Source organism: Bos javanicus, chromosome 11 (assembly GCF_032452875.1).
Source record: "Bos javanicus breed banteng chromosome 11, ARS-OSU_banteng_1.0, whole genome shotgun sequence".
Taxonomy (NCBI): Eukaryota; Metazoa; Chordata; class Mammalia; order Artiodactyla; family Bovidae; genus Bos; species Bos javanicus.
In genome coordinates, this window is record NC_083878.1 from 11,437,131 (window position 1) to 11,680,923 (window position 243,793).

The 243,793-nt window shown below is 49.3% G+C and overlaps 5 protein-coding genes and 1 long non-coding RNA gene across 13 annotated transcripts; 2 read left to right on the forward strand and 4 right to left on the reverse strand.

The window, feature by feature from the left end:
- Positions 1 to 5,568: 5,568 nt before the first annotated feature.
- LOC133256827 (low molecular weight phosphotyrosine protein phosphatase-like) lies at positions 5,569 to 8,152 on the reverse strand. The gene has a single exon (XM_061431923.1). The coding sequence runs from the start codon at positions 8,112 to 8,114 to the stop codon at positions 7,638 to 7,640; it is 477 nt and encodes a 158-aa protein (XP_061287907.1). The 5' UTR covers positions 8,115 to 8,152; the 3' UTR covers positions 5,569 to 7,637.
- Positions 8,153 to 13,857: 5,705 nt separating this feature from the next.
- Positions 13,858 to 15,398, reverse strand: LOC133256829 (heterogeneous nuclear ribonucleoproteins A2/B1-like). Of its 2 annotated transcripts, XM_061431928.1 has the most exons (2): positions 14,417 to 15,398; positions 13,858 to 14,296 (listed from the first exon to the last, which is right to left on the reverse strand). In XM_061431928.1, the coding sequence occupies exons 1-2, from the start codon at positions 15,171 to 15,173 to the stop codon at positions 14,112 to 14,114; spliced, it is 942 nt and encodes a 313-aa protein (XP_061287912.1). In that variant the 5' UTR covers positions 15,174 to 15,398; the 3' UTR covers positions 13,858 to 14,111. The 2 variants fall into 2 exon arrangements, with proteins under 2 accessions (XP_061287912.1, XP_061287911.1); XM_061431927.1 differs by having other exon boundaries at positions 13,858 to 15,396.
- A 1,699-nt stretch (positions 15,399 to 17,097) lies between these two features.
- On the reverse strand, positions 17,098 to 40,039 carry LOC133256832 (uncharacterized). 2 transcript variants are annotated; one of them, XR_009739312.1, is made up of 3 exons: positions 39,597 to 40,039; positions 21,955 to 22,005; positions 17,098 to 19,875 (listed from the first exon to the last, which is right to left on the reverse strand). It is a non-coding gene; the product is annotated as an uncharacterized LOC133256832 (long non-coding RNA). The 2 variants fall into 2 exon arrangements; XR_009739313.1 differs by having other exon boundaries at positions 17,098 to 19,922; positions 39,597 to 39,900.
- Positions 40,040 to 40,184: 145 nt separating this feature from the next.
- Positions 40,185 to 83,584, forward strand: RAB11FIP5 (RAB11 family interacting protein 5). 3 transcript variants are annotated; one of them, XM_061431924.1, is made up of 6 exons: positions 40,191 to 40,786; positions 65,756 to 66,192; positions 66,287 to 66,986; positions 75,376 to 77,367; positions 80,889 to 81,078; positions 81,378 to 83,584. In XM_061431924.1, exons 1-6 carry the CDS (start codon positions 40,356 to 40,358, stop codon positions 81,579 to 81,581), a joined length of 3,954 nt encoding a protein of 1,317 aa, XP_061287908.1. In that variant the 5' UTR covers positions 40,191 to 40,355; the 3' UTR covers positions 81,582 to 83,584. The 3 variants fall into 3 exon arrangements, with proteins under 3 accessions (XP_061287910.1, XP_061287908.1, XP_061287909.1); XM_061431925.1 differs by having other exon boundaries at positions 40,193 to 40,786; positions 75,664 to 77,367; XM_061431926.1 differs by lacking the exon at positions 75,376 to 77,367 and having other exon boundaries at positions 40,185 to 40,786.
- Positions 83,585 to 85,369: 1,785 nt separating this feature from the next.
- SFXN5 (sideroflexin 5) lies at positions 85,370 to 213,423 on the forward strand. 4 transcript variants are annotated; one of them, XM_061431929.1, is made up of 14 exons: positions 85,370 to 85,631; positions 96,729 to 96,797; positions 108,412 to 108,489; positions 125,791 to 125,817; positions 126,340 to 126,394; positions 128,768 to 128,793; positions 149,317 to 149,370; positions 150,335 to 150,391; positions 151,732 to 151,797; positions 165,506 to 165,596; positions 185,174 to 185,289; positions 187,247 to 187,332; positions 194,658 to 194,775; positions 210,417 to 213,423. In XM_061431929.1, the coding sequence occupies exons 1-14, from the start codon at positions 85,530 to 85,532 to the stop codon at positions 210,492 to 210,494; spliced, it is 1,023 nt and encodes a 340-aa protein (XP_061287913.1). In that variant the 5' UTR covers positions 85,370 to 85,529; the 3' UTR covers positions 210,495 to 213,423. The 4 variants fall into 4 exon arrangements, with proteins under 4 accessions (XP_061287913.1, XP_061287916.1, XP_061287914.1 ...); XM_061431931.1 differs by lacking the exon at positions 128,768 to 128,793 and having other exon boundaries at positions 85,612 to 85,631; XM_061431932.1 differs by lacking the exons at positions 185,174 to 185,289; positions 194,658 to 194,775 and having other exon boundaries at positions 85,474 to 85,631.
- A 7,605-nt stretch (positions 213,424 to 221,028) lies between these two features.
- EMX1 (empty spiracles homeobox 1) lies at positions 221,029 to 242,615 on the reverse strand. Its single transcript, XM_061431933.1, has 3 exons — positions 237,562 to 242,615; positions 231,586 to 231,770; positions 221,029 to 221,584 (listed from the first exon to the last, which is right to left on the reverse strand). Exons 1-3 carry the CDS (start codon positions 238,073 to 238,075, stop codon positions 221,417 to 221,419), a joined length of 867 nt encoding a protein of 288 aa, XP_061287917.1. The 5' UTR covers positions 238,076 to 242,615; the 3' UTR covers positions 221,029 to 221,416.
- Positions 242,616 to 243,793: the final 1,178 nt, after the last annotated feature.

The window sequence follows — 243,793 nt, forward strand, 5'->3', positions numbered from 1 at the left end:
TCCATAAAGGTCTTAGCCCCGCTCCACCTCCGTTTATTTGTTGATAAAAACAGAACATTTGCCTGTAGATTTTCCCACAGAATTCGTCTGATTGCTTCTTCAGGCGTCATCTCACTTGTTCCTCTGCTGCTGCTGCTAAGTTGCTTCAGTCGTGTCCGACTCTGTGTGACCCCATAGACGGCAGCCCACCAGGCTCCCCCGTCCCTGGGATTCTCCAGACAAGAACACTGGAGCGGGTTGCCATTTCCTTCTCCAATGCATGAAAGTGAAAAGTGAAAGTGAAGTCGCTCAGTCTTGTCTGACTCTTCTCGACCCCATGGACCGCAGCCCACCAGGCTCCTCCGTCCATGGGATTTTCCAGGCAAGAGTACTGGAGTGGGGTGCCATTGCCTTCTCCCACTTGTTCCTGTGGACCCTGTATTTCCCATAAATTGGCAGTTATATCTAGGTCTTAATTAGATTTAGGTTAAATTATTTTGGGAAACGCTCCCTGTGCATCAGGCCAGGAGGTACACTGTGTTTGGTTGTTCCACTTTGATTTTAAATTCATCTGTTACTGAATTAGGGGGTGTAAAATGGTGATTTCCTTCAAATCTGTGATTCCTTCTCCATTTATTAGCTGGAATTTATTCATCAGAAACTTTTCTTCATTAACTACTTGATTAAAATGCAGTTGATGTGCCCACAGGTGAGGGGTGTGTATGTGTGAGATTATAAAATTATGTAAGTTTCTGTATTCCATGTGCTTTAATATGCAGTCATTATCATACTGTTTTTTATGCTGAAGTGATCCCATCTTTAGCCAAAGTCCCTTCAAGTTGCCTCCTATGATCTTTTAAAAATTCCTGAGATGGTTGTTTCTCCCTCCTTATTTAACTTATGTGGAGAGTACATCATTTGAAATGCTGGGCTGGATGAAGCACAAGGTGGAATCAAGATTGCTGGGAGAAATATCAACGACCTCAGATATGCATATACTACCACCCTAATGGCAGAGAGTAAAGAGGAACGAAAGAGCCTGTGGATGAAGGTGAAAGAGGAGCATGAAAAAGCTGGCTTATAACTCAACATTCAAAAAACTAAGATCATGGCCTCTGGTCCCATGACTTCATGGCAAATAGATGGGGAAAAAATGGAAATAGTGACAGATTTTCTTTTCTTGGGCTCCAAAATCACTGCAGATGGTGACTGCAGCCATGAAATTAAAAGATGCTTGCTTAATGGAAGAAAAGCTATGACAAACCTAGATGGCATATTAAAAAGCAGAGACATTGCTTTTCCAACAAAGGTCTGTACAGTCAAAGCTATGGTTTTTCCAGCAGTTATATACGGAGATGAGAGTTGGATCGTAAAGAAGGCTGAGGGCTGAAGAATTGATGCTTTTGAATTTTGGTGCTGGTAAAGGCTCTTGAGTCCCTTGGACAGCAAGGAGATCAAAAGAGTCAATCCTAAAGGAAATCAACACTGCATATTCATTGGAAAGGCTGATGCAGAAGCTCCAACACTTAGGCTGTCTGATAAGAGCTGACTCATTGGGAAAAAACCTTGATTCTGGGAAAGATTGAGGGGAGGAGGAGAAGGGGGCAACAGAGGATGAGATGGTTAGATGGCATCACCGACTCAATGGACATGAATTTGAGCAAACTCTGGGAGATGGAGAAGGACAGGGAAGCCTGGTGTGCTGGTCCATGGGGATGCAAAGAGTCAGATATGATTTAACGACTGAACAACAACACGTAGTTGTTTGCAACTTCCATCTTTATGGCTCAATTGATCTCCTAGGTTTGACTTGTACATTTCTTGGCCTGTAACTGGAATCAGACATTTCTCCACGGAGCTCTGGTTCGTTTTTATGAGAGATGGTATTCAGAGAGCAAAACTTGGTCACTAAAGGTGCTTATTGCTATTGGATTGTCATTTCTTCAGAGGACAGAGCTGGAAAATACCAGTTTTTCTTTTTTTTTTTTTTTAAAGTAAGTCATGAGTTCATAGTGATACTTCCAATTCAATTTCAAGATTATGAGATTTTTAAACTGAACAAAAAATTTTAAATCTCTGGTGGCTTTTTACAATTCCTTCTTTGTCTTTAGTATTCTCCAGTTTCCTTACAAGCATCTAGGGGTGGATTTCTTTTTACTTATCCCACTTGATATTATGTTGTACATCCATCCTGTTTCTGTGGATTCATATACTTCATCAGTTCTAGAATACTCTTCCTCTGTCTCTTCATATATTGCTTCTCCTACAGTCTTGCTATTATGTAATGCCCTACTGGGACTTCAGTTAAACAAATTACAGGCTTTTTCATTCTATACTCCACGACTCTTAAACCGTCTTTCACATTTTCCATTTCCTGTTTATTTCTGCTGCATTTTAAGTAATTTCTTCAGCTCTTTCCTCACTGTATCCCTTTTCAGTTGTATATAATCTATTGCTCAGCATATCCAGTGAAATGCTTTTTTATTGAGGTATTATTTGCATTTTCAAACATATATATTCTTTTTCATTATGGCTTATTGCAGGATATTGAATACAGTTCCCTGTGTAGTATTATTGTTGACAGTAAAACTGAAAGAAGATTAAATTCCATCACTGTAAATTATTATATGTATATAGAATGAATATTTTTAAATCATTTACATGATATATATAAAACTTTAAAATTAGTGTACAAAATTATGTTAAACAATTTCAAGCAAAAAAATCAATCATATGCACATTTATCTCAGTTACATAAAAATTATGTACAGAAATAACTAAAGTGTGATCCATTGAAAATAGAATAAGAAAAATAGATAAGACTGTGGTACTTGCAACACAATAGAGCAGTGAAAAATGCAATTCAGCTACGCAAATGAACATGAACGAATCTCATGACTATGAAAAAGCAAACTACAGAAAAATACACGCAATAGGATTTATAGAAAATCAAAACTAAATGAAGCGACATATTGCTTAGAAATGGGTACAGTTTGGACTATGTGAAATTGCTTAATACATATGTGGTAAAACTATAAAGAAAAGTTAAGTGAAAACAACAAAATTGAGAACACCTTGATGCTATTCGGGATGAAAGGGCTGGGATCTGGGAAGGGCAGCAGAGATTTCAGAAGTTCTGGCTTACTAACTGGGTGGTGGATCCACTGATGTTTAAATTGTGTTTCTATTCCTTATGTCTTAAACATATGTAATAAATGTTCTTTTATAATTATTCAGCATTTAATAAGACCATATGTTTAAAAGAGTAAAAGGAAATATATTACAGTGATAGTCATTGCTGCATCTGGGCATTTTGATGATGTGTGATTTTCCCCCCCTCTTCTATATTTGTACGTCATTAAGATTTTGTACAGCAAGAATGTATTACTTTTATAGACGGAAAAATATCTCCCAGCTAAGATGAAAAGTTGGCAGGAAAAAGATGAATGTTTTTAGAAATGAACCTCATATTGGAATGTTAAAAAAAAAAAAAAAGAAAATTTAGGTGAGATATCTTACTGGTCCTTCTGCATAAGAAAAAAACAGCATTTTTTTTTTTTTTTGCATGATGACAATAATATGTACCTCACAAGGTTACTGCAATGATCTCAAAGTGATGACACTTTGAGAATGTTACACAGTGTTCTACAAGTATTATTTTTAACATTTATTATTTATTTAGCAGTGGGTCTTAGTTGTGGCACATGGGATCTTCAATCTCATTTGCTACTTGTGGGATCTTTAGCTGCAGCTTGCAAACTTTTAGTTGTGGCCTGTGGAATCTAGTTCCCCAAATAGGGATCGAACCCGCCACCCTCCCCCCACATTGGGAGCATGAAGTCTTAGCCCCTGGACCACCAGAGAAGCCCTTCTATAAGTATTAATTACGGTGAGAAAGGAATAAGAAAGACTAAGCATAAAACTGTTCAGATAGAATTTATAAAGCATTCTTCAACAGTAAGATTTTGGAGATTTTATAAATGTTGACAAGATAAGTATAATATCCTTCTCTAGAGACTTGGAAGTCATTTATTATGGAAAATTTCAAACACACCTGGGGCTTCCCTTGTGGCTCAGCTGGTAAAGAATCCACCTGCAATGTGGGAGACCTAGGCTCGATCCCTGGGTTGGGAAGATCTCCTGGAGAAGGGAAAGCCTACCCACTCCAGTATTCTGGCCCAAATTCCACGAACTGTATAGTCCATGGCGTTGCAAAGAGTTGGACATGACTGAGTGACTTTCACTTTTCAAACATACCTGAAAACTGGGGGAGAACATTTTAATGAATTCCCATATATCTATTACCCAGATTCAACAATTATCAAGATTTTGTCAAACTTGCTTCATCTTTTCCTTGTGAGGGTGTGTGTTTGCTGTTGATGAAGTATTTGGAAACAAAATCTAGACTAATGCAACTTTGCTCAGTTGTGTCCAACTCTTTGTGACCCCATGGATTGTAGCCCACCAGGCTCCTCTGTCTATGGGATTCTCCAGGCAAGAATACTGGAGTGTGTTGCCGTTTCCTTCTACAGGAGATCTTCTTGACCCAGGGATAGAACCCAGGTGCCTACCTTGCACGTGGACTGTTTACCATCTGAGCCACCAGGGAAGCCCCCTAAAATATACACACTTTTTCTTACACAGACATAATGCCATTATCACACTTAACAAAATTAACAATAATTTCTCTAATATCAGGTCATATTCAAATTTCCCTAATTTTCTTGGAAATGTCTTTTCATAGTTCATTTCTTTGCATTAGGATTAACATACTGCGTTTAGTAATTGTGTATTTTAAATTTCTTTTAGTCTAGAGCTATCTTTTTTTCTTGTTGTTTGTTTGCTTTCCTTGCGATAGTGACATGGTGAAGAAACTGGGTCAGTTGTCTTGTGGAATGTCCCAGTTTTTGTTCTTACCTCTGACCTTCCTAATGGTGTGGTGGCCAGTTTTCCTTTGCCTTGTGTTGATGTAAACTGGCAGTCAGTTCCGGAGGCTTGTTGAGGTCTAGGTTCTTATTTTGTTGAGACCACTTTGTACACAGGGTTGTGTCCTGTACATTGCATCATATCAACATGCAGATATTGCCCTTGCTCCATATCCACTAAGTTTTCCCACTTTAAGAATTCCATTTTTCTTTTCTAGAAGGACTCATTTTTTCTATTCTCTTTTGTCCTTTTAAATAGTCTCTTTTCTCCTGCTCATCTGTGATTCCATCTCTTATTTCCTTAAACATTTCATACATAGGCATTTCCGTTATGTAGCTGATAATTTCATTCTCACTGAGAATCTACATCTGCTGACTCTCACTGTTCATGGTTTGGATGGTACTCTATTTACGGTGATTAGGGATACTTTCTCCAGAAAGCGTCTTGTTTTGTTTCCAGGAGAAACTGGGCACAAGGGGCTAGAACAACCTTGGTTTCCTCACAGAGTCCTGACTGTGGTGCTGAGCCCCAGACTCGGGTCCCCACCCTGCTTCAGTCCTGCAGATTGATGGAGGGCGCTGTTGACAATTGACTTGAGTTCCTATCATTTACCATTCTGGTTTCAGCTTAAGGCTTTTTTTTTTTTTTTCCCACTTCTACCAGTTTATTGCTACCAACCCATCTCCCTGCACCCTCATGCATGCATGCTCAGTCATGTAACCTTATGGACTGCAGCCCACCAGGCTCCTCTGTCCATGGACTTTTCCAGGCAAGAACACTGGAGTGGGTTGCCGTTTCCTTCTCCTTAGCTTAAGGTTTTTGCTTCTTTGTATTTTGTTTTGTTTTTCTTTTCTCTTTTGAAATTTTTCTTGTTTCTAGTGAACTCAGAAAAATGCTATGTTTTATGTAGTAATTATTATTACTATTATTTACCTCTAATAATTTTGTAGCAGGAGGGCCTTTCAAAGTATATAGTAAGCCACACTCCTGGGAGGAAGTGGGGAGCCTACAGCACAATTTGTGGAATTAAAGTGTGGAAACAGAATATAACAAATGAGTAAATATTAACAAAATAGAAACAGACTCATAGATAAAGAGAACAAATTAGCTGTTACCAGTGGAGAGAGGGGAGAAGGGAGGGGCAAGATAGGGCTATGGGATTAAGATGTACAAACTACTATGTATAAAATAAATAGGTGGACTTTCCTGGTGGTCCAGAGATTAAGAATCCACCTGCTTTGAATTCTTAACTAAAGTACATACTGTGTTCACATTTCACAAAATTTTATGCTAGTGTTTGTTATTCGTCTTCATACCTTATTCAAGAGTCCACATTGTATTCAGTTGCCTTGAGCAGCTTCAGCTGCATGCAACAAATACTGATAAATTCTCTTTTCATTCTTATTCTGTTACAAATGTTTTCTAATTTTCCTTGTTGTGGCTTCTTAGATATACCCATCATTTAAAAGTGGACATTCAATTTCCAAATACATGGGGTTTTTTAAAGTATTTTTGATATTAATTCCTCATTTTGATATTAATTTTTCATTTAAATGCTTTCTTCTCTACAATCACCTTCTGTGTTTTTTGTCTTTTAACTTTATTGAGGCTTTCAATAGCTAAGTGACAGGTCTCTCGAATCTTGAAGATTCCCTGAGAAATCCTGAAGATTTCCTGGAGGAGGAAATCAACCCACTCTAGTATTCCTGCCTGGGAAATCCCATGGACAGAGGAGTCTGGCAGGCTGCAGCCCATGGGGTTGCAAAAAAGTCGGACATGACTGAGCCTGAGCTTGCACACAATCATTAGTGATATTGAGCATTTTTTCATGTACTTGTTAGCCATTTGCATGTCTTGTTTTTTTTTTTTTTTGCACCTCAGTTGTATTTTTGTAATTTCCCCGGTTTATTTGAGAACAATTTTTTCTGACATATATTCATATGAATTTTAGATCAGTTATTTTAAATGTGCACAAATTATGTATATTTCCCTATAACCAGGCACTGACAAAAAATACTTAATATATCAATATTTAAGCATTCCAACATAAAAGGACTTTTTCCAACTTGATACTTTTTCCCACACAAGGAGATCTATAATTGACATTCAGGCAATTATACGCATGTAGAAGCAGACACAGTCCCCCAACTGACCATAAGATAAACCCTCACACTCGCCCTTCTCCTGGATATAACTACATTTCCAGAGGCAAACGGGTTCAAATGGGAGCACATAAGGTGACTTCCTCATGAAATGAACTGCACAGACACAAACTAAGACGGAGTGAAGGTGCTAAGGATGAATCCCACGAGCCTCGCTCCTTCCTGGCCTGAGAGTGTGCGCTTGCGCACTGCCAGCCAGTGGCAACTCACCACCGCGGGGCGCCAGGCCGCGTCGAGGCGGTGAGGGCAGGGCCAGTCCACAGAGGGAGGAGCAGTGCAGGCTCCCGAGGGGCGTCTCACTTCACTTCACTATGGTCTACTGTGCTGCTCCACTACTTCGATTGTTCCACTGTTTTTGTAACTGGGGCATAGTGGGAGGTTTAGCTAGTCTAAGGAACTCTTATCCCATAAACTATCTGAATCAAAGATTTTTTTATTTACTCTTTCGCCAAACACAAAGACTGAGTTCCATCTACAAGAGGGCTGCGGCCTTGGCTCCGAACGGTGACACTCTTGACACTTGACACACGGCCTCGGGGGACGAGCCTGGGCCACAGCGGGATGGCCGGGTCAGCGAACCTTCCCCAGGAAGGCCCTGCAGCACCGCACGCACTGCTGGTAGACGGCCTCAAAGTCAGCGTTGTCGCCATAATAGGGATCTTCAATGATAAGTTGTTTTTGTGGATCATAGTTCCCGAGTAGTTCGATTTTCGCTCTGCAGTTTTTAACTTGATTACTTTTTCTATTCATATCTCTCAGATTGCTCTCATCCATACATAGTATATAATCAAAAGTGGCAAAGTCTTCTTTGGTAACCTGCCGGGCAACGTGACTCATGGGGATACCATGCTTCTTCATGCAAGCCTGCCCCCGATAATCAGGAGGGTTTCCTAGTTCATACGTGGATGTCGCTGCACTGTCTATCCTCCAATTATCTGAAATGTTTTGATCAGTTACAAGTTTCCTGAAAACCGCTTCTGCGATGGGTGATCGACAGATGTTACCCAGACACACGAACAGCACCGACTTTGTCACCTGCTCAGCCATCTTCCAGGCGCGCTGCCTGTCTTCTTTGGAGAAACGTCTGTTTAGCTTTTCTGCCCATGTTTTTGTTCCGGGTGTTTGTTTTGTTACTCAGTTGTACGAGGAGTTTGCATACTTTGGAAATTAAGCCTTTGTTGGTCCCATCATTTGCAAATATTTTTTCCTGCTCCACTGGTTGTCTTTTCATTTTGTTTATGGTTTCCTTTGCTGTGCAAAAGCTTGTAAGTTTGATTAGGCTTCATTTGTTTATTTTTGCTTTTATTTCTATCATCCTGGGAGACTGACCTAAGAAAATATTGCTACAATTTATGCCAGATGATGTTTTACCTGTTTTCTTCTAGTTTTATGGTATCACATATATGTTTATATACTTAAGACTTAAAGCCATTTTGAGTTTATTTTTGTATATGGTGTGAAGGAATGTTTAAATTGAAGGAATTGTTCAAATCAATCAAATAAATTTTCATTGATATACATGTGGCTGTCCAGCTTTCCCAACATTACTTGCTGAAGAGACTGTCTCTTCTCCATTGTATATTCTTGCCTCTGTTGTCAAAGATTAAGTGACCACAGGTGTGGAGAAGTGATTGATGTTTTGCTCTTGTCTCGTCCACATCTTTGCATTGGATGAGCATTGTTTATTCTTTGTTGCAGAACTGCAGATGCAGTGGCTCAGACCACCAGTCAGGGTGTCTATGGGGATGAACAAAGGGCAGCATAAAGCCCTGCCAGGGTCAAAAGTTGATAAACTTGGGGAACAACTGTTTTTGAGCAACCCCTCACCCCATCTTTTGCTCTCCAAATTCCCAGGCTGGCCCCTCCCTCAAATCAATAGAGGAGCTTCCTTTCAGCACAGGGTAGAAAGTGAAATCAAGAACCCAGGGAGTTTGGGGACCAAATGCAAACAAGCAGGCGTGCTGACCTGTGACTGTGTGATGCCTGGGGTACTCCAGCTGAGATCTGAAACCCTGTCCTCTCCTTGAAGTTAATAGGCTGGCAGACACTGAATGGCCTTCTGTCCTTCCCTCAAATGCAGTACAGGGTAGAACAGTAAATACCCCCAGGGAATAGGGGTTCACAAGCCAAAAATGTTGAGACACTCACAGAGTAAAATTAAACCGAAAGAAAAATAAAATCACAACATATAAGATCAGAAACAGTAGGAGAGAAGCAGCAGTATTCTTTAGTAGAGATGGACTAAGGATTTCAAATCAGTTCTATAAATACACAAAAGATATATTAGCAGTGTAAAGGAAAAACAAGAAAACACTTACAAGAATCAAAGGAAAGTATTAGATATGAAAAAGGTAATAGCTGAAATAAAGAACACAATAAATGAGATATACAACTGATAAAAATAGATTAGAATACCATATTGAGAAACACTTTAAGAAAGACTCATTGAAGAATGAGAAGATAAAAAATTAAGTTGAAGAAATAAGGAGGATAGAAGTAGAATGCCCACACCCATGCAACAGGAATCCAGGAGAAAATGAAACTGAAAAGAGGAATACATTTGAAGAACAAAGGATCTAATTTTTTTTTTCAGGTTTAAAAAGAATGAATGACCAGATTGAAAAGGCCATAAAGTGGAAAATAAAAGAGAGAAAGGAAAGCCCACTAGATGGTAAAATTTAAAAATACCAGAGAGGGGATTCTCTGGTGGTCCAGTGGTTGGGACTCCACGCTTTCCCTTTTGAGAGCCCTGTTTGGGGAACGAGGATCCCACAAACAGTGTGGCCAAAACTGCAATAACAACAACAGCAAACAAAAACAGAAAAAAACACGTCAAAACCAAAGAGAAAATTTTAACAGTGTTAGATTGATGCTAGACCCCTCAGCTACAACACTGGGCACAAGAAGACAATGGAGCAGTGTTTCTTAAGTACTAAGGAAAATAACTTTGAACCTATAATTTTATATACAGCCAGCTTGTCTTTCAAAATTCTTAAAGAGATGGGAATACCAGACCACCTTACCTGCCTCCTGAGAAATCTTGACCTCCAGGTCAAGAAGCAACAGTTAGAACCAGACATGGAACAATGGACTGGTCCCAAATTGGTAAAGGAGTATGTCAAGGCTGTATATTCTCACCCTACTTATTTAACTTACATGCAGAGTACATCATGCGAAATGCTGGGCTGGATGAAGCACAAGCTGGAATCAAGATTGCCGGGAGAAATATCAATAATCTCAGATATGCAGATGATACCATCCTTACTGGAGAAGGAAATGGCAACCCACTCCAGTGTTCTTGCCTGGAGAATCCCAGGGACGGGGAAGCCTGGTGGGCTGCTGTCTCTGGGGTCGCATAGAGTCGGACACGACTGAAGTGACGTAGCAGCAGCACCATCCTTACCGCAGAAATGGAAGAGGATCTAAAGAGCATCTTGATGAAAGTGAAAGAGGAGAGTGAAAAAGCTGACTTAAAACTTACCATTCAAAAAACTAAGATCATGGCATCTGTTCCCATCACTTCATGCCAAAATAGATGGGGAAACAATAGAAACAGTGACAGACTTTATTTTCTTGAGCTCCAAAATCACTGCAGATGGTGACTGCAGCCATGAAATTAAAAGATGCTTGCACCTTGGAAGAAAAGCTATAAGCAACCTAGCAGCGTATTAAAAAGCAGAGACATTACTTTGCTGACAAAGGTCCATATCGTCAAAGCTATGGTTTGTCCAGTAGTCATGTATGGTTGTGAGAGTTGGACCATAAAGAAAGCTGAGTGCCAAAGAATTGATGCTTTTGAACTGTGGTGTTGGAGAAGACTCTTGCGAGTCCCTTGGACTGCAAGGAGATCCAACCAGTCAATCCTAAAGGAAATCAGTCCTTAATATACATTGGAAGGACGATGCTGAAGCTGAAGCTCCAATACTTTGGCCACCTGATGTGAAGAACTGACTCACTGAAAAAGACACTGATACTGGGAAAGACTGAAGGCAGGAGGAGAAGGGGACGACAGAGGATGAGATGGTTGGATGGCATCACCGACTTGATGGACATGAGTTTGAGTAAGCTCCGGGAGTTGGTGATGGATAGGGAGGCCTGGCATGCTGCGGTTCATGGGGCCGCAAAGAGTTGGACATGACTGAGTGACTGACCTGAACTATCTTTCAAATGTGAAAAGAGTGAAAAAAATATATCAGGAAAGGGAATCATCCTGCATTGTTGGTGGGATTGTAAATTGGTATAGTCACTGTGCAAAATGGTATGGAGGTTCCTTAAAAACTAAAAATAAAACTACTATATAATCCAGCAATCCCACTCCTAGGCATATTATCTGGGAAAAAAATAAACTCTAATTTGAAAAGATACACATGCTCCAATGTTCAAAGTAGCACGATTTACAAAACCCCAAACACAGAAACAACCCAAGTGCCTATCAACAGACAACTGATTTAAGAAGATGTGGCATACATATATACAATGGCATAATACTCAGTCCTAACGAAGAATGAAGTATGGCCATTTGCAGCAACATGAACAGACCTAGAGAATATTATGCTTAGTGAAGTAAGTCAGAGAGATAAAGATAAATATTATATGATACAATTTATATCTGAAATCTAAAAAATAATACAAGTGAATCTATATACAAAACAGACTCACAGACGGAAAACAAAGTTATGGTTACCAAAGAGGGGAGTGAGGGATAGACAAATTAGGAATATAGGATTAACAGATACAAACTACTACACATAAATAGATAAGCAACACGGATTTACTGTATAGGACTGGGAATTATATTCAATAATTTGTAATAACCTATAATGGAATATAATCTGAAAAAGAAAATAATCACCATGCTATAAAGTAACACAACATTTTAAATCAACTTTCGTTTAAAAAATTCTCAGGCAACAAAGTTTCAAAATGCTTGCTGTACTAAGAACCACATTACAAATATCTCTGGGGAGCTGAAAAGGAAGGACAAACTGAAATATCAATGGAAGGATTTTGAATTGTTTAACCTAATACATAAAGCAAACTGTTTAAAAATGTTATGGGGAAGGGATATATTGATGTTCATTTTACTATCATTTTTACTTTCTTAGAAGTATGAAAACTCTTATAATAAAAAATTTAAGACATTTTGGAGGAAGTGCACAAACAAGAAGAGACACATATTCAGAAGACTTTGCAAGAAATATATAGAGTAAGTGTGATTAAATACACTGGTAAAATTTTGTGTTGTCTGGACAACAATAGCAAGAACAAGCACAAACTTAAGACCAATGAAAATAAATAGAAAATGCATCCATAATAACTTTAGATTAATATTCTATATAATCAGTTCAGTTCAGTTCAGTTGCTCAGTCGTGTCTGACTCTTTGCGACCCCATGAATCGCAGCACGCCAGGCCTCCCTGTCCATCACCAACTCCCAGAATTCACTCAGACTCACGTCCATTGAGTCAGTGATGCCATCCAGCCATCTCATCCTCTGTCGTCCCCTTCTCCTCCTGCCCCCAATCCCTCCCAGCATCAGAGTCTTTTCCAATGAGTCAACCCTTCGCATGAGGTGGCCAAAGTACTGGACTTTCAGCTTTAGCATCATTCCTTCCAAAGAAATCCCAGGGCTGATCTCCTTCAGAATAGACTGGTTGGATCTCCTTGCAGTCCAAGGGACTCTCAAGAGTCTTCTCCAACACCACAGTTCAAAAGCATCAATTATTTGGCGCTCAGCCTTCTTCACAGTCCAACTCTCACATCCATACATGACCACAGGAAAAACCATAGCCTAAGGATTGAGGGTAGGTAGAAATTTGGGAAATCTCCAAATATTTGGAAATTAAACAACACATTTAGGCATAATCCATGAGTCAAAGAAGAAATCACGAGAAAAATTATTCATCTTTTTAACTTAATAAAAAAGAAAATTCAACATACCAAAATTTTGGGGATGTAGTATAAGCAGTATTTACAGGGGAATTTGTAGCTTTAAACATCTAGATTAGAAAAGAAGCAGTTTCCACTTTAAGAATCTGCAAAAAGAAGAGCCAACTAAATCCAAAACAAGAAAAAGGACGAAAATAGTAAAGATTAGAGTGTGAGTAAGTGAAATAGAAAAAAAATAATAGAGAAAAACTGATAAAACAAAAAGCTGGTGTTTTGGGAAAAATTAACAGAACTGACAAATCTTTGGCTAGAATAACAAAGAGAAAAAAACAAATTACAAAATCATTACTGACCCTAAATAAATGAAAAGAATAAAAGTGAATATTTTGCAAATGTAAGGGAATATAAGGGGGTAAAATACAAATTTAACAACTTGGTTGAAATGGACAAATTTTTAGAATGATATAGATTATAAAAATTGACTCAAGAAGAAATAGAAAATCTGAGTAGACTGATAGCAAGACAGAATTCATACTTAAAATTTTCCTACCAAGAAAAGCTCAGTCCCAGAACATTTCACTGGTGAATTCTTTTAGATAATTAAAGATGATATAATACTATCTTTTTTTTAATTTAATTTTTTTCCTTTAGAATTATTTTATTAAATCATAAATGTACAACAGCTTCTTAACTCTACACACGCACTTAAATTTTTTTAAAGGAAAAACGTTATGTCTTATTACACCATGATCCTGGCTAATAGCTTTTCAAAACTTTGAGAAAAATCTTAAAAAAGGTTTCACATGTCACCTGAAACTTACAAATTTAACATTATCAAAGAAGGAATGCTTCTACACTCTTACAAAGACCACTAGAAAGAAACAACAATTAAAAAGCTAAGAAACTGTCTCAAAGGCATTTTTTTTACAATCCTTCCTCCACAGTAAGGTAATGTTATTAAATAATCCAATCCATTCACAAAATGGCTCTCTGCATCTGCTCTGGTGTCTTCTGCCATATCACTGCATATTTATGCATGACTGAGATAAGATTTTCCTTAACATTGTTATTTCGATAACCTGAAGCTGTTCTGTTACCTCTGGGCTCTCATCCTCTCCTATTTATACAGTGAAGCCCATGGCAAATAGGAAGAAGCTCAGTATCTGCTTCTCCCTCCATAACCCCCACTTTCTCCACTGCCTCCTGGACCATAGTTTCCTCCACCATATGGTCCCCCCATGTTCCTGCTACCACCAAAATTTCCACTCTTCATTGGACCATAGTTAGAAGGTTGTTGGTTATAATTTCCAAAATCATTGTAATTCCCACTCCCGTAATTTCCTCCTCCATAGTTGTCATAACCACCTCCGTAGCCCCCACCCTGGTTGCCATATCCAGGTCCTCCACCACCATATCCTCCTCTTCCTCCTCCATAACCAGGGCTACCTCCAAAATTGCCACCTCCAGGTCCTCCTCCATACCCATTATAGCCATCCCCAAATCCACGGCCACTTCCATATCCATCAGATCCTCCTCTAAAGTTACTTCCTGGTCCTGGTCCAAAATTTCCACCGCCACCACGAGAATCTCCAAAACCAAAGTTGCCTCCTCTTCCACTTCTAGAACTTTGGACTTCCTGCATTTCTTGTCTAGACAAAGCCTTTCTTACTTCTGCATTATGACCATTGATAGTATGGTATTTTTGCAACACAATCTTATCCACAGGGTCATGGTCATCAAAAGTAACAAATCCAAAGCCTCTTTTCTTTCCAGACTGCCTGTCAGTAATAATCTCAATGGTATCAATTTTTCCATATTCCTCAAAGTAATCTCTAAGATGATGTTCCTCAGTATCTTCCTTAATTCCACCAACAAACAGCTTCTTCACAGTTACATGAGCCCCCGGCTTTCCAGATTCCTCTCTTGCAACAGCACGTTTTGGCTCAACCACTCTCCCATCAATTGAATGAGGTCTTGCAGCCATGGCAGCATCAACTTCAGCCATGGAAGAAAAAGTCACAAAACCAAATCCTCTTGATCTTTTGCTTGCAGGATCCCTCATTACCACACAATCTGTAAGTTTTCCCCATTGCTCGTAGTAGTTCCTCAAACTTTCTTCTGTAGTTTCAAAGCTCAAGCCACCAATAAAGAGTTTACGGAATTGTTCCTTTTCTCTCTTTTTCTTCTCCAAAGGAACAGTTTCTAAAGTTTTCTCCATCGCGGACTCAGTCGCTTCAGCCCGATTTCCCGCAGCCGAGCGAGATGAGAGAGATCTCCGCGGACGAACACAAACCGGACTCGTCCTGGCGCTGTAGTGAGAACTGCCGCTGCTCGAGAAACAACACCGCTGGAGCACCTCCACTCCAGACCCGGCGCTGCTGCTACTGCCGCTAGAGCCGCTGCCGCCGCTTTTCTAGAACCTTCCCCCCGACTAACGCGTCTTCCCCTACGTCAGGCCGTTGCGTAAACGTCCTAACCGCCGCCAATGGCGGGAACGCTCTACGACCTCCTAGCGCCAAGTACGTTAATTTAATTTTTAAACTTTACAATACTATCTTTTATAAATTCTTACTGCCTTTTCATATTGCTCATGCGGTTCTCGAGGCAAGAATGCTGAAGCGGTTTGCCATCCCCTTCTCCAGTGGACCACATTTCGTCAGAACTCTCCACCATGACCCGTCTCTCTTGGGTGGCCCTGCATGGCATGGCTCATAGTTTCAGTGAATTACACAAGGCTGTGATCCATGTGAGCTTAGCTTTCTGTGGCTGCGGTTTTCGTTCTGGGGGCCATAGGACTGAAGCTCTTATTTCTTCTGTCTGTCCTCTGATGGATGAAGATAAGAGGTTTGTGCAAGCTTCCTGATGGGAGGGACTGACTGTGGGGAAAGCTGGTTCTTGCTCTAGTGGGCAGGGCCAGGCTTCCCAAATCTTTAATCCCATTTTCTGCTGGTGGGTGGGGCTGTGCTCCCTCCCTGTTGTTTGGCCTGAGGTGGCCCAGTCATGGAGTCTGCAGTCTCTATGATGGGCTGTATGTTCTATGGTAAGACTAATGGCGACCTCCTCCAAGAGGGCTTCTGCGCCTCCCAGGACTGCTGCTGCTGGTGCTGCTGCCCCCACAGCACGCCACTGTCAACCCACACCTCTCCTGGAGACTCCCACACACTCAGGGCAAGATTGGCTCAGTCTCTTGTAAGGTCACATCATGGATGTGAGAGTTGGACCATAAAGAATGCTGAGTGCCAAAGAACGGATGCTTTTTAACTGTGGTGCTGGAGAAGACTCTTGAGTGTCCCTTGGACAACAAGGAGATCCAACCAGTCAATCCTAAAGGAAATCAACCCTGGATATTCATTGGAAGGACTGATGCTGAAGCTGAAGCTCCAATACTTTGGCCACCTGATGTGAAGAACTGACTCACTGGAAAAGACCCTGATGCTGAGAAAGACTGAGGGCATGAGGAGAAGGGAATGACAGAGGTTGGATGGCATCATCAATTCAATGGATATGAGTTTGAGCAAACTCAGGGAGATAGTGAAGGACAGGGAAGCCTGGTGTGCTACAGTCCATGCAGTCGCAAAAAGTAGGACACAACTGAGAGACTGATCAACAATAAATTCTTTCATAAAGCAGAGAAGAAGGGGACAGTTGCCAATTATTCTATGAAAACTACACAATATCCCTTATAAACATATTTGGCAAAAATCCTTAACACATTATATAATAAAATCCAGCAACATTTAAATAGAGTTATACACTATAACCAAGTCACCTTTATCCCAGGAGTGCAAGGCTGGTTTAACATCTGAAAATCAATGAGGGTAAATCCCATGTTAATAAAATAAAGGACAAAAACCATATGATCATTTCTGGAAATGTAGAAAAAGCATTTGAAAAACTCTTAAGCTAGGAATAAAAATAACCATAAAAACTCTTAAGCTAGGAATAAAAGGGGACTTTCTCAATGTGATAAAGGGTATCTAACTAAAATTTACAGTCTACATTATATGTAATCGTAAAAGACTGCATCCCTATAAATCTGGAACAAGGCAAGGATATCTGCTGTTGCCACTTTTAATCAACATTGTACTGGAGGTTTTAGTTAGTATGAGAAGGCCAAAAAGTAAAAAATAAAAATAAAGCCATTCACATTGGAAAAGAAGTAAGACTGTCTTTATTCAAAGATGACATGACCCTGCACATAGAAAATGCTACGGAATTTAGAACTACTATTGTTAATATAATAATACTGCCCCAATTGATCTACAAATTCAATGCAATCCTTATTAAAATCCCAGCTCTGTTTTTTTGCAGAAATTGACACGCTAATTCTAAAATTAATATGGAAATGCAAAGGATCCAGAATAGCCAAAACAATCTTGAAAAAAATTGGAGAACTCACAATTTCTGATTTCAAAACTTACTACAAGATTACAGTAATCAACAAAACACGGTACTGGCATTAAGACAGAAATATAGGCCAATGGAATAGAACTGAAATAAGCCCTCACATGTAAAGTCAATTTAGTTCTGGCAAAGTTTCCAAAGCGATTCAACGAGAAAAGGATATCCTATACAAGTATTAGCAAGGATGTGGAGAAACCGGATCCCTCATACTTTCCAAATAGGAGTGGAAAACGGTACAGCCACTTTGGAAAACAGCTTGGTAGTTTCTCCCTTCCTAGGTATCTATCCAAAGAAATGAAAACATACATCCACACGAAGAACTCATATATGAATATTCACAGTGCCATTTATTTGTAAGAGCCAAAACCAGGAAATAACCCAAATGTCCATCAATAGGTTAATGGATAAACAAATGTGATTTATTCTTAAAATGGAATATGACTCGGGAATAAAAAGGAATAACTACTGATTACTGATACACACTACGACACAGATGAACCTCAGAAACATACTAAGTGAAAGCTAGACACGAAAGACTATCTGGTATGACCCCATTCATAAGTAGAAAAGGTAAATGTATACAGATAGAAGTAGATTAGTGGATGCCTTAGCTGGACTTAGGAATGGTGACTGACTGCAGATAAGCACAGGGTAGTTTTTGAGTTGATGGAAATGTTCTAAATCTGGATTGCTGTGATAGTTACGTAACTCTAAAAATCTACTAAAAATAATTGTGTATGTACTTATGTAATTACAATGGGTGGATTTTATGGCATATACATTGAACCTCAGAAAAACTGTTTTTAAAAAAGTATCACAGGTTTAGGGACCAGAGTATTGGGATAATTTAGGGATATTTTATTATTATAGCTGAGGGAAAAATCTGAGATAGGTTGAAGTCTGAGGGCTGTATTCAACTATATACCTGTGAAAAGTTGAAATGGCCCCAAAGATATTGATGCTAATCCTTTAAATTTGTGAATATAATCTTACATGGCAAAAGGGACTCTGAAGATGTGATTGTTAAGGATCTTGAAATGGGAAAATTATTCTGGATTATCTAGGTATGTGGCCCCTACATATAATCACAAGCACTGTTATAAGAAGGAAGCCGAGGGAGATTTGACTACAGGGTTAAGAAATGTGAAAATGGAGGCAAGAGCTGGAGGAAGGGATCATGAGCTAAGGAATGCAGGCATGTCCAGGAGCTTGGAAATGGAAGTAGATTCTCCCTTAGAACCTCCAGAAAAACTCAGGGTCGTCGATGCTTTAACTTTAGACCGTTAATACTGACTGCAGATATCTGGCCTCTAGAACACTAAAGGAACACATGTGTGCTATTTTAAATCACCAGTGTTATGGTAATTTGTTGTAAATGGCAATAGGAAATTAATATAATGTCCAATCTCAAACATATTTGATTTATATTTTATAAATTTTGAATTCATTGAAAACACATAAAAACTTTAAAATCTCATACTCTGAACATTGTTAAATTGGAAAATTAGGCAGTACAAATTTTCCCCATCAATATGCAGAACTTAACTGCAGTTTACCCGTTTCCCAAATCCCTTCCCCACCCAAGAACACCCTCGGCGTACTTTCTGCATCTGGATGGAAAGCCTCATGAAACAGCCCCACAGCTGTGCTTTGGCACTGCCAGTGGGGGCCCTTGGGATATCCATTCTTCCCCTGGGGTCTCCATTCTGAAGAGGAGATTGGCCTAGAATACTCTGGCTGCCTTCCTGGCTCTCCTCCCAATTTCCTGTGGGTAACTGTTTTGAGCAGGATATACCCACACCCTTGCCAAAACACATTGGCTCTGGAGACTGCCTGGTCTGAATCACACTTGTTGAAAAGCAATATTTTCCTAATCCACAGTTTTGCATTGCCGTTAGTGGAAAATCCCAAATTCTTAAAGTGGCCCACACCAGCCTTTTGTTAATGTCGTAAATGCTCCCAGCAATTCCTTATCTTGGACTTTTGCACAAGCCCTTCTTTTTCATTTTTCTGCTGCGCCCCACGACATGTGGAATTTTAGTTCCCCAACCAGAGACCATAGATTGAACTCAAGCCCTCTGAGTTGGAAGTTTTAGAGTCTTAACCACAGGACTGCCAGGGAAATTCCAAGTCCTTTCCTTTTTATGCAAACTGTTCTGGGATTCCTTTCTCTGGTCTCACCTAACGTAATCTCCTCTGGGAAACCATCCCTGACCAACTGAAATGAATCTCCCTATATTCCCTATAACATAGTCCCCTATATATAAGCCCCATAATACAGGCTCCCGTAATCCTTCACAGTGCTTACTGAACTTTGTAGTTTTATCTTTTTGCGGTTAAATATTTAGTATCCATTCCCTGGTGGCTCAGATGGTAAACAATCTGCCTGCAACACAGAAGAACTGGATTCCATCTCTGGGTTGTGAAGATACCCTGGAGAAGGGAATGGAACCCACTCTAGTAGACTTGCCTGGAGAATTCCGAATCCCTGGTGGCTCATGTGGTAAAGAATCCGCCTGCAATACAGGAGACCCAGGTTCAATTCCTTGGTCAGGAAGATCCCCTGGAGAAGGAAATGGCAACTCACTCCAGTATTCTTGCCTAAGAAATCCCATGGACAGAGGAAGCTGGCGGGCTACAGTCCATGGGGTCGCAAAGAGTCGGACACGACTCAGCGATTCACACACAGACATACACACATCCATTCCTTCACAAGAGTTCCTCCCCTCATGAAGGGAACTTCTTGAGAGGCTGTGTCTGTTCCTCATTTGTTGAATCAATACACGAATGAACGGGAACCATTTACAAAGACACGTTCCCCCTCCATCACCAGCAATATAAAATGTGCAGAGATTCTTACTGCTTTAAACCTTTTTATTTTAAAATAGGATGTTGTATATACCTTTACAACTTTTCTAACTAAAAGTCCCAGAGTTTAAATGTTTTTCTCAAAATCAATGATAAGTCAGTCACCAAAGCTGAAGTCTAGCAGCATAAAAATACTCTGGCACTGGGAGACCAGAGCCCGTCCCCGATGGGACTGAAGGTCTGAGTGACCCTGGACCTCCGACCAGTAGGCTCTGCCAGAAATCTTCCCTAGCACAGGGCCAGTGAGACTACAGCTTCCCTTCCCTCAGCAGCCTGCAGTGCTCATGGCCATTTTCTCTGATAGGCTGTGACCTCATCTCTATTAATGGATATTTACACTCCACTCCAAGAAGTTTGCTGTTTTAACGCAGAAATGAACATCCTTATACAATGTTCTTTGTATACTTATGTGAGGATTTCCACAGGGTAAAGTCCTTGAAATGCAATCACCAGATTATAGGGACTACCTGTTTTAAATGATTGGTAGATACTGTTGAATTGGTCTCCAAAAAGGCTTTGCCAGTTCATACCCCCAGAGAAGGCAATGGCACCCCACTCCAGTACTTTTACCTGGAAAATCCCATGGGCCGAGGAGCCTGGTGGGCTGCAGTCCATGGGGTCGCTAAGAGTTGGGCACGACTGAGTGACTTCAGTTTCACTTTTCACTTTCATGCATTGGAGAAGGAAATGGCAACCCACTCCAGTGTTCTTGCCTGGAGAATCCCAGGGACGGGGGAGCCTGGTGGGCTGCCGTCTATGGGGTCGCACAGAGTCGGACACAACTGAAGTGACTTAGCAGCAGCAGCAGCAGCAGTTCATACCCCAAAGGTGTCCTTTTGCCCCCTGACCCCACTGGGTATCGCTGTCATACTGATTTATCATTTTAAGCTACCGGTGAGGTTAAGCTTTGTTTTCTCCATGTTTAACTGGCCTTTACATTTCCCTTGTGAACTGTTTATTCAAATTCTCTGAGCAGTTGAGATGGAACTCCAAATGTGAAAAGTAAACTTCTAAATTTTATTCTATTACTTAAGTGGGATTTTTAATGTTTAGATCTTTAGTCTATCTGATACCTTTTTTTAAGCTGAAACTCTTAAGTTTATATTGAATATTTATGGCTGTTTATTCTTTACAAGTAGGAAGTAAAGTTGTCCTTTCCTTATGCATTTGAGCTATCATCTTTATCATAGATTAAATTCTTATGCACATGTAAGGGTATTTCCAGACTTCCTGTTCTGTTCCTGCTGACTCTGTTGGTCTACTTTTGGCTCTAACCCCGTTGTTTTAATTATTGAAGCTTTAAAACACATGCCTGGTACCCAGTAGGCATTCAACAAATATTTGTTACTCTCTGAATTTACTCTTTTGAATATACTTAAGAATCAATTTGTCAAGTTTTTTTAAAACCCACTGTTTAGTTCTTTTACTTTCAAACTCCTTGAGCAGTTTTATTTTAGGCTATCTTTATTGATAGCACATATTTTCATTTATTTTTTTTAAAATTATATCTGACAATATTTTCTTTTAGTTTGCAAGTTTATCCCATTCAGTTATTGTTAACCAGATAGATTTAGTTGTGTCATCTTTTACAGATTCAGATTGGTTTTTAATACTCTCATTTTCCCTCATTTGCTTTCTGGTCTGTGTTTTCTTTGTTGTTTCTCCCCAACCTCCATAATTTGAAAAAGGTATAATTTTTATAAATTAGTCTTTATATTTTTACTTACAGAGAAATATCCTTAAGCATGTGTAACTCCAAAGTCAGTCTTCTTAGAAACCTAGACACCAAGAGAGCAAGACAAAACTTAAATAGAGATAATGAAGATATTCTTTCCTGAGAAGGCAACAGCAACCCACTCAGTATTCTTGCCTGGAAAATCCCATGGACAGAGGAGCCTGGTGGGCTACAGTCCATGGGGTCGCAAAGAGTCAGACACAACTTAGCGACTAAACCATAAACCACCAATGAAGATATAAACAATACAGTTAATAAATTTGATCAATTAGATATAAAAGAACCCCACACTGGACAAATAATTCACATTCTTTTTGAGCCAGAAGAACATTTAAATTGGCCATAAAAGAAACTATAATAAATTTCACAGAATCAATATAATATAGACCATGTTATCTGCCCATAATGCACTAAAATTAGAAATTAATAACAAAAGTCGGGCTTAAAAGCATATGCCTCTTGCAATTTTGCTGATTCTGCTGTCTGTTCTTCCTTCCGATCTATTCTGCCTGCCCCTCCCTCGTGGATTGCTTTGTGGCTGTGGGAAACTTGAAATTCGCACTCTGCACAGCAAGTCAGATTCTCTAGCCTCTCCTTGAGGAGCTCATGAACCAGTTTTTTTCATCCAGAACCCATTCAGGTGAGCAGCAGAAACAAAAGGGTTATCTTCTGACTTACCAGGATCCATGCTCCTAAGAAGTTTTTAATGGCAACTTCATATATAATCAGTATCTAATGATTTTCCATCCCCATCTCCATGAAAAATGAATAAGCTATAAACACTGCGGTAATTCCCTCCTCCTCTCTCCCTTCCTCCCCTACCTTTTAAGCATGTTTTATGATTTTCATTCATCTCTGAAATCAACAAATAGTGTTGAGCATCTCCTACCTGCCAGGCACTGTGGAGGAAGCTGATAGAGGTGGTCCCTACTGTCAGATGCGGTCCCTACTTTCATGTAGCTTATGGTCTAGCAGAGAGACAGACAGAAACAAATAGCCACTCAAACCAGTCCAGCACTGTGGAAGCAATGAGAGCCTGTGGCAAGGAGAGTCTACCCAGCTAGGGAGGCCAGTCAAGGCTAGACTGTAAAAGGATGCTGAAATGATAGCAACAGAGGAGCAGGAGTTACCTTGGCAAAGAGGAGGGAAGAGTGTGCCAGGTAGAGGAAATGGCAGGTGCAAAGACCCTGTGGCAGGAAGGAGCAGGTAAAATATGAGAGACAGAAAGGGGGCCTGCTTGACTAGGCCACTATGAATCAGGCAGAGATAGGCTGGCACAAAGTCATTTGGGCTTCACTGGCCAGGCTGAGGCTAGCTGCCATTATTCTAAGAGCAATGAGAAGTTACTGTAATTTTTTGTTTTTGATTTTAACTTGTTATTGTTAAATATAACATAAAATTAAGAAAATCATATAGAGCATATGTATCATTTAATGAATTGCTATCAAGTAGGCCTGGCGTGCTGCGATTCATGGGGTCACAAAGAGTTGGACACGACTGAGTGACTGAACTGAACTGAACTGAAACATCACAGAGGGTTTCCCAGGTGGTGCTAGTGGTAAAGAACCTGCATGTCAAGGCAGAAGACGTAAGAGACGTGGGTTCAATTCCCGGGTCAGGAAGATCCCCTAGAGAAGGGGATGGCAACCCACTCCAGTATTCTTGCCTGGAGAATCCCATGGACAGAGGAGCCTGGAAGGCTATGGTTCATAGGGTCACAAAGAGTTGGACATGACTGCAGTGACTCAGCACACGTACACACAAACATCACAGATGGGAGGAAGCTACAGAGACATGATGACCAAAGGCAATGTGGGATCCTGGGTTGGATCTTGAACAGAAAAAGTGATGTTAATGGAAAAACTGGTGAACTCTCAAGTCTGTAGTCTAGTTAATGATACTATACCAAATGTTGGTTTCTTAGTTTGGTCAATGTACCTATAAAATGTTAACATTAATGGAAGCTGGGTTAAGGATAAATGGGAACTCTCTATATTATGTTTGCAACTTTTCTGTAAACTTAAAATTGCCCCCAAAATTGAAAAAAAAAGTTTAAGCTGACAAATTCCGAAAACATCCTGCAATCCAGAAAACAATGTAATTCAAAAAGCTAACCAACTCACATACTTTAAGAATACTTTTCTCCTATTGTTTTTTGGTTTCATTTGACAGTGTCTTCACATAACAATGATTTTGTAATATTTTCTAAAATAGAATAAGAGGTCTCTTTTCCCTCAGACTGCACTACAAAGCTACAATAATCAAAACAGTATGGTACTGGAACACACACCATTGTGTGTGTGTGTAGATCAGTGGAACAGAACGGAGAGCCCAGAGATAAATTCATGCAATTATGGTCAGTTAATCTACAACAAAGGAGGCTAGACTATACATGGAAAAAAGTTAGTCTTTTCAATAAGTGGTGCTGGGAAAATGGTACAGATACATACAAAAGAATGAAATTAATCCATCTTCTCACATCATATGTAAGAAAAACTCAAAATGGATTGAAAACATAAATGTAAGGCAGGAAACCATAAAACTAAAAGAAAACATAGGCAGAATATTTTTTGACATAAATTATAGCAATATTCTTTTTGACTGTGTCTAAAAGAACTAAAAACAAAAATAAATAAATGGGACCTAATTAAAACATTCTGCACAGCAAAGGAAACCATCAACAAAACAAAAAGATAACCTACTGAATGGGAGGAAATATTTGCAAATGATATGACTGATAAGGGGTTAATATACAAAATACACGAGCAGATCATACAACTCAACATCAAAAACAGCAAACAACCCGATTAAAAACTGAGCAGAAGACCTGAACATTTCTCCAAAGAAGACATACAGATGACCAACAGCCACATGAGAGGATGCACAATATTATCACAGGGAAACGCAAATCAAAGCCACAAGGAGATTATCACCTGTCAGAAAGGCTATCATCAGAAAGAGCACAAAAATAAATGTTTGTAAGAATCTGGGGCAAAGGCAACCTTTGTACACTATTGGTGAGAATGTAAATTGGTGCAGCCACTGTGGAAAACAGTATGGAGGTTCCTAAAAAAACTGAAAACAGAACTACCCTAATCCAGCAATTCTACTCTTTGCTATATATCTGAAGAAAATAAAAACATTAATTTGAAAAGATATATGAACCCCTCAATGTTCATAGCAGCATATTTACAATGGCCAAGATATGGAAGCAACCTAAGGGTTCAATAACAGATGAATGTATAACAATATGGTGCTTCCCTGGTGGCTCAGGAGTAAAGAATCTGCCTGCAGTGCAGGAGACACAGGTTTGATTCCTGAGTCAAGAAGAAGGAGGAAGGCATAGCAACCCACTCCAGTATTCTTGCCTGAAGAATCCCATCGACAGAGGAGCCTGGTAGGTTACAGTCCATAAGGCAGCAAAGCATCAGACACGACTAAATTGATTATACATACACACACACACACACACACACACACACACACACAATGGAATATTATTCAGCCCTAAAGAAGAATGAAAACTTGCCATTTGCAAAAACATGGATAGACGTAAAGGATATCACGCTTAGTGAAATGTCAGACAGAGGGAGACAAATAGTGTATGTTATAACTTATATGTGGAATCTAAAAATACAGCAAACCAGTGAATATAACAAAAAAGAAACATTCACAGATACAGAGATCAAGCTAGTGCTTACCAGAGAGGAAAGGGAAGGGGGAGGGGCAAGATAGGAGTAGAGGATTAAGAGGTACAAACTGCAGTGTATAAAATAAGCTACAAAGATATATTGTACAGCACAGGGAATATAGCCAATATTTTACGATAACTATAAATGGAGTATAAACTTTAAAAATTGTGAATCACTATGCTACACACCTGAAGTTTATTTAATCTTATAAATCAACTATATCTCAATAAAAATAATTTTTAAAAGGCAATTTCTTCAAAATAACAGGTAAAACTAAAACCTAGTGTTTAGGGATCACACTTGGGGGATGAATTAGACAAGGATGTGCACAGTTTAGGTCCCCTCAAGGAAGGACATGTCTCCTAAGTTTCCTCCCGTCTCTGATGATTATCATGACCTTGACACTTGTGAAGGGTACTGCTCAGATATTCTGAAGCATGTCCCTCAATTTGTATTTGTCTGTTGTTTTTCTCTTGCTAGAAAGCAGCCGTGAGTTTTTATTTTTTTTAAAAATTGGAATATAGTTGATTGACAATGTTGTGTTAGTTTCAGATGTACAGCAAAGTGAATCTGTTATATGTATACATATACCCATTCTTTTTTTTCAGATTCTTTTTCCAAATAGGCCATTACAGAGTATTCAGTAGAGCTTCCTGTTCTATGGGCTTCCCTGGTGGCTCAGATGATAAAGAGTCTGCCTGCAGTGCTGGAAACTGGGGTTTGATTCCTGGATCTGGATCCCCTGGAGAAGGAAATGGCAACCCACTCCAGTATTCTTGTCTGGAAAATCCCATGGACGGAGGAGCCTGACAGGCTACAGTCCATGAGGTTGCAGAGTCGGACACGACTGAGCGACTTCACTTTCTTTCTTTCACTTTCCTGTTCTATACCATAGGTTCTTATTAGCTGTCTATCTTATATATGGTAGTATGTATGTGTAAATCCCAGTCTTTCAATTTATCCTTCCCTGCCCCATCTTTGCCCCTGGTAACCATAAGTTTATTTTGCATACCTGTAACTCTGTTTTGTATATAAGTTCATTCATAGCCTTTTAAAATTAGATTCCACACATAAGCAATATTATATGACCCTTGTCTTCATCTGACTTCCTTCACTCAGTATGACAATCTCTAGGTCCATCCAGGTTGCTGCAAATGACATTATTTTGACCTTTCTAATAGCTGAGTAATATTCCACTAATATATGTACCTATCTTTTTTATCCATTCCTTTGTTGATGGACATTTGGTTGCTTCCATGTTCTGGTTATTGTAAATAGTGCTTCAGTGAATATTGGCGTGCAAGTATTGTTGAATTATGGTATTCTCTAGATATATGCACAGGAGTGGGATTCTTGGATCATATGGTAGCTCTATTTTTAATTTTTCAAGGAACCTCCATACTGTTCTCCATAGTGGCTGTAGCAGTTTACATTCTCACCTACAGGGCAGGAGGGCTATGAGTTTTTATAACATAAAGGCACAGAGGTGAAATGCCCTTATTGCACTGTACCTATGCTAATCAATAGGATTTATCACTAGTGATGAAAGTGAAAAAGGAGAGTGAAAAAGTTGGCTTAAAGCTCAACATTCAGAAAACTAAGATCATGGCATCTGGTCCCACCACTTCATGGCAAATAGATGGGGAAACAGTGGAAACAGTGTCAGACTTTTTTTAGGGGGGGCTCACTGCAGCCATGAAATTAAAAGACGCTTACTCCTTGGAAGGAAAGTTATGACCAACCTAGATAGCATATTCAAAAGCAGAGACATTACTTTGCCAAGAAAGGTTCATCTAGTCGAGGCTATGGTTTTTTCAGTGGTCATGTATGGATGTCAGGGTTGGACTATAAAGAAGCTGAGTGTCAAAGAATTAATGCTTTTGAACTGTGGTGTTGGAGAAGACTCTTGAAAGTCCCTTGGACTGCAAGGAGATCCAACCAGTCCATCCTAAATGAGATCAGTCCTGGGTGTTCATTGGAAGGACTGATGTTGAAGTTGAAACTCCAGTACTTTGGCCACCTGACGTGAAGAGCTGACTCATTTGAAAAGACCCTAATGCTGGGAAAGATTGAGGGCAGGAGGAGAAGGGGCCGACAGAGGATGAGATGGTTGGATGGCATCACCCACTCAATGGACATGGATTTGGGTGGATTCTGGGAGTTGGTGATGGACAGGGAGGCCTGGCATGCTGTGGTTCATGGGGTTACAAAGAGTCGGACATGACTGAGAGACTGAACTGAACTGAACTGAACCGATGTTAATCTAGATCACTTGATTAAGGTGGTGTCTGTCAGGTTTTGTCACTGCAAAATTTCTAATTTTCATACTCTATTCTTTGAAGGTGAGTCTCTGAGTCCAGTCACACTCAAGGAGAGGTAAATTACATTCCACTTCTTGGAGAAGCAGTATCTGTTAGAATTCTTGGACTTCCTTTGTGGTCCAGTGGTTAAGAATCTGCTTGCCAATGCAGGGGACACAGGTTCAATCCCTGGTCTTGCAAGTTTCCACCTGCTGCAACTAAGCCCTTGTTCTACAACTACTGATCCTGTCCTCTAGCCTTTGAGCCGCAACTACTGAAGCCCTTGTGCCCTAGAGCCTGTGCTCAGCAACAAGAGAAGCCACTGCAAAGGGAAGCCTAGGCCATGCAAATAGAGAGTAGCCTCCACTTGTTGCAACTAGAGAAAAAGCCCAAGTATAGGCAGAGGTTATATGGATATTATTTGCATTATTTTTGGAACTTTTCTTTAAGCTTGACATTAAAAATTAAAAATGTGCAAAAAAAAAAAAAAAAGAAACCACAGCAGAGACAAAAAAAAAAAAATATCAGCATACACAAAAGTAGAGAAATAGTATAATGAACCCCCATATATCATTACCAAGTTTCAGTGATTGTAAACATTTTGTCCATCTTATTTCATGCACCCTCCTTGCCTAAATCTGGAAAATCTTAAACCAAAATCCAAGACATCATATCATTCACCTGTAAATACTCCAGAAAAAAAAAAAAGTAATGAAGACCCAGAAAAGCCAAAAATAAATACAAAAAAAAAAAATTCTTCCATAAAGAAGAATTTTCTCTTATTTACTTATTCAATCATTAATTCATATAACTTTAGGTTTATGGGTTATAATCCAACACTACTGATATATTTTATTGCTCAAATTACTCCAGCTCTGGTCACTGGGAGTTCCTTCAGGTTGGTGGCTGTACTCTTTTGACACTATCCCTCCCCTCTTTTCTTCCTGAGGACTTCCTTGTTTTCTGGCATTACAAAACCATACAAGCCCATCTCGTATTATCCCTGCCCTAGTCCTAGAATCAGCCATTTCTCCAAGGATCTTGGTTCTTTTTCATCAGTGAATGGTATTTAGAAACCACAATCTGGGTGCTGGATGTACTCACTGCTATGGGAGAGGGTGGTATTTACTCGTTTTTTAAAAATGTATTTTTCAAGTTTCTGGGTTCTTCCTCTAGCTCTTTTTTCCTTGCAATTTATTTTTTTGAAAAAAATTGTCCTGTAATTTCCCACAGTTTGGATTTTACTGGTTATGTCCCTGAGTTGTTGTTCAGCATTTTTTTCTGTCCCATGTAAGTTTCCTGTAAATTTGTAGTTGGATCTACAGGCATGAGCAGGTTCTGGCTGGATTTTGGGGGCAAGACTGCCTCATAAGTGGTGGTATGGTTCTTCCATCAGGAGGTGCATAATTACAGGTCATCTATTTTTTGGTGAGATGTCAATAGCCACGGACAATCATTGCCTAATATACTCATTCTTTCCAGGCTGCCAGATGGTGATCTTCCACTTCAGTCATTCCTCCTTCATTCATTTGTGGGAACACAAAAAAATTCGTTTCATTCTAATAAAAAATATATTCTCCTCCTCTACTATTCTGTTACCTCATGTTGCAGTTCATATAGAAGGGAGGCTTTTCCCCCTTTATTTAGCAGTTTTAAAACATAAAGTGTTGGCTCCTCTGACATCCTGTCACCCCATTGATTGCCAGGGTTGATTTGGCCGATGTGGCTGGGTTGGTGGGTGTCCTGTTCCTCCCTTACAGTTCTGTGTATGTGTTTCCTGAAGCTGCATGCTCAAGTCAGAGAGGATGACCTTCCCCCAGGATGGTTTTTTTGGTTAAGGGTAAATTAGTAGCTGTGCTCTCCTACCAGAACCTCCAAAGAAGTTCCTTAGTATCTTCTAATGATGACAAATCATTATGAGATCATTAAATATATTTTATGTATTTCAATGCATTGATTTATTATCCCTTTGATGCCCTATTTGTTGCACTTCGGGCCAGTGAAAGCCCCTCAAGTCGGCTCCTGAGTCCTTGTCTGACACAATACTAGTAGTCTCTGGCAGTTTCTTCCAATATGGTATCGAGTAAGCAGGCAGGAGGCAGACACCCTATGTGGCTTCCAGGTCTTGTGGGAACACCTCTGTTTAGTTTCACCCTTAGAGAGGATACTACACCCTCTAGGTTTCTGGCGAGGGCCTTGAGAGATTCACCAAGAGAGGGATTACACAGATGGAGTTGGTGGCGATGGTGGGGAGATGATGAGTTCAACTTTTAACTTTGTTATGGGCTAAATTTCGACATCCCCCTGCTCCTCCCGCCAATTCCTTTGTCCTAACCCCCAGTACCTCATATTGTGACTGTATTTGGAGACAGTGCCTTTGAAGAGGTCCTTGCCTTGCTCAGTCACTTCAGTCGTGTCCGACTCTCTGTGACCCTATGGACCATGGCCTGCCAGGCTCCCCTGTCCATGGGATTCTCCAGGCAAGAATATTGGAGTGGGTTGCCATTTCCTTCTCCAGTGATAAAGTATGAAGTGAGTGAAGTGAAGTCGCTCAGTCATGTCTGACTTTTGCAACCCCATGGACTACCAGGGCCTACCAGGCTCCTCCGTCCATGTGATTTTCCAGGCAAGAGTACTGGAGTGGGTTGCCATTTCCTTCTCCATTTGAAGAGGTAATTAAGGTAAAATATGGTTATATTAATGGGCCTTAATCCAGTAGGATGAGCACAAGCTGGAATCAAGATTGCCAGGAGAAATATCAATAACCTCAGATATACAGATGACACCACGCTTATGGCAGAAAGTGAAGAGGGACTAAAGAGCCTTTTGATGAAAGTGAAAGAGGAGAGTAAAAAAGCTAGCTTAAAACTCAACATGCAAAAAACTAAGATCATGGCATCCAGTCCCATCATTTCATGGCAGATAGATGGGGAAACAATGGAAACAGTGACAGACTTTATTTTCTTGGGCTCCAAAATCACTGCAGATGGTGACTGCAGCCATGAAATTAAAAGATGCTTGCTCCATGGAAGAAAAGCTATGATAGCATATTAAAATGCAGAGACATTACTTTGCTGACAAAGGTCCATCTAGTCAAAGCTATGGTTTTTCCAGTAGTCATGTATGGATGTGAGAGTTGGACTGTGAAGAAGGCTGTGGTGTTGGAGAAGATTGTTGAGAGTCCCCCGGACTGCAAGGAGATCAAATCAATCAATCCTAAAGGAAATCAGTCCTGAATATTCATTGGAAGTTGAAGTTGCATATTCAGTATTCATTCAAGTTGAATATTCATGCTGAAGTTGAAGCTCCAACAGTTTGGCCACCTGATGCGAAGAACTGACTCAGTGGAAAAGACCCTGATGCTGGGAAAGATTGAAGGCAGAAAGAGAAGGGGATGACAGAGGATGAGATGGCCGGATGGCATCACCAACTTGATGGACATGAGTTTAAGCAAGCTCTGAGAGTTGGTGATGGACAGGGAAGCCTGGTGTGCCACAGTCAATGGGGTCGCAAAGAGTTGGCCATGACTGAGCGGCTGAACTGAACTGAATCCAGCAGGACTGGTATCCTTTATAAGAAGAGAAGATTAGGACAGGGACAACACCTGGGCCAGGGGAAAACCACGCGAGGAGGAAGCAAGAAGACCACCACCAGCAAGCCAAGCAGCAAGGCCTCAGAAGAAGCCAAATTTGCCAACAACTTGACCTTGGACTTCTAGCTTCCAGAACTGAGAAAAATCAATTTGTGTTGTTTAAGCCACCCAGCAGCAGCAGCCCTAGAAAATGAATACAAACTTGTTGAGTGAGAGGTATTTGGGGGATGTTCGCAGCATTCACAAGGGTGGGTTCAGGGCTCAGGAAAGAGGACTGGCGTGGAAGCAGAACTATGGGAGCTGGGGACAAATACAGGGTGGATAAAACCATGTGGGAGGAAGTGAATCTCCAGGGAGAGTCTGAGGACTGGAAAGAGAAGAGAGCTGGGAAATAAACCCACGTTAAGAAATGGGGGAAAGGGACATCCCTAGTGGTCTAGCCGTTATGAATCCCCTTGGTGATCTGGGGTTAAGAATCCCCTGCCCTGCAAAGGATGTGGGTTTGGTCCCTGGACAGGGAACTAAGATCCCGCATGCTGTGAGGCAACTAAGCCTGTGTGCCACAGCTATTGAGCCTGAGCTCTAGAGTCCATGAGCTGCACTTACTGAAGCCTGTGTTCCCTAGAACTCATGCACCACAACAAGAGAAGCCACCACAACGAGAAACCTGCGCACCGTACCTAGACAGTAGGCCCCTGCTCGTCTCTAGAGAAAAGCCCTCATGGCAACGAAAGCTCAGCAAAGCCAAAAATAAACAAAAAGAAATGGAGGAAGGAAGAGAAGCCTCTGCAGTAGACCTAGTAGTGAGTGGAGGGAGAGGCAGGAGCAAAAGCGTAAAAACAGGCCCAGAGGCAGAAAGTGGGGTTAAGGGAGTTTGGAGACGGGAATGGTTAACTACCGAATGCCAGAGAGAGGTCAAGTAACAAAAGGATTGAAGGAGAGTCCTGGGATGCTGCAATCATAGATGGGGTGGGAGCTTGGAGAGCCAGGCTGCGGTGGTTCAGGGTAGGAAGGGGGAAGAAGGAGATAACGGTAAATCACCTGACAGAAAGGACGTGGTACAGACTGATAGAGGGATTTGTTGTTTTCTCTTGTGTTTATTAGGAGTGACTTGAGCATGCGTTATATGATGAGATGAAGGAGCCAGTGGATATGAAATAAACAAATGAAGGAAGAGATGGAACCCTGGATTACTCCAAGGCAAAAAGAGGAACATTAAGCACACAGGAACACCTATTTCTCTGAGAAAGGAAGAATGCAGGTGGTGATAGGTTTGGAGGTTTGGGGTAGGAATCTGGGGATGAATATTCATGCACACTTTTTATGTAAGACGCATGTTTTCACTTCTCTTGGGTATATTTCTAGGAGTGAAATTGCTAGGTGATATGGTAGCTCCCATGTTTAACAATTTAACTGCCAAACTGTTTTCCAAAGCAGCTGTACCATTTTATACTCCTACCAGCAATGTATGAGGGTTCCAGGGTCTCCACATCCTGACAACGCTCATTATCATCTGTCTTTTTAAAATATACCCATTCTAGAGGGAGTCAAGTGGTACTTCAGTGTGGGTTTTTTAAGCTTTTAGGGGACCTATAATTAATTAATTAATTTTTGGCTGTGCTGGGTCTTCAGTGCTGCGCACGGGCTGTCTCTAGCTGCAGTGCTGGCTTATTGCGGTGGCTGTTCTTGTTGTGGGGCACAGGGTCTAGGGTGTGGGAGCTTCAGTAACTGCGGCATGTGGGCTCAGGAGTTGCGGCTCATGGCTCTGGGGCACAGGCTCAATAGTTGTGGCACATGGGCTTAGTTCTCCTGAGTCATGCGGAATCTTCCCTGTCCAGGGATTGAACCTGTGTCTCCTGTTTTGGCAGGCAGATTCTTAACCACTGGACCATCAAGGAAATTTTTCATTGTGGTTTTGATTTATATCTCCTTAATGGCTAATATTTTGATATCTTTTCACATATGTATTGGCTATTTGCAAATCTTCTTTAGGGATATATCTTTTCAAATCATTTTCCCATTTTAAAACTGGGTTATTTGTCTTTATTGTTGAACTGTAAGAGTTCTTTAAATATTCTGTATGGGTGTGCATGCTAAGTCACTTTAGTCGTGTCCGATTCTGTATGACCCTATGGACTGCAACCCACTATGCTCCTCTATCCACGGGATTCTCCAGGCAAGAATACTGGAGTGTGGGGCTTCCCTGGTGGCTCAGTGGTGGAGAATCCACCTTCCAATGCAGGGGACACGGGTTTGATCCCTGGTCCGAAAAGATCCCACATGCTGCAGAGCAGCTAAGCCCATGAGCCACAACTACTGAGCCTGTGCTCTAGAGCCCAGGAGCCTCAACTCCTGAACCTCAGAGCCTGTGCTCTGCAACAGAAGCCATGAGAAGCTTCCCATCGCAATGAGAAGCCTGCACACCACAACCAGAAAGTAACCCCCTGTTGACCACAACTAGAGAAAAGCTCATGGAGCAATGAAGACCCAGCACAGCCAAATAAATAAATAAAATTTTATATATATATATTAAAAAAAAAAGAATACTGGAGTGGGTTGCTATTTCCTTCTCCAAAATATTCTGGATACTAGTACCTTATCCGGAGAAGGCAATGGCACCCCACTCCAGTACTCTTGCTTGGAGAATCCCATGGATGGAGAAGCCTGGTAGGCTGCAGTCCATGGGGTCGACGAGGGTCGGACACGACTGAAGTGACTTAGCAGCAACAGTATCTTATCATATATTATGATTTAAAAATATCTTCTCTCAACCCATTCGTTGTCCTTTTACTTTCTTGATGATGTTCTTCAAAGGACAAGAGTTTTTCATTTTGATGAAGTGTAGTTTATCTGTTCTTTTCTTTGGTTGTTTGTGCTTGTGGTGTTGTATCTAAGAAGGCTTTGCCTAACCCAAGGTCATGAATATTTCTTCTAAAAGTTTTATAGGTTTAGTGCTTACATTTAGGTCTATGATCTATTTTAGGTTAACTTTTGTGTATGGTGTAGGGAAGGGGTCCAACTTAATTCTTTTGCATGCAAATATCCAGCTGTCCTAACACCATTTGTTGAAAAGACTATTCTTTCTCCACGAAATGGTCTTGGAACCTTTACTGAAAAATCAGTCGGCCATGAATGTAAGGGTGTATTTTTGGAATCTCAATTCTATTCCACTGATCTATGTCTATCCTTATGCCAGTATCTTATTGTCTTGATTTGTAGTAAGTTTGAAATCGGGACATGTTAGTCCTCCAACTTTGTTTTTTGTTTCCAAGATTTGTTTAGCTATTCTGTGTCCCTCGCGTTTCCATATGATTTCCTGGATCAGCTTGTCAATTTCTGCAAAAACAGCAGCTGGGATATTGATGGGGAATGTGTTGAATCTGCAGACCAACTTGGGGTGTACTGGCATCTTAACAATATTAAGTCTTCCAATTTACGAACACGAGATGTCTTTTAATTAGGTCTTTGTTAATTTCGTTCAGTGATGTTTTGTAGTTTACAGTGTGTAAATCTTACACTTCTTTTTGTTATGTCCTATTTGTTTCTAAGCATTTTATTCTTTTTGATACTCATAAATGGAATTATTTTAATTTTATTAAAAAATGTTCATTGCTAGTATGTAGAAATAGTTGACTTGAATATACTGATCTTGTATCCTGTACCCATTTATTAGTTCTAATTGTTTCTTATGGTTTTCTGTTTACAAGGTCGTCTAATCTGTAAATAGATAGTTTTACTCTTCCTTTCCAATCTAGTTTTATTTTGTTTTCTTGCCTAATTGCCCTAGCTAGAACCTCCAGCACAATGGTAAAATAGAAGTCAGGAGTATGGCTATTGTTTTAAAAGATGTCAATTTTTCTCATAACAATTTCTCTTATAATTCCAAAAAGAATTAGAGCTCATGTGGATGAATACACAGCTGAGAGCAGCTATAAAAAGAGAAACGAGTGAAGATTTTCCCTTCTGCTATAGTAAAGCATTTATAAAACAACAATAATCAAAATGGAATAGCACTGACAGAAAGATATAAATGTCAGTGGATTAGAGTAAAAAGTTCAGACTCTGTATATATAAGAACAAGAAAACCAATGGCAAAGGGACAGGGTTTTTTAGTAAGTATTGGGGAACTTGGATAGCTTTTGGGGGAGACAGAGTTAGATTTTCACCTCAAGTCATTCATCAAAATAGTTTCTAGAAGAAATTAAAGAGAATGAAGGAACAAATAAAAAGCCAAACAATTTAAAAACTAGAAAAAATATGAATGGATATTATTGGACCTATGAGTGTGGAAGAACGTATGCTTGAAATATTAGAAGAAATTCAAGGATTTGACTCCATAACGTATGTCAAAACATATTTGCAATAAATAAAAAAGGCAAAGTATTATTATTCCTAACATAGACAGGGTTAATATAAATTAGTAAGTTAAGGCTTCAAAGAAAAATGGGCATAGAAAAGAGACAATTCAAAAATAAACTTATTAAAAGGGGAAATACAGATGAGTAATAACTGAAAAAAATGTTCAGTCTCACTGGCAATCAAAGAACTGCAAAGGGAACAAGAAGGTACTACCTTTAGCTTTCAGCAGAGATTTCTAAGGTGCTACTCATCACTGCTTAGGGTATGTTGAGATAGCTCTCATACTAATCTTATGAATTATTAGATATATTATTAGGCCCATTTTATAATGTGGAAACTGAGATTCTGGGGTTCAGTATTTTGCCCAAGCTTATACTGCTAGTAAGTGGTGGCACCAGGATTTAAATTCAGGCTGGGCAACTCTATTACAGTAAAGTGAAAGTGAAGTCGCTCATCGTGTCCAACTCTTTGCGACCCCATGGACTGTAGCCTACCAGGTTCCTCCGTCTATGGGATTTTCCAGCCAAGACTACTGGAGTGGGTTGCCATTTCCTTCTCCAGGAGATCTTCCCCACCCAGGGATTGAACCTGGGTCTCCCGCATTGTAGACAGAGGCTTTACCCTGAGCCACCAGGAAAGTCAATTATAGTAAAGGCCCTTTAAAATAGCCGTGGGAGGGAGAGGTGAAGGACAGGGGGAAATGTAGCTTGCAGAGCCAGGCAGATGCATTTTTATAGTGCCTGCATGGAAGCGTTATGATATTGCACAGGGAAGCAATGAGTGGAAATTACATAGAAGGACCACTGTTTCAAAGCAAGAACTGTCCCAAATGGACTAGAGAGGCCCAGGAAGGCAGAGAACACACCCAGCCCTGGGGAAGAAGAGGAAGCAGGAGGGTTCTCTCTTTAACCCTCACATCAGACTGCAGTGGGTGATCTCACCTCCTAGAGCAGAAAACACCTCTAGGTGGCCAAGACCTCAATGTTTTCAGAGTTTCTGCTCTTTTCTCAACTGCAAACAGCTAGTAGAGCCCACCCTTTCTCTTAGGGCCAAGTGCCCTGCAGTGGAGACCTTCCTGACTTCACTGCCCTCTTGCAGCTGCAATCCCAGGCTAGCAGGAAGCCTGAGCTTGCCAAATTATGAGGGCCAGGGCAGGAGGAAGGAGGGAGTAGCCCATCTTTGTTCTCTTTTGCCCTTTCCTGGAGCCTTACTACTCCATGGGGGAGGGGGAGGGAAGTGGGTGGACAGAGCCAGTCCCGTCACGTTGGAGAGCTAAGAAAAACCCATGAAACAGAGCCATTAAAGGACAATGACAAGCATATGCTAGTCATGCCTTGGCAAAGATACCTTCATTTGCAAAGCCCTGGGGAGTTCATTCTTAAAGTGTGGCTTCATCCTGACTCTTAACCTTGGGTAAGCCTGTTTAACCTTTTTTTATACCTCAATTTCTTCATCTGTAAAATGGGTATGACAACACTTCCTGCTTTACTGACTTCAGATGATATAGTAGGCTTAGACGACCAACAAACTAAGCTAGTTTAAGGGCAGAGTACCACAGGCAGTAGAGTCACTTGGACCTGAGCCCAAGTCCAGTCTGCAATTTTCTGGTTACAAACTTGGGGAAAATCATCCAAGCTTTTCTTGCTTTAGCTTCCTCAACCATGAAGATGAAGTAGCAATTTGTTGCTGCTGTTTAGCCGCCAAGTCGTATCCGACTCTTTGCAACCCCATGGGTTGTAGCCTGCCACTCTCCTCTGTCCATGGGATTTCCCAGGCAAGAATACTGGAGTAGGTTGCCATGACCTTCTCCAGGGGATTTTCCCAACCCAGGGATTGAACCCACATCTCCTGAATTGCAGTTGGAGTCTTTGCTGCTGAGCCACCCGGGAAGCCCAAAGGTAGCAATAGCATTTGCTTTAAAGGGTTGTCTTCAAAGGAAAATGAAAAAGTACACATAGAGCAATTGGTAGAACAAGGACTCGAGAGCACCCAGGTTTAACCATTATACTGTAATTCCCTCACAACTGTAATGCATATAAAACAACATATACTGTAAAGACTGGAAATTCAACAAGTTGTTAACAGTGCTTATTTCTGAACAGTGAGATCTTAATCTATTTTTTATTTCCTTCTTTATATTTTTCTGTATTTTCCAAATAAATTTTATAATCAGAAAGAAGCTATATATGATGTTCAGATGCTTTGAGATCATTTGTGATGGTCTCTATCATGTAATCTCAGCAACTGCTTAAAATAGGAATCATTATTCCCATTTTGTAGATCAGGAAACAAGGCTGAGAGAGGTTAGAGAGCTGGCTTAACCTTCAGGTCTTACTGTTGTTAAGTGGCAGAGAGCCACGATCCATAGGCAGAGGTGGCTGTCTCCAAAGCTAGGTGCTGTCCACAGGGATGCTGGGCTGCGGGGCTCAGAGAGCACTCCTTCACCCCATTTTGATCATAGGTGAGGTAGAAGGATGGAGCCCTGGTGCATAATATGCTCCCATGGGTCTCATGTACCTGGAATACAACCATATTCCTGGTAGAGGACATGGCCTGGAAAAGTGGGGATTCTGGCATCCTTCTTTCACAGCATAAAACATCAAGAAGTACTGTGAAGTCTCCCCGAGAAGAAATAAAGGTTTCCACTATCAAAGTCTGCAATGCAGGAGACCTGGGTTCGATCGCTGGGTTGGGAAGATCCCTTGGAGAAGGAAATGGCAACCCACTCCAGTATTCTTGCCTGGAGAAGCCCATGGACAGAGGAGCCTGGTGGGCTACAGTCCATGGGGTCACAAAGAGTCGGACACAACTGAGTGACTTTCACTTCACTTCACAATCAAAGTATCCAATAGAAGAACAACAACAACAGCAAAAGCATAACTACAATACGTAAGATTGAGAGAGAAAAGTGGGCAGGAGCTAAATCATTATCTGTCATAGGAAGACAATAGATAGTGACCAGTCCTGATAAATCTAGATAAACTATGTAAGCATGTAGAGATGGGGAGGTAACCACCAGGCCCAAAATTAACCCTGGAATGAGGGGTGGGAAGGAAATATTTTGCTTTTCATCATAAGCATTTCTGTCCTATTTGATTTTTTTTAAGCTCTGTGTTTCATACATATTTTTTAAAATACGATTTTTAATACAGGCTCTAAAACGAAAACAACAAAAACGACTTTGGAGTCATCTGTGTGGATTCACATCCCACTTCTTCCAGTTATGAATCATGGCAGGTTAACCTCTCTAAGCTGCAATTTTATCTTCCTGAAAATAAGGATTAAAAACCATACTCACCCCACAGGGCTGCTTTGAGGACAAAATGAGGTAACGCATGTAAAACATATGGGCCAGCACTGGCCGAAATTTAGCATCTGCAATTATTAACCACTGTTGTCATTATCAATAATAAACCAAGCATGCAAGTAATACCAAGGGCTTTGCACAGAGTAGGCTCTTAATGGATATAAGGAATTGTTTAAAACCTCCACCAGAGCCTATAATTTTCCCCAACTCGGGACGCATGAGCCCCAGCGGTCAGAGTGAACACTTAAATATTGATGTGGTTACTCATTTATTCATTTCTGCTCTCCGCCGCAGTGGCCGCTGACCGCGAGCTCCTTGGACTCCCTCGCCGGGTTCATACTTGGTCCCTCCCGCGCGTAGAAGTGGGAGACAGCGGCAGCTCACCCGCTTTCGGGTCGCTGACCCGGGACCATCACGCGGCGTAGCGTGAATCGCCTCTGGTTTCACGCGGGGAACTTTCCCGGCAAGGGCAGGCTGGAGGAGATACCAAGGGGGCAGCCGGGTGCGCATGGCTCCCACTTGCCAGCGCAAAGGAGATGGCCATCCAGGGGAGGGGTGGGGCGGGGCAGTTTTAGGGCGAGGGCTTTCCGGAGCAGGGACGTCTTGAAAGAAGGCTTGGGATTGGCCGGGAGGCGCGGAGCGGGCATTTCAGACCCGGCCGAGGGTGCGGCGCGGCCCCCAAGCGAGGCAGGGTTTCCCGGGCGCCCCCAGTTGGGGGCGGTACCGACGCGGGAGCCCCGCCCCCTCCTCTGCGGAGGCCGCGCGCCCCGCCCACGGCCCGCGCGGCACCCGGCTGACCTCTAGCTCCCGGTTGGTCTGCGGCGGCCGGGGCGAGGGCGTGGCTGGCACCTTCCCCCGGCTCTGCCGCACTATCGCGCGGGTTCGGGTCCCGGTCGCTAGTCGCGGGTCGCCGGCCGCGGGGCGGGGCGGGAGGCGGGGCGCTGACGTCGCGGCGCGGCCGGCGGCCGGGGAGGCGGGGAGGCGGCGGCCGGCTCGGCCCAGCCTGGCCCGGCCCAACCCGCAGCTGCGGCGGCGCTCCGAGCCGGCTCCTGGCCACCCTCCGCCGCTGTCCAGTTTCTTACTTGGTCCGGGTGTCTGCGGTCCTGGTTCGGCCAGGCCTCGCTCGCCGCCGCTTCACCCACTATGGCCCTGGTGCGGGGTGCCGAGCCGGCGGCGGGGCCCTCCCGCTGGCTACCCACGCACGTCCAGGTGACGGTGCTGCGGGCCCGCGGGCTGCGGGGCAAGAGCTCTGGCGCGGGCAGCACCAGCGACGCTTACACGGTGATCCAGGTGGGCCGCGAGAAGTACAGCACGTCGGTGGTGGAGAAGACGCCAGGATGTCCCGAGTGGCGCGAGGAGTGCTCCTTCGAGCTGCCGCCCGGCGCCCTGGACGGCCTGCTACGGGCGCAGGAGGCCGATGCGGGCCCGGCGCCCTGGGCCGCGGGCTCAGCCGCCGCCTGCCAGCTGGTGCTCACCACCATGCACCGTTCGCTCATCGGCGTCGACAAATTCCTGGGCCAGGCCACGGTGGCGCTGGATGAGGTCTTCGGCGCAGGCCGCGCCCAGCACACTCAGTGAGTGCCGGGCGCGGGGGAGCGGAAACGGTTAAAGGCCTCGCGGGGCGGGGCTGGGGGACGCAGGACCCCACACCTTGGCCCGGGCGGTGCGCCCTTTTGCCTGGCACTCAAGGGCGTAAACCGACAAGTTGGTTCTTCACATATAGGGTCTCCTTCCGGCCCCCAAGTGTGCTCTGGGCTGTGTTTGGTTGCTGGCAGATCTTTGGGAGGCCTGGGGGGTTGAGAATGGTGGTCTACTGTTAGGAGTAGATTGTCAAGTGAAGTTAGGAGTGGGATCCAGAGACTCTTGGGCTGTGGGAACCTCAAGAAGGAAAATCTGGGGCCCATTCCTGGGGCCTCTGGGCCTGCCCCACTTTCTTCGAAGGGGAGGGTAACTGCCTGCGGACGCCTGTTCCACACCGGGCCCGCAGGGAAGTGGAGAGGCGCTGCCTCGCCCTGTGAGAGGAGGGCAGCGATTGAACGGAGGCGCCACACCAGATCTAGAGGCTGTAGAGGGCATCTGCTGCTTCCTGGCACTCGGATGCCCTCTGCTGCTTAGAGACGCCCCAAAACCTCCTCTTCCGTGTCCCTGATCAGGAAACAGGAGGACCTCTAAGAAGGAAACGCATTAGTTAGGTAGGCTTCAGGTGTCCTGCCTGAGGTGGAGGCAGCATGTGCTTAAGGCATAGCAGGAGATGGTCTCCCAGTCGCTTATACCTAGAAAGGCCAATGAGTTATTATTTTTTTCTTTAATCATTTATTTTGGCAGCATTTAACTTTCCCTGTGTTAAGATCAAGGCTTCAGACTTGGAGCCTCATTTCCTGTTTTGGGCTTGGGCAGGATCTGGAAGCCTGTCTCCAGGCCTGACAACCAGCCGTGGGTCTCTCACTTAGTTAACTGGGGTGATGCCACCCATAGGTCCCATGACCCCTGGATGGGGAGTGTAAGGGTTTGGGGGTCAGGGGTCCCATGGCTCCTGGATGAGGAGGGTAAGGGGTTGGGACAGGTGCTGGAAAGGTTTGCCCAAGTGAAATGGCATCCAACTGAGTCAATCTAGGAAGGCTTGCTGGAGAAGGATTGAGCCTGGTACAGACCCAGATGAAAGCAGGATTTGGACAGAAAAGATCTGACCTTGAACGCTTTAAAAACATGGGTACAGAAGGGCTTCATGGCTCGTTGTGGCTTTGGTGGGAAACCAGTTAGCACAGGGCGGGTTTGGGGAGGGCTGTGACCTAGCTCCCTCTCTCCCTCCCCTGGCCTCGCCTTCCCTCCTGACTTGCTGTTTGGTTGCTGGCTGTGGGATCATGTGGTATAGTTTGGCCCTCCTTTTGTTTTTTCCCTCCCCTTTTCTGTCCTCTCCCCCCAGCCTGGCTCAGGGAGCCCAAGGGGGTGGGGTGGGGCAGAAAGCTCTTCTTTGGCTCTCTTAGCCCTTTCTTTTCCTGGAGAGGCTCCTGCCCCAAAATTAATTCCACCCCTTTCTTTCCTGGTCCTTCAATCTCCACCTCTCAGCTAATCTGACCAGACTGGTAGATAACACATCCCGGGCTGAGGAGAGGGGGGTGTTGAATCCTAGAGGGGCGACTAAGAGCACAGACACAATGTCTCTAGGCTTGTGGGGAGGGGCTTCTGTGAGGTCAGTGACTTGCGGGGGGTGGAGGGGGTTGGGGAGGGGCTTTGATTTTTTTCAGTTCCTGCTCTTGCTTTCTTCTTGGCCTCTGGGTCTTAACTGAGCTGTCCCTGTCTTTCGGCCCGCATGCACCTGTTTTCAGCCAAGGACAGTCCCTCTTGGAGAACTGGACTTACTACCCCTTGATCTCAGTGGGAGCTTTAATTTACTTTAGAGAAGTCATCTTTTCCACAGGATCTTTCCACACCCACCTGGCTGCCTTTCCTGTGATGCATTGACCTAAGTTATTTATAGAACTTGGAGGGGGCAGGAGGAGGGGACTTATGGGCAGCAGAAATGCCTGTGAAATCAGCCCAATCTTTTAGTTTATGGGACCAAACAGCATGCCCATTGACAGAGGGTGAGGGCTGCTACCCCTGCTCTAGTTTGCACCTTCCACCACTGGCTCTAATGGCCACTCTTCATGGCCTTTCCTGGAGCACCTTGGCGTGAACTGCTAAGACAGTGAGTCTGCACATTTTCCAGTGGGGAGAGGATTGGGGTGTGCCCTCCTCAGCTCTGGATAATGGTGGCAAAGAACTCCAGGAACCAGCTGTGGTGCTCTTAAGGAGAGCAGATGGCCCTGGGTTGCCCAGACAGCACTTGACTAGGGAAAAGCAGTCTCAAGCTTAAGAGGAGGGGCCTGTGGAGTTGCAGATTCCCTTCCCAAACCTGCCACCTTGTGGCCAGTCAAGTAAACTCTTGGTGCCTCAGTATTTTCATCTGTAAAATGGGCTAATTCATATCTTGACAGGGTTGATATAAGAGATGAAATGAGCACCTAGTTCCTGGACGTGTTTGGTGGTCAGTGAACAGCAGTGATGGTGGAGAGAGGTTTTGGTAGCCTGGTAGCTATGATCTGGGAGATGTCCCCTGTCTTAGAGGAGCCTCTCACGTGACAGGAGGAGATAATACAGAACTTAGCACCTTGGAAGTGTTGACTTCCCTGGTGGCTCAGACGGTAAAGCGTCTGTCTACAATGCGGGAGACCTGGGTTTGATCCCTGGGTTGGGAGGATCCCCTGGAGAAGGAAATGGCAGTCCACTCCAGGACTATTGCCTGGAAAATCCCATGGACAGAGGAGCCTGGTAGGCTACAGCCCATGGGGTCGCAAAGAGTCGGACACGACTGAGCAACTTCACTTTCTTTCACTTTAGCACCTGGGGAAGCCCCAGCACTGTGGTGGCAGGGTACTCACAGAAGTATGAGAGCTCCTAATGAAATGACCTGGCCCTTCCCAGCCCTCCACCATTCTCTTTGCTGCTGGAGTTTTGAGAATTGGGCTAGTCTTGGGAGCCCTTTGCAGTTCTAGAGCCACACTCAGATCAGCCTTAGATCTCTGCAGCCATCTTTCTTGGCAGGGCAGCAGCAACATGAAAACTGGGATTTCCCAGTTCTATCACTTATTAGCAGGCAAGTTACTTAACCTGTTTCTTCAATTCTGAAAAGGTCATATGTGATAACAGTCATAGAATTGTACAAGTTAAATACAGTGGTGTCTCTAAAAGTCTTATTATTGTCCTAGAGACATAGCAAGCTTTCAAGATGTTCGTGTTGGGTTATTCCCAGGGCCCTCCTTGTGTGATAGTAATGATGATGAGGGCAAGGGTACTAGATACCTCAGCAGTCCCCGAAGCTGCTTTGTCAGTGGGATGCTATTTGAGGTGAGGGATTTCACCGGAGGCTTCCAGTTGATTAAAAAGAAAATTGTCGAAACAAACTAACTATAACCCTTTCCCTTCAGTAAAACCATTCATGGTTCACCGTGGGTCTGAAAACCCCAAGAGATGCCTCTTCTTTGGCCACTCCAAGCAGCTTGCAGGATCTTAGTTCTCCAACAAGGGGTCAAACCCAGGCCCCTGTAGTGAAAAGCACCAAGTCCTAACCACTGGACTTGCAGGAAGTTCCTGCTTTAGCTTCTTTAGATGTGTCCTTTCTGGTTTGTACCTCAGTGCCATCTGTGGTACTCCCCAGTGGGTACTTGTGTGCAGAAAAATGGTCCCTTCCTTAAAAGAACCCCCTTCCTGGGCCTGTTGGACAGAGGGTTACAGTCTGGCTCCTTGGAAAGGCCACATCTGTGGCCTCGATTTGGGTTAAAATGGGACCATGGACAGGCTGCAGCTGTGGCCCTCTAAGTGGCTCGATCAGCCCTGGTTAGACCTGTCTCATTGATCTTATGAGGGCCTCAGGGGGGCCTGTGGCTGTGGAGGTCTTAGGTTGGAGACCTGAGCCTTCTGCCTGGCTGGCGATGGTGGCCTGAAACCTCCTCGAGGAGGGTTTTGGGCACTGGGAGAGGCACCTGAAGCCAGTGTAGCCTGCTGGTCTAAGGTGGCATGGTCTTTGAGGGCTTCCACCTGTCCCCTAGCCTCCTGATGGACTGCATGTTCCTCTTGTAGACAGATGGTGCAGGACCCACAGCCTCATCCCCGCTGGTTTCCAGCTGTGACTGCTCCTCTGGAAGCAGCTGAGGCCATGAGGGTCCTTGGCCCTGGCTCCTGCTCCAGCCTCAGACCTGGCCTCTGGGGAAGTCTGCTTGGCTGCTGGGAAGGGTGTGGCTGTTCTTAAAAGCAGTAGTTAGGACTTGGGGAGGCTGCATTCCCTGAGTTATGGGGCAGTTTTTATTTGGGGTTGCTTGAGCAGCAGCGTCTGGGGGTGTGGGGAGGGGTGGAAGTGACTCTCCCGTCAGACTGGCAAGCACAGCAGCTTCCCTTCCCTCCGCAGCTGGCCCTGTCCTCCCCTCCCTGCTGGCAGCCGGGGACAGACGCGACTCAGCAGAGCTCCATACGGACGACCTTGAGGGCTGTGCCTTTCTTCTGATGGGGCCGCCTGCTCTCTTTATTGCTGCCGCCCCGGTGCTGTGACATACTCGCCAGCAACAGCGACACTGAAAGGGTCATCTGGCCTCGCCAGGTGTTTCCCCTGCCATTCCCACCCTGCGCAGGGACAGAAGATTAACACAATGACAGGAGCTCTGTGTGTTCTCTGGGAGTCTGTACCTTATTTTTTTTTCCTGCTCAGGGCTGTCTTCTGCAAACTGGTGTGGTCGTGAAGAAGCCTTGCCCTTTCTCATGGCCAAGTAATAGGGATAAGTCCATGGAGTGGGTCCTTTCTGCACCTGGCACTTCTGTCAAGGAGGAGTCTGATGGCTTTGTTCTGACTGAGCTGGCCTGTGGGGCTGGGCCCAGGGCTCCTCAGTGAGCATAATAAGCTAGTTTAGCTCCCAGGAGATAGTGCTGGTGGTGTGGGGGAGGAGGGGTGTTGTCAGGGGCCACCTTGACCTTCAGTTGACCCCAGGGGTGGGAAATGGAAACACTGACCTTGACAGTGGACTTCTAATGTCAGAGCCGTCAGAGTGCTTAGACATGTGGAAATGGAGGCTGGGAGGGCAAGTGGCAGGCCCTCAGCTATGTAGCAATTAGGAAGGGTGGGGCTCTGTGGTTTCTCTTAGGCCCTGGCAGCTTGAAGGGCTGAAGGATTTGGGGTAAAGAAGAGATGGCACTTGGGGCCCTGAGTGCATCCCAAGGTTTCTGTGGAAGTGCCAGAGGGGTTTTAGGGAGATGGGGACATTTCCACTGGGATAGGGAAGGGGGCCTTGGGACTTCTCTGAGACGCTGAGGAACAGTCTAATCCACAGGCCTTTCTGCCTGGGCAGAGGCCAGGGGAGGCCACCGGTTGGGCAGGGAGTTGAAAGGAGGGGAGCACATGGACACCCCAGCCTGCATGTTCAGAGAGTGCAGTCTTATTAGGAGGATAGACCCCACATTTGGAGGAAGGGCCATGGCGAGGTGCTGTATTTTGGGGTCTAGCCAGGAAACACTGGAGATTTCAGAGCAGACAGAATCCCTGGGCTCAGCTGTGGTCAGGGACGGCCTCCTGGAGGAGGAGGTACCCCAGACCTGTCAGGCTGGCCATCAGGGATCCCGTTTGCCACCCAACTTGCTCTGAGTTCCCATACAGACCGCACGTAGCACTTGTTTTTGGAGAATTGTCATTGCCTCATTTGTCTAGTGTATCATTGATTATGTCCTGCTTAGGTGCTGACGCTGTCCTGAGGATTTGTCTTCCATCAGCTTATAACAACCTCTTGAGATGTAGCTATTGTTACTGTGTTTAACAAGTGAGGAAACTGAGACGCAGAGAGGTGAAGTGACTTTTCTAAAGGTACCTAGTACACGGCCGTCAGGCTTGTACCCAGACAGTCTGGCTCCAGATTCTGTGCTCTTCAGCACCATGCTGCACCATCCGTCTGAGTCTTCCCTCATGTCTCCCAGCATTCAGCTTTGCACGGAACCTGGTGTTAAGCAGCTGCCCTCCTTAGGGTTCATCTCTCCTCCCCAAAGTCCATCTCTGTAGTCAGGCTTGGAGGCTCTGGAAGCATGACCTTCCATGCTTCTCCTGTGTGAGGCCTTGACTGGCTGGGATAAGTGCATTTAGTCTGCAGCTCCGTGTCTAGTCATATCTTTCTCAGGAGATGGGGGTGTTGCCTGGTCGTTTGGGGAAGAGGGTATCACTGCCACTACACTATCTCATACGAGTGAGGGAGGGGCTGGAAAGCTCTGCCTCGCCCCCAGACACCCCCACCCCCCACCCCAGGGAGATTTGCTCTCATTGACTTGTACAGTATAGCTGGGCTTGGGATATCATCACCAGATACAAGACTTCCTGACCTTTCCCCAAAAAATGACATGCTTGTTTGACTGTGACGGAACCCTCCGAGCCATCTGGTTCCTCTTCCTACAGTCATGCGGTGGTTTGCTTTTTTCTTTCTTTCTTTTGTTCAACATCTAGTAAGTAATTACTGGGCAACCACTGTGCCAAGGTTAGGGCTTTGGAGGAAACATGAGAAAGAAAATTTATAGCCCTTTCCCTAGGAAGGCAAAAATATGTTTGAGGCAAGACTTAATACAGGAAGGGTAATTAACCAAAAAGCAGTATATAAAAAGTATGAGAGAAAGGATCAAAAGAAGGACCAACTCACCAGGGTTGGTGTGATCAGGGTGGACCGTGTGTAGGAGGTAGAGCCTTGAATGACAGATGAGGTGTGATAGGGGCTGGGTGAGTTGGGAGGGAGACTGCCCCTCTGGAAGGGAAGGGAAGTGTGATGGGCTGGGCCAGGAAAGGGAGTGGAGGGGAGCTGAGTTAGTTTAGCTATGTGCTTCTCTCAGCAAAACAGCCTGGCTTTCTTTCACATTTATTTTTGAGTAGTTTACTGGTTTAAAAATTCTAAAGATACAGAGGTTACACTGTGAAAAATTTTCCTTGCCCTGACCTTGAGTCATCTAGCTCCTTTCTCTGGAGGCAGCCAGCATTACCAGATCTCATCTACTTTTAAAAGCCAATGCATTATAGATTTCTTCTCCCCCTCACATTGTGTTTGCACAAACGCAGCTTTCTTCATGCACACGCTTCTGTACCTACTATCAGCCTGGCTTCCCCACAGAGGGATGTTACTGCTTGTGTCCACCTGTTGTGGTGCTTTCCCAGTGGCTCAGCAGGTAAAGAATCTGCCTGCAATGCAGGAGACACAGGAGACGCTGGGTCTGGAACATTGCCTGGAGGAGGAAACTGAGACCCACTCCAGTATTCTTGCCTGAAAAATCCCATGGACAGAGGAACCTGAAAAATCCCATGGACAGAGGAGCCATGCAAAGAGTCGGACATGACTGAAGGACTGAGCACGCCACCTGTTGTGTCTGAACCGAGACCCTAGCAGGGGGACGGCCATACTTAGTTTTATCCTCTGGAACTCAGGACTCTGGTTCGGGGTGAATATTGGGTTAGGAGCACCGGGGAGGGGAGTGTGGGTAAGTCGAATTTCTTCCTTATCCCTTGTCTCCCAGAGAGTCCCCTGGGAGGGTCATCTCGCTGGTTCTCCTTTCTCCTGGGCAGGGTCATCGCTCTTTGGTCCTGGGCCACCTTCCTCCCATAGGGCTGACGACAGCCCATAAAAGGTCCCGACAGTAAATCCAAATCTTTATGTGTGGGTTGGCCTACTTCTCAGAGTGCTTTCCCAGCATCACCTCATTTCCTTCTTCCCTGAGGGCAGGCAGGCTGACCCCCATTTTTACTGATGTTGAGACTGGGGTCTGAGGAGTGGGATGACCTATTCAAGGTCACACAGCTCATTAGTGGCAGCCAGATTTCTGACCCCCAAGCCCAGTGCTTTTCCCATACATCATGCTTTCAACTGTCCATACTTCCTGTTGCTGTGTGGTTAGACGTGTCTCCAAGTAGGCATGGGTCCCTGGCCTCTGCCTGAGGCAAGCTGACAGCGACTGACCTCTGGAGCCTACGGCAGGAGGAGGGGTGCGGACTGCTCGAGAAGTTTGTGCCTAGGCAGGGGGGAGGCTGAGCCTGACTGGGCTGAGGCGAGCCCAAGCAGCCCATGCCCACGGAGGCAGGGGCAGCTAATGAAACGACAGTTCTGGGCTCTGAGGACTGTTGCCCAGAGCCAGAGTAGGTGGTAAGAATCTCTGGCCTGATAAAGGGGCACTGTCCTCTCCTGCAGTTGAGTCTGGCTTGCAGTTTTTACCTTTGATACCAAATCAAAGGCAGGCTTAGGTTGTGAGCATTGAGAGCCGTAAGGGATTGGCCTTCTCCCTGCATCCTATCTGCTGGTGTGTGAGGAGGTCGGCCGGCCGGAGATCTGGGGAGAAGCGAAGGCATCTAGATGGAGGAGCCTCTGGGGAAAGCTTTTCCAGCCAGCTCTTCAAACTCTGAGTTACACAGTTTGAGTTGGTATTTCTCCCCGTCTTCACTGGCTTATTTGATCATCCCTCTTTTACAGAGGTGAAGCGGGTGGTTGAAAGCCACTTTGTAAGTCAGATCCAGGACTAGAACCTGGGTCTCCTGTCTTACAGCTCACTGAGGATTTTCCTCACGTGAACCGTGAACTTCCAGATGTTCAAGCTGGTTTTAGAAAAGGCAGAGGAATCAGAGATCAAATTGCCAACATCCACTGGATCATGGAAAAAGCAAGAGAGTTCCAGAAAAACATCTATTTCTGCTTTATTGACTATGCCAAAGCCTTTGACTGTGTGGATCACAATAAACTGTGGAAAATTCTGAAAGAGATGGGAATCCCAGACCACCTGACCTGCCTCTTGAGAGACCTATATGCAGGTCAGGAAGCAACAGTTAGAACTGGACATGGAACAACAGACTGGTTCCAAATAGGAAAAGGAGTACATCAAGGCTGTATATTGTCACCCTGCTTATTTAACTTCTCTGCAGAATACATCATGAGAAACGCTGGGCTGGAAGAAGCACAAACTGGAATCAAGATTGCCGGGAGAAATATCAATCACCTCAGATATGCAGATGACACCACCCTTATGGCAGAAAGTGAAGAGGAACTAAAAAGCCTCTTGATCAAAGTGAAAGAGGAGAGTGAACAAGTTGGCTTAAAGCTCAACATTCAGAAAACTAAGATCATGGCATCCGGTCCCATCACTTCATGGGAAATAGATGGGGAAACAGTGGAAACAGTGTCAGACTTTATTTTTTTGGGCTCCAAAATCACTGCAGCCATGAAGTTAAAAGACGCTTACTCCTTGGAAGGAAAGTTATGACCAACCTAGATAGCATATTCAAAAACAGGGACATTACTTTGCCAACAAAGGTCCGTCTAGTCAAGGCTATGGTTTTTCCAGTAGTCATGTATGAATGTGAGAGTTGGACTGTGAAGAAAGCTGAGCACCGAAGAATTGATTCTTTTGAACTGTGGCATTGGAGAAGACTCTTGAGAGTCCCTTGTACTGCAAGGAGATCCAACCAGTCCATTCTAAAGATCAGTCCTGGGTGTTCTTTGGAAGGAATGATGCTAAAGCTGAAACTCCAGTATTTTGGCCACCTCATGCGAAGAGTTGACTCATTGGAAAAGACTGTGATGCTGGGAGGGATTGGGGGCAGGAGGAGAAGGGGATGACAGAGGATGAGATGGCTGGATGGCATCACTGACTCGATGGACGTGAGTTTGAGTGAACTCCAGGAGTTGGTGTTGGACAGGGAGGCCTGGTGTGCTGCAATTCATGGGGTCACAAAGAGTTGGACACGACTGAGCGACTGAACTGAACTGAGGTTTTCCCACTATTCCTTTAAAATATTTTTTTAATAAATATTTTATTTTTTAGAAAATTTATTTACTTTTTGGCTGCATTGGGTCTTAGTTGCAGCATGTGGGCTTCTCGCTAGTGTGGTGCACAGGTTCCAGGGCACGTGGGCTCTGAGTTTTGGCACATGGGCTTAGCTGCCCTGTGGCCTGTGGGATCTTAGTTCCCTGACCAGGGATCAAAGCTGCATCCCCTGCATTGGAAGGCGGATTCTTCATCACTGGACCACCAGGGAAGTTCCTACAATAATTAGTTTTCCCAACCTATTTCTGGGACTGAAGCTAAGCCCTGTCAACGCCATCTCGTCTACCCAGCGTGTGTTAGAGCAGGCCCAGTCCCTGGGTTGTGGGGGTGAAAGGTGAGTAACATTCCGTGCTGTCAGTAAGCAGTGACAGCACAGGTGGAGTGGCTCTGCTGTGCCCAGGAGTGCCACTCCTTCCCCTCCCCATTGCTCCTGTCCTAGTTTAAGCAGTTTTTTTTTAACATCTCCTGCAGACTTAGCTGCTTCAGCTTTTTTATAAGCCAGAATGCCAGTGTATTAATTTATGATGAGAAATAACTGCTAAGGCACAGGGAATTGCCTGCGTCAGCCTGGCTGTGGGGCCTGTCCTGGGTTCAGCTCTGTGGCTGGCTCTGCGGCCTCACCTCTTGCCTGCCCCATTCCCTGTTGCCCTGTGCTCTTCCTAGAGCCCAGCGGCCATAGGTCTTATCCTTGTTTCCTACCCTGTAGTGCTCTTCCAGGCCCAGAGGAAAGCTGCAGCTCTTTAGCATGATGTTTGGGGCAGTCTCCTCTATCTGCTCCAAAGCACCTTTCTGTCCATCTTCACTTCTCTAACCCTCAGCACCTGGATATTCCGTTCCTCCCACCTGGAGTGTCTCTGCACCTGCCTCCTTGCCTCCTGACCCATCATTCAAGACCCAGTATGAGTGTTGGCATCTGTCAATGAAAATAATAAACAGCCTATTATAAAAATAGGAAAGAATTTCGTTTGAGCCAAACTCAGGATTAGCCTGGACACCCACTTCCCAGATTAGAGAAACTGCTCTGGAGAAGCATGGTTTCCAGCACAAGTTTATATATCTTGTCAGAACAAAGAACATGAAACAAGTCAGGGATACATGTCAAGATCTCCACCCATCCACCCATAAGCATGCACACAGCAAGTCAGCATGGCCTTGCACCTGGGAAGGGAATCTTATCGTTAAAGGGGGACCAGCATTGGGTTCCCTGGAGAGAGGAGTGGCTACCCTCTCCAGTATTCTTGCGTGGAGAATTCCATGGACTGGATAGTTCGCGAGGTCACAAAGAGTTGGACAGGACTGAGTGACTTTCACTTATGAGAATTTATGAGCATTGGTGTCCCAAGAAGAGAAGTATTTAATCTTTATTTTTAACACGGGCATGCTTTACCTTTTGTTAGTGTCTTTTCTCTAATAATTAAAGCAGATGTCCAATGTATGTTTGTAACCTCATGGCAAATAGGTGGGGAAAAATGTGGAAACAGTGACATTTTATTTTTTTGGGTTCTGAAATCACTGCATGTGGCTACTGCAGCAACACAATTAATAGACGCTTGCTCCTTGGAAGAAAAGCTGTGACAGCCCTAGACTAGCATATTAAAAAGCAGAGATAGTCACTTTGCTGACAAAGGTCCATATAGTCAAAGCTACGGTTTTTCTAGTAGTCATGTACAGATGGGAGTTGGACCACAGAGAAGGCTGAGTGCCGAAAAATTGATGCTTTCAAACTGTAGTGTTGGAGAAGACTCTTGAGAGTCCCTTGGACTGCAAGGAGATCAAACCAGTCAATCCTAAAGGAAATCAACCCTGAATATTCACTGGAAGGACTGATGCTGGAGCTTAAGCTCCAATACTTTGGCCACTTGATGCAAAGAGACTCATTAGAAAAGACCCTGATGCTGGGAAAGATTGAGGGCAAGAGGAGAAGGGGGCATCAGAGGATGAGATGGTTGGATGGCATCACGGACTCAATGGACATGAGTTTGAGCAAACTCCAGGAGATAGTGAAGGACAGGGAAGCCTGGCATGCTACAGTTCATGGGATCACAAAGAGTCAGACACGACTTGGCAGCTGAACGGCAACAACAGTGTATGTTTGATAGGCCACAAACAGGCTATTTTAGTGAGTATAAGATTCAGGTTTTCTCAGGTATAAGCCAGAATGACTTCCTGTATCTCAATATGTGAAAATTTCTTTTATCAGGTCCTTTACCACTTCTCTTGAAATATTCTTTCATTTAGCCTATTGTGCGTTTTATTTGTACGTTTTTGTGGTGTTAATCACTTTCTTCCTTTATTTATGTGGCTGTCTTATTTCCCTACTATGATGTAAGCTTCTCAAGAACACCCCCCCCCCTTTTTTTTTTTAACTTTGGCAAATACTTCGGAAATATTCTGAGCCTGGCTGAGGGCTCCTCTGGTTAGATGGGCAAGTTCCCTATGCCTCTGAGACTTTGTGGGTGTCAGGATGGGCTGTCAGGATCTCACGTGCCATGCCCTGTGCTGAGGCTATGGAGATGTGTAGATAGCACAAGGCTCAGGTATGCAACCAGGAGCAGGGCGCAGTCACAGGACAGGGAGAAGAAAACCTGTGTCCTGGCCCAAGGCTACCCTCGCCTCCACAGGGATCTAACAGAAAGGCCCCGTTAGTCTCAAGTGGGACTGAAGGAGAATATAGCTGAGTCAGTATGTGTTTCCAGCCATTTCCAACAGATGCTGGTGCTTTTCAAAAAACATCACCATGACGCTTGTTAACAGATAAAAAAAATCAGCAGTTCCTTAATCATCCAGTCAGTATCCAGTCCATATTCAAATTGCCCTGATATCAGGACTCCCTGTTTATGAGTGGTTTGTTGAATCAGGATCCAAACGGGGCTCCCTCCCAGCCGGGGCCTAGTTGTTAGGTTTCCCAGGGCAACAGTCCCCTCCTCCCTTACCTGAGGGAGGAGCTGAGTCACTTGTCCTTGAGAGCATCCGCACTGTGGCTGATGGCTTCCCCTTTGATGTCCTTCACCCTAATTTTGCAGCCCCTGAGGGCTAGTTGCTAGGTCTGAAAGTCCTGCTCCCTAGACCCTGCCTCTTGCAGGAGTTCCTCTGCCCGAGGAGGCTGACTCTGCTGCATGGCCTCGGCAGGCACACCGGCTCCATCTCCACTTCAGTGGGGCTGAGATTAAGCAGTGGGTTCTGGACTGTTAGCTGACCCAGCTACCATGGAGTTATCCATTCAGCCTTTCTCCCAATGGATTTTAGTATCCATTAATGATTGCTGCCTAGGACTCTAGTTGTTTTTTTTCTTTATTAGCAGGAATCTGGCATAAGGAAGCGTTTTCGTTTTCCCTGTGATTGTTTGGTCATTCTACACAGGAACATCAGGAATGGCAATTCTTTGCCATTGTTTTTCAGTTTGTGGTTGACTTCCAATTTAGAAATCCATAATAGTGTGATGACAACAGTCACTTACATGATGGTTTCCTGCCAAAGAGAAATTGTAGGACTTTGTGAGCCTGGAGAAAGGGAGACAAGGTGAATGGTCTCTGAAGGCTTCAGGCCTTTTCAGCTGTTGTTATTGAGTCACTCAGTTGGTCCGATTCTTCACGACCCTGTGGACTGTAGATGTCCAGCCTCCTCTGTCCATGGAATTCTCCAGGCAAGAACACTGGAGTGGGTAGCCATTTCCTTCTCCAGGGCATCCTCCTGACTCAGGGGTCAAACCTGGTTTTCCTGCATTGCAGGCAGATTCTTTACTGTTTGAGCCACCAGGAAGCCCTCAGGCCTTTTCAAAGCAAGAGATTTAATCAATACAGCGTTGCTTGAAGTGACTGATGGCTGCTGGCCTAGAATAGGGATTTGGGGCAGATTGTTATGCTCATCAGAATGTTATGGACAGGTATCTTGGTGTCTTCTCCTAGAGTTTCCCCCAACATCTGCTTTTTGAGTTGCAGTCTTCTCCTCTCTGGAGCTCTGTAGCCCCCACTTGTACTGACTCCCTGGGGTGGCTCAGTGGGGAGAGTAAGCCCTGGAAAGGACAACTGGATCAGTATATCTTTCCTTCACATTGGTGGTTCTTTTAGGAGATTCTTCAGCCAGAACAGCGGGCAGCACAGCTGTCTTCTCAGGGCCTCTCAGCTTCATTTATCTTGGGGCACAGTTCATTCCTACAGCTGTCAGCTTTGCAGGCCCCTCATCCCCAGCATGGTGGTAGCTGTTCCCTAGCCTGAGGTAGGCCTGTCTCTGAAGTTGGTGGCTACGGCCAGAAGAGAGAAGCTGCAGAAGCTGCAGATAAGTAGGCAGGTAAGGCTCAGGTGAGGACCAGCCTGGGAAAGTTGGAGATTGTGGTGTTGGGGACACGAGGAAAAGCTCTGGGAGCAGCCTGCCCCTGAGGCAGCAGGTGCACCTGGCTGCTTTTGTTTGTCTGGAGTCGCCTTCACTGCCTTGCTGGGTGTTGGAGGATCAGACTGGGCACTGTGGCGAGACGCTCAGGAGCTGCAGAGCCTTTGGCTGGTTCCTTGCCCCTTACCAGCAAGGCTCTCTTGTACCCAATGGGACATGAGGTGTCTGTCCTCTCATTTGGGATCTCAGCCTGGGAGCCGTGCATTGGGACAGGAAGGGGAAGACGTGCTCAGCATGTGCTTTGCAGCAAGCCCTATAGAGGCAGCACAACCCGAGCAGTGAGAGGAGCATCGTCCAGCTCCTCCTCTGGGAACTACACTCAGCATCTTCCACAGAGCCCTCGCTTTAGCTTTGAGCTCTATCTCTAAGTGTGCTTTATTATTTTGTGCCTCTGTTAGCAAGATGTGGAGAAGGCGATGGCACCCCACTCCAGTACTCTTGCCTGGAAAATCCCATGGACAGAGGAGCCTGGTGGGCTGCAGTCCATGGGGTTGCTAAGAGTCGGACACGACTGAGTGACTTCACTTTCACTTTTCACTTTCATGCATTGGAGAAGGAAATGGCAACCCACTCCAGTGTTCTTGCCTGGAGAATCCCAGGGACGGAGGGGCCTGGTGGGCTGCTGTCTATGGGGTTGCACAGAGTCGAACACAACTGAAGTGACTTAGCAGCAGTAGCAAGATGTGTTCTAAGGTAGTTGCTTTTTCACTGTATGCCGTTTTCAGCATAAAAAGTAGGAGTCCTCTACTTTCGGATGGCAGCAGAAGCCTGTAGCTTTAAAGTTCAAAGCAGTGATAGAGGCGATGCGTGTAGACGAGACTTGGCAACGCCTGCTGCAGCTGTCACGTGGTATGAAAATGCCCGGTTTCCCTTGGTGGCGCGTTCACAGGTACTGCTGCTCTACAAAGATTTGCAAAAATTCATAATTGAAAAAAGTGCCAAATTTCAGTTAGAGATGAGGGGAAATAGAGATGTAATGCTCCTATCTAACACATACCCCTGCTTTAGAGAAACTCCTTGGTTGGGAAGGAACATGGGGGTTTCTGGGTCCAGGTGTGTGTGTGTGCTGTACTTGGGGACGGAGGCAGTCTAGTGCAGTGATCAGGGTCAGCTGCTCTGGAGACAAGGAGCCTGAGATTCCTGGTTCCTCTATTTACAAAAAAGAAGTGTGTGCCGTAACCCTGTGGACTTCTCTCTGTTCTGGTGCTTGCATCTGCAAAACATGTGAGCTAACACTTGGGTGGCGCTTCCCGTGTGCCAGACCCTGTTCTGAGTGCTTCACGTGTAATCTGTTTAATTGTCAGCGTGGTCTTGTGAAGGCAGCCAACATCCATTACCCTCATTTTATAGATAAGTACGAAAAGGCATAGAGAGATTGGGGAACCCACTCTCTGTCACGCAGCTGGTTATGTGGTGATCTGGGGCTTAGACCAGGCAGCCAGGCTCCAGAGTCCAGGCTGGTAGCCACTTTCAAGGTCGGCCTCCCACTCCTGCGTCACAGGGCTTTTAAGGGTATTATTTGGATCTAATTTGCTGTGTTGAGTGCTTAGTACAGTGCCTGCCCACAGTAGATGCTAAATGAGAGGTGTAGTTGTTGATGCTAAGATTATTGCCCTAGTGACGGGCTAGCATGGGGTCAATGCCTGACCTCCATTCAGGAAATGGGCACTTACCAGAGCTGATGGGTGTATTCTTTTAGGGAAGTTGATGGAATTCTTAGCTCAGGGATTGGGGATGAGGCCTTCAGGGTTAAAGAAGGCATCCTTTTGGAACTGTCTGTCCCCTGAAGCCTGGCATGTGGCTCCCACCTCAGGAGGCTCTTTCTGGGAACAGGGGGTACCCTCTTTGCTCTGGGAGCTTCTGGTCTCATGATTAAGACTTGTGGGTTTGTGGTGATATAAACATTACATATAGGTCAGTTGTGAACAGGGACAAACAAGTTCCTAAGTTATTTCATAGATTAATTTGTTAGTTAATTGAAAAGATACTTGAATATCCACTCTTTCAAACCTGGTGACACACAGATGAGCAGAATAAAGTTCCTGCCTGTAGAGCAGGGAAAGACAGACATTACACAGCAGTGTATTGTTCAGTCGCTAAATCATGTCCGACTCTTTGCGACCCCATGAATTGCAGCATGCCAGGCTTCCCTGTCCTTCAGTGTCTCCTGGAGTTTGCTCAAACTCATATCCATTGAATCCGTGGTATCATCCAACCATCCATCTCAAGCTCCGTCACCCCCTTCTCCTCTTCTCCTCAATCTTTCTCAAAATCAGGGTCTTTTCCAATGAGTCGGCTCTACACATCAGATGGCCAAAGTATTGGAGCTTCAGCTCCAGCGTCAGTCCTTCCAATGAATATTCAGTGTTGATCTCCTTTAGGGTTTACTGGTTGGATCTCCTTGCAGTCCAAGGGACTCTCAAGAGTCTTCTCCAGCACCACAGTTCAAAAGCATCAATTCTTCGGTGCTCAGCCTTCTTTATGGTCCAACTCTCACATCCATACATGACTACTGGAAAAACCATAGCTTTGACTAGATGGACCTTTGTCAGCAAAGTGATGTTTCTGCTTTTTAATATGCTGTCTAGGTTTGTCACAGCCTTTCTTCTGAGGAGCAAGCATCTTTTAATTTCATGGCTGCAGTGATTTGGGAGTCCAAGAAGAGAAAATCTGTCATTTGTTTCCATTTTTTCCTCATCAATTTACCATGAAGTGATGGGACCAGGTACCATGATGTTAGTTTTTTGAATGTTGAGTCTTTTTTAAAAATTTTATTTAATTGGCAGCAAAACACTTTACAACATTGTGGTGGTTTTTGCCATACGTTGACATGAATCAGCCTGAATGTTGAGTCTTAAACCAGCTCTTTCAGTCTCCTCTTTCACCTTCATCAAGAGGCTCTTTAGTTCCTCTTCACTTCCTGCTATTAGAATGGTATCATCTGCGTATCTGAGGTTATTAATGTTTCTCCCGCTATTCTTGATTCCAGCTTGCGCTTCATCCAGCCCGGCTTTTCACATGATGTAGTCTGCACGTAAGTTAAATAAGCAGGGTGACAATATGCAGCCTTGACGTACTCCTTTCCCAATTTGGAACCAGTCTGTTGTTCCATGTCCAGCTCAAAGTGTTGCTCCTTGACCTGCGTTCAGATTTCTCAGGAGGCAGGTAAGGTGGTCTGGTATTCCCATCTCTTGAAGAATTTTCCACAGTTTGTTGTGATCCACACAGTCAAAGGCTTTAGCATAGTCAATGAAGCAGAAGTAGATGTTTTTCTGGAATTCTCTTGCTTTTTATAGGATCTAACAGATGTTGACAGCTTGATCTTTGGTTCTGTGCCTTTTCTAAATCCAACCTGTACATCTGGACGTTCTTGGTTTACATACTGTTGAAGCCTAGCATGTGAAATGAGCGCAATTGTGTGGTAGTTTGAACATTCTTTGGCATTGCCCTTCTTTGAGATTGGAATGAGAACTGACCTTTTCCAGTCCTGTGACCATTGCTGAGTTTTCCAAGTTTGCTGACATATTGAGTGGAGCACTTTAACAGCATCATCTTTTAGGATTTGAAGTAGCTCAGCTGGAATCCCATCACCTCCAGTAGCTTTGTTTGTAGTGTGCTTCCTAAGGCCCACTTGACTTCACACTGCCCTGTCTGGCTGCTAGTGAGTGACCACACCATTGTGGTTATCCAGGTCATTAAGACCTTTTTTGCACAGTTCTGTGTATTCTTGCCACCTCTTCTTAATCTCTTCTGCTTCTGTTAGGTCCTTGCCATTTCTGCCCTTTTTTGTACCCATCTTTGCATGAAACGTTCCCTTGGTAGCTCTCATTTTCTTGAAGAGATCTCTAGTCTTTCCCATTCTGTTGTTTCACTGTGTGGGATACACGTGCGCACACACACACACACACCCCTCTGTCAGGTGGTGTTAGTATGCTGAAGAAATAGAACAGAGTTAAGGAGCAGTTGTAGTTGGGGTACTCAAGGAAAACTGAGAAAGTTCAGACGAATGGGGACCTGTTGTGAGTGAGTAAGTGCAGATCTGGGCCTGTGTCTCAGGCAGAGGGAAAAGCAAGAGCAGTGGCCTGGAGGTGGGAACACAGTGAAGAGCAGTGTGGGATGAGATATGCAGAGGATCAGAGGAGCCGGGACCCAAAAGATGAGTCCTTTCTGCCATGCTGAGGAGCAGTGTGGGATGCACTCCAAGTTCACCCACATGCTGCAGGAAGCTTGGATGGCAGGGAGGCAGGTTAGCAGGGAATTGTGATATTCAGCAGGGGTTTGTGGTGGACTCTACTGTAGGCTGCCAGTGATGAGAGGGGTTGAAATCTAGATGTAGTCGGTCCATAGAGTTCAAAATTTAGATGTAGGGTGTGACGGGGAAAAAGAGACAAGGATGGTTCCTGGTTTGGGATTTGAAATAAATGAGGAGTGGATGCTTAGGAAGGGGCACCATTATTTGGGTCATAAGCTGAACTCTGGACTGATAGTGTTACTGAACTGAACTCAGGTCTGCCCGCCTGACATGCAGCAGAGCCAATCTCCTGACACTGGGTAGTGGTGAAATAAAGAACAGTGTTTATCTGCAGGGTGGCAGTAAGATGAACAGGCAGCTCGTGCTCAAAAGGCCTGAACTCCCCGTTGGCTTTCAGGCAAAGGTTTGTAAAGACTGTTAGGAGTTAGCTCTGGACCTTCTTCTGGTCAGTCGGTGGTGAGGTAACAGGATGTTGTGTGGGGAGCCTCAGTCATCAGCTTTCTGGTTCCTGCTTGTTGTGGTCAATAAGTAGTCACCACCCTCTGCCAGGTGGCGGAGGGGCCTTAGCTTCTGCAGAGCACCTCGAAGATAGGCATCAGCCTCCTGGAGGCACCCCTGAAGTCCTGTGGCTCCACTCTTCTAATCATTAACTACTTGAGTCTGCTCTGTGGAACTCAGGGAAGGTCTAGGATACTGAAGCCCTTTGTTCCCTGCAAGCAAGAAACAGGACATGGAGGGGCTTGTGTGTCCTGGAATGCCCCACAGAGTCCTCCTTGGTTACAGTTTCCCTTTTTCTTTGATCCTCCTCAATCCTCCGGGGACAGGGGTGGGACAAGGAAAGGAATAAAGTTTTGAATCAAGAGATAAATCATAAAAGAGAACTAGGACACGAGGACACCTAACTTCAAGTCCACGTTCTTAACCTTCAGTGGGCGGTGCTTGTCATTAGGCTGAAGGCACACATTGGGCCTCTGGACATCCTGAGAGGACAGAGCTGGAAAAGGTCGGCAGGTGGACTTGGTTTCAGTAAGAACTGGAGACAAGTCAGGTGTGCCTGGCCCTGTGGCTGGCAAGGACCCCACCGCCCTTGGGGATCCTAAGAAGCCAACCAGGCGCTTACATGTGTGTGTTTGACATCTGCTGTAGGTCTGCTTTCCCGGGGTGGTGGCTTTTCCAGTTTTGCTATCTGGTAGCTGTCAGCCCAGCTCTGTTTACTGAGAAATGGGTGGAGAGCTGGGCATGGTAGGCCTGGGAGCCCCACTCGTAGCAATAGCTAAGCCAGAATCTTGGTAACAGGTGAGGCAGCTACCACCCTCCTTCATCCCACCTTTGTCCTCTGCACCCCCGCAGAGGGTGGGAAGGGGTCCAGCAGGGTAGGAAGCTGAGGGCTGAGTCCTAAGTTCATGCTCGGCCTGCTGAATTTTGTCAGACAGAGTGAGTCTGAGGGGGAGGTATGGTGACTGAGCCAGGGCCCTTGTAGAGGTTTTCTGTAGTTCTGCATCTCCTCCCGCTACCCCCTCCCCCCACCCCTGAAGTCTGAAAGCTGATGGCTGCTAGAGGAGGCTGGGCTGCTCCCAGACATGCTTTTAATGGTCTGGGGACAGGACAGACACCTGTGGTTCCCTTAGTGACCTTCGGGCTCCATCCTCCTGGGATTGTGCCAACCCTTTGAAGGGGGTTCCGGTCTCCATATCCCACCTCCATGCCTCTTTGGGCCTCTGTCATGTACTCCAGACCTTTTCCAGCTTCTGTCCTCTCAGGATGTCCAGCTTAATGAGAAAAGCTGCTCCTGGAAGGTTAAGAATGTGGACTGGGAGTTAGGCAGCTTCATGTTCAAGGACTGACTGTATCACTTACTAGCTATTTGATCCTGGGCAAGTCACAAACCTTTTGTGTAACTTGGTTTCCTCATCCACAGAATGGGGATGGTGGATCTCATCTCCTGGACTGTGTGGGTAATAAAGGAGATACAGAGTTCGGCACACACTGAGCATGCAGTAAGTCTAGCTCTGCGGAGTCTTTAGCACAAGTCACTTGTCCTGCCTCTCAGGTGTGGTCCACAGGCCAGCAGCACTGGCATCCCCTGGAAGCTGGGAAGAGATGGAGCCTCTCAGGTCCATCTGCACCCATCGCATCAGAATCTGCATTTTAACTAGACTCAGTGATCCTTTTGTATTAATACTTGAGAAGCTCTGTTGTATGTCACTCCTGAAGAGCAGTGTCTATAGCGGTGCATACCTCTTGAAGTGAAAGTGAAAGTCGCTCAGTCGTGTCCACCTCTTTGCAACCCCATAGTCTGTAGCCCACCAGGCTCCTCTGTCCATGATATTCTCCAGGCAAGAATACTGGAGTGGGTAGTCATTTCCTTCTCCAGGGGCTTTCCCAATCCAGGGATCAAATCCGGGTCTCCTGCATGGCAGGTGCATTCTTTACCATCTGAGCCACCAGGGAAGTCCCATACCTCTTACATGCAAGGAATTGTCTCTTCCTATTTTTTTCCTGATGGAGCATGCCTTGGCTGCAATCATACCTAGGATAAGTCCCAGATAATGATCATTGTCAAAACCCTTGTTTCCTGAGCACTTGCTGTCCAGGCTTTGGAAAGTTTAGGTGCTCGGACGGTGCAGGAGTTGAGGCGGGTGCCACGTAGGTGGAACAGTTAGGCTCCTACAGGGGAGGATGTGCAGATTGGTGATTTACATGCCACAGGGGCCAATGAATCCAGGCTTTGAGGGCTGAGCGGGTGTCAGGGAAACTGTATTGGGTCAGAATCACTGTCCTTCCTCCTGAACTAGTGAGTCCCATTTTAGAAGTCGCTTTGTGGAACAGAGGCCTTGTTCATTTTGGAACTCTTTATTCACAGAAAGCACTTAATGATGCCCGCCCCTCCCCCATGTCTGGATTCCTTCAGTAACTTGTCCCCGGTCGGGGGAGGGGAGGTGGGGGAGGGATGAGCATGTCTAGGGTCAGTTCTCTCAGAAGAAGCAGGTTCAGCGGACTTTGGAAGGGAAGCCTTGGCTGGGCAGGGGAGAGACGTGGGTTTCTTCTGGGAACCAATTGAGTGTTCCTTTTCAAAAATTTATTTATGTGGTTGCACCAGGTCTTAGTTGCAGCGCTTGGGGTCTTTAGCTGTGGCATGTGGGAGCTAGTGCCCTGACCTGGTGGATGACCTTGGGCCCCTGTGTTGGGAGGAGTCTGAGCTGCTGGGCCACCAGGGAAGTCCCCCAGTTGAGTGTCGTTGATGAGGCACCCAGGTGGAGGGAGAGTTGGTCTCTGATCCGTGAAGTGTGTCGAGTAGGCAGGGGACCAGCCTGCTGTGGTTTTCACACTGGGTCTGGTGAATTCAGTCACCCAAGGACAGACTCCCTTCCACCTTAAATCATAGATTTTCTAGGCCTGTTGCTGCCTGCTGCTCCTTAGTCGCTCAGTCGTGTCTGACTCTTTGTGGCACCATGAACTGTAGCCTGCCAGGCTCCTCTATCCATCGGGTTTTTCAGGCAAGAATACTGAAGTGGGCTGCCATTCCCTTCTCCAGGGTTATCTTCCTGACCCAGGGATTGAACTCACGTCTCCTGCATTGCAGGCAGATTCTTTACCCACTGAGCCAATGGGGAATATTTTCTAGGCCTGGCCTTACTAATTTAGTGGGTTTTAGGTTGTATCTTGGTATGAGTAGGTATAAAGACACCCCACACTGATGCATGCAGGTTAGGGTACTGCAGCAGCAGAACTCTGAAGATCAAATCTGTCTTGTGAGCCAACATCTGGGTGTGTGCTCAGGCCGTGGTCAAGTCCTGATTGGTTCCGGCCAGGTCTCACCTGTGGATGAGAGTGACAGGGCTTTGTCCAGGAGCGGTTGGCTGGTGGCCTTGCCGTTGTGCTCAACCTGTGCGGGTCACACTCCTGGGAGAAGGCCTGCTCCAAGTACCTGGCAGGGTCTGACCAGCCCTGCCCGTGATCTGTAGGGAGACAGATGGCGACAGTGACTGGGGCGCCAGAGGCGGGTCCCAGCCATCCTCACTCTGCTCCAGATGGGGAGGGTGACAGCCAGAAAATGGCAAAGAAAGCCTTCTTTTCACTGCTGTCTCCCTGAAAAGCAGGTACAGAGGAAGAACCCCAGATTCCCTCAGGAAGAGCAGGAGCAGCAAAAGTGGCCTTATGGGGTGGAGGTTGGGAAAGGCAGGGACAAGGATCCTTGGGCCCAAGGACCCGAGCCCCAGGCTGGGCTGGCAACACATCCTCGGTGACTGAGGGGCTGGATGGAGCGGCGAGGAGCCCACCTGTCTCAGGCAGCTGAGGGCGTAAGAAAGGAGGGGGCTTTCTTTCCTCTGTTTCCTATTATGATGGTAATATATGGCCCTTATAAAAAATTCACACAGAACAAAAATAGACAGTGGGAAGTGATAGTGCCCTGCAGCCTCGCCCCCAGAGAAAACCACTGTTAATGCCATGGTGTGTGGCTCATGACCGGCTAGGGCTCAGGGCCTCTGACCTCAGCCCCAGAGACGGATGTCTGTGCTTGCTGATTCCCGTCACTCAGGGATTGGTGGCTTTGTGGCTGGAGTCCATATATTAATACTTCTCATTGCCCCACCTCCCAGAATCTTTTTGTACTAAATGAGGTCTAGTCCAGCTTTGAGCAAGTTGACTTGCCCTTGGACGACTTAAAGGGTCAGGCCCAGGGTGGATGTTGGGTTAAGAAGGCCAGGGGTGATGATATTGGTGCTCGCTGTTTTGTCTTTCTAGTAAATGTCTCCTCGTACCCCCAGACCTTCCTCACACACATCCCATCGGTCTGTCCGTGAGCTCCCTTCTCTGCTCCTCGCCTTGCCTCCCCCATCTTTCTTCCCCACGCCTGCTCATCTGAGAGCACAGAAACACATACACCCCTGCTCTGAGCACTGCCCTCTGCCCTCCTTGCTTGTGCTGTGTCCTGAGCGAGCCTTCCCAGGGGGTGGTCTCTCAGGTTTGGGAGGGAAAACCAACAGCCAGGGCTCACTTTACTTAGGCTACCCAGTGGTCACCAAGAAGAGGCCAGGTGCAGAGCCCATGATGGGCACCCTAGAGGTTAGTCATGATGGATGCTTCCAAAGGGATCCAACTGGAAATGCCCCTGGGTAGACTTTTTTTTTTTAAGTTACAAGGTTTAAACCACCAACACCACCAATTCCTTGCAGTGACTTAATCTGGACATTTGCATATATAGGGGCTTTCATACAAAAGATCTCCCACCCCTTCTGTCCACGAGAAGCTCAGGGAGCTCATGCTGTGGGGTGAGCAGATGTTAGGTGGGAGATGACCACCACAGCAGGGACTGAGGCGTGTGCGGTGGGGTACGTGTGTAGTGTTTGTGTGTGCTATGGGGGGTATGTGTGTGTGGTGTGTGTATACTCTGAGGCTCTTTGAGCCCTCCACTGGACTTTATTATGGAATAAAACTTGACTGGCTGGGTCTAGAATTCTGGGGAGTTTTTCCCTCAGAACTGCAAAGGCATGGCTTCATATGGTGTCCAGTGTTGCTAACGAGGACCTGATGCTGCTCTGATTTCTGAATGCGTTCTATGGACCTGTCTCCCCTCTGTGGGAGCCTCTAGTCTCCTTTTCATACCTGGGGCTCTGAAACCTCAGTGATCCCCATCACTAGGTCTTTGTTTGCTTGCTGTGCTGAATGCTGGTGAGTGCATCTGTGCTGGCGCTCACGGCCTTCGGGAGAACTTCCTTGTATTATTTCTTTCATGGCTTCTTGCTCACGTTCTCACTGTGCTCACTCTGTCTGCTTTTTTTAATTAAGAGTTTATTGTTAGAGTAGTTTTAGGTATACATAAAAACGAGTGCAAAGTGTACAGAGCTCCCGTATATACCCCCTCCCTGCTCCTGCTGTAGTATCCTCTGTTAGTAACATCTGTATTAACATTAGTGTGGTACATTTATGATTGATTGAGCCAGGAGCAGTACATTATTGATAAGTACAGTCTCTTCCTGGCTGCTTGTTCTTGGCTGAGTTACCTCACTGTGGAGCTTTGACCTCCTGATCTGTAAAATCCCAGGCCTGTTGTGAGCTGTGCATGGAGGGGAGGTGAGAACCACCCTCCCCATTCCTTTGTAGCACATGGTGGTTGCTTCCAGATGAGGTGTGCGCTTTCCTTCCCTGGGTCTCTTGCTTAAGGCCTCTTTATGCCGTCTTGTCTGCTTCTCCATCTTGCAGAAGTGTGCCTGGCAGGGCTTTGGGTGAGTAAGTGAGGGCGTGAGAGGTGTGTGTGTGTGTGTGTGTGTGTGCGTGCACTAGCATTCCTGGCCCTGGGCTTCGGGGAGAGCTGTTCTTTCCAGGACTCACTGGTGGCTCACAGCAGAGCTTGGGCTACGACCAGTCAGAGATGATGTAGATGGGGAAAGGCGGGTAGTTGTGCCTGTACCTGGGGCCTGGGGTTGTCAGGGTTCCTCCCAGGCCTGTGGGAGGCTGTAGCAGTGGCTGTCATGACCCTCAGGGCAGGGAGGGGCTCTGGGAGGTCCCTGTGACCGGAGCCCTGACACCCCCTTCTTCCTCATAGGTGGTACAAGCTGCACTCGAAGGCGGGCAAGAAGGAGAAGGAGCGCGGGGAGATCCAGGTGACCATCCAGTTCACGCGCAACAACCTCAGCGCCAGCATGTTCGACCTGTCTGTGAAGGACAAGCCGCGGTCCCCCTTCAGTAAGATTAAGGACAAGATGAAGGGCAAGAAGAAGTTTGACCTGGAATCTGCCTCTGCCATCCTCCCCAGCAGTGCCCTGGAGGACCCCGAGCTGGGCAGCCTGGGCAAGATGGGCAAAGCCAAAGGCTTCTTCCTCCGCAACAAGCTGCGGAAGTCCTCGCTGACCCAGTCCAACACCTCGCTGGGCTCGGACAGCACTCTGTCCTCGGCCAGCGGGAGCCTGGCCTACCAGGGCCCCGGCGCCGAGCTCCTCACCCGCTCGCCCAGCCGCAGCAGCTGGCTGTCTTCAGAAGGGGGTGAGCGAGGGCAGTGGAGGGCGGGCTGTCCCCTCGGCTGTAGGGAAGGCCGGGGGGGAGCAGGCATCTCACCCAACGTGTGCTTCCCTTCCAGGCCGGGACTCTGCACAGTCCCCCAAGTTGCTCACCCACAAACGGACCTACAGTGACGAGGCCAGCCAGATGCGGGCAGCGCCTCCCCGGGCCCTTCTTGACCTTCAGGGCCACCTCGATGGGGCCTCGCGCTCCTCTCTCTGTGTCAACGGGAGCCACATATACAACGAGGAGCCCCCGGCGCCCCCACGGCACCGCAGTTCCATCTCGGGCCCGTTTCCACCCTCCAGCTCCCTGCACGCTGGCTCTTCCCGGCCCTCTGAGGAGGGGCCGCGGTCTGCGGATGACTCCTGGGCCCGAGGTAGCCGCCGCCCCAGCAGCTCCGAGGCAGTGCCTGGACAGGAGGAGCTGAGCTCACAGCCCAGAGTGTTGGCCGTGGGGGCCCGCCGCTCTGGAGAGGAGGAGGGGGCCCGGCCCTCGGAGGGGAGGCCGGTGCAGGTCACCACCCCCATGGTGGCCTCCTCTGAGGCTGCGGTGGAGAAGGAGGGAGCCCGGAAGGACGAGCGGAAGCCCCGGATGGGCCTTTTCCACCATCACCACCAGGGGCTGAGTCGGAGCGAGATGGGGCGCCGAGGCTCTCTGGGGGAGAAGGGGAGCCCCACTCTGGGAGCCTCCCCCCACCACTCGTCCAGTGGGGAGGAAAAGGCCAAAAGTAGCTGGTTTGGCTTGAGAGAAGCCAAGGAGCCATCCCAGAAACCCAGGTATGTCCTTGGCAAGACCAGCTTTGGTCCCCGGGAAAGATGCTGGGGTGTCTGCACTGAACCCCGGGGCAGGGAGGATGGAGCAACTGGGGCCCTGGGGCAGGCTGCTGGGGCTCTGGCTTTGCATGGTTGAGCGGGGGAACCCTGTCTCCCTAAGCCAAGGCTTGTTGTCTGCACATGGACACAGGTGAGTTGAAGGGCACGGCACTCTGGGGATCCCGTGGGCCTCACTTCCTGAGTTGGCACACCTATCCTCTGAGGAGGGGGAGGAAGAGGACAAAAGCGGGAAAGGCCATTTGTTGGGATTCTTTGCTTCCCAACCTCTACCTCTTGCCTGCTGGCCTCAAGGTCATGAAGCTTTGCCAGGTAGAGAGGCGAGGACTGAGGACTCACTTGAGGCTTCCCCACCCTGTGTGACGGAGAAGGCAGTGGCACCCCACTCCAGTATTCTTGCCTGGAATATCCCATGGACGGAGGATCCTGGTAGGCTGCAGTCCATGGGGTTGCTGAGGGTTGGACTCGACTTCACTTTCACTTTCACTTTCACTTTCATGCATTGGAGAAGGAAATGGCAACCCACTCCAGTGTTCTTGCCTGGAGAATCCCAGAGACGGTGGAGCCTGATGGGCCGCCGTCTGTGGGGTTTCGCAGAGTCAGACACGACTGAAGTGACTTAGCAGCAGCACCCTGTCTGAACCTAGATGACTTCCCACCAGCTGTTCCAGCTGGCTCTCTGCTCTCTTCTCTCTGAGAGAAAGGAGTCGAGTAATGGATGTGCCCGCTCCTCCCCCATATACTCATCCCTGGTCGCTCCCAGGGCTTGGCCAGAGGCTGTGGGCAGCTCCCCTGAAATCTGTGACGTGTTCCGTGTCTTTGGAGACTCTTGGGGCCCTGGCCCCTTCTGGTGTCTCTTGGTCTTGGGGTAGGGTGTGTGCTGATAGTAGCTGCTCTATTTTGAATATCCTGAGTCCCACCTAGGAGAAGATTGCAGTTATTCAGCCTAGGCCCGGGACAGAGCCCCTAGCCCCCACCTTAGCCCTTTGGCCTCCTCCTGAGTTTGAGCCGGTGGAGGTTGCTGCATTGTCCAGCAGGGCTCAGGGAGGGGCTCTGGGCTTCGACCAGGAGCAGGTATCCCGCCCTTCCAAGGGCTGGGAGTCAGCCCTGGACAGGTGCCTCTGCGACAACCTCAGCCAGTGTGGCAAGGGTGGCTGTTACTGTTCTCTCAGCAAGCCCGCCCGTCCCCGTCAGTGGATATGTGAGCCAGAGGTGGAGGGGGAAGATTGGGCACAGTGGTAAAGGGTAAAAGGTAGGGTGGAGGGAAGGGCCCTAAGCCTCTTCCCCAGCAGGGAGGCGTGGACTCCTGAAGTTCCGGTTCTTCTCTTTCCCTGTGAAGTTATGAGTGTGCTCAGGGGAGCAGGGAGAGAGATGCAGGGCCTTTTAGCTTTGAGCCCTGACTGTCTCGCAGCTCTCCGTACAGCCTCGGAGATGAGTATGTGGGGGGATCAGTCTCTGGGTGATGTGTCTCCTACTCAGGAGCAGCTTCTGTTCCTGCTCCCCAGCCCTATTCACCGGAGCCCGGGGAACTGCTGGCTGCCTGCTGCCTAGGGGAAGGAGTGGTGGGCCTCTCAGATGCCCAGGCTGAGCCAGTGGCCCTGTGGCTACTAAGAGATTGTAGGTGGTATGGTGGAGGGAGGGGCACAGACCACGGGCCAGTGCTGCCGTCCATGGGGTGTCTCTGGGCCTTTTCCAGAGCAGGAGGGATGAGGGGACGTTTCTCTGTAAGGCAGTTCTTAGGCAAGTGCCGGGCATTGTGCTCAGAGCTCTGCAAGCTGTGACTGAGTGATGTGGGGGTTGTCCTTGCTGCTGCTTACCATTTTCCTTCAGTTTCTCCGTGTCTTCTGATGGCCTTTCAGAGGCAAGAGAAGTTGGATGACTGATGAACATAAGGAAGCTGAGGTTTTTGTCCTTCTGGACTTGAATTCCAAGCTCACTCTCTGCAGGTTGGAGGGCAGATGGGGCTTCCTGCCCTCCCTGGGGCCCATTTGCTTACAGTGGCTGCAGAGCAGGCTCTGCGCCCTGGTGTCCAGGCAGGGGAGGGAATGTTCTTGGAGTAGAGTGACCTGGACTTTGAGCCTTGTCAGTGTCACCCTGGCCCAGTGTGCCTCGGAGGGGGGGGGCTGGTCTGGGAGAAACCACCTTTGGTGTCTGCTCAGAGGGCTTGGGGCTTTTGAGCAGAGAATAAAAGGTGAGCAGGAAGAACTTGTGGCAGGAAGCCATAAGTTGGACACCTAGAACTGGAGTGACTGAATGTAGCTGCGAGACCCCCAGGGGAGCCTGTCTGCAGACCCAGAGGTTTGGGTGCCTCTGCCCCAGGGCTACCATTGAGGAGTGCTGGGTGTTCCTCACTAGGCAGGGCAGCGGCGCCCTCTAGTGCTCCCACATGGCACTGAGCCCCAGGAGAGGCCGGAGGCGGGCTGTGCTGTGCTTGGTGTGCAGAGAAAAGCTGTTGCTGTTGGAGAAGGAGCCAGAGTATGCGAGGCCAGGAAGGGGGTCCTCCCGTTCCTCCTGCCCTGCCCCTTGTCTGCCAGGTCCCATGACTGCCACACTAGCCCGTACCAGCATTTGTGTGTGTGTGCGCATGTGTGTGCCTGTGTGTGTGTGTTGGGCGGAGTGGGTGGTTCAGATCTGGGCCATTGGATTAGGCCCTGCTTACCAGCCCTACTGTGGGCCATTCACCCTGGGCTGCAGCACAGGCTACTTTAGTGTGTGTTTTAGGACCATCATGACTGTGCGCGTAAAACCCACCAGTGCCAAAACAAGTGCTTTCTGTGTCTGTCCCTTTCTGATCCTCTTAGGGGGACCTCTTAGGGGGACCTCTTAGGGCACCTCAGGCTCCTGTCCCCTCCCTTCACACTAACCGTGGATCTTTGTGCTCAGTAGCAGATCAGGTGTTGTATAAAAACATTTTATTAAAAAATTGAGGGTACTCATGGTCCAGCCTAGAGGCATATGTATTGTGGTGGTCTTTAGCAGTCTCTGCATCAGCCCCAGCCCCTCACCAGGTGTGAACAGCGAGGTCTCGATGAACCTGGAGTGTGCGCTGGCTACTGAGAGAACTCGGGGTCTCAGGGGCATCCTTAGTAGTGTAAACACGTAACTCGGGCGTGTGCCAGTGACTTAGAGGTAATGAGGCCCTAAGTCCTGTTTGTGCCTGTTTTCCTGGCATAGTCCCCTTTACTATATTAAAAATATTTTGGTTTGGAAGATAACTCTTATGGTCTCCCTACTTTGCATTTGCAGCATTCAGGCTGCCCCCATCCTGGTCACCTCACTGCCCAGATGAATGGAGAAGGTGTCTTGTTACATTTCCTGGACATTAGGGTACCTGCTAGGCAGATGCCAGGATGGAGTTGTGGGGGGTGCTGGCTGAAGGCATGTGGGCTGGGCTGGGGATGCCTGAAAGGCTGGCTTTGACCTTTTTAGGGAGTGTCTGGGGGAGAGCGTTTGTAGATCTCCATGCCCCTTACAAATAGCTGTGAAAAGAAGAGAAGCGAAAAGCAAAGGAGAAAAGGAAAGATATAAGCATCTGAATGCAGAGTTCCAAAGAATAGCAAGGAGAGTTAAGAAAATCTTCCTCAGCGATCAATGCAAAGAAATAGAGGAAAACAACAGAATGGGAAAGACTAGAGATCTCTTCAAGAAAATTAGAGATACCAAGGGAACATTTCATGCAAAGATGGGCTCGATAAAGGACAGAAATGGTATGGGCCTAACAGAAGCAGAAGATATTAAGAAGAGGTGGCAAGAATACACAGAAGAACTGTACAAAAAAGATCTTCACGACCAAGATAATCACGATGGTGTGATGATCGCTTATCTAGAGCCAAACATCCTGGAATGTGAAGTCAAGTGGGCCTTAGGAAGCATCACTACGAACAAAGCTAGTGGAGGTGATGGAATTCCAGTTGAGCTATTTCAAATCCTAAAAGATGATGCTGTGAAAGTGCTGCACTCACTATGCCAGCAAATTTGGAAAACTCAGCAGTGGCCACAGGACTGGAAAAGATGAGTTTTCATTCCAATCCCAAAGAAAGGCAATGCCAAAGAATGCTCAAACTACCGCACAGTTGCACTCATCTCACACTAGTAAAGTAATGCTCAAAATTCTCCAAGCCAGGCTTCAGCAATACGTGAACCGTGAACTTCCAGATGTTCAAGGTGGATTTAGAAAAGGCAGAGGAACCAGAGATCAAATTGCCAACATCTGCTGGATGGTGGAAAAAGCAAGAGAGTTCCAGAAAAACATCTATTTCTGCTTTATTGACTGTGCCAAAGCCTTTGACTGTGTGGATCACAATAAACTGTGGAAAATTCTGAAAGAGATGGGAATACCAGACCACCTGACCTGCCTCTTGAGAAACCTATATGCAGGTCAGGAAGCAACAGTTAGAACTGGACATGGAACAACAGACTGGTTCCAAATAGGAAAAGGAGTATGTCAAGACTGTATATTGTCACCCTGCTTATTTAACTTCTATGCAGAGTACATCATGAGAAACGCTGGACTGGAAGAAGCACAAGCTGGAATCAAGATTGCCGGGAGAAATATCAATAACCTCAGATATGCGGATGACGCCACCCTTATGGCAGAAAGTGAAGAGGAACTGAAAAGCCTCTTGATGAAAGTGAAAGTGGAGAGTGAAAAAGTTGGCTTAAAGCTCAACATTCAGAAAACTAAGATCATGGCATCCTGTCCCATCACTTCATGGCAAATAGATGGAGAAACAGTGGAAACAGTGTCAGACTTTATTTTTCTGGGCTCCAAAATCATTGCAGATGGTGACTGCAGCCATGAAATTAAAAGACGCTTACTCCTTGGAAGGAAAGTTATGACCAACCTAGATAGCATATTCAAAAGCAGAGACATTATTTTGCCAACAAAGGTCCATCTAGTCAAGGCTATGGTTTTTCCTGTGGTCATGTATGGATGTGAGAGTTGGACTGTGAAGAAAGCTGAGTGCCAAAGAATTGATGCTTTTGAACTGTGGTGTTGGAGAAGACTCTTGAGAGTCTCTTGTACTGCAAGGAGATCCAACCAGTCCATTCTAAAGGAGATCAGTCCTGGGTGTTCTTTGGAAGGACTGATGCTAAAGCTGAAACTCCAGTACTTTGGCCACCTCATGCAAAGAGTTGACTCATTGGAAAAGACTGTGATGCTGGGAGGGATTGGGGGCAGGAGGAGAAGGGGCCGACAGAGGATGAGATGGCTGGATGGCATCACTGACTCGATGGACATGAGTTTGGGTGAACTCCCAGAGTTGGTGATAGACAGGGAGGCCTGGTGTGCTGCAATTCACGGGGTCACAAAGAGTTGGACACAACTGAGCAACTGAATTGAACTGAACTGATGCCCCTGGGACCAGTGCATGGAACTAACAAGGACTCACGGCTCGTCTCAGTCTAAGGAAGATCTGTCCCCCAGTGCAGCCTTGCCCCTAGCTACAGGGGTGTCCTCCTCATGCTGTAGGGAGTCACCCAGCGACGGCTGTGTTTACGAAGAGGGTGCTCGTCAGAGTGAGCAGACGATTGCTATGTTAAGTGCTGGGTTCATCCAATTGCTGTAAGGTTCCTGAAGCAACACTAAGGCCCTGAAGTTTTATTCTCTCACACCGGAGGGGCAGAGACCCTTGGACTTCTGATTTCTTTCCCCAGCTTTTGGTCCTGGAAGAGAAGATGAGTCAGGATATGTTGAAACCTCGATGCTTGGTGGGGGTCGGGAGGAGCAGGGCAGCAGTGTGCGGGGCTGGCATAGTGGGCCCTGTTCTCAGAGCATACCCTGCAAAGACAGCCCCACATGGCAAGGTGTCTCTGATCAGTGTCAGATGCAGTGGTAGGGAGGGGAGTTGTTTTTTTTTTTGTTTTTGCCCAGGCTGCACAACTTGGGGGATCTTAGTTCCCTAACTAGACATTGAACCTGGGCGCTCCACAGCGAAAGCGTGGAGTCCTAGCCACTGGACCGCAAAGGAATTCCTGGGAGGGGACTTTGTAAAGTGAGAACTTGCAGAATTTGCAGCTGGTGTGGAGCTGGGGGACGCATGGGGGCAGGGAGGACGGATGAACTGGCGAAGTGCTGGCTCTGGGGTGGCTGCTAGCTAGGCTTTGTACCTGGAGCTCCTTCCTCTAGGGAAAGCCATTTGCGGGTGCCATACCAACGGGTTCGTGTGCCCCTCTGGGGAGCCAGTGGAGGGAGGGTTGCCAGCCGAGCCTGGGGCTCCCAGCTCTTCCCCTGCCCTCTCCTGCCCTGTGGCTCTGACAGTCCGCCAGATTGCTGCAAGACCGCATGGGTGAGTGGGGCCAGGCCGGCGCTGAGGGCTGTGGCGTTAAGCTTGGGGCTGTTTCATGTTTGATGGAGCTGCTTCTGTCAGACCCCTCTGTCCACTTGTCATCAAGGGCACTGGGAAGAGCTGGCTCCGCTTCGCTCAGCCCTGCTCCTGGGGCCGAGCCCCGCCAGCAGGGTTGGTGCTCCGATGGTGGGGTGGACTGGACCACGCAGTGGTGGGGCTTTGCTCTCCTGGCCCCTGAGGCAGACGTTTCTGGAGGGAGGGAGAAGGGAACTCTGGGCACAGGGTCCTCCCTCTCTCAGTGTCTTTACCGTATGTCTTGACCGTAAAGGCAAAGCTGTTCTGGAAAGCCCTGGTGAGGTGGGAGAAGGCAGGACTTTATACGCCCCGCCCCCCACCCTTTCCTCCCCGCCCGCCGGGAGTTATTACAGGGCAAAAACAGGCTCAGAAGAGTCTCTGGAAGCTGGATTTTTAAGAGAAGCCCAGGGGTTGGGGTCTGACTGTGTCCCACCTTTGAGACTAGGCCGATAGACTCCAGCTTGTCTGGGAAGCCCTCCTGTGCTGCTGGTTGAACTGGCCTCCTTCCCATCACCTGCCCCTGGTGTCTGCAGATGAGCTGGCCCGGCCTCCGCCCAGCCCCCCGGGACCTCGTCCGACTGGGCCCTGGCTCCCCGGAAGCGTCCTGGCTTCAGACTCCTGGGCTTCTTTCTGTAGGCGCCTCTCCTACCCCTGCCCTCCTTCCTCTTGGGCTGACTGTTGAAGCCTGGCCTCTGCGACCTCAGAGTTTGCCCCCAGCATTTCCCCGTAGGAAGGAGCTGCTTGAATGAAGACGGATGTATAGGAGTTCTTCAGGATGTTTCCATCTGAGCTGGCAGGGATCGAGGAATTGGGGGTCTTAGGGCTTGTGGGGATGGAAGATGGTACTCAAAATAGCAGGCAAGGCCACTGAGGTCTGGGTCTGACAGGTGGGCTGAGCTGCAAGGCATTGTTGGACTGCTGAGAATGAGGGTGTCAGGCCCCCCTTTTTCCCTGTGCTATCATTCTGGCCTTCTGTCTGTGTCCCGGGGGTGTCCCAGAGAAGCCAAGAGCTCTCATTTTAGAGTCTGTCCCTTCCCATTCCCCTCAAGTCAGCTGCATGCCATAGATAAGGCATAAGTGCAGGGTGTGCTCCCCGCAAGGAGACCCCAGAGGGGGTTAATGTAAGTGTATCATCAGGGAGTGGATTTCCTAGGGGAGCCAGGGATCTGTGTGGGGGACCCCAGGAGGCCCCTGGTGACATCTAGAGTTGCTGCTGCTGCCACGTTCCAGCCTTGGTCTCCTCGAAGGGTCACTTCCAAGCCTGGCCTGCCGGTGTCCTCGGCAAGAGGCTGCCTGCCGGGTGCCGGGCTAGGTGGATGCCTGGTGGCAGACATCCTCAGCAGTGTCTCATCCTCTTTGGCTGGTTATGGTACCCCTCCCAGAATCGAGAATGCCACCACGGAACGTTCTGTCTGGTTGATACTGTGTCGCTTCTGATAACAGCCCCATCATCACCTTCCATTTCTGCCAGGGCTCAGGAGGACCCAGGCTGTTTTCAGGGTCAGAAGGTCAGGCACTGGCTGGGTTCTTGGTCCTGACTTTGTCCAGCCACATACCTGCGCCTGGCTTTTCTCTGGTCTGTCTATCCTTTCCCAACCAGCCGGTATTTTCTTTTCTCAGTCCATAAAGAGATGTAAAGTACTTTCTAGTTGGTTCTTCAGATGGCAGTCTGGCATTGAGTAGTTGTCAGCATGGGCTCGTCCCCCCTGTAAAATGGGAGTATTGCTCCTCGGGGTTGGTGTGAGGATCAATCAGATGAGTTCTGTCCAGCATCTTCGTCCTGGGGGTGCTGCCTCATCATGTGCGTGCCGGGGGCTTCCCTCCATCCCTGGGCCCGCATCCCTGAGCCCAGCCCGTAGCACTGTGGCACCTCTTCCCCAGGCGGGTGGGGGGCAGGCCGTGGGGCTCAGCAGGGGCCTCTCCAGTCTTGACATTAACCAGGAGGCTCACGGTTTTGTCTCCCCCCACAGCCTGGACGTGTCTCCTCAGGTAGAATCTGGCCTGGCTGCTCTTCCTCACCACCACCCCTGCTCCCCCTGTGCTCCGGCCCCCCCCACTGCTCCCCTGCTAAGCACTAACCTTGGTGCAGCCGCCTCCCCTGCTGCTGCCGCTGCCGCCACCATCCCCGAAGCCACCCCATCTGGATTCCCGGGTCTCACCAACCCGTTCCTCACCTCCCTGCAGAGCAACCCTTTCTTCGAGGAACTCATAGCCGACATAGCACTAAACTCTCCTTCACCTGCTCCCTCTCTCCCCAGTGCCTCGAGGGCCAACCCCACCCCCCTGGCCTCCCCTGGGAAAGCCCTGCCTGAGTGGGACGACACCTTCAACATCTTTGCTGCCAGCAGGCTGCGTCCAGAGGCCAGGAGTGAGATCCTGGCCCCACCAGGAGCAGGGCTGGAGGCGGCTGGGCTGCAAGACCCAGGCCCCGGGGCCATGACAATGAAGGCAGCTGAGCTCCAGGGGGACCCTGGGGGAGGAGAAAGAGGTGGGAGCAGCGTGTGGCTGGAGCCCAGAGTTCCTCCGGACTTGGGACTGGACTGTTCGAGCACAAGTGTGGCTGACCCAGGGCCCCTCGGGTCAGAAGGGGCCTGTCTGCCTCCCGCGTCAGCCCAGCTGCACCCGGGAGCCTCAGCCTCCGGAGCAGACAGGGAGTTGCCTGCCCCAGGAGGGGAAGCAGGGCAGAGTCCGGCAGATAGCGCGACGTCTCTGTTTAGCTCCCCAGAAGTAATCAGCGTGTGGGAGAGGCTGCCTGGCCCAGACAGCTTCCCCGAGGCCCACCAGGACCAGGAGACCTGCCGAGGTGGAAGCCAGGTCTTCCACGAGCTCGATACAGTGGACGATTCCTGGCCATGGGATGTGGTCACCGTTTCTCCTGCAGCGGAGACTACCTCACCGGTCCTGCAGGGAGGGTCATCTGATGAGCTGCCTCCTCCCCAGATGCAGCCACGGTCACCAGAACCTGTGAGCCCCCAGAGGAGTGGGGGGCTGCCCCCCCCGGAGCCAGACTCAGAGTCCAAGCCCGAGTGGGAGTTGGACCAGGGGCTGCAGCCCCAGACACCACCTCCCAAGCCACCGCGTCTCTTCACCCCTTCAGATTCCCAGGAGAAGGAGGCAGCAGCAGCGGAGGAAGAGAAGAAGGCAGAGGCGGTGGAGGAGGAGGCGGTGGGGGGGCTGAGTCGCAGGGGGTCAGAGACGGGAGAAGAAGATGTCATCCCACGTGCCCCCATCGCTGGGCCCCAGGAGGCCGAGCAGGAGGAGGAGGCCGAGCAGGAGGAGGAGGCCCAGAAGCCCGAGCTGGAGTCTGACAGCCATTCCTCTGGAGCCACGCTGGGTGGGCCAGGCCCAGATCTAGCAGAGGGTGCCAGCCCTCCCTCGATGTCCGGGCCCTGCCTCTCTGTGCCTGCCAGCTGCCCTCAGGGCCCTGCCCCCACACCCCATTACTCAAAGAGCTTGGCTCTTCAGCAGATGTGGGGGACTCCAAAGAGAGAAGACCCTGAGGCCCAGTGCCAGGATCCAGCAGGAGAGGGGCCTGGGTTCCTGACAGGCAGCCGCCGACAGGCTGGCTTAAGGCTCTCAGAGGAGGATGCCTTGAACCCCTTCACGTCTCAGGGGAGCCAAGATCCCCCCAGCCTTCCATCCACATCCCCTCCAGGGTCCAGGGAATCTTCCATCCGCTCTGGTCCAGAAGAGCTGCCCACCCCCCCAGAACCTGCCCTGCCACCACCCCATCTCCCGCCCGGGGCCAGCCACCACCATGGGAGCCCCAGCCCTCCATGTTCTCCCCTGCCTGGAGCCTGGACCTTGACCTCTTCCTCCCTACCCCCCGGGGAGCCAGCCTCCCCCACTGGGAGCCCCCCCACCCCACGTGGGGAGGACCACGCTGCAGGCACCCCAGCCTCCCCGCTTGCGCTTCTGCCCTTGGAGACACGACCAGCTGAGGATCCACAGCCCAGTGCCAGGTGAGCGGCCACCGGAAAGCGCTCTCCAGGGGGAAAGGGGGTGAAGGGGGGCAGAGCGGCCCAAGGACTGAGGTGTTCACGTTCCCGCCTCAGCCCCTTCGGGGGTGGGTGACGGGTTCCTTCACCCCAGAGCTCTGGAGACACGAGCCTTCCATGGTGCTGGCTCGGAGGCTGCTTCCTCTTGGGACCTTGGGCCAGCAGGTGCCCCCCATAAGTCAGGAGTTGGGGGATGATGACGATAAGGTGAAGAGGGGAGGCATGGAGTGGGGAGAATGATACAGGCCAGCAGGGGAGCAGAGATGAGAGCTTAGGTTCTCAGCACAAGGGAGGCTGGGGCAGTTCAGCTTGTCAGATGGGGGCCATGTCCTCCCAGGCAGCCCTGGGGAAGTAGGTTGTGAAGGCAGAGAGTAGAGGGAAGGGGCTGGCACTGGAGTCAGAGAGGAGAGCCAAAATACCTTTAGAGGACAAAAGAAAATCTAAGATGCTCCCTCTGTATGACCCCCAGAAAAAAGGTTTGTTTTTTTCTGACTCCAGTAGGTGCTCATTGGTTTGCATTTGTGCCTTTCACGGGGTGGTCCCAGTGTGCTTAGGACTGTGCTGAGAGGACAGTGGATGCCTGTGAGGCTGTGGTCACTGTGGCAGTGGTCTGTTTGGGAGACTTAGGAGGCCGAGACCTCACCAGGTGCCTGGTGAGGGGTGACCAGAGCTGAGTCCTGTAGAGATAGGTCACTGTGGGGAATGGTGTACAACTTAGCAGGAGCAGAAAAATTCAGAGGGAGTCTGGCGCTCTGGGAGAGCTGAGTGAAGAGGCAGGGGTGGGTAGCAGGGGGCACAGGCTCTAGCACTGGGTCTGTAGGCCCCCAGCCCACCAGCTCATACCTTTGGGCATCCAAATTCATTTGAGTGTCCACTGTATGTCAGCCACTGAACAGAGATGAAAGACACTACTGTATCCCCAAGGGGTTCCCAGTCCAGACAGAAGACAAAAGTGAACCCGAAGGGAAGCCCCAGAGGGCCAGTGCTGATTTCTGAGAAGTGGGTGGGAAGGAGTCTGGGCTGCTCCCGACTGCTGTTCCGGTGAGAGGTGGTGATGCTGATCCCAGAGGTGGGAGAGAGGAGGTGACTGTAGCTTCCTTGCTCTGATGACAGCAGCCTCAGCTGGCGCTGCCACATTCCAGTACCACTTCTAATTATACTCACCACTTTCTGGAAGTTTTATTCTCTTCAGAGTTGGCATCACGTCTGTACTTGGCATGTTCCTTACATCAAGACATGGATGGGCCAAGTAAAGCTGTTCCCATTTCTCAGATGAGGAAATGAAGTCTGTGAGAGCTGCGGGGTCCAGGGTCCCCAGACGTAGCGGACAAGCAGACCGAGGGCTCAGGACTCCAAGCCCCCATTCAGGGTGTTTCTGTGCCCTACTTGTATGCCTCCCCTCCTTTGGCACAGCCCCTCGGTGGCCTGAGCGCTGCCTTTGCATCTTCCTCCTCATGTGAACGCCTCCGTGGGCAGGACGGGCTGGATGTGTTCTTTTCCCTACTGTCTGCCTCCGCCTGGGCTCTCTGCCTCTCCTCCTGGGTTGACACTGAATCCGCAGCCCTGTCCTGAGGGCCAGAGCTGGCTTCTCTGGGGCTGGCTGGGCCTCCCTCCAGTGTAGTCAGGGCCTTGGACTAAGCCATTGTGCTTCCTCCCATTGAATAGTCCAAATCCTCTGTGAAGTAAGTGAAAATTTTGAGAGGTGCCCTAGAGGCAGATGAGTTGATTTGGAGGCTAGTTCTTGCAGTTTGGGTACCTGTGACAGGTACCAGGTGCTGGGGGATCTCCAAGGAGAGTCGCCCCAGTAAGCATGGGGGAGATCAGGAAGGTTTCCTGGAAGAAATGGACTTGCACAGCCTTGAAATATGAACAGGCGTTAGCAGGCCGACAGGCAGAGGGACAGTGTTCCAGACAGAGGAACAGCTTTTATAAGAACGTGAAGGTGACGGAGAGCATGTTTTCCTCTGGCTGGAGTGACAGAGGGAGTAGGGCCGGAGGACAGACCTGGGGCCCGGTTGTGGTGGAGATTGTGTTTTCTTACTTTGATAGGGGCTTCCCAGATTCAATGGTAAAGAATCTGCCTGCAAAGCAGAACTGCAGAAGACCCGGGTCCAATCCCTGGGTTGGGAGATCCCCTGGAGAAGGGCATGGGAACCCACTCCAGTATTCTTACCTGGAGAATCCCACAGACACAGGAGCCTGGTGGGCTACGGTCCATGGGATTGCAAAGAATCAGACACGACTGAAGCGACTTGGTACACACACGCTTGGATAGGGAGCTGGCGGGTGGGAGGGTGAGGGGAGACCGTCGTCCACAGGGGATGGGGCAGTGGTTGGAGGTGGGTGCTTGGGTGTGGCTGGAAAAAGGCTTACCCAGTGCTGGCTTGGAAGGGAGGGGATCGTGTGGGAGAAGGCAGCAGAGCTTGATGTTTGTCAAGGTTGAAGTGCAAGGAGGGCGTTCAGAGGGCTTCCTAGGCTTCTGATTGGAGCCATAAGAAGCTAATGGTGCCTGATACTCTCTGCCGGGGAGCACTTGAAAGGGCAGTCAGGCTGGAGATGAGTGTGGACCCTGAAGAAGCCAGTCTGCAACTGTCTACATAGGTCTAGAGCTCAGGGGTGCAGTCTGGGCTGGAGATGGAGTGTAGGGGTTGGGGCGGGAACCAAGAGGCAGACCCTCAGCTGAGACTGAGAAGGATGTCAGGTGTCTGGAAGCCAGACAGAGGTTTGGGGTTTCCAACCAGGCAGAAGGAGCAGCCCAAAGGAAGAGTAAGTGAGCGGTGCCAGGGGAGGATCACAGAGAGGTCAGTGAGGCGAGAGCTGAGGGGTCCGTGGCTTCAGCAGGAACGCTTGTGACAGGCCAGTGGGGGCCGCTGTCCTGATGGGTTGAGGAGTCGATGAAAGGTGGGAACTTACAGAGAGAATGCAGTCTGCATGCTCTGGAGAGGCTGGTGAGAAGGAAGAGGAGGTGGAGATGACCGAGGGGGATGGCTAGACGAAGACAAGCTCAGACAAGCTCGAGGGAGTGTTTCTCAGGCCTGTGTCAATTCTGCTAGCAAGCAACCAGTAGAGTGAGGTGGGCCAGTGACCAAGCACCACAGGTTTGCCTGGTCTTTCCGGTTCTAGCACTAAAAGACCTACCTGTTGGGAATTCCCCGCCCTGGGAAAATTAAGAAACTGGGAGGATTGATCATCACCCTAGAGAAAAGTTACAATAGAGAAGAGGAGGGAGGGAGGGAGTTGCGGGGTTGGGGGTTCTGGGATTAAAGACTAAAGACTGGGATTAGGTCCAGAGAAGTTTGTAGCACCTCCTGGGCTGTCTCCGTGAAGAGGGAGGGGTCTGAGGGAGGGAGGAGGGTCAGGTGGTGGCAGGCGGAGAGCAGGGCAAGGGGCCGCCAGGTGGTGAGCCCTGGCCCCACGGAGAAGGTGGCCCTTCTCCCTTGTGCCACTCGTTCTCCCCGTAACGCATCTCCCGTCTGTCTTCACAGTCCCCACCCTGTGAAGCCCCTCAGCACTGCCCCAGTGGAGGGGAGCCCTGACCGGAAGCAGTCCCGCTCCAGTCTGAGCACAGCCCTGAGCAGCGGGCTGGAGAAGCTCAAGACAGTCACCTCCGGCAGCATTCAGCCTGTGGCTCCAGCCCCCCAGGTTGGCCAGACTGCGGACGCCAAGAGGCTGAAGGTGAGGTCGAGCAGGCTGCCAGGGGTTTCCGACCAGATGTGTGGTACTCTGAAGAGATGCCAGGCGTCTCGAGGTTTGGGGGCGGGGGAGGTGTGCCAGGCAGGCTGGAGCAAGAAGCAGGCCTGGCCCCTGGTGAGCCAGGTCTGCCCAGTTGGGCAGAGCCTTGAAGCCAGTTAGGCTGTCCCTGGCGCTGGGGACAGAGGCAGCTCCTAGGGCCAGGGTTGGGAAACTGGGCTGTGGGTGGGTGGGGTGGGCGGGCCTGAGGCTGTTCTGCCCACACTCCCTCCGTCTGGCCTCAGGACTCGGGTGTGCTGGACCAGTCGGCCAAATACTACCACCTGACCCACGACGAGCTCATCGGCCTGCTTCTGCAGCGGGAGCGGGAGCTGAGCCAGCGGGACGAGCATGTGCAGGAGCTGGAGAGCTACATCGACCGGCTGCTGGTGCGGATCATGGAGAGCTCGCCCACGCTGCTGCAGATACCCCCCGCTCCTCCCAAATAGCCCCCTTCAGCCCCATCCCGGAGGGTTGGCGCAGACCTGCTATCCCACAGGGCTACTCCCTCTCTCCTGCTGAACTAAGCCCCAGCCTGTTCCCCCTGTCTCCTCCCTCAGCCGGGGCTGCTGGAAAGCGGGCCGTGGGGACTCCCACTGGCACCGTCAAGTACTGTGGACAACCTGTGTGTCTTTGGGAGCTCTGGGTCTTTCCCACCTGCCTGTTTTCATACCCCTTAGCTATGGGGGCTCCAGGGAATTGGAACAAAGAATTTAGCCCTCAAGATGAAACCAGGGTGAGCTCCAATTTGATGTGGTACCTGGGACATACTTTATTACCCCCATTTCTTCCACAGCTAAACCCTTGTCCTCTACACCTCCCTCCAGCCTATGGAGGGCTCCTAGTATTATTGGGGCTGTGGCAGGGACCAAGCTGCCCAGATACCTGTGAGTTGTGGGCAACCAGGGTACCTACTCTTCAGCCTCACATCCATTCCCCCGGGAGCGGGAGCCTCGTGGTCTAGCCTTTCTCTGCCATGTCCGAGTCTGCTTGTTTCATGATCGAGTGCAGCGTGGATGGAGGGAGAAGACGGAGGCCACTCCCCACCCTCCTCTTCTGACTTTTGCATCGAGTGAGTGTCATGTGTGAATGTGTGGAGAGCTGGGGCCAGAGTTGGGAGAGCGCCTCCTCACTCACCTCCGGGCTTTGGGTTGCTTATGTTTGGGGATCAAGCCTCCAGCTCTGTTCTCGTTGCTTGTCTAGATACCAAAACCCTGCTAGTGCAGGGTTTGAACTTTTGGAAACCAATTAAAATGTGCCTTTTGTGGGTGGGGTCAAAAGCCTCTGGATGTAGACCTCTCCCCCTAATTGGTGTTCCCCTTTCCTCCTGTTGAGCACATGGGGTTGGATCTCTTGGGAGCCTGGGAGTGGGAAAGGAGGGTAGGGCAGTGCTGCTGCATGCTCTGCCCCTTCCCGTAGAATTAATTCCAGCTAAGGGTCTGGCCAAGCTGCTGCTGCTCCCTCAGCCTCCCTGCCATCTCCACCTCCCCAGTTGAGGAGGGTCTTAGGATAAAAACCACATTCTGGAAGTGGGAGGTCCCACCCTGCCTATACTTAGGAAGAAGCCTTTCTTGCCCTCCCATTCATCCACTAGCTGCTGACTAGCCTGTCCCTTCTGCCCCATGTCCTTGCCTGGCTTTGCTGCAGTGCACTTTGAAACAAAGTGTCTACCCTTTGACACAGCCTCTGGTTTGCTTGCGGAAAACATGACAGGCTTCCCCATGGCATCTGCAGGGAAATCTTTGGTGGCTGGGGGCACTCTGCCTTAGCAAACCCTGTGGGGTGAGGAGGTGCTGAAGGGGGATACTTCTGGCCCGCTGAAAACGTGAGAGCTCCTCTGTGGCCACCTCTTCTTCGTGAGACAGCCTGTGGGGTCACTTGGAAAGCCACGGGAAGGGATGTGCTGTCTGGTGATGTCTTCCTTCTGCCAGGATGAAGCCCCACACACAGGGGAAAGCCCTTGTCATGTCATCTACCTTAAGAATCACTCAGCAAAGCTGAAGAGTGTCCATGGGTGCTCAAGACTTCAGTCATGTTTTGGGGGGGGTCACGAGGGTGTCACTTCAGGAGGAGGGGGATTACTCCTCTACTCGATGTTCCTCTGGGCACTATTCAGTCCCAGTCCTGACCCTGGTCTTCCGCTCACCCTTGGTTGTGGGCTTCTAAAATGCCCAGGGCAGAGGTCTCTTTAAAAGAGTTTTGGGTTGAAGCCCAGGGTTCTTGTGGCTGTTTCTGCTCCTGGCCACCACTTGGAGGAGTGCTGCAGGTGAGGTGGGCAGGGAGCAAGAGCTGCAGGTGAGGTGGGCAGGGAGCAAGAGCTGCAGGTGAGGTGGGCGGGAGCAGGCACAGTACTGCTTTGCTGTTTGTCTTCCTAGTTGTAACGCCTGTTTATAAAGAGCTTGTTCTTCATGTTTTGAGCACTTTATGATGAATAAAAAATTAACATACTGTAGGTGGCTCTGTTGTGTTACTGTTGATAGGCATATGAAGGAGGCTTCTTCAGGAAGAAAGCAGCTTTTAATCAAGATGATGGGGTTCTCGGATGATACTGTGCCTGCCCTGACCTCAGGGGCAGCAGCACAGTGTTGCCTAGTGGGCTGGGCTGTCTTTTCTCATTCCCAGGTTGCCCATACTTGTTGAGTACTGTGGGAAATAACAGAGGGATTTCAAGACTCGATTCCTACTCTCAAGCCACTTAGTCTAGTAGGGAGGGATGAGATACAGATCCAAGATACAAATGGTTCTTCATGGCCAGCTAGACTGTCCACAGCTAGGAAAAGTCTGTTTCTTGTGGTTTAATATGAATGAGGAACTGACTGCTACAGATAATGCAGTGTCCAGAAGGCATGAGCCAACCCTGCACTTCACCATAAGCCTGAGGAGACTCAAAGTTGGTCAGTGGGGAGGGAAGTTCCTAAGGTCAAAACCAAACATTTCTACTGCCCTCTTGGGCAAAACAGGCAGCTCTCCCTCTGTCCTTCCCATAGTCCTCCCCCTAGCCTGGCTCACTGACCAGATAATTCAGCTGGGAATCTGCTAGTCTATTCTGCATGAGTGTGTTTATTATCCCTGCTGGCGCCTTGCTCTACAGTTGGTGGTACTCTTGCTTAAGGGAAAGTCCTTGTACCTGATGGTTATTAAGCATTTCTGAAACTCCCCTTCCCCATCCCAGTTCTCTTCCTGCCCTGGAATTGCACCCAGAAGAGATCTTCTGTTGGCCAGAGGAAGAGAAGGCTGCCAGGGCTCTTAAGCCCCTGCTGTTTTAACTCTTAACAGCAATAGGATATTTGAGTCTCTGCTTGAGCCCTCTCAGCACTGAGGACTTAGCAATGAATCCCAAAGTCACAACTCCTGTCCTGTGGACCCCACAGAAGACAAGGCAGATACTCAAAACCATGCTGCTGCTGCAGTCATGTCCAACTCTGTGCGACCCCATAGATGGCAGGCTCCCCCATCAGGCTCCCCCGTCCCTGGGGTTCTCCAGGCGAGAACACTGGAGTGGGTTGCCATTTCCTTCTCCAACGCATGAAAGTGAAAAGTGAAAGTGAAGTCGCTTAGTCGTGTCTGACTCTTAGCGACCCCGTGGACTGAAGCCCACCAGGCTCCTCCATCCATGGAATTTTCCAGGCAAGAGCACTGGAGTGGGGGTGCCATTGCCTTCTCCGACTCAAAACCATAAATAATTATAAATGCAACGGCTGCGAAAGGAAAGTGCTGGCTGATAGGAACATGTAAGATTTTGCCCAAGCAGGGCGAGGATCGGGAAACGCAATATTCAGGCTGAAGCCAGAGAGAGCCTGCGTTAGGCCAAGGCCAAAAGTTAATATCTTCTGGGTCAATGGCGACGAGCGCCCAGAATGCTCCAGGAGCTGAATCAGGGTGACTGGAGAGCAAGAGCCAAGGGACAGCGTGGTGACAGAAGGACCTGCATGAAGATTCTGCAGTGTGATTCTTCGTAAAAAAGCTTTCCAAGATTTCCCTACTACGTCTGGAGTCCTTGCCCATCTGGTCCAAGGGTCGGGCCCATATCAGTAGTGTCCTTCTGGGCTGCAGCTCCAGGGGCGACGCCCACTGGTTCAACTCAAAATTCTAGGGGCAGTACCAGCGAGGGGTCGCCCGACTGACCCCTATTGAGATCTTAAGAGACGTACACGCGCCCTCTTCTCGGACTGCCGACGCCTGCAAAATTAGCGGCAGGAACCCAGACCCAGTCTGAGTCATTGGAACTCTCCGCAGTCTAGGGTTGTCCAGCTCCGAGACAAGAAAAACTACACTCCCCACAACCCTTTGCGCCTTCGGCTTGCTGCGGTAGCTTATGGCCAATCGGGACAGGCAGCTGTGGCGGGGGCCGAGGAGGGACATTTTAAAAGGGCCGGAGATTGCAGGCGTCAGTGGCCATGGCGGATACAGCGACTACAGCATCGGCGGCGGCGGCTAGTGCAGCTAATGCCTCGACGGATGCACCGCCCTTCCAGCTGGGCAAACCCCGCTTCCAGCAGGTGAGGACCGGGCTGTGGCTTGAGGGTCGGTGGGTGGCACAGGGAGGGCGAGCAAACTCCTCTCCAAAAGCCTCTTTAGCCCTAGGGTCTCCGACCCGCGGCCACCAGGGAGCCTGCAGCTACTGCCTGGTGGACCTCGGCCACAGTCACCTTTTTCCCATTGGTCAGTGGGGTGGGCGAGGGCTGATGTATTGGCTCCCTATTGGCCATCGGCGCCGTCATTCCCCAGCCGCCCGCGCCCTCCAGCCCTTCCTGCCAGAGGCGCTCTGTGATTGGACACTGCCCGCCGCGGCCGGGGATCCTAGCCCCGGGATCCAAGCTGCTTCTTCAGGGTCGCTTGGGCAGTGCAGCCGCCCACTCCAAGCGGAAAGTTCGAATCCGGCCCTGGGTGAAAAGTTGGCGTGGTCGAGACGCCTTCTAACTTTTTCCCCGGTTGGTGACCCACATTCTTTCCGAGCTGCTCCGCTCCCAGCTCTCCACCCCAAGCAAGGTCCGCAGTGGGGATGGGTTAGGACCGCCTGCCGAGGGGTGCCTGGCGACCCCTGTCCCCTCCGCTGATGCAGCCAGTCGGCCGGCAGGTGCCCTGTCGGGGATGGAGTGAGGACGTGCGGGGAGAGCCGGGGGTGCAGAGGAAACGCTGTGTCATCCCCGGAGCTCGGAGGGTCCGCGTCCCCGGGAGCTTACCCCAGCCCCCTAACCCGCTGCGATCTCCACGAAGCGCTCGTCTCTGTCCGACCCTATATGGCTCTTCGGAGCACGGTGACAGTCGTCCTTTTCCTTCGGACCCTCCTCTCCTCACGACAGGGCGTCTCTTCCTCTCCCTCGGCCCAGGAGAGAGAGTCCGCAGTTCAGACTTATTGCCCGGGCAGGAGCCTGGGAGGGACCGTTCCTACACCGCATACCCGGGTCCCTGCTGGACTTTGTTAAGAAAAGGGGCAAAGAGACTTGGCTAAAGTGAATCAGGCTTGCCTGGGGTTGGGGGGCGGGGGGAACGCCACCGAGGTGGATGGAAAGAAGTTTGCAGGAAGAAAGAAAGTTGTACCAAGATCGGTGCGGTGGTTGATTGGTTGGTTATTATCATGTTGGTGGGAGAGGGACTGGTTCCAGCAAAGCGGTGCACTGAGATTTGCTAATTAAGGAGCTGCGCTTTTGAGCCTTCTGAGAAAATATCCTCACTGTTTTAAAACAAGACTTTAATTCCTTTGAAAAATAAACCATCTCAGCATGCAAGTATCTAAGGGGAGACTGATGTCACCCTGCCAGTGCAAGGTGCCACCCGAATGGCCTGTTGGGGTGCCTGTGCCTGGACTTGAGTGACCCTTCATTAGCTGACCACTTCCCCACTCCCCAACCCCACATTCTACTAGTCCTTCAAGACTCAGGCCCACCTCCTTTTAAACACTTCCTCCCTTCTTTCCCTTATCCCCTGATGGGACCCCTTCCTGCCCAGCTCTTTGACTACCCCGAGTGGGATCCTCATAAGTCAGCCTTTACTGCAGTCTGCCCTGTGGTCCTCTAATATCCCTACTCCTCTGTGTGATTACTGGTCCTCCTCAACACTGGTGAACACACTCTGAGAGGAGGGGCTGCTCTTGCAGTTCCGCCTGTCTTCATGATACCCTGAGCTGGGGCTCAGCACATAGTAATGTGCTCAATTAATTTATGGGTTCATTTTTTTCCCAGCAACTGTCCTGGGACAGTCACACATAGATATTTGAGAACCTCCTAGTGGCTCCGAATGACGGAGCCCATTGCTGTTATCCCTGCTGGAGACGTAAACGCATACTTGAGGCTAGTTTGTCGAGGCAGCCGTTGCTGGTACCTCTTTTTGGCGCCACTCCCAAGGGCAGCAGGTGTTTGCTCTATTTGCTTTTGCAGCAGCTCTCCTCCAGCCCTGTGTAAAGCACCGTGCATGTGATATTCGTTCATGTTAAGGAACCTGCCTTTCCTCCAGTTCTGCCCCTCTCACACGACTCCCTGGTTGTGCAAGCAGCCCAAACTGCCATCAAGTTGACTCCAAGAGACCCAGAGTCCCCTGTGACTTCCTCTCCTTCACCCTCTAAATACAAACAGGATTTTCATCTCATATAGCTCTCAGATCCACTTGTCTCCACTGCTGGAATCCTAGACTGAGCTGCCATTCACTGATCTCTTGAGCCACTGCAGAAGCTTCCTACCAGGTCTCCCTGCTTGCACTCTGGCCCTCTTCCAATCCCTTCCTCTTCACATGGCAGAGTTCCAACAGTGCAGGTCTGATCAGGCGATGCTGCACCCTCCCTCAACACGCATGTTCTTAAATGCCTTCCAGTGGCTTCCCCTGCTTCTGAGGTAAAGACCTCTATTTTGAAGACCCCAAAGGCCTGCATGGCCCACCTCTGCTGCCCTCCAGTCAAACCCCCATCCATTCCCTGGAATCCTGCTTCCAACCACACTGGTTGCGTTCAGCACGTTGAACCCTGAATGGTTCATAATCCAGGGTTCAGTCCCAGAGCCCACACCAGGGACACTGCTCTTAATCCACTAACCAATAACACCATTTTCTGCAAGACTGCACAGAGTCTTTCCTTACTCCCTGGAGTCCCCCAGAACCCTTCTTGCTTTCATTCCTCAAGGATCTCTCTCTGTAGGGGGCAGGGGAAGGAGGAGCTCTGAGCCGTGTCAGAGGGTGGAGAAAGCTTGCTTCAATGGGCTTTGGTCTGTGAACATCTTTCTCCCCATAAGATGATGATGCTAGCCAAGCATTGTTCTAACCTTTTCATGTATTGACCAATTTAATTTTCATGACAACCATGGGAGACAGGTTGAGACAATTACCCTATATATTCTAGGTGAGAAAACTGGCACACAAAGAAACAGATTCAGTAGGCAGTCTGGCTCCAGAGTCTGCGGTTTTCTGTTTATTGTCAACTTTTTTATTAGGGAAATTTTCAAACATACAAAATTGAGGACAATTGTCAGTGAACTCCTGTGTACCCATCACCCAACTTCAGCAATTACCAGTGTTAGGCCAGCTTCGTTTCTATGCCTCCCACCCTCAATCAGGGAATTATTTTAATGCGAAGCCCATTATTCACTCTACCTGCTATAGGTAACTCTAAAACAGAAAGACTGTTTAAGTTAGCTTTTCTAAATACACTTTTTACCATTGGAAATCATTTCATGTGTGCAGAATTTGAGTAGCAGGATTCCTGAATAAGCCTCACCTCGTTTCCCCTAAAGTTATCTTCTCTGATTACCGTGGCACATTTGTCGGAATAAGAAACCAGCATTACTATTAACTATACTCCAGACTGTTGGATTTTACTATTTTTTACACTAATGTTATTCTTCTGTTCTAGGATCCCACATCGCATTTAGTTGTCATGTCTCCTCAGTCTGCCCTCTGTTTTATGACAGTTTTTCAGACTTACCTTCTATTTAATGACCTTGACTATTAATGACCAGTTTTGAGAAGTACTGGTCAAGTATTTTTTAGAAGGTCCCTCAGTTGGGGTTTGTCTAGTGTTTTTCTCATGGTTAGACAGTTATGGGTTTTACGGAGAGAATATCACAGAGGTGAAGTGCCTTCTTTTTCATATGATATCAGGGGATTTTTAAATTAGTTTTAACATAACCACTATACCATTAACACACCTAAAATAATTATTTCTTAATATCATCAAACCAGTCCGTTTGGACTGCAGTAACAAAATACTGTAGATTGGGTAGCTTGTAAACAACAGAAATTTATTTTTCACAGTTCTCAAAGCTGGAAGTCCAAGATCAAGGCACCGGCAGATTCATTGTCTGATGAGAGCTAACTTTCTTGTTCATAGATAGCATCTTCTAGCTGAAACCCATGGCAGAAGGGAGGAGGGATCTTTCTGGGGTTTCTTTTATAAGGACATTAATACTTCCCCAAAGAAACCACTTCTTAAAACAATCACCTTGAGGTGGGAGGTGGGTGTTGGGATTTCAACGCTGACTTTGGGAGTGTGGGGACAGGCGTTCAGTCCATTGCACTGTTCACATTTCCCTTACTGTGTTTTAAAAACAATTGCTTTGTTTCGATCAGAACCCACAGAGCGCACACATTATATTTGACTGATACGTTAATCTATTGGTTCATCCCTCTTTCTTTCTATTGGGTTGGCCAAAATGTTTGTTCAAGTTTTGCAAGCAAACCTTTTGGCCAACCCAGTATTTGTTGAAGAAACTGGGTTGTTTGTCCTGTACAATTTTCCTATTCTGAACGTGGCTGAAGGCTTCTCTGTGGTATTAGTTAAGATGCTCCTCTGCCCCCTGTTGTTCCTGTAAACTTCAAGTCCATGCTCTTACCCATGGCCCCGTGTTACCTGGTGAAATGGCCAGAGTGCATGGGGGAGCTCTGTGTTCTGACTGCTCCCTTTACTTCTTTTCTACTCATTTCCTTTCCTGAACCCACTCTTTTCTTCCTTTAGGGCTGACACCATTTTTGGCAAGTTGAGGCCCCAGGACAGGAAAAAAACATACATGATTCTTTCCATTTGTGATTTAATCTATCCAGAAATGTTTGCTTTATTATGATTATTTTTAAACTTCCTTGTTCCTTCAGAATCTCACTTATCTGCGAAGATGCCTGGGGGTATAGGTGTGCTGTGTGTGCTGGGCCCCGAATCCACCGAGGCCTATGAGAACAGAGCAGGTGGCTTGTTGAGGGCTGCCTCTGGGGTCCGGGCAGCTTGTGGGCCCAGAAATGCACTCTTCACTTCAGGGTGGAGAGGTTTGTGTGGGCTGAGAGTCAGGAGGCAATGGGGCAGTTTCTCATATAGTTTACTGAAGTAAGTTCTGAAGTGAAAGTGCCTTGCAGGTGGTTATGTTTTAAATCATGTGCGTCCTATGGGCTAGAGAGCAACTGTGTCGCAGGGCTGGTCCTAGGGCTTCTTTGTGCCTTGGAGACGGTCAGCACCTTCGAGTCCAGTGGTTCTCACCCCTGCTGCACAGTAATCACCTGGGCGGGTTTTTAAACAGACTCTCATGCCCCGAGCCCACCCCAAGCCACTAGAATTCAAATCCCTGGGTGTACAGCCTGGATTTTAGAAAACCCAGGGGATTCCGTCCTCCGAGTGAGGACCACTGAGCTGTTCCAGCCTATCTGCTGTTGGGCTACAGCTTCAGTGAGTGCCTCATCAGTGAGTTCCTCATCCAGATGAGTTCCTCATCCAGATGAGCAGTCTGGATGAGAAGTGCAGTTGTGTAGAGGTCTGGATACAAGCCCGTTGTCAGTCTCTTCTCAGGCCTTTGCCCTGGGCTGCTGCTCGAGGCAGCTCTCTGGCTCTGCTCTCCTGGGCCGGGTCTGGGAGTTAGGAAGCAGCAGGCTGCGAGTCCCTGCTGAGAACTAGCTGACTCACCTTTCATGTGAGAGGAATGGGAAGGAATTACTTTACTCACTCTTCCGTTGAAGAAAAAGGGAAGGAAAAAAAAAATCCACTGATTATCTGATGGGGTAAAAAGTGAATTTTGGAGGGCAAAAAAAAAAAAAAGACCATGTTACTAAACTGTTGAGAAAATAAAGACTGATGAGGTTGCCATGTTATGCATCAGGCTGGGAAGACAGACACATGATGGCAGCTACAAAGAGTACTTCTCTCCAGGCCTACACAGCTCTGAGGGGCCCCAGCCGCCTCCTTCACTGAGTAGCCATTCTTTTGTACTCACTGAGAAATCACATTCTCCAAGGTTATGGATTGCCAGGAACTTCGCTGCTTAAATGGAGAAGAAAATGGCAACCCACTCCAGTACTCTTGTCTGCAGAATTCCATGGGCAGAGGAGCCTCTCAGGCTACAGTCTAAAATCCAGGCTGTACAGTCCATGGGATTACAAAGAGCTGGACACAACTGAGCGACTGTCACTCACTCACGTGCTGTTTATATCAGTAGGATCAATATTGAGGAAAACAAACAAACACAAAAACGCAGCCTGTAAGAACTGTGAGTTGAGTTTATTTGCAATGGCACCCCACTCCAGCACTCTTGCGGGGAAAATCCCATGGACAGAGGAGCCTGGTAGGCTGCAGTCCATGGGGTCGCTAAGAGTCGGATACGACTGAGCATCTTCACTTTCACTTTTCACTTTCATGCATTGGAGAAGGAAATGGCAACCCACTCCAGTGTTCTTGCCTGGAGAATCCCAGGGACGAGGGAGCCTGGTGGGCTGCCGTCTCTGGGGTCACACAGAGTCAGACACGACTGAAGTGACTTAGCAGCAGCAGCAGCAGTAGCAGTGTCTATTGAGGACTATAGTCTGGGAGGCAGCCGCTCAGAGAGCTATGAAGAGGTAAGGGGGGAGAGGTCAGCATGTGTGTGATTTTGGCAAAGGGGTTACGTGTAATCAAGCACACATCTCAGAAGGTTGCTGCTATATGTGAGGAACAGATATCTTAATTAATGGGTTTAGTGCTTTTCTAAGAATGGGAAGATGTAAGAATCCAGGTTCATAAAAAGTGTCTCCTGAAATACTTAACTCTCTGAAGGGCTGTTCTACCAGTCTTCCTAGAGCACAGAGTGCTCTGCCTTAGACTCCTTTCAGGGTGTGTTGAAAGTCAGCGACTGCAGTGGCTAATGGCTCAATCCTTCTATTAATAGAACCAGGTATTGATGACCTCCTCTACTTGGCAAGAGGATTGAAACATCCTGCTTTTGATTGGTGGGTCTTTGACTCAGAGAATCAATACAAGGGCAGGGCTTCAAATAAGGAGTTTCTGGACATCCCATGCCATAGTTAACTGAATTTTATAGTTTTTAAGAAACAAAACCCTCTGTTTACTTCTCAGTCCAGATCTATGTAGGCCTCTTCCCCACAGCCCTGCTTTGCCTTGAGCCTGTTAATGTACCGTTTCATTTAAATTTTGCTCTACCTTTCTGCAGGATTCTGCACTAACTCAGTTTTTCCTCCCTTGTTTGACAAAATGCCTTATGGTTCCTCTGCTTTGTGGCCTCCATCGTTGCCGTAAGTCAGGAAGCCTAACTTTCCCCCTGATGGGCCAAGGGGAGGTTCTTTGGCTGATTGGGTTAGGACATTGTCATGTGTGCACATAAAGGGAATCTCAGACCTTTATGTGTAAGTGTTTATTGAAAAGTTACATCTGGAAGGCTCTTAAGTGTCCCAAGTGTACATGACCAACCCAGAACTGTTATCTTCCTCTCCACTGAATCAATACGCTTCTTGCTTTCCTCATCCTGGTTAGTAAGCATAGTGTCTGACTAGAAATCTGGGCATTACCATGACTATATTATTCCTCGTTCCCCCAACCAGTCAACTTTGCTCTATGCTCAGGACTAGCACAGCCTTGGGCACACAATAGGTCTCCAGTAGCTTTCTGGTGAATGACTGAATAAACTGCAGGAGCCAGGTGCAGCTTCTGACCTGAACCTGCATGCCTTTGCGCTCCTGCTGATACCCTTCTCTCCTCGGTAAATTCATCCATCCGCCCATCCCAGCTCTTCTGGGAAGCTTCCTGACTCACTAGGGAGAAATAACCTGTGTCCCCAGTGCCCGTTATGATGCCTCACTTAGTTTTATAGTTATCTCTTTACTTGTTTGTCTCTCTTGATGGTCTCAGCTCCTTGTGGGCTTGTTCACTGTGGTCTTCCATCAGCTAGTCCCGTAGGGGTTGGTAGGCATCTATGGAGCGAAATGCTTTACTTAGGACTCTCTCCCAGTGGCAGTGGTGGAGAGTGATACAGCAGGGTCAGCAGGCCGGGACAGAATGAAAACGGTGATGGGCCACAGGGCAAGTCAGAGGCTGGATGTTTTCCTGGATCATCTGCAAGAAGCACTTCCCTTAGGCTGTTCTCCTCCGGGCCCTCCCCTCTGCTCATCCTCTTCCCTCCCTGGGATGCTAACTGCTAATACTCTTATCCCTTTCACATCCTACCCTCCGTTCAAGGTCCAGCCCAGCTGCATCACTCCAGGAAGCCTCCAGGGCACTGGCTGCTCAGCAGCCCACTCATTCGTGTTGGGGCTGATGTATTTATGGAACACCTGACTAGGAGCCAAGGCACATACAGAAAGAACATCCAATAGCCCGCATCCTTCAGCAGTTTATAATCAAGTAATATATCAGTCTATTTTAATTTAAATACATATTATAAAAATAGAATATTACTTCTTTACATTATTATACATAATATAATACTGATTTTTTTTTTCATTTAAAAAGCAATGTAAAAGATATGGGAATAAAAATATACCATATTCTTATTACCCAGAGACTATCTCTCTTAACATTTTAATATATTTTCATGTAGCTTTTTAAATAATGTAATTTTGAACTTTTAATTTTGAAGCAGTTTCAGTCTTACAGAAAAGTTGCAAGAAGAATTCAATTCCGTATACCCTTTGCTTAGGTCCACCAGCTTTCAACAGTTGTCACATTTCCTTTATTATGCTCTTTGTCTACAGGTGGCCATAAAGCCAGGCAAGATAGCAAATGCACATGATACTAAGAACATCTTCAATCTGTAAATAGAATAATAGTACCTGCATTTCCAGGTTTTATTGCTGCCCTGTGTATCCACACATCATTTTTTTCTCAACCTTTTGAGAGTAGATTCTATTCAGCTATCCCTTAATACTTCATTGTAACCTTAACAACAAGGACATTCTCTTATATCTCTGTCTTAGTCAGTTTGGGCTGTTATAGTAAAAATAGCGTAGATGGGGTGCTTTATAAACAACAGAAGTTAATTTCTCCCAGTACTGAAGTCTGGGACGTCCAGGACGAAGGCACTGGTAGATACAGTGTCTGGGGAGGGTCTGATTCCTAGTCATAGACAGCTCACTGTGTTCTTACATGGTGGAACAGGGTGAGGGGTTTCTCTGGCATCTCTATAAGATTGTTAATGCCATTCATGAGGGCTCTGCCCTCATATAATCAGCTCTCAAAGGCCTCACCTCCAAATATCATCACCTAGGCGTTTAGGGTTTTAACACATGAATTTTGAGAGGACACTAATATTCAGTCTGTAGCAATAACCAGAGTGTGGTTATTCAGGAAATTTAGCATGGATACAATCCTTTTATTAATCTGTGATCCTATTCCAGTTTTATCCTTTGTCTCAGCAATCTCCTTGAACGCATTTCCCCCTCTAGTCCAGGATTCATTCAAGAATTACACGTTATGTTCAATCGCCTTATCTCTTCAGTTTCCTTTAATGTGGGGCAGTTTTTCAGCCTTTCTTTGTCTTTACCGCATTGGCATATTTGGTGAACAAGGCCATTTATTTTACAGAATGCTCCTCAGTTTGGGTTTGTCTGATGTTTCCACATGGTTAGACTCAGTCCCTTCAGAATACCCTGTGAACCCAACTGGGAACTTCTCAGAGACACAGAGAGTCCATTTGCGTCTTATTGGTCCTTCTGACATGCCCCCGTCATTTTGGGGAGGGGCACTTCGTTCCTTTCTAGCACAACAAAATGTGCCAGTCGCATCGTGTTCGTTCCCTACCTCAGCCCTGGAATCAGCCACTTCTCTAAGTCAGGGGTCCCCAACCTCTGGGATCTAATGCCTGATGCTCTGAGGTGGAGCTGATGTCATAATAATAGAAATAAAGCGCACAAGGTAAGGTGCTTGAATCATCCCGAACCCTTCCCCCCACCCCACCCGCAGTCTGTGGAAACATTTCTTCCACGAGAAACCAGAGGTCTCTGGTACCAAAAAGGTTGGGGTCCGCTGCTCTAAGGAACTCTGGTTTGTTTTAGTGGGTGTCACCCTGTCTCCTTGCTCCCCATTTAATATCCATCTCGCTGTTTATCTCCTACCAAGTTGAAATCATGCTTTTTAGATGCAGTTCACAAATCACAGGCTTTTTGCATGGCATAAACATTGTCCTAAACATGATGGCTGAGCTGTTCCATCCTGTGAATGGATCGTCATTTTCACAATTCACCTTTATAAATAATGCAGCAGTGAGTGTTCTCAGCACACACCTCTGCCTACACTTCTGAACATCTCTGATTGAGCATTGTGTGTAAGTTGGGGGATGGTTTAGGCCTCTGATGTATAAGAAGTTAGAGAAGCGACTGTTTTAGTTAGCAATGGTGTGGAAGCTTGATAGATCTGTGAAAGGCTGGAGCCGGGAGAGGGGTGGAAAGGCTGCTCCAGGCAGAGGGTGCCATGGTGTGTTAGGAGACCTTGTGGTGACCCAGGTCTATTTTCGGTCTTTTTTGAGGAGGGGAAGGAGCAGAAATTGGCTGCAGGGTCTGAAGTCCTAGTGAGAAGGGAAAATAGTGGGTGTGTTCTGTTTCCTTCCCGGCGTGGAGGCTGGGCTTGGAGAGCTGTGGGGCTCCAGGGAGGATGTGGGAGGGAGCCTGAGGATAGTGAGGCATGAACCCCCAGCGTTTGCAGCTTTCCCCTTTGTCCCTTCGCTGGGTCCCCTCTCTCCTCCCCTGGAGCTTGGCTTTGCCAAACTGGCTCTGTCCTGAGGGCAGAAGGCCCAGCAGCAGCGTTGCTTGGTTTCCTTTCACTGTGCTCTAATGCCCGTGGCCTGTTTAGCACAATGCCCTCCTTTTCCAAGACCCCTGCTCAGGGATAAGGATGGGGAGCTGGCCCTCTGTCCTGAGGCGTGGGTGAAGGAAGGCCTGAGGGCTGCAAGCTGGGTATCCGCGCTTGAGCTCTACGGTGGGGAGCTTTCCCTGGCAGCAGAGCCTGTGCTGGACTTTGGGGAGAGACCCTCTCTCCTAAAGTCCTAAGCAAAGCACAAAGGCCGTGGTGGGCCGGGCAGACTGGGAGAGGGCTGGGGACCAGACCGCCCCTCTGGCCGTCATGCTTTTTGGTTCTTGGAGCTGCTGAAAGGCTCGGAGTTGATCTCAGGGCATTGGGAGAAGAGGGAGGAAAATGGGAGGCACATGGAAGAGACATTGGGTCAGACAGGTCTCAATGGTCGTTCTGAGTTGACTTTGGAAAGCCTCAGACCTGGGAGAGCTGCCGTCAGGTCACCGAGAAGCGAGAGGCCTCGGCGTTCATCACCCGTGACTGTGGGACCCTGACAGTAAGGACGAGCTGTGGGTGGGTTCCCCATTGTCTAGAGAAAGGGGTACAGCAACTGATCCACTCTCCTCTCCCGCCCCTTCTCCAGACATCCTTCTTTGGTCGCTTCAGGCACTTCTTGGACATCATCGACCCACGCACACTCTTTGTCACTGAGGTGAGTCATGGCTGTCACTCTCAATGGAGGCCCCTTGGCCTTTATACCTTGTGACTTTGGAAGATCCACAGGTCATCATTATCTCATTTCGTCTGGATCTCACAACATCCCTTCAAGGTAGATATGTCATTATTATTATTTCAAACTTCAATAAAACGATTACCAAGTACATGGATTATGTGCTCATTACAAAAATCCAAACGGTTCAGAACAAGAAGGATCCTTCGTGCCCTCTCCCTACTCACTCCCCTCCTCTGATAAGTAAGATTGCGACTCAGGCATACGTTATATTTTATATGTGAACACTCCTGTGAGTTTTGACAGACATATCAAGTGTCCACAATGAAGTGTTCATCATGAAGATGGAGAACATTTCTGTCATCCTACCGTACTCCTCATGACCATTTGTGATCCATCTCCCCAAGCCCCTGCTGAGCCCCCGCAACCGTTTTCTGCTCTTGTTGTTTTGCTGTTTCTGTGACGCCGTATGAGTGAGGTCCTACAGTGCGTAGCCTTGTGTGTCTGCTTCTTTCGCTTGACGTGGTGCTTCTGAGCTTCATCTGTGTCGCATGTGTCAGTACTTCATCCCTTCTTGCCACTGAGCAGCATTCCATTGAAAGGATGTTCCAGATCTTGTTTCTTCTGTCCACTTGCTGATGAACACACGGGCTGTTTCCATTTTCTGATTATTCTGAATAAAATTGCTCTGAGCATTCTTTGTGTGGATGTATGCTTTCATTTCTCTTGAGTGAGTAACTAGGACTGGGGTTGCTGGCGCATATGGTAAGTATACGTTTAACTTCATAGGAAACTGCCGAAAAGTTGCTTGAGGATTACTGTCCATTTTACATTCTCATCCAATGTTCCAGTCGCTCCACATTCTCACTAATCCTTGATATTGTCACATTTACCATCAGATTTCTTTGAGCCATTCCAAGAAGTGTGTCTTTCTATCCTTTGTATTATATTTACAAACGTTTATAGGAATGCATGCACATAAAATGTAGTGAATATTTGTTAAGCACTTTCTGTGAGCAAAGCAGTGTCATAAACATTTTACATGTATTAGCTTGTCGGATTAACTCAAAACAACCCTTTGAGGTAGATTCTATTTTAAGTTCCATTTTCCAGATGAGGAAACATACAGACAGAAGTTAAGTCTCAGACACATGGTGCTGGCCAGTGATGGAGCCAGGGTATGAACCCAGGTAAGCTTGTCTCCAGAACACTTATTTTTGGCCACTTTGCATTCCTGTTCAGGTAACTCAAGTTTAGGGAGCTCTCCCAAGCTGGAAGAAGGCCTGAACTCCCCACTCCAGGCCCCACGTACCCTGATGGAAGTCACTGAGCCTCTGAGTCAGCCCCCTGAGTAGGCAGCCCTTCTCTGCTCACCTTTGTGCTGAGCATTGGCTTGCTTCAGCTCTGGGAAGAAAAAGAAGCACAGGGCCTGCTGGGCACCTGGCCCTAGAACCATCTCCATCTCTCCATCCCCACTGTGCCTGGGAGAGCAGTCCAGTTATGGGAAATGTGGGGATTACCCTGATATGTGATTTCCTGCTGCAGCCCAGGAAGGATGAAGGACTCTAGTACTTACCTGGCTGACCTTATTTCTGGGTGTAGTGTCTCTGAAGGGCAAGGCTATTGTACTTCCGGGCCCTGTCAGGAGTCTCCAAAGGAGTAATCAATGGGATTACATAAAAATTTGGAGGCGCACCAAACTAGAGGAACTACTTACCCAGCCTAGGTTATGTGTCTTTCTTGAAAGCTCTGGAATGGTGCCCAACTAGATAGAATTGTGACAAAAATCCCAACATAAATGCTTCCTGCTTGATGGAGGAGGTGGTGGAGACAAACGCGTATTTCAAAAGATGGAGATGCTGATGGTGAACTTGAAGGCAGCACATTGAGAGATGGTGGAGGGAGTCCTGGGCGGTCTGGACGTGTATCAGTGCTCCCCCCAGTTACCACGAGCAGGCAGGTGCTTTGGGGGCAGCTGGGCAGCACACCGCTTGTGCTGGGGGCTCACAGCTCCTCCTCTCTAGTCCACACTCCTCTCATCCCCAGACCATTTCATGTTACTGCTATCTTCCTGTACCACATTTTTTCTTCCACTCTTGCATTTGGAAAGACCTCAGCATCTTTGTACATTACTAAGCCATCTTTTGCCTATTTCCCTGTGAGTAAATTTAAAAGTCTTATCCTTTTTTTTTTTTTTACCATTAATTGAAATGTCAAAGACTGTTAACTATTTAATGACCAGAAAATAACTGATGCAACAATCAGTTAAAAATATTTTTCAAATTTCTGTTTCTTCTCTTCATCAAGGATGCCGATAGGCTTTCTGGAAAAGATCTACACCTTTTCCTACTGCATCCCAGTTGGGGACTGTTTCCAGTACTACTTGCCTTGTGGAAATTTTCTGCCCATAGAAGATCTTCTAGGCCCTAAAAAATCCAAAAGGGCCATGAGTGGCCCTTCCGTCCCTCCCTAGTTCCAATCCAGGCAGGTAGCTTGGCAAGGCCATTTGCCTGGAAGTGATGGAGATTAGGAGCAGGAAGAGGAAAGAATCTCTTACCTGAGCCCCTCCCCGACAACTGTGGTGCTATCAGGAGGGCCAGATTTCCCCTGCTGCTGGGCTCAGCCCAAGACCATGGCTTATGCCCACAAAGCACTGTCTCTCTCCCAGAGTGTCCTGGAACACTCCTAGGCTGCATCCTGGGAGGGAGCGTGGGGTGATGGCTGCCCAGGCAGAGGAGATCTGGACAGGCCGGCTCACCTGTGTGAGAGGAGAATGGAGGACATGAGAGGTGGCTCTGGAAGCCAGAGTTTCCTGTGGTGGAAAGATGCTGTGCATCTGGAGGCTTCTGATGACCCAGTTCTGAGGGGCAGTAGCTGAGTCAATGGATAGACTCATCTTGAGAGAGTTTTGCAGCTATTGTTTGTAGTTTATAACTGGCGAAGCTTTAAAAAGATTCCAGCCCTTGTGTGTGTAATGAGGTGGAGCAAATTTTATTCACCATAATTTCTCTTAGGAAGAAGGCTGTCTTTGTTCTAAGAATGTCTTGAGCAAGGCTTCAGAGAGGAAGGAGGTTGCCTGTTTGACAAAAGAGGAAGAGTTGTGCTTTTCCAATCCTCCTAAGAGGGAGGAGAAAGAAGGAACATGAGGGGAAAACAGTGGGAAGGAGAGCAAGTAACCATGATGAACGGAAAGGCCAGTGTCTGGGGCTCTTTAGAGGTTGGTCATGCATGCTGTGAAAGGTGCTGTCCCTTCCACCATCATTCCTATTGTATTGTCATAAAATCTGCCTGGTTCCTGAAGTCTCTGCAAGAATTCATTCTTTAAAGGGCTCTTGAGGGGCCGGGAGTCTGCTCTCAGTGCTGTAGGTGGACAGTTGGGCCTGAGGAAGGAAACCCCTGGGACCTGGCAGAAGCCCTAACTTCATCCTTTCATGTGGGTCCTGGAATTAGATCTAGATCTCTAAGGAAAGGCCATACCAGCTGACATCTGAGTTACTTTAAATCATGAACTTAATGTGAAAGGGGTTTGCTATTCTGAATTCAATAATTATTTAAGAGAATGAATGTTTGGCAGATGATCATTCTGAAGGACGTGGAAAACCAACGGAAGCAGTGCAAATAGCAGAAACTCATTACTAGTATTTGTGAAGTAATCTGAGACTGTTTTGGGTGTATCGTAGGACAGAATAAATCATTACGCTGATATTGGGAACCAGGGTTCTCTCCGCAGGAGTAGGGAGATACAAATATGAAGTAGGGGAAAAGACAAAAACTACATTATGTTGTATTTGAATTGGAGGAATCAATGTGAACTCATGATTTATGCACATATACATTCATATACTTACATTTATATTTCTCAGTTTTCTGACTCTGATCACTGAAAGGGCCTAGAAACAATGACACCCCAGTAACAGGGGACACACTTGGCACTCAGATCTTCGTTCCTAAATGCCATCGCTTACTAAAAGCACCCAGGGCTTCTTGGAGAGTTTGCCAAATCCACACCTGAGGCAAAGAGCATTGCTACAGAAAGTAAGAAAATGTTTCTAGAATGATGGAGACACAGGAACAGGAAGTGGCTGAGTCCCACTAGCCACATTTGGGACAATTTGAACATTAAGAAGAAAAACAATGGATTATAATACATTGAATAATAAAAAGAATCCATGAGTCCATAGTAAAACTAAAAATATGAGAGAGGGAAGCTCTTATTCTCAGAAGAATGTCAGCTAATAAATGTTGAAGGAAATAAACATTATGTAGTCCTCAGTGACAGAGAAGGCAATGGCACCCCACTCCAGTACTCTTGCCTGGAAAACCCCATGGACGGAGGAGCCAGGTAGGCTCCAGTCCATGGGGTCGCTAAGAGTTGGGCACGACTGAGTGACTTCACTTTCACTTTTCACTTTCATGCATTGGAGAAGGAAATGGCAACCCACTCCAGTGTTCTTGCCTGAAGAATCCCAGGGACAGAGGAGCCTGGTGGGCTGCCGTCTATGGGGTCGCACACAGTTGGACACGACTGAAGTGACTTAGCAGCAGGAGCAGCAGCAGTCCTCAGTGAAATAACTGATTTCAATCAGGATCATTAACAGATGCTATTTGCATGGAATAAAATGTTGTTGTAAAACAGGATATTCTTAGTCTTTCAGGTAAGTATCGCCTCCAAATGTTGCTTAGCAATTACTAAGGGAAAAGGTACTTTTACGGTGGTGAGCTTGGAGAACACTCCTTCAACCAGGTGACCAATGAAAACAATTGACATTATGTGCCTCTTGATGTTTTGTGATTCTGGTAGTAATCTCTAAATACTGGAACATATGAAAGTCTAAAAAAGAAAATAAAAGCTGCTCATTATCTCTCCTGCAAGAAATAATCACAATTATCATTCTAGTGTATGTATCTGTACAAAATTAGGGTGGTGTGTATAATGTGTACATATATATATCTGTATCTGTATCTTACTCTCTCTCTCTATATCCACGGTCCCTGACTTAAGTCTACGATTTATGGGCTTTATGATGGTGTGAAAGTATGCATTCAGTAGGAGTCATGGTTCCAGTTGTGGATTTTGATTATCTCCTGGGCTAGTGATCTGCACACAGTACAATACTCTCTTGCGATGCTGGGCCACGACAGCCACAGGTCCCAGTCAGCCCCGTGATCACACACGGGAACCACCGATATACTTAGAACCATTCTACACCCGCACAACTATGCTGTTTTTCACTTTCAGTATAGTAGTCAATGAATTTCATGAGGTAGTCAACATTTTATTATAAAATAGCCTCTGCATTAGATGATTTTGCCCCACTGTAGGCTTATGTTAGTGTTCTGAGCACGTGTGGGAAGGCCAGGCTAAGCCATGATATTCAGTAGGTTAGGTGTGTTAAATGTATTTTCAACCTAAGATGTGATATTTTCACTTAAAGTGACATTTTTATGATGGGATGAACCCCATCGTAAGTCAAGGAAGATCTCTCTCTGTATGTATTGTGTATATATATATATGTAAATATATATTTAAAATCATATGTGACATATATATACATGATATATATTGTTTTTTCCATATAGCATATCTTGAGCATTTTTCCTTGTCATTAAATGTTATTTCAAAATGTGTTTAATAACTACATAGTAATCCATCAGGTGATTATTCTAAAACTTAGTCATCTTCTCTATTGACCATTTGGGTAGTTTCAAGTCTTTTGCCATTATAAATAATATGGCGATAAATATCCTTGTACATGTATCTCCCCATATTTCTCTTTATTTCCTTGAGGTAAATTCCTAGAAGTGGAATTTCTGAATGAAAGGCATTTTAAGGCTTTTGATATATATTGCCAAATTGCCCTGCAAATTGTACCAATCTGTACCAAGACTATCAGTTTATGCTGTCAATAGTAGTAAGACTATCCATTTAAATGCATTCTAGACAGCATCAGGTAGTCTAATTTTAAATTTTAAAATTTCCAAATTTCAGTACCCTTACACACTTCAGATTTTTGCCCATCTGTATACATTTTTGTCATGCTTATTACATTGAACATAGACTTTTTATTTGCTTTTTTCATTTATTTCCAAGTCTTTATAATTTTAGGAAGTCAAGTCTTTTAGTATAAATCTCCATCTCTGTTAGGCTTTTAGGTCTAACAGATAGGTTGTTTCCTACCTTTTTCTTTCCTGCCAAAAATAGTTTTAGGCAAATTATTTTTCATTTCTGATAAATTTATTCTTTTAGAAAAATATTCCCAAAAGTAGGGTATCCAGGATGTAGACCACGATTGTTTTTAAAGTTCTTAGGCATAGCTGGACAGATTTACTTTCTAAAGGGCTATACTACCTGTCATGCTGTCAGAATTAACTCACATTCAGTGTCCTGAAGGTGGCCAGAGGTTGGCCACAGGGAAACGTGTGCCTGGTTTCCCCTTCTCTTGGGCCTCCCAGAGGTAGCTTGTGGTTGAGCTAGGAAACAGTCTCAGCACAGATAACCCTGTGGGTCCCAGGATTGCTGGGAAGGAACAAGAAGGGCTTAGGAAGGCCAAGGGAGAATGAGAGAAGGGCTTGAGACTCTGCCTGCACAAAGCCTTGGCCCCCAAATCCCACCATCCGGGATCCAGAAAGGAATGGTTGAAGATGTGGCAGGCAAGGTAAGAATGCACAGCCCTGCCTTTGGCTGATTCAAGACTGGCCCAGGTGAGAGCAATTAGATACTGAGCGATCAAGGCAGGCCTTGCCCCCGTCCCTACCGCCAGCTCCGTTCCCTCATGCACACCAACCCTGCTCCCCACATTCATTTTCACCCTGACCATTGACGCTTCTTTTTCCTTTCTCTTTCTTTTCCTTCCTTCCTTCCTTTCTCCCTCTTCCTCTCTCTCCTCTCCTTCCCTTCCTCCCTTCTCCCCCACCCCCTATTTTAAGTGGGACTCCCAAATTTTGATTGCCTGAAATGTCCAGGTTTCAATTGTACCCACTTTTGCTAAACACGCAGCAGCAACTGGGCTTGCCTTTGAATGAGAATAAAGAAGGCCCTTCCCTTTCTTATGTGGGGTACCTGGCCACCATTGACATCGGCTTTTCAGGATGCAAGCATTTCTATGGTTTCTCTGGGAGACCACCCCTCTTTCAATTACTGACCATCTGGAAGACAGGAGGCTCTTCCATGCTCATGTCTCATGGAAATGGCCCAGAGCTGGGAATGCAGGGACTTGAGATTCCTAGATGACACCCACCCACTCTGTGACCCTGGGCATCGAAATGCCCTTCCTGCTCGGACCCCAGCTGTCTCAGAGAAAGGAATGTCCACGTGGTTCAGTAGACACTCACAGAGGGGTATTGTCATCCACATCCTGTGTGAACAGGGCATGGTCTCTTGGAATCCCACGATTCCATAGAACCAGCATACCTCTCAAGGGCCTCTGGCCTGCTGCTTTGGAACCTGGTCCCTAACCCTGATTATACCCTTCACCTCTCCTCCCAGCAGCCTCATATTTATCAGTGCTCATTATGTGTGGCCCCATGTTGGTGATGGACTGGGGTAGGAGTGCCCTGCGTTTCAGCCAACATAACCTACAGCAGTCTCCTGCTCCCTGCACCCTGCAGTCTCTGACAGGTAACAGGGGCACGTGGTGGTGAGTGACCATGGACCTCAAAGAGGTGCAAACCAAATGCTCTCTGAGTGTTCAGAGGGCAGAGGGAACTTTTCTGGAAGATTCCTGAATATGGCCCTGTGCCTTGAAGGATGGACATGGGTGGGGACAGACAACCCAGGGTGGTGGGGTGGTATAGGAAAGATCAGGGGTGAGGGCCTGCAGGAAAAGTGGGTGGCCTTTATCACAAGTAGGGGTGAAATGTTTCTGGGTAATCCTCACCTCCTGGCCCACTGCTGTCACGCCCATTGTATATCTTAACATATTAAACATTATAATAAATAAAATATTCAAATCATTTAGACATGCTCCCTAGCCAGGCATGGATTATACTGTGTGCATTTAGTTTGGGGGTTGGCTAAGGTATACCTCTTTCCTCCAAAGAGATTAGCTTTGCTTCTGATGACTTTCCTCATCTTCCCATTTTGTGCCTTTCCGTCCTGTGTTCCAACATCCTCATTCCTGTCTGCCAGGGTCTCCTGCCCGCTCTGCCACCACCCTAACACTGCAGGACTGCCCTTTGGCTTCCTTCCTCCCCCTGGGGCTTCGGGGCGGGACCTCTGTTCAAATTCTGTGCCCTGGAGCAGACCTCCCAGATGCCTGTCTCCAGAGAGACTTTCTGGAGATCATGCCCATCAGATACAAGAAGAGAGTCTTGCTGCGACAGTTTCTGGCAGGCAGGTGATGGAGTCTGGGAAGCAGCAACCTGGGCTGTCCATCCCCAAGCCCAGGGCTCCAGAATAGGGCCTGCAGCCTTGTCTCCAGGCCGGCTGGGCCCCTCACCATCTTAGCATTCAGGGCGTAGCTGCCTGTTTGTTCCTGACTGAAAAGACTTCCTGCAAATTTCACCCTGCCACTGGCCTCCTGCTTTCCCCATCCTTCAAGTGCCCAGGGCTTTTCTGTCAAGTGTGTAATGCATCGGGGTGAGAGGAGGACTTCAAGCAGAGAGACTCTCCTCCTATCCCTCAAGGCTCCCTGAAAATGGCTCCCTTCTCTGCTGTGAGAAGTCCAGCTCCCAGAACAGCCAGCCCTCAGGGACCTCTCAAGGCAAGGCCCGAGGCCTTTCCTGTCCCACAGAGGCGCTGGGAGCGCTATCCCTCAGTCTCTGAGCTAGGAGGCCAAGCTGAGGCTTAGCAAGGCCCAGAGGCAGACAAGCACATGCTAGCTTGTCCCAGTCCTGCATTAGCAGGCCTATCTCCGGAAGCTTTGGATTTGGTTCTTTCTCAATGAGCGCCAAGATCAGGGCTCTTTGGAACTTAATCCTGTGGCAAGAGGCCTCCCTTTGATGACTGTGTGGAATGAGATGGAATCTGGCCAGGTTGTTAGAGGAACTGAATCCCTGGAGTGGGAACATAATGAGAACACGGGGTCATTCACCATTCAGGGTGGAAAGTAGAGCACTTATTGTGGGGCCAAGGCTGAGGCTGGCAGGAAGCAGGCTTGGAGCGGGCAGCTTGTCGTATCACCAGGAGGATTTGGGGGGCAGTTGCAGAGACTAGTTAGCAAGGGTCTAACTAAACTCTGGCCTCAAATACTGACCTGCTCACTTTCTGTTGAACTTAAGCAAGTTAGAGCAATCAACCAACATGAAAAGCAAATGTATTAAGTCTAGAAGGAAAATAATAACTTTTGCAGTGGTTATCTCTGTGGTATGTTTACAGGTGATTACAACATTTTTGTGAGTGCTTTCGATTTTTCTGACATTTTTTCTAAACAGAGTGGATTACACCTGGAAAAAACACCAACTCAAAGTTGTCTCTACTTTGAAAGCAAAGAGATTCTGGGGAAGGACTCTGGAATTCAGAAATTGATAGACATATATTTGAAAGGGAAGAGGCAGTACTTTATAGCAGTCGGGCTGTCCCAAGTAAGAAGTTCTCCTGGCCTCCTGACAGCCCAATTGGCTTGTCTGGGCTGGGGTTAGTCCTGCTGTTTTAGTGCGGGAGGTGGCTGTTCCTTTCCCATCCTATGCGACCACTGTCGGCCTGCTCAGAAGACGCCCCATGGGGCAACCCGCCCTGGAGCTGCATCCTGCCTCTGGACCAGGGACTTCTGTGGAGGTCTCTCTGCACTCCCATCCTTAGCCAACTTTGTCCCTTGGTCAAAGTGGAACAGGGTGGCTTCCCTGGGTTTCTTCCCTCATCATGAGCATCCCTGATGACCGTTCCTCATCTGACCTGGACATAGGCTGCCTTCTCTCACTGTTGTCTATTTATTATTGATTTTTTTTTAAAAAAAGGATATACCATACATACAGCAAAATACATAAATCCAAAGTGTATGGCCTAATGGATTTTGACACACGTTTATACTGTGTAACTACCAGTCAGATCAAAACATTGAGCATTTCCATTATTCCAGAGGGTTCCTCATGCCCTCTCCAAGTCAACACCCCCACCCACCTTCACAAAGGTAATACCATAATGACATCTACCACCATAGGTGTGTTTGACCTGTTTTTGAAATTTATATATACTTTTTGCATCTGCCTTTTTTGCTCATCATTGTGTGAATTGGCCTTCTATTATCATGTAACAAATCCCTAAAATTTAATGGCCTGAAATAACAACAGGTAATTCTTTTGCTCACTGACCTTCAGTTTTGACAGGACTTAGAGAGGATGGTTTGTCTCGCAGCCTTGGCTAAGGCAGCTTGACGGGGGGAAAGGTCCGTTTCAAGATGGCTCACTTCCATGGAGGGCCAATTGTTGCTGACCATTAGCTGGTCACTTAGCTGGAGCTGTGGGCCAGGCCCTCAGTTCTTAATCCACATGGGTCGCTTCATAGGCTACTTGGGCTTCCTTACAATGTGATGGCTAAGTTTCAAGAAAGCAACCATCCCAAGAGAGCCAGGTAGAAATGCAAGGCATTTTCATGACCTGGCCTCAGAGGTCACACAACCTCACCTTGGCAACACTCTATTGTTAAGGCAGTCACAAAGGCCTGCCGAGAATCACGTGGAGGGACATAGACTCTACCTCTGGATGGGGGATGTGGGAAAGTTCTAGAAGAACATGGAGTGAGAGATATCAGGGTGCCATTCTTGAGAAGATTTATCCGATTGTAACATATCTGTAGTTTGCATTTTAAATGCTGTGTAATATTTCATTGTGTGCGTATACTTACCCAGTCTGTCAACTGACATTTGAGTTGTTTGCAGTTTGGGCCTATTTGCAGAGTGCCACGATGAATATTCTTATACAAGTCTTTTCGGTGGACAAAGACTGCCTTCTCTCAGTGTTGCTGTCTCTAGTTTTTAAGATTTTAAAAATCATACAATTCTATTCTCTTTTATTTTTTCCCCATCAGTTACTGTAGCCATATGTATTTGAGTATGTAAATCTCTGCTAGTGTTTTTTAAATGTTGAGAAGAAATTATATAAGTATTACATAAATATGTTCTCTTTATAAAAACTTGCGATATTACAATTAAGACTAAAATTTCTTCCAACGCCACTTGCCAAATCTGAACTCTTTCCTCCTACCTCAAGGTAACCTCTGTCACTAGTTTGACGGGTCTCCTTTTAGAGCTTTTTTGATACATTTACTCACATAAATATTCTCATAGGAAAAACTGTTTTCTGTGTGTGTTGTTTGTTTGGTACAATGAATGGCATCATACGCCTCTGCAATTTCTTTCACACTTAAAAAAATACCTTGGAGATATGGCCATGGAGATCTACTTTACTTTTTAAACCACCGAATAACGTGTATAGTATTATTACACTGGGTAAATGGCAAACGTTTATCCATTGCCCTGTGAAAGGACGTTTAGGCTATAGTCTTCTTTATTGTTTTGCGTGTGTCCCATAAACTGAAGGGCAGGTCTTGCACACTGTGAAGATGGTCAGTGCTGGGTCAATACTGATGCACCCCTGCAAGGGAAAGTGTTGCTGGAGCCCTGGATCTGTGCCCCTCAGTATCCCTTTTCTTTGCCTGCAGAGACGTCTCAGAGAGGCTGTGCAACTGCTGGAAGACTATAAGCATGGGACCCTGCGCCCGGGGGTTACCAATGAGCAGGTAACTCTTCTGGAAGTGGGGTGGGGGAATGGTGGCAGGGAAGGAAGGTGGCAAATTCGCTATCCCTGCCCTGCAGCCAGAACCGCTTCTCTTCCCCCCAGAATCCACTTTTACTGCTGCTACATCTCCTGTGGACTTGTGGGTTTTGGAGGGGATACTCAGGGCCCTCCTGTAAGCTGCTCTGGTGGGAAGTATGGAGGCTGCTAAGACTAGAGAAACCTAAGGCAATAATTTGCTGGCGCTGACATGTGCATCTTTTCCCAATTCCACATTCAGTGACACCGCAGTGATGACTTGAAATCAGCCACAATGTGAGAATTTACACCATGGAAATTGATAGATACTATAAATCAGGACTTTTTTCTCAAAAATACTCACCAGCATACCACTATCCGGAAGTTTAGACTGAGGATGAGAAACATGGAGGAGACAGTGTGGAATTAGGCTGCTGCTGCTGCTGCTAAGTTGCTTCAGTCGTGTCCGACCCTGTGCAACCCCATAGACGGCAGCCCACCAGGCTCCCCCGTCCCTGGGATTCTCCAGGCAAGAACACTGGAGTGGGGTGCCATTGCCTTCTCCATGGAATTAGGCTAAGACACTGCAATTTCTGTTTTGTTAATATCATGTAGAAACTTGAACTAGAGCTAATTGAAAAGTTGATGGTTTTGTCTGATTTGGGGGGAAGGTAGGGAGATGTAGTATAGGGCAGCTCTAGTGATTGTAGAGACAGATGGTTAATGTGCTGAAGTTTTTCTTTTTGTTCATAAGCTTTATTTTAAAAGCTATTAAAAATTAATCTCACAGTTTTTTTTTTTCAAAGTTCAAAAAGTCAAATAGCACGAAAACACTTGTGAGGAAAAATAGTGTATTGCCCCATCTCTCCCCAGTTCCCATTTCTCTTCCCCAGAAGCAAATGCTGTTAGCTGTTTCTTCAGATAGAAATCTGTATTTCAAACTAAGCGTATCTGTACTGCTATTTCTCAACTAGTTCTTTTGTGTGGTAGTTGAGGATCCATCTCTCTTATTATTTACCTCCATAAACACATTTCTCTCCCCTACCCTCATCACCCTCCCAAAATAGTTATCATAGTTTTGGGGTCTATGGATATTCAATATTCACGTTATGACAATTATATGAGCAATACTACAACTTTGTTGTATATGATTATGTTTCCTCTCCTTTTTGACTTTATGTTTTATCTGGATTTAATAATTACCTCATTTTTCTCCCTGACAGAGTTTTCTTTGTACCATCTCTAATTCTTACTGTATCTTCTAGCAGCTTTTTGATATTTTTAATGGTGGTGGTGGTTTACTCGCTCAGTTATATGTAACTCTGTGACCCCATGGACTGTAGCCAGCCAGTCTCATGGGATTTCCCATGGCCAGAGGAGCCTGAATATTGGAGTGCTTGCCATTTCCTTCTCCAGGGGATCTCCCAACCCAGGAATTGAACCCAGGTCTCCTGCACGGCAGGCAGATTATGTACCAGCTGAGCTACAAGGGAAGCCCTTTTCACTTCCATATTTTCCCCTGAAATTTTCAATTCTGGGGCACAGTTCCCTCAGCTCCTCTTGGTGTACACCTTCATTTCAGTGGAAGACCTCTTCTGGTAGCTCCCTGAAAAAGGGTAAGTGGAAAGAAAATTTGGAGTCCTTTTATATCTGAAAAAAATGTAATTTGTAATTGTAATTCTGTACTCAGCTTTAACTGACAGTTTGGCTGAGGAGAAAATTCCAATTTTTAGGTTGACAACATTTTCCTTTAGAATTTTGAAGACATTGCTCTTCTGGCTTCTAGTCTAGCTTTTGAAAAATCCAGTGCTGTTTTATTCCTGATTCTTTGCAAGTGACCTGTTTTCTCTCTTTGGGAATGTTTAGGATCTCCTTTCTATGTATATGGTTTATTTCTGAAATTCCACAATGCTATGTCTTTTAAAATTCATTATTTTGGGTTTCTGGTGACCTCTTTCAATCTGAAGACTCCTGTCTCTCAGTTCTGGCAATTTTTCTTATACTATTTCTTTGATAATTTCTTCTCATTCTGGAATTCCTATTAGTCAAATATTCAACATCTTAGATTGATACTCAGATTTTCTTATCCTTTTCTTCTCTTTTATTCTTTCACTTTTTCCTTCTGTCTGGATTTACAGGAAATTTCCTTCAGTTTATTTTCAACGTGTCTATCGGATTTTTAACTTCAGCTAGTACAAATTTTAATTTCTGAGAGCTATTTGGTTGTTTCTTTTCTTTATTCCTTTCAGCAGGATCCTCTTCCTATTTTGTAAATACAGTATCTTCTCACCTCTGCATTCTGGAAGCCAACTAGAGGAGCAAGGCTGAAGCCCCGATATTCACTTTGCAGATTTTCATTGATTTCTCTGCTTTTAGCCTCACCTGCTCCCCCCTTTCCGGAGAAGGCAATGGCACCCCACTCCAGTACTCTTGCCTGGAAAATCCCATGGATGGAGGAGCCTGGTAGGCTGTAGTCCATGGGGTCGCTAAGAGTCGGACACGACTGAGCAACTTCCCTTTCACTTTTCACTTTCATGCATTGGAGAAGGAAATGGCAACCCACTCCAGTGTTCTTGCCTGGAGAATCCCAGGGATGGGGGAGCCTGGTGGCCTGTCGTCTATGGGGTCGCACAGAGTCGGACACGACTGAAGCAACTTAGCAGCAGCAGCTCCCTCTTTCCACTGGGCTAGTGTTCCCAAGTCTGGAGTCACTTGGATTCCGTTTCTCCAGAAGGTTGATAACCTTCCAGTGTTTGGGGGACACAGACGAGGGTGGTGAGAGCCCCCTTGCTGTGTGGAGAAGGCCGAGGGGTCCTACTGCTTTGAATTCAGATTTTCAACCAAGTCCCTCTGTTTAGCCCTATGATTAGCCCTTTGTTCCTGGGGTGCCTGGGCCCTCCAAGTCCTGAACTTCGCTGGCATCCTGGGGGTGATGGCCTGGCTTCTCAAGTGTGGCTTCTGCAGGCATTGAGGGATGGCTTCCTTCTCTCTGCTGGATCAGTTCCTAAAACTCTGCTTATTTTCTGTCCAGAAACACGTTTTCCTGTGCTGTAGTCTCTTCTGTTCTGTTGGTGACTGTGAGGCACCGCCCTGCCTTTTCACACCTTTAGGCACAAAGTCCACGCGACCCGCTGGTCCCTGGCTGGGTGTTCCCTGGGCCAGGTGGCTAAGCCATCAGCCCTCCCCAATCCAGTTTATTTTGCTATGTATTTATGGAGCATCTCCAGGCCAGTGTTGGTGCTAGGAGCTGGGGGAGAGCAGGGGAGAGGCTGGAGGAGGGTCCTGCCCCCGGGACGCCCCAGAATCCAGGCCACGACAGTGAAAATACATGATGCCGTGGGAGAGCAGAGGAGTCACCTGACCAGAAGCAGGGAGTCTGGAAGAGATTTCTCACCTAAGACTGAGGGATGACCAAGGATTAGTGAGGAGGGGGCGCTGGGAAGGGGCAGAGGAAAAACATCCTGAGCACAGAGAGAACGGCCCCTAGAGGAAGATGGCCCCTAGAGGAAGGGACAGGCCAATGTGCTGGACAGCAGCCTGCCACATGCAGAGGGGGCAGAGGTGCCAAGAGAGGCAGATCCTTGGCCAGATGCCCTTGTGCGGGGCCCCTGAAGTGATGCATGATGTTGCAGTGCTGGCTATGCAAGGTCTATCTTCAGGAGCCTGTGTTGCCTGCTGAGTTGGTTGGGAGCAGCCATCAGCAGACAGGGCAGGGCCGGATGTCCTTATTCCTGAGCGAAGTGCTGCCCTCTGGCTGTGGCACCGAGGAGCCCGCTGGTGTGACCTGACACACCCCTCTCTAGGGTGGGGGGCCGGTCCTCGGACCCTGGCAGCTCCTCACAGACCAGAGGAGTCCAGCCTCCAGGCCTTTCCTGCCCCTGTGTCTGCTCTCAGCCCAAGCTCCCCTCCAGCCTGGCTTTTCCTCTTGGGACTCTTTCCAGTTTTCAAGAGTTGGGAAATGAGGCCATGTTTCCTCTCTTTGTTCCCTTCAGAAGCTTAAAGCTGCCTGTCCTGTTTTCTGGGCCCGCTTTGTTTTCTATCCCGAAAGCTCTCATGTGCCTCCAGGCAGCTGGGAAGCCCGGATGGTGGGGGGACCCTGCACTAGCTGGGGGAAGGGGGGGTCCTGCACTAGCTGGGGGAGGGTGGGGGGACCCTGCACTAGTTGGGGGAAGGTGGGGGGTCCTGCACTAGCTGGGGGAGGTTGGGGGGACCCTGCACTAGCTGGGGGAGGTTGGGGGGACCCTGCACTAGCTGGGGGAAGGTGGGGGGTCCTGCACTAGCTGGGGGACGTTGGGGGGACCCTGCACTAGCTGGGGGAGGTTGGGGGGACCCTGCACTAGCTGGGGGAAGGTGGGGGGTCCTGCACTAGCTGGGGGAGGTTGGGGGGGTCCTGCACTAGCTGGGGGAGGGTGGAGGGACCCTGCACTAGTTGGGGGAAGATGGGGGTCCTGCACTAGCTGGGGGAGGTTGGGGGGACCCTGCACTCACTGGGGGAGGGTGGGGGGACCCTGCACTAGCTGGGGGAAGGTGGGGGGTCCTGCACTAGCTGGGGGAAGGTGGGGGGTCCTGCACTAGCTGGGGGAGGTTGGGGGGGTCCTGCACTAGCTGGGGGAGGGTGGAGGGACCCTGCACTAGTTGGGGGAAGATGGGGGGTCCTGCACTAGCTGGGGGAGGTTGGGGGGACCCTGCACTCACTGGGGGAGGGTGGGGGACCCTGCACTAGCTGGGGGAAGGTGGGGGGTCCTGCACTAGCTGGGGGAAGGTGGGGGGACCTGCACTAGCTGGGGGAGGGTGGAGGGACCTGCACTAGCTGGGGGAGGGTGGGGACCCTGCACTAGCTGGGGGAAGGTGGGGGGACCTGCACTAGCTGGGGGAAGGTGGGGGGTCCTGCACTAGCTGGGGGAAGGTGGGGGGACCTGCACTAGCTGGGGGAGGGTGGGGGGACCTGCACTAGCCGCTCCTCCCTGTTCTGGCTCCAGTTGGTGATGCCTGCGGCGTCCCTCTGGAGGCCAGTGTGAGTCCACGGCTCAGCCCCCATCCCCACGCCCTCCTGGCTCCCCAGACATCAGGATTGGGCTCTGCTGCAGCTCTCCCAGTACCTCCTGGACCTTGTCTACAGAGCCCTGGCCCCCACCAGCCTCCACGGCCACAGCAAGAGCAGGTAGTGACATACCAGCTCAGGATCTGGGGAGCTTCAGGGATCAGAAATTCACAAAGTCCCCATCCCTGGTTCAGGCTTGCCCTGCTCAAAGGTCATGCCGGTGCTGTCTGAAGAGGCTGGGATGGTTCTTGACCTCGGTCTGGACAGCCTGTGTGCTTTTGGGCTCTGTGCCTCCCCTGATGTCATTTTGGTGGCATGTGACTCAGAAGCCTGTGGCTGTGTGCTGATGCCTATGGGCCTGACGCAATGTCTGGGCACCACTGGGTATCTTATGCACTAATTTGTTACCTAATCTGCCCTCCAGTTACAATATCCCACCAGGGGGCTACAAGCAGATTGAGAGTTTATTCACACCTGATGACCTGGGTTAGTGGGTGGCTGATATCTCCTCCAGAGACTGTTAACTTGTTGAAAGGTTGCTGTACCAGTGAAAAGTTAGTCCTAACAGTAAAATAAAAATAAGTACAAATTACTCTTTGGGCTTGACAGGTATATATTTGATGTACTAGGAACCCTAATAAAGATTGCAGCTATCAGTTAAACAACAAAGCCATAGATGAGAGCGAAAACATAAGCCCAGGCAGCTAAGTTTCTGAGTGCTGTGCTGTGTGCTTTTTGTAGGCTGGGGCTTTGCTGGGATGGTTTGGTATGGATGGAGATGGGTGGGGTTCAATATGGAAGACCCCCATGGTAATGAGTCACCACTCACTGTGAGCTCACCAAAGGCCAGGAGCCATGCTAAATATTTGCACTTTATATGTATTCTCTCAATTAATCTTCACAGAAGCCCTGTTTGGTTGATGCCTATATTGATCCCATTTTACAGGCAAGAAAACTGAGGCTCAGAGGGATTACAAAACTTATCTCAGGTTACATAACTAATGTGTGGTGGGACAAGGACACTGGACCTGGAAGATCTAATGCCCATTTTTCACTCACTGTCTGAAGATAGATTTGGAAGGGAAGGTAATACTCTGGAGTGGAATGTGTGTGCTAACAGGCAGAGTGGGTGGGTGGGGTAGAAGTGCCATCAGAGGGGCTTGGCATGTGTGCAGGTCTCTTAGCCCCAGTCACACTGTGCAGTTAACCCTGTCAGGCCAGGCTGTGGGCATCTGTGGAGCACCTGGTACATGAGAGGTGCAGTGGTAGGTGGGCACTGGGAGGCTCCTGCCCTCATGCAGCCAGCTCCCACGCAGGCGCACACTTAAGGGGGTGGCTAGAGGCAGGATTTAGGCTGCGGTAGTAAGAATTCAGTGGTGAGAGACTCCTGAGAACACAGGTGCTGAGGAAAGGCTTCGTGGAGGACACAAGCAGTTGGACGTAGAATGTAGAGAGACCCAAGGCATGAGAGGGTCGTCCCTGCAAGTTGCAGACGAAGGCTGGGAAGTAGAGTGGAGAGAGAGGGAGAGAAAGTGCATGATGAGAGAGGGACAGAAGGTGAGAGAGGAAGTTGGGAAGTTTCAGGCCAGATTGTGAAAGTTTCTGGAACCCAGAAGAGATGCTGGTTGTGTTGTCCTGGAGTAAGAGGGGAGCAGGACAGTGGAACTGTGGTTGGATCCTCCTGTACCAGGTATATGGGGAGGGAAAAGTGCTGAAAGGAAAACAGCTTGGGAGCGGCGGGGGTGGTCGGAAGTGAGGGGGCAGGGAGCCACTGTCGGCTTCTGAGCGGCGGTTCTGGTCCATCATTCCACACCCCCAGAGGCTGGGAGCCAGCCCGCCTTCCTTGGTGCCTGCTCAGCACCCAGCACAGTGGTTGCCCAGGGGTCCCATGAAGGATGGGTTCTGCCTGCAACCTGCCAAGGCGAAAGGGCAGCTGAGATGTGAGAGATCCTGCTGGTCTCCTCCCCTGGCAGAGCAGAAATGGGGTCAGCTGTGTTTGGGTTTTGCTGAAAATAGCAGAGAAGATACCAGAGAGTTAAAAATACTTGCACCCTGAATCTTCTCTGGGTATCAGCAGGATTGTCTATCAGAGGCTTGAATGACACCGCCCCCCACCCCCCACTTGCCCTGACCCCTGGCCTCTGGGATCCTGATCAGCACCCAGCACCTCTGGGGCAGCTACAAGCTGACCCTTATTATTAGCACAAAACAGGCAAGTGATCAGTATTAGCTGAAGCATTTGTATGATACTACATTTGTGGTACTGGGTGCTGTATAGCATCTCCAGGCTGGGTCTTGCAGTGGCCTCCTGGGTGGTCTTCCTGTTCTACCTGGGCTCCCTCTGCCCATTCCCAGTACAGCACTCAGACTGACCTGTGAAACTGCTCCAGGGTTTGTTGCCCCAGGGTTTCTCAGACTCAGCACGATTGGCATTTGGGGCTGGGTAATTCTTTGTCGTGGGGGCTGCCCTGTGCACTGTAGGACGTATAGCAACACCCCTGGTCTACCCACTGTGTGCTAATGGCATTCCTTCCCAATTCATGACAACGAGACATTTCCCAATGGCCCCTGGGTGGAAAATTGCCCTCCTGTTAAGGACCACTCTATAGTAAAAACTCAGAGTAAAAGCCACAGTCCTCAGCACAAACTGCAAAGCCCCAATTCATCTCTGATCTTATTTCCTACTGCTCTTTCCCTCATTCAGCCCAAGTCAGTCACACAGGCCTCCTCCTGTCCCTCAGATAGGCTGGGAGGCCCACTCTGCCTCAGGGCCTTTGCACTGGCTGTTCTGCTGGACAGAAAAATCTCCTACCAGGTATCTGCATGGCTTACTTCCTCCTTCAGGTATTTTCTCTAAAGCCATCTCAATGAAAACTACCCTGACCACCTTACTAAACATCACCCTACTTGAGAATCTGTCCAGGGAAAGAAAAGTTGGGGGAGCAAAAGAAGGAGCCACTAGAACCAGAGGCAGGACAAGAGAAGGAATTTTAGGGAGCCCAACTCCAGCCTACAGCACACAGGACAGCCCCCACGACAAAGAATTACCCAGCCCCAAATGCCAGCGAAGGGATCCAAGGAGTAGAGGCGCTTCTGGGGGTGGAGGATGCAGCCTGTGTCTCTCCCTCCCCTCTTCCAGCCCAGCTCCAGCCTAGCCTTTTCTTTTCTGTCCCCACTGTGACAGAAGCTGTGACCCTGGTCATGTCATCGTGTTCCTGAATGTTCTCCATCCTTCACCCCCTCCTTTCGTGAGGACCCCACTACAATAAATTTTTAAAAATCCATCCTTGCTGCCAGCACACTCTCCCTATCCTTACTCTGTTCTACTTTCCCGTGTTTCTTGAAGCACTTATCCTTCTCACATATGAGCAAATTTACTTTTTATTATTTTTTTGTTTATTGTTTGTCTCCACAATCGTGTAAGCTCCACAAAACCAGAGATTTCGTTTTTTTTTTTTTTTTTGATATATTCTTAGTGCCTAGAGTGGTGCCCAGCACATAATATGTGCTCAATAAATATTTGTTGGATAAATGAATTGTTTTTAATTATCACAATAAGCATGAAAGTAAGTATTCATATTCCTATATTACAAATGAGGAAATGGAGGCTCAAAAAATTAAGTTGTTGTTGTTTAGTCCCTAAGTTGTGTCCAACTCTTGTGACTGCATGGACTGTAGCTTGCCAGGCTCCTCTGTTTATGGGATTTCCCAGGCAAGAATACTGGAGTGGGTTGCCATTTCCTTCTCCAGGGGATCTTCCTGACCCAGGGCTTGAACCCGCATCTCCAAGTAAATTGCCCCAAGTCACATGGCTAGCAAGTGGGAGATCTGTAATTCCAATTCACAAAAGAGGGTTTGACTAGAGGCTCCAGCCTCTTAATAGAGAGAAACTGTGTGTACATGGAAGTCGTGACTGCTCATGTGTGTTGTGTAGCAGATTGAGGGGGGATATTTGTCTCCTTTCATCTGTAGAATTGGCCCATTTTTTGCCCCACGTAGATTTGCATTTGTACATATTACCTGGGAGTAACCATGGCAACAAAGTTAATGGTGAGAAGTAATAGGATTGGCCCAAATGATGAATTAAGAAGATTTCTTATTGTGTCATGAAGGCATCCTCTGCCTTATAGAAGGATCCCTTTCAGGCTCTGTTTAATTACCTTTTAGAGGTTGTTATAAATAGGCTCTGTTGTTGCTGCTTCAGAGGTTTGGAGAAGCAGCTTGGAAAGAGGAGAGGGGAAGCGGAAGGAATCAGACTGGGGACAAGGCCTGGGCAGTGACTCCTCCATCTGAGGTCTGAGCATAGGAGGTCTCTGCCCTGAGAAGGAGGGGCTTCCCTCCTGAAGTTTGTTTGGGGCCCACCCTCTGCCCCTCGCTTGGCCTCCGCACTGGGTTTCTGATAAGTTCAAATGGCAACTCAGCTGAGACTTAAGCCATTTCTGAAATCAGCAAACGTCTGCATTGTTCCAGCAACCTTTCTCCCAGGCTGTTTCCCCACGTCCTCTGTGTCCTCATTCTGCAAGCTGAGAAATCAAGAAAGGTCGAAAGTCTCACATCCACACTGGTTGTTGCTGCACCAGTAAATTCCAAGGGATTGGGGCTATGCATTTTAATGTTCAGCCAGAAACACAGAGGGAGATGACTGAGCCCAAAGGAGACCAGGTCACACTGAGGAATTGTAGCTTAAAATGGAGCTGCTGCAGTGGATCGACAAGAAGACGCAGGGGGCTCCCTGTTCTAGATTCTCAGTGTGGATGGACTGCCCACCATGTCTCCTTGGCCTCCATCAAGTGCTTTACATTCCAGGGTTTCCTTGCTTGTAACCTGTTTGCAGGGTTGGCTCATTAAACTTCAAATTATCAACCAGCTCTTGGCTTGTGGGTGATATCTGCTGCCATTTCTGTATCCAGCATTCAACTCATGGGCCCAGCATGTCGCAGGGAAAAACCCAGACTCAAAAAAATCAGGCCCGAGTCCTTGTCCTGGGCTCTCTGAAAGCCAGAATTGACATCATTAGATGGGAAGGGACCTTGGAGAGACTGGCTTCCATCTCCTGTCTCATTAATTAAAAAAACAAAACAATGTAATTCTAGGGAGTGAGGTGACTTGCACAGGAAGACCAGGCAAGTTAGTGGCTGAGCCAGGCCCCAGATCTGTGACCCTGACTGTTGTTGGTGCAGCCTGGAGATGGGATGAGCCCAAATGAGGTCGGGTCATGACTAGGAAGTTAATTTAAGATGGAGCTGTCCCTCCCTTCTCACCCCAAAACCTCCTGAGGTGGGAGCACTTCCAGATGCCATGAGAAGAACCTCAACATGACTCGGTGTTCATCCCTTCCTCTCTCCTGTGGAGAGGCTTCCCTGACAGCATGGGAAGCACTTTCCCCAAACCCCAGATGGGTTACTTTGGTTAAGGTTATACTAACTGCTGTAATGAAATGACCTCAAAACACACCAGCTCAAATAAGATAGATGTTTATCTCTTGCCCATGTCATAGTTCAAGTTCCAGGTGGGCAGGTGGCTCTGCTCCACAGGGTCAATCAGGAACCCAGGCTCCTTCCATCATGTTTCTCCACCATCTCCTTGGGTTCTTCCCTCTGCCTGGCCCACGCTGGGCTGCAGCCACATTGTTGTTCTGGCTCACAGGCAGGTGATAGAAAGTATAAGTTGGGAGGAGCTAGCTAAGGAAAAGCACATCTCACCTCCTCTCAGATGCCACTAAGGGACTCAGTCACAAGGATAAGCCTAATTGCAAAGGAGGCTGGGAAATGTAGTACAGCAGGCCAACCACCTGCCCTGCAAAGGAGGCTGGGAAATGTAGTGCAGCAGGTCAGCCACCTGCCCTCTACCTTTCTATTACTATGGCAGAAAAGGACATAGGTTTTGTTGGATCATTAACAGTCTATGCCATAGAGGACTATAAAGAGCTGAAAAGTTGTGCATGTTACTTCTATTTTTCTAATGGTTACTCTTAAATTTTTAAGAATTATTTTTGGGTAGGTAACACATGAACAAGGGCTTCCCTGGTAGCTCAATTGGTAAAGAATCTGCCTGCAATGCAGGAGACCTAAATTTGATCCCAGGGTTGGCAAGATCCCCTGGAGGAGGAAATGGCAACCCACACCAGTATTCTTGCCCAGAGAATCCCATGGACAGAGAGAGGAGCCTGGCAGGCTGCAGTTCGTGGGGTCGCAAGAGTTCATGGGGTCGCAAGAGTTCATGGGGTCACAAGAGTTGAATACAACTTAGTGAGTAAACCACCAACACATGAAGAATCTACTGAATGCTGAAGGCATCAAAAGAAAATAGAGCATACAATGTTTCCCTTTCCCTGTCTGCCAATTCCCCACTTCTCCCTAGAGTAAGGACCAGTTTCTTCTGTATCCTGCCAGAGATATCTGCATGCATTCATCCTTTTCCTTTAAATATTATTGATATAATGGTGGTAACTCCAGGGACATTCACTGGAGTAGGGTCATAATAGCACAAGATGAGACAGTCACAGAAGGACAAATGTTGTATGATTCTACTTATATGAAATACCTAGAGTGGTTAAATTTAAAGAGACAAGAGAGTAGAATGGTAGTTCCCTGGACCTGAGGGGAGGAGGATTTGGGAATTAGTACATCCTGGGTACAGAGATTCAGTTGAGGAAGGTGAAAAAATTCTGGAGATGGATGGTGGTGATGGCTGTACAACAATGTGAATGTACTTAATGCCACTGAACTTCCACTTAAAAATGGTTAAATGGTACATTTTATTATTTATATTTTACCACAATGAAAGATTGGAAATAGCTTAAAAGTCCAGTATGCAGGTCAAGAAGCAACAGCTAGAAGCAGACATGGAACGACAGACTAGTTCAAAATTGGGAAAGGAGTACATCAAGGCTGTATATTGTCACCCTGCTTATTTAACTTATGTGCAGAGTACATCATGCGAAATGTTGAGCTGGATGAAGCACAAGCTGTAATCAAGATTGCTGGGAGAAATATCAATAACCTCAGATATGCAGATGACACCAACCTTATGGCAGAAAGTGAAGAGGAACTGAAGAGCCTTTGATGAAAGTGAAAAAGGAGAGTGAAAAAGCTGGCTTAAAACTCAACATTCAAAAACAAAGATCATGGCATCTGCTCCCGTAATTTCATGGCAAATAGATGGGCAACAATGGAAACAGTGACAGACTTTATTTTCTTGGGCTCCAAAATCACTGCAGATGATGACTGCAGCCATGAAATTATAAGATGCTTGCTCATTGAAAGAAAAGCTATGACCAACCTAGACAGCATATTAAAAAGCAGAGACATTACTTTGCTGACAAAAGTCCATATCGTCAAACTATGGTTTTTCCAGTAGTCATGTATGGATGTAAGAGTTGGACCATAAAGAAAGCTAAGCACAGAAGAATTAATGTTTTTGAACTGTGATGTTGGAGAAGACTCTGGAAAGTCCTTTGGACTGCAAGGAGATCAAACCAGTCAATCCTAAAGGAAATCAGTCCTGAATATTCATTGGAAGGACTGATGCTGAAGTTGAAGCTCCGATACTTTGGCCACCTGATGCAAAGAACTGACTCATTGGAAAAGACCCTGATGCTGGGAAAGATTGAAGGCAGGAGGAGAAAGGAACGACAGAGGATGAGATGGTTTGATGGTGTCATTGACTCAATGGACATGAGTTTCAGCAAGCTCTGGGAGTTGGTGATGGACAGGGAGGCCTGGCATGCTGCAGTCCATGGGGTTGCAAAGAGTCGAACACGATTGAGCAACTGAACTGAACTGAACTGAATAGGGTGAAGTTTATATGTTCATTCAGTGTTTCTGTTAGGAAGAATAAGACTGCTCTCCATGCTCTGATGTGGAAAGATCTCCAGATTATACTAGATGCCTTAAGGGACAGAACAGTGTGAACTGGTGTGCCAGCATTTAGAGATGCGTGCATAGGGATTTGGGTGGGATTATGGAACCAGACGGCCTGGGTTCAAATCCCAGTGCTACTGTGGGACTTTGGGCAAACCACTGAACCTCTCAGTGCCTCAGTTTCCACATCTGTAAAATGGGAGATACACTACTCCCTGCCGCATAGGGTTGTTGAGAAGATTAATAAGTTAATATGTACAATGCCCTCAGAAAGATGCTTGACACATAGCACTTGTTCACTAAATGTGAATGAATGCATGAAGATGAATGAAGGAATCTAAGTCACAGATCATAACCTGAAGTTCTGGCTCCACCTGTGAGAACTTGGGTGTGGCTGAGCTTCGCTTTTCTCATCTGTCTTATGGAAACAGTTTTCTGATTGTGAGATTCAAATAGATAACAGGTCCATTGCCTCTTATCTGTGGCACTAGCCTGCCCACACCGTGTGTGTGGGTGTCATTGTGGGGAGGGAACATGTCTGTGAGCTCGGGCCTCCTGGCCTTACCTGCTGACATTCCTGCTGAACTTCTGCCTTTGCTGCTAAGCCAGCACCTGCCTGAGTCTCCCATTGCTGGGTGGGGGTAGAGGAGGCAGCCCTTGAACTTGAGGGACTCAGATGCAGCCGTGGGTAGCAAGTGTTCCTTGGCTAGTCTTCCCGGGGAGGGGGAGAAGGAACAGGTGCTGGGGAAGTGCATCTGCTGCCCAGCAGCAAAGGGAGGTTCTGGGACCTCAGGTGAAGTCAGCCGAGGTCCTCTTCCTCTTCTCATGCCTCAGGTCTGGCTGTCACCCTGGCCAGGCCAGACGTCAGTCTGCTCCAGAGAACAGGGGGCACACGAGTCTGGAGGCCAGGAGGCCTCCATCTTCGTCCTGCCACCAGGCCTCTGGAACCACAGCAGAGTCATTTAGTCTCTCAGATGAGTTGCTTTGTGTGATGTAGTCTACTCATGTTGTAGGAATGAAACAACAGAGATGAATTTATTGATAAATAATTAAGTTCTTTGAAAAATACTGCTCATTTGACTGACTTCCCCTTTATGTTAGACATTTATGGAGCATGATCTATGGGCCAAGTATATCAGTGTAAGCCAAGTGCTGTAACAAAACCCCCTGGATTTAGGGGCCTTAGACAGTGAGGTCTGTTTCTCACTCATGTCAGAGTCCAGTGCCACACAGGGACTCAGCACATGCGGATGTCCAGGAGCCAGGCTCCTTTCACCTTATAGCTTTCCTGTCTTCTTGGGCCCCACTGTCCTCCAATGGCTCCTCTGTGGGAGGCTTTGGGGCCAAGCCTGGAAATGGCGAACTCCATTTCTACCTACAGCCCATCAGCTGGCACCTGGTCGTGTGAGCCCACCTGACCGTGGGGAGGCTGGAAAGCATAGATTTAGCTGTCTACCCAAAGGGAAATGCCTGCTGCTGGGAGCATCAAGCATCGTCCTTACAACAACCTATGGTTTGATGGAAAAACTGAGGCATGGAGGCAAAGCAATTTGCCCTGGGTCACACATTCAGTAGGCACAGGAATGTAGACTGCTGGTTCTAGTGCCTGCTGTTTACACTGTCCTTTAATGTCTTAGATCAGTGTTTTCAGCCCAGACTGTTCATCAGGCGGGGGATCTTTTTCTTTATTTATAAGAATTGTATGAAGACATCTTAGTTTAAAAAAAACAAACAGCTGGTCGCGCGGAGGGGCGGTGCCACCTCGCTGAGTGGTCCCAAGCGGCCTCGCGCTCCGCCGGGCGCTGGGATCCCTGAGACCGACGATCCGCGGGGCCGCGAGTCTTCCGGGAGTGCGAGCCAGGTGACGGCCGCCTCCTATAAACAAACAAACAAACAAACAAGTCTTAGGTTTGCTGTGTGTGCATGGTTCTGGGAGATGCTGTGGCCGGCACTCAAAGGCAGGACCCTGCTCCAAGGATCTGGGCCATGACCCCACAGGGTGAGGGGACACGGATGTAGGGGATTCTGACTTGGGGTGGAGAGCCTTGGGTGTCAGGAATTTGTGCCCAGGGCCTGGGGTCACACCTGGTTCGGCACTGGGACTTGGTGGGTTGCACTTCAGCAAGGCACTCTTTGAGCAATGAAAGATCAACCTATTATCATTTTTTTACTTCTCGACTGTTATGCTCTCACATACTGTCTTTGGCTAACAGTGATTCTACATTTGGTTTTTCTTTCTTTAGTCCCCTCTGTTCCTCAATTATAATTTTTTAAAAAATCTACTGCCTCTAATCTTTCTGGATATGGAATAGCAGACAATCAAATATGTTTGAAATGTATCTAAAATCAGAGTGATTAGACTGTGAATTAGACTTAAGGACTCGACTGTTGGTAAAAGCATAAACTTTAATACAGATGGTCCTTGACTTACGATGGCTCAGCTTACAGTTTACAGACTTGATGATGGTATGAAAATGATATGCATCCAGAGAAACTGTACTTTGAATTGTGAATATTGATCTTTTCCTAGCTAGCAATGCATGGTCTGATACCCTCTCGTGATGCTGGATAGACAGTGAGCCGCAGTTCCCAGTCAGCCACGAGATCAAGGAGGGAACCACCAATATACTTAGAACCATTCTGTACCCACACAACCAGTATATTTTTCACTTTCAGTACAGTATGCAATGAATTACATGAGATATTCAGTACTATATTATAAAATAGCCTCTGTGTTAGATAATTTTGCTCAACTGTAAGCTAATGTAAGTGTTCTGTGCCCTTTTAAGATGGGCCAGGCTAAGCTATGATGTTCGGTAGGTTTGATGTATTAATATTAAATGCAGTTTTGACAGTGATAATTTCAACTTATAATGGGTTTATTGGGACACAACCTCATTGTAAGTAGCAGACAATCTGTATGTCAATTTTATAACTCTATTATTGCTACCTAGTAGCATTCTGCAGCTTAATTTATATCCCAAATGACATTGCCATATAAATGAAGCATAGCTATTCCATTATAAAACTTTAAACATCAGTGCTTACCTGGTCGCCCCTCTTACCTCGTACCCTTCTTGATCCACTAAAGATGCACTGGCCTTTCATTTGCCTACAGTGTACATTTTTACTTGCCATATTTTCTTGATTCCAAAAGGTTATTTTATCACATATTATCATCTCTTAAATGGGGTGAATCTTTTAACTGATGGACATCATGGTATTATGCCATAATTTTCTTTCTTAGTGGCACAATTAGTATATCTTAGGATAAATGATGTCTTAGAGTCAATGAGGAGAAGGCAATGGCACCCCATTCAGTACTCTTGCCTGGAAAATCCCATGGACGGAGGAGCCTGGTGGGCTGCAGTCCATGGGGTCGCTATGAGTTGAACATAACTGAGCGACTTCACTTTCACCTTTCACTTTCATGCATTGGAGGAGGAAATGGCAACCCATTCCAGTGTTCTTGCCTGGAGAATCCCAGGGACGCGGGAGCCTGGTGGGCTGCTGTCTGTAGGGTTGAACAGAGTCGGACACGACTGAAGCGACTTAGAAGCAGCAGCAGCAGAGTCAATGAAGTACAGTATTTTTTATTATTTGAAGAAATTGACAAATTGTTCTGTTCCTGTAGCCTGTCCCCACACTGTGCTGGAAGATACAACCTTCTCATTCATGTGAAAGTGCACAACCTTCTTATAACGATAACAAAAATAAGAATAATAATATCTATAAGATTTAGCACTTGTAAAGCACCTACTGTGTGTCCAGCACTGCTCTGGGCACTTTTCATATGCCTCTTCAACAATGTTAGAGCCCAGCTATTATCCCCATTTTACAGATGAGGAAGTTGAGGCTCAGAGGTAGAAGTGGCAAATCCAGGGATCCAGGCAGTCTGTCTAGCTCTGAAAAATTATGCTGTGCGGTCTCTTGTGATTCTGGGAGACAGCTGAAGTATCTACCTAATGAAATGAAATGCAGGTACTTAAATGAAAAGTATCTTCATTTAAATCAGGGCTTCTTACCTATCTGTACCGTAAAATGAACTAGGGAGTGTTAGGAACATGTTGGAAGAATTCTTCAAGTAGTTTTACAGCACAGTCAGAGTTGAGATCCCTTGGTTTAAATAGTCTGGATGAGTCCCCCCAGCTCTGCTCTTCTGGGATCCCTGGCCTTCCTTCCTGGTGATGCCACCTGCCCCAGTCCAGGGAAGCTGGGGCAACCAGGGGCAGGTAGTTACCTCTAAACAGCCTGAGCCTCTAAAGCCCTTTGAGATGGAGCCCCTGGTTAGAAAATGGGGCTATGAGACCTTAAACTAATATGTGCTTTTAATCTTTGTTCCTTCTTTTCTTTCCCTTTCTTTTTCTCCCTTCCTCCTTTCCAGCTCTGGAGCGCACAGAAAATCAAGCAGGTAATTCCATTTTGGATTCCTTTCCTGTTCCCTTCTGCTGACCTCTGAAACCCTGCCCTGCCCCGCCCCCACCCCACCCCACCCCAGTCCACCCCACCTCACCCTGCTCTACTCCACCCCACCCGCTTCCTTCTTGCTCTGCACCCAGGCCTAAATCTCTGAAGACTAGCACTCAGGTCAGCCTGCCTTTCCCTGGGCCCCCTGAGCTCCTTCCCTGTGGGTTCTCTTCATGAATCCTGGTTGTGTTTCTTGTGTGCATGGCATGGGGGACAGAGGGTCTGCCGTGCCTGCCTTCGGTTTGAGCATTTGTCAGGAGGGGAAGCTCTGCCTGTGGCCCGTGTTTGGTTTTTACTTGCCCCAAATGGTAGGGAGGACTGACCAGCCACAAGGCAAGATGGGCTACAGCTACAGGCCACTGGAGTCTCCCCTGGGGGGGGTCCCTCACCTCCTCCCCCTCTCTTCTCCCACGTCCCTTCCCCCTCCCCAGTTGTCACCCTGTGCCCTGTTCCCTGCTCTTGCCAGGCTATTCTACACCCGGACACCAATGAGAAGATCTTCATGCCTTTTAGAATGTCAGGTAAGCCCTCGGGACCCTCTGGTTCTTCTCAATTTGGGCCACTGTTGAGGGTCACAGCTCCAAGGGCATCCGGATGTTACATCCTGTTGCACACATGGCCACACTTGCACCTGCATGGTCATTTTGGCTCAACTGCACAAGACTGGCCAGCCTATGGAGCTTTTGAAATGTGTCTGTCTGTCTTTTCTGCCTGAGCGGTTGGGATGGAGTCGAGGCATCCACAGGTAAATCTGGGGCCCCCACTCCAGGCTGATACCCCGCTCACTTAGTGGCAGCTTCAGGGTGACTTTTGTTAGGACAGCCCTGCCTTCCGCGAGTCACTCCTCTCTTACCTGTGCATGCAGAGTGCCTTCCTTCCAAGCCCCTCTCCCTGCTCAGCCCTTTCATGCAGTGAATCCCCAGTCTAACTCCCTTGTCTCTGATCCTACCTTTAACCTGCCCTCTGCATGTACACCGGAGAAGGCAATGGCACCCCACTCCAGTATTCTTGCCTGAAAAATCCCATGGATGGAGGAGCCTGGTGGGCTGCAGTCCATGGGGTCTCGAAGAGTTGGACATGACTGAGTGACTTCACTTTCACTTTTCACTTTCATGCATTGGAGAAGGAAATGGCAACCCACTCCAGTATTCTTGCCTGGAGAATCCCAGGGACGGGGAGCCTGGTGGGCTGCCGTCTATGGGGTCGCACAGAGTCGGACACGACTGAAGTGACTTAGCAACAGCAGCAGCTGCATGTACATGCTGAGTTTGCACCACTGCACACACAGGGAGGCAGATTCCCATTGCATGGAGACCAGAGGGCAGAGGGGCAGTGGGAGAATGTGTCTAAGATCCCTGCCCCCAGGAAGTCCCCACCCTGTGGCCACTAGAGGGACAGCTCTATGTACAGCTTGAAAGTGAACGTTCTCAGTCCTGTCCAACTCTTTGCGACCCCATGGACTATACAGTCCGTGGAATTCTCCAGGCCAGAATACTGGAGTGAGTAGCCTATCCCTTCCCAGGGCATCTTCCCGACCCAGGAATTGAAGCAGGGCCTCCTGCATTGCAGGCAGATTCTTTACCAACTGAGCTACACACAGCTTATGTACAGCTTAGTGGCCTAGAAAGCCCTTGCCTGTACACTGGCTGGGCCTGGCGTGGTTACCCTGCCTCCAGTTCTGCGAGGCTAGGGTCCTTGTCCAGAGTCACAAAACAGAGGCCAGTCTCACACCAGTGTGCTGACACCTCCTCCACACCATTTCCCAGGGTGATTGAGTGGATCCCCCACCCCTGACTTGCAGGGTGGATTGGGGGGCTGCTGACTGCTGCCTTGGGAAGCCCCACCAGGGGATGTTCTCAGTACAGGAGGTGAGTCAGTGTCCCCACCCTCAGAGAGCCTGACCTCATGAGGGTGGGAGAATATAGCCAGCCATGTGATGTCACTGTGTAAACCAGGGCAGTTAGTGCCCGTGACCCTGGCTCGGCCATGAGAAACTCCAAGGCAGCGAAGGTTCTTGTAGCCATGGCTATGGGTGCTCCCCAGTACCTGCACGGGGCCATAGCAGGCTCTCCACCTGAGACAACTGTATCCTGCAATTCTCTGCTCAGTCTTTGGGCCTCTCCCCAGTGCTGCGGGTAGGAGAGTGGTCTCCTTGTATGCATACGCAGGAGACCAATGTTTGCTCTAGAAGTGACCCATGCAAGTGTGCTTCCCTGCTGCTCAGCCACCAGCTGACTGGCTGCTGGAAGCTAGAGGCTGGGACAGGAGGATGCCCACCTACAGCAGTGTGGGTAAAGGAGGGAGCCGTGTCATAGTCCAGGGCTGTGAGCAGCCATGAGATGGGGGCCAGGGCCCAGCAGCACCACACGCAAGCCCTTTCCTGATCTGTCGATGTCCAGCCAGGGCCCTGGAGATTCAGAGAGCTCTGGCACGAAGGCTCCAGTAATGGTCATAATGGCAAGAAAGTAAGGGTATGTTTTAGAAAGACAAGATGAGGGAAGGTGGAGGACATTTCAGGGCCTTCAGAGACACTGTGGGGAGTGTGGGCAGGGGTGTGAGGCCTCATGGAAGAAGTCATGGGAGGACTACCAAGTGCAGAGTGCCAGGGCCCCAGCCGTGGGTGGCCCCCTTCAGGAGTGGGGGCCCTGGTTTTGGAGCAGAATAACTGAGGGGAACAGAGACAAAGAGGTTGGGGGACACCGGGGAGCCCTCTGTCCTGGGGAGGGCTGAGCTGGGAGAAGGTCTGGGGGCTGGAGATGCCTCCTGGTTAACTGACCAAGCCCTTTCCTTGGGGCGACTGCTAAGATCAAGGTCAGAAGTCTCTGTGCCATCTCGGTTGAAAGGCAGGTGGGGCCGAGGATTATACAGCTTGACTCTTCTCTGCCCTCTCACAGGTTACATTCCTTTTGGGACGCCAATTGTAAGTATTACCTTCAAAGGGTTTTCTTTTCTAAAGTATTTTTTAATGTATAGCTTTACATCACCATTCATAAATATTTGAGTGAGTTACTGATTTAGGATAAATTCCTGGAGGGGAATTATTGTAGAAAGCATGTATTTCTTTTTAATTCTCTTGATGTGTGTTATCAAACCTCTTCCCATAGATTGTCAGTAGTTAGGACTTGCTGGTTTGATTACAGGAAAGTTTTTCTACAGAGCTTGGGAAATCAGAAAGTAAGGATGCCTTCTGAAAGCTGAAGAACTCAGCATTATTTTTGTCCAGTTTTGAAATCGAGATTAAGTTTATTCAATTTTTTTTTATATTGCAGTAAAACGAATATACAGAAAGGTTGCATTTGTCATAAATGTACAGCTTGATAAATTTTCACAAAGTGAGCTCAACAAAGTAGACATCACTTAGATAAACAGCATTATCAGCATCTCAGAAAGCTCTCATGAACCCCTCTCAGCCACTATCCTCACAGGGAACCACTTTTCTGATTTCCTTCATTGTATTCTCATTTTGCCTGTTATCAAACTTTATATAAATGGAGTCACTTATATAAATTTACTTTTTTGGGGGGCTTGGCTTCCCTCATTCAGCTGTATATGAGCCTTATCGTTATATGTAGTATTAACTTGTTCTAGTTCGTTGCTGTATAATGTTCACCACACATCCTCATTTCTCTTACATTTTACCTAAGAGGCCAAAGAGATAACAACTAAGTGTGAGATGTGATCCTAGAATCGGGGCTGGGTTCAGGGCAGGTGTATGTGTAAAATGATACCGCAGTTTCTTATAAAATTAAGCATATGCTTACAATGTGAGTCAGCAATCCTACATTTAGGTATTTACTTTAAGAGACGTGAATACACATGTCCGTACAAAATCTGTACATAAATGTTTATAGTAACTTTTTTCATATTAGCCTAAACTGATGGCCAAGATGCCCAACAGATGTTAAAACCACTAAGTGAAAAACGACTGGGAACAGGATATTTACCTAGTCTAAAATTTCCTATTTATTTCATAAATATCATTCTATATTTATTAATTTATAGCCTCCTATAAATAAGAGTCTTCCCTTCTACCTCCCACTTTCTTGTTTTTTAAAATTATCAGTATGTATATATTTTTGTGTTCCATGGATAATAATTTACTTTGGTCATTATTCAATTTTTTATAAAAATTGTGCCAACTTTGACCAGTAGAGAGCCTTAAGGCAATTTTTCTGTCCATTTGACATGACACATTTTCATTCTTTGAATATGTACTTCAGTACTTGCTGGCAGAGTGTATGGATACTCCAAACTTATCGTGTAGTTTCTCTGCTCTGGACCTGGGCTCATCCATTTCTCCAAAGAGCCTGATTCCCTTCAGAGGGGAGTGGTATTTAGAAACCAAAATCTAGCCAGCTAGGTGTGCTTGCGCTCATTGTCCCTGGAGTGTCACTGTTTCTAGGCCCTCTTAGCAGACAGATCTAGGACATGCAACTTTTTAAAAATCATGACTTCAGACTATTATGTCTAATTCCAATATTCTAATTCCAACATCTCAGAGTTAATCCTCTCCTTCCATTCCATATCTACAATCTTTCTTCTCCCTGAATGAGAATACAACACTGTATTTATTCAGTTACAAAATCTTGTATATACAAATAAAAGAACTTCAGAATTTCTGCATTAATGCCACTCAAACATATATTAATCCAACAAAATGTATTAAATAAACCTCAAGATTTCTTTGAAGCTTTTTTTGTCCATAGAATAGATCCTACCTATAGAGCATATAGTTAGAGGACTGTGTTCAAAAGTTACTTGAATTATTTTCTTCTGTGTGTATATGTTATTTATTTGAGATACAGTTAAGTTTATTTGTTTCTGTTGCCACTGAATTTCAGATGTTTCCCCATTCTTATTGTATTTTTGAAACTATATAAAATATCAACATAATTCAAAAGTCAAAGCTATATTGCATGCTGTGTGCTAAGTCGTTTCAGTCATGTCCAGCTTTTTGTGACCCACCAGCTCCTTGGTCCATGGGATTCTCTAGGCAAGAATAGTGGAGTGGGTTGTCATTTCCATCCCTAGCAGATCTTCCCTATCCAGGGATTCAACCTATGTCTCTTATGTCTCCTGCATTAGGAGGCAGGCTCTTTACCACCTAGCTATATTAAAAAGGCATAATACAATTCCATTTCCCTCTCTAACCCTTCATGGGAGGTCCTTCCCACTTATCCTCTCTAAGTAAATAACTTTATGCTTCTATTTTTTTTGTAAAAATAAGCAAATGCAAATATATTTTCCTTTCTATTTTATAAAAGGTAGCATACTATATCGGAGAAGGCAATGGCACCCCCCTCCAGTACTCTTGCCTGGAAAATCCCATGGACAGAGGAGCCTGGTTGGCTGCAGTCCATGCGGTCGCTAAGAGTCAGACACGACTGAGCGACTTCACTTTCACTTTTCACTTTCACTTTTCACTTTCATGCATTGGAGAAGGAAATGGCAACCCGCTCCAGTGTTCTTGCCTGGAGAATCCCAGGGACGGGGAAGCCTGGTGGGTTGCCGTCTATAGGGTCACACAGAGTCGGACACGACTGAAGCGACTTAGCAGCAGCAGCAGCAGCAGCATACTATATAACCCTTTTGTCTAATGTTTTTTTCACTTAATGACATACCTTGGAAATCACAGTATATCAGTTTATAGAGATCTTCCTCATTCTTTTTTTTAAAAAAATAGCTGCATAACAATATACTATGTGGAAGTCCCATAATTTATTCAACTATTTTCTTACATGGCTTCCATGGCGGCTCAGACAATAAAGAACTGCCCGCAGTGTGGGAGACCCTGTGTTCCATCCCTGGGTCGGGAAATCCCCTGCAGAAGGGAATGGCTACCCACTCCAGTATTTTCCTACATATGGACATTTAGATTGTTTCCATTATTTTGCCAGTATGAATAACGCAAGAATAGGTACTCTTGTACATATGTGTTTTGATATTGTTGGAAATATATATTAAGGGTAAATTTGTAGCTTTTCTGTAAGGAGTAATTAAATAGTCATTTCTGGCAATACTGAGCAAGAAAAAAGAAAGAAGATACAAATGAACAATACTAGGACTAAAAGATAGAATAATTAAAGCTATAATAGAAGTTTAAAAGATCAGAATGCAAATAATAGCAAATGAAGCAACGGACAAACAACTAATCTCAAAAATATACAAGCAACTCCTACAGCTCAACTCCAGAAAAATAAATGACCCAATCAAAAAATGGGCCAAAGAACTAAATAGACATTTCTCCAAAGAAGACATACAGATGGCTAACAAACACATGAAAAGATGCTCAACATCACTCATTATCAGAGAAATGCAAATCAAAACCACTATGAGGTACCATTTCACGCCAGTCAGAATGGCTGCGATCCAAAAGTCTACAAGCAATAAATGCTGGAGAGGGTGTGGAGAAAAGGGAACTCTCTTACACTGTTGGTGGGAATGCAAACTAGTACAGCCACTATGGAGAACAGTGTGGAGATTCCTTAAAAAACTGGAAATAGAACTGCCTTATGATCCAGCAATCCCACTGCTGGGCATACACACTGAGGAAACCAGAAGAGAAAGAGACACGTGTACCCCAATGTTCATTGCAGCACTGTTTATAATAGCCAGGACATGGAAGCAACCTAGATGCCCATCAGCAGATGAATGGATAAGAAAGCTGTGGTACATATACACAATGGAGTATTACTCAGCCATTAAAAAGAATACATTTGAATCAGTTCTAATGAGATGGATGAATCTGGAACCTATTATACAGAGTGAAGTAAGCCAGAAAGAAAAACACCAATACAGTATACTAATGCATATATATGGAATTTAGAAAGATGGTAACAATAACCCTGTGTACGAGACTGCAAAAGAGACACCGATGTATAGATCAGTCTTATGGACTCTGTGGGAGAGGGAGAGGGTGGGGAGATTTGGGAGAATGGCATTGAAACATGTATAATATCATGTATGAAACGAGTCGCCAGTCCAGGTTCGATGCATGGTACTAGATGCTTGAGGCTGGTGCACTGGGACGACCCAGTGGGAGGGTAGGGGAGGAAGGAGGGAGGAGGGTTCAGGATGGGGAACTCAGGTATACCTGTGGTGGATTCATTTTGATATTTGGCAAAACTAATACAATATTGTAAAGTTTAAAAAAAAAAAAAAAGATTAGAGGAAAAAAAAAAAAGATCAGAATGCATTGAGCAATCTGAGGCAGTAAATTTGAAGACTTAGAAAAAATGGATACTTTTCTAAAAAAGTGTAGATTACCAAAAGCTGCCTAACAAGATGAAATACAGGATTTGAAAAGACCTGTAAAGAGAAAGAAATTAGATCAGTTGCTTAAAATGTATGCACCAAAGAAGTAACAAACAAACCAGAAGTTACCACTAGGCTCCTATGATCTTTCAGGTGAATACACTAAAGGAATAGCCAAATTCAATCTTTAAAAAACTCTTTAAAGAGAATAAAAAAGAGGAAATGTTCCCCAATTCATTTATGAGGCACTTTGAGACCGATACCAAGTAAGTAGATATAAGAAAGAAAAATTTTAGGCCAATATCACTTATGAAATTATACATAAATAGTCTAAATGAAATAATAACAAGTTGAATCCAGCAATGTATTACAATATATCATATAATATTTACCAAAAATGGTAACATTAGAGAATGTATTCATGTAGTTTATCACTTTAACAAATTGAAGGAGAAATGATAACTTAGATACAGAAAAATCATTTGATACAATATAACTCCATTTATAATTATTAAAAAAAGATTATTTAGATCTAGAAGGGAAGTTCATTAACTTAATAGAATATCTGTCAAAAAAGAGAAAAACCACCAAACCCCATAGCAAGTACTATTCTTTAAAACATTTTTTTATTTGGAGGATAATTGCTTTGCTATTTTGTGTTGGTTTCTGATGTACATGAATCAGCATTGAGTATACATACGTCCCCTCCCTTTTGAGCTTCCCTCCCACCCTACCCCCATCCCGGCTCTCTAGGTCATCACACAGCACTGAGCTGAGTTCCCTGCGCTCGACAGCTGCTTCCTGCCAGCGAGCTATTTCACACGTGGGAGTGTATATGTCAATGCTACTGTCTCAGTTCTTCTCCTTCCCCCACTGTGTCCACAAGTTCATTCTCTATGTCTGTGTCTCTACTCCTGCCCTGGAAATAGGTTCATCAATACCATTTTTCTGGATTCCATGTATATTCGCTAATATGCAATATTTGTTTTTCTCTTTCAAACTTTCTTCATTCTGTATAATAGGCTGTAGGTTCATCCACCTCACTTTAACTGATTCAAATTCATTCTGTTTTATGACTGAGTAACATTCCATTGTGGGACTTCCCTGGTGGCTCAGTAGTAAAGAATCTACCTGCCAATGCAGGAAATGTGGCGTCACTCCCCGGGTTAGGAAGATGCCCTGGAGAAGGAAATGGCAACCCACTCCAGTATTCTTGCCTGGGGAATCCCATGGACAGAGGAGCCTGGTGGGCCACGGTCCACGGGGTCACAAAAGAGTTGGACATGACTTAGCGACTGAACAACAACAGCAACATAATGTATAAAAGCTTCTTTATCCATTCATCTATTGATGGACATCTAGGTCGTTTCCGTGTCCTAACTGTCACACATAGTGCTGCTGTGAACATTAGGGCACAGGTGTCTTTTTGAATTATTGTTTTCTCAGGGTATACGCCCAGTGGTGAGATTGCTGGGTCATATGGTAGTTTTATTCCTAGTTTTGTAAGGCTCCATACAGCTTTCCATAGTGCTGTATCAATGTATATTCTCACCAATAGGGCAAGAAGGTTCCCTTTTTTCCACATCCTCTCCAGCATTTATTATTTGTAGATTTTTTTGATGATGGCCATTCTGACTAGTGTGAGGTGATACCTCACTGTAGTTTTGATTTGCATTTCTTAATAATGAGCAATGTTGAACAACTTTTCATGAGTTTGTTGGCCATCTGTATGTCTTCTTTGGAGAAATATCTGTTTAAGTCTTCCACCCATTAATTTTTTTTTAATTGGAGGATATTGCTTTACAATGTTATGTTGGTTTCTGCTGTACAACAATGTGAATCAGCTATAAGTATACATATATTCCCTCCCTCTTGAGTTCCACCCATTATTTGATTGAGTTGTCTGTTGCAAGTACCATTCTTAAAGATGAATCAAATAAAGGTAAAATCTTAATGTCTGGGACAGAGTAAGAATGTTTGACAATAGAGCTTCTATCCGTCATTTTCCTAAGAGACTAACAAGTAGAATAAGACATGAAAAATATTAGGATTGGAAAGGAATAAACACAAGTATTCATGAGACTAGGCAAACTATTGGAACTACTATTTTATAAGATTTCTGTATGTAGGACAAATATATAAAATCATTGCTATATGCCTATAGTTCTGTTCAGTTCAGTTGCTCAGTCGTGTCCAACTCTTTGTGACCCCATGAATCGCAGCACGCCAGGCCTCCCATCTATCACCAACTCCTGGAGTCCACCCAAACCCATGTCCATTGAGTCGGTGATGCCATCCAACCATCTCATCCTCTGTCGTCCCCTTCTCCTCCTGCCCTCAATCTTTCCCAGCATCAGGGTCTTTTCAAATGAGCCAGCTCTTCGCATCAGGTGGCCAAAGTATTGGAGTTTCAGCTTCAGCATCAGTCCTTCCAATGAATACCCAGGACTGATCTCCTTTAGGATGGACTGGTTGGATCTCCTTGCAGTCCAAGGGAAGTCCAACCACAGTTCAAAAGCATCAATTCTTCGGTGCTCAGCTTTCTATATAGTCCAACTTTCACATCCATACATGACCACTGGAAAAACCATAGCCTTGACTAGACGGACCTTTGTTGGCAAAGTAATGTCTGCCTATAAGCCTATAGCAAACATTTAGATTTTTATTAAAAAAAAAAAAAACATTTAAAATAGCACTTAGAATGATAAGTTACCCAAAATAAATGCAAGAAAAAATAAATTACCCAAAATGAATTCAAGAAAGGATATGCAAGACTTTTATGGAAAAACTTACAGCACTTTATTGAAGGCCACTGGAACCCTTCAACTAAATAAATGGATTAATATATCACCTTGGGTAGAAGTAGTTGTAATCATGAAGATACTCATTTTCTTCAAATTATATTGCATATAATTCCAATCAAAATAACAGGATTTTTCATGGAACTTAACAAATTGATACTAAAAATTAATGAACAGGCTACAGGCCAAGAACAGCCAAGACAATTTTCAAGAATGTGGTAACAAGAGAGTCACTCTAGGAAGTAGTATAAAAGTGAAAGTGAAAGTCACTCAGTCGTGTCTGGCTCTTTGCAACCCCATGACTATACAATCCATGGAATTCTCCAAGCCAGAATACTGCAGTGGGAAGCCTATCCCTTCTCCAGTGGATCTTCCCGACCCAGGAATCAAACTGGGGTCTCCAGCATTGCAGGTGGATTCTTTACCAACTGAGTTTTCGTTTGGGTTTGGGGATAAGCAAATAGGTCATTGGAGTGGAATAGAAAGTTTGGAAATATGTCCATACCCATATGGAGTCTTGATATTTGACAGTTCAGTGGAGAAAAAGATGGACCTTTTAACAAATGATGCTACCTATATGGAGAAGAAATAAAGTTAGATTTCACCTCATACACAAAACACTTTCTATATGAAAAGAAAATACTTGCAACACTGTTTATAACAGCAAAATAAAGGAAACCACTGAAGTGCCCATCAACAAGAGAATGGAAAAATAAGTCATGATTTAGTCATACTTTAGAAAACTTAATACAGGAAAGAAAAAAATGAACAGGGCTACATTTGTCAGTACTGATAAATCTCAAAAACAATGATGAATGAAAAAAAAAGTAGCAGAGTAATAATACTGTCTGATGTAATTTATGTAATGTTTTAATACATAAAGCAATATTATATATACTATATATTAATATATAACATAATATATAATAATATATATTTATGGGTATATTTTTCATGGAGTCATACAAACATTCACGGGAACACTCAGCGACAGATTCATGATACTACGTACCTCTGGAGAGAGCGGCAGCGGGGTCTAGCTGAACAGGAGGAGCTTCACTTGTATCTTTTATGTTTCATCTTTTAAAAAGAAAATCTTCACAAAAATTTAACAAAATAATTAGATTTGGCAGTATGTGGCTGTTCATTATACTATCCTCTGGACTTCTCTGTACACTTGAAATCTTTCATTTTATGCATGTATTTTAAATATGTATCAGCATGTTCAGGAATCATTCTCATCTCTATCCGTTTGTAGTTTCCCTGAAACTTCTACATTATTCTGAAATAGTCTGAGAAAGTATTATAAACCTCTCCCACCATAACTGTGTGTGTTTAATTTCCTTGCATTTCTCATGGTTGCTGCTGTGTGTATTTCAGTGCAGTGGGGTTTGGATGGTTCATGACATTTTTATCTTTTTGAGGTTATAATCTCCACCTTCCCACCTCTCTCTTTGTCTCACAGATGTACACATACACACACACACACGAAATATCTGTTTCTTTGAATATCGTTGTCTTGAATTCTACTTCATCTCATGTTAATATTTCTATTCCCTTTTTGTTTGTTCGACTTGTAAATTGTTGCCTACACGTTTTCAGTAGAGTGATATTTCTGTGTATATGTCTCTCGTAGACAAAACTGAACTGAATTCTACTTTTTTTCCTAACCCACTTTGAGAAACTCTTTAACGTCAATAATTAATGGAACTTACTCATATTTATTCTGCCACTGGTTATTGTGAGCACTTATCCCAGCCATCCAGTAGTAAGTTTGTTACTGTTTCCATTTATTTTCCTGATTTATACTAGACTGAATTTTTATTGGTCCTTTTTGTTTCTTAAGTAGTTTGGAAGGGGAGCATCTTGATCCTCTCTAGTTACCATTCACCTGTAATGTGTTATAGAGAGATTTCATTGTATTTGCCTTATCAATATCAATAACTGAATAGGAAATAGGACCTCCCCAATCCTACTCATAGAGGAAGAGATTTTTAGCACACCATCTTACCCTGTTTTATACCATTTCATTCATATACACTTGCCCAGATTTTGTATATAGTCTGGAATCTCACCAGCTTTTTGAACCCTTCCTTAACACCTATATTAAACTTCACAAGTATTTAGGCTGCATGTGTGTGTGTGTGCGTGAGTTCTCTATGCTTGGCTAGAGTACTTTTTTGAATAATATTAAGAGTGTGTGGGCAATACTTTCTGAGTCCTTGCATATCTGAAATGATTTTTTTCCCATCTTATACATGAACAATAGTTGGCCTGATTCTCTTTTTCTTTATAGGTAAACCTCCCCCATTCCCTTTGGGATCTTTTGGTATTTTTTCTCTTTATCTTTGGAGTGCAGAAATATACTTAGGATTAAAAAAATCTTCTCCATATATTTTATAAAATTATACAAGTAATACATGAATATGTTCTTTAGAATTCAAAAATATCACTAAGAATTTTTTAAAGAATATTTTTAAAGTTATACAAGTAATACATGAATATGTTCTCTCAACTCAGAATTCAAACAATGCAAAAAAATATTAAAGTTCCTCTGACAATCCTGAACTTCAAATCTGCTCCCAGAAGTAACCTCTGTGAGAAGTTTAATGTGAACTTTCAGTATTTTTTCCTAGGTATTTGCATAAATATGAATCATCACTAAAGTTTTTGTTTTGTTTTGTATTTTTTCCATTAAAAATACAAAAATATACTTATTTATCTACAAATAGCTTAATTACACTTAGCAATTTGCCTATGTAAAGATCTCTTTCCTTCCTTCCTTCCTCGTTCCATTTTTCCTGCTGAGTAACATTCTCTCCCATAGTGATGGATTTAGATTGTTTCTGATAATTTTCTATTAGAAATAACAGTGCTGTGGGAAAATCCTTATAAAGCTTTTTTTGTACAAGTATGAGGATTTCTTAAGGGCCCATTCCAGAAACTGAGCTTCCTGTGTAAAAGGCAATGCACAATTTCCCTGAACAACAAAAGATGTCACTTCTGTTCATATATTTATTGACTATTCACATTTCTTCTATTATGAATTAGCTGTTAACATCCTTTGTCCATTCTTCCATTGACTATATTTTTCTAATTAATTTGTAAGTATTGCTTATATGCTGCTGCTGCTGCTAAGTCGCTTCAGTCATGTCCAACTCTGTGAGACCCCATAGACGGCAGCCCACCAGGCTCCGCCGTCCCTGGGATTCTCCAGGCAAGAATACTGGAGTGGGTTGCCATTTCCTTCTCCAATGTATGGAAGCGAAAAGTGAAAGTGACGTCTTGTCCGACTCTTAACGACCCCATGGACTGCAGCCTACCAGAGTCCTCTGTCCATGGGATTTTCCAGGCAAGAGTACTGGAGTGGGTTGCCATTTCCTTCCCCAATTCCTTATATATTTGAATATTAACCCTTTGAATTATATATATTGCAAATCTCTTCTCCTAACCATTCTTTCTTTACTCTCTGGTGTCTTTGGTAGAAAAGTTTTAAATATTGATTCTTAAAATATAATGGTCTTTCCTAGGATTGAGCTTTGAGTCTTGTCCTCACTTCTCACCTCCATCTCCTTTATTAAGATAACTGGATTTTTGAGAGTTGTGTCTAGGAATCAGCTCTTAGATGTGTTTATCAATTCTTCTGTTTTTATTTTCTAATTTATTCATTTCTTATTTTCATAATATCCACTTTTCCTCTTTGATTTGTTATGGCTGGCTTTTTTTAACTTATTGCTTTGAATTTATTCTTATTTATTCTCATTCTTTCCTTCTAATGAAAAACTCTTTAGGATTCTGAATTTGCTTCTGAGTATATCAGGTACTTGGCTATGTCTAATATGTTTTCATACAATGATCTATATTTTTATTTTTGAAATAACTTTGAAATTATTGAAGTAGGATCGTTTGTATATAACAAAAAGTTCAAAACAATACTAGTTTAAACAAAATAATTTATTTCCCTCTCAGATTAAAGAATTTTGGAGATAGGCAGAACCCACAGTCATTGTGAATCCAGACTTCTGCTTTTCTACATCATTCTCAGTGCTGGCTTCTAGTGTCAGTAACTTCATAGCCCAGGATGGCTGCTGAAGTTCCAGTCATCACATCTACATCCCAGGGAGGAGAAAGAAGGGAGAACTAAAAAGATGTACCTCTTATGTGAGTCACTTTCCTTTAAGTAGTCCTCTTCAGAGTGTCACACAACAGTTTTGTTTACATTACATTAGAAATCAGCTGGATATATATAGTCAATCCCCAATTATAGGGATTTGTTAGTGAGAAAGAAGAGAAGAATAGCTATAGGTAGTCAAACAAGGATCTTCCATAATAATTTTTAATAAATATTCCATCAATGCTTAAAAATAAAGAGCTGTATCATTTGGCAGTATCGTCTCTCTCAAACCACAGAAGTTGAGTTTGGGGCTTATTCCTCATAGGTCAACTGGACCCTTTCAAAATTAATGGCTGCCATCAACTGGTATAATCTAGCCAACCCAAGGGATGTCCACACTCTCTCTAGTTCACAAGTGTTATTGAGGACGCCCATAGTTTTCCTCTCTCTCCTCTTCCTAAGACAAATCAATCACCCCAGGGCCACTACGGGCTTGTAGGCATTGTAGGAACGTGGTGCTGATTCCCGTGTTGCTCAAGGCTTTACTGCTGAAGTAGACACTGAATGTCCTACCAGGACCAGTCCCTCCCAGCCTGGAGCAAACATCCCTCTGCAAAGAAATGTGTAGGATGTGAGAATAGGAATCCTAGCCTCTGACACTCTGTATGAACACATGATTGGGATTAATGGGCAACATGACCTGGGATGGTCTCAGTGGCAGCTGGAGCAAAATGACAATACTCACCTAGCCTCCCTAGGTGAGACTCACTTCTTAGCCCCAAGTAGCTGTATCCCAGGATTCAGAACAGCTGGACCAGAGGCCAGGTCCCAGGAGGAGCCGCTGGTTGTGGAGAACCTGTGGCCTTCTATCTGAGCACTTTGGTGTGGATAAGCAACATGAAGACTCATTGGTCCCATTCCCTTCTTGGGGCCACCACCTTGCCCAGTAGGGAGGGAGCACTGTGATTGTCTGGGCACTTCAACCCCTGGCCTGGCTTCCACCAGCCACATCACCTCTCCTAAGACCCTGCTGTCTCCCGCGAGCACTGATCATCTCAGTAAGGGCGTGGGCTGAAGGAGAGTGAAGGTTCCAGTCCATGCCTTAGGGAAGCCCCTGCTCTGATAGAATGGGTAAGAAATATACACATGCAGAAACCACTAAAATGCTTACCAAAATAGAAATGGGGTGCCAGCGAATGTGCTAGGAACTGGGTCCCTGAGTGATAAAGGGAAGGGGTGAGTCAGGCTGGCAGGTGTCTTGGCTAAGATGCTTCTGGAAGTAATACCCAAATTACCTCCTTCCCAGGTGAGCATCCCTGACTTGACACCCCCCACCCATGCTGCTCCCACCTTGCCTGAGAGTAACCCTGCCCCCATCCTGCTCACTCCCAGAGCTCAGGAGAAACGAGCTGGTTTTCTCCCAGAAGCTGGTGCCAGTTTAGTCAGCAGATTTCACAGATCTACTGGCACCCATGTAGTGTCTTATTTTAAGCTTAACATTTGAAGATGGAAACTTTTCCCCCTTTGATGTGTGGCAAAGAGATCCCAATTTATACATAAGCATGGCGGCTAAGCCAGTGCACCAAGGCAGTTCCCAAGGCGGGTGCAGTTCATGGCTCCCCTTTTTCAGGTACCTTCCCAGAAAGACCCCCAGCAACTGTGATCGCTTCTGACAATTGGCATCTAAGTCCTCAGGTTTCATTCAAGAAATATGCAGCCCTGTGCTTTCTGGGCACCTGTGGCTGGGAGAGGCAGGGCCAGGGTGTGGGCCCCCATCCTGTCCTCTCTGCATTTCTCCAGCTGCCAGCCTCTACCCTTGGCCCCCATAATGTCTCAGGGCAGCGAGCCTGAGGTTCTCCCAGGCAGCCTCTATGTCTCCCTCCTCGATCCTGAGCTCCCTGACACTGCCGTCCTTCTCTCCTCTCTCCTGTCATTCTGGGAGTCCCGCTACTCAAGGCTGAAACCCCTCATATCCAGCTGGGAGGCTGAGGAGGGAAGACCAGGAGCATCCTGTTGGTGAATTCAGAGGTCTCAGGTTACATTCAAACCTGATATTTTCTTGGGACATGAGGAGCCCTATCTACTCTGAACCCTTTCATTTTAATGCTGCAGATGATCATGTAGACTTAGAAACCCCATTTCTGCAAAGGTGCTGGTATAAGTCACATCCTCTCCGTGGGGAGGATGGGTGGACCGTGGAGGGTCCACTTATGTGAGGATTTGGCTGAGTCTCAGGGCCTTTCTCACATCTCCTAACCCTCTTCATCCCAGACTCCACTTTTTCACACATTTCAATCCCGACCGCAATTTTCTTCCTGGCCATTGTAATCAGACACCAAAATGGCTGGTGTCTGATTTGCTTCTCACTGCAGCTCTGGCTTAGTTTATACCATCCAAGAGGTGGGGTTCAGTTAAACTGGAATGGACCAGTCAGGGACAGACATTCATTTGACAAAAGATATTTTCTTGAAATGGTTGGGCTGCTTTAAATAGCGGCACCCCTAATGCGTCCGAGTGTTACTTTTCAGACCACTAGCTGTAGAGATCAGAAGATGGAGACAAAGTCGAAGGAAAAAGCAGGCAATTTGTTGAGTACCAGAGCCCATGCAAGGTCTTTTGAAAATGAAGAGAAACATTTTAGAAATGAACGCATCAGTGTGGAGGAGAAGCGTGTGATGCTAAAGAACTGTTGCTTTGCCGGCGAGGACTCCCGGGTATTTGAGAAGTGAATGTTATGTGGTCTCATCCCTCTGAAGCATCTGGAAGCTCTCAAGGAAGACAGATTTTAAACATATATTTACTACCAAGATAAATACTGCAAAGAGGGCAGGCAGGGTGCTGAGACAGCGTGTGACAGGAGACCCATGTCATCTTGAGGGCTGGAGGGGGCTTCCTGGAGGAGGTGACAACTGACCTGAAACCCAGAGGGTGAGGAGGGACTAGCCAAATGAGGATGGAGTGGCGGGCGGCAGGGCTAGTATTTCTGCCACTCTCCTGCCAAGCAAGACGATTCTGTACCCTGTAGTCTCCCCTGACTTAAATTTCACCACTCAGTTGTTTAGACACACACCCTGTTTCCCCTTTGAATTTGTTTTTATACATTTAAAGTTTTCTTTTTCTTATCACTTGAATCACTTTCATACGAGTGCCAGCCCAAGGGGTTGGAGTCTGCTCAGTTCTGAGTCTCAGTATCACAGTGGCCAGAACTGTGACCCACAGACTTGCTGCCTCGCCCTTGTCTTCACTTGTTCATGCCCCCCTTCTGGCCAAGCAGACAGGGATATTTGGTGCCTGTCTCCCACGCTGAGACCTCCTCTCTTTGCAGAGGTTAGAACACTCTGAAGGTGGAGGGCTGAAGTGAAGTTGTGGTTTTTCTTGTGAGCCAGTTGCATAGGGGTACAGTCGGCCCTGTTCCTCATTCTGTCCTGAGATGAGGCTTAGTTACAAACTTCCCTTCTTTCTGGACCAGCCAGGGTGGCCCCAGAACTGGGCCAATGGTCACCAGTTGGAGTAGGTTGACAAGCTGGGCTGCTCAGGAAGCAGCATCACTAGGGAAGACATTAGTGGTGGTACAGGTGCATTAGTAGAGGTACAGAATTTTCCCCAGGAAGGACAGCATATTCGCTCTTTATATGAAGCAATCCCTGTATCAATCAGCTATTGCTACTGTAGTACTGTGTAACAAACATCCACAAAATTGCAGCGGCAGCCATAGCATTCATTCTTAGGGATCTGCAGTTACCCGGGAGTTTGGCTGCTCTAGACTGGGCTTGATTGAGGCAGTTTTGCTTCTCACTGCAGGTCTGGGGTCAACTGGGAGTCAGCTCAACCAGGCTGGACTCTGCTCCTCACATCTTATCCTCCTTGGATGAATGAGAACACTAGTCAGGGCGTGTCACCTCTTGGCAATGTTAGGAGCACAGAGGGCCAGCATAAATAAGGTCTCTGAGGCCTGGGTTTCGAACTGGCACACTGCTACTTCCTCCCACATGCCATTGGCCAGAGCAATACCAAGAGCTTGGAAACAAATTCCTCCCCTCGCACGGGTATGATGCAGGGACCAAACTCAAACTGCCCCCTCTTCAAAGGCCGACAGCCTCATGCAATCAGACTTTAATAAAAGGAGTAAGAAAGAGATGGATGATGGTGGTCATTGTCACAATCCATCATAGATCTTTTCCTTGGCCAAGAATGAATTAATGTCCTTAATGGTAAGTTAGCAATATTCTTCCAGTGTGTGCTGTGGGCCCAACTTTGTGCTGAGTGCTTTGGGGAACATCAGAGAGAAAAGCCCTGATTCTATCATCAGGAGCTCACTACTTTTTGTGGACTAAATGTTGCTCAATTGTGTAATGTAGACTGTGAAGGTCAGAGACATGAGAGAACAGCAAAGACTAGAAAAGAATGAGATAGAAGGAGAGGAACGATACTAACACCTAACACCTGGGGCGGGGGGGCAGCGCATGCTCCGTTCCAGACACCGTGCCTGATTCTTGCCATGCCTCACTTCTCCTGGTCATCCAGAGACGTACCACGACCATCCCCATTTAACAGATGAAAAAACAGAGGCACAAAGACCTCAAGTTACTTGTGCGTGGTCACACAGCCACTACATATAAGAACCAGAATTGGAGTCCAGCTCCTCCCACCACCAGAGCCTGAGCACTGGTCACGAGGGCCTGTGGCCGGCCACCCAAGGGGAAGAGGAAGCAAAGGCAGACAGATGTGCAGAGAGGACAGCTGCCAGGGGGCGGGAGCCGTGGAGGGGACCCCAGTCGTGTTATGAACTATAAATGGGAGCAAAGATAGGATGTGCGATTTGGCCGAGGTCCTGCAACAAGATAGGGTGCAGGCTGGGAATTCTGGCTGTCGGCTCTCCTTCATGTTCCCTGGTCCCAGCCGCTTTCTGGGCTCTCTACCCGCTGAGCGGCCACACTGAAGCATCTCCGTCTTGGAAGAGGTGCCATCCACTGGCATTGAAGCCGGCGGACTGGCTCCCTCTCTCTATTCATCTCTTTCCTCCTTTCCCCTGCCGTGTTCTGGAAAGGGCAGCGTGAGGGAATGTGGGCAGGTTGCACCAGAGATATACATCTGAGAACTGAAGGAACATTTATTTTTAATTTAGACTTAAAAAGAAAAAAGGAAGTTATAAAATATCTGCTCTTGCTCCTGGGATTGTGCAGATGGTGCTGCGTGTTGCCTAATAGGGAGCGGGGCTGGCACCGCATGCTTGCGGCCCCACCAGCCACGGTAGGAACCTGGAAGGCGGGTCCCGGTTCCTCTTGCCTCGGCCTCAGATGGCTCCCTTGCGTCCCCTTTGGCCAGTGTGGCTTGGTGTTCTGCTGCCTTCTCACCTCACCCTCCCTGGACTCCCATCTGCTGATTGCCTGAACCGCCTCCAATGAAGCTCATCTCTCAGCTGTTCCTGCTCCCAGGAGCACATGCATGCACACCTCAGCTCCAGCCTACCACCTCCTTTGGCAGATAACCAGACCTCTCTTTTCCTCACCTCCTGCTTGGATGTGAGAACTTATCAGTTTTACACACATCTAAATACCTGTTTAAACCATCTAGTCATTTCCATGCCCAGGAGTTATAGAAGACATCCCCATACATTTTCCTGTTTGGTCTTTGTGTTTATTGTGGTTCAATGCTATATATTCAACTCTTCTGGTAGGCTCCTCCGGAAGCTGATGGAGCTCAGCGCATAGAAGATGCTCGAAAATGGGCATATAATATGACTTTTCCCTTGTACTCAGGCAGCTGAGCTTTGAGAAGGAAGCCCTAGAGAGGTGGGGCTCCCAAGCCAGAAATCAAGAGACCTGACTCCCTCTAGCTTGCTTTGAAGCCTCTGGCAGATCACTGAATTTGTCTAAGCCTCAGTTGCCCCATTTGTAGAATATAGAAAGTAACCTTTATTTTTTTCAGACCCCAAAGTGATAATAAAGATCTTGAAAGTGACATAAGGAAAAATGCTTGGTGAAATCAATCGATTAATTTATCTCTTTAAGAAAGTGTGCCAACGCACAGGTGCCCAGCCTGTGCAGGAGTTTGGGACAGGAGTCTGGTCAGATTGGCCAACCAGATGAAAACCGCACTGGTTACACTGTGTGTGTGTGTGTGTGTGTGTGTGTGTGTGTGTATTGCATAGACTGGGTACTAATTTGCTTTAGTTTAGGTTTATCCATGGGATTTTCCAGGCAAGAGTACTGGAGTGGGGTGCCACTGGAGAAGGCAATGGCACCCCACTCCAGTACTCTTGCCTGGAAAATCCCATGGATGGAGGAGCCTGGTAGGCTGCAGTCCATGGGGTCGCTGTGAGCCTGACATGACTGAGCGACTTCACTTTAACTTTTCACTTTTCACTCATTGGAGAAGGAAATGGCAACCCACTCCAGTGTTCTTGCCTGGAGAATCCCAGGGATGGCGGAGCCTGATGGTGGGCTGCCGTCTATGGGGTCGCACAGAGTTGGACACGACTGAAGTGAATTAGCAGGTTTGTTCTGAAAAATAACTCAATATCACATAAAAAAGGCATGCCATAGAAAAAACAAGTAAGTTGAAAATGAGACAAAAGGAAAGTTAGAGAAGAAAAGATAAAATAAAGGTATAAGTCCAGCTTCACACAAGACACATGCAGTGTGGTCTGTCTCCTTGGCAGATGTGGGTTGTGGAGACCCAGCCTGGACATCTTGACAGTCAGTGCAAAGAGGGACACAGTTGGATGCCCTGTGTCTATGAGATAGATGCAAACCAGATGTTCAGAAGTATAAATTTCTGATCCTGAAACCAGAAAATTTCCTCCAAGAGGATTCATAAAGGGGACCAATGTAATGGACAGTGAGTGTCCTGGACAACAGCTGTCTGGTAAATACAGTGAGTCCCATGGGCCACATCTTATGATGGTCCTGGTGACCCAAGCGCAGTTCAGGGGGTGCAAAGGGAACCGAGGGGGAGAATGCAATGTAGTTCATAACACACCTGTGTTATGTAAACCGGTGGGTTAAGGGAATGTGTTTCCCAACAGTGGAAAATAGCTTTTATTTCCTTGGGCTTCAGGAGGCCGGCAGACATACACATACGTACATGTACATCCCAGGGTAGGAGAATGTACACACACACACACACACACACACATGCATATCACACACTCGTGGGCTCACTTGTCTGCCCAGCTTTGGCCTCTCTAGGCTCAGCTTCCTCGTTATGGTCTGGCTCCTGCCTAGGGCACTAGGAGGAGATCCTGGGTCCCCTGAGGTTCCTTCTTGGCAGGACTGGTGGGAAAATTCCCTTTTACAGACAATGGAACCATCTGTATTGGCTTCATACCTACTACTTGGACTCTGGGAATAGAATTTAAGTTGAGATAGGAAATCCAAGGTCACCTCTTCACCCTACAGGGAAGAAAGCTAGAACCCCAAAGGGGCAAGCCTTCTGCTGGAGACCACACCGGAATAGAGCCAAAGCTGAGACCCCAGGTCCCTGATTCTCACTCCAGCACCCTAAGCTGTCATTGTGAAGAAAAATCGAGTTGGGATCTTACTTGGGGGAGAAAAATATCATAAGACAATCCTTCATTGGTGCTATGGAATGGCTTTACATTATATAATTTTATTCAAACTGATATGGGCCAATAAATATAAATGTGTATGCATTTCACTGTTTTAAAACATTTTAATGTTTAAAACATGATTTACTAATGCTGCTAAGGATGTCTAGAATTTGATTTACTGCATAGAATTGAATGTTTATACTTGTTCCTTACAGAAATTCTTGCCAAAGAGCCATTTTATCTACAGGAATAATAAATAAGTCAATATGTGGATGGCTGTGCACATTTTTTCCATATGCAGCAGCACTTGGTAGATGTTATTTTTCACACAAGCACTCAAAAGGTAAATCTCACAGACACACATGAATCCTTGAAGTCTAAGATGTGGTCAGTGTCAAGATCAGGCAATTAGTCTGGACATAAACCAAAAGAATAAAGTCATTGGGTCTAGGTCTTAGGTGATATTTGGGCTTTGGGAATAATGGGTCCACACTTAACGTAACCAGACTTGGTCATATGTATGTATTTATTCATTCATTCACACATTCAACAAATACTTATTAGACATCTATGTTTCATTCAATAGCCTAAATATAGTGTAGGTTTTGCTTCATGGGGGCCCAGAGATAATATATAAATTTCCCTACTTGTGTTGTTAAAACACTTAAGGCCTTTAAATATGGAGCTTCCCAAGTGGACCAGTGGTAAAGAATCCGCCTGCCAATTCAGGAGATGTGGGTTCGATCCCTGGGTTGGGAAGATCCCCTGCAGGAGGAAATGGCAATCCACTCAAGTATTCTCGCTTAGAAAATTCCATGGACAGAGGAGTTTGGTGGGATACAGTCAATGGGGTCTCAAAGAGTCAGACACGACTGAGCACACACCCTTTCAGTTCAGTTCAGTTCAGTTCAGTTGCTCAGTCGTGTCTGACTCCTTGTGACCCCATGAATCGCAGCACGCCAGGCCTCCCTGTCCATCACCAACTCCTGGAGTTCCCCCAAACTCATGTCCATCGAGTCGCTGATGCCATCCAGCCGTCTCATCCTCTGTCGTCCCCTTCTCCTCCTACCCCCAATCCCTCCCAGCAGCAGGGTCTTTTCCAATGAGTCAACTCTTCGCATGAGGTGGCCAAAGTACTGGAGTTTCAGCTTTAGCATCAGTCCTTCCAATGAACACCCAGGACTGATCTCCTTTAAAGCCTTTGAAATGAATATTATTGAGTCCTCACAAAAATTCTGTTGGACAGCTAGGGTGCGAAGAAGCCAGGTTAGCTGGGAGGAAGTAAAGGGGCTTGTTTTGTGTGTTCCTTTCTTTTTATTGTTCCCTTGGACACCAATTATGAAAATACACATGTCTGTTGTTAAAAAGAATACAGAAATACTCAAGAAGAATGTGAAGAAGTACTGACCTGCAGGGACATCTACATGCTGTGCTAAAGATTTTTTTGATGCTTGGAGATATGTATATGTATGTGTATTTGTGTATATGATATATATGGTGAGGTTTTTTTCCCTTTATAAAAATGGGATTATGCTGTCATATAATTCTGCAACCATGGTTTCTTCATTGTATGTCAACTCACTTTGGGCACTGGTTTGTACAGATCAAGCACATCAGTTTGTACAGATCGAGCTCACTTTTGTTCGTGACTGTGTCCTTTTTCTTTGCTAAAGTATAGGGGGTTTCTTCTGCCTTCCTTAGCCTTTTCTTTCTCTCTCGTAGGTTGTTGGTCTTCTCTTGCCCAATCAGACATTGGCGTCCACTGTCTTCTGGCAGGTAACAGTTTCCCTGCGAACAGAAGGCTCCCGAGAGGGCACCCAACAAGTGCTGGTTCTAGTCCCCTTGTGGAAAGTTGCCCCATTCCGACTCCTCCCCAACCCAGAAGCCGCTGGGAGAAACCCCAGGACTTCGGTCCTGCTGAGCAGGTCCCAGCAGCCCTTGGGCCAGAAGGGATGAGGGCTGGCTTCACCTGGATGCTTGTTCCATGGCCAGTGACCTGAGGCCCTCAGCCTCATTTTGACATCAGCCTCATCCAAATCTATGGGGGAGGTAATCCACCCTCAGCCCTACGGTAGTGAGGTGGGTGAAAGAGCATTGCGGCCCCTGGTCTCTGCCCTTGGAGGCAGTCTGGGCTGTGGCTGTCTCAGAACAGTAGCTCTGTGTGTGTCTGTGTAGGCAAAGCAGGACAGGAAGAAAAACCTGTTAGTCTTCAGGAGAAAATGTCAGAGTTTTCCTGAAGGGGGAAAAAACTCCTAATAGAGTTGTCTAGGCTCTGCAGGCGGTGCGGGACACTGGGCTGCGGTGTTCTGAAAGGGGCCCAAGGCTGCCAGCCGCTCCAGGGCCCTTCCAGAGTGATGTCTACCTTTGGTCCAGCCATCAATGTAAAAAGGATGATGCGACAGAGGCAGTGGGCCCATCTGGGGCTGTGGACCCTAGAATCCTGGGAGAGGGGGCCGGGTCTGGTCTGAGATGGACAGCTGGGTGGGATGGGGCCAGTGTCTTGGTTTGCCAGGAACTGAGGGGTCTCCCAGGAATGGGGCCTTTCGGTGCTGAAACCTGCATCATCCCGGCAAATCAGGATGGCTGGTCGCACTACCTTGGGGGGTGGATGGAGCCACCATGAATAGAGACCTGTGTCTTTCTGGAGGACTGTGGCCTCCCAGGGCCAGGCCTAGCTTCCAGGGAGGTGACCACAGCTCTCCTGACTTCTCCTCCCCGACCCCTTCCCCTTGCCTTTCAGTGGCTGAACCAGAGCCACAACGCCTGTGTCAACTATGCAAACCGCAACGCTACCAAGGTGAGCATGGCAGACCATCGCCTGGAGGTGGGCTGCAGGCAGGGTGACCCTCTCCTCTCTGCCATGTGGCATGCCTCCATCAGGGCTGCTCCTCGGGGTTTTACTGCCAGCCCTTCCGGAGGGGCCCCACCAGGGAGGGGCTGTTCACCTAGCGTGACGAAGGCCCATCACGTGGGAGTGTGGTGCAGAAGGCAAAAGGGATAAGCCCCGCTGGTTTCTGAACATTTCTAGGGCAGCCCTTGGATCAGGGCAGCATCAGCCACATGAGGACTGAATTCCTCTAAATTTGCCTCCAAGTTTGCCTGGAAGCAGCCCCAGTGCCCCAAGATCGCTGGCTGCAAAGCTTTGTAAAGGGCTGCCTGTGAGGGTGAGGGGTCTGAGAGGACTAGCTTGTCCCCCTAAAGTGCCCTGCACTCCTGGATGAGCTCACAGCAGAGGCCCAGTCATCCTTCTCTTGGCGAGGAAGGGCTGGGCTCCTGGACTCCGCTGGCAAGGCTTTCTCTCCCTGTGTCAGTGCCCTACACTTCCGTCCAAAGGCACCAGAGGAGAGGAGAAGTCTAGGTCCCCTTGGGGGCTTTCAGTCTGGGGAGGAGAGGGTCTGGGCACTTACAGCCTTGGTGGGGAGTGACAGGGGAGTCATGAGCTGGGATGAACGGAACAACTTCTGGGCCTGATTCTCCGGGAACATCGCTACCTTCTCCCATCTAAACCTTTGGCCCACGTCTCTCTCCGATGCTCCACACCTGGACAGCTCTGCTTGGCTGGCTCCCGTTCACCTTAGACCAAACATCTCCAGAATTGCTGTCGTAGTTCCTCAGCTCTCGCTTAATTTTGTGTGTCACAATTTGGGATCCACTTTCCCATAGAAATATGGAGCAACAGCCTCCTACTGGCCTGAAAGACCTGCGTGGTTGACGAGGCCTGTGAGAGCCAGTCAGGCTGTGGCCACCTCAACATTGCCATTTCCACTGAGAACGTACTCTGGGTGCCAAACAGCCCATTCGCAACATTTAGCTTTCCTAACTGGATCTGCTTGCCCCAGCCATAAGTGACCTATTTTGGCCCTTGCTGTTTTCTACTTCCAGTCAAATGTCTGCCAAGGACTTTTCTAGAATAAGGCAGAAGAGCAGTGGGCCCTTTGGCGTCTCCCTGGACATAGCTGCCCCGTGTTTCCATGTGTGGAGCTGTGCTGAGGGAGGCATGGATCCCTTTGGCTCCCAGAGGCCTTCCTTTTCTCCTGCCCCTCAGGCTACTGGGCGGGAATGTCCCTCGTGGCTGAGGCTGTTTGCAAGGGTGGGAGTTTTGGGCACCCTGGGGTCCTGAAATTCTGTATCTTTCAGCCTTCACCTGCATCCAAGTTCATCCAGGGCTACCTGGGAGCCGTCATCAGTGCCGTCTCCATTGCTGTGAGTAGCCCCCACCCCGCGCCATCCACGCCACCCTGCTGCTCTGCGGCTGTCCCCTCAGCATTTTGGGCCAGACCTTGTCTGAGGGTCAGGGCTGGGCAAGCAGCGCGGGAGGCAGAGGTTTCTGTGTGGGGGCTGTCAGGCAGAGAAAAGTAGACCACAGGTAGAGAAGGTGACGCTTTTGTAGAGGGAGAGCACAGGCTGGTGCTCCAGGTTCCGGAGAACAGGAGGGGAGGGGAGGCAGTGCCCGTCGGCCATGTGAAGGGCTGACAGGCCCGCCGGGGCAGGAAGCCTGCTCTAGGGGGATGTGTGTTTACCTGCCGCCTTCCTCAAAGGAAGCTCAGCAGTGTGGCTGATGCAGCAGTGAAGGGCCTTGCAATCCAGCCCCAAGACTGGTCCAGATGTCAGCTCCTCTTTAGTCTTTGCCTGTGTTCCCTGGGTCCCCTCTTGGTGGCCTTGGTCATGTGGTCACATGTCCAAGCCCTCCTGGAATTCTGTGAATTCCTCAAGACAGGGGCAGTAGACTCATTTTGAATCCCACAGGGCTTTGAGAATACAGCAGGTACTAAGCAGGGGAGGTTTGTAGACTGACTATGTTAGATCGACTATCTGCCCAGTTGAAGGCAGAGGGCAGGTAACCCAGCAAAGGGCCTGAGCCAGAGCCAGAGTGAAGACCAGGCTCCCAAGACCTTGGCATGTTCATCCCACCCCTGCGCCTGTCTTTGGTCCTCTCTCCATCCTGGCTGGGTGGTCTCCCATAGCCCACTCCGGAGGGTAAGAGTCACTTTACAACTTCATTATTTTATTCATTACCCAATAAGTACAGGTAGTTGGCAAGAAAAATAATCAGGAAATGCAAAATTAAAAACATTTACACTTAATAAAAATTCGCATATACTCATCTTTTTGTAAAACCCACCTTTCCCATTGGAGAAGGCAATGGCACCCCACTCCAGTACTCTTGCCTGGAAAATCCCATGGACGGAGGAGCCTGGAAGGCTGCAGTCCATGGGGTCGCTAAGAGTCGGACATGACTGAGCAACTTCACTTTCACTTTTCACTTTCACGCATTGGAGAAGGAAATGGCAACCCACTCCAGTGTTCTTGGCTGAAGAATCCCAGGGACTCGGGAGCCTGGTGGGCTGCTGTCTATGGGGTCGCACAGAGTCGGACACTACTGAAGCGACTTAGCAGCAGCCACAGTAGCATCTTTCCCAAGTCTTTAAATAAATGTAGTGGTTCACACCCGTGTACTGACCCACTGGTATGGGTGATGCCCATATGGTATTGTGGTGATACCACACACCACCATTTATTTCACCATTCTCCAAAACAGGGATTTGTGGCTGTACTGAGATGGCCTCATTTACTCTGTTCCCACGTGGACCAGGCTCACTTCCAAATACCTGTTAGGAGTCGGGGCAGGGGTCCCCACTTCATGCCCAAGATCCCTCTCTTTTCCTTATGTCTTACCCAAGCATGAAGCCAGAATTGCCAGATCCATTTAGATCACTCATTAAGAGGCTGCTAACCCACCCTGGTGGTCCTGCAACCCAGCATGGGACTTCATATCTTTGAGGGTCATACTAATTGGGATCTTTGATTCTGGGGGTTGCTGGTCAGGGTCAGGGGACCTTGTGAGAGAGGAGAAGGGACTCTGTCACCTTCCTCCGGCTCCTTATGATACACGGGGCCCATGGCTGTGCCTGTTTTAGTGGCTTGAAAATCCCAAGTTCCTTCTTTGAGATGTAAGGGGATGTAAGGGGAGGTGGGGAGGAGCCAGGAGGAGGAAGCCACACGGGGAGTGGCCTGGGCTGGGTTGGGCTGTAGTGCAAGCGGCTCACTGTCCTGGGGGACAGCCCTCTCCAGCAGGCCTGGGGCTGCAGGGATGGGGACATGGCTTCTTCCCAGGGCTCCGGGCTCTCTGCACCCCCAGTCCTCACTGCCCCACCCTTGCAGCCCTCAGTCATTCCATCCCAACTTTGTAGGGCCGGATCCAGCCCAGATTGTGGGGTGAGGGTTCTGACGCCCAAGCTGCAGAGTTCCTGGGGACTTAGGGCCCTCCAGGCTTGCAGAGCCAGGGCCTTACTCACAGGGGATGGGGCCTTGTGCTGGGCTGTCACAGCCCCCAGGGGGTGTGCCTGTGCTGGGGACACCCTCCTTCCCCTCCCCTCCTAGCTGCAGAGCCCCTGGAGGAGGTGTTCCCTCTATGCCAGCCCCAAGTCCTAGAAACTTCTGTCTTTCTCATACACTCACTCAGTTACACCCCATGTCCTGTCCTCTCATCATTCTGCTGGATTTCACATTTACCAGGGACAGGGACAGGCCCCGTGTCTTCTCTCCCACAGAGCGGGGTGCGGAGCAGTGCTCCATGATCACTTGTTATTAGGTTGCTGACCCGTGGTTGGCTTTGGAGGCCCCTCTGCGCTCCACCCGCCAGCGGCTTGTCCCCCCGCCTGACGTCTGCGCACAGTTAGGGTCTAACTCCAGCAGATGGAGTGGAGTTTCTGACTTGGAAAATTTGCAGCTTGCTTGCTTTTCTTTTGTGTGTGTAAATCATGAAACCTCCAAAGAAAGAGGCTTTATTTTATTTTCCTTTTCCCTTGTTCTTTGGAAGCCCAGGCCTCGAGGCCTCATTAACTGATCTCTGCTTCAATTAGTGACAAATCCACCCCTTTCCCTCCTGCCCCAGGGTGAGCCTGTTAGGAGGAGATGACCTGCAAACAAGTGTCACGGCCCCAGTGGTTGGCCCAGTTCTGGCATTAATTAAAGTGAGTCCTACAAGCAGGCGGCATGGATGAGGGCTGACAAGCCAAGGGCAGATCCCAGAGACTGAGGACCTGCTGAGTCAAGGCCAGGCCCTGTGAGTCCAGCCCTCTCTCCGGACCTGGACAGCCCGTTTCCCCTCTCAGAAGAGCCCCTGACCTTGGGCAGCAGCCCCAAGAATCAGTCCCCACTGTGCACCCGCTAACTGCAGTCTCCTACTGGTGGCAGGACCACCAGTGGGGGGGTTAGCAGCCTTTTGGTGAACCCTCTAAATAGATCTGGCAATGTCTGTCTTCTTACTCGGGAATAAAAAAGAAATTTCGTCTTAAGTTATTTTTGAAATCTAGCAGTTTGCTGTCTTTTAACAAAGGAAGTTCTGTCAGTGCTCGCTGTGCTTCAGTTCGGGTGTTTGTGTTGAGCGTTTCTGTGGTCACCCCCACCGAGTCCTGGCTACCGGAGGGAGACCCAGTCATTCCCTTCAGGAGTGCAGGAGTGCCAGGCATTTCGCCAGTGCTGGGGGATGGCACAGACCCGTGTGACCTTTAAGGTGCTTCGAGGGGAAGAAGCTGAGGATATTCTGTGCTGTCACCATGATTATGATAAAAGTGATTTGGTGGGAAGGACCCTGTCCTAATTCACACAGGGCTGACTCTTATAAGACAGGCTGGAAGGCGAGGGCAGGGCTGACTTGTAAGACAGGCTGCAGAGGTGAGGGCAGGGCTGGCTCTTATAAGACAGGCTGGAGGGCAAGGGCAGGGCTGGCTCTTGTAAGACAGGCTGGAGGGGAGGGCAGGGCTGACTTGTAAGACAGGCTGGAGGGTGAGGGCAGGGCTGACTTGTAAGACAGGCTGGAGGGTGAGGGCAGGGCTGGCTCTTGTAAGACAGGCTGGAGGGTGAGGGCAGGGCTGACTTGTAAGACAGGCTGGAGAGGGGAGGGCAGGGCTGACTCTTGTAAAACAGGCTGGAGGGCGAGGGCAGGGCTGGCTCTTTTAAGACAGGCTGGAGGGTGAGGGCAGGCCTGGGTGCTCCAGAAAGAGGGCACAGCGCCCAAAGGGGCACCAGGAGAAGGAGAGCAGGACAGACTCCGGAAGCTGTCTGGAATGAGCATGGCTGCCGTAGAAGGAGTGATGGTGATGGGGGGACGATGAAGCGGGCGGGGGTGGGGCAGCAAGGGCCGGCCGTGAATCACCATGAGTGCCTTGTCAGTCGTGAGGAGAGCCCTGCCAGGAACCCCTGCCTGGGCTCAGGGGCCTGGGGCATTGCAGAGGGTGTGGACAGAAGAGGGTTGGAGGGAAAGTTGTGAGCGGTTAGCAGGGCAGTAGGTGGACCACCTGTCTGGACACGGGGTCCTGGTTAAGAGTGGACTTGGGGCCAGAGAGGAAGGCGCAGGACTAAAGGCTCACGTGAACAGTCAGGAGCTGGATGGCAGAGCCAGAGGATGAGTGTCGCTTCATGCCTGATCCTCAAACTCTTCACCTTCAGCCAGGTCTTCGCTGGTCAAAGGCTTTCCCTGTTGGAGAAATGCTGACCTCTATTCCTAAAGGGCCTGGGCCCTGGAGGGTCCCTTCTGTATGCTGCTAAGTCACTTCAGTCATGTCTGACTCTGTGTGATCCCATAGACGTCAACCCACCAGGCTCTCCTGCCCCTGGGATTCTCCAGGCAAGAACACTGGGGTGGGTTGCCATTTCCTTCAATGCATGAAAGTGAAAAGTGAAAGTGAAGTCGCTCAGTCGTGTCTGACTCTTAGCGACCCCGTGGACTGCAGCCTACCAGGCTCCTCCGTCCATGGGATTTTCCAGGCAAGAGTACTGGAGTGGGGTGCCATTGCCTTCTGTATAGGATGCAGTGATTGTTAACCTAGACAGTGGGCACAAGGAGGTATCCCGGGGGTGCCTGGGCTGAGCCCCACCCCTCCCAGTTCCCCTTGCTTACTGGAGCTCCGTGCCCCCCTGGTAGTCAGACTGGCAAGTAATCATAGTGGGTAACACTTATGGAATGCCTTCAACTTGCCAGGCATCTCCTAAGTCACACCCTAAGCTACACCCTGGACCATGGAGGACACCCTGAGCTACAGCTCAAGCACAGAGTGAGCCAGGTGTAGTCTTGCAGAACGCCCAGGAACCAAGTATGCAGGCGGGTAGAGTGCAACCCCTTGTTACACTTAAAGAGCCCCTCAAAATTTTTGTTGCAGTCCCCTCTGGTCTCAGAGCACCTGGGAGATACTTGTCTACCAGGGGGCAGGGTAAGAGTCCTCCAGTGGGGAGCCAACAGCACAGCTTGACTTTTCCAACCTCCCTACACCACAGGGAGGCAGGAAGGAAAAAGTGGCTTTAGTCAGTAAAATAGTGTCTGTCCTTGACTTGGCTTCTGTGCCTCAGTGTCTTCATCAGCGTCCTCAGCAGGTGCCTTCAGCAGTCCAGGGTGTAGCTCCGGGTGTCCTCATGGTCCAGGATGTAGCTTCAGGTGTCTTCATGGTCCAGGGTGTAGCTCCAGGTGCCCTCTGCAGTCCAGGGTGTAGCTCTGGGTGTCCTCATGGTCCAGGGTGTAGGTCAGAGTGTCCTCTGTAATCCAGGGCGTAGCTCTGGGTGTCCTCTGTGGTCCAAGGTGTAGCTCAGGATGTCCTCTGTGGTCCAGGGTGTAGCTTTGGGTGTCCTCTGCGGTCCACAGTGTAGCTCTGGTGTCCTCTGTGGTTCAGGGTATAGCTCAGGGTGTCTGCATGGTCCAGGGTGTAGGTCAGGGTGTCCTCATGGTCCAGGGTGTAGGTCAGGGTGTGCTGTATGGTCCCGGGTGTAGCTTCAGGTGTCTTCATGGTCCAGAGTGTAGGTCAGGGTTTGCTCTGGTCCAGGGTGTAGCTCCGGGTGTCCTCATGGTCCAGGGTGTAGGTCAGGGTGTGCTGTATGGTCCAGGGTGTAGCTTCAGGTGTCTTCATGGTCCAGGTTGTAACTCTGGGTGTTCTCATGGTCCAGGGTGTAGATCAGGGTGTGTTCTGCGGTCCAGGTTGTAGCTTCAGGTGTCTTCATGGTCCAGAGTGTAGGTCAGGGTGTGCTCTGTGGTCCAGGGTGTAGCTCCGGGTGTCCTCATGGTCCAGGGTGTGGCTTCAGGTGTCTTCATGGTCCAGGGTGTAGCTCCAGGTGTCCTCTGCAGTCCAGGGTGTAGCTCAGGGTGTGCTCTGTGGTCCAGGGTAAGCTCAGGGTGTCCTCTGTGGTCCAGAGTATAGCTCAGGGTGTCCTCTGTGGTCCAGGGTGTAGCTCAGGGTGTGCTCTGTGGTCCAGGGTAAGCTCAGGGTGTCCTCTGTGGTCCAGGGTGTAGCTCAGGGTGTCCTCTGTGGTCCAGGGTGTAGCTCAGGGTATAACTCTAGGTGTCCTCTGTGGTCCAGGGTGTGGCTCTGGGTGTCCTCTGTGGTCCAGGGTGTAGCTCTGGGTGTAGCTCTGGGTGTCCTCTGTGGTCCAGGGTGTAGCTCTGGGTGTAGCTCTGGGTGTCCTCTGTGGTCCATGGTGTAGCCCAGGGTGTCCTCTGTCGTCCAGGGTGTAGCTCAGGGTGTCCTCTGAGGTCCAGGGTGTAGCTCAGGGTGTCCTCTGAGGTCCAGGGTGTAGCTCAGGGTGTCCTCTGAGGTCCAGGGTGTAGCTCAGGGTGTCCTCTGAGGTCCAGGGTATAGCTCAGGGTGTCCTCTGTGGTCCAGGGTGTAGCTCAGGGTGTCCTCTGAGGTCCAAGGTATAGCTCAGGGTGTCCTCTGAGGTCCAGGGTAAGCTCAGGGTGTAGCTCAGGGTGTAGCTCAGGGTGTAGCTCTGGGTGACCTCTGTGGTCCAGGGGTAGCTCTGGGTGTAGCTCTGGGTGTCCTCTGTGGTCCAGGGTGTAGCTCTGGGTGTCCTCTGTGGTCCCATGTGTAGCTCTGGGTGTCCTCTGTGGTCCAGGGTGTAGCTCAGGGTATCCTCTGAGGTCCAGGGTGTAGCTCTGGGTGTCCTCTGTGGTCCTGCGTGTAGCTCAGGGTGTCCTCTGTGGTCCAGGGCGTAGCTCAGGGTGTCCTCTGAGGTCCAGGGTGTAGCTCTGGGTGTCCTCTGCAGTCCAGGGTGTAGCTCTGGATGTAGCTCAGGATGTCCTCATGGTCCAGAGTGTAGCTTAGGGTATGATCTGTGATCCAGGGTATAGCTCTGGGTGTCCTCTGTGGTCCAGGGTGTAGCTCAGGCCCAGATACTCTTCTCTGAGCCTGTTGGAGTTAGGAGACCAACAGCCTGGGAATCCAGACCAGACTCTTGCCTCTCTTCTGTCACTCTGTGTGGCTTCCAGGTTGGAGGGCCCATTGTATGGACCCTGTATCAGAATCTGAAGTGTTCTGGAAGCCTGCAGATGGTGATGCTGGCAGGGACAAGTCTGACGCAGATATTGGCTCCACATCTATCCTGGGGAGGACAAGTTGTTGTCCCTTCCTAGACAGAAGGGGTCTGATATAACTGGTTTTCCAGCAAGTGGCCAGCAGGTTCCTGTGGGGCATGGTTCAGGGGTCAGTGTTGGTCACTATTGCTAGCAAAGAAGCTACACAGCTGTGGCTGGAGCTGACTGGTATTTGAACCTGTGCACAACTCTGTCCTGGCCACCTTGGCCATTTGCTCCTGAACGTGTTGCCAAGAAACAGCCTGATTGGGGTTGCAGGACAAACTGACCTCCATAGAGGCTCAGGGTCCACTGCTTGCTATCAAGATTTTATTCTATTGAATCAATGCACGCCCTCTGGTGGGCAATTTTGGTACCTCAGCTATTCCTTGACCTGTTCCAGCCGTTGCTCCACCAGGGCCCGCAGAAACCCCTGACCACTTCGTTGCTGTTGTTCAGTCACTCAGTGGTGTCCGACTCTTTGCGACCCCATGGACTGAAGCACGCCAGGCTTCCCTGTCCTTCACCGTCTTCCAGAGCTTGCTCAAACTCATGTCCATTGAGTTGGTGATCCATCCAACTGTCTCATCCTCTGTCATCCCCTTCTTCTCCTCCCTTCAACCTTTCCCAACATCAGGGAGTCAGCCCTTCCCATCAAGTGGCCAAAGTATTGGAGCTTCAGCTTCAGTATCAGTCCTTCCAATGAATGTTCAGGGTTGATTTGCTTTTGAATTGACTGATTTGATCTTGCAGTCCAAGGGACTCTCAAGAGTCTTCTCCAACACCATAGTTCAAAAGCAACAATTCTTGAGCGCTCAGCCTTCTTTATGGTCCAACTGTCATACTTGGTTGTATGACCACTTGGTTATTTTATTATCCACCACCCAGAAGTAGATCCTAAATTCTGACCTCATGCCATCCCTCCTTTCAGACATGCCCCGTCTATTGTCCTCCAGGGTGCCTTGGACCCTTATGGCAGGTGCCGTTAGTCTGCAGAACTGGCTGCAGACAACCTGGTATTTCATGTTTCTGCAGCCTGCAGGGTCCCCCTCCCTTCTTACCTGGCTGCCTCCTACCCTCCCTAAGGGCTCAGTTGGGCATCCCCTTTCTCAGAAACCTTCCTATCCCTGGGGGAGGGGGCATGCCCCCTCAAAGCCCCTCCTCCTGGCAGAGTGGGTATACCATCCACTCAGGTGGTCTTAGACCTGCAGGTGCACCTGGCCCCATAGAGCTGTGTTTGCCGAGGTGGACAGCAGTGGCTGCACAAGGCAAGTCTCATTTGCGGCTCTTTTTTTTTTTTTCTCTGCTTCAGAAATCAGTCACTTGATTTATCTAGAAACATTTATGAAGCATCTACTCATTTCATCAGGCACCAGAAATTCCATGAAGAATAAGAGTGTACACAAGCCCTGTGCCCAGCACTTTAGGGCCTATGGGGAGAGACGGATGTTTAGTAAAGTGTCCACAGATAAAAATATTTCCATATAATTCTGTTTTAAATAATACACACGTGTTACTTTGATTCCCAACATTTTAAGAAGTAAATGAATGTACTTAGGGACTGTGATAGGTATGTGGAAAGAAGAGCTCCAGGTTTTGTGAGAGGCTGTAAAAGAGGAGCCCTGAGTGAAGAGGAGGCCTCTCTGAGGGCCTGATGTTCAAGCGGAAAAGTGAGGAAGCCGAAAGAGGGCAGGGCTTGCGAGAAAAGGTGGGAGAGAAGGAGGGAGGGAACTGGCTCATTGGAGGAGCAGGGCGGGGCTGAGGTTACCGGAGCCTTGCAAGCATGGCCAGGTGGTCAGGTAGGGCCGTGTGGGGCTTAAATGCAGTGAAACCACTGAGAGACTTACGTGTGTTGATTCCACTCTGGCTGCTGTGGATTAGAAGGGTCAAGAGTGCAAATTGGGAGCCCAGTTAGGAGGTGGGCAGTTGTCCAGGGAGAAGTGATGGGTGTTTGAGCTAAATGGTGGGAGCAGAGAGAGAGAGAGAAATAGCTGTACTTAAGACACCCAGCAGACAGAGCTGGGTGTCGGGTAGCAGAGGCTCCTGTCCAGGTAGACCCCTAAGGTTCTGGCTTGAAGAGCTGAGCTGGGAATGGGAGAAGCAGACAGGATGTGGGTGAGGAAGATCAAGATGACCCTCATTTGCTGTGTGTGCAGGTGGAGTGCCTGAAGCTCATGGAGATAGAGGCATCCTGCAGGGGGTCAGCTGTGTGGGCTGGAGTGGAGGACACAGGCATTGTTCCAATCCCATCCGGTGTCTCATCTCTGGCCTCGCAGAAGCTAGGCTGGTGTTGGCCTGGAAGGCCCCTCCTACTCAAGGAGACAGTTATCAGCTGTGTTCCCCGAAGACACTGAAGGTCTTGGGATGCGGGTCTCCCACCCCTCCCCAGTTCTTGGTGCCGGTCAGCATTTATCTCCACTGTGGGGGTTTGCCAGACTTCCCTCCTTCCCCTCCTGCGCTCTCAGCTGCCCATGGCAAATCCAGCCTCCTGGGAGCAGAGCTTGGAGAGAGGTAGGTCCCCTGCTCTCTCAGCCCAACCTGCTGTCCACGGGTCCTGGGCTCTGGCTTCTCCCAGGCCCCCTGCGGCTGGCCCCATGGGGAATTCTTATACAAAATCCCCATCCTATTTGTGCTCCCCTCCACCAAAATGGAGCCCCTGTTTGGTTAATTTCTATTTTGTGGTTTATTGGAGGCTGTTAAAACAAACCCTGGGGGACCCTCAGCAGTGACTGTTCCATATCTCATTATCTTTCCCGAACCCGATTATTAGCTCAGATTTTTCTGATCGCTAGCTGCTGTTCGTGATGAGTTGTGTGCCATTAATGCCAGCTGGTTCCCTTAAACAGGACCCACCATGCCAGGGAAAGTGAGCTGGCATTCAGAGCCATCAGCCACTTGGCTTTTTAATTTTAATGGGCTCTACCAAATGTTCCAGGCCAAAGGGTCCCCGAGGAACCAGAACAGACGGGCTCCCAACCCCCAGTCTGCAGCCCACCCTGGTTCCTTCCCAGACTGTGGCCATCCTGATTGCTGGGACAATAAGGTCTGGGTTGAGGCCTCACCTGTATTCATGCCTTCTTGCCACCAGGCCCATCCTCGATGAGTGGTCAGGGTGACTTCATGGGTTCCTAGCGAGCTCGCAACTACATATACCAAAGCTCTCTGGTCCCAGCCCCCTCCCTGGGGGAGACAGGCTGGGTCACCATTCTGAGCTGTGCTAATCCTAGCCTCTGGGAAGCACCGTCAGCTGGTCAGCCAAGTGTGGGGAAGGGTTGAGGGAGCAGGCAAGTCTGAGTGTTTGCTCCAGCCAGTGGCCCCTATTCCTTCCTGCCCTCCCCCACCGCCAGCCCGGCCTGTCCCCAGAAGGCTGCCTCGGGAAGGGCTCCAGCTCCCTGCTGGCTTCTCCTGCTCCCCATTCCTCCAGCACTCCCTGCGTCTTTCCAAACAAATGCAGAGGGTTTTGAACCCAGACCCTCAGTTTTCTAGCTGCCAGGTTTAAGAGGTGGCTCAGGGGCCCCGTCTTCTCTACCTGCAGCTGCCTTCCGCTCACCTGGGCCTCAGCCCAGGTCTCTTCAGGGAGGCTTTTGCGCTATAGACAGCCAGTCTGAAATGGCTTGTGGTCATTTAAAAAAATGGCCTGTCAGACATTCCTGACTGAGATAGAAGACAATTGGAAAGAAAATAGCACTGTGGCCAAGAGCAAAGCTTTGGAATTAGCAGACTGTGGATTTGAGTCCTAGCATTACCTAGGACATCTTTGAGCAAAGTTACTTCACCTCTCTGAATCTGCCTGAACTTCCCTGAATCCTTTCAAGAGCAACATGCCCTGTCTCTAAGGCTGGCAGTGGGGATTGGAGTAAGATGTTTCATGTGATGCGCTCAGCACTTGGCCTGGTATCTCCACTTACCCCTTTCCTCCTTCTTACTCATCGCTTATGTCTGCCTGTGTCCTCCTTCTAGACTGGCATTCTGTAAGAACATATCCCCTGGTATTTTGGAGGGCTTGGGGGTGACCATTTCTGAGTCACCAAAATAGTCACTTGCTGTTTGAGAGTGGGGAGACCTGGCCTTGGTGAGTTCCCTCTGTGTAGCAGGGTTGCGGGGCCCAGGGTGGGCTGGCATCCCCTCAGCCTACCCACCTGCACTGCCCTGCCCCCTAAGTGCGTCCAAGCTGCCGTGCGTCTCCCTGCCTCTCCTTAAGCAGAGAGGACAAGAATTGGACTCTGACCACCAGCTGGAGGCTTCAAATGGAAGCCAGGCCCCCGAGAGCCCAAGCTGGGTTTGCCTGGCAGCACTCTGGCTCCTGGTGTGGGGTCTCGGGCTGCCCACGGCTGGTGGGCTGGCACTTGCTCTCTTCCCGGGTCTTACAGTTGCAGCCTGGTCTGGGCCATTTGCACCAGGCCATGGCTTGATTTGATTGCTGTGGCATCCACCCTGATGCCCTGGAGGCCTTCCCAAGGCTCTGCCTCTCCCCAACAACCCAGAAGGTGGAGGCCAGAGCCAGGGCTGCGGGTGCAGGGTGGCCTGCTGAGCCGCCGGGTGTACCAGAGAGCAGGCTGTCCGTGGTCCTGTCAGGCCAGGAGGCCCCCAGGGGAGGCCTGGCTGTGGCCTCAGTTTGGGGGAGCAGAGGCTTCTACACACCCTTCATCTAGGCCACAGGCTCCTCTTTTGTCTCCCGGTGTCTGTGCTCATGCTTGTCTTCCCACCGGAGTCCTCCCCAGCCCAATCCCCCCTTCTCCAGGATGCTCCTCCTCCAGCTGTTGCTGGTCTCTCCATCCATCCACTTGTTTGTTGGTTTCTTGCATTTATTCCTCAGCCACTGCTTTGCTGAGCCTGTATTATGTGCCCAGACATCCGAAGGTGAGGAAGGCGCAGTCCCTCCCCCTCAGTCTGGCCAGGGCGCCAGGCTCACAGACTCACAGGGTAGTGAGTGCTAGGGACGAGGGGAGTGATGTGTGAGGGAGCGACTTTCTGCTGGGAGAGGTGACGTCACTCCTACCTAGATTCTTTCACTGAGGCCTCTTATGTGCCAGGCTCATGCCAGGCACTATGTGTACGTTCTCACAGCAGCCCTGGGTGCTGTCAGATGTTATCATCCCTTTTTACAGACAAGGAAGCCGAGGCAGACAAAGGTTAAATGACTCCCAGTGTCAGTGACACGGGAGGTGGAGTGCAGAGGTGGGCCTTACAGGACAGGCGGGGACTGAGCAGAGGAAGGAGGGAGTTCGGGGCACAGGGACCAGCACTGGCAAAGGCTCTGAGGTGGGAAACGCAGATGGTGTTGGTCACCAGCCGACTGGATCATGGAGAGAGAGAATGGGGTGCTGGAGGAGTGGGGAAGGGAGGTTATGAAGGCCACGACTGCTGCATGGAGATGGCAGTTCTTTCACAGGCCATGGGGAGGTGGATATGATTGAACCTGTGTTCTAGGAAGATGAGGCTCAGTGTAGGGGGTGGACTGGAGTTGGGAGTGCCCATGGAAAAGGCAAGGCAGGCCCAGGTGCCCCGGCCTGAGTGAAGGGAGCTAGAGTCTGAAGGTGGTCACTGAGCCCAGGATATCCACTGAGCCCCCATCCTGCTCTGGGCAGCTCTGCTTAGCTCTCCAGTCACCTATGGGTCTCCCTGTGTTGAGCCCTCTCAGTCTGGCCAGGCCTATGGCTGGGCTCACAGTGGGACCCCAGAAATGTGGTGCTTAAGACGCTGGAAGACAGAAAAGGTTCACGGACTTAGAGAATGAACTGACAGCTACTGGGCAGGGAGGGCAAAGGTTGGGGGGCTGGGAGATTGACATGTACCCACTGCTATATTTAAAATGGATAACCAACAAGGTCGTACTATATAGCACAGGGAACTCTTCTCAATATTATATAACAATCTGAATGGGAGAAGAATTTGAAGAAGAATAGATACATGTATATGTATAACTGAATCACATTACTATACAGCTGAAACCAACGCAACTTTGTTCATCAGCCGTGCTTCCCAGCCTGCTCTAGTGGTGAAGAACCCTCCTGCCAATGCAGGAGACGAGAAATGCGAGTTTGATCCCTGGCTCAGGAAGATCCCCTGGAGAAGGAAATGGCAATCCACTCCAGCATGCTTGCCTGGAGAATCCCGTAGGCAGAAGAGCCTGGTGGTCTATTCTGTTGGGTCGCGAAGCATCGGATACGACTGAAGCGATTTAACACACACACCCACACTCCAGTATAAAATAAAAAGTTAAAAAAAAGAAGCTGAGTAGGAATGAGGGGCGTCCTATACTTCACCTACTTCCAGCTTATATATTCTTCTGACAGCAACCATCCTACCATCTCTTGTCCTGTCCCCAAGGAGGCTGTGTGCCTGCGTGCGTGTGTGTAGCTATCTCCCAGGCCAGTTCACTGGGACGCCTGGGCAGTGATGCTTTAAGGAGCCGCACTGGGGCTCGGCAGCCTCAGGTGGGGCTGAGGATGTGGGTCTGGGGTGCAGTTGTAGGGCAAGACGGTGGCCCTCACTCTCTGCTCTTCCCCTGCCTGCCCCTTCCTCCCCAGGCCGCTGCAGCAGCACACACTCTCTCTGTTTTCTCTTTCGAAGGTGGGCCTTAATGTCCTGGTTCAGAAAGCCAACAAGTTCACCCCGGCCACCCGCCTTCTCGTCCAGAGATTTGTGCCATTCCCTGCCGTAGGTAAGCCTTGCACAGAGAGAAGCTTCTGTGCACGTGTGCACAGGGATGTCTGGGCACGTGGGCTGCTGGGCTCTGGGGAGCTGGAAGGCCCCTCCAAGCCTCTCTTGACACTGAGGTGGGGGGAGTTCTGCCTTCGGCAACTGGAGGAAAATGTATGCAGGTAGAAGAAAGGGTGATGGGGTAAAGAATCCGCATGCCAATGCAGGAGATGTAGGTTCTATCCCTGGGTCGGGAAGATCCCCCGGAGAAGGAAACGGCAACCCACTCCAGTGTTCTTGCCTGGGAAAGCCCACAGACAGTGGAGCCTGGTGGGCTACAGTCCAGGGGGTCACAAAAGGGTCGGACATGACTCAGCAAGTAAACAACAAACTGAAATGTAACATTTCCTTCCATTGTGAATATAGGCAGCAAATTGCAGTAGAAAGCAGGACCGTGACTCTCCCCAGTAGAAATCACAGGTATTTTCATGTCCTATTACAGTTGTTACAGAGATCTTAAAAATACCATTTGTGCTTAACACTAACCCCAAATTATAAGTTGATAGATCCACTTAAAGATCTTGTTTTTTTTTTAATTCAGTAGTTTAAAAGCACATCTATTTACTATATCACAATTGAAAAAATATTTTGATAATTTATTTCAATATAATCTCCTTGTAATCCCACTTGTTTGGCTTGTAAAGCATAAACTTTAGAGACATTATTTGGAGAGGGGTGTAGGGGCCTCGGGTTCCTGACACAAAAGAAGTTTCAAGGCTCCCACTAAATCTGGTGCTCCAAGCCCTTTATGTTTCAGGGGCCTCTAATCATAGGGATGGGTAGGTGTGTGTGTGTGTGTGTGTGTGTGTGTGTGAGTGTGTGTGTGCGTGTGTGTGTACGTGTGTAGGTGTTTTCACTTGCTTTCAGCAGAGCCTTTGCTGGTCTTGGAGTCATGAATTCACAATAGATGCCCCAGGTCTGGGCCCTGAGATCCCATAAAGCGCAGCCAGGCTCCTAAGAAGCCTACACTTTATTTGGGGAGAAGGTACAAGAGGAGAAAGAAGTATTTGAACCACAACATCGAGCCCCCATCTGATGCCAGAGGACAAAGCTGGGGCACGCCCAGAAGGGGCAAGAGGTCCCGTGAGCTCCCTGGTGCCAAGACTCGCTCTGAAGAGCAGGGTGTGAGACCCAAGCTCATGGTCCCAACCCTGTTCTTCACCTCCAGGGCTCAGCTTCCCCATCTGTAAGATGTGGGCACCAGTACCTACTTTTCCACAGCCTTGAGCTGAGTGAGGAGCAGATGAGACCGCAGACTAGCTCTGTTCTTCAGAAAGGGCTTTGAAGCACCTGAAAAGCCCCTGTGAGTAGGTGAGAGATCACTGTTGAGCAGCCCCACCTCCTCCTGGGCCCGGAGGCTAACGAACTCCCAGGACCAGCCACCCGGCTGATCCTCAGCCGACCCAGATAATTGCTATAGCAACTCCACACTTTTAATGAACTCTCAGCTATTTCTGGTGTGGGCCATTAATGGAATAACTCTTTAGATCTGACTTTGTTAAGGGGCCTAATTGAGTGAACACAGCGGCCGATCTGGTGTTCCTCGCCGTCCTGAGCTGGGGGGTCAGATGCAGCCTGAGGAGGGGGCAGCTCTCAGCTGCACTGGACTGGATCTTGGTCTCAGCTGAGATGTAATCTGTCCTTGAGCCAAACTTCAGATAAGGACTCTACTGGGACCCATTGCAGCCTTGCTCGGCCAGCTATCTTGCTGTGTGACCTTGGAAGTGGTCTTAACCTCTCTGGGGGCTCCCTCAGGAGAAGGGCCCCTGCTCTCAGGTTTGACCTTTTCCGAGGCTTTCTGACCTGTCCCTCTTTGGGCTCCAGCCGATTCCTCTCCTATCTTATTGCTGGGGCGGAGTCTGGTCCAGCCGTCACAGAGGGTCGTGCAGCCCTGCGCGTCCCTAGCCGGTTGCACGGGGTGCTCATGGTGAGGTCTGCAGCCCTGATGGTCCTAGCTCACCAGGATCCTAACAGCAATGGGCCCTTTCTGCCTGCTTCCTCAGACTGCTGTCCAAGTCCTGGCTGTGTGCCTGCCTTCCACACCCTGCCCCTTTTCTCCTCTCCGACATGTGGGCTTCCATCTCTCTGGCCTCCAATGCCCATCCTAGGCCCATCTGCAATGGCATTTGCTGACTCCCCTAGCCGAGACGGACACAGTAGTGTTCAGGGTAAACAGGCATTGCACCTCACCCCCTAGGGGCTTAAAAGCCCCCTGGTCCCCTTAGGCCACTGAATAGTTCCTGCACTTGGCCTCCTGCACCTTATCCCCTGGGGCCTCCAGCCAGACAGAGTACCTGTCTGCCCCACTGCACACTGACAGGGCCTAGGGCCCTCCAGGCGTCCACCTCTTGGCTGGCCACCAAGTCTTCTCAGAGCTTGTTGGTCCTCTGGACCCCCGGACTAATGGAGAGACAGAACTCATGGAGCCCTCAGTGCACATGCGGAGCAGGTTGAGGCAAGTGAAAGTGATCAAATCAAGCCCTGATTGCCAGGGTGGGGGTGGGAGGGTGGAGCAGCAGAGGGTCTCCCATTCAGGGTGAGAGAGGGTCCTGAGAGGGCCCAGGTGCCCTGTGCTCAGCGGCCACATCCCTCCCTCCTCTCCCCTGGGTGGGCTGGGGACTCAGGCTCTGGGGAGCAAGGAAGCTCTTGGGGCCAGCTGCTTCTTTCCACTGCTTTGCCCTGTCCTGATCCACCTTGAAGTCCGGAGACGCCCCACTGCTGCCCAGGAGAGAGGTTCGAGACTGGGCACAGGACGCCTGATTCATGCTGCACCCACCCCTCTCTGGCATCAGGCCAGAGCTTCGGCCCTTCCCCGTGGGGGCCTCCGTGACAGTCACCTCAGGTCTTCCCTGGGTGTGCCAAGCCCCAGACACTCTGCCACCAGGAGCACTCTGCCACCTGGAGCACTCTGCCACCTGGAGCACTCCACCAGTTCTCCCCTCATTTTTCAGCTAGGGCTGTGCACACATGTGTGTGACTGATGTGTGTGCGTGAGTGTGTGCTGAGTACGTGGGAAGCCCCAAGGACACTCACTGCAGCCAATTCTCTCCCTCAAGGTGGTTTCGGAGCCTCGCCGTGCCCTGGTCTAGAACAGCAATCATGTGGGAAATCTCACTTTCTATTTATATGTGGAGATGTTAGGAAAGCCGGTGAGCCCAGGAGCATGTGTGCTGGCATTGGAATTGATTGGGGACTGGTAATTAATTTGTTTAGACCTTAATTAATTCTTCAGTTCTTTCTTATTTGTGGACTGTCACGCTTAATTGTGTTGAGGAGCTGGAGCTCAGAGCAGGCCCTCCATTAATTGATGTGCAATTGCTGTGAGGTGGAAGTTAATGGTTTGGGGAGCTGGGCAAACAGTGTAATTAAAGGTCAATCGAGGAGGTGTCAGAAAAATACCCCCGCCCCCAGGTCCAGCCACCAGTCTCCACGAGCAGAGTCCATTCCAGGGGAGGCGGGCTCCACAAACAGCCTTCTTGTGAGTCCTTGGGGTGGGAGCCTGGAGGAGTGGCAGGCAGGGTCAGAGGCAGGTGCTAGTTCCATGATAGGACACCAGGGAAGAGGCATAGACCCACCTGGTGAGAAGTGGGCATGGCAGGGACTGTGGCCTGGAGCTGGGAGGTGGAGCCCGGGTGTCAGCTGGCAGTGCACCTGTGTGCCCGGCTCTGTGGATGTGGCGTGGGGCAGGGTAGGAGGCTCTGAAGGTCACCCCCAGGCTGCCTGGCTGCATCCGTGTGGAGCAGCAGACAGGTAGTGTCATGTGCTCAGGGCCCCCTCTGGGCCTGAGCCCCCGATGGGGGAGGCCTGAGCCTCAGTACTAGCCGGTCAGCTCCTTGCACGGGAATAACCCTCCTGCATGGAGCCTCAATTATCCCTTTGTGGAAAGTGACTTCGTCGTGTGCTGTTGGCAGCAATCCCTTACATTAAATGTCACAGCTTATTTCACTGCCATGAAGAAGTCTCTGTGTTCAGCAGGGAGTCTGCTGCTCGGGGTGTCTGGGCAGCCTTTGGGGGAGGTCTTCTGTTGCTTCATACCCAGAGCGCCCCACCTCCACCCCCGTCTCTATGCTTCCCTTCGCCCCAGACCACGGGTCTTCTTGTCATTGATTCCCCCTTCATTTTCCTGCTCTTCTCCTGGTGCTCAATCCGCCCTCTTCCTTCACCAGGACGTGGCCCTGGCAGTGTGCCCAAGCCCTGCGGTCCATCCCTGGGCGTCGCCTCCTCCATCCCTGTGGTTGGAAGGCAGCAGGGTGCACCTGTGCCCGCTGTGTCCTGGGCCTTGTGACTTACCCCGCCTCTGTCTGGCTCAGTGATACTTAATGTTGCATCCACCCGCCTTAGGCAGCCTCAAGGCCCTGAGTCACCTTTTGGACGTGGCCTCTGGCCTTGCTCGAACCCTGTCGCACTGTGGTGAATCTTGTGACTCCCCTTCTGTCTGGGCCCCAGGCCCTTGCACAAGGCCCTGTTTGACTGGAGTGCCTGCTCTTCCCACTCTCTGCCTTCTCTTAGCTGCCAGGCCTTCATCTCTCACTTCAGACACCACCTTCTCCAGGAAGCCCTCCCTGGGAGCCCCAGTCAGGATTACACCGCAGCACCCTGCATGTGCCTCGGTCTGTCCTGGAACTGCTCATTTTGTTTTTGAGTCCGCCTCCCTCATCAGACTGTGAGCTCTCCAAGACAGGGACTGGATCTCATTCATCACCAACCCCCAGCCCCGCTCTTTGCTCGGCACCTAGCGTTCTGGGTGGGTTTGTACAGTGAGCAGATGAACGTTTTAGTAAAAATGGCTTGAAACTGGGCACCCAGAAGTGAAACTCCACCCTGATGACACTGGTGACCACATTGTGTCACCTTAGATGACATTGGTAGCCGCATTGTGGCTGCTTAGAATTTATTGTGGTGTGTTTTAAAAAAAATTTTTTTTGAACGTTTTGTTTTCTCGTGCAAGTTTTTGCGGTCACTGTCATTCACTCAGTGGGCAGGCCTAGGGTGGATGACTCGGTCACCCTGGGCACGTTCTTCAGCCTTTCTTGTTTGGATCTGGGTGGGGAGGCGGGCCAGGCTGGGTGCCAGGATCAGGGCCCTAGAACTGGCATGGGGCCCTGGAGTGTGTCAGGCCCCAAGAGGACAGGGCCAGTGGGCCCGAGTCAAGCAAGGGGAAGCCCCCCAGTGGTGTGTTCTAGGGCTCCACCTTCAGCCTTGTCCCCTCACTCATTTTATACCTGCCTTGGTCAGAGGAGGTCAAGGGGTCACACACAAGGAATGGAGATAGCAACTTGGCAATGATTATGAATTCATGGGCAAGGGTGTGTGTGTGCGCACTCATTCAGTCATGTTAAACTCTTTGAGACCCCATAAACTCTAGCCCACCAGGCTCCTCTATCCATGGGATTCTCCAGGCAAGAATACTGGAGTGGGTTGCCATTTCCTCCTCCAGGGGATCTTCTCAACCCAGGGATCAAACCCAGGTCTTCTGCATATCCTGCATTGGCAGGCAGATTCTTTACCACTGAGCCACCTACCAGGGTCCAAAAAGATCTCACAAGGTTTGATGTAAGGCTCACTATTCAAAAAATGCAGCTGCACAAGTGTGGAGGTGCTGAACTTGATTTGATTGGGGTACTTAGGATAACGCCTGGGGATTTTGTGGACTGTATGCCTGAAACAGGTCCACCCAAGTGGTGTGTTGGGCTTCCCTAGTAACTCAGACGGTAAAGCGTCTGCCTGCAATGAGGGAGACCCGGGTTTGATCCCTGGGTCGGGAAAGTCCCCTGGAGAAGGAAATGGCAACCCACTCCAGTATTCTTGCCTGGAGAATCCGTGGACAGAGGAGCCTGATGGGCTACAGTCTATGGGGTCTTAAAGAGCTGGACATGACTGAGCAACTAACATACAGATACAGACATGTGGTGTGTGGCTCTGATGAGGCTGCCTGGCTTCAGCTGCATGTTAGAGACAGTGGCCAGAACAAGGGTGTCTCTTTAGTTCTAGTTCCTACACAGGCAGAATAGCACTGGGAGTGGAGACAAAAAGAGTAGCAGGATCTTCTGAAAAACTGACAGTCTATTGGTGGAATGAGCTGCCTGACTCCTGAGATAGAGAAGCACCTGAGTATCAGCTTGGTACAAAAATCTGAGAGAGGCACTTATGTGTGACCAAGTCATCTGTTGTGGGCAGATTGCTTAGAACCTGGCATATAGTAGGTACTTAGAGAGTGCTTGTTGAATGAGTGACCTTCCAATTCAGTTATCTTCTAATTCCTGAAATCTGGAAGGCAGAGACGACCAGATGTAGAAGAGGTGGGGAAGCCCAAGACAGCGGAGGAGGGGTTATGAATGTGAAAGGAGGGGGCCTGGTTGTGGTGGGCCAGGCAGGGAAAGGGCATTTTGGGGCCCTGAATACTAGCTGAGAGTTCAAGCTTTAGTTTATGATTAATGGGGGATCATTGAACAATCGTCAGCTAGGGAGGAGCTGTGATAAAAGGGTGCTTTTCAGAAAATGAATGTGTCAGCAAAAATCTTTTGTTAGGAGATCCCAAACTTCAGAGTCAGCCTATACCTATATTTACAGGCTGATTTTTCAACCCAGAAATTCCTAGTCCTGAGTTTGTGACACTTCAGTATGGGTTGTGAAATTCTCCCCAAATTCTCATGCTATTTAAAAGAAAATATGTGCCATAGGGCTTCCTTGGTGGCTCAGTGGTAAAGAATCCACCTGCAATGCAGGAGATGGAAGAAACCTGGGTTTGATCTTCCCTGGGTTGGGAAGATCCCCTGGAGGAGGGCATGGCAACCCACTCCAGTATTCTTGCCTGGAGAATCCCATGGACAGAGGAGGCTGGTGGGCTATAGTCCATGGGGTCTCTAAAAGTCAGACACGACTGAAGCAACTGAAGCATGCGTGAATGTACCACACATGTGCCATACAGCCCGGCCTCACAGGCAGAATGTGAGGGGTATCACGAAATCCAGCAAGTATTAGGGTACACACTCCCATCTGATAGCCACTCCTCCAAAGACAAGGCTGTATAGTCTGGTGTGATTCAAGTGTGTGTGTACACATAAGGAATGATGTATCAATACATACATGTCTGCTTGTAAATAGACCATGTCTGGCAGGGACATGAGAATATGGCTACAGTGGCTGCCTAAGGGGAGGGGACTAAACTAAAGGTCAGGGATTGGAAGGAGACTTACTTTCTATTATTTACTCTTTTTCGTGATTTGGATTGTTTACTGTATGCACTTGTTACCTGCAAAATAAGAAGAGAGAAGAAGTGGAGTCTGGAGAGCTTGGAGCTCAAGTCTCCTGATTTCCACTAGAGTGTTTTGGGTTTTGTTTTAATAAAAATTGTTCTTTTTTTTTTTTCTGATAATACTTGATTATTATATAAGTTAAACAATTTCACTTCTCTCCTCAGAGATAAGTTTGGTATATATCCCTCCAAATTCAAATAAATACCTCAAAGTATAGGAATCTCTGCCTGTTTATTGTATTTATATACTATAAACATGCCAATATAAATATATATTTGATATAAGTAGGATCATACTGTGTATACTCGTCATAAATCTCTTTTTAACTTCACAATCAATTTTGGATGTCTTTCCATGACAGTCATAAAATTCCAACTTATCCTTTTAATAGCCACAATAATTCATCTGTGGCTTTTTTAAAGATTGTGATATATTCTTTCAAACATATGGAATATTATAGGAAATAGAGAATAAAATATTAGATGCACCCAAAGCTTTCTCTGCCCTCTGCTTTTTTAATTCTGTTTTCCTTCTTCTTTCTTGACGAAGGCTATTGACTTACACCTTCCCCATTTGTGTCTTTATACTGTATCTTATGTGTCTGTATCATAAACCAGAAATTGTATTGTTTATATGTTAAGTTTACATTATGTTGTGCTGAACCCTTTTAAACTTGCTCTTCGTTGTGGTTTTGAGATTTATCTGTGTTAATACATATGCATTCATCTCAGCTTCTGAAGACTAATTGGGAACATCCAGGCTGTTTGCAGTTTCTCACTATTATATGTAGCACTGCACCAGCCAGCCTTGTACACGCATCCATGTGCACACGAGTAGGAGCTTCTCTAGGCCAGAGGTTTCAAACAACCACCTTGGGAGCTTTAAAAAGCGATGCAGACATCTGGGTCCTTCCTCCGATTTGGTTTTGGTTGTGCAGCCAGTACTGAGAATCAGCGGTCGAGGGTCAGTACAGAGAAGTGGAATGATCACGTCAGAGGTAATGCCCATCTCTCAGTTCAGTTCACTTCAGTCTCTCAGTCGTGTCCAACTCTTTGCGACCCTAGGAACTGCAGCACGTCAGGTTTCCCGGTCCACCACCAACTCACGGAGCTTGCTCAAACTCATGTCCATTGAGTCGGTGATGCCATCCAACCATCTCATCCTCTGTCATCCCCTTCTCCTCCTGCCTTCAATCTTTCCCAGCATCAGGGTCTTTTCCAATGAGTCAGTTCTTCACATCAGATGACCAAAGTATTGGAGTTTCAGCTTCAGCAACAGTTGTTCCAAAGAATATTCAGGACTGATCTCCTTTAGAATTGACTAGTTTGATCTCCTTGCAGTCCAAGGGACTCTCAAGAGTCTTCTCCAACACCACAGTTCAAAAGCATCAATTCTTTGGCTCTCCGCTTTTTTATAGTCCAACTCTCACATCCATACATGACTACTGGAAAAACCACAGCTTTTACTAGACAGACCTTTGTCAGCAAAGTAATGTCTCTGCTTTTTAATATGCTGTCTAGGTTGGTCACAGAGAACTAGCCAAGCTGATCACATGGACCACAGCCTTGTCTAATTCAATGAAACTAAGCCATGCCATATAGAGACACCCAAGATGGTCAGGTCATGGTGGAGAGTTCTGACAAAATGTGGTCCACTGGAGGAGGGAATGGCAAACCACTTCAGTGTTCCTGCCTTAAGAACCCCATGAATAGTATGAAAAGGCAAAAAGATGGGACAATGAAAGATGAACCCCCCCCCCAAGGTGGGTAGGTGCCCAATATGCTACTGGAGACCAGTGGAGAAATAACTCCAGAAAGGATGAAGGGACGGAGCCAAAGTGAAAACACCACCCAGTTGTGGATGTGACTGTGATAGAAGCAAGGTCCAAGGCTGTAAAGAGCAATATTGCATAGGAACCTGGAATGTTAGGTCCATGAATCAAGGCAAATTGGAAGTGGTCAAACAGGAGATGGCAAGAGTGAACATCTACATTCTAGGAATCAGTGAACTAAAATGGACTGGAATGGGTGAATTTAACTCAGATGACCATTATATCTACTACTGTGGGCAGGAATCCCTTAAAAGAAATGGAGTAGCCATCATGGTCAACAAAAGAGTCCAAAATGCAGTGCTTGGATGCAGACTCAAAAATGACAGCATGATCTCTGTTCATTTCCAAGGCAAACCATTCAGTATCACAGTAATCCAAGTCTATGCCCTGACCAGTAATGCTGAAGAAGCTGAAGTTGAACGGTTCTATGAAGACCAACAAGGCCTTCTAGAACTAACACCCAATGTCCTTTTCATTATAGGGGACTTGAATGCAAAAGTAGGAAGTCAAGAAACACCTGGAGTAACAGGCAAATTTGGTCTTGGAATACAGAATGAAGCAGGACAAAGGCTAATAGAGTTTTGCCAAGAGAATGCACTGGTCATAGCAAACATCCTCTTCCAACAATACTAGAGAAGACTCTACACATGGACATCACCAGATGGCCAACACCGAAATCAGACTGATTATATTCTTTGCAGCCAAAGATGGAGAAGTTCTATACAGTCAGCAAAAACAAGACCGGGAGCTGACTGTCACTCAGATCATAAACTCCTTATTGCCAAATTCAGACTTAAATTGACGAAAGTGGGGAAAACCACTAGACCATTCAGGTATGACCTAAATAAAATCCCTTATGATTATACAATGAAAGTGACAAATAGATTTAAGGGACTAGATCTGATAGACAGAGTGCCTGATGAACTATGGATGGAGGTTCATGACATTGTGCAGAAGACAGGGATCAAGACCATCCCCAATAAAAAGAAATGAAAAAAAGCAAAATGGCTGTCTGAGGAGGGCTTACAGATAGCTGTGAAAAGAAGAGAGTCAAAAATCAAAGGAGAGAAGGAAAGATATACCCATTTGAATGCAGAGTTCCAAAAGAATAGCAAGGAGAGATAAGAAAGCCTTCATCAGTGATCATTGCAAAGAAATAGAGGAAAATAATAGAATGGGAAAGACTAGAGATCTCTTCAAGAAAATTAGAGATACCGAGGGAACATTCCGTGCAAAGATGGGCACAATAAAGGACAGAAATGGTATAGACCTAACAGACGCAGAAGATATTAAGAAGAGGTGGCAAGAATACACAGAAGAACTGTACAAAAAAGATCTTCATGACCCAGATAATCACGATGGTGTTATCACTCACCTAGAGTCAGACATCCTGGAATATGAAATCAAGTGGGCCTTAGGAAGCACCACTATGAACAAAGCTAGTGGAGGTGATGGAATTCCAGTAGAGCTATTTCAAATCCTAAAAGGTGATGCTGTTAAAGTGCTGCACTCAATATGCCAGCAAATTTAGAAAACTCAGCAATGGCCGCAGGACTAGAAAAGGTCAGTTTTCATTCCAATCCCAAAGAAAGGCAATGCCAAAGAATGCTCAAACTACCGCACAATTGCACTCATCTCACACGCTAGCAAAGTAATGCTCAAAATTCTCCAAGCCAGGTTTCAGCAATATGTGAACCGTGAACTTCCAGATGTTCAAGCTGGATTTAGAAAAGGCAGAGGAACCAATGATCAAATTGCCAACATGCGTTGGATCATCAAAAAAGCAAGAGAGTTCCAGAAAAACATCTATTTCTGCTTTATTGACTATGCCAAAGCCTTTGACTGTGGGGATCATGATAAACTGTGGACAATTCTGAAAGAGATGGGAACACCAGACCACCTGACTTGCTATACAGGAGAAACTTGTGTGCAGGTCAGGAAGCAACAGTTAGAACTGGACATGGAAAAACAGACTGGTTCCAAATAGGAAAAGGACTACGTCAAGGCTGTATATTGTCACCCTGCTTATTTAACTTATATTCAGATACATCATGAGAAACGCTGGGCTGGATGAAGCACAAGCTGGAATCAAGATTGCTGGGAGAAATATCATTAACCTCAGATATGCAGATGATATCACCCTTATGGCAGAAAGTGAAGAACTGAAGAGCCTCTTGATGAACGTGAAAGAGGAGAGTGAAAAAGTTGGCTTAAAGCTCAACATTCAGAAAACTAAGATCATGGCATCCGGTCCCATCACTTCATGGCAAATAGATGGGGAAACAGTACAAACAGTGGCTGACTTTATTTTTTTGGGCTCCAAAATCACTGCAGATGGTGACTGCAGCCATGAAATTAAAAGATGCTTACTTCTTGGAAGGAAAGTTATGACCAACCTAGATAGCATATTCAAAAGTAGAGACATTACTTTGCCAACAAAGGTCCATCTAGTCAAGGCTGTGGTTTTTCCAGTAGTAATGTATGGATGTGAGAGTTGGACTATAAAGAAAGCTGAGCACCGAAGAATTGATGCTTTTGAACTGTGGTGTTGGAGAAGACTCTTGAGAGTCCCTTGGATTGCAAGAAGGTCCAACCAATCCATCCTAAAGGAGATCAGTCCTGAGTGTTCATTGGAAGGACTGATGTTGAAGCTGAAACTCCAATACTTTGGCCGCCTGATGCAAAGAGCTGACTCATTGGAAAAGACCCTGATGCTGGGAAGTTGAAGGCGGGAGGAGAAGGGGACGACAGAGGATGAGATAGTTGTATGGCATCACCGACTCGATGGACATGAGTTTGGGTAAACTCCGGGAGTTGGTGATGGACAGGGAGGCCTGGCATGCTGTGGTCCATGGGGTCGCAAAGATTTGGACATGACTGAGTGACTGAACTAAACTGAACTAGATTGGTCATAACTTTTCTTCCAAGGAGCAAGCCCATCTCTACCTGCACCAAATGAGCAGACTGGCTTTTACTCTGCCTGCAAGGGTGATTTTTGTTTCCCTACATCTTCTTCAACATTTGCTATTATCAATTTTTTTTAATTATTTTATTTTTTAACTTTACAATATTGTATTGGTTTTGCCATATATCAAAATGAATCCACCACAGGTATACATGTGTTCCCCATTCTGAACCCTCCTCCCTATTATCAATTTTTAAAACTAAATTTTATCCATCTGAAATGGATCTTTCTCATTTTAATTTGCGCTTTCCAATTCACAGTATGGTTGAGAATCTTTTCCTAACTTCACTGGGCATTTGGGTTTCCAAATAGAAGAGAGAGAAGGAGATTTCTTTTCATTTATTGTTCAGTTGCTAAGTCTTGTCTGTTCTTTGGGATCCCATGGACTGCAGCATGCCAGGCTCCCCTGTCCTTCACTGTCTCCTAGAGTTTGCTCAAATTCATGTCCGTTGATTTGGTGATGCTAGCTAACCATCTCATCCTCTTCCACCCCTTCCTTCTTTTGCCTCAATCTTTCCCAACATTAGGGTCTTTTCCAATGAGTTAGCTTGTTATATGAGGTATCCAAAGTATTGGAGCTTCAGTTTCAGCATCAGTCCTTCCAATGAATATTAAGGATGGATTTCCTTTAGGATTGACTGGTTTGATCTCCTTGAAGTCCAACAAATTGCAGACAGATTGAAGACCTAAATGTGCACAGTAAAATGTTAAGGCTTCTAGAAGGAAATGTAGATGAACATTTCTGGAGTAAGGACAGAGTTTCTTGGAAATACAAAAAGTATATACCAGAGAGGAAAGGATTGCTTATTTGGCAACATATATGACGATCTTTTGTATGTTAAAGGGCTTCCCAGGTGGTGTAGTGGTAAAGAGTCTGCCTGCCAGTTCAGGAGACACAAGAAACATGGGTTTGACCCCTGGATCAGGAAGATCCCCTGGAATGGGAAATGACAAACCACTGCAGTATTCTTGCCTGGGAAATTCCATGGACAGAGGAACCAGGTGGGCTATAGTCCATGAGGTCAAAAAGAGTCAGACATGACTGCGTGACTGAGCATACACAAACACATATGTGTGTTAAACTGCATGACAGAAGACACCATCAACAAAGTGAGAAAACAAGCCCAAGCTATTTGTAAACCATTAAACCAATGAGTCAAACTCCCTTATTTTTTGCTTGCACCCAAAGATGAAGAACTCTTGCAGGTTAATTTTTTTCTTAGATTCAAAAATCAGTCTTTGATGATTGTAAGTCCACATTCATTGAATTTTAAAATATTTAGAAGTATTTCTTTTATGAATTTTTACTTAAATATTTTTCAGTGAGTTTGATCATTGTATTTTTCTCTTTAATTTTTATCTTATATTGGAATATGGTTGATTGACAATGTTGTGTTAGTTTCAGATACACACCATAGTGATTCTGTTATATATATACATATATCTGTTCTTTTTCTAATTCTTTTCCCATTTATTTAGGTTATTACAGAATATTGAGCAGAGTTCCCTGTGCCATACAGTAGGTCCGTGTTGGTCATCTGATTTAATTATTAGTAGTTTGTGTATGTCAATTCCAAACTCCAAATCTGTTCTCCCCCAACCCTTCCCCGACCCTGGTAACCTAAAGTTCATTCTTTGAGTCTGTTAATCACTATATCTTTTTCTTAATAATTGTTAAAGCTCTTTATGTATTTTGTGATCATTTTTGGCTGAAAGTAACAGAAACCCTCAAACTCAAACCGGCTTAAATAATAATGATTACTTTACAGAGCTCAAGTCTCCCTTCAGGCATCAAGGCCAGTCTTTCCTTTGCTCTGCCGGGGGCTTCATCTTCAGGCTTACTCCCTTCATGGTTGTGAGATGGCAACCGCAATTCCAAACTTCATATCCAAACCCACCACTGTCCAGAGGACAGAAGGTTCTGCTGACCACCACCTCTTTTTTAGTGGGAGGAGGACTTTCCCAGAAGTCCTGCAGACACCCCTCATTGTCTAAGTTGGTCACACATCCCATCCTAGATCAAGGGAAGGATTTTATACTTAATTATGGGGAGTTAGTCACCATGACCCTCCATTAGACCTTTCATATCAGTAGTCCTTTGTCATATATAATATATTTTAAAGCTTCCCATTTCTTGTAATATGGTTCATAAATAGGTATCAGATGCCATTGTTTCTTAATTCTAAGATACCTTAGCTGTGAGGCATTAATGTAACAATCTTTCTGAAGAGGAGAGGACTATATTTCATTTGAAGGAATAAATAAGCATATAATGCACATTCAATCCAAATCACTTTTTCAATATCACAGAGTCTGAATCTCAGCCTTTTCCACATTGTACAATACTGTTTTGGGCACTGATCGTTAAATGCAGCATCATGACCAGCACTGCTTTTTCTAAGCTTTGCCTCTACTCTTGACCCTTTTTAGTCCCTTTTAGTTAAATTAACAGGATAATTTCAAAACACATAAAAGATTATTGAGTTTTTTTTTCAACTCCTACTTTATTATACTTGTGGTTTCATTTTATTCTTTACTTGAGGGAAAAAAATATTTTTAAAGTTAATCAGCTTCTTTAGGAAGTTTTTGAAACAGATGCCTAAGTACAGGACCCATGCATAGGCCACACCAACTCCTGCTGGGGTTTGAAATTTTTCTGATCTACTTTAAGAAGTTTGGCATTTCCTTTTCAACTTTTAGAAAAGAAAAGCCTGGTTACATTCTCTTTGCAAAAATGCAAAGTCTAGGTAAATTTAGGGTAAAAAAGTAGAAGTCCTTCAATAATCCCTAATTTCCAAGAGGATCACTTGGTGAGGTGTGACCCTTCCAGAACATTATCCAGGGATTTATGCAGACACGTGTGTGTACCAGTTATGTGGTTTACGTTCAGTAAATCACCCTGTACATGCTCAGTAAGTCTGCTCACATAAGTTTGTTCTGGCGATCTCCCCGTGTGAGTTCCCTAATGGTGGACATTTAGGCTGTTTCTAATTATTTGCTGTTACAAACAGTGCTATAATTAACATCCTTGTAAATGTCTCTTTGTGCATATGGGCAAGCATTTCTTTAGGGTAGCTATCTATGGTTTGGCAATTTCTGCTGCCTTTAATTGCATTGCCTGGTATCTGGCAGACGATCTTCTGCATGTACAATAACTTTTCATGTCCATGCTCTATTATAGTGTAAGTTTTAAAAAGATGTTTTAGGCAACAATTAGGAATCTAAGTTTAAGTTCAAATTCTGTGTGGATTGCTGTGGGCAGCTGAGGTGACACTTGGATGAACAGATGCCTCTACACGTGGCTAAGGTCGCCCATGCACAGGCAGTTGTGATGAAGAGCAAGTAAGGTCTCACACGCATTGTAAGGCACATTGTGATTTTTGCACTGTTAAAATATGAGAAAATGCTTCTTAGAACAGAGCAGTTACGGTGTTTGATTTTCCCAGATAAATAGCCCATTGCTCCACCCCATATTTTGAATGGCCCTTGCCCTGTGAGTTGATAACAACCGCATTTACAGAAATTCCTTTCCCCTACAGCTGGGAGTGTTTCGGGACTATTAACTCCATTGATCTATGCCTCTGTTCTGGTGCTAGTTCAAGGGGCAAGCTCCCCTGTAGTCTTCTTTTTGAGAACCTTCTTGCACATTTGTCTTTCTGTCTGCTGCTCTTTCTTCCTCCCCACGCTGTCCTTTTCACACGGGCACTTCATTAGCTATTCACAATCTGCATGATTTTGCATCGTGGTGTGTCTGATGTGAGAACATCTGCGGTAGTCAAGAGCATATTTTCCTCAGGCCTTGACACTGAGCTCGCCATCAGCATGAAGCAGTCTCTCTTGCTTTCTCTCTCTCTCTTTCTCTCTCATCCACTGACATCTCCCAGCATCGCTGCTCCAACATCAGTTATGCCTGAGTCTTGAATGGTGTCAATCTGAGTTGAAAATGTGTCAGCTTTCTTAACATTATCACTAACAGACTGCTTAATTAACCTGCTGATACTATCAATAATGGATCTTGCTGGTATGCTAGAAAGAAGACCCGCAGCCCACGGTTGGTTTCTCTCTCTCTTTTCATTTGTTTAGTCTCTCAGTGACAATACTGCTAGAGCTGAACTTTTCAGGAGCGGGATAAGAGCGATCTGGGAGGGTTTGAAAGGAATACAGTAGAACTTAAAGCTCTGGAAGAGACAATGGAATCACTGAAACAGGCTGGCATTCTCGTTGCTCAGAGGTAGGGATGGCTAGTAACCGGTGCATACAGCAAGTGCTCAGTAAATGGCTAACCACTGTACAGAGTCAACAGAAGAGATTACAAGGCACGTGCTGTCTGAGTTGACAGTAAGAAAGTTGGTGTTCACCAGGAGGAGCCTGGGGTTGCCATCATTCTGAAGTGGCTTCTAGGGATTTCTCTCTTTTCCATCTCGCAGCTGAGATGAGAGGGGCACATTGTCGTTCTCAAAAGGGTCCAGACAGGGAGGAGGCTGGGTTTTCACTTCCTTTCATGCTTTATCTTTCATCTCAAGTGGCTTTGTGTTTGAACCAACGACCTCCTCTATCCTTCTGAGGCCACATCACATATTCAGAAATTTCAGAAAGCAGAGATGCCACCGCAGCCTGGAGCAACTCCACCACCTCCAAAACCATGCTCTCTCTTGTCTGTCTGTCTCGCACGTGCACGTCAACACACACACACGCACATAGACGGACTTGACACGTCTCAGCTGTCCCTGGCTTCCCCCTACCTGGACAAGCCTGTAAGCTCAGCCAGCACCCAGAAATTCACGGACACACTAAACGCATCCCCATTTTCACACTTGGGAGGCCGGCAGGGAGCAGAGTTCATAGAGTGAGTTTAGGCAGCTGCTCCTCCCCTGAACCACATTCCTGTGGCCTTGCCTTTCCTGGAATGGTGGTGGTGGTGGTGGTAGAATGTATTCTCAGAGGGCAGAGATTAATGCCTTTCAGGGCAGAAAACCCCAGTATCATCTCCAAAGGTTTTCTTGGGTCTCCTAGTACTTAAGGGCCTGGCTGTCCCAAGGGTGTGATAGGTTGCAGTACATTGCCGCCACCACTAGAGGGCAAATCACTAACACAGGCCAGGTGCCCCTACTCCAGGCCTCTCCAGGGGCCCTTCTGGACCCTAAGCCCTAGAGGGACCCTGGGGCTATCAGGAGCTCACCTCTAAGGGTGAGGAGCAGGAGATGCAGAGCCAGGCTTGGAACCCAAGGCCAACTGGCCTGAAACCCAGGCTCCCATTCTCTCCTCCCTTACCTCAGATTCACCTGCCTGACTCTCAGTCTCTGGGTGTGTTTAAGACAAGGGCTTTTCAGCATCAACTCTACTGACGTGTTGGGCTGGATAATTCTTTGCTGCGGGAGCTGTCCTGTGCATTGAAGGATGTTTAGTCTCTGGTCTACCCAGAGATGCCAGTAACAACCCCTGCCCGCCGCCCCACCCCCAGATCGTGATCATCAAAAATGTCTCCAACTTTGCCAAATGCCTCACAAAATCAGCCCCGGTTGAGAGCCCCTGTTTGGGACAGGGGAGTGTGGCTGCTGTGGAGACAGCAGGGACTGAAGCCGACAAGGTCTGCCCATGGCTCCCACTGTGACTGTGTGTCGTGTGGAAACACGAGAGCTACTCGGAGACGGCATATGTGCTGTAAATACGTTTCAAAACTGTATTGGGTCTCCTGCTTTTCTTCTCCAAAGGCTGCAGAGTACCTCGGTCTTCCCCTCTGTTTATTCCACCTCCCTGCTTTACTGAAACAGGAGACGGAGGCTCAGAGACCCTCAGGGCTTCGAGCGGCCCCTCACCTGCAGGGCCGGGTCCCCCAACTGCAAGCGCCCTGGCCCGCTCTGCTCCCTAGCATTGGCTTGGGCACCAGGAGCATCTGCGGTCCTCCTACTCCACCTGCCCACTAGGCCCTGCCGCCCTCCAGTTCCCCAAACCCTGGCGCCCCCCCCTCACTGGAGGGAGTGAGGAAGCAGCAGGTGTTGATGCTAATCAGCGTTCACAGCCCAGAACTGCAGTCGCTCCCAGGCTCACACACTCCCCAAAATTAAACACTCATTATACAAAATTAATTGACATTAATTAGCAAAAATTAAAACTTTAAACACAGCAAGGCGCTTTGGGGGGAGGAGTGAAGCAGGCGGGCTCCACATTTGTCACCCCCCCAACTGCCCACCCTCCCACCATCCCCAAGTCCCCCCACTTCCATCCTGGAGCAGAACCAGGGTTCAGGCGAGGTCAGCACCCACACCCGGCCCTGGGCCCAGACCTAGCCATGTGAATCCCAGGGGAGAGAAGCCAGCTGATGGGTGGCCCCCCAAAGTCGGCACACTCTGCTGAAGTAAGGAGCTAAGAGCCGTCCCCTCAGCCTGGGTCCCCATGATCTCAGCTGAGATGTGGAGGCATGGAAACCCAACCATCTGAATCAAGCATGTAGAAGGCATGCCATTCACCCCAAACTCGTCCATCTCCTGGGTACCCAGAGGATGGGGCACTGTAGCCTTTCAGCTCTGTCCCACTTTGCTGTGTGGCCTCAGATAAGTCAACCCCTCTCTGAGCCTCAATCTTCCATCCATATGATGAGGGGGAGGCGCTGGGTGAGCACTGAGGTTCCTGCCTGCTCTGGCACCTGCTGTCAGGGAAGCAAGTCTCTGCGAGCTTGATTCACTCTGAGGAGCAAAGGGCTAAGTGTGGGGGGCAGCTGGCATTTTAAGAGGATGCCCAGAAAGGCAGCCAAGGGACTGAGGAGCTGACAGTGGAGCGTCCGGCACCAGTGGGGATTGGCCTTCAAGCCACAGAGCCCTCCTGGATGGGCATCCACTTTGCCTGCCGGTGGGGCCTGCCCCTGAGGAGAGGAAAGCAGTGTCCTGGACAACTGGCTGCTCTCTGAGCCCTGAACAGTTTCCCCTCCACCCTCACACTGGTTATTTATTTTCCACCTTTGCTTTCCAGGTTCCCAAGAGCCCCACATCCTTCACCAGGCTGATAGGCAGCAGAGCCATGCCTCCACCCACTATGGGAACAGTGCCGTGCTTAGTCACTCAGTCGTGTCCGACTCTTTGTGACCCCATGGACTGTCGCCCACCAGGCTCCTTTGTCCATGGGAATTCTCCCAGGCAAGAATACTGGAGTGGGCTGTCATGCCCTCCTCCAGGGGATCTTCTCAACCCAGGGATCGAACCCAGGTTTCCTTCCTTGCAGGCGGATTCTTTACCATCTGAGCTATCAGGGAAGCCCATGAATACTGGAGTGGGTACCCAGAGAGGATCTTCTCCAGGGGATCCTCCCAACCCAGGAATGGAACCGGGGTCTCCTGCATTGCAGGTGGATTCTTTACCCGCTGAGCTACCAGGGAAGCCCCGGCATTTATTCAGAAGCTTCGTTGCTTGTGTGTGGGTGGAACCCAGTGGTCTTCTCCACAAGGTAGAATGCCATCCTCCTCCCCTCACTCCTGCTCCCTTCTCTCTCTCCAGCCAGCGCCAATATCTGCAACGTGGTTCTGATGCGATACGGGGAGCTGGAGGAGGGAATTGACGTCTTGGACGGTGATGGCAACCTCGTGGGCTCCTCCAAGATCGCCGCCAGACATGTGGGTCGTCTGGGGGCTCAGGGGGCTGGTGGGGAGGCTCTGGTTAGTTTTCCCTTGACATGATCATCCCCCAGGGGTTTCTGTCCACCGTGCCCTTACCTTTCCTCTTGAGCACGCCTCCCCGCCCCTGCCCCCCACTCCCATCCATGTGAACCACAGGCCTCAGGTCTGGCCCTCGCCAGCCCTGCCTCTTGGACACCCTTGCTTCTCTGCAGCAACCTCTTCACCCCTGGGAAGCATCCCCAACTCTTATCCCAGCCCCTTAGGACCTGCTTTCTCTGACCTGTTAATTGGTGAGGGCAGAGGAGGCCCCCCGCGCCCCGCCCCGCCCGCGCCCTGGAGCTTTCTTTCCCTTCCCCAGGACCTAGAGCCCTGCTCCTGGGGCCTTCATATCCCCCTGGGTGAGAAGAGGACAGGTGGAAGTGGATGATTTGTGGTTCTGTGCTAACAGGCACTTCTGCAGGTGATACGTCACCACGGAGTGAGGGTGGCCAAGGTGAAGGGATTTCAGGCTTGCAGGAAGCCATGGAGATGGTTTGGGGAAGAGTATTTTGTTTCAGGAGGCCCTCTTTCACTTCTTTCACTTTTCACCAGCCTCACTCACTCTAGCAATTTTTAAAAAAATTCCAGTCTGTGTATATATCTCCCTGTGCTTTCCGGCCTTCATCCTAATGGCAACTAGTGTCATGTCCTGCTCTAGCCTCCGAGTGCTGGGTCCCCTCTGCTCCAGCCCCTCTCCCTCATCAGCTTGCACATGGGGCCCCTACTGCGCTGTCAGCGAGGCCATCTCCATAAGCCTCTGACCCCACTGGGAAAGTAAGTGTCCGTGCACGGCTTGTGAGGGGCAAGGAGCTCGAGGGTGCTGGCGTCCACACCACATCCTCTGCTTTCTGCACAGGCTCTGGGTGCCCGCCCCACCCCCACATCCTTACACCTGTTCAGGAGACTGAAGGGACCCTCTCCGAGGCCTTCCTGCAGCTGATGATGAAGAACCCAGGTTCCTGGGAGAAATATTCAGCCCCCGGCCCCTCATCAGAGGGGAGTTAGCCTCAACTTCCCACCTGACCCTAACCTCCTATCCAGCCCTATTCTCTTTCCTGACTTCCTGAGAGGGTGGCCAATAGTGACAGCTCCTTCACGTGGTCCAAACAGCAGGGACCCCCAACTCTTCTGCAGCCCTGGGCTTCCCTTGTCTTGAGGCTGCCGGCCCCTTGCCATTCTGGAGAAAGACTCCAGGGACCCACGTGTTACAAGCATTCCTTGAGCCTTCTCTGAGAGCCAGGAGCCTGCATCACAGCGACCATCAGGATGCAGAGATGCCACTGAGCTATACCTCGACAGCCGCCACTGCCCGGGGATCCTGAGGGAACCCCCCGAGCCAGGCCCCAGGCAGACCCCTTATGGGGACCACAGACACTCAGCAGAAGCCTTTCCCACTACAAAGTTGACCTCTTGTCGCTAAGAAAGACTCTCCTCCAGAGCCAGGAGATGCTTTAAGGGCCCAAAAAAGAAAGTCAGTCCCGGAACCTCTGTTCTCACTGGGCACAAGGAACCTCAGGCAGCTCAGCAGGTCCCAGCTGTTTGTTCTGGTCCTTCCAGCGCCTGCTTTGTTTCTGAGCATCTCGAGTCCTCCATGTGCTTCCTCTCAGCCGCAGCACCACCCCCCACCCCCAACTCGGGCACCTCCCTGGGCGCAGGCCTCTTCCTGGGACTGCCTCTGTATTGCCACCCCTCCCCCACACGTGGCAGGTGATGGGAATCTGTGATGGGAAGACAGGGAGAGCTTTTTTCTGTTGTGGGGAATACAGCTTAGCGAGCAATTCCATGAATTATTCCGTTCAGCCAGATGTGCTTAGCAGCAGTTCACACACCTAGGGGCTCCAGGGCGGGCTTTGCTGCCAGGCAGCTGTCCCACCCCCAGAAGCCCCTGCTCACCAAGCCTCTGCTTGCCCCTCAGGCCCTGCTGGAGACAGCGCTGACACGAGTGGTCCTCCCCATGCCCATCCTGGTGCTACCCCCGATCGTCATGTCCATGCTGGAGAAGTGAGTGGGGCCAGGACGGCGGCCACCGTGGAGGTGGAGGGGAGGGGGCCCTGCTGGCCCAGGGCAAGGGCCCTAGTTTGTTCTGACTCTCCTTGAAAGGACTGCTGGAATCATCTTGTGAGAATTAATGGACTCTCCCTGCTCAGGACCCTGTGCTAGGAGCTGGGAGGGAGGTCCTGATGCACAAGGCAGGGCTGGCGCTTCTTAGGGGTGTGTGTGTGTGTGTGTGTGTGTGTGTGTGTATGCACTCTATTAGTGCACAGCATAGGACCAGTGATAGAGAGAGCGTTTGAGGACTGTGGAGGGAAGACTACACTTGGACCCAGCATACCCCTTTCAAGTATCTGCCGTGAGGCAAGTCTCCACCTCACTGTGCCTCAGTTTCTCCATTTATAAAATAATAGTATTAACCTTCATGCCACCCTCAGAGGGATGTTCTGAGAACATATTTGTCCTGACTCTAAAGAAAGAGTCAGGAGTCATGATTGTGTCTCTAAAAGAGATATCTGCTTTTTATAAGCAAAAGATATATTTTGCTTAATATAATTGTTATGGTAGTTGGTTCCTTTTAATTGACAAGTGATATCCCATTGTAAGGGCTTCCCTGGTAGCTCAGCTGGTAAAGAATCCGCCTGCAATGCAGGAGACCCCAGTTTGATTCCTGGGTCGGGAAGATCCCTAGAGAAGGGATAGGCTACCCACTCCAGTATTCTTGGGCTTCCCTGGTGGCTCAGACAGTAAAGAATCCACCTGCAAGGAGGGAGACCTGGGTTCGATCCCTGGGTTGGGAAGATCCCCTGGAGAAGGGAAAGGCAACCCACTCCAGTGTTCTGGCCTGGAGAATCCCCATGTACCAGAGAAACCTGGCAGGCCACAGCCCATGGGGTCACAGAGTCAGACTCTACTGAGCGACTAAGCACAACACAGCACAGAGGAGATACAATAATAAGAACAGTGATGTAGTGATTCTATTAATTAATGAGGGTAAAACTGAATGATGAAGATGGGGATGCTGCTGGGAGGAGAGGCTGAGGGGAGGAGGGAAGAAGCAGGCAGATCCCTGAAGATGAGGGCAAGTCTAGGAGGATGGCAAGAAGCAGGGAATGGTTCTAGGTGCAGGGAGGAAGATAAGCAAAGGCCTGGAGGTCTGGTACAGGTAGAAGTGAAGAGGTGATCGCTCCCTCCCTCTGGGGGCCCAGCCTGGAAGGGGGCACCTCAAGGCTATAGATGGGCTTGGGGCTGTGTAGGACAAGGATGGGGTTGGTGGCACTCCATGGAAGGCGTAGGTTAGGGGCTTCTCCCCAGTTTGAAGACTTTCTTATTCTCACAAACCAAATGACAATTAGCATCGAACCCTTATTAAACACTTGTTACATCCCAGTCCTCTCTCAGCCAGGTCCCTACCTAAATGCCATCTCCTCAAAGATGCCCTCCCTGACCACCCCATTGAAATGACAGCCACCAGGACTCCTTCCCTGGCTACACTGACTTATTTTTACTCACAGCACTTACCAATATCTGAGATTCTTTTTCTAGCTGTATATTATCTGTCTGCTTCACTAGAATGTCATCTACACTTTTGTTTTTAAAGTTACTCAGTCATGTCCAACTCTTTGTGACCCCATGGACTACACTGTCCATGGATTTCTCCGGGCCAGAATACTGGAGTGGGTAGCTATTCCCTTCTCCAGGGAATCTTCCCAACCCAGGGATCGAACCCAAGACTCCTGCATTGCAGGAGGATTCTTTACCATCTGAGTCACCAGGGAAGCCCATGGAGGTGGGTAAATTCCTTTTGTTTTCTGCCTGGCACAGTATCTAGCATAGTTCCTGGCAAATAGTGATGTTCAGTGTTTGTTGAATGAATGAATGATCTCATTTAACCTTCACAACAGTGCAATGAGGTCAGTATGGTATCCCTATTTTACAGATGAGAAAAGGAAGGCAAAAAGAGGTTGTGTATCATCTGCTTACAGTCACTCACTAGGAAATGGCAGAGCCAAGCATGACCCAGGAAGATGACTGCAAAGCTGGGCTCTTCCTACCACACTGGCTGCGTTTTGGGTTTTTGGATCCAGCACATAATCACGTCTTTGGAATCCATCCCATATAGAGACAAGGGAGGAGCAAATTTGGGGACCTGGTCTCAGAAAGCTTGTGTTTTGATAAAGGGGGAGACCCACACACAGGTCAGCTGCAGGTGGGACCCAGCAGTGTGTGAACAGGGTCAAGGTGATCTTGAGGGGGGTCTGGTCCAGAGGAAAGGGGCTGCAGCCAACTCTGAGATCAAGATAGGATTTGGTAGAAAGGAAGGCTTTGGGGGCAAGATTGGGCCTGTTGTGTGGACCTTGGAGAGCCCAGCCTAGGAGAAGAAAAGGAGCCCTGTGTCCAGCTATGGGGCTGATCCCTTTCTCCCCTGGAAGACGGGAGGTGCAGGGTGGGAGTGAGTACCTGAGTGGGGATGGCATATTGAACACTGACATTTAAGAAAATTAATCTCCTCTAGAAGTTGCAAAAATAAATCCTGGAAGTGACTGCTTTGGTGCCCCTGACCCTGTAGACATAACTCTCTGGTGACCTGAAGCTGTCCCCAAATACCAGTGACTACAAGTGCACACAAGGACCCCACCTGGCAAAGAGGAAGTAGGGGGGCTTCTGTCTTCAAGGCGACTGAATCTTGAACCTGAAATTTGCAGAGGGAAAATGTATGTGATGGCTGTTGGTGACATCTGAACTGGGTTTGCAGTAAGTGGAGTGGTGGTTAGTGTCCCATGAGTTGGAGGCTTCACGGGAGATGGGGTGAGGTTGTTCCAGTTCTGAACATCCTGGCCTGGAATCAGCCTGGACTACGGGCACCCCGAGTCTGACTCAGCTCTGAGTCCTGAAAAAGCCCCGAAGGCAGGTAGGTTAGTGGGTTAGTAGGCAGCCTTGTATCTGGTTGGTCCTTTCTCAAAGCTCGTGGGAGGGTCTCTGAGGGAAGAGAAAGAGTCCAGTCTGGATTGCCCCAGGAATATAAGGTGGGCAAGACTCAGTTTGCACCCTCAGAGACATAACTAACCTCACATACAGGGGGAACTGCCAGACAGAGGTGGGGGCCGGGCTGCGCAGGCACCAACAGAGACTCCTGGAGGCGGGGTTTCACGTCACCGCTTCCGCTTCCGGGCCTGGCTCGTCAGTTTCCCACCTGGAGAACCACTGCACCGCCCCCCTGACTATCTGGTCTGCTACAGCTCGGCATTTTGCACCACCCAGCAGACCCCCCCTGTCGAGCACCCCACAGCCTTCCCATGCAGGGTGCTAATGACGGGGCCTCTACTGAGGAGGCTGTTGGGGGAGGCAGCCTGACTCTCGACTCTCGACCCTGGGAGCCCTGGTTGGGTGAGGGAGTCAGGACCGCCAGGGAAAAAAGACAAAAGAACACTTACAAAGCAGCCTGCTTGCAAATTAATGGAGCGCAAAGTAAAACTGCTCCAAGTGCTGAGGGAATGCACAACAATGGGGAGACAAGCTGTTGTGTGGCGGGCCTCAGTATCTCCTCTCCGGGGGAGCTCTCAGAGACGAGGTCTCTGGGTTTCCAGCTAGGATAGCACAGGTGGGGGGCATGTTAAGATGTCCCGTCTCTGAGACTGAAAGGAAAGGAGTCTCAAGTCAGAAGCCAAGAAGCCTTTAGCACCAGAGCAGGGCACCCCTCTGAGGAGCTGCACACCCTCCCCTCACCCTCCACTACCCCTCCTCTCAGGTCGGGGCTCACACTCCAGCTCCACCGTCCTGGGGAGGAAATTGGTTTTGGACTCTGGGCTGGGAGAGCAGCCCCATACCCCCACGTGATCCCCCCAACTCAGAGGCAGGTGTGGGGCTCTCTCCTCCAGCCCTGCTTTCTGCCCTCGATTGGGGCCTTGGGTTCACTGCCCTCCCAGGACGGGTCTCAGCTGGTTGCGGTTCAGACCACACCCTCCACGGTAGTTCCTGAGGCCGCTCCCCAGCCTCCCTCAGTCCCTGGGATCCGGGTCTTTCCTCTCTCCCAGGCATTCGCACATCTCTCCATCTGCATATTCTAACTCCCCCAGCTGCCTTTCCAATTCCTCCCTGCCATTTCCCTCTCCTCCACCCCTCCCCCTGTCCTGCTGTGTTCACTCTCCCGCCCGGGCTGGGGCTTCAGAGCCCACTGTTGGCTGCTGTCTGCGCCTGCCTCCTTCCCGGGTGGGGAGCCAGGCCTGTACAGTGAAGACCTCAGCCAGCCACCTTGAGAGAGGAGCGGAGGTCACAGCCCCACGTGGAGGGGGCTGGTCTGTCCAGTGTCCCCACTGGAATGAACCCATGGCCTGCCCCTCACCTGTCAGGGAGGAAACCTTCCTCCATGACCCTGGGGGAGGGACAGTGCCTCCAGGGAAAACACACCCTCCTGTCTGTCCCCATGCTCTGGCCACCCTCAGGGCCTGAGGTCCCAGTCACTGCCTCTCCTGGTCCTGCTGGAGAAGTTGTGCGTGTTAAATCTCTTCAGTCATGTCTGATTCTTTGCAACTCTATGGACTGTAGCCCACCAGGTTCCTCTGTCCATGGGATTCTCCAGGCAAGAATAGTGGAGTGGGTTGCCATGCCCTCCTCCAGGGGATCTTCCCAATCCAGGTATTGAACCCAAGTCTTTTTATGTCTCCTGAAATGGCAAGCAGGCTCTTTATCACTGGTGCTGTTGTAGCCACACGTTCCAGGAAACAAACTCACTCAGAAGGACAATGCAGATAGTGGAGTGCAGTTTATTACACCAGCAGGCCCAAGGCAGAGTCTCCTTTTAGCCTGACCGACTTTTGTGAAAACCTCGTATACCTTAAATGTACTGCTCAAGCCCACATCCCCAAATTCCTTAAACCAACCTTGGAAAGTGTTAAAGGGAGACACAATCAGGTTACAGCCATGATTCATAATCAGAAGGGTCAGCTGGTTATACATTGTAGCCTACACCAATTGGTGCCATAAAGATTACAAAGGTGATTGACTGCGTAGAGGATTATTACATTCTTTTTGGCAATGGGAAATCTTTGCCAAAAGAGGAGGCCAGTTCGGCCATAGGTATGTTATCCCCATTGCTACTGTTGTAGGAAGAGGGGGCCTCCCCTCCAGGGCCCCAAGAGCAGGCTCTTGTCTAATACTCGGAAAAGAATTGTCCGAGGAGACACGTGCTGACAAAGCAAGAGATTTTATTGGGAAAGGGCACCCGGGTGGAGAGGAGTAGGGTAAGGGAACCCAGGAGAACTGCTCTGCCAAGTGGCTCGCAGTCTCGGGTTTTTTGGTGATGGGATTAGTTTCCAGGTGGCCAATCATTCTGATTCAGAGTCCTTCCTGGTGGCACACGCATCGCTCAGCCAAGATGGATGCTAGCAAGAGGGATTCTGGGAAGTGGACAGACACGCAGTGTCTCCTTTTGACCTTTCCCGAACTCTTCCGGTTGGTGGTGGCTTATTAGTTCCGTATTCCTTACTAAGACCTCCTGTCGTAAAACAATTCGTGTGAATGGTTACTAGAGAGCCTGGCCAGGGTGGGCGGTTTCAGTCAGTGTGCTTCCCCTAACTCTACCAGGCACGTAGTCCAAAGCTCACTGAAAGTGCAAGATGGAGTTTCCCTCTTTTTCAAGATGGAGTTAGCTCAGCCTATTCCTTTCCTCCCTCAGCGCCACCTAAGAAGCCCCCTGGACTGAGGCAGAGGGAAGGCCAGAAGGGTTTGAGTTTGATTTGGGCCATTCTGTCCCACTGCTCTTAATCCTGTGGAAATTCCCCTCCCCAGTAGATCAATTCAGGCTTAATTCAAGAACTGGTCAGATGGTGGGGTCTAGGCCAGTGGGGAGGGCTGGGGGACAGCCCAGCCACCAGAATCTACCTCCTTCCAGCTGGAAACAAGGGCAGTAACAATAGCAACACTAACACCCCTCACTGAGCACTTAGTGTGTCCCCGTCTTTTACTGAATAGAACTTACAAGTAATTGTATCATTATTGGTACCTTAGCAGGCACATTCTGGGCCACAGTGTCCCAGAGTGTGGTCTGGGGATCACCTGTTTCAGACTCAGGGAGGGTTCCCAGGTGTGGTACCCACAGAATCAGGATCTCATGAAGGTGAGCCCGATTTAACCCCAGCCTGGGTACCAAAGTTTGAAAACCACTGCTCCCAATTCTGCTGTCCCCTTAGAGCCAGAGTCACTCTTGGGATTTGTGTCTGGAGGTAATTACAGGTGGTGTGGGATTTGCCTGCCCACACACTGAGGCACAGCCCCCAGGAGGGCCTCCCCTACCTACTCCAGGAGAGGAGGGCAAGAGTCTCAGTTCCGTCTTCTTCCCACAGAACCGGTCTTCCTCCAGTGAAGGCTGACCCTTCCTGAGGGCAGCATTAGTACCCACCCAACATCCCTTGGCAAATAATCCATCCTGCTGGTGCATCCTACCCCAGGCCTCCCCCAGGTAGATGGCCTGTGGTGTTCACTAGGACCCAGTGGATTATACAGAACGAGATGCTCTGATGGACAACACAGTGAAGGTGGACCTGCCAACCACTATGTCCCCACTCTGTCTGGAGAGCTTGTTCTGTCATGGGGCTGGGGACCTGGCCCCAGAGGGAGGAGGCTTTCATACCCCTTTCCTGTCCAAGAATCCCTCCTGACACTCGTTGCAGAGAGGGGTGTTAGCTGGCGATGATGTGGTCAGAGGGTCCACAGGCAGGAGCCGGAGCAGCTCAGTGACAGCACTTGCTGGGAGTCAGGAGTCCAGATAGCAGCCCTGCCTGCCTCCTGCAGACTTGGCCTTGGCCTTGGGCAAGTCCCTGTCTTCCTCTGTGGCTTTTGGGTCAAAGTTGACCAGGCGGCGTGTAATCTTCCCATACCCAGAAGAGGATCATCCCCTCCTGGCTATGCACATGTGTGTATGCGTGTTCGTGACGCGTGAATGTGTGATTTGTTATGTGCCGCCTTCAAGGACCGTCTTCCTCTGCTGTATCCCCGTGGGGTCCCCCCAGCCCCTACACAGGAGCAGGGATCGGCAGCTTCCTCTATTGTCTCCCCCATTCGGGGTCTTCTTTCCACAGTGGACATACAGTGGGGTGGGGCCCCCACAAGTGCTCGTTTATGAGCTGTGGTTGAGAGTTCAACCAGCAATGTTCTTCAGGGCAGGGCCTGGGGAAATGGGTGCCAATGGGTGAAGGTCCCCAAGACAGAATTTCTCCATTGCTATTTGACTACTGGCTAGCACTGGCCCTTGGGCCCAGTGGGACCCAACGTGGTGGCTAGTGGCCAGCTCACTCTGTCTCCGGGTCTCATGGCTCCCCCTTTACTCTCTTCCACAGGACAGCTCTCCTGCAGGCGCGTCCCCGGCTGCTCCTCCCTGTGCAAAGCCTTGTGTGCCTGGCAGCCTTCGGCCTGGCCCTGCCGCTGGCCATCAGCCTCTTCCCTCAGATGTCAGAGGTCAGTGGAGGGAGGGGCTCAAGGGCAGGACAGGGAAGGTTTGCAGTTTGGTCATTTATAAACCAATACTTAGTGCTGACTCCTTAGCAAGGGGCTAACTAGGCACTGGGGTTAGAACATGAATGAGACAGGCCCAGGTTCTAACCTCAAAGAGCCGAGGTCAGGCAGTGAACACAGCGATGACACAAGGAATAACAAGTGAACGGTGAGTAGTGTGAGGACCGGAGGTGTTCGGCTGTGGGAGGGGACAGTAGGGGCCCAAACGGCGCCTAGAGAGACATGGCGTTTCATGGGGCCTGAAGGATGGGTTAGAGCTGCCCAGGCATGTAAGAGGTGAGAGGACACATAGGCTGAAGTCACCTGGTGTGAAGGTAGGCAACTGAGGCCTGCATTTCTGGTGGAGAGGGGGAAGATGAGGGGCTGGTAAGGGGGCCTAGGGTCAGGTGGTACTGGGAAGCTGGAAGCCACCACAGAGGGTAAGTGTTACCAGAAGAGCTGTACAGAGCAGGGCCAGAGTCCTGATTTTGAATGGTCCCTGTGCTTGCATGGTGAGGCTGGGTTGCAGCTCCAGAGGAGAAGGAGCCTTCAGGAGGCAGTGGCGCGCGTCCAGTGAGAGGATGGTGGCTTGGACCAGGCTGTTGGCAGTGAGCATGGAGAAAAGTGGGTCCTTGAAGATAGAGTTAGGAAGCAGCTTTATCCGGATTTGACGAAGAACTGCATGTGGTGGGAAGACAAGAAACCGGCAGGATATGCGCCCGGCTACCAGGCAGATGTAGGTACTACTTAACAAGATGGAGACACGGAGGTGCTGACATGCGGGAGGACAGCGAGTGGAGCTGGATGCGTGCATGGGGCTTGAGCCTGCGGAACACGTGAACGGAGGTGCCCTGTGGGATTTGGCTTTGGGTCTAGAATCCAGGAGAGAGGCCTGGGCTGGAAGGACAGAAGCAGGGGCCCCCAGCCTAAACAGTGATGGAAGCCAGGGTAGTGGGTAGGACCAGTCAAGGAGTGTGTGGTGAATAGAGGCCTCCAGAAGTGTGCTGCCCAAGGACGAGTGGCCAGGGAGGTAGGGATAGAGCCAAATGGGATGAGACGTGGGGGCATCCTTAGACAGCAGACCTTCCTGTGAGGTCAAGCTCTGTGAGGTTGAAGAGTGTCATTGGTATCTCTGGACATGAAGGCAAACCCCATCCCAAGGGATCAGTGGGGCTCAGCGGGGGGTGGGGGTGAGGAAATGGGGTGGCAGGCTGACCGCTTGGTCTAGAGGCTTGGGATGCAAAAGAGAGAAGAGAAAGGAAGCCAAGGGGAAAGAGAGAAGCAGTCCCACCACTGGAATGAGATGTAGGGTCAAGAGAGGCTTTATTTTCACTGTTTACAAATGGGAGAGACTGGAGCTTGAGCAAATGCAAAGGGAAGACCTCAGGAGAGAAGGACATTGGAGGGGGAGGATGAAGAGCACGTCCATGAAGTGGGGGAGGCAGGGCACAGAAAGCAGTTCGGAGGATTCACCCGGTGTGGTGACCCCTCTCCCCTTCAGTAGGGGGAGGCAGATGTGGTTGGGGTGGAGTTCAGGGGTGGGAGGTTAAGGAAGTTGTTCTGATAGCTCCTGGGGTCTCAAGACTGAGCAGAGGAAGGAGGAGAGTGGGAAGGGGAAGTCAGAGGGCCATGGAGAAGGCTGGAGACCTTCAGAGGGAAGAGCAGGAGAGACCGGGGACCAAGGAAGTCAGAGAACCTGGAGGGCAGGGCCAGGGGTCAGCGGAGGGGATGGCTGGGGGAGGGTTCAGGGCTGTGGGGGTGGCCAGGGATCATCTACCCAGAGATACGGGGCCAGCTCCAGTTTTGTCTGGCTGGGTGAGCCATTTGGGAGGCTGGTATGAGTTCAGGAGGAGCAGAGGACTCCAGAATCTTAGCTGGGTTGGGGTGAAGAAGCACTAGCAAGCTGAGTGAGAAGAGCAAGGTTTGGTGCAGAGGCAGACCTATGGAGGCAAAGAACGACCACTGAACTCATGGGAAGATGGCGGCTGTGGCTGCAGCACTGACCCTGCTCAGTCCTCGCCAGAGGGAGTGCGAGGGGTACAGGTTCCCCCAGGGAAGTTGAGGAAGGTGAAAATAAGGTCCTGGGTGTTACACCTAGACTGTAAGGACTGGAGACATAGGGTCTTAAAATAGGAGGAAGTGACCCAGCCTCCAGGCCCCAAGGAGGGTATGGACTGGCGTCACTTCCCTCCACTGAGTCCCAGAGTTTTAGGAGGAAGCTATAATGGGAAGGGGCTCCTGTCTTGGGGGCCAGCCCAAGGCAGGTGGATGGAAAGCAGTATCCTCACGCCCACGGGCCCAGCCTTGCTACAAAGCTGGGGTACCCTTCCAAACCTTATAGCTCACTCCCAAAGCTGAACAGCTATATCCCAATGCTTAGGGACTCTAAATGGAGCTGGAGGTTCCAGGTTGCCTGGAAGCTCTGAAGATGGCGGGGAGGGCACTTCTTAGTGGTCCCAGCATCCCCATGTGGAAGGCCTGAGCCCACACTCCCCATGGTCATGAACTGCATCTCTGTGCAGTTGGGCCGCGTGTGCAGTTCTGGGCACGAGTTGAGTGCTCCAGGTGCTTGCAAGCACCCCTGTGTTCAGAAGCCTCCAGTAGCTCCCATAGCTCTACCCCTCTGCACAGGGGAGAGACCCAGGGCAGAGAAAGCCCACGAGGGAACTGGAGCCTGTCCCATTGGAAGGATTTTCAAGATCATCCAGTTTAGCACCCCCCTGGCTCTCTGTGGGGGGAAATGGAGGCCCAGAGAAGCTGAGGGTCCAGCCCAGAGTCGCAGATAAGCCAGAAACTGATGTGGGAGAACACCGCAGATGCCGGCTTCCAGTTCAGAGCTCCCAGGAGGTGTTGCATCTGCTTGTTTCGTGGGATTTTCTCTCTCTTTTCACCTACCCTGGGGCAGTGAGAGAGGAGGGAGCTGGGGCCTCTCTGTGGTGGTGGAGTCTAGAGCTGTAGGTCTTTGGAGGGTGCTGCTCTGGGACAAGTAACAGAGAAATGGCCACAGTCCAGCCACTTCAGCCTCCAGCTCTGGCTGCCGAGAGGTGGTCTAAGGGAGCGAAGTCCAGGCTCCTTCCTTCCCCCATGCCTGCCACAAACAGGCGTGGAAGTTAGTTCTGGGTGTCTAACCAAAGTCCCTCTCGTTGCAACCCACGCCTCTTTCTCTAGATTGAGAAGAATGTAGTCATTTTGTAATAAATCTCTAGAACTTTCTCTGGGAAAGGAGGGTAGGGCCATGATTTTCAGAGCCTCCTCCTCGCCTGCATCAACCCTACAGAATGCAGGCTGGCCTGTGCATTATGGGGTGTTTGGAGGGCTGTCTCTGACCTGTGGCACTAAGGCCATCAGGCTGAGAGGACCTTGTTCCCTCTTTCTTCCTCCCAATTAATTCTCTCTAACGAGGTGCTGCTTCTGCTGTGTGGGGATCACGTCTCACATCCCAGAAGCCAATGGGATTTGCCACAATGAGCCTGGACTTGCTTGGGCTGACCCAACCTTGCCAAGAGCCACCAAGGCTGTCAATAGGAGTAATCGCTGGCACACTAATTAATTAATTAGGTGACCTGGAGATGGAATTTAGGAACTGGTTCCTAGAATGGCTGGCCTGCAGTGATTGGTATGGGGTTTCCAACCCACTAACCCCAGAAGTTGAGGAAACAACTTCAATCCCCTCTTCAATCGCTGGGAAAGTTTTGTCTACTCTTTTCAAACTAGTGTTTCTGCCTATTAAAATGGTGCTAATTTTAAAATTAAAATTGCAAATGATAATAATTATAGCTACCATTTACTAAACATCTACTGGGCCAGGCAGCAGGCTGGGGTCTCTGAGTGCCTTGTATTAAATCTTCCTAATATTCCTTAAGTCAAGGGAGTACTCCTGTTTATCAAGGGGTGCTGCCTAGACAGTTAGATATATGAGTCTCAGGCTCTGGGGAGAGATTTTGGTGGGGGAACATGGAACCTTTGATGCATGGGGGAGACTAAAGCCCTAGAAGTGTCGAGGTTGCCATGGGAGGGAAAAAAGCTGTCTTAAAAAGGGCAGGAGCAGCCAGGGGAGAAACCTGATGGGCGTTTTCATGGACCCTGAGGACAAGGCCGTTTTGAGGAGGAGGGGGCTCCCTGCAAGTGAGCTGCTGTGGAGGAGACCAGCAGGGATTGACAAGGCTTGGCAGCCCGGGACTGTAGCTGGACAAAGCAGCTGAGGAGGCAAAGTGGTGGTCAGGATTCTGTCTCTGTTCCGAGCAATGAGCTCAGGGATGGGAAGCCACTGGAGAACAGCAAAGAAAGTGTCACTCGCCAGTGTTCTGTGAGACGGTCAAGGGATGGGACACATCGGGTGGCCGCTGTCCTGTGAGATGGGGGGTTGGGAGCCTGGGGAGAGGGCCGTGATGGGGAAGGAGTCATACAGCCCAGGGCAGAAAGGCCTGGCCTCCCGGGGGTCCTGGGGTCCAGTAAGCAGAGGGCCCTGGTTGATATGGTGGTGAAGTGTGATTCCAGAACATGACAGTCCTGCAAGGCAGGACCAGTACTACTCCATGTTTACAACTGGAAACTGAGGCATATAAGCAGTGTGCCCAAGGCCCCGAGTTGGTAATAACGGAGGGGCTCTGTATTCACAGAAGGATTCGAGAGCCCTCCCAGTCCACCCCCACCTTACCGTCAAGTGAGAAGGCACAGGTCTGGACCCCAGAGGGCTCCTTGCTAATTTGCCAGTGGGAACTTTCCAGTGTGTTCCCCCAGCCCTCCTCCTTCATGGGGAATCCATGTCCAATTCACAGGGACCTTCTGAAGTCTGCCTTTGTTCTCCAACCCAGAGCTGAGGTCAGGTGGGGATGGGGGCCTATAGGCCAGCAGTTTGGGTAGGAAGCTTCCTTAGGAGCTTGAGTGTGAGAATGGGGAAGCAAGGTCTGGCCTCCCTTCTGAGCCCCGGTCCTGTCACAGGGAGTGTGGGGTGTGTCCTGGTGGACCCTGGAGCCTACAGGTTAAGGCTTGGCCAAGGCCAACTCAGCCAGGCTGTGCCCAGGCAGCGATGGGCCCATCTGTATCCCTGCCGCAGATATTGGGGGTGCTTTCCCCTTTCCTTCTAATTCGGAGGCCCATGTCATAGCCCCTGCTCTCAGGGAGCTCTGTTCTGGGGAGGCAGATAGAAACCCAATAACCAAGGAATGTCGGGTGCAGCGCAGCTAAGATGGAAATAAAGCAGGGTGCTGTGCTGGAGCTCACCCAGGGCTGTGCCAGTCACAGAGGCCGCCCTGTGGCGTGTGGGGCCTGGTTTGTTTTGACCTTTCTGGCCCTGCCCTCTCTGGAGGTTGGGGCTCTGGGCTCCAGGCCAACGTGGCCAGCTCTGTCCTCCCCCAGACACACATACACACACACACACACACACACACACACACACACACACGTGCTGGTGCCTAGGGTCCCTCAAGGGAGATGTCCAAGGTCCAGTCTCCGGGCCCGTGGGCTTGGCTGACCTGGGGATGATGAACGTCCCTCCTGCTCTGACAGCCAGTGTTCCCCACCTGGGAGCACTTCCAATCCCGTTTAATGAACCTCTTGTCTCCCCACAGCAAGAGGCAGCACCTTTGCCAAGCGCCCCGCCCGTGGCCCTGCCCGCTCTGTCTCTGTCTCTCTTTGTGCCTCTCTCCCTCGATTCCTCTGGGCTCTCCCCCACCCCATTCCCCTCTCTTCCCCCCGCGGTTCCCCGGGGAGCTTGGGGGGCTGGGGAACCGGGCAGCACATACAAGCCGGAGCCATTGTTCGACAATCTGTTTTTGTCTTCATCTTGTTGGCAGGCGGCAGGAGAGGAGCAAAAGGTTAATGAGACACTGTGCAGCGGGATTACCACGACGGCGAGCGGCGGGCGGGCGAGCCAGCCGTGGTGACAGGGAACTAATTAGGAGCAGTTTAACAGGAGGAAAAAGTGAGATCTCCTCTTCACCAACTGTCAATAATTAGCTGGTTTGGTGAGGTTGAAATGTGTCCACAGGAAAAGGTGGGGCTTTTCTGTGGACGAGTCAGGCTCGGGGGTCCAGGGGCCCCTGGGGGCTCTGTCCTGTCCCTAGGTGGGGTTCAGGCTGGGGCCTGCCCCACGTGCCCTGGGTATGCCCTCCTCACCTCTGCCTGGCATCCCCCCACCTCAACTCTCTGTGTGAGTTTGGGCTTCACCCCAAGACCTCCGTTTCCTTTGCCAGAAGATGAGGGGTTGGAAGTAAGCTTTCTCCTGGTTCTGTCCATTAAGATTCTGGAAGTGAACCCATGAAACTGGGCCCTGGTACTGGAGCCAGGAGAGCCGATGGCGGGCTGTAGGACCTTAAGTCAGATGCTGACTGTAGGGTGCTTCTCTGGTAGTGTGGGTGCACCACCTTCCGGGGCCAGGCATGGCTTGTGAATGGTGCTGAGTGGCGAATGGGCAGAACCTTCCTTGGAACATGCCTTGGGGCCCCTGGACCCTGACTCAGCTCCTTAGCCCTCCCCGCAGCAATAGGGGTGGGAGCACAGGAAAGAGTGGCTGGACTGCCTCTGTAGGGCCGGGGGCTCCCCAAGTGTGTACATGTCTCTGTCTCTCCCCTGCACCAGCTTCGCAGGGTCTGTGTGGGGCGAGGAGTCTGGTTCACTAGCAGTGAGGGTTGCATGTCTCTGTCCCTCCCCCACACCAGCTTCGCAGGGTCTGTGTGGAGCCAGGAGTCCGGTTCACCAGCAGCGAGGGCTGTTGCCCTGTGGTTGCTGACTGTGGGTTGTTGGTTTGTTGGTCCCGACACCTCAGCAGGGAACCCCCACTCTGCCCCTCCAGGCTCTGCCAAACACCTTGACAGGAAGAAAAGACATCATCTGAGCCCCCCAGGGCTTCCTGCTCAGAGCTCCCCCATCAGCCCTGCTAACCCGCAACCTCTCCCTCTCAGCCGAGCCCTTCCTTAACTCAGCCCTGGAGGGCCCAGGGCACCAGAAGCTCAGGGCCTCCCATGTCCTCACTCTAGTCACCCTGGTCTCAGAGATTGGCTTTTAGAGCTCACGTGCATGCTCTAGATGAGGTGTTTGAAGGTCAAGCTTAGCCATGCCCCTGCTCACTCCCCTACTCCTCCCAGGTCCCCCTCCCAGCTTCCATAGTTAAGAAACAAAGAGGCACACCATCCCTGTATGGGAAAAAAATATGGGTACCCCCAGTGGGTACCAGAGCTTCCACCATCTCTCTCCTCATCACTAGCCCCAAAGTAAATGATAGCAACCAGCTTGGCTGGAAGCTGTGACCTGCCAGAAACAAATGTCTCTCCTAGCTTGCCTCTTTTTCTCTGAGAAAGCCTTTGAATTCCCAACCAAGAATGGAGAAGAGTTGGGAATGAGCTCAGGTTCATATTCAGGTCTTTCCAGGTGGAACTAATGGTAAAGGACCTGCCTGCCAATGCAGGAGACGTAAGAGACATGGGTTCGATCCCTGGGTCAGGAAGATCCCTTGGAGGAGGGCATGGCAACCCACTGCAGTATCCTTGCCTGGAGAATCCCATGGACAGAGGGGCCTAGTGGGCTACAGTCCATAGGGTCGCAAAGAGTCAGACACGACTGAACTTAGCGCGCAAGCTGTTCTGGAAGAGGTTCCTTCTCCAGGAAGTCCTCCCTGATGAGCCCCACTAGGATCTGTCTCACCCCACACGTGTAGACTCTGGTCACATGTTTCCTGCATCCCAGCTCCCTCCCCAGGATGGTAGTACTGTCTCCGGGTATCGCTAAGGCTAAGAACTGGTGCTATTTAGCAACACCTAATGCAGAGCATGGCTTATCTGGGCTCACCTTGACTTGATTGCTTCCTGCTTTTCCCACTCTTCCAGGGCTGACACGAGACCAGAGCGATGTCTAGGAGGCATCGTGTCCCTCTTAGGTCCACCAAGATTGACCATCTCCCAGAGCAGGTGTTTCCTCCCCTCCAATCTCGAATCCATTTCCTACTTTGCTTGGAGATGTTTGTTTGGGGCTTTTCTCCTTTACTGCTTTAATCAGTCCCTATTGAACTCTGAAGCGGGCTATTTTTGCCATCAGAAATCTGCCGCCTCCCCGCCCGCTGCTTTCTTGGAGTTTGCCCACAGGACCCCCCAGGAGGGATGGATGGGAATGGCAAAGCCGCTCGGAGCCCAGGAACGCCAACGCCACCTGTCACGCTGCCTGTTCTGCACACCCCCACCCCAAACCTGCGCGTGCACGCAAGCCCACACACGGGCACGTGCACGAACATGCACACACGTGCCCTGGTGACAGGCGTCAGCAGGGCCACCTCTCAGGCCATCCCTCCCCAGTTCTTTCCAGGACCTTCTAGAACACCTATCTAAATAGAGGCCAGGAAGGAAGGAGGCTTGGTTATGCAAAGCTTTTGCGGAGACAATTAAACGGGTCAGTATATGTGAAGTGTTTCGGGTGTACCTGGCCCACAGCAAGGGCTCAGTCCTGTGAGCCGTGAGGAGACACAGGTAAGCAAGACCTAGGCTGGTGGTGGGATAACCATGGAGTCCTGCCTTCCTTAAGCAGGTTTTCTAAGCCTCCAAAGGGTTCTCTCATCCATTTCTTGGTATTATCCACATTGCAGCCCCAGGAGTAGAAAATCTCCCCACCACACATACGGGGAAACTGAGACCTGAAGAAGATGGGGGCGGTAGAAGGATTCTGAGATTGGCCCACCAGGGGGCCCCTCAGGAGCTCCAAATGGGGAGGGAGCTCTGCACATTCCCTGGATGCACATTGCCTGGCGGGGGTGGGGGGGTGGGATGGAAAACGTAACATAAGATTCCCAGACTTGAGGAGTTCAGTTTGGTTCAACTTTTATCAAGGACTGACTATGCACAGGGTGACCGAAACTACCCTGAATGGCTCACGCTGACGTGGGGGGCGGACCCGGGATTCACAGCTGGTAAGAGTACGAATCAGTGCGTAGCTGGGGGTGTGATGGAGAAGAAACAAGTGCCCGGGGCACCAGGGGCGACAGCAATGGGTTTGGTCTGAGAAGATCAGAGGAGGCTTCCTGGAGGTGGCAGGCAGCCTTAGCGGATTAGGCCTCAAAGCTTGAACACATGATGGAGAGGAGTTGGTGGATGAGGAGGCAGGAGAAGGTGGCAGAAGGCCTTGAGTGTCCAATCAATGAGTCTGACATTCATTGGGAAGGCAGTGGGGCCCAGCGCCACCACTGGAGGCCTGACCCAGGGATCTGGGCTCAGGCCCGAGCTGCTCCCAGCCCTGGCCTAACACCCCTGTCCTCTGAGAATGCTCAGGGTGATGCTCAGGCCTGGGTGTGCATATCTAAGCAGGACCTGAGATCTGCCCAGCCTTGGTGAGAGAGGGTGGTTTGCGGCTGCCCAGTGGGCAAGTTGGTTCCATGCTTGGCAGAGTTGGACAAGTTGGTGCCGGCTTGGGCTTTGGATCTGTGTCAATGTCGCCACCACCTGCAGACCCTCAGAGGCCCAGACCCCTGACCAGGAGCAGGAGGCAGCTTTGAGCCTTGTCACAGGGTCATGCGTATCACCCCACCCCCTGCCCAGTGCCTTTGAAAGGGAGGCAGAAAAGCCACCAGAAGAAAGGCAAGGAGGAGGAACTTCTTTGTAGTAGGTAAAAGCCCCAGAGAATGGGGCACAGACCGGGGATCCAGTTTCCTGTTTATGTCTCAGCACCTTAGCTCCAGGTTCAAATATGTAAACTATCCGCTGGCTGCGGGCTGCAGGTGTGTGTGCTCCCAGGCTGCAGAGGCAGAGGTGGCCCCACATACATTCCTGCCTCTGCCCCCCATCCAAGATGAGCCAGGAGACAGAGGCGAATAGCTCAGGGTTAACCCTTCCAGCGCCACCAAGGAAGCCCATCCGGCCGCTCTAGGGTGCTCCGGGGCCAGTGGGCCTGGGAGTACTCTGGGGAGGCTGGTGCTTCCTGCTTGCTGCCTCTGACCTTAGATGTAGCTGGAAGTCTGGGGCTATCTGCTCCAAGGGGAGCAGAGTCTGAGCTGGGTCTGGAGACTAGGGTGGGGCCTCCGCTGGGGAGGGCATCTGGATGAGGCTGTGGGAGCCAGGGTGCAGTTCTGCCTGGCAGTCCTTGAGTGTGAGCAGGACAGCACTGCTCATCTCAAGGCAAAGTGGGGCTGTTCCCAGCAACCCATTTCTTCTTGACACCCCCAGTTCTAGGGTGGGGTACCATCAGCCAGTGCTGCTGGATCACTTCAGCCAGGGCTCTGGCTCCCCATCCTAGACATCCCTTCTCTTGAGGCCCAGGCTGCTGGTGGACAGGCACCTGGGGAGGGGTTTGTCAGATGAAGGAAGGGACCCATAGGTTCCTGCAGGCCCCCTGGGCTGCCTGCACTGGGTCACCCTTCTCCCTGTGGCCACTCCTTGTCCAGCCTTCTTTCTCCTTGTCACCTTCTCCCCAGAGGAGGCCCTTCAGAGCTTCTCTGTGGTCAAGCCCCTGCCCTTGGCCCCCTCCCCAGGGATTCTAGTCTTCTGGGCTGATGCTAGTGGCCTCTGCTTGCTACACTCACTCCTCTCACTGGGCCTTGGCCTCTCCCTCCATCCACAACCCACCTGTGAGCCAGTGTGGCCATCACACCATTTGTTCTGCTGCTGACATAGCACGTGAAGCAGGGGGAGCCCCAGAGAACACATTCCCGGTCTCTACTTCGGGGCCCTGAAGCTGGTTAGCTGCCCTCCCTCAGTACCTGAATCACATTCATTTACCAGCACAGCCTTGGATATGATTTCTGTGGAGGAGACTCAGGCCCACCCCACCCCCCACCACCAACCGCAGAGAGGTGATCGTCAAAGGGTGGGTAGCACAGAGGTCCCTGCCCCGGGCTCCCCTGCTGGGCCCAGTGGTGAGGACCCCAGTGGTCCCAGCATCCGTGAGTCCACGAGATGCTGGGGCATTGGCTCAAGCCCCAGCTATGGTCAGAGAACTGGAGAGGCCTTAAGCAATGACCAGTTGAACTGGCCCGTGATAGAAGCGAGAGGCTAAGTGAGGGTTAGGAGTCCTCCTGGATTCTAGGGGGTCACCAGATCCCACCCAGATCCTGCTGCCAAGACCAAAGACTGAAGCCTCTCAGTCTTCGCCGGGGCCGTTCTGTTTGCCTGATGTCCATGCTGCTGTGGTCTGTGGTGCCCTCCGTCACTGTCTCTGCTCCTTGGGCTGGACCCCCAAGGCCACCATCATGGGCTTGTTCCCTACACCCACCCCTCAAATGTGCCTGTTCCCTCGGCCTGGCGCCCTCCCCTGCCATCTGCTCTTCTGGGCAAGCTCCTCTACTCCGGGGCTCCGAATGTGCTCTCACATCCAGGGCTCACTCTTCTGCCCAGGGCCCTGCCCAGAGCTCCACCCCCAAGACCTGCCTGCCTCCCCCGTTCCTCAGCCTGGGAGACCCAAGCCTACCACACCCCCACTCTGACCCGCCCCCCACATTCCCCTCCTCTGAGAATGGCGTCACCAGCCACCCCGGCTCCCGAGCTAGAATTAGGAATCATCCAGTGCACAGTCATCCTCCACACCTCCCTCTCACCCCCACGTGGAATTGGTCATCAACTCCTATGGCTTTTGTCTTCAGAAAGGATCCCCGCACACCCTCCCGTCAGCCCCCACTGGCGGCATCCTAGGGAAGACCTGGCACCTTTCTCTGATGCCTGAAGCTGCCGCCTCACTTACTCCTCCATCCCACCCCCACCAGCAAGATGGGGATCTTGGACCACCCCTGCTCAGAAGCCTCATGGCTTTGCCCTCAGATAAAATGCTGACATCTTCAAGTGGCCTACGAGGGCCTGCCTGTCCCAGCTCCGCCTCCATTTCCGCCACATTCCAACCTGTCCACCGTTGCCCACACCAAACATGCCATGCTGGCCAGCTAATGCTTTTCTCTTCCCCAGCAAGCTTTTTCTGCCCTCTCTCATCAAAACGCCCATTTCTTCCTGGCTTCCCTCCCCTGAGAAGTCTTCCTTTCCTGTTCTTTCATCGGTGCATGGTAACCCCCAATGCGTGGTAACTCCTCCCCAGTTGCCATGGCACTTTGTCTCTCTGGAACCCATCTGCTTTCCTGTCTGACTCCTCCCCTAGACTTGAAGCTTCTCAAGGGCACGGGCTGGTCTTGTCCATCTCTGTGTGCCCAGCCTGGTGTATGGCGTTGGCAGCCATAAGCATCCGCTACTTAAGAGCCGACTGAATTGAAATGAAAGGAAAAGCCTTAGATGCCATCTGTCCCCAAGTGCCTGCTCCTGAGTTGAGGGCCTCGACCACCGCCCTCCCCGGCAGCCTTCCCATTGCCTGCGTCTCCCCCCTGCTTCCCTCCTACCTGCTGTCCTCAGCTCAGTGGGGAGCTGGAGGGGGGAGCCTGGGTCTGCGACAGCTCCACTGAGAGGATGAGGTCTCGGTCTCCACCAGGGCCAGTGCTCTCCAGGGAACGGGCCGAGGAGGCTGTGGCCCTGGCCCGTGGTCCTCCACCATGGTGGTGAGCAGCCTCTCTGATTTTAATGCGGGACTCAGTGCTTCAGTGAAAGCCGGCATGGGAAGTTGCTAATAATGGCACTAAAATAAAATATGCTACATCTGTTATGGGTAGCAGAACAAAATTAGCTGCTCACACCTCTGACATCCAAGATGTCTTAACTTAAAATACTCCTTGGCTTACTTTACATCATTTACTGATTATATTTAAAAGAAATACAATTTTGCAATTACTGTTCTTTCCAGCGTGATATCTATGCATCATTTTCCTTTTATGTTTATATATTTCTCCTTCATTAGTGCAGTCTGAAGGGTGATTAGGATTCTTCAAACATTTTACAGAGGTTAAACGTTGATTAAGATTTAATTATTACTGTAAATAGCTTGGAATGACATATGGTGCAAAAGCCTGACATATGTGCATTTGAATAAATGAAGTGCTATTTCCCAGGATGCCTCAGTAGCTGTTTAACAGCTTTCCCGAAGGGTTATGTTACACCTCATGGTAAGATTGCTGGGATGTTATATTTTGTTGGTTTTTGCAGCTGAAAGCTAAGAACAGTTTTCCAGTTTTTTAAAAACATTGAATATTTTAAATACCTAAATTGTTTTGCACAAATTTTTGCTAATTTGTCTAACTAGGTTAAACATTTTCAAAAGCATTTAGATTTTTAAGCGTGGGCGCTGTGCATTGTGTCAGTGGCAGCATGGGGACGAGGGGAGCCGGTGGGGCGGAGAGGACTCGGAGGCCAGCAGGGTGTGCAGGGAGGAGGTGGTTCGAGGAGAGCGGGTGGGGACGAGGCCTGGGCCCTGAGCCTGGTTCTTGCCTCTTTGGCCTTCTCAAGTGGGCTGTGTATCGGGGTACCAGAGACCACAGGGAGAGGGTCCCTGCCAGCTGCAGTCCACAGGGACTCTTGTCTGGCCTCAGACCTGAGTTCTCCGAAAGCTGGGCCAGGCTATGGCACCTCCTGCCTGCTCCCCAGGGCTGCCATGTCTTGATATATAGCACGTACCTGGGACCAGGCTCAGCTGAGCTGACTGGTGCTTCCTGATTCAACCCGGGGCAGGGGTCAGGCCGGGGCTCCTCACGGAGCCTCCCTCCTGGCTCCCTCAGGTTTAGGGGCTCCGGCATCCCCACTGGCTCAGCCCCCAGAGCTGTGGGTCAACATCCGGGCTGCTGTGGGGACTCCCAGGGGACCCCGCCCTCCCAGTACTTTCTGCCTTTCTTCTTTCCACTCATTGACTCAACACTTGAGAACACCTGCTGTCTCCTGGCCTTGAGGATGCAGGATGCACAGCAGCATGCACTCGCTGCCTCATGGAGCTTGCGATCTACCGTGGGAAGAGGAGCAGGAGCAAGCAGTCAGCCTCAAATCATGTGCTACAAGTGTACAGAGGGAGGCAAGTGTGGGGCTGGAGAGGTGGCCACACCCAGCCTGGATGAGGGAAGATATCTGAAGCAGCGGCCTGGAAGCTGAGCGGAGGACCAGGGATTCAGAGTAGGCCAGGCGAGGAAGAGGCAGAGGGGCAGCTCAGGCAAAGACTCGGGGTGTGAATAAGCCAGTGTATCTGAGGCCCTGTGATAGGCAGGTGTGCTGTGTCTCCAATCCCACGGACAGGGTGGCGAGAGCGAGGCAGGGTCTGGGTCCCTGAGGGCAGTGGTGCCGGTGAGCCCTTTCATAACAAAGAGAGGCATGATCGGACTTGCTGCTGAGAAGGCTCACCCTGGCTGTGGTGGAAGAGGGGCTGGAAGGGGTGAGACAGTGAGGGGAGGGAAAGAGAGTGGAGGTCTGGAAGACCTGCGGTCCCTGGCCAGAGCACCGTTGGACGGTGGTGTGAAGCTGGGGTCGGGGAGGAAGAGACGAGGAATTCAGTTCTGTTCTAGATGGGTCGAGTAGAAGTACCTATGGAGCTGTGCGCAGGGAAGAGGGACCCCCAGACCCTGAGAAGCGTCCAGTAGGTGTCACAAAAAGGGAGCTGGCAGTAAGCTTGGAGAGAAAGACTTTTGTGGAGGGGAGTGGAAACAGAAGCCAGGTTTGCAGTGGGCTGGGAAATCAGTGGGAGGTGAGGAGCTGGAGCTGCCCTTAAAGGAGTGGACAATGCCTTAAAGAAGCGAGGTTGTTATGGGGGGAGAGAGCCCCAGTGGTAGCAGGAACACGACCTGGGGTAATGGAGGGTGTTAGATGGGAAGTTCTCTGCTGATGAGCAGGAGTCCCTGAAAAGGTGGGCAACAGGGTGGGCCATCTGGCAGTGGTCTCCAGTGTGGGGTCCTCCGGGGGCAGGGATAGCCACAGTGGGGCAGCAGGAGGGCAGATCCGGAGCAGAGTGAGAACACAGGTAGGTCATGGGTTTGACAAGAAGCTGAGGGGTGCCTCGTGAGGCCTTCTGTTTTCACTCCAAGGTAGGAAGATGAGTGGGAAGCTGAGGGCGGGGAGGCTGAGGAGAGCAGAGGAGGCTTTAGGCGGCCTCTGCGGAGAATGGGAGATGGAGCTGACCAACCATATGGCCCAGGGGTGGGGATTTTCTGGCCACTGTGAGGGTCAAGCCAAAGTCAAGGACAGTGAACTCTGAGCAGTCTCTGCTAGGTGGTCAGGTTCAAGTGGGGAGAAGGTAGACGCGTGATGGAGCTGCTCCTTCTGCCAGTCAGGTGTGAAGGGCCTTGCAGCTTGGAGAGGCTCAAGTGGTGGCCTCTCACATCCAGCTGGAGGGGGAGGATGTGAAGACAGCTCTAGAGAGTCTGGGGCTGGGGTCGGTGGTCTGAAAGCAGATAGGAGAGTGAGGAGGGTGCTTGGAGGGACAGAGGATGGTGGGGTGCAAGAGGGTGGGGTTTGGATTTGAGTTTGGGTGGAACATCCCTGGGGGACGAGGTCCTTGGAGATGAGGGAGACGGAGAACTCAGAAGGTAGGACTTTCCCCTACATGGACGTGCTGGCAGCGGGTGAGGTACAGCTTTGGCTGGAAGGGGTGTCGTGAGCCCCTAAGCAGAAGGGCAGGAAAAGAGGAAGATGTGTCACGAGGTGGCACGCATGGGCCCTGGTTGGGGGCCGGGGGCAGAGGAGAAGCGGCAGCACCAGGAGGTCCTGACCGCTGCTCCCAGCTCCCCACTTGTCCCCTCCCTACTGTCCCCTCACCTTTCCTCTCTGCTCTCACTCTCTCCTCAGATCGAAACAAGCCAGTTAGAGCCTGAGATCGCCCAGGCCACGAGCAGCCGGACAGTGGTGTACAACAAGGGACTGTGAGCAGTGGCCGGCCGGCCTGGGGACAGAGCGTTGTCCAGGCCCGGAGTTGGGGGCAAGGAAGGAGTCCTGTGGGCTGCACCTGCAGGGAGAGACAAGCTGACCCCCACCCCCAGTCCCAGGCCACCTGGGGGAGCACTCCCCCCACAGTGGTAGGGAGACTAATCTATTCATGAATTAACATAAGGGAGAATTCTGACACATTTACTATAAAAAATAATCAAGTGCATTTCTGGGCCTTACGTGGGGTTGTCAAAACTCTACTTAGCACAATTATGTGTGAAGCTGAAAAATTGTAGAGTGCCCATGGGGTAGGGTTAGGATCCTTTTATACTTGGTTTCTTTTTTATTTTTAATCAGAATCAAGCCTTGGTTACAGCTGCCCAGAGGCAGCAGGTGGTGGGAAGAGGAGAAGGCCTGGGAGCTGGTGGTCCTGGTGGCTGGGCTGCTGGATTTAAGATGCTACTGAGGCCAGGCCCGATGGCTGCCTGGGCTGGGGAGGGGAGGCAGGCAGATGAACCAGCTGTGAGGAAGTTCCTCAGGAAGTGGCCCAGGAAGTCAAGGGGCACTGGAAGATTCCTTGGGCAGCTGGTTCTGAGTGTGGCCAGCCTGCATTCACGCCTCTCCTGCAAAACCAATTCCTCTGCATGAAGCCCAGTGACACACTTAGGCTGTTGTCACCCTACATGGAGCCCTCATCCACGTGGGACCCGAGATGGTTCTGGCTCCAGGCAGGAGGCCCTAAGAAGGAGCAGTATTTGGCGGAAACTGTGCCTGTATTCTGGCCTCTGTGGGAAGGTCTTCCTTCCAGGCACAGGCTGGAAGCAGGGTGTTGGGGCCGAGGGTGGGGCTGGAGCCAGGCTGCCTGCTGTCATCTCCAGCCACCAGGTCGGCTACCCAGCTCATCATTTCCCGAGCAGGAGGGTCTTATGCCCAAAGCCCAGATCTCTAGGCATCGACCTGAGAGTGTCAGCCCTGGAACAGCGGGCCCTGGCTCTGGCACTCATGGGCTGTGTGACCTTGGACAAGTGTACTCCCTTCACTGAGTCTCCACTCTCTGTCTGGAACCAGAGGACTGTACGGAGGCGTTCCCACCTGCTGTTTCAGCTAGACTTCATCTTTGCCCGTCCTGCTCAGTGGCTGGGCAGTCCAGGCACATCCCCAGTGTGGACACTGGACTGGGAATGGGGCAGGCTCCTTCGGAATGGCCAGCGGTTGGCCTCAGCACTGGAACCTTGCCCTTCTGTATGTGAACATCCTGGGAGCACGTGACCTTTGCCAAACACCTTACAGTTCTGGAGCAGGGGGCAGAGTGCCTGCCTGGGCCTGCGTGTGCACACGTGCCCGTGCCATCGCCTCTCACTGTGCACAGGTCTCTGAGGCCCCTTGCTGCTGGCTCCCACTGGCAGGCCAGAAAGAGGAGAGCTCTGCAGGAGCTTTGCAGAGGGAAGCAGGGCCTGCGGTGAAGATGAACAGGATAACCCCCCTGCCACACCCCCGTCTGAAAGGCCCAAAGAGGAAGCCTGGCCTCCAGGCATCCCTCACCTGGCCCTAGCTGGAGTGGAGCCTTTGATATGCTCCCCTGGTGACTTCACCCTGAGAGAGAGACGTGGCCAGAGATGAACACACACAGGGGCAGGAAAGGACAAGTGCGGGGCAGAAAGTGTGTGGCCATGGGCGGCTCTTCCTGTCTTTAGGGCAGGGTGGTTGTGAGGTGGGCCTCCCACAGGCATTGACACCGCGCACCCCCAGAAGCCCCTGCTTCTCTCTCCTCCCAGCCAAACCCTGATGCCCCCCAGCTAGCTCTGCAGGATACTGCTCTGAGGGCTCCTCACTTTCCAAAGGAGCAGCCCATCAGTAAAGGCAGAAGGCGGAGACAGGCATGGAGGGCGTGAGCAGTGTTGGACGGGCAGGTGGTTTCCGCTAATCCCCCTGTAACGGGAATGTGCCAACTACTCGGGGCTGGGCATGTCTGGGGCCTCTCTTGAAAAGCTCACTTCAAGCTCACCTTGCCCCACCTCTCACAGGGTCTTGTTCTTTTGCACTTTACCTTGGGACCAAAACTGCCCACCCCAGCCCCTCTCCCATCCCCTCCTGGGCCCTGGCAGAGACGGGGGTCTTTCCAACTCGGTCTGTGTGCTTGCTGCCCCAACCCTGGGAGCCCTGTGGCCTCGGCATCTCATATCCTACTTACATTGTCTCCTGGGTGATTTCTGGTCATGCTCCCAATGCAATTTCATGTGAGCTAAGAGGGTTTCTCCTGGAGAGAGGGGAGTGAGGGGTGGGTGGCAAAGGATCCTGATAGCTCAGTGTAATAGTGACAGAGATTCAGGTGGCCATGCTGCTGAGTCCTGGTCTGGCTGCATTAAATACCGTGAGGGTAAACTTTTGGTCAGCATCCACCCTCTACCCTGCTGAGGCCAGAGGACAAGAGGCCTCGTGGGCAGACTGGTTCATATCTGGAATGGAGGCTGAGGCAGGACCTACTGAGGGCAGGGCCTGGCCCAGCTGTGCCATAGCACAGGGCATGCCTGCCACTGACTCTTGAGCCCTGATGTCCCAGCCTACCCTCCTCTGGTCACTTCAAACATTCCCTCAGGCTGGGGGATACCCTGCTACTATCCCAGAGAGTAATCTGAGCGCGCAGGGATTAAAAGCCCAAGACGTCGAGATGACCGACCGGCCCCGTTTCAATCCCTGACTGTGAGCCAGCGGGTCTCCTGTCCTGATGGCCTGAGAGGAGAAGGGCCGGGGCACGGAAGCAAGGTGGTTTTCCAGCCCTGGGTCAGAGTGAGCGAGGCACCAGCACACATGCTGCGTTCCCTCCCAGGGTACTCTGCAGTGTCTTTTTAACCTTCTCAGAAAATTTCTCAAATTCTGTGATTTCTGTAATACTATTGAGCTGTGGGCAATAAATGATGGATTTAAGGCATCAGGGCTTGGCTTTGTGAATTGTGGGTGGGAAGGGTGGGGGTGGGGAAACAGTGGCAACCAGCCAACAGCTGACTGAGAATTTTGTGGGAAGGCCCTGAGGACGGTGCAAACCTATCCTCTAGGAGGGTCAGGCCTGCTGGGAGGCCCATAGGGAAAGAGAGACAGAAGGATGGAGGAGCAGGAGAGGGCAGAAAGCTGGACGAGGGGGTGAGGTGAAACTCTGCCAAGGGACCCTTTACAAAGTGGGTGCTAAATGGAGCACCTACTAAGGGCCCACTGCAAGGAAATGAGTAGAAAAGGGATTCTGGTAGATTCTCAGCTGCTGATAGCCGGAAGACAGGAGGGAGGCATTGCGGGGGGGATGCATTCTGGACTGCCTGGGGGCCAGGAGGGACTTCAGAGGGAGAGGTGTACACCAGGTCGAAAGCTACCTGGCATTGACATGTACCATTGTGTGCATGGTACCATCCCTGGCAACTCTGCCTCTTTTAGACTCTTCCACAGTCCCTCAGGGCCAGCCTTGGCCATCTCCTGACAGCTCCTCCAGCTCCAGGCAGCTCCCAGAGTTCCTGAGGAGGTGAGGCCTGGCTTCTTCTCTGGGACCTCCAAGCATCGTCCGCCCTCTGCAGGGAGGAGCTGATGGAGCTGATGGCCTCCCCTGCCAGTAGTGGATGTGTGGTTCGTGGTCAGGCAGCCCCGGGTTCCGGTTCCAATTTGGCCTCAGCATGACTGTGACTTCTAGCTGATCACTTCCTCCGTTCACCCATTCATTTGGTCAGGTGTTTATGGAACGTCTCCAGCAACACTTTGGTGTGGCTAAGGGTATAAAGTGTCAAGAACAGCATTGCTCGCTGGACTGGTACTGGAGAGACCAGGTGAGGAACGCACCCAGACTCTTCTCCACGCGCCTCCCAGGCGTCAGAGGGGCTGCTGCCTCCCCTACCTAGGCACAGGGCCTCCCTAGGAGGGTAGGAGGAGGAAAAGGACAAGGGAGGGGTCTGTTCTCAAAGTGATGCTTTTAGGTCAGGGGCCGTCTGGTCTCTGGGGAATTTGCTAAGAGCCTCACTGGCCACGGCCGCCATCAGGACGGAAATCCTTGACTCTCTGGACAGACGCAAATCCCTCCTGGGAGCTGTTTGTTGTTTTTAGCTAGTTCGGGGGCTCATCTTCTGCCCAGCCCAGAGATCATTGACACTCCAGGAATGTGGCTTCCCCTGGCCCCATCCCCACCCACTGGCCCCTAGGGCCTCCCTCCTCCCACTCAGGCCACGGTTAGGAGGAGAGTCAGAGTGCCAGCGGAGGAAAGCAGTGATGAGTGACAGTTTCCCAAGGCGCTGGGGAGCCCAACCTCATTTTCAGGATGGAGCTTCCCTCCTGCCATCTCACCCATCCCACTGCCCTTGATTAGCTCCCCAAACAGGAAAGACTCAGAGTTCCCTGAAAGGCCTCACGCTCCAGGACCTTGCTTCCCTCAGCATCAGGTGTGTCTCTTAGGCAATAGCCCAGAAGTGTTTGCGTTCCACTACGAGGAAGCTGCCGGCAGCCTGTCCAAGGTCAGAGCCTGGCTTCTTCTCGACAAGGACAGCTCCTCAACCGGAGCTAGAATCTGGAGACCCCACCTTGCTCCAGTTCCCTGGGCCTTGCAGAGGGGAGAAGAGAAGGAAGGAGAGGCACCAGACACCCCTTGAAGACCCCCACACAAATCCAGCGGGGAAATGAGGAAAGGGCGCTGCCATCAGCCCCCCGCCCGGGCTGGCTCTCAGCCTCTTCACGTGTGTGCACGCAGAGGGACGGACAGTACAGCAGGGCCCTCACTCTCTTCCAGAGGCTAGTTGCAGGAAGACACTGGAGCTGTCAGTGAGCCGGCAGCTGTAATGCTGAAGACAGCTGGAGCCACTAGAGGCTTTAAGTAGGGAAATGGATATTCAGCCGTCAACAGAGCAGAGGGTAGTGTGAACAGGCAAGACTGCTGGGGAGACCGGGAAAGAGACCTCTGTGGCAGTCAAGGTGAGGGAAGATGGACCCTGGACCAAGTGATGGGATGGGGATGGAGAGAAGTGAGGAGGTTCAGGACTGCTTAGCTCCTGCTGATTCACGTGGAAAGGATGGCAGAGGACAGTCCAAGATGGCCCTGGATTCCTGGCTTTGTCAGTTGAGGACATAGATGGTGGTGCCATTTCTCAGAGCTAAGGGCAGAGAAGGATGAACGTACTTGCAGAGACAATGATGCATTCTGTTCCGCAAGTTACTACAGGTTCCTGTGAGACAACCAAGTCAAGATGCCAGAAGTCAACTGGGAGTGCCTGTCTGGAGTTCAGGAGTAGGGTGGGGTATCCAATCCCAATCGATGCAGATTGGCATGTTGTCCATTTATTGATTCCCTGGTGGCTCAGATGGTAAAGAATTCGCCTGCCAATGTAGGAGACTGGGGTGCAATCCCTGGATCAGGAAGATCCCCTGGAGAAGGGAATGGCAACCCACTCCAGTATTCTTGCCTGCAGAATTCCATGGACAGAGGGGCCTGGCAGGCTACAATCCGTGGGGTCACAAAGAATCAGACACTGCAGAGGAACTAACACTTTCACTTTTCACCTGGGGCTAAAGGAACAGAGGCAACCATGGGGGGGAGTACGTAGAGGGAGAAGAGGAAGACCTGGGCAGGAACCTCCAGGGGTCCCCATCTGTGAGGACTGCAAAGAAGCTCAGCCCCAAGAAAGGTGTTGTGGGCTGAACTATGTCTCCCCAGTATGTTGAAGTCCCAACCTGCAATATCTCAGAATGTGACTCCATTTGGAGGTACAATCCTTAAAGAGGTAATTAAGTTAAAATGAGATCAATTAGGATGGGCCCAAATCTCACCAGTATGACTACTGTCCTTATAGGAAGAGGAAATTCGGATGTAGTCACGCATAGAGGGAGAGCACCAGGTGAACACGAAGACGCCCATCTGCAAGCCAAAGAGGGAACCCTCAGAAGAAAACAACCCTGCTGGCACTGTGATCTTGGATTTCTAGCCTCTAGAACTATGAGAAAAAAAAAATGCTACTGTTTAAGCCACCCAGTCTGTGGTGCTTGTTGTGGCACCCCTAACAGACTAATACAAGAAGAAAGAAGATGAGTAGGGTGTGGCATCCCAGATGACAAGAGATGAGGATGCTTCAAGTAGGAGAGGCTGTCCGGGTATTTAATAGATGCTGAGAGTTGAAGGAAAATGAAGACCAAGGTGTGTCTTGGGAAGACCTGGAGAGAATGGTCTCAGTGGAGTGTGGTCATGGCCACAGATCTCCATGGGTTAAGAACTTAGCAGGACTCCCAGTGACTGCCAGTATCACATGGGGTTAAGCGAGGGCTCTAGGAGGGAGATTCTTGGGCAGGTCTGCACATCTTGGGCAGGTCAGACCCCACCCCAGAAGTGGGGTCTCCAGGGTGGCAGGGAGTGGTAACAAGAGGCAAGAGGAGAGAACAGGTTGGATGCAGGAGGTGTGGGTCTGAGGGCGGGAAGCTGGTGGGGCATGGAGGCTAGCTTCCCTGGCCCCTCCAGATCCACTCTGCAACCGTCTCCCCCCACAGTCCGTCCCAGGAGGCTGACTCATACGGACTTGCTCTCTGGCTCCCGCCATTGGGAGTCACCAGAAGGAGACTGGAGGATCAGAGGAGAGTGAGACTGGAGCTCTCCCCTCCGAACCTCCCTGCAGTCTGTGGGCTTCGTGCTCCTAAAGTCTGTAGCTCCTGTTTGGGGCCCCCCTCCATCCAACTGTCCTCTTAGACCCTGACACTTGTTCCTGCGCTTGCTTGGCCTCTTCAGGCCTGAAGGCCACATGGGTTCCCAACTGTTGCTAGTCCTGGGGTCCTGCAACATCTCTTGTTGGTTTCCCAAAAGGTGTTGATTCCCCTTTATTTAACTCTCTTCAAAGTGCTCCGTTTGAAGAGACCCTCTCTTTCTACTGGGCCCCTGGCTGATACGAAGGTGCTCCCTTCTACCGCTTCTAGATGGAAGTAAGTTCCTCTGCTGAGGGTAAGGGAGGAAAGGGGTTTCGGGGAGAACCCTGGGGAGAGGTTTGAGACACACCATGGAGAACAGGAATGGACCTATAAATGGGGTGAAATCTCAGCAGAGGGGCACCATGTAGCTCGCTGGTCCGATGGTCTCATGGACTCAGCTGCCAGGGCAGGTGGGAAAACGGGTTCAAGCAAGTGTGTGGTTTCTCCAGGTGCAACTAAGGAACAGCAGGACCAGGGGATGTCAGAGGATGGAGGGGCCCGTGAGGTGAGAGCACGGATGGAGAGGAAGATCACGTGAGTGACGGGAAAGAGCATGTGGTCTGAGAGGAATGGACATCTGAACGTGGGATCAGAAAGCAGGTGGGATTCTGGGCTCTGACTTGCCCGAAGAGTGGGTGGTGGTGAGGGACAAAGCGGGTGAGAGGTTGGGGTGCTGGATGGGTGTAGACCCTCAGGTTTTGAGAGGAGGTTCAGGACATCTGGGAGGACCGGGAGCCAGGAGCCACAGTCTTTGACAACTGAGGGGGCCGACTGGGACCCACAGCCACACACCCACACACACCCCCATGGTCACAGTGACATGCAGCACGCCCACAGCCCCACCAGACACTCCCAGACACCCTCACACGCACTCACCCTCACACGCGCCCCAGACAGCAGATGGGGCGCTCGGGTAATTGGTTAAACCTGTTCCCGATGTCTGGCTCCGCACTGGCAGCGCCTGTCTGACAGGAAAGCTGGCTGGGCCCCGCACAGCTCAGCCTGCTGGCCTTCCTCCCCTCCCCCGGGGGCTGCCCTGAGCAGCGCCCCCAGAGAGGCCTGTGGGCCCCGGCCTGGCTCCCTCCCAGGCAGAAGAACACAGTTTATGAGGGTTCCACGAGCCCCACAGGAAGAGATCCCAGCACCTGTAGGGAGGAGCCCAACCATGGCTGCAGAGACCGAGGGACCAGGCCTGGAAAGTCCCATGGACAAGGGGACATGCGAAGATCATGCCCTGGGCGGGAGGCACGCCGCACAGGCCACCAGACCTGAGGACAGCTCCCTGCGTCCCTCCACCTCAGCCATGTGCCCCTGGGCTTCTCAAGGTGCTGTCAGTAGCTCAGCCTGCGGAACTCTGTGGGCCCTGGGAGGCCAGCCCGACCGAGGGCTGTGACTGAGTCGACTTGCCCAGGGAAGGCCTGCTGAGCGGTCCTGTCTGGCCGGCGGGGCTCGACCTGGTCCTCACCTCCGCAGGGCCCTGATCTCCAGCGGGAGGCATGGTTGGGGGAGGGAAGGGAGCATCATTCCTCGCTGCTTCTCCCCTTCCCGCTGCATCTGTGTCTCTTCGAGAGAGACTTTGGTTTGTTCCCTGGAGAGGGCCCAAAAACTCCCAAATTAGCAAACCTGGCAAGCCCACAGCTCAGAAAATAGTTCATCCTGATTCCATGTTTTTCAGGCTCACAGAAGCCTTTATTAATGAAGTCACAACACCAATATTTACCGTCTGTGGGGAGAGGCACAACATGGGGCATGGATGGGAGTGCCGCGGGGACTCCCGCCCCGCCCCCTGCAGGCCTGGCCCGGGAAGATGGGCAGGTTTCCTTGAGTCCTTTCCAGCCCTTTATGGGGATGACAGGGGTGCTCTGCTGTGATCGTCCTGCATCCCCTCCCCCACCAAGTGAGAGAGGAAGAGTTTACCCATTCCTCCACCCCTGGTAGGGCCAAAAAAAAAGCCTCCTCTTCTTACCTTCACCCTGTCTGCGCATACATGCTCCCCAGAGGTTATCCTGCCTGTCCGGGAGCGAGAGTTCACTGTGAGATTCAACTGGACTTACCCAGGTTAGGACTTTCAGGCTGTGAGGGAAGCATTTTCCTGGTTGATGTTTAGGAGGGAGGCATTGGGATGGAACACGGCCCTTAGGTTTCTGGCATTGACTGGACCCCCGAGAGACACTGACAGGCCCCAGCAATAGGACCTTCTGTGCTTAGATCGCTTCGTGTGCCTCAAGCAACAAAGCTTGGCCTTTGACATCTTTTCAACGACTTCAACATTGATCAACCCCTCAGGACATTTAAGGTACCAAGAATAGGCTAAGGAAAGGCACAGCACAGGCAAAACCCCTCGCTCACTGGGCGACAGGGATGACGTGGGTGAGACGGAAGCAGAGGAAACCAGGAGTGAAGGAGGAGAGGCCAAGGGCGGGAAAGAAGGGAGCAGAGTGGGGGGCTGAGCACGGGGCAGTGTGCTCCTATTTGGGCTTGAGGAAGAGAGCCCTAGGCACAGCACAGCTCCTTTGAAGTGGGCCTCATCCCTGACATCCACACAAATCTCATTATGCCCCCCACTCCTCCCCTCCCAACTCAAACCCCTGGGATCCATTTACATTGCTTCCCAAGGTAGAAGAAACCTTGGTTGTTGGCAAAGGTGGGCAGTCCTAGAGAACAGGTAGGGCAATGAGTCAGCTGGGCATGAGGTGCTGGGGGGCATGGGGTGCCGCAGGCAGGCTGCTCGTGGGTCTGCAGCTCAGCAGAGGTCAGCTGGTGGCATTGACCAGGAATCAAAGAGAAGTCCTGGAGGTGGGTGCGAAGGCCCAGGCAGATGGCACAGCAAGGGAGGCGGGTGGGGCACGGACTGACCCTGGGGTAGACAGAGGGGACAGGACAGGGATAAGGGTGGGGAGGACTCAGAAAGGCAGGAAGAGCCATCAGAGGCACTGGGATGAAGGCGGGGAGGGGTGGGGGAGCCTAGGAGGGAATGGCCTAAGATGGAGAGCAGTGAAGCCAGATGGGGGGCATTGAGTTGGGCCGGGGGTGGCAGTAACCATGGGTGGTGACAGTCTTCAATTCCCACCCAGTGGGGAGGCAGAAGTGGGGAGCAGGGGTGTGGATCACGTGCGAGATGGAGCAGTAGAGGCAGGTCTGGCCATGGTAAGGGCCAGAGGCACGGGATACAGGTTGCGAACAGAGGTTTTCTTAGGATGAAGGAAACCTTGCTGCGTGACAAGCAGGAAAGACAAGTGAACAAATTGGAGGCAGATGAACTAGAGATCGGTGGGCCCTGCCTCGAGCTCTTGCCCAGGCTGGAAGGCCCTAAGTTCCCAGGAACCAGTTGCAAGCTCAGCCTGAAGCCCTGTCTCTGAAGATTTCATCCACCCAGAGGGGCTTTGCAGGGGCAGGAGAGCATCCTGGTGGGGCAGGACTTGGGGCAGAGGTGGTCACCTCTGGGAAGGATGCCCCCTTTACCCAGCCGCATTTTTCCCTTGACTGGAGAAGTCACCAGAGCTCCATGCATGGAGAAGTATGGATGCTGTCTCCTCCTTGACCCACCTGGGCCTGATTCCCACCATTCATTAAGTTTGGGAAGACTTGAGCATAGCCTCCCTCAGAATACAGAGTGGTTCTTCCCTACGTCTAGCCTCAGTTTCTCTTGCTGTGGAGTTGGAGCTAGAGACCAGGGTCAAGCACCATCAAAAGAGAAGAGTCAGTGGATTGAGTCTCCAAGGCCCCGTCCAGATTCCCAGGCCCTGAACAAGCTTGCTCAGCCAGTTCCCCCTGTGGCTCTCAGAGCCAGAACCCACCACCCCAGGCTCACAGGCTCTGGGGTTGGAGCTGGATGCCCATGTCATTAAGAGAGAGACTTTTATTGTTCCCATAGGGAAGGGAGACACAAGGGGATCACTAAGAACTACAGCGGGTGCCTGCAAAATAAATTAAAACAGAAATGCGTCAAAACGAAAAGGAGATAAGAGAAATGGAGAGTGGCTGGGAGGCTGCACTGCCCAGGCGGGCAGGCTCTCCAAGGAGAAGGTCGAGCAGTCCTGGGCCTCAGCCAGCCCATATCTTGTCCCTCTGTCGGTGGTGGCCCCAGGCTCCGAGCCCTCCGGGGCCGTGACCTGAGGCCTCCACGCAGCCCGGCCGAGGAGTGGCCAGAGTCCTGCTGGGCCCACCGGTGGGGGGGGCCTGGCCAGCAGCGCGTGGCACTCTGCCCTGGTGGGATGCGGCTGCCCACCCTAGTCATTGGAGGTGACGTCGATGTCCTCCCCGTTGGCCTGCTTCGTGGCAATGCGCCACCGGTTGATGTGGTGGGAGCCCTTCTTCTTCTGCTCCGACTCGGGCCCTTCCTCCTCCAGCTTCTGCCGCTTGTACTTTGTCCTCCGGTTCTGGAACCACACCTTCACCTGGGCCGGGGAGGGAGGGGCACAGGTGAGAAACACCCAGCAAGCCCCCAGCAGCCACTCAGCCTTCAGGCTGGGCTGGGAGCTGGATGGGGAAACCGAGACCAGGGTTGTCTCCGCTGGCCGGTGCCACCTGATGGGTCTGGAGGTCTTCCCTTCCAGATGCAAATGAGGGGGGCCAGGGCACAGTGGGCCTGAGAGGGGCTGTATTGCTGTCCCCTCAACAGAGGGGCAGAAAAGGCAACGGCACCCGACTCCAGTACTCTTGCCTGGAAAATCCCATGGACGGAGAAGCCTGGTAGGCTACAGTCCATGGGGTCGCTAAGAGTCAGACATGACTGAGCAACTTCACTTTCACTTCTCACTTTCATGCATTGGAGAAGGAGATGGCATCCCACTCCAGTGTTCTTGCCTGGAGAATCCCAGGGACGGGGGAGCCTGGTGGGCTGCCGTCTCTAGGGTCGCACAGAGTCGGACACAACTGAAGCGACTTAGAAGCAGCAGCAGCAACAGAGGAGAGGGAGGGGGTCTTGGAGCTGCCGCGCATCCTGGTTCCTGCAGCCATCACATGGGTCTGGATGGTTAGGGTGAGCCCCACCCCAAAGTCAACCCTGTGCTCAGAGCAGCAGGAAGAGGCAGAGCAGACACAGCTACTTAACCCAGAGGCGCTGTTCCTGCCAAGGGCAGTGTCCAGGACAGCGGAGCACTCTGAGGCCCAGAGACCCCACTGCTCGAGGCGCCAGCCTCTCATACCGTCCAGGTCAGTCTGTCTCACAAGAGGAGCCTGTCTTAGTAACCTCAGGTAGAATCCTCCATCCCGCCTCAGAGGTGGAGCTGGATGGGTGGGGAGTCCTGGATCCTTGGGTGCCAGCTCCTCGGGGTAGTCTGAAATCCACCAATGGAGGCCTCATCCTCCTTACACATCGGGGTGTCTGCATCCCACCCAGTGCTCTGGACTTGCTGCCCCCACATCACCAGCCCCTGCAGCCCATCCAGATGTGGGAACAGGTCACACAAGGAATAGCTGGGAGAAATACCAGGGGACAGAAGTGAGCTCCTTCTTAAACACAGAGAGCCTCCCAGCTCATGTCAGGCAGTGAGAGCCCTGACAAGGGGAGGGGTCGGAGCCCAACAACTCTCCTGTGTGATGTGGAGGCAGGGCGGGCCCATGATGCTAAGCCCATCTCCTCTAGGAAGCCTCCCCAGACTCGGTCCCATCTCTCATCATCCATCCCTTCTCCCGCCTCCTCCAGCATTTGCTCAGTGCCCAGCACACGACAGCCCTTAACATCCTCTCCTGCATGATCTGGGAGGATCGTCCTGGTCCTTCACTAGCTTTATAGTTTTAGTTCTTGAGGAGTGTGGAGAAAACCTCACTTTGTCAACTCCTCCTGACTACACAGTCCTTTTCTTGGCCTTGCAGCACCAGGCCAGACCAGATCGCCCTCAGAGTTGGCGAGAGGGGTTGAGTGCTGATCATCTGCTGTGTTCCCTCCCCTCTCTGGATTTAAGTCCCTCATGCATAAGAGAGATGCTTTCTGGGGCCCTTTACAGCTTTAGGACACCTTCTGGGCTTTTGTTCACAGGATACCTGGGGAAGGTGGTGCCAAGGGGGCAGGGTTATGAGGCATGGAGGGTTTCCTGAAATAACAGCACATTTAAAAAGCAAGTGGTAAAGAATCCGCCTGCCAACGCAGGAGACATAAGAGACGCGGGTTCGATCCCTGGTTGGGAAAATCCGCTGGAGAAGGGCATGGCAACCCACTCCAGTATTCTTGCCGGGAGAATCCCATGGACAGAGGATCCTGGAGCACTACAGTTCATGGGGTCACACAGAATCGGATATGACTGAAGCAACTAAGACAGACGCAGACAATTGCGGTTGGAGTGACCCGTGGTGCCCATACAGGTGGTGAGCGGTAGGTCATGTGTGTGGGACAACCGTAAGCACCTCGCTGCAGCAACAGCAGTGACTACTAAAGGGAGAACCTTGAATCCTGGGGTAGGGGGGCAGCTAAAGGCGATCCTCAGAGACACTACACAGATCTGTCCCTGCTCCCTGAGAATGGGTGAAAAGCACAGGCCTTAGCCACAAAGCCCGGAGCGGCAGCCAAAGCTGGGTCGGCACGCAGGCCCAGGGGGCAGCTTCATGCTCAGGATGCCCCGCCTTCCCATCCTGCAGACACTGCCCCCTGTTCCCTCCGTGGAGCCTGCCCCTCCCAGGGCCTCCATGGCACCACTGGTCCTGCCTGTTGGTTTCTGAGCACCAGGGTGGGTGTGAGGGCAGCCAGCGCTCCGTGCTACACAGGACAGCCACATGGACAGGAAGAGATGACTGGCCTTGGTGGACGGAGTGAGGGGAGGCCTCCTTCCTTCAGTTCCAGGGCTGGATTCAACCCATTGCCTGCATGTCCCAGCTCAGATAGATGGAGAAGATGGCAGATGCTCCAGGGGCAGGGCTTCTGGATTCCGTGCCCACCTTTCCTCAGGCACAGGGCTGGCTGGGCCCTGGGTGGTTCTCGGCACAACCATTTGGCAGCCAGCCTGGCCCCTGCCCCCCACCCTGGAGCCCACTGTGACTCTGCCAGCCCGTAGGCGGGTGAGCTCGCCCAGCCTGTGCAAGGCGTGTGTGTGACTCAGGCCTGGATGCAGGGCTGGGGCGGTATTCCTGAGAGCCCCAGGGGCTGGCTGAGGGCTAAGCATGGCCAGCCTGGTGATGCACCATCTGGGGCAGCACCAGGAACACAGGGCCCTTTCTGCACCTTCTCCCTCCCCCATGCATTCCCAAGTCTCCTTCCAAAAGGAGACTCATCTCTAGTTGCATGGGCCTAGCCTGCCACCCTTGCCCAGCATCACTGGCCCAAAGAGTGAAAGCTTCAGTGGTGGAACTTGGGGCACAGAGTATGTTTTCACACCAGGGACAGCTTCCTGGCCAACCCAAATGAAAAGCAATTCTGAATATTTTCTCCATGAAAACTACTAGGGTCAAGGAGGCAGCTCTCTAGAAACGGGGACGAAAACTCTCTTCCCAGGCAGCCTGGCTATCTTCCGGAGAACAGCCTTGGGCTGAGTGTCCAGATGCTGTTTACCAAGACTGTAATAGCAAGGGGATGCTCATGACTTAGTGATATCAGTGAAAACGGCAGGATGCACAGTTTGGGCACAGTGTGATCACAGCCATGGAAAAACAAAGCCTATGCATAGAGGAAAAAAGACTAGAAGGAAATGTACCCAAAGTATGGGGGACCTGTCTTCTTTCCACACTTCCGACTTTTCTTTAATGCTTACTTGTAACAATTAATAGTAATTTTTTATTTGCCAAAGAAAAGGAACTGGGCCCAAGTGTGGGAAGAGTTAAGAATGACACCCCATGAACTTTCCAGTCCAGCCAGGCAAATCTGGGGTCATCCCAGAACTCCTTCCCTAGAGGACAGAAGACCTAGAAAGGAGCCAGGTCACATAACGTGGCTACCAGCTCAGTGGCAGAGGGCCTTGGGAGGCTGCCTGCCCCCAACACTGGCATGCTACTCACCTTTCTTTAAGCCCAAGGCACACTTGGCTTTCTGACCGGGGAAGCCCTCACACACCTCTGAACCCTCTGGGTTTGGAGAGAGGTTCCTTGTGGCCTTCTAAGTCCCTACCATACTCAATGTCTCTCAGTCTTTCTGATAAGCAAGATCCTTCCAAGAGTCTCCACTTCTGCCCAAGTTACACCACCGGGACCACTCTTAACTTAGCCTTTGAAACTCTGTTCCCTGTCCCCGGACGTGGCCCGTTGCCTGTCTGTACTTCCTTAGTGCTTTTCTCTGTCTCCGTGACAGTGACTCCAGCAACGTGTTAATTTATTTGCTCAAACCTCTGTCTCCTCATCAGACAGTATGGGAACCTGGAGAACAAAAGTGGTGTGTTAGCTGGCTTTGGAGGCCCAGTGGGCATGTTCCAGGTATACTCAGCTGGCAGGGCAGAGGTGAAGTGACTGAGCCCTATGCTCTAGGAAAGAGGCACTGGTGCCCACCTGGAAAACAGGGGAAAATCAATGGTAGAGGGATTGGACTCTTAACTGGAAAAGGGGTTTGGAAATTTACTAGAGAGATGGGATCCTTTCTTGGCTTACTTCAGTGGCCACTTCTATAAGAGGGTCAATTCCTAATTCTTTCAGCTGTGGACTGAATTAACCACTTCTAGGGGGAAGGTGGAGAGGAAGATCCATTGTTGAGGGGACAAGGGTCAGCTTGAATTAGGCTGACTGACTGATTCAGGTGAAACCGGTATGGATAAATGAATGAATGAAGGTACCAAAGCACTAGTGGACTGATCACTGGATACACCAATGAATGAAGATGTACGCGAGTGAATGGACAGATGAACTTACAAATAAGCAAACTATAGCTCCAGCCAATGTTTCAGACTACCTTTGAATGAACCAGGTCTGGATCCCTTCTTTTCCTCCACTACCCAGTCTTAGCCCATCCTATCTGGGCCCCTGCACACTTTCAGGTGAATACCTATCCTCTCCTCAAAGAGTTAAAAATCCTCTATCAGGGGCATTTGAGTCTTGTAACTCTGATACAAGAGGTTTCTCCTTATGTCCTACTGTTATCTCCTCTGTTTTAATTTAAGCCCGTGTCCTTCTATTCTGTCTCCCTCAGACACAGAGACACACCACTCTTTCTAGTCTGTCATCTTCAGACTAGACAGACGCTGGGAGGCATTAATCAAGCCACTCCTCAGCGCGCCTCCCTGCCCTCTCCACTGGGGATCCGCTTCCTAACATTTGACCACGTGAACTGCTCCCACTCTCAAGGTCAAGCCCAATGCCATGCTAAGCTCACCCCTCACTCCCCCAAACTGACGTTGCCTCTGGCTCCTCATCAACCAGAGTCCTAACTCTTCCTAAGCTTTCTGGTTTCCTCCTCTCTCAGTCTACCCTGGATGCCTTCACTCTCAGGGAGACATCACAAGATTCGCCTATCTTCTCAGGACCACACCCCTCAGAGAACCACTCCAGCCTCCCTTATCTCTCCTGTCCTCTCCTGCCTCCCACTGGACTCCTGGACCTTCAGAGGTGCAGAAGTTCTTGGAGAAGAGCCAAGACTTAGGGAAGGGATGAATCTATCTCAGAACACACGGTGAGCCAGTAACCTTTCCTAAAAATTCAAGTTCCTTGGATATCTCCCTTTTATCCTTCCCCCAAAGGGAGATATCCCAGGCGAGAAGTCTCCTTACCATGCCCTTCCGGGGAAAACCCATAAGCAGGTGACCACAAACTTCTGCGTCCTAAGATCGCCCCCACCCATGCTCTTGGGCCGTAAGAAGGCAGCCACACTCGATAGCTCCCACACCATCTTAATCCCAAACCCTCCCCCTTTCTTCCCACCAGTCTAGACGGCCCTCCTGTCTCCATGGCTGTGGTCTTCCAGGAGCCTTCCTCCCATGTAATCTCCCCTGACCTCCTCAGTCCACAGCTGTGGCTTCAATAGGACTCCAGTCACTCACCCCTTGCATGCCCTACCACTGTCTGAGGAATCTCCAAGGCCAAGAGACCACATTTCTGCATCCCTTTCCCTCACAATTCAGCTAAACTCAGCCAGGGTAGGTCAAGAAACACCTCCTGAACTGTCTGGAGTTGGAGGAGCAGCTAGAAATACTGACAAATCCATCAGCTGGAGCAACCAAATGCTTTCTCTCCCTCACCCTTAAAACTAATGTGCTCCCCCCGACCATGCACAGAAGCTCACAGAGGTGCTCCATGCCATGCGTACCTATGATAGCACCTGACCTTTGGGCACTGATCACACTCAGCCCACATGTCCTCCACATTACGGGCACACATATGTTCATGCATGTGTGCTAAGTTGCTTCAGTCGTGTCCAACTCTTTGCAATCCTATGGACTGTGGTGCTCCAGGCTCCTCTGTCCATGGAATTCTCTAGGGAAGAATACTGGATTGGGGAAATCAACTAGGCAGAGCTCCCCAAGCAAGCAAATGGGATTTTAGTATTTGTCTCCCTGCTAACTGACTGTGTGACCCTGGGCCAGTTACTTCATGCCATGCCCTCCTCTAGGGGATCTTCTTGACTCAGGGATCAAACCCATGTTTCCTGCATTGAAGGTGGATTCTTTACTGCTGAGCCACGAGAGAAGCCTCACACATATGTTACATATGCTCATTACACACACACACACATGTTCACTCAAACTCGAGGGTCTGATCTAACCCAGGCCCAAGTCTGCCCCACCGGCTACCAGGATTGAATCTTAGATGGCCTTCACCCTGGTCAGACTGCTGGGCTGTGCTACAGCAGAGAGGAGCAAAGAGCTAGAAGGAAGAACTAGCCCTTGCCCAGGGCCCCTCCTTCCTCCTCCTGGATTAACCCGCGCCATTAATTCCACTCTCAACCAATTTAAAGCCCTAGCCCAACTAAAAAGCTCAGGTTGCCTACCCAGAGCATCCCATGCTAGAGCTTTGGGCATACAGATACCCCTGAACTCTGAACCCATACACCGATCTGCTTAACCCTCCCTGAAGTTTTATCCATGAATTGGTCAATAAAACTCCATCACCTATGACTGATCAACAATCAGCTATGATAGTGCAAGGGAATCACAGAAGCAGAGGGACAGAAAGGGAGCAGTCATGCCAAAGAGTAAGGGGAAGACTGATAAAATTAGCATATGGATAAGTACACAAGTCAAGAGAAAACTGCCCACTCATTCAGTACATGTTTATGGAACATCTACTCCTCGCTGGTCACTGAACTGGCCCTGGAGCACAGCAAGAAAAAGGAAGGCTTGCCCTCTGTGTCCCAGAGCTGAGATGCTCAGGCCTATTGTTCATTAGGATCACCCAGAGAGCTACTTTATAAACTTCCCTGGGTTTCACCCTGGAACTCCTAAGAGAACCTCCTGAGCAGGCTCTAGGAATCCGTATTTTAAGATTTCTTTGAGAGATGGATGCAACCAGTGTATATATAGTCTGACAGGTGGCATGGCAGGTTATTAAACAATAGCAAAATCCTACATATATTGTGATATGCAGGAGATATGCTGTGAGTCCTGAGAACCTGGAAGACAGATTATACAGAAATACAGAGAAATAGAATATAGATAAGCCAGATGCTCAGGGCTAGAAAGAACCCTGGAGTTCATTTTATTCAACCTTACAGATCAGGAACTGAGGCCCAGAATAAAAGACAAAGCAAGAGTTGATGAGATGATAACCATTATAGACATATGCATATACTGTCAGCTGCTAAAGATCTATAGAGATGGAAGTTTGACATGGATGGTAGATATATAGAAGGTAAAATAGAGTAGATGATAAAGAGATAACCAACAGTTGGGTAAATAGGAATTATTGTTCACAGGAAAGATAGAATTAATAATAAATAGGAAATATAAATTAACCAGCTTTGTGGAGGTAATTTAATGAGAGTAGACAGAAGTATATGGCTAGATATAAAATAGCTATCTGTGAGGGACAGAACAGAGAGCTCTGAGAGACAAATATAGATATTGACAGTAGAAATAGATGGCAGGGGGCTGATGGGAATGACTGAAGCTTGACAAATAGCTGATAGCTAGATTTGACAGGTAAGCTTGCCTGGCAAATACAGCGAGATGGATAGATAATTAGTTAATTATATAGCCTAGGTCCAAATGATAGTTACAAAAGGGACAGAAAGCAGCTCTGCTGATGAAAGAGACTGAACTAAGAATCAGTAATTCCAGGTGGAGACCTTATTATAACAATAATTTGACATATTACTTTCAGCAAAGGGGAGAGAAGTACTGGGGATGCTAATGAATATTATTTGAGTTCAAGTTAGGTATCTTTGATCCTTAAACCTATTTTATGAACGATGAAACCAGAACTCAGAGAAGTTGAGTAACTGGCCCAAGGTCACACAGTTAGCAGGGAGGCAAATACTGAAATCCCATTTGCCTGCTTGGGGAGCTCTGCCTAGCTCATTTCTCCATCTTAAAGGCCTCACCTGGAAAGACAGGATTCTAACAAGGAGGTTTCTCAGGCTCAAATATCCCACAATTCTATTATTTTGTTTGTTTCATATGCTTAAACCAGCTCATTTATCGATGCAACAAGATTAGCCATGAGTTTTGATAGTTAACAAAGCTGGATCCATTTTATTTTCTATCTGGTTTTCTTTTAAATATACGTTTAAGCACCTTCTAATAAAAATGAGAGGAAACAAGCATTAGGTTTACTAACTGGCATTGTTAGGCCCAAATATTGACAGGCAGATAAGTTCAGTTGAAAGAAGGTCAATTAAAAATGCTCTCACTGAACTAAAAAAATGGAGGTTTAAAAACAATGACATTATTTCAACAAGTGTTAATCTGTGGGTGGTGGACATAAATGGTTTTGTTTTCTTACACTTCTGCAATTAAATTTAATAACTAATAAATTTAAATGAAGGTACTATAAATACCATTCTTAAATGACACCTTGTTTTAAACAAAAATTTTAAAACGTTTGCGAAGAGGGAAAAGTGGGTGTTATTTTATTAACTTGTTTTTTAAAAATACCTTTAAAAAAAAAAACGTTTTTAAAATTTAAGTCCGTTTTTTTGTGAGCTTGATCTCTGCAGTTAGAACAGACAGGCTAGCAAATCTGAAAAAGCCCGGGTCGTGCCGCAGAGACGGGAGCAATGCATTGATGAAACAGGGCATGAGACAGGTAGGACATAGATACCCACATGCGTCGTGAGCGGGAAAGAGTGAGGTCGGGGCCGGGGACGAAGTTGGGTTTGGATTCCCACATGAAGCCTTCTATCTAGCCTCGCTACCCAGAAGACCCCAGGCTGCACACACACACCCCAACCCCGCCCCCAGCCCGGCACCATCTCTCTGTCGGGACCCGGGTGGAGGATGGTGGTGTGAGAGGAGAGCAGAAAAAGGAGCAGAAGATGAAATGCCGGCGGCGGGCGAGAGCTGCTGGGCCGCCAGCCGACCTCTCTCTTTGCGAGTATGGAAGCTGTCGGGGACGCGAGGGAGTTAAGGTCTCCCAAAGCCTACCTAGTTACAGAAATTCGCCTCCAGGGCAGCAACCAGCCACCCCAGCGCGCTTGACTCCGGGCGGACCGAGAGCTTTAGCGGTGCTTCCAGACAACATTTATTTATGCCAAAGTCTTTACTTACAATAAGGCCAAATCTGCCTCCCTATACTTCCCTTCTAGTTCTTTAATTCTTTAAAATCAATTACAAAAACACTACGTGGTGATTGTAATTTCATCCAGTTCAAATTCCTTCAATGCCACCGCAGTTTATTCCCTCCCCAACTCAACAGCCCTTCAAGTGATGAAAACAGGCCCTGAATACCAGAATCTACTTTCCCACCGTTTCCAGGTCCCGCCGACGCCCGCACACACACACCGCCGTTTCAGCGCAGTGCCAGTCCGCCTGAGCAGAGACCAGGGCCGGCCTCGGACCCCGGGCAAGGGCGCGCACTCCCGGCTAACCTTCTGCTCTTTATAGCCCGAGGACCCGTGGTCTTTCTCCCCACCGCGAGGCCTTCGCCCCCGTCGCCCCTGCATGGCAGCGGAGCCAGTACGGGACAGGCCTGGGCACCGCACACACCTCCGAGCGCCCCCAGAACAGTGGCGGGAGAAGGGCTGCAGTCACCGCAGGGCTGAGACGACACCAGAGGGCCCGGGCGGGCGCGGAGTGACCGCGGCGTGGGTGTTCCGCGCCCGGCCGGCACCCGAGGGCGCCCGCCGCCTCCTGACAGCTGGCACCTCCCGTGGGCTGTGTGAGCCGGGTCGGAATAAGGTTTGATCCCAGCCTCCGGGTAGGTTCTTAGTACTTAATAAAAGTCCTGTTGCCCCTTCGAGGCTGTACGCAGTCGGAGGGAAGGCAGTCATGGCGGGGGCGCCTCAGGGGTGGCGGGAGGAGCCGGGGCCGGCTGGGGGGCGAGGCCGGCCTCTCCGGCACCCGCCCGGCCCACCTCCACCTGGCCCACGGGCGCAGCGCGGACCATTCATTACCTGCGTCTCGGAGAGGCTGAGGCTGCCGGCCAGCTGCTTCCGCTCGGCGCCCACCACGTAGTGGTTCTTCTCGAAGGCACGCTCCAGTCGCAGCAGCTGCGAGGGCGAGAAGGCCGTGCGGATCCGCTTGGGCTTGCGCGCGAAGGGGCCGTGCAGAAGCAGCCCGTCCTGGGGCACGTCGCTCGCTGTGGCCGCGTCGCCGACGGCAGATACAGACAGAGAGAAGGGCACCGTGAGCTGCGGCCCGGCAGCCCGCGAAGCCGGCCAAGCTTGGCCCTCGCGCCTCGCTCGCACACGCTCCGGAGCGCTCCGCTGCACTCTCCAACCCTTGACACACGCACACCCACGTCTAGGCTTTCCCCTTTGCCGCCCTTTCTTTAAGTCCACTCCTCTCCCCGAAACCTCCTCCTGGCTGAGAGCTATCGGGTCAGGGGACGCCCTGAATCAGCGGGGCGGATCACTGTTGGGCCAAGAGGCGGGCCGGGGTCTGGAGAGGCACCGACACAGTGCCTGAGCAGCCTAAGACACCAAGGGAAGCTCTCTTTGTCTGGTATGCCCAGTCGTGTCTCCCTCAAAGTGGACCAGGGGTAGAGACAGGGTTGGGTGTCAGGAAAGTGGCAAGGGGCACAACCTGGCTGTCAGATGTCCCCGTACCAAACGCAGATTCAAGAACTGAGGGTATCTTAGGAACTCTCCCTTCACACCTGCTTAAATCAGCCTTGCAACTAAATGCTCAGGCTACTAGCCCATAGAAAATTCCTGCCAACAAGCGGAGGCTCTGCCTTGCAAGTGGTAAAAATAGGCCAGGGGCCAGGTCAAAATCCAGACAGCATCTGGAGGTCTCCAGTTAGGTTACTTCTTCCCAATATCCCACCTCTCTCCCCCCAGGTCATCAGATAAAATCCTCTTCCTGCAGACTTACTGCTCTCTGGTGGAAAAAGACCTTGCTTCATCCCTGAATAATCTTGTGCTGAAGAGATGTGTATAAATAACTAGATGTCATCTTTCTCCCTAATAGATATAGATATATTGGTTTCTGCATGGGCGTATGAAAATATATGCTCCAGCCTCCCTACTGTCTTTTTCTCCTAGAATGTAACAGTCCCTTGGCAAATGTTGGCCATCATGGGGACTCAGCTGCTACATGCAGGACGAGGGCTGACATTGGGCTGAATAGGGCTGAGGTAGTAGGGTCAGGAACTACAAAAGCTGGAACAAGCTTCCATCCACAGCCCCAGTCTCAAGGAATCCCCCCACTAGGCCCTCACACAACCTCTGCCTTGGTTGCACATGCCAACAAGACTGGAAACAGGCCCTGACACCATCCATGGATTCCCATGCAGTGACACATACTAGTACCCTAACCCACCAAGAATGCAGAGCACTGCATGAAATGTTTTGACAGTTAGCAGTTGAGATTGACTGATCCAATTAATTTCTTCAGAAATGGCCACTGGTTTGACTCAATTTGATTTGTTGTTTTGTTCTTAAGACAATTGTTTGGATAATTCAGTTGAGCTCTCCCATCTCTGGAAATATCTCTGTAAGTGAGGCAAGGGCACATAATTGAGATGCTGTTGCTACAGCTCTCCAGGTAACTGTTCATGTCCCTCTGCTGGTGGAAACTGCCTGACCTGATTTTCTCCAAGTCTATGGGCTTTGGACATCTACATAGGAAAACTTGATTGCTGGGGTTTTCTGGGGAACAGCGTTGCCTAGGAATGAGTGGCTAATGCCTGGGTGGGTGGGGGGAGACAGAGTCCCCTGAGAGGGAGAAGCTACTAACTTCCAGTTGCCTTATCCATTCCAAGTGACTGGATCTATGCTGCTACAAAAGTGAGTGGGATCACATCACAGGAAGATGGAGGGGTGGGAACATCCTGCCCACTGGGTCCTTCAAGGTGGGGGCAGAGTCTCAGGCCTGACAGAAGGAAAAGTTTAGCTTGTGGTGATGGAGGGGACAGATGATTAGGGGAGGTGGTCTGGCAGAGAGGGGTAGGAGGGAGAGAAAGGAGGAGAAGGAACCAGGTGCGGAAAAGGATTACAGCCTCAAGTGGGAGCCAGTGTGATGAGGCCAGAGAAAGGTAGGAGAGGTGGGTGGGAAGCAAACACTCCTTGTTGATGTTAAAATAAATTGCTTCAAAAAACAATAGCATTCTGAGCTCAAGTCAAACACCAACAGTGGTTTTCTCTGGACAAATGAGCTGGAGAGGGACAGAAAGCCTAGCACACCCCTGTGATCACAGGCTTTGGCCTCAGCAACTTGACGGGGCCCAGGCTGGTCAGAAATGATGTGGCAGTGTGGAGACACCCTCGATTTGTGAGTGAATGGGATGCAGAAGTGTGAAGGGTAGTGTGGGGCTGAAAAAGCAGGACTGCAGCCTGCCTAGTGTGTGATTTGATGGGTGTTTTATAATTCTGTGCTGTGTGTTGGTCACTTGTGCGGTAGAGTTCTCTGTGTTTGTCTTTATAAACCCAAAGTGGAGGATGGAAACAACAAGCTTCTCTGTCCTGACATACACAGGACCATTTGGCTCAACGCTGGCTATTTTAGGGGAAAGATAGACTGCTTGGGGTCTTCTTCAGATGGGGAGAGAATAGCCATTGTAAGTTCACTGTAATCCCCCGAAGGGGCGGGGAGCATGTGTTCTGTAATCTGTGTGTGCATGTGCAGAAACACAGAAGTCCTGACCCAACCAAGAGGAAGCAGAGACCAGGAAAAACTACTCAAGAGGCTGAGTACTGATGAAAGATATGATTTCAAAAGAAGCAAGAGCTTTTTCCTGTAAGGAAGAGTATGTTTAGTACAAAATTAACCATCCTGAGAAATTGATTAATAGTTTCATGTTTCTATAAGAACCAGGGTGGTGCCTATGAGCCTGGGCCACTCTCACTCTGATCTATGGAGAAGGGACCTCAACCGTCCCTACCATGGCTTCAGTTTGCCTTAACTGGACCACAAGGGCAGAACACGCTCTCGGACTGGGGTTGCAGTGTGGCCTGTTTAGAGACAGTCTGTGAGAGTAGGCTGTCAGTTTCAGGCAAGGACACGTGGGAAAGTGGAAAGGGGCTGGCTGAGTCTTCCCTGTAGCTAGTAACTGAACCCCACTCTGCCCCGTTTTCCTCCAGCCTCTCTCTTTAAGGCAATGGCTGGGAACTAGCAATCGACGTTCCCAGGACTGAGGTGGCAGGAACTGGGAACTAGGGATTCGAAGGCCTGGGGCCCAAGCTGCAGTGCCTCCTGGAGATGTTATGGCAAGCTGGGGGCTCTGGGCCGGATGGCGAGGCGGAGAGGCCTGGGGCTACGAGAAGGAGAAGCCCGCTCGGGAACGGAGATAACCTATTCCCCCCTCCTCCTGCCGGAACAAAGGCTCTCTTTGAAGCACCGGCCCATTACCACCACCAGTCCCGAGGGCCTAATCTCCCACGGCCCCCTCCCGCCTCAGCTTCCCGGCCTGGAAAGTTCCTGCTGTCCGAGGGAAATAGCACCGAAGTGCGGCTAACTCGCTGTCTCCTCCAGCCCCTCCTCTTCAGGCCTCGAAAGCCGCCTCCGGCTTCGGGGTCCCGCCGCCTGGTCCCGACCATTCCGTGCTGACTTTTCTTCTCCCAGCGCCTTACTCAGCGGAGAAGCCCTACCCTGCGCGCCGGGACCGCACTGTTGGAGAGCGCTGCGCACAGAACGCAGACGTCTTCCTTTTCGTTCGTGTAGGGTTTTGCTTCTTGCATTAAAACGGGGCTGAAATGAGCATCGCAGAGACCCGGTTCTCTAGAAAACGCGGCGCCGGAGGGCCTGAAATGACTCGGCTCATATCCCCGAGGGCCCCCGAAGACGCAAGGACGCTGGGGCCGCAAGGCGTCTGCCCCGACGCTGACCAGCCCTGAAGCCAAAACCTCTCAGAATTAAAAAAGTCATTCCGTGCCCAACGGATTCTCGTGTTCAAAAATGAGACCACATTTGGCTCCATCTCCGCGTCCAGACACAGTTCTTGGGAGAAAAATGCAACCGTTTTTGCAACTAGACAACGTGCCCGCCGGGGCTGAAGGCTCAGGGAGCGGCGGCAATTTCCGAGAGGATTTTGCCGAGGATTTATTCAGCCTCGCCTGACTGGGGATGCTCAGAGCCGGAGCTGGATCTCTTACAAGGCGTTCCCGACCTTTGGTGCCACGGCCCTCGAACCCTAAAAGCCGGTGTCGGCGAGGTCAATGGAGGGAAAGGAAGCGCAGAGGGCATGGGGCGCCCGGTCTAAAGCCGAGGGCGTTGCCGGGGAGGCCATATCCGAGTGAGCAGAGACTACAGGGGTCAGGACCGGTTCTGCCCTCTTCTTCGAGCTCCTGTCCCTCCTCTGGCCTGCTAACCTCCGGTCCCTCCGCCGCCCCAGCCCGAGGGTTTACAAACAGCCGCGACTTTCAAATTGGCCTGCAGTCGCCAAGTTTTAGAGACCGGGGACCCAGCCCATGGAGGACCGAGGTGGTTTGCTCAATTTAAAATAATACTTAATTTTATCAGTAAACATTGATTTTAATTGACAGACTTCTTTCCCATAGCGGCTGACACCATAGGCATTTTTTGTTGTTGTTCCGGATGATTTGGGCAAATCTTTGAAATCCCCAGAGCAGACAAGACTTCCCACAAAAATTCTTGCTCAAACAATTACATTACCCTATTTTGTGGGATTTGCTGGGTCAGTATCTATTAGCCAGATGGGACTCAGAAAATTGACAAATTGGGGTGGGGAAAGCGGCTTTCCATGATACAGTTAAGCATCTGTAGCCAAAGTTTCAAGAGGTCATTTTCTTCTGTTATCTAGATAATTGTACTAAATACCCAATTTATTTTGACTGTGTAGATCCAGTTTACCACCAGATCAGCCAAAGCTCTAATCACGTCCTTTTCACTTGTTTTGCTAAGAGCCAGTTTACCTATCTCTGAGTCAGGAAACCTAAGGCTGAGGTCTGGTCTACACTAACAAAACTGAAAACTAAACCAATTACTGCACAAATTAAAACCACTCCAAAAAAAGTGAGGGGGGGGGGGCGCAAGAAGAAAGAAAAGAAAAAACCAATAAATACAAAGAAGAAAACGAACTCCAACTAATGGAACTCTTTGCTTGGAGCAAGTCAGACTACTGAAATCTGTGTGTGTGTGTGTGTGTGTGAGAGAGAGAGAGAGAAAGAGAGAAGTGGGGGATCTTCCTTACCAATCCCATTGCCCAGTGCAGACTAGGGGGCTCAGACTGCCTACGACCTTAAAAGCCCTCTGCCCCCGCCCCCTGCCTGGGAGGACTTCAGTCGGTACCCTAGCAGCCTGTCGGTTTCCGGAGTCCTCGAGCGTCGCGGGAAGCCGGTTTGCTTTGGCAAACCTTCCCACCCTGGGTCCGAGAGGCACGTGAGACTTGGAGAAGTCGGGCCGAGGTTGCTGAGAAACATCCCCAAACAGAGGAGCACTGAACACTGAACATTAACTCTCCAGTTTTCCCTCCCCTCTGCCCCTTCTTCCCACAGAATCGGGGCAAGCAGGCGGACTTTCCCCTGTCTCCTTGCGCCAGCGAAGGCGGATCCCTGGGAGTTGGTGGTGGAAGTGCGAACGTAGTATGGTCCCAGGTCCACCTGGGTCGGAGGGAGGGCGGCCGACGCTGAGTTCTCTGGGATGGGACTGGCTCAGCCTGGACACATTAAGGCAGGCCGCAGGGAGGACCAGGAGAGGCTCCAAGGATGCGCCCGGGCTTGGCGTCCGGACCGGCATCATTCCTGGAAAAGCCTGGAGGTCCCAACCTGGTTCTTTGGGAGGGAACCCAACGCGGCAGAAGAGCGAATGGATCTGGCGCGGCTCTTCCCTGCTCAGGAATCGGCCTCTGTGGACCTGCAACCTTTTCTGACACAACTTCTGAATGGCCCCGGACTCCCCCGAGCCTTCCCCGCGCCGCCGCAGCGCGGGCGCCGGCCCGCCGCCGAGGCGGGCACAACGTGGGCACTCACCCTGAAAACGGTGGCCGAAGAAGCGGTTCCGCAGCACCCAGGGATAGAAGTGCAGAGGGTCCCGGTGCTGGGCGCCGAAGAAGGAATGCGGGGGCTGCAGCGGGGAGGCGCCCAGCTGGTGCGCCGGGTGCACGGTCAGCGCGTGGTGGTTCATGGCCTCGGGGAATACGAGCTCGGGACCACCGTAGAGCGAGCGGCCGGCGCCCGCGGCGGCGGGGAAGCCGCTCACGAAGGCCGCTTCGGCTGCGCTGGGGTGAGGATAATTGAGCGCCGTGGGCCGGAGCGGCTCCTCCGAGGCGGCCGCCGCCAGGGGATGGGAGCCTGCGCCGCCGCCGCCAGTGCCCCCTCCAGTGCCGCCGTCCTTGGCCACCAAAGACTCGATGGTAAAGCCGCGCTTGGCTGTGGGCTGGAACATGGTCGCGGCCGCCAGAGCCGAGCGAGGCACCCGGGCTCTGGGGAGCGCTCCGCGTCCTGGCGCCGCCGCCGTGCGGGGTGTGCACCCAGCCAGGCACATGCACACACACCAGCACCCTTCACCTCCCCCGCCCGCCCGCCCGCGCTCAGCCCCTGCCCACAAGCCAGGCGCGGAGCGGCGAGGGGCGTGCGAGCCAGCGAACGCGGAGTCGGGCCACGGCGCGAGGCTAGGCGCGCCGGCCTCTGCGGCCAAGCGGGCAGCTCCCGGCGCCGGCACCGGCGCGGGCTCCGAACGAAGCTACGAGCTGCTTCTACCGCCTGGGGACTGAGCCCGACCCCTTCCCTTCCGAGTCCAGCCAGGACCGACCCCCGCCCCCGGTCCTCCCAGCAATGTCCTGCCCGGCCTCGGCCACCGCGCTGCTAGGCGAGAGTTAGCGGGCACCTGCCCCGCGCTCGCCCATTGGCCGCCGCTCACCTGCCCCAAGGTGGGGGGCGGGGCGGGGCGGGGCGAGGGACCGCGGGAAGGGAAAGGAGCCAGCAGTCGGAGGCAAAAACCGGACTGGAGCTTGTGCCGGGCGAGCTAGGCCTCCTCCTGCTCTCCCGTCTTTTCGCATCTCTGCCCTTTAGCTGAGTCTGGCGGCAGCCGCAAGCGTCTCCACCCAGGCGGGAGCCGAAGGAGGTGTGTGAGGGGTCTGGGGCTTGGGAGAATCTCCAGCCCCACTCCCCAGTGTGTAAATCAGTTGAACCCTCTCCAGTTCGTCCCGGGATGTCGTTTCAGTTCTCAGATAACTTGAATTCGAGTGCAATGTGGGTGTTTGGGGTCCAACGAATAGATTTCTCCTGAGAACTTGCTCCCCTGGCCGCTAGGACCCTCGGGATCTTCCATCATCCGTCTCCTGGGACGCAGTCTGAAGCCGCGGCCTTGTTCCTGAGGTTTCTCGTTTTCTGGGTGGTAAGGGGGACAGCTTCGGAAAGCAGACACGCAGTTATTTTCAGAAGAGGCCAGGCCAGGGAGAGCGCTGGAGGAGCTGGCGGAGTGGTCACCCAGACGTCTCAAGCTGCAGTTCTCCGGGATTGGAAGCAGGACCTTGGCCCAGCTACGGGCATCGCGACCGGCCCGCAGGGCCATCTGCTTTCTTCGTCTTCTCTGATTGTGGAGCTCAGGTGCAGGCGGTCCAGGACAGGCCGGGGCCTTGAAGACACTGTCTTACGTTGGAGGTGGCCGAACAGTCCACAACCAACGCCTAAGACCCTCCAAGAAAACACACAGACCATCCGGGGAACGTAGCGGCCACCTGGCCTCCTCCGACCCTCACCTTCCACTCGCGAACGCGGAGCAGCGGACTACTCTACTCCAGCCAGTTTCCACTTCGTGCACTAATTCGTCGGGGATGAGAGGGCAGTTGGGAAGGAGAACAAATACTCAGCAAACTTTTCCACCGGGGCCTTCCAATATCCAGGCCTAAGAGGACACTAGGCGGTGATGGGGAGGCTGGGACCCGCACCCTGCCAGTGCACTGCGAGAAGCCGACCTGCTTCCTCGCTGCTGCCCGGCTTAGTCAGAGCGGCCTGGCCGCGGCCCGGGTGCGCGGATTCAGGCAGTGCGTCCCGGCGCCCAGAGGCCAGAAGGTCCTCGTGCCGCGAGGCTCTGCAAGGACTCCAGGCCAGGTCTTGAGAGTGGCCTGCCTAAACGCCCGCAGTCTCGGCCGGGGAGAGCGCTCCGGGCGCCCTTGTTGCCACAAAGCGGGTTAAAGTCTATTTTCCACTCGACTGGTCCGAAAAGCCCCCGCGCGCCGAAGCCGTTCCGGCCCCCATGGGAGAGGTGGGGAGGAGACGGCGAGGGGGTGGGGGGAGACTGCCGCACCCTGCAGCCGGTCGCGTCCAGAGCAGACCCGGGCGGAGCACCTCGGAGGCGCCCCAGAAACACCTGAGGAAGGACTCGTTACTGAATTCGTGGCGAGGGCTTGTGTCTCTTTTACTGGCCCCTCCAGATCTTTCTGGCTCACTGTGCTGGTCTCTCCGTTTCTGGCTCAGGCTGTCTGTCTCTTTCTCCCTTTCCTGCCTCTTTACCGCCCTCTCCCCCACCACCGCTTTCCCTCTGTTTCTTCCCCCTCTCCCTTTGCCTCATCCTCCGTTCCGGGTAAGGAGAAGCTCCCTGAGTGGGGATAAGGACCTAACCAGGCCATATCGCTGGGGTGGTGAGGGCGCGAAGCTGGGCAAAGACGTGGAACCGAGATTTTCGTTCTATGTGGAAGGAGACAACGTGAATTCTGCTGGAGCAAGGTCCCCGCAGGGAGCCAGGTTTAGCTGGATAAGCATCACCCGGGCCTGTTCTCTGAATGTGGCGAGGAGGGACTAAGTGCTTGGGCCTGTGACCGAGAAGACTGGAGCCGGATAGGGCTGAACTCAGCCCCAGGCTTTGTTCCCCTAGCCGGTGGTGAACCTCACCGGTCTAGCTGCAGGCCCCCACCTCTTACCTCACCGCAAGGCCGGACATTGACCCCTGAACTCACTAAATTGGGCAGGTAGAGGAGCTTGGAATCTACTGGGCCATTCTGGACATATCTACACTGGCCACAAGGACTTTCCTCATCTGGCTCTGGGTATACATCTCCCTATGTAAATCCATAGACTTTTATAGTAACAATTCCTTCCCTTGTTGTCGTGCTTTCCAAATACTTGGACATCAGTTGTCTGTCATTAACCCTGTTTACAGATGAAGAAACGGACTACACAGGACCAGTGACTGGAGTCCGGTCCTGGTCTGGGTTGAGGTGGGACAGTTCCGTGGGCCTGGCCTGGTTCAGGTTCTGCCCCCATTCTACCCCAACCCCAACTGCAGCTGGACTCTCAGAGGATCAGTGATGGGTTACCCAGTGCCTTGGGTGAAGGGGGTTCTACCTTCAGTTTCCCTCTCCTTAACCTCTCCCATTGTGCCTTTCTCTCACTTTCCTTTCCTGTAATTTCATAATTTCCTTCCTTCCCTTCCCTCCCTCGGCAGATATTTATCTCTTACCTGATTTCCTCTATTTCCGTTGCTCTTAGGGCCTCTTTCCCCTTTGTTGCCTCCCCTGCAGTAGGTTAAGAGAAGAATTTGTTACCTTCAGGAGCTCTCTAAGTCTCCCTCTGTGTTCTGGATCCAGCATCAATGCGCCCCACCACGCCCCAAGTTTTTCTTGTGCCAGATTCCCTGCTTGGTCCCTGCCAAGCTCCCACAGGTCTCCCATTGCTGACCATGTGCTTGCTCCCTCCCCTCACCAGTGGACAGAAGCCCACCTTACCCCCAACCTGTGGCCCCTCCCCCACCTCTGCTCCCCAGCCCTTCCCCTCCACTTCCCCGTCCTCCCTTTCAGGCTGCTGAGTTCTGCAGGAGTCCCCAGGTTGATCATGCCTCCCTCATGCTGGAGCACCTTATAGTCCCACGCATCTGCAGGCTGCTTGCCTTTCACTCTACACCAGCCTTCCCTGGGTTCTCATCTCCCCAAACCCAGCACTTCGCTTTATTCAGAGGAGAAGACCTGAACCATCTGTCCTAGTTCTAGCCCCACATCAACTTTTCTCCCCTCTCCATCTCTGGAATAGACTGGGCTCAAGTCCTGACTCATCCATTTACCAGTGGTGAGCCCTGGGGCCAACAATCTTGCCTCAGCTTGCACATCTGTGAAATGGCAAGCCTTTAGTGGGACCTCTGTGGGGATTAAATGAGATAAATTTGTGATGTCCAAGACCAATGTCTGACTCCAGAGAGGCACTCAGTGAATGTTGCGCTGTCTGCCTTTGCCTATGCAGGAAACCTGGGACTCATCCTCAAATCCTCATTCTTTCCCATCCTCCTTATCCTACCAGTCACCAGGTCTTGAGGTCAAGTACTTCTCAGATCTCTATCTTCTCCCTTTTTGCTTCTTTGCTGGCTGATTTCATTCTTCATAACTCAGTTCAACTTCTCCCAGAACCATCCCCTATCCCCCCCACCCACCTGTCACCACTCAGTCATAGCATTCCCCTGGAGAGTGGAGCTGTCTTTGGAGACATTGGTCCCAAACATCCCCAGTCATCTCCCTTTGACCTTCCGTCTTCCTCTTTCCTCTTCAGCCTCCTTCATCTTCATGTCTCCCTGCCTTCCTGTTTCCCTCACCCCGTTAACTTTTCTTCTTCACCACCAGCTAAGTCTTAAATAACTTTTTGTCCCTCTCCGGCTCCCTCATTTCCTTCTTGACTCTGCAAGCCTTTACAACCTGGCTTCCATCCCCATCATATTAGGAATAAGCCTTGTAAAAGCTCCAAAACTTTTATCACGGTGCTATTACAACAGTAATGTGTGCTTACAGAGACAATAATAAGCACAACAACCTCATCATGTTATTGTCAGATTGAATTAGTTATAATCCCCACCCAATGGGCTTGAAGCAGTACATGTAGTAAGCACTTGATAAATGTTAGCAATTATTTTATAGAGCTGTGTTTTCTAATACGGAAGCCATGTGGCTGTTGTGTGCTTGAAATGTGGATGGCTTCAACTGAGATATTTTGTAAATATAAAATACACACTAGATTTGGAAGGCTGAGTGTTAAAAATGTAAACAGTATTAATATTTTCTATGTTGATTACATGTTAAAATAATAATATTTGGGATATTTGGGGGTTAAATAAAATATATTATTTTTATCAATTTCTTTTTACTTTTTAAATGTAGCTACTAGAACATTTTAAAGTGCTTATGTGTCTCACATTCCTATTGGACAGAATTGCTGTAGAAAATGCAAGTAATCCAAAAAAGAGAGGAAGAGTAAATGGGTTTGGGGAAAGGGAAAACAGAGGTCTTGTAATTGTCAAGCCCTCCCACGCTGAAACAGCTTTATGGGATTCTTGCAGTATATCCTTCCAGTTCTTTCTGTCTCTAAGTGTCTCCCTTCAAAAGCAGGAATCATACTGTACACACTTTTGTAAACTGCTTCTTTGTAACCATCACAAGCATCTTTGTATCCATTAAATATTCTCTATTGTGGGACATTTATGCTGTTTACAAAGTTTCAGTATTTTAAACAAAATTTGAGCCAGTCTTACTATCAATACATGTACATGGGTATTACTTTTCTATATATTTCTAGAAGTATAATTTCCAGATGTATCTTGATGGTTTGGGGGAAGAAAATGGACAGAATAAACAAGATAAATTTGCTATCATTTAATAAGTTCTATATGAAGTGCCACGTGCTATGCTATGTCCATTGTACATTAATTTCCAGATATACAGTATTTTGATTCTTTTGAGCCACGTTGCTAATTTGGCCCTGGAAATGTTGTACCCATTTATTCTCCCATGAGAGAGTTTAAGGATTTCTCTTCATCCTCTGAAATACTAATCAGGACTCCTTCTTTCCAAACCCAAGTCTTTCTAGTTATAATTGTCAGTGGGCTCTTCAGCATTTGAAGAGCCCTTCAACTTCTATTCTTTTGGAAATTCTCTCTCCCCTTCATTTTCCTAACAAGTAATTGCCTAGATATGCAGCCTCTGGGAATAGCTCCTTCATGGACTTCCCTTTCTTTTCCTGTGTGTGTCCTTGAGACTTCCCTGTCTATTTCAACCTTCCAATCTATCCATCTATATACCATTATTTACTCCTGCAGCTTCAACCAATAACTGATACAGACTGCTTTATGGATTTGTAATACCAGCTCTTTATTTTTCCCCAGATCAAGTCATTAATTTTTCAGATATTTGTGAGATGCCTTCCCACAGGCTCCTGAGACACTCACAATACCCTCAAACTGAAATCAATTTGCCCACCAAATCTGTGCCCCTTCCTGGCTCAGCTT

Bases quoted from the DNA above. Each gene is read 5' to 3' on its own strand.
- SFXN5 (XM_061431929.1), top strand. From the start codon at position 85,530: ATGGCGGATACAGCGACTACAGCATCGGCGGCGGCGGCTAGTGCAGCT. The intron at 96,798-108,411 runs GTGAGTCATGGC...CTTTGCCTGCAG, and splicing joins GCACACTCTTTGTCACTGAG to AGACGTCTCAGAGAGGCTGT. The intron at 151,798-165,505 runs GTGAGTAGCCCC...TCTCTTTCGAAG, and splicing joins TCAGTGCCGTCTCCATTGCT to GTGGGCCTTAATGTCCTGGT.
- EMX1 (XM_061431933.1), bottom strand. From the start codon at position 238,075: ATGTGCCTGGCTGGGTGCACACCCCGCACGGCGGCGGCGCCAGGACGC. The intron at 231,771-237,561 runs GTGAGTGCCCAC...ACGCGGCCACAG, and splicing joins CTTCGGCCACCGTTTTCAGG to CGAGCGACGTGCCCCAGGAC. The intron at 221,585-231,585 runs GTAATGAATGGT...TCCCCGGCCCAG, and splicing joins TCAGCCTCTCCGAGACGCAG to GTGAAGGTGTGGTTCCAGAA.
- LOC133256829 (XM_061431927.1), bottom strand. From the start codon at position 15,173: ATGGAGAAAACTTTAGAAACTGTTCCTTTGGAGAAGAAAAAGAGAGAA.
- RAB11FIP5 (XM_061431924.1), top strand. From the start codon at position 40,356: ATGGCCCTGGTGCGGGGTGCCGAGCCGGCGGCGGGGCCCTCCCGCTGG. The intron at 66,193-66,286 runs GTGAGCGAGGGC...CTTCCCTTCCAG, and splicing joins CTGGCTGTCTTCAGAAGGGG to GCCGGGACTCTGCACAGTCC. The intron at 66,987-75,375 runs GTATGTCCTTGG...CTCCCCCCACAG, and splicing joins GAGCCATCCCAGAAACCCAG to CCTGGACGTGTCTCCTCAGG.
- LOC133256827 (XM_061431923.1), bottom strand. From the start codon at position 8,114: ATGGCTGAGCAGGTGACAAAGTCGGTGCTGTTCGTGTGTCTGGGTAAC.